This window comes from Leptinotarsa decemlineata, unplaced genomic scaffold (genome assembly GCF_025532065.1).
Source record: "Leptinotarsa decemlineata unplaced genomic scaffold, Ldec_3_MD MMD2_tig00000035_RagTag_RagTag, whole genome shotgun sequence".
Taxonomy (NCBI): domain Eukaryota; kingdom Metazoa; phylum Arthropoda; class Insecta; order Coleoptera; family Chrysomelidae; genus Leptinotarsa; species Leptinotarsa decemlineata.
Window position 1 is genome coordinate 14,379,014 of NW_027412540.1, and position 272,721 is coordinate 14,651,734.

Sequence of the window (272,721 nt, forward strand, 5' to 3'; positions counted from 1 at the left end):
TTTGAACTTGAATGGGCGAGATTAAAGAAGTCAAATGGCGAAAAAGTTTCTGTGGGATGTATTCCATAATTAGCTAGATTGGATCAAATTTTTGATTCTCTCATTCCATATCAGTTTTGATTTATTAGATATTGATTAAAAGATGGTTTATAAATGATATTATACCTATTGTGCGGTATGAAGACTACTTGCGAACCTTCTATTGTGAACTAAAATATATGTAGAATGGTTGTGAAAAGCTAGTAAAGTTTAAATGACTTATAAGATGGGACTTTTGAGTTTAACTTTTTCTAATTGAAGAAAGTTGTTTATTTGTTGAGTGTATCAGTTATTCAAAAACCTAGAGCCGTAAATTATGAAAGAACAAAAAAGATGTCGCGACTGATACTATAAAGTGTGATATTACGAAAAGTATATTCGATTAAACATATTCTGAAAGGAAAACGGAACAACCTACTTTTACCATTCTCACATGGTGGTTCGACCAACGTACTTTCAGATCATTCTTCCTTATTAATGAAGGAAAGTCAAGGGTATCTATGGATATCATAGATACCCTATGTCAAATTCAAGTCGAAATATCCTTAATAGATATCCACCAAAATATTCCTGAGTGGATTTTTAATGAATATCTTCCAGTGGAACAAAATATAAACAAGTTTCAAAATTTCAATAGTTCATCTGGAGAGCTACTTTCGAATTTCATATATCAAAACATTGATCTCAGAATACTAACAAACATATGTGAAGAATCATTGACACCGACTATTGCATTCAATTTCTCAAACTGCATCCATAATAATAATAGTAATAATTGAAATATCGAAATGGAGGAAACTGAGAGGAAGAAACCAATAATAATAATACAGCTATTTTCGAGTTTTCCTCAATTTTTATTAGAAACCAATAACAATAATGTTCCTATTTTAATTTTTATTGTATTGCCGAAGAAATTTGTTACATGATGGTCGATAGTTGATGAAAATTCATAATGTATTCAAATAACATTTTATTGTGAGACTTTCACAGGATAGTTTACAAAACTGCAGCACCTTATTCGCTATACGAAAGCTTTTCGAGCGTGTTCATACCTATGGACACGCCTCATGAAGCTATTGTATAGCGAAACACATGTTGCGGCTTTGTAAACTGTTATCTATTATGAATTGAAGGGGTTATATTATTTTTAAAATTTTTTTTAAAGGTATTCATTCAGATTTTGCGTTTCATGTGCTGCTAATCAAACTGCCTCATAAATCTTAGAATACGCATTTTATTCAATTATTTTTTTATTTGGTGATGTTCTCTGCTTCCACGTTTATTGACTCACTAGAATATTGATTTTGAAAATGTTTCATTTCGGTATGTTTTCATTTGGTTGTTTTATGATTTATTGTAAAAGAATTATCACGGTACCTAACTTGAATCTCGTATTCTCAGGATTCAAAATTTCTGCTTTGAATCTCATAACTTATTTGCACAAAAATATGTCAAGGCAATTTCACAAAATGAATGATTTTCTTCAAAACACTTTTATTGTCTGTAAACTTCTTGTTAAGAACTTTGAAATAGTGGAAAAATCAACTGAAATGGATAAACAGGACGTCCTTGATGGATATCATAATGGTATTCATAATGAATGTCTCAGCTATCTCAGCATCCGATGAATGCCCAGATGAAAATTTGTTCCGATTCAGTGTATTTTCAAAGGTAGTGGGAACAAAAAACAAGTTGGAAAGTCTATCTACTACTTTATTATGTACAGTCAAATCTTGTACAACATATATGAATAAATATTACTTTTATACTCAGCTATAGATAAATTAATCCTACTTATTTTAGTACATATAATGCTTATATATTTAAATCACTTTCAAAATATGATATAACTAAAATAGAAAGCAGAGAATCACTAAGTAATGTAAAAAAGATAGATCCAATTACTTTAATGAAAATACTTGTAGAATACTGAAAAAGAAATTTTGCAAGACGAACATTGTCTGCTCTCATTTAATATAATAAATATATAATAACCTATCAAGTTCTCGAAAGTCTTAATATTAGGAACAATCAAAATCTACATCAAGGATTTCGAAAAGCATGAGAGAAAGCAACTTATCACATTTAAAATAAAGAAAGAAGCAAAGTGCATTTATTAGTTTGTTCTCTCTTTCTCTCATATTTCTTTGAGGAAATATGATTTGTTACTACTCGAATTATATACTTCATAAATATTCACCCAACAAACTATTACTAGAGATCTCCAACAATATTGAATAATTAGTTTTATATTATGTACATAGTATGACAACAGCTATCTACTTTGAGAACACTCTGAAGCAATTGCATTGGGATGTGTTAAATAAAACATGTTCGAATATGTTACTTGAAAGACAAATTAGCAACTGAAACATGAGAATTGTAAATAATGATTTCTTTACACAATCGATTTCCAATCGAATGTCAACTGGATTTTTTTGTCACTTCATCAAAAATATACAACAATACCTACCCTGGATACCGAAAGTGAGAAATAGAGAATGTTAAAAAATATGATGAAAGTATAGAAGAGCTGAGCAGAATTGATGACATTGTTAAAATCACATTAGCACTTTTCAGTTTCCGAGCAAGCAGAAACCAAGGTTTGATTATAGTTGAAACATTATTGTCAGCCATTCTCTTTCCTGTGGTTTCATATAGTTTTTCACCATCTTTCATAATGAATATCAAACATTTCAAAGAAGAGAAAAAAAATATCGAATGAGTAGCAGTGTTAAAGAAAGCTTAGATTATATCTAACTGAACAAGTTAGAAAAACAAGTCACTCACACCAAAATTTGAAAAAAAATTTATAAAAATAAAATTACTCCGAAATGTACAAATATACAAGTGTAAGTAATCAAATTAAAAATAAAGTTACCCATAACAAATCAACAAATATACCTCGTTAAAAAAATAATCATATTTTTAACATCCCATATTATAAAAATAAATTAACGTTCTCCTATTTCATAACAGTCAAGAATAAAAAATCTACACAACATAACCCCACTCAGTGTTGATAATGACAGCAGCATGTCATTTTAGTCTTATGCCATCTGACTAATGGCAAATAAAACCTTTAATCTATGAAAATAAACCATTCAGAAGAACAACTGAAAGGAATCTATTTGTTGCATCACATATCACAAACATTTCAAAAAGGATTCAAGTTAAAGCAATGGTTCAGTTTTCTTGATTGTGTTATTATTATTTACATTATGGTATTGACAATGTGTCAAGTCAATGCTGCTATTTCTTCTGCTCTTATAGACACACATAATGGCGATGACGAAAATGAAGATCCCACCAGCAAGAACAGGGATGGCTATGTATACCCAAGGTTCTGAAAAAAAAAATTGAATGCATAAGTTCTAAGTTTTTCGTTTGATTTGAGAGAAATTTATATCAAGTTGAATTTTACAGATGCAGATACCTCAAGTTTAGTACAATGCCACTTACTAATTCCAAGAATATTGTTGAACTTTGTGATGAAAACAAAATTATTGCTGCTCACTGAAAGATGATGGACATAATGATGGAAACAGAAATACATGAAAAAAATGTGAAAATGAAATAGAAAACGTAATGATGAAAACAAAAATATGTGTAAAAAATGTGAAAATGAACATATAGTAACATATAGAAATAAATTGAATAAATTCACTTTTTTTTTCTGGAACTGAAATAAATTTATCTTGAAAGATCAAAAAAAAAAAGAATGAGTTTATAAACAGTAGTACACCAATATATTTGAAACCATTTCTAAAAAAGAAATTCATGAATTTATGTGTAATTTGGAAGATATTGTCGATTCAATAAGTCTATCTCTATTACTTTACCAAACAATTAACCAATCTTATGCAATTAACATTACATACCAAGAACAGGAGGCTAATTACTATAGTAGGTGATGTTTTTGGCATCGAGAAAAAATTAACAAATTTGAATTTTTTTACAGATTGATTCGGCCGTTACTGGATGAAGATCCATAGTACCGTACATCTTAATTCGAATATGAAATATGTAATATGAATATGTATTTCTTTGCATAGGACTGAGAAGCTTTTACATTGACAGGCTTTTTTGAAGGCATTTTTCAGATGATTGGGTTCATCCAGAGAGTTTAACCGGATTTTAAACTCTCTGGTTCATATGCATGCGTCAAGTCCTCTCAATTGAAATTTCAATCACCCCTCTTTTGTCGTGGCTGCTGGTTAGAGTGTGACTGAAGTGTGACCCAATGTTCCATCTTCACGTCTGTTCACTAGTATATCGATTGTTCATTGAGTTTCATGTGAACATTTTGTTGGTATTTTACTTCTCCGTCTTCAAACGATAATGTGGGAAACTTACAGAAAACTAAAATTTTTTTTTCTTCGATTCAATTTCATTGTGAATTAGATTTTTTTTGTTGGAGGAGTTCAGATATTAATCTACCTACGAGCTGGTCAAACACTAAACAACCCTACTGCAGTCGTTCATGGAAGCGACGTGGTCTTTTTGTATATGATGGTCCCAGTAGAAGACACTATACTCTCGAGTGATATAATCGCCTTGTTCGCTCATTATTTATCAAATACCTATTTTCAGTGCGATGAAATTTTTTATAAACAAAGAGATGGCACCGCAAAGAGCAGTTTATTACGGACTGCTCGTTGCGGTGCCATGAAACTACATTGTTGGAAGGTGTTACGTTGATGATACGATCGTAATTTGGCAGCAACCAAACAAATTTCTTCCATATCCAAATTCCCCTAACCCAAAAATCCATTTCATGGGAACAGGAAACCTAAGCAACAATCGTCTTCTTGAATGTACTGGTGAACATGGGCACTAGGTCGATATTTGTCGAAGGAGTTGATAAATAGAAATAATCAATAAAGAAAGAGCTGCGTATACCGAGACTTGAATTTTGCCCATTTATGAAGACGGAGGAATATTTTGGCCTCCGTGTTAGGAATCACACGTCAAAAGGCAAGACCTCGTTAATCCTTAGCTCGCTTCTCGACTTCTGAGGGTTGATGTTCGTAGGGGTGCGACAACTGATTAATGGAAAAACAGATTTCAAACAGATTTTTTTAACCACCGATTTGACAAAAATAAAGCCGGTTATTTGAAACTTTAGTTGAGAGTGCCTGACCCATCTATGAACCTAAGTCTTTCAAAAGAACTCAATCGTTCTGGAAAATCCCTTCAAATGAAATATGTACAGCTAAATCGAATTTGAGTGAACAATACGATCTAGGACAGAGAGTGTTGAATTTACTCCAGATAGGCATGTCAATGGAAAAGCTTATCCGCACGATGAGAATGTTACGGACTGCTTTGGGAGAGTCCTCGAGAAACATAACGTGACATCGATATTCAGGCCAACGAAAATCATCAGATAGAGTCGAAGGTCTAAGGTCAGCTAAGGAACCTAGAAGAACTTCAGCACAGAACTGGAGACCACTATTAGATTTACTGTGACAACATCTACAGTACCTACATCATTCGTTGCCTCATAAACTTTGATGTCTACCGCAGTCATTTACGAAAAGTCATTGATAAAACCTATATATCCCGGCTAACAACTCCGGAAAACAGTTTTGGCACAGTAATTTCAGGCCGTGAAAGTTCACAAATGTTTAATTGTGAGTCAATTTCTCATGTTCTCGCATATCATAATGAACTGTCTTTGCCCTTTCACTATATTGTGTTCGTGTCCTTTAAATTGACAGTGAGATAGGATATCTCTGAAATTATTCTGCACCGAACCGCGCTTTGATGAAGCAGTTTTTTGATTTCTTTTGTAGCTCGATTTCGGCCTGAAATTGTTCTCCTCATTACAAGTGGTTAGATAAAGTATCTCCCAGTCATTCCCAAACATACAAGAACTTGCACCCCACCAAGTTTGTTAACAGTAGTCGTTTTTATATCTTTTGTTACTGAACTGAAAATGTATATGTTGTATAAATATGTTCTGGTTTTAACCAGCTTTGTGAATAACCAATGCATTTTTCTCGACAATTGTATTTCTTCACTTTTGAGTTTTGGAGGTCGTAGTCCCTATAGCTCTTCCTCATGTACCAAATGTTATGCCTTTCTTACTACCATCAAAAATCGGAGGATGTATTGTAAAAATTGGATCATATCACAAAGAGAATGTGATTAATCTCCCATGAAATAGAATAAATGAAACAACTAGGGAGTTTGGGGGAATAATTATGAACGGAATATTTCATAAATACCTATTTTACAAATAATTACCTTTCCCTGCATCAGCTGGGACTACCACAGGCTCAGGGGTGGTTGAAGAAGTGTCTTCCAAGAAGTTAGCTCTGTTGACAACAACAAACGGTCTGGTTGTGCTGCTTGTTAATTCAATTTCGCTTTTTATTGTGGTAGTAGTAGTAGTCGATGTCGTGGTCGAAGAAATCGAAGGAGTCGAAGTTCGTTTGTTTTTGTATTCGTCCAACATTCCGATGAGTTCATTTAGCGATATATTATATTTGAAAAGGATATCTTGTCCTAGCCGTACAATATTACACCTGCATATTTCGCATCCTTTTTTGTTTATCTTGAATCCATTGATACAAGTTTTGTTGCAGTTGGACAATGGCTGACATTCAGCTAGTTTCATAGTAGTTTGTTCCTCGCAGAGATCACTAGAACAGCTCTCGTCCCCGTTGATGCAGGTACACTTTGTACACCCATCTGCTTCAGTCCAGGATTCTGTGTGTTGATAGATGTGGTTGTTTTTCAGGCAGAAATGATTCTTCTGGATATGGCTCTCCTTGACGTCACAAAAGTGGGATATACATTGTTCTATACCGCTTCTGAAAATGAAATGTTTAGTAATGAGTAGAGCAAATCAATTTCAGAACTGTTGATTGAGTGACTCAATCAGAGAATCAGAGGGCGCCATATGTGAATAATCCCATTTGAATTGATCGATGCAACAGGTGGTAACATTGAACCAACGCCGACAGAACGTTGGAAGGATTGAATTTTGAACCGGATATTGGAATGACTTTATAAAAATGGATGTGCAGTTGAGCTTGAGCTGTATGAATAGGTAGTGAATGTTAGAACCTTGATTGTTATATACTCGTGTAAACGTGTTCTACTCGTATATACTATAGAAAATTCAGCAGAATAAAGGTTAACATAGCTAAGGAAATGAAAAAATGGATTCTAATTTCCGATAATCTTTCAAGTAATTACAAACTGCCTCACCTGTAGTGACTATTTTGACATTTCTTTGGGAAGATACGAGTCTCTCAGGACAGCATGTATCATGATATATCTTATTCACTATATTATGATGATATAATTCAGATCACACGATGTCAAATGGAATGATTCCTCTGTTGAATCGATTACAGCAATCTAAGACAAAATATTATTATTCCTTACTTGCAAACACATTCAGTGCATCCATCTTCACGGGTCCAGGACTCCGAATCGTGGTACAGCTTATTGTCCATGAAGCAAGACTGAGCCTCTCTTTCCTTGGCTTTGGAGCAGAGGGAGAGTCCATTGTTACATTTACAAATTTGCGAATCGAGAGTGAGCCATTCTTTTCCGTTTTCGTAAAATTCTTCGCCGTAGAAACAGCCGATAGTTTCTTCTGATTTTTTGCATTCATAGAGATCGCAACAGTTACCTGGAAAGCCGCTGCCGTGTTTCTTTATCACCACCTGCAAATCGAGAATTTCTGTCAGTGTTATTTTGAAATTTTGAAGAAATAGTAGACAAGACAGACAAGAATCATGGATGTGTAATATGTTTTAATTTGCCATGACTGGCAATTGAAATTGAATTTTGATTGAAAAGTCTTCTTTATTTCTGACAATGGGCCACCAGGTTGGAAAAGTACCTTCCAGCCCAAAAACAACTATTTCCTCGGCTGATATCATATTTTCTGCTATGAATTGTATTGCCATGTTCATTCCACAATTTTGTATAGTTTATTATTCGTTATTCATTCAATACTTCATAATCGCTTTTCAAATTAAATACCTATCCATTTTCTACAAAGTGCACAGCATTTTGAACTAGAATGACAGTTTGCCTTCTCTTCTTGCGCCCTCTAATGACTAAATCAGCCAATTTCATTTTGTTTAAAATATTCGAAAGGGCAGGTAAAAACTTCGAATGAGTTATATTGGTCATGACCAGTGTTGCCCTATTGATTTGATTGGCATTTTCCAAAAAAATAGTAGCATTCATACACATTATATGAAAAGACGAATGAATACTGGGTGTTACTCTAGTTATCATTAATAATAATGAATTGGGAGATGTGTATCCCCTCAGTCATGAACACATTTGTCCTTCGACACAAGCCAGCCGAAAGGGTAAGGGAGCTGGGCTCCATCCCGATTGAACTCAAGACGGCGTGCAGAGGGATATCTGTTCTACATATTTCCAAGAAATAATTTCAAGAAAAGTGTCATTTAGTCATCTAATACGTACATAAGAAATAAAACAATAGCCTTTTAGTATTCTCAGTTCTCTCGCGCTCGGCTCGGAAGTCCTGGTGGATAAATCTTCGGACACTCACCTATATTTTGGATTGATACACGAAATTAAGTATGCCGGAATCTGAATAACCAGCCAAGCTCGTCTCGGGCTGAATTTGACCCTCGTGTAATCAAAACTGAATATACCTATGGATTACATCTCCACACTGAAATGTTCTGGATTGATTAATACACCTGAGCATACTATAGCAAATCTACGAATAGGAAGCGAAACCGTTTTAGCATTGGAATGAGAACCTTAGGTAGAGGAAAACATGTTTCCAAGTTCGAAAGGTAGGAAATAGTTTTGTATATGGAGAAAAAGTTTTTTACATTTCGTACAGTGACAGCCAAAAGAAGAAATTTCTGTTTTCGACATTGGCCACTATGGCCATTAGCCTCGTTTTCTTGGTACGTTATGTTGACAACTACCCCAGCTACCTATGGAGTATCATTGATATTCGCAGTTCAGTCAGACAACTAGCGAAGCCGAATGAATATCTGGTCGGAAGCGGATTCGAGAAGATGGTCTAGCAGAATATATTCAAAAACCACTTCAAGCAACTTTAAGGGGTACCAGTGAATGGAATATGAGAATTCGAATGTATTTGCTCATAGATAATATGTTTGTTTTGGTTCTACGAAATTCAGGTTCTAGGACGTCAGGAGCATGCGCAGTTGATATAGAGCGTTCTGGTTTATTGTGGATAAGTCCGGATTGATGAATATTCTGTTCTGGTTTCGTCTGCGAAATGATCCTAAACTGTCTTGAACCGTCCCGAATCATTCTTGCTCTCAAGGCTGAACTGTTCCCGTTGCTCATGCACTTTCATGTGGTAGTTTGTTTGGGCTATTTCATAAGATGTTTTTTTATTTAATTGATATAAATAATTGATGATTGAGGTTAGACTACATTTGAACTGACTACAAGGATACGCTACATAACAAAATGGACATGATCAACAGTATTTTCTCGTCATCATCTCTTCATATAAAATAAACGATAGGTGGCACAGTGGTCTCCTCAAAATGCGTTCTGGTTTAACCAAGTGTCCGAGACTATTTCGGATTGCTTGAGATTTTTGGCTTGTACGCATCATGTCTTGAGCAGTTTCCAAACAGTTTCGGATGTTAGAACCACAACAAACCCAATGAAAAATGAATGCGTACTCACTGTCTTGTTATTGCCGCAATCAGTTTTGCACGGCAGGCATACACAATGGTCTTCGAGTTCACCTCCTTCCAAATTGGTTGATTCACTGTCAGAAGGACACGGTTGACATATGGTTTTCTTGCAGCAGTCGTCGGTTACAGTTACTGCTACTGATGTCTTATTACACAGTTGAGGCATAGGACATTGTAGAGGGTTGCAAACACACTTTCCATCAATCTACAGAAACATTTGTAATTAATCATTATGGACTTGATTCAGCTTGAGAACAACAAATACAATGTTTTTTTGTGTAGATATTCCAATGGAATTTGAAGGAAACTTATAAACACAAGTAGTGCAATTCGGAACAACATTTATAAATAATTACATTCGCACCTCCCTAAGAAAAATATCATAACTCAGAAATTCACGAATTTGGGTAACACAAAATTGAAACCTTATACAACAATGACACTTTTGTACTTGTGATGTACTGTTTGGAACCTTTGGTGTAGTAATGAATATTACTGGAGTTTAGTCCCAACGCCAAACCGTTATTTTAACACCTCGACACGTGTTTCAATCACCAAGTGATCATCTTCAAGAGGAAGATTAAACTTGATTAACCTTGAAACACTTGTCGAGGTGTTAAAAATAACGATTTGGTGTTGGGATCAAACTCCAGTAATATTCAGCACTTTTGTAAATGAAAAAGTGACAAAAAAGAGTAGAGTTGTCCATTTTGTAGGCAGATATGAATTCCTGTTTTATGGATCTGTAATAAAAATTCCTCTTTTTTCATGAATTGCCCGTCGAGTTGTGAAGGTCTCTATGATTTTAAATGATATGAATTTATTTCCGGGAAAATCGGACAGGACTTGACGAAGCCCACTTGATCTATGAGACATGTGAGACCATGAAGACATTGGAAAAATTACTTGATGGACATATTAGGTACATAGTACCCGCGGCCAGACCACTGCATCGACATCAATATGCTTTTGATATACCCCTAGAATCAATCATCCTGGCGGCGAGAAGAAGAGGGTTCGACACGAAAGCTGCAGGTGGATAAACTGCATATTTTGATTTTGTATAGATTGTATGTAGTCTATAGATAAGAGAAGTCTGTATCATCAGAGGAGAGTGGCATGGTTTTTTTTGTACCTTGGGAGCTGTCTGACTTGTCCATTCAGTCCAAGTCTCCAGAAAACACTGCAGCCTCTTGGGCTTATTGCGTTTATTCTCCCACCTTCTCATGACACCCATTCCATCAGTCTCGTTCCCTGTACTAGTTTGTACAGGTTTCGTGTTGGATGTTCGTCATATTGTTCTGGGCGTAATTTTGTACGTCCATATATTGCCTGCCTCCTGTGATTCAGTGCCTCACATTCGCATAAGATGTCTAGAGCTGTTTCTATCCCTTCGTTGCATAATCTGCAGCTGAGGTCTCCGTTGTACAGCCCCATTTTATTCAGGTGTCCTCTAAGCGGACAATGACCGGTTAGTAACCCTGTAATTATTCTGAGCCGATCCCTACTATATTGAAGTAGTTCTTCGGTTCTTTTCTCGGACGGTTCCCTAATGAAGGTTCCACTGTGTTTGTTGCCAGATACTTTTGTCCAGTACTCTGTGTGCTTCTTATTGGTTCATGTCCTGATCTGGTTTCGTACCAATGAGTCGCATGGTTAGTAAGGGGTTGTCTTTAGGGTTTTGCCTCACTGTTAGTCATCCTAGTCTAATTATATAGTGAAAGGACACATGCAGCAGGTTGGAGCAGGTCAAATATCTAGATCTCAGGCTGACCAAGTGATCATCTTCAAGAGGACGATTGAACTGTTTAATCTACCTCTTGAAGATGATCACTTGGTGATGAAAACGCGTATCGAGGTGTTAAAAAATAACGATTTGGTGTTGGGAAAAAACTCCAGTGATATTCGTTACTACATCAAAGGTTCCAAACAGTGCATCATGAGTACAGTACAAAGGGCAATAAATGAATTCGTTTCCCAATGAACCACTCAAAAAATGAATATCGAGCGACATCTACTGGCACTTTTGAATAAAACTAACTACATCGAAGCTCGAATTGAAAAGCATCCTATTTTACCTACCAAACTCTTCCCTCTGTCCACACAAACGCATGTGTGTCCCATGATTACGGCTCCTGTAGCGCAAGGACACTTTCCATCGATCATTGTTTCGTTCGCGCAGCCAACGCAAGAGTATGCTGGGCAGCATTGACCTGGTAGATCGCTGCCATTCGTAGCCAGAATGAGCTCCGACAAGCAGGGAGGTTTGCTGCAAGAGTTCGGATCACATTTGCAGGAATCTTCGGAAACGACGCTATCGGGCGGGCAAGCTTCGATAGAGGGAGCAGCTTGTGTCGCTGTAACAAAACGTCAAATTAGATTTTCATCTCATTTTTAGGGTTGTTTAAAAAGTAGAACTACCCATTATTTTAAGAGAAATGAAAAAGAAGTTGGTATTATAAATAGTCTTCTTTTCAGGTTTTACTCCAAACATTAAAACAATTTAAGTATGGCCCGTTATCTCAAATTACAAGAGATAACAAAAGAAATTACACTGTTATGATGCTTTGGCTACCCATTGACATGAATTGTAGTAATACATAATTAGCGTTTTTGTAGTTCATATGCACATAAAACAAAATATTGAAATGAGAAAGCAGCAATTTACAATATGTAATATTGTTTATCTTCTGGTGCGCGATTATCTGAAATACTTATTATTATAATCAATTATACATAAAATGTCTTCTTAGGTTGGTTCGACATGGGTGCTTTGTTCACTCAGTCAATCGGCCGATATGTGAGACGATGGTTCAAGCCCCAGGCTGAACGCTTGCTTTTCACTTGCTATCGTCTAACCCGTGTTAGGAATCACACGTTAAAAGGTAAGACCTCGTTAGTCCTTAGCTCGCACAAGTTTCGACGGTAAATATTCGTTTTAAGGGCACTCGGCGATTTTGAAAAAATTGTTCAGTGGACTTACGTATTTTGATGCGTAGATTATCCGAAAGAAAAAAGTGGCGCTCTCCCTTATTTACAAATTTACGGCCCTTCAAAGTTCAGAAAAGGGCAACTCTTTTTCACAAGATGAACTATTTAAAAACACAAGCATTTACTCACTAGGTCACCTTTACACCTTATTCCTCCTTCCTTGACACTTTTCACTTCAACAATCATCATTTTTCCAATAAAAATTACAAAAAAATGTACGGAGCTGCTTTTTGGTTATATATCTCTGTATTTTACATTTCAAAGGTTAATGTCACAGTTGGTACGACTGATGCTGTCGTATTGTTGCTGCAAACACTCCTATTTGAACCACAGATTGAATATTCAATCTGTGCTTGAACTAAATAAAGAATTGAATTTTCTCTTACATTCAGTAAATTATTAATTTCGTTCGAATTTATTTTGTGTTTTTCTAATCACTCACGTCAAACTAAAAATGCAAATCTACGAATTTGAAATAGTAAGCGGTGGCAAATACCAACCGCTTTTTTGTTAAATGTCGCTAGTAACTAACCTAAAAATAGAAGAATGTAACCAGAAGATGCAATCGTTTTTAAATTAAGTTTTTCATAAGAAAAATGTTGATTGTTGAATTGAAAAGTATCAATTAAGGAGAAATAAGGTGTAAAGGTGACTTAGTGAATAAATTTTTGATTTTTCAAATAGTTTATTTCGTGAAAAAGAAGGCCGAAAAGTTGCCCTTTTCTGAACTTGGTAAATAAGGGAGAGCGCCGCTTTTTTCTTTCGGATTCGTAATTTACGCATCAAAATACGTAAGTACACTCAACATTTCTTTCAAAATTATCGGGTAACCTCAAAACGAATATTTAACGTTTCGACTTCTGAGGGTTGTCGTTCGTAGGGGTGCGATAGCTTAACGAAAAAAATATATTTTAAACACATATTTTTAACATATATCATAAGAGCAGCAATTGAATGCTGCTCTCTGCTAGTAACTGCCGTCGTCTGCTTTTCCAAGTCGAGATAACTTTTGATAACATGTAAAATATTTATCCGATGTCAGATAACATTGTCAGATTATATTGTTAACTTATTTTTCATTTCAGATTTGACCTTTTTTTATTGAATACTTCCATTGTCCTAGTATTGATTAGACTTATTACAATTAACTGTTCATTTGGTGGTACCCTGAATGTGAGTAGTAGTTACGAAAGAAACGTCCAACAATTTTCAAATGAAAAATATATTAGGTACATTCTTGTAGATACTTGGCGCCAAAATTTTTACCATTACCGTTAATTATGAAAAAATCAGTAGTAATAAATTGAATAACAGAGAATATATCTGAAAACACTTTGATCGGTAATGAATTTAGAAATATATATTAATGTCCAAAGAATGTATTCCTGTGAAGAAATTCCGCTGAAATGTTCCATAAATGTCAAATAAATACAAGAATAGTTTCTGAATCTTTTCTCATATGATTCCTAGATCTTCATAATGATTCAATGAACATTTCCCTCAACTTTCAAGTGGTTTTCAAAAAATTATTAAAAATCATAAATAATATTTGATTATATTGTATCTGTGAAAGGTTATTTTTACAATTGTATATAATTTTTTCACATGTCTTATTCTGATTCAATCCCATAACGAATATTTTGAATATAAACTGAATAGGAAAACGTATTTTTTGTAGAATTGAATCAGATATCATTTACAGGATAGCTACACAATATAGTATACGAAAGAGATAAAAAACACTCGATTCATTCATAACATAATGACTTTATTGATATTACTAGCTTTCTTTCTTCCTTTGGAAGATTCCCACATTTTTTGTATCAAGATGGAGAAGTAGAAAGCCAAAACATTTTTTTCCCAAAAACATCAGTATCTTCTTTAAGCCCCTTACAAGAGTAGTATGACTCTTTTATATTTTCATTTGTAGTCAAATTTTCAGGGAGTGGCCTGATATTATATGGTATAGATCCTATGAAATGATTGAATTGGATTTTTACATTATTATTTATTATTTACCAATTATTAATTATTAGTCATCAATTATAGATTATAACTAATAATTTATAATTATCAATTATTATTCAATAATTATCAACAATTGAGTAATCATTATTGATTATTATTTATCAGCTATTAATCATTATCATTAATTCATTTATTATTTATATGTAAAATCTACCATCAGAATTTCAACATAATTGTATCTTCAGGGGAATTCAATATCTGACTGAAAATGACCCTGTATACATAACTAAGATGATAAAAGACACTACTTCATCGTAAGGGCGACGTAGTGGTAGACAGCTTGTGACTTCAGGAAAATACAGTGTTCAAATCAACAAACCAATTCCTTCGCCAAATTATACAATTCAACCTGACAAAATCCCAAACGTTGACGATAGATAATTCGTTTCTCTTCCTGCAATGGTTTATCTCAATTCCAAAAAAATTAAAACGCATTTTTTCAATCCTATTCCGAAACTTCTGATGGAACAATTATTATAAATGAATCATTATAGTTTTTGTCGAATTATGATTTCACGTTATAATCAAAAAGTGTAATAAATTGTTGAAAAAAAATTGACAAAAACTAACTAAAGGCTGTATTTGTTTCAAGTCAAAAGAATATATTGAAAAATAATTCGAAATATACATATGGAATTATCTCTTAATTCGTTTTATAATTTTGAAGAAAGTGATTTTTAGAAGATCAAAAAAGTCGAAAAAGTATTTTAAATGACTTTGCCAATTTCAATTCTTTTGAAGGTAGTAGTAGTTCGTGAAAAATATATGAGTTGAATTCCTAATTCAAATGATGAGTTTCATGAAGATGTAAACTATTCGAAGCATACAGTTCCAAATCGGTTCAAACAAGAACGTCACTGTATTTAAATTTAACTAATAGATACCATCATCAATATATACTGCCAACTAGAGCACAATTTCATAATAGTAAGCACTAAATTCTCAGAAATATCATTGCATTGGAACGAAAACATTGTTGTCAGAAATTGAGATTCTATGAATTTTTTCATCATTTTTCCTCATTTGTTCAGTATTATTTTGGTACGCCACTGCAAGAGACAAATTAAGGCAAGAACGTCCTAGTTATTTCTGAGAATACAGTGCCTACTATTTTGGAATTATAGTATAGAAAATTGAAACAAATTATGAAATTTTGAAGACATCGGTATGGTAGTACTTAGGATGCAAATACTTGTTAAGAAGCGTCGACATATTAGAAAAACAGTTTTTCTTTTTAGATCCCTTTTCCAAATAAAAAAAATACTATATTATCCTCATATGAACAGTTGAACTTGAATATCCGACACAAAAATGTATTTTCTTCACGCGCCTGTTGTTAGCGTAAAAGGTTTTCGTGTAGAATATCTACAAACCGACACAATTTTCAGTCAGGCGCATTCGCCATAATCTCAACTCCGAGAAAGTGGCTCAATTGTTCTAATAAATGCATACGAACCGAGACCAACGGACGGTGAAACTTTACGAAACATTCCCACAAAGCTGGCTGAATATATAGCTAGTGAGTTTCTACCAGAGAAATTGTTACGATGCGGATAATGGGCTTTTGTTAAAATCTCCGAAGTAGGCGTTTGTCTACGATCAATAAGATTGATAAATGAAAGGAATTCCACTGAAATTACGTTTTCTGTGTGATCCCCCTGTTTATTCGCAAGTTGAAAACAAAATTCGTGAATCAACCCTTAACCCTGCAGTGCAGAGCTTCACTGTTTGAGAACTTTTTCATTTGGACAACTGCGTTGATGTGGGATAAACTTCCTGAGAACGTTTTTCCAAATGGATTTGATTAACAGCGGTTCAAATTCAACGTGAATCGCTACTTTAGCACAGGCACAGCTCTAAGAACGTTTTAAGGATTTTCCTATAGTGCTTGTGTTTTAAGAACACCCCAATTTAAAAACCCTCAATGATCAACTAGAACTTTTGCAGCTCTCTCCACAGTAAAAAGTATTTCTATAAAAGAAGATAACAGGTTGCTTTGAAATTTTTATCTTTATTGGAAAAACTATTACTATATGCCAACATCGCCATGTTCCACCAGAAAACCACACTTTTTTCAACAAAGAAATCAAAATTCTTGGCCTTTCAACGACATCATTTGTTTGATTATATCATTGCGACGATGAAGTATTTTTTAATCAAGAAAATATAATATCATCTCAAAATCCACCACCTATTTGAAGGGAAAAATAAACTGTTTCAAATGGAGAGCAATATCAACTTGATCTGAACACATAGTGTTCGTTTGAATTTAATACTGTATCCCTTCAAATAACTCAATTGGTTTATAACAAGAATTTTGTGAATCTATATACAAAACTATATTATGATCGACTGAAAATAACAGGAATTTTGTATAGAATGAACAGGGTGTCTTTTAAAGAAGTATTTCATTCATTTCGGTTTGAAAAAACCTGTGGTGCTCTGGTCTTTCTATGACCCTTTCAAGTGAGAGGAAAGCGGGAAATTCCGTTGTAAGCATCGCGTACGCACCAGTATGTGTTGGAAAGTGATGTTGGTGTGTTGCGATTTTGAGGAGGAAGTGTTTTATGTGTCTGTAGGCAGTGCAATTTCTTTCCGATTATTTTGTATCCACCATAATGGAACAGATTTCACAAGACTGGGGTCTTGCACAGTTGAAAGATTGTTTCATGGGTGAGTATTATAATTGGATAAAACTCCGCTATTCAGTAAGTACCGCGTTGTATACGTAGTACCGAAGAGAAAGTGGTAAACTTTGACGGCAACTCCTAATTTTGCCTTCATTTTGCGAAAATTATACCAATGCTCCGTAACACTTTGAATTCCTATAACGGTTCCAAAATTATTATTTTGAAAGGCAATTTTTTTGTATAGACTCCTGTCCACTTCAAAGGGATTTGTTTAAGCACCTTTTAACTTGCTAGGAATCGTATAATGAATAATAAGACCTCAGACAAGTTTGAAATTTTGAGGGTTGTCATTCACATGCGAACAACAATTAGGTTGGTTAACAGAATAAACCAACTTAAACAGTGTTTTATTGAAAAAACTTTTTTTTTATTAAGTGGCTGCTGTTTTCATATTTTTACCTTTCTATATATTTGATTTGAAATAGTGGCTAAGGATGATGTGCTGATTTCTTCTTTCGTTTCAGACTCCAAGTGATGTTTCGGCAATTGTGGATAAACAAAAGCAGAATGCAGAACTTGATCGACGATAGTGATTTTTTTAATGTTATTTACCAGAATGGCATCTAATTTTAAAAACTTCATTTGTGTAAAATTACCAATTAATCAATTCATTTTCTTGTCTGAGTTGTAATGTTGTTTATAGGCTTCAATTTAATTTTATTTATTAGTTTGCAATTTGTCAAGAATATGTCAATTTTTTATATATGTTTTCTTATTGAATATTTATTTATGTTATTTATATAACTGTAGGATCTCTCAAAAGTGTGCGGTTGGAATATGATATTTAAGCAAACATCATCAAAGAAAATTTAGTTCTCTATTACGTTTTGTTTTTTATCACATGCTTTTTCATGATTTGCAACTGCTCCAAATAAACCAATCATAATATGTAATGTATTATTTAGTTTCTTTCCTTACCACTTATAGCTGTTCATATTTCAGATGAGATACTTCGGATTCAAGTAACTAAATACATCCAAATGAGAGGGACAGTTTATAAACAGAAGCGTAAGATCATCTTTGATGAAGTAGATGAGTTTATTTGATTTATACAAATAGAGGCGTCTCAATGAAAAATGTTATGTTCAAAGGAAAACTATTAATTTCTCATACAGAGACATTTGAATAATGTTCCAAGTAAACATATCATTCTTTCAAAACCCAAAACAGTTTTGCTTCGAGATTAATTTTGCTCAGACTAAAGAATGCATACTTACTTCTCTTGAGCTAATGTGCTTATTTCTATTGAAATGTATGCACAATCTTGGTGGAATATTTTTTTTTTACTTAAAAGAAGCGTTTTGTTCAGTCTTTTTGAAATAATGATTCAAATTCAACTTGAGAGAATATGTTTCTCAGTTTAAAAAAATATTTCTTCATGAATATAGGAGAGCAAGATTTCTTTAAATCGAGATAATGTTCTTCACTTTGAGATTTTTATTTTTACTATGTCCTTTTGAATTTGTGAATTTTGACAACTAGTTTAGAATTAATTGGTAGCTGGGGTTCGATAGTTGGTGATTCTGATATATTATAGAAGATGAATAGATATTGTTTTAGTATTGGTATTGATAATTCAGGTAACATTTGTTATTTCAGGTACCTATTGCAGGTTGAATATAGGATAATGAAAATAACTTGCTTGCTAAACCAAGTCAAGAAAAGTGTACATGTGTTGTGTGTCACTTGGAGATCGATAGACGCAACTTATAGATCTAGTGATTTCATACATACCATATTATGACATCTATTGATTAGAAAAAAATGGGAAATTTTAATGTTTTTTAGTGAATGTTACAAGCTCGGACTTTCATTGTCTGAAAAAAATTACCATATTTGAAGTATATGAAGGAGAAAATGAATAATATGCCAAAAATAATCGGACCCAAATATTTGTTCGAGTTCATTACATCAGAAATAATGTCATAAACATAAATGGATAATAAAACAAATAAAAGCGCTAATTTGTAACACGAAATGAAAACGATTTATTGAGGGGTTGAATGTCAATCAAACGCAAATGATAAAAACTGGAGTGTGTGTGGAATTGTGTTAGTATTTACAAACGTATTCGGTTAATACTCGACACTTATTTTTAACGTTTTCAAAACACATTGTGTATTGTCTCAGTTTTGTGTCTCAGTTTTGTAAACTTTCAAGTAGAAATCTCGCATTGAATTTTGTTTTTCTGGATAAGTTATAATGGATTTTCATGAAGTGTACATCAATTCTATCATATTTCTAGACTTATTTTTGATAGATGAGACTCTAGGTACCTCGGGCCGCTTCCATCTCTCCCCCACTATGAATTCACAAATTTTATAATTCCAGCAGGATGATGCACTCCTACATTTTGATGTTCGGGTGAGACACTTTTTGGACGAACGTTTTCCAATGCGTTGGATTGACAACTGTATTATTGTATGGAACTGGGTAAAAGTCATTTTGAACAATTTATCCGTTGATATTATTTGTCGTTGATTTCCTCATTGAAATGAACGACAGCGAGTTTTCTGTTTTTTTTAAATGAAACGTTCAATATTCAATTTGCCAATAACGAATGAACCAATTTTGAAAAAAAAACACAGAAGTAATAGAGGGACAAAAGACCTTTCTAATGATATATCACTCGACTCCCCATGCCATTGAAAAAAAAATGGGGGAGTAGTTGCTGACCGCAGGGGGGCGAAGTTTCGTGTATGATTTTCATTTCAGAATTAGTCTGACTTACAGGGGAGGCCAAGTTTCCGCTGGATCAGCACTCACATGGTATTCGGTAAAAGCAATTCTTGGAATCGCAGTCCGCTTTTGGTGGCTTGGTTGTCAGGAGCTTGCTAAGGATGGGGTTCCCAGATCTGCAACAGGTTCCACCCAATTCTATTTTTCATCTTCGACACCTATTGTTCAATAATAACCCATTATTAATTCATTTTTATTTCGGATTACAATAATTTATTTTCTCCACAAATGAGGTTCTTACAAGTTTTTGTTACTCATTTTAAGTCATTTTTAGTTTTTTGATATTGTTTCTGTTCCAACTAACTTAACCGTATATTTATGTCCGATTTTTCAGTACTCTCAGTGATTTTCAATTTTTTTTTCATTTTATATTCCGTTAATTTCAAATCTGCTAATACTTTTTCGTGGCAATTTCTATAGTCTCCAAATTTGTAACATTTATATCACTTGATATATATTTTCACTCTGTCATTCGTACACGATAAAATTTAACTGAAATAATGGAATGAACATACTTTAACATTGGGACTCGATAACCCTGTCGTAACACTGCCTGAAACATTCAACTCATTACAGTTCGCAAGAGCAACATGCAGTCTTCCAAATAACCCACCACGTCTTTACTGACCAAAACTAATTATCATTTCAAATGTGATGGCGTTAAAGTAAACACAAATGGTCTGCACATACCGACGTCTCACCCTACTCAGCTCGCTACCGCGACATTAGAACCGACAGGTAGACAATGGACTTGCACTAGAGGGAGATTTCAGGTCTGCAGGCCTCGGGAGGTGCATAAATACTGTAATAAAGTTTTGTTTGAGTTCTTCGCCCATACACACAAACAAATATACAGTTCATGAACTTTAAGAGGTGGGTTGTTGAATGTTGGGCGGGATGAGGACCGCTGCAAAACACATTTTCATTTCAAATTGGCCAATACTTGAAAATGAAAATCCATAATGTATTCACTGAGCAATCCACAATACCTTGATTAGGGTCACGAAGTAGAATTTATTGACTCCCTTTTTTCTAGAATACTAAAAAAACAAGCCATTCACCTGGTTTGTTTAAAGGTGATTCACAATGTTTCATGATGAATTTCATTACTTCGGACTTCCATTGTCTAATACTAAATAAAATGATTCGAAATCTTTGAATGAACCAATACAAATGAAAATTAAAAAGAATAGCAGAAAATAACAATTATATTACCTAATCAAAAAAACCCTTGAGAGAAATTACAGTGAAATAAAATACAAGTAAAAAATAGAACAATTAAACAAGATTGTGGATAATAACAATCGAAACGTCGTGAAGTAACTTGCGTTAGAATCTCTTGATTTTTAATTTCAATTTAAATTTTTTGAGGATCCCTGGGGAACACCAGCGTTGATGGTGAAAGTATTCGAGAGACATCTATCGACGGCCACGTTCAGGGAACTTTCTTTCAGTCATTAAGTACGTAGTTTTTTCCTGCTACTTGAATTTTTATTTCATTTATTTCGTTTCAATTGAAGTTCCGAAAAAAAACATACGTATCGTTCAGGAATATTTAAATTTGAACTGACTGAGTTAAGTTTTGTTTCCGAATAGAAGTATATTACTAGTTAAGAAATGATTTTTTTAAATAACTTTTTTTTTAATTTAATCAAAATAGCTTTTTGATTTATTTTTCGAAAATATGTTAATTACGACAGCATAAACGCTTTCAACAGATTGTTATTATTGAATTACAAAATTAAAGAGATACAATCAAAATGTGCTCGAATTAAAAAGGTTTCAACGATGAACGAGAACGAGAATGTTTCCTACTTATTCACCAAACTCAAACAATTGTTCATGCAGTTGCAGTTTCGTAAGAATGTTAATACATTCCACACCAACTGATTTCCTGAAGTTGACTAGATACTCGTTAGGACAACAAGAGGATTGTTCAGAATTCTTGAGGTCCTTGTTGAATACTCTTCGTGAGCAAAAAATAACAGAATCAATACTTCCTGACCGCTCTGGATTGAATGATTTCTGCAGTCTATCTCGTCTTGTGTTTGAAGTTCTTTTGTTGGAAAAATATTCATTTGTTTACTTTGTAGTAAATGTTCAAGAAGTAGCAAACACGTATGTGATTTTCTGGAACTCCAACTAGCGTCTCAAAATGGAAATTTTAACAGGTGATGATCGACTGTATTGCCAAACATGCGCTTAATTAACTGACTGTTATAAGAAAACAAGTATAGCTGAAGCACCAGTCAATCTAATAATAACAACGATGATCTTGAGACATGACTCAACCTCTGATGGAAGCACCAAACTCTTTCGAAGGTTCGAAATAGATGAACACTTCAATCTAGCAAACCACTATTCTAATATCTATGCAGTAATTGTTCACTATGGTTCTCGCGTTGAATCTGGTCATTATTAAGCATTGGTCAAAGACGAAATGGACTGGTTTAAGTTTGACGATAGTCGTGTCACTAAGTGTTTTGGCGATGTCTTGAATTTATTGGAACTTCTGGAGACACCCTACACTTTGTTTTATGAAAGAGAGGACATTGGCAAGATCTTCAGATGATGTAGTGCTGCAGGTTTTCCGGGTTTTCCTGCAGCTGAGAAAGCAAATGCGCCACAGAAATCAATGAAGTCGCCCCGAAGCGTCAATTAATTTTTGTTGTTGTTTCATAATTTCATGATTTGTATTACTGTCTTAAAATATTAATAAAATATATTCTGTCACAAAAAAAATTAATCTGTAATAGAAGGTCGATAAATGTCGATAATATTGTGGAAAAAGATAATGGTCTGGAATAACTTCATATAAAACTCACATACTCTTCACCCTTTTTTTCTGATTGATTCGGCCGTTACCTGATGAAGATACATAGTAATTTCAAAAACTACACCTCACGATTTGATCTCCACAAACTTTATTTGTAGCATACAAATCATCAAGGGCGCCTACAGCTATAGTCCAAGTAAGGTGAATATGTTATTATTTTTACTGGATGTGTAATTCGCTGTATTACAAAAGAGTTACAAAAGAGTTGTAGGTATTGATCTGAGAAATGTGCTGTGATGACTCAGGTGCGAGACTTCAAGGCACTTCATTGTGATTATTGTGAACATAATTGTGCCAATTGAACCTATAGAATATTTTGGGTAGAATATCATATCTGGGTACACATTTAAATATTTCTGCTAAAAAAAGTCGAAGATCGATGGTTATAAGGTAAGGAGAGCTGTTGTAATACCTGGCGAAAGCTATGTATGGTAATATACATCCTAACTTCGGAAAGAGACAGATTTCTTTAATTCAGAATTTTTTAAACGCAACGAAGAGGGTAGGACACAAGAACCCGTGAAGGCGGGTTCTGGGGGTAGAATTCTGAGGATAGTGGCCTGAATAGGGAAATTATTTTGTTTCTAAGCGCGGGGTGTGCAATTTAAGAAAAATCAGTAGCGAAATAGTGGGCCAGTATTGGGTAAAGGAAGGTAGAAAATAAAGTTTTAGTGTTGAAGATACACCGGGTCACCGGGTCAACCTGTTGTTGACCATATACTAACCAGTTGACATTGAGTGAGAGAGAGAGAGAGAGAGTTCACATATTAATTTGTCCGAGTTCACTTCCTATTTGCGAAGAAGTTGTATCATGTTGTGTTCCCAGTACGGGTTGTTTAGCTGGAGTTCAGATTACAATTGAAAAAGCAAATTTAAGGCAAATTTGAGGTTATACACGAATATAACCACCGCTCAACCCGAAGTAAAAGTAAAACTGAAAGTACTTTATACGTAGGTGATGCGTTCGTAGTTGTTCAAGATGTTAAATTGATAGTGAATAGCACAGTCAAATTTGCGACATTTTCTTTGTTATATTTTCTTTTATTTTATAGAATTCATTATTTTTTTATATGATTTTACACGTTTTTTTTGTTTGTCCTTGGATTCGTTGTTTTACTCGTTATACTTTATATTTGAAACCTCGGACTTTCATTTTCTCTTGGGCTGAGAAAAATACCATCCTCGTGAAGTAAGTAGAAAAAAAAATGGAGACTTCTTAGTCTATCATCGAGAAGGGAATAGTAAGTGAAAAATTCAGTTAGAGCATATTCAGCATCGTTCTGAAACCATATAATGAGAGAGAACTATATGTATGTATACCAAATGATCCTCAGCAGAAAGCTGAATTCAAGCCTCTTTCGGAATTGCCTGAGATCCAGAATAAATAAACCAGAAAGCAGCATTTATTACACTGATGAGAGCTAAGCGAGATTTCACGAAGATTTCTCGGTTAAGGAATCTAATCCCACTTTTTAGACGATTTTTTAAATGTTTTGTACGTTATTACAATGTGTTAGGCCGGAAACGTTTTTTTCCGTTAACCAGCTATCGCACCCCTACGAACGACAACCCTCAGAAGTCGAAACTTGTACGAGTTAAAGACTAACGAGGTTTTAACTTTAAACTTGTGATCCTAACACGGGTTGGACGATAGTAAATGAAAATCGAGCGTTCAGCCTGGGGCTTGAACCAAAACTCACACACTTTACATGTATTTCTTCATTTGAAAAAAGTATTTTTTTATTAACACGCGCGCCTGCTGCCTTATTTTCAACCCTACTTTTCATGCCTGCTGCCTTACTTGGGCTTAGTAGCTGATTTTCAAGCTCCCTCTCCGGAATCAGAAAATATCAATGGTCATTTTTCTAAACAATATAGTTTCTAAAGAATATAGTTTAAAAAGACTAAAAAACACGTTTTTGTAGCATAGGAAACTAAAAAATGAAAAATAAGTTCAGTTTAAAAAAATAAAAACAAGCTTTCAAAGAACATCGAACTAAATAGTTAAAAATGATTTTTTTTGTAAATAATCTTAGAACAATAACGAACGAAAAAGACTAGTATTATTGTGAAAAAAGCGTGGGCGCTTTGTGCCATATTTTTTGTATATCAAGCGCCCGTCGCTTTTTCCACAATACTACTACTAGTATTTTTCGTTCGTTATTGTTTGAAACTTATTAAAAAAATATTTTTAACTTTTCAGTTCGATGTTCTTAAAAAGTGTGTTTTTTAGTTCTTTAAACTATATTTATTTTTATTTTATTTTTTATTCAGTGTGTGTCAAAGCCGTCCTAATGTTACGAAAACTGCACAAATTATAATTTTCCGCCACTTATAGTTATCTCTTTTCGCTTTCACTATTATTACATTACGTTGAATTCTTTTATTTCACGGAATACGAATATATACCACGAGATAGTAATGTTCAAAGCGCAGAATTTCACCTCTTCCATAAAAATCCAATTCACCCGTATGATCACAGTTTATATTCTTTATATTCTAATATAACACAGATGAATATTTTAAATCGCATGCAGGAAATTTGAATAAGGTAGCAATATTTTCGGCCCAACCGTTTTAACGGTCGTCTATTTTCTGCGGTTTCAGATTTACCAACAACATATCATTTACGAATCACTAAATTTTATTCGTATACAAACTCGAAACACAACCTAAATCTGACTTATGAAGGTGATTTAGGATGATATTCGAAAGAAACGAATTGAAATTGGGAGTGAGGATTGTTGAATTGAAATGATTCGACTGATTCGAATGATTCGAATTAAAACTGATTAACAATTCCAAAATATCTCTGGGTACCTACTCATAATCTGAAGACGATCAAATGAGAAGTTGCAACGTTGTTTAAATGAGTTGAAAAAATAAACAAATTTAAGACAGAAATAATTGAAAATTGCATAAGCCGGATAATTTCAAAAACATATTATGGCCAAGTAAAAACAGATTTCCAATAGTTCTACCAGTATAGATTGTAGAGCCAGAGAAAACCTTTTGAATTTTTTGGTTTTCTATTATTTTCATCTTATAAAATTCAATCAAATATCACCAGTGAGTCTTAGTTGAAAATTCTGAAAAGTAAAGTGTTAAAATTAAGCAGAGTATGAATGAAATTGGCCAATATTTAATGAAAATGATGTTAATTAACTTTTCATTGTGGAACGCAAAACTGCAACACACGTTTTTCATTATACAGTGTCATCCCCAAAGTATGCACCATATGGGAAACTTATTTATTAAGGGTTTTTCGACAAAATGTTATTGCTGATAAAAGTTTGTGCATTCCCTAAAACTAAACATGCACCAACAAAATACACTAAAACACACGTAATATACGAGGAGCCTTCAAATATTTGATTTTGAGACAGGAGTAAAGTACTTTCATTTTGAAAAATCCCGGGAAATGTTATTTAAACAAGTTGTTCAGCATTAAAAAATACATTCAGATTTGAAGTCATGGCCGTCCAAGCGAAGTTTTATTTTTTTATCCATTTTTTGAAATGGGGACTAAGAAAAAAATCCTGTATATAACGGTTTATTATTTGTAATATTATGAATCACACAACTATGATGTTACCTACGGTCAATTTTTTTGAAGAGTGAAATACTTTTCAAAGTTTTTGGTGCAAAGTTATTTCTATTTTTTGTTAACACCGAAAATTACTCAAAATTATACTGTCTTGTAACGAAAACTTAATATTCAATAATATCAAATCACAAAACATCAAAATAAAAGGAGTTTGTTCCAAAATATCTATTTTATTTTGATGTTTTGTGATTAACACCATAGTTGTGTAATTTGTAATATTGCAGCCTTCTAAAATAAACCGTCGTATACAGGATGCTGTCTTTTTATCGTTTCAGCAAAAAAAATTTTTGTAGTACTCATTTTTAAAAAAATGGGTAAAAAATGAAACTACACTTAGATGGCCATGACTGCAAATCAATGCGAAATTCAGTTTGATTTATTATTCCAACTAGTATATCACTTTAATCATAGTGTTACCTCAAAGGGTAATCCTAATTTACATATGTATTAAAGATAAATAAAAATCAAATAACAAAACCTTTTAGAAACCTAAAAAAAATCAATCACTAAATCCTTAAATTGACACTTCCACTTGTCTTCCTTCCACCGCTATTTTATTTTTCGTGCATGTGGATGAGAGAATCCAAGACAGAGTTGGTTTGTGCTGGTGGGAGTTTGCGTTGAGGTATCTGTTTGTGTGTGTTGGTTTCCTGTAGACCCTGTGGGTGAAGGAGTTATTGGATTTTGTGATGAGGACATCTAGGAATGGAAGGGAGTTACTGGTTACTGGTGATCAAGGAAATTATGAAGAGTTTCAGAGTCGCGGAGTTATATGACAGAAACGTTATTTACGTATCTGAACCAGCAATAGGGTTTGTGGTCGAACCTGTCAATAGCCGTGGTTTCGAAGTCTTCCATGAAAAGGTTTGCAGGGACTGGTAAAAAAGAAGAACCCATGGAGGCGCCCTTTACTTGTTTGTAGAAGGTACCTTGGTGGAGGAAGTATGTGCTGGACATACAGTGACTGATGAAGTTGAGGTGCCATGGGAAATTTGGTGTTTCGTTTCTTGAATGTTCATACGTATGACGAGGACTGTTTTGCAAGGTATTGGAAAGTGACGAAATGCTTTAGACTTTCACGGCTGAGGTTTTCAGTTTCGTTGCTTTTCCAGTTTGAAAGCCGTCAGTTTTTGGAATTTTTTCCTGACATTTCGCTGGCGCGAGTGCCTAGCTTCTTCAGAGGTTTAACCATCATGGCTTGCTGTCCGATGACTACCCTTTTAGGCTTCGTAAAGCGTATTTATGCCTTGCCAGGTAATCAGTTGTATTTGTACATGTATTCGTACCTGCACTTGAACCTGTAACCCACACACACGGATAGATACTTGCACGCACTATCGAACCACCATCCTAGCCAAAAGAGAGGAGTTATCTCGACTCTAACAGAACGGGCTCGGAGAATATGTAAACCAGAACATCTGGAGAGGGAACTGAAATACCTAATAGACCTTGACATATAATGGATACAGTGTCTCCGATACCAGAAGAGCCATGAGACCGAAGGGCACCACGGTTCAGAAAGCGAAAAAGGATCAGATGGTTGCACGCGCATATCTACCGTTTGTCCCTAGGGTCACGGATAGATCCATGGGACCCATTATCAGCAGCAGGGGTCTATCGCATTCCGTGCACTTGTGGAAAGGTATATATCGGAACCACCAAACGATCCATGGGAACAAGACTAAAAGAGCATAAAAGGAACTGCAGACTAGGCCAAACAAATAAGTCAGCTGTGGCTGAACACGCACTGAGTGAAGGAGACCACAGAATTTTATTTGAGAACACAGAACTAATTGCCCCCAATTAGGGATACCATAGCCGACTGGTACGGGAGGCAATAGAGATTCACAAACATATGGATAATTTTAACAGAAAAGAAGAAGTGGTGAACCTCAATCAAATATGGAACCCCATCTTAAAGAATTCGAGAATAATGAACAGGACAACAGGCAGCAAGATTGTTAATGTTCCGGGTTCAAGTGCAGGTACGAATACAGATACAAATTCAGGTACAAATATAACTGATTATTTATAGGCATAAATACGCTTTACGAAGCCTAAAAGGGTAGTCATCGGACAGCAAGCCATGATGGTTAAACCTCTGAAGAAGCAAGCCACTCGCGCCAGCAAAACGTCAGGAAGAAATTCCAAAAACCCACGGCTTTCAAACTTGAAAAGCAACGATACTGAGGATTGGAAAGTGTTTGCAAGGTGTTTAGTAAGGTTTCGTGTTGGAGAACCGAAAGCACTGACAATGGGAGACATATAAGGGAGACATATATGGGAGACATATATGGGATACCATATATGCGGGGTTACGTGAGGATTTTTCTACGGGGATGAGAGCTTTCTCAGTTTAGGTTGGGAGATTGGAGTTGTTGGTAAGGGTCTTCGTTTTCTTCTCAAGATAGGTCGTTGGATTCCTATCGGTGGGTTGATATTCCGGGGAATCGAGTAGTGTATTCATTTTATCAACATAGTCAGAGGTGCTGAGAATAACTGTCGCGTTGTATTTGTCTGCTGAAGGGATGATCAGGTCTTTGTTGAACATTACATAAGGACATATTGTGAAATTAATAGATAAGGGAAAATGTAAAATTCATTTAAGACACCAAAGGTGTGGTATACCTGTATGTGTGGTATACCTGTATGTGTGGTATACCTGTATGGTATACCTGTATAGTATGAATAGGGTTAGCTTCGCAAGTTCTCCAGTTCAATTTTCCTCTGGAAAATGATCACTTAGTGATCGAAACACGTATCGAGGTGTTAAAAATAACAATTTGGTGTAGAGAAAAAAATCCAGTAATATTCATTACTACACCAAAGGTTCCAAACAGTGCATTATGAGTAGGTCTGGGTTGTTGTGGAGACTTTTGAGAGAATGCCTCTCGGCCGGTGTGATGCATGATTTGGGAAGTTTTGCCCTCCTGAGAGTAGTGACGATATTGTGTCGGGTTTCTTCGGATATCATTTCAGGAAGGTGAGAGATAGCAGATCTGATTTGAGTGAAGAGTGTTTCGGTTAGAATTGTGAGTGTGATAGATGAATTGAAACCTTTAGATAAAATGTTGTGGGCGTTTCTGTGGGAAGTCGGAGAGATTGTGATTAGATGAGAAATTCTGAAGAATGTGTCCCAGATGAGTGGATGGATTTTGGCGAATGGTAGCATGTCGTAGCATTGATATAGGGATTCATTATTGAAATGTCGTGGATGGTTTATCGGATGAGGGCCTGACTAGGGCGATCGTGAATGTGTTTGACTGAGAAGGATGTATCGTGATGTTTGAGTTGGAATAATTTTAAGATGACTTCATGATCTCTCCAGGAAAGTGAGATCGCAGAGAAGTTTGGATATTAGTATAAGGAGTGAGAAATAGGTTTTGGTACGTTTTAGTATTTCCTCCAGTATATATATATATATATATATATATATATATATATATATATATATATATATATATATATATATATACTGGATCCATGGGATCCAGTATACGAACACGTGTTCCTGGATATTGGCCTCATCAGCGCGGTGCAGCCAAGTGTAAAGATAAAAATATAAAGGGAGTTTATGATATATCAAATTTTTCAAAATGACTACATAATTCAATCATACTGATATCTACTTATTTATTATTATTGTAAACTTCATCACTAGTTCACATTTCAAAATGATTTTGATAAACTAATTTTTCACAACCCACACAACCTGATCTTCTCAACGATAATTGGGACAAAAGTTATTCTTAGATTTTTATTTATTGTGTTATAAGTTAGGGATTTGAAAATATCGAGTTAATTGTATTATCTTTAATATATCTCATCTCGAGAAAACTCAACGAAAGTGCCTTTGTCCGTAAAGAGAGTATTTAAATTTTAATAAGATCATTTCCGGAACAACAAGCTAGGGTAAGAAATCTTTCACGACTCAAAAAACAAAGGATCTTATTTTAAAATGTATCATTTTATTCCGTTTTTTCTTTAAGATGATCCTGGTTTCCGAAGGATTGTTTTTAAAATCGTATCATATTGTTTGAAGCAATATGATACGTTCAATTATACTCCAGTCAGTTGAAGGATAATTATACTTCATTGTTGTGGTGATAAGTTTTTGAGAAAAAACCTTTTTGACTCTATACTTCGCCGTGAATGTACAAGTGAAAAACAATTAACAAAATTCTTTTGGCTGGGATTGAACTACTAACTCATTGTGACGGAACAGATTTGTTTTTCCCGCTGACATAAAGTCGTAAAAATTGTTTAGTGTTTAGTGAATTGTCTTCCAAAGACCTTTTGTTATATTAAGTTGTGTAGCGTTTTCTGTGTATGACATTTATTTATTATTCACTATTTTCCCTATATCATATCTTTCATTGCTCAAAGATGACTTTACGAATGAGAAAAAGTGATTTTTGTGTTGTTGTTCTTGATGCATTCAAATTCTCTCTTTTTATTTGGAAGTTCCACTTTCTATAAATTGATGGTGAATTAAGAAAAAAAGAAAGCTTATTTTTCAGATTTTTACAACTTTCAACAAATCATGTAGGATATTTAATATACACGCGCCGATTCATAAAGCAACAATGGAGACAAAGAAACACTCCTGACATCCTAATGAATTTCAGTGTTGGGAATCACACGTTAAAAGGTAAGACCTCGTTAATCCTTAGCTCGCACAAGTTTCGATTTCTGAGGGTTGTCGTTCGTAGGGGTGCGACAGCTGTTTACCGAAAAAACAGATTTTGAACAGATTTTTTTTTTTGAAATCGCTACTCAGTTACATACTTATGGACCTGCATAGAAGATCAATTACATAAATTAAATGAAGGTTAGCTTTTGGCTCGTAAGAAGAACAATTTGATACATTCAATGATATGAAAGAGAAATAAAAGTATTTATTAATTTCTAATTTTGCATTTTCGAAAATTTATGATGAAAATTTAACGGCAACAGGATAAAAAAAATCACAAAATTTCCTTATATTTATAAAGGTTGCGGTTTTGTGAACTGTTCAAAGATAAGAGCATTCTCACAACGTTGTTGAAACTCATCAATTTATTGAACTTTTCTTTTGTGTTATTTTTTATTAACATGAATTTTGCCATTTTCTCAATATCTCATTGAAAAAAAAATGTAAAATATCTATTGCGCTTGATATTTCTATGCATGGCTTTTCAGTTTCCTGAAAGATTGCTCCCTGCAAGTGGCTGGCAATGGTTATTTCTCGAATACCATCATCGCTGGTGTTCCCCAGGGATCCATATTGTCTCCAACCCTGTCTTTATTGTATATCAACGACTCATTGGAAAAACCTAAGAATCTAACAAATTGCTTTGCCGACGACAGCACACTTGTCTCGTCATTCAATTTGGATTCCAGGACATCGGCTACGAAGGCACATCGTCACCGGCAGCAGGACGTTGCATATCCCAATGAGGATCTGGAAATGATTTCAAATTGGGCTGAAAGTAACCAGGTTCAATTCAATTCCCCAAAAACCCAGGCATCGATTGCCTCCAAGAAGATTAATGTTTCCGAACCGGATATAATAATGTCAGGTCAGACAATTTCGCTTTCTGCTTCTATAAGTTTGTTGGGGGTTGAAATGGATACCAATATGTCTTGGCACAATCATGTCGCTGGAATTGCAAAGGCTGCTTCCCAAAAGCTCGAAACACTTCCGAACCAGAAAACTGAACACACCTCAGCAACTTTTGATGCTTTATGAAGATCAGACCTTCCTTGGAATATTGTTCTAATGTATGCAGCTCTGCCCCTAAACATTCCCTGAAGTTGCTGGATTCCATCCAGAAAAGAGCCATCCGCTTGATTTCAGATTCGAACATGACGTGCTACCTTGATGGTCTGGAACATCGAAGAAAGCTTGAAGATTTGTCTCTCTTCTATAGATACTTTCACGGGAGGTGTACAAGTGACTTCTCACAGTTGATTCCACCAAGAGAGGTACATATCAGAAATACGCGACGGACTGTGGCTGCTCATCGTTTTGAGGTTCAACTCAGTACACCTCGGATTTCACTGTTTAGGAACTCTTTCATGTGTTTATGTCGAATAAAGTTCCTGAGAATGTTTTTTCAAATGGATTTAACCTCCAGCGATTCAAATCCAATGTGAATCGCTAGTTTCGCACAGGCACCGATCTGAGAGCGCCTTAAAGATTTTCCTGTAGTGCTTGTGCTTTGTGCTTTAAGAAATATTCAGCTACAGATTTTGACAGATTATCCTTTGTTGTATTCTATATGGAGAGCTTGGAGTATCTACGTGAAAGAATGGTACTGAGTGGAGCTTGTCATCAGTAGTTTGGATCCCTGATTCTGCATTGTCCGCGACCACGAGAGAGCAGGAATTGAAGTATTTATTTTTAGCTACCGGAACAGCTGATGGACTCTGTCATCTGGTAAGAATACGTTCAGAAGAAGGCCCACATAAAAACCGCAGAGTTCACTTTACTCCTGCGGTAACTGACGGATAAGACAATGCACGGAGTCTCCTTTAACAACATTGAAGACCTCGGCTTATCGAAGCACCTGACCTTCACTCTCCTCAGGTCGAGTGGGCTCAAGAAGGAAACTTAGGGGTACATCATGACTTGCCAGGATGGTGTCTTCAACACCTCAGTTTACATTCATTGAAGGCTATATCCTTCGCCATAACGCAACACCGATGTTGATCTACGGTCAGAGATGTTGAATCCGTTGTAAGAAATGAGAAGGTCCGAATTCATTAGACACATATTATTCCCCACCCTTAGGTTCATACAAACTAATGAGCCTGATGTAGTTCTTTTAAGCTCCCAGTGAGGCGAATATTGCTCGAAAGAGGAGGAAAAACAGATGAAATATCGACATTTTCTTGGATTCTTGTTCTTGTCTTGGATCATGTTCTTGAGATCATGCCGGGTTGGCCGGTAGAAATCTATTGAAATCTTCAAAAAAAAGAATTGTGTACAAAAGTTTAGTGGAAACTCATTTGAATCATGGGATCATAGGTGTATCGCGAACTTACCTGAATTTGATAGAAGTATCTCAAAGAAGATTCCTCAAAATGATTCTACAGGAAGATCCAAGATATTCTAGTGATTCCCTTTACTCTGAAACACAAGTACTGGCCATGAGACAACTCTATACCGTACAAGTATGTATGAAAATATATTTGAACAAAGAAAAATTGAAAGTACTTACCCATTCCTACAGTACAAAAATTAACAAAACAGTCGAACAAAAAAGTTTCAATTACATAGCCCCGAAATTGTTTAATTACCTGCCGGACACTTTGAAAATGGAACCCTCTCTCAGAAAATTTAAAAAACATTCTTAACAGAAATAGAAAGAAAGGAAATATGTAAAATTATAGAAGAGTAGAAAAGAAAATGTTGAATGTTTTTATTTATATGGACATTGTATTTTTAGATGTTTGTAGTGTTTATTTTATATCGAGCGTGTTTTATTCAGTGACACTTTATTGTAGTATATTACTGTAGTTTTCATATATACAAAATTGTGAGTTATAAATGTTAATTTAATTTTAAATTTCAGAAGTTTTCAGATATTTATTTTATTCAGTGACTCTTTTTATCCTAATTTATTTTAGTGTTATAATTATAGGAAAACTGTGAAACATACATGTTAATTTATTATATTTGATATCTGGATCCAAATGATTCTTACCCATATTGTTTTTGATTATCATAATTGTTCTATTTTATTATTATTCTGTAATTTACCCACACACAGGGTTTTACCCTCAGTTGAAGTATGTGTTTATTCATCAAGGTACATTGTACTCCATATACTCCATTTTATATTTATGTATTATAATTTACTGATGAATAAATTATTATATTATATATTAATATTATAGTGAAACACGTGTGGTGGTTTTGTAAAGTCTCATATGAATAATTTATTCTCAAATCAAGGATGAATGGGGCTCCCCAAGGCGGTCAGTTGCAAAGCCCAGCTTCGACATTGACCACCGAACGAAATTCATCCTCTGTCTTTCACTGCTGCTTTCACTGCAAGGCAACTAGATGCACTTGTGATTTACCACCAGACAGCACCGTTTCGACTTGCCGAAGTCTCACCAACCACTGAACTGTTCTAAAACATGAAAATAAATGTAATGACATTTCCTCCTACTGAACAGACAACTTTACAACTGACCGCCTTGGGAAGCCTTATTTACCTTTGATATTTCAATATTGTTGAATCTTTACATGACGTCTTCGTAAGGGGAGATATCAAAACTTTGACCATCAGGCTTGTCCTTTTTAGTACAGTGGTAGTGGTACAGCCTTGCAAACAGTGCTGTATCGTGTTGGATGACAAGTTCACCTACTTTACTTTATGTTGTAGTAACAGTACAGAAGAGTGACATTTACCGAAAACTACCGGCCCATATTTATGATTTTCAAATAATTATCATGAAAACTATTATGAAATTGTGATTCGAATAAAACAATATCATTCAAAGACTGTATTTTTCATTATCGAGAAAACTACCTAGACCTTTTCAGGTCTGCATGAAATTCACATCGGTTTCCGATAGGAGGGAAGACGTTTCGAGAGAGTTGCTGCCATGGTTTGTTAAAACAATAAATTACAATCCGGGGACACGCGCTCGATCCGTCTTCCATAAAACACTCCGAGCGATATTGAATGGTAAACTCGTGCAATTATTCCGGGAAAGGCAGTAAATTTTTCGTAATTCTCCTCGGGGCTTGTGCACGTGAAATGAGAATCAAGATAGAGCTTGTATGAGGAAATAGTGGAGTTATTGGAACAAGCGGTTGCGGTTTTTATCGGAGGAGCTTACTCGTAATTGCATTCACCATGGAGGACTTTATTGTTGGGCTCGGTATTTTAATGAGATTAAATGGTTTCGTTTGTTCACTGAACAATATACTTCGCCTTTTTGAAAAGATATCACCGTGAGCAAGTCTTCGGAGAGGTTTGATTTTATGAGGAACGCCTTGAGGATGGAAGTAATCATATATTAATTTATTGAAGTGTTGAGCTACCGGAATTTTACTGACTTTTGCAATTTGTTGGAAAGGTAAGTACGCAAATGTTGTTTGAGAAAAATTGTAGTCATTAGACATTTCCCCCAAATCTCCGGAAATATGGCGCTCATCGCATTTTTCCTTGCAACAATCTGGTTTCTTGTCAGAGTTTATACAGAGAGTTTATAAAAGTCCTTTGTTGGAAATTTGTAATTTTTTTCGAGACATAACTGCTTCTTCCTGTAATCTCTTGTTTGAAATTTGAAGAGCAATGGTTGTCTCCATCATTTTCACTCCTATTTTCGACATGGACAGTGTCCAAAGATTAGTTCTGTTATTATTTCGGGCTCACCCCTGCTCTTTTGAAGCAGTTTTTTGAATTTTCTTTACACAGGTTTTTCCCAAGCGATTTTCCAAGTCACTTTCATTGGCATACCTAACCTGTGAATATACTGTTAGCTAGGTACTGATACATTTCTAGTTTCTTGCGACTTATTGCTCTAAAGGCTTTCAATGAATATGACCTTATTAGTGAAACATGTTTTTGCATGTATTTCAGAGTCAAATTTGCTCTGAAGGTTGCACACAGTTTCTGAAATAGCAGTTTCCATTTTTTTGCAGTATTGCTTGACGAATGCCATCTGGTTCTGGTGATATACGGTTGAAATATATGTAAAAACCCATTTAATATCCTCCATTTGCCACTTGTCAATCCCCTTGGACATGCTTTTTGTGGCACCCGAGAAAGTAAACAATCCTTCTTGTATACATCAGAATATTGAGATGGTTATGGATATAACCAATGTTTAATTTTGACTTATGTTTAAATTTATATGAATAATTAATTGTATATTGTTCTGATGACATACTGATAACTAGGGTATTTTCAATTGAAGGTTTTTGGTTGACCAATTTCGTTAGAACAACAAGAGGATTGCTCCAAATTCTTGGGGTTGTTGAATTCTCTTCGTGAGCAAAAAATGGCAGAATCAATACTCCTGACCGCTCTGGATTGAATGATTCCATACAGTCTATTTCGCCTTGTGTTTGTAGATATTTTGCTGTAAAAATCCTCAATTGTTTACTTTGTAGTAGATGTTCAAGAGATAGCAAAAACGTATGTTATTTTCTGGAACTTCAACTAGCGTTTCCTAATATGGCTGATAACCGTTTGTTTGAAGGTGATTGACAATGTTTCGTGATGAATTTCACTAGTTCGGACTTCCATTGTCTATTATATAAAATGATTTGAAATCCCTGAAACAAGTAAAAAAGAATAATTAAAAAAAGAATAGTTGAAAATAACAATTATATTAAGCAACAATAAACCTGAAATGAAATGATAGTAAAATAACCTACAAGTAAAAATATAATAATTGAATAAATAAAAAATTAAAAAATTAAAGGAATGCAAAAAGAAAATAATAAAAATAAAAAGTGTAGAGATTCCAAGTCACGTTAGTTCACGACGTTTCGATTGTTGGTATCTACAATCGTCTTCGGGTGATGACGTCATCACCCGAAGACGATTGTAGATACCAACAATCGAAACGTCGTGAACTAACGTGACTTGGAATCTCTACACTTTTTATTTTTATTATTTTCTTTTTGCATTCCTTTAATTTTTTAATTTTTTATTTATTCAATTATTATATTTTTACTTGTAGGTTATTTTACTATCATTTCATTTCAGGTTTATTGTTGCTTAATATAATTGTTATTTTCAACTATTCTTTTTTTTAATTATTCTTTTTTACTTGTTTCAGGGATTTCAAATCATTTTATATAATAGACAATGGAAGTCCGAACTAGTGAAATTCATGGCTGATAACCAGTCCGTGCAAAGCTTGTTGTTGTTGAATCATCTGAAAATGGAACTTTTAACGGGTGATGATCGACTGTATTGCCAAACATGCGCCCAACTAACTGACTATTATAAGAAACCAAGTATATCTGAGGCACCAGTCAATCTAATAATAAGACTGATGATCTCCAAACGTGACTCAACCTCTGACGGAGCACCAAACTCTTACGAAGGTTCGAAATAGAAGAACACTTCAATCTAGCAGACCACCATTATTATCTTCATGCAGTCATTATTCACTGTGGTTCTGGCATTGAATCTGATCATTATTACGCATTGGTCAAAGATGAAACGGACTGGTTTAAGTTTGACGATGTGTGTTCTGGCGATGTCTTGAATTTATTGGAGCCTCTGGTGAAACCCTACATTATATTCTATGAAAGAGAGAATATTGGCAGATCAAGATCTTCAGATGATGTGGTGCTGCAGTTTTTTCTGGGTTTTCCTGCAGGTGAAAAAGCAAATGCGCAACTGGAACCAATGTAGTCGCCCCGGAGCGCCAATTCATTTTTGTTGTTTCATACTTTTATGATTTGTATTACTTTCTTCTTTAATATACTTTGCCTAGTGGAAAAAGTGTTACAGAGTGTAAGATTTTAACGATTTTTGGAAACAGGGGTCGTAGTGCGAGTGTTCGGTACAATTATCTATGGTGTTTCGACTTTATGAACTTTTCTTCACTATATATATATGTTTGTGTTGATCCCAATTATAACTTCATTGACATACAGGGTGTAACTTGAGTGATGGCTTCAATTTCAAGGGGTGATTCCCAGTCATATTTCATGAAATGAATATCATATAATTTTATGTCCTGAACCGCTTGTTTCTTGAATAACAGGGTGTTGAAGTTGTAATGGACGACAGCAATAATGAAGGGTTCCTTTTTGATGTTATTTCTTTGAAACAGTCATTTTAGTGCCGTCGCAGTGGCCTGATTCATATTTATAGTGAAAATTATTTAGTACTCCATACTAGGAATCGCACGTTAGAAGATAAGACAACTAGTTAAGGGAAAAATGGATTTTAACGGCTTTAATTTTTTTTACAGTTTTTTATCAAGTTGGATATCAACATCGGGTTAAACAGTCACATCTTTCTGGTCTCGTGAGTTTTATTGTATCATGCTTGATGGTAGCATGAAAGCTAAAAGTGAAGTTGAAGTGAACCCCCAGGTCCATCTTGATTCATTTACTTTTTAAATTTCTCAATCTCTTTCGATAACTCGAAACATCAATGAAAAATATTCAAGGTAGATGCTCAAAATGCGAACATGGCTTGCAATACAGAAATCTATTCTCCTCATTATCGAAATAACGCATGGGATTAAAGCCCGGAAATCGAGGAGACCACGGTCGAACCTCCATGACTACCTACCCATTGTTGAGCGAGAGTATTATTGAGATATTGTCGGCTGAAATGGACTGGTGTCCCTTCATGCATAACCCTCATACTTTTTCATATTACTGATCCGGCAGTATGTCTTCAAGAAGCTATCTATGCATCACACATACAGGGAGAAAATGTAGCCTCATGAGGTTGTCACCAATAGTTTTTTCCCAGACATTCACCGAAAACTGAAATCCACTTTCTATAATAGCATGAGGATCCTCATACACTCAGAAATGTCACTTTGTTTGACATCTATGGGGATTGCTGTCAATTCTTATTTAGTCCATTCATTTGACAAACGATAAGTCGTATCGTAAATCAATACGCGTACATTTTGCATAAACTTGAAGGAATTAGGAGAGTTGAGATGGGCGTGTGAGTTTACTTCAGCTTTCATGTGATTATTCTAAATTTCGAAAAAGTGAAGATATTTTCAGATTATTCTTTCACGGTTCATGGGTGTGCAAATAATAGTTATTTATTCTTCCCTCGAAAACTAAGCACGCTACAATAAAAACTCAGGAGACCAGAAAGTAGTAATTAGAGTTCATCAATCCGATACTAATATCAAACTTGAAAAAACTAGTGGTTCACAATTATTTTCACTATAAATATCAATCAGGTAATCCTTAGTGACGCCACTTGAATGAAAATTTTAAATCTAATCACATCTCTATTACTGCTATTATAACGTACCAAGTTGGATCATAATGGGCAAAACATCTTCTGAGAAATGATTGCGAAAGCCTTTTTTTCATTACAACTTCAACTCCTCATTGTTCAAAAAACGAAGCCGTTTAGGACATATGTTTATATGACCCTTCTTTTATATGATTCAAATATCATGCCCCTATTACCGAGAGTCAAGCAAAGAGTAGTTCATCTAAAAAACAAAGATCAGTATAATAGTTCATACTGGAACCTCTGGCGTGAAATGAATATATTGGAAACACTTTGCCAACACCAGAACAAAATAACGGTCTCTCGACGCGCGTTCGCTAACCAGTTTAGCGTCCTTAGGAGATCATTATGACTGAATTTTACTACTATGTTAGTGTTTTTATATGCTACTAGTACTATGTTGCTGTATCGATGCTGTTCCAATGTTTTGACAGAATCAGAATCAACGAACTTAGGCGTGCGCAGCGTTATAGAACAGTGCTTTCAGAAAAATTGTTCTACAGCGCCATCTAGTGGCGAGTTACAGAAAAATTGATAGTCTAAAAACCTTCTCTATGAAAAATTACTTATACATGTCAAGTTTCATCACGATCGGTTGAGCGATGTAGAAGTTTATCACTTACCAACCAACCAACCAACCAACCACAATCCAACAAACATCCATTTTTATATATTAGATTGGCCTAACCACTTCCTGTTAGTAGTACCTAACTACTACCGGTTAGTATTACCCAACCAGTACCTCTTATTGTTCCTATGCTAAATTACCTGTTTTCAATACCTTTGAATTAGTTAGTGACTATTTTCCTTTTACATTCATTTGTTTCACATTTAGAATTATTACATATAAGACCAAACAAAGGCCTGTTCAAAATAGAACCTTTGTCGCCATTCATAGAACTCATTTCACATTTTTCGATTTCCAAGCTTTCAACTGCATTCAGAAACCTGTTTTCATGTACTGGTCTCAACAATTTTAAACATTTCTCACTCATTTTGTGGTCGTTCTCTTCGGTGTGCTGAGTGAAACTAGATTTCTCAGTCTATGTAACCGAACATGGGAAACATGTTCTTTTTAGCGAGCTAATATAGTTCGTTTGGTTTGACCAACATACTTCTTATCACAATCCCAGACTTATCTTTATCCAACGTCTTGTATTTTGGAGCAAAAATATAGGACATGGTCACTAACGTAGACGAAATACATTTAGAGTTATTGATAGAAATACATTTAAAGGTATTGAAAAAAACAGGTAGTTTAGTATAGAAACAATAGCAGGTAGTAATTAGGTAATACGTACCGGTAGTAGTTGGGTGCTACTAACAGGTGACAGTTAGGCCACTAGCATATGAAAACGCTAACATAGTAGTGAAATCAGTCATTATGATCTCCTGCGGAAGCTAGATTGGTTAGCGAAACGTGCGTCGAGAGACCATAATTTTGTTCTTGTGTTGGGAAAGTATTTTCAATAGAAAGATCAGTATGATATTTCAACTACAATATTAATGTTTCTCTTGAAGATGATCCGTATTAGGAATCACACGTTGAAAGGTAAGACCTCGTTAGTCCTTAGCTCGCACAAATTTCTCAAATTCTGAGAGTTGTCGTCCGTATGAGAGCGACAGCTGATTAACGGAAAAACAGATTTTAAACATATTTCAAACAGGATTTTAATTGGTGATTGAAAAACGTGTCGAGGTGTTGAAAATAATGGTTTGGCGTTGGGATAGAACTACAGTAATATATAATATCCACACAAAAATGAGAGTTTATTCACATCATGTACTATCACAACACAGCCGAACTAAATTTGGAACTGTGTTCGTTTCTGAAAGAATTACCAGTGCAAGAGCCGTGGAGAAATAGAAACCAATAAGTAATACAAATATTTTTCTCTCAAGCTGAAGTTACTATGATTATTCGGAGAAAAAACGTTAAAGTTTTCTGATTATACTACACATATTCCTTTCAACAAAAGGAATAATCGAAATACCCATGGACTATATTTTATGTATTATAATAGCTTCAAGGCTGTAATTGTTATATTCACAATTGACTTTATGCTGATTAATTTATCTTCCAGTTCCGAACTTAATGACTGTTTTTCTTCATGAAGCAAATACAAATCGCGCGAGTAATCCTGATGAATGTGTTCACGTATTCTCATAAATGAAGCCATTCTGAATACGCTCCAAATAGTGGGTGCGCATTCGGGCTGTGACTAATAATCCCGGTACACCTAACGTAATTGATATGTTTATTGTGACATGTGTTTATAATTTAACTGCGTTTATGCTAATTGAATGAGATCACCCCATATAATGCCAAGACCGTGCTCACTAGCTGCGACTCAAGGTGTTGACGTAATGTCTACCACCTGGGGAGAAAATTATACAAATATAAGTGAGAACATCGGTGATGTGATGTATGTTTATATTCGAACAAAAATACTGCGATGAAAGCAATTAATTAGCGAGGCTAAGGCTGAATATTAATTACGTGAAAACAGAATGAAAAGCTCGTGTTTCAAATTACAGGAGTAAAATACAACTTGTTTAGGAAATTCATTATGAATATAAGTATGCTTCGAATAAAAAAAAACAGGAGTACATTTCCCTGAAATTGAATATTGTCAGTACAGTGAAGTAGGTATTTTCTATAACTTCTTTGGGTTTGTGTACAGCTAATTTTTGCTTAGGTATTCTAGGAAGAAGAAAATAATAATGAAGATTGTTTGATTTGTTTTATTACTAATGAATAAAACATTCACACTTCTGTATCGTATTAATGAGTGTACAGAATTAAAATTGATGTTGGTGTATTTATGAACAATCATAAAATCAAAGGATAGTTATGAAATCATGATTATTTTTAAATTCAGGTACTAGTGAGTCACCAATAATTGAACTTCATAACATTATCACAAACATTAGTACAATACACGTGGAAGTAAGAACATAAACTAGCGGCAATACATATTTTCCTTCTTTATCCAAATTATGGAAAGTGGAGCGTGAAAAGTACAACACATGTTCTGTTAAGAAAATTCTATTTGAAATATTTTTCCGGTATGATAATGGGGTCTTACATTTTAACGTGCGGTTCCTAGCCTTCAACTTTTAGTAATACTATCACTATGTTTGACCGATTGCTTTCCAATTTTTTTTCAGACTGCTTTTTGAAAATATTCAGGATTCATATGGATAAATAAATGAAGTATTTTTTTCAAACTGAAGGTATTTTCCTAAAAACTCATTTCTCCTCGCTTTTTTTATACAAAATTTTCCTGTGATATTCCTTCTTACATTTAAAACTCATACACTTCAGAATCTTGTCTAACTAGAGTCTGTAATTTTTTTCGTTTTATTTTATTTGCGCTTTTGGTTTCTCTCATTAAATCTGATGAAGAATTATATTCACTCACAACAGTAGCTTCACATACTTGCTGGTGAATTTGCAGTAATGATGCAAGAGGTCCACCGTTGATTTTTTCTTCAGTTGAAAATGATCCTATTAACACTTGAACAATACTTTGACATTTTGAACATATACAAAACAACATTTGTACTTCTACACCAAACACAAAATTGGTATCTCTCGAAAAATGAGACCAGTTCGCAGAGATACAATTTCGAAAAGTGACTAGGAAGGTGGTCTTAAATGTCGTAACTTGACCTGTGTCATAGCTTAGAGACGTATCCTCGTACTTAGTACGAGGATACGTTTAAAAACATGAAGAGTAGAGATAAAGATCCTAAAAATATGAGCGACAGCTCATTCGATTCGGAATCATCTATAGAAGAATGCTTTTGAAGGATTTTGGTGCAGGTAAAAAATTGCAATTTTTATTAACAAAATAAGATTAAAAAAATGGTATTCAGTTTTTCGTTGATAACTCAAAAAATATTAATATATAAGCAATTTTGAAAAAAGCTCGTTAAAGAGAAGGAAATTTTCGATAAAAAAGTTCTGCTTCCCGAAACTCTATCTCCATTATTTATAATTTTAATTTGACGTTGAAAATAGGGTTCCGCTCGGCTGTCATGGCATGTGCGCTGCCGCTAAAGAGAGTTTATCAAAAGAAATAATTTTTTCATAACATAAAATGTCATTTTGAATATTGAAAAAATCTACTATCTTCTTAACACTTGAATGAATCGAGTCCCGTAGAAAAAAAGTTTTATCACCATTTTTCAAAAAGTTATTCGATTGTTAACTAACACATATTTTTCCCAATCTCCGTTGGCATAAATAATGGGATAAAAGGTATAAATAATTGGCCTATGAATCCTGCGATGAAAGTTCATAAAAATTCATTAATATGTTAATTATGCTTTTTTATAACTATTGCATAATGAAATATCTAAAAATTGTTGATAATTTTTTTTTTCAATTGATATTAAGCTATGTTTGTTTTCACATTAAGCAATGGCAGTTTTTAACATAGGATATGAATTTCTTATGTAATTTGTTTATTAAATTGTTTCAAAAAAATAGAGAAATTCAATATTTTTCAAAAAAGTTTTTTTGCTATTTTGTTGTCTAGAAATAATTATGATTAAAAAACATTTTTTTCTCAATTTTAATTTTTTATTGTTTGAAATCGATTTTTTTATATTTCGATTGTTTCAATAATTAGTTAAGAAATAATTTTGCTTTTAAAAATCATAATTTACACTTTTAAATAGTTTGGCAAAAAATGTTCATTATTTAATTGTTTATTAGTTTTACAATTTGTTATGAATAAATATTGACCAACGTTATATTTTTTTTCTGAAGCAGAAAAAAATTATGAAAACTGCTATATATAAAGAAGTGCCATAAAAAAACGTATCGTGTGATATTAGAAAGTATTATAATGAATCAAAAAAAATTATGGCACTTTTTTATATATAGCTGTTTCTTTAATTTTTTCTACTTCAGAAAAAAAATATAACGTTGGTTAATATTTGTTCATAACAAATTGTTAAACAAATAAACAATTGAATAATGAATAATTTTTTTTTGCCAAACTATTCAAAAGTGTAAATTATGATTTTTAAAAGCAAAATTGTTTCTTAACTAATTATTAAAACAATCGAAATATAATAAAATCGATTTTAAAAAATTAAAAATTAAAAAAAAATTAAATCATAATTATCTCTAGACAAAAAATTTCTCTATTTGTTTGAAACAATTGAATAAACAAATTACGTAGAAAATTCATATCCTATGTTAATAACTGCCATTGTTTAATGTGAAAACAGACATAGCTAAATATCAATTGAAAAAAAGATTATCAACGATTTTAAGATATTACATTTTGCAATAGTTATAAAAAATGAAAATTAACAAATTAATTAATTTTTATGAACTTTTATCGCAGGATCGTATGCCATATAGGCCATATATTTATACTTTTTATCCCATTATTAATGCCAACGGAGATTGGGAAAAATTTTGTTAGTTAACAATTGAATAACTTTTTGAAAAATGGTGACAAAACTTTTTTTTCTACGGGACTCGATTCATTCAAGTATTAAGAAGATATTGGATTTTTTACAAATTTTTCAAATGACATTTAATGTCATAAAAAAAGTATATCTTTTGATAAACTCTCTTTAGCGGCAGCGCTCGCATGCCGTAACAGCCGCCCGGAACCCTATTTTCGACGCCAAATTAAAATTATAAATAATGGAGATAGAGTTTCGGGAGTATGGACTTTCTATCGGAAATTTCCTCCTCTTCAACGAGCTTTTTACAAAATTGCTTGAATATTAATATTTTTTGAGTTATTTTCGAAAAACTAAATACTATTTTTTTGAAATCTTATTTTGTTAATAACAATTCAAATTTTATACCTGCACCAAAATCCTTCAAAAACATTTTTCTAGAGGTTTCGAATTTTCGAATGTGAGTTTGCGAAATCGAGAAATTTCAGTACCATTTGATGTATACTCGTTGTTTCCAAGTGCTATTTTACCAAATACTGAGGAATATTTTAGGTATCTCTCAAGAATAATTGTTCCCAATGGTAAAGCAGTCTAAAAAAACATGTGACTTACACAATTCTTACACAATCTCTCATCTCTCTCTTTCTCTCTCTCAATTTTTCAATAAAAGATCCCCGAATTTTAAATGTACAACGAATGACTAGGTATCATTCTAAGATATTTCACTTTCAAGAAACATCATAGGTTTGAAATATGTTGTCTATTAACCACTGTCCACAACGATAAATGACCCGACTACATGTTCAATGGGTTCGTTATGTTTCCTTTGGTCAAAGAAATGTACGATACTGGCAAAAGAATTATCAGTGACCTAGATGATAATGTGTATTCTTCAAAAATAATCGAATGTCTTTGTAAATGCTTGACTTTTAGAAATGAAACGTGTCAGAATGTAGCCGGTTAGTTAGAGAAAGACTCAATTCTACGCACTGATCCCTATTCTGGTAGGATGGGAGATCACTGCTTAACTTCTGATTCATGATAACTCGTATTTCATAAGTTAGTTAGTTATTCCTTAGCTTTCACAAATTTAGAGGGTTTTTGTTCGTCTGGAAAAAGGACTACTTTTAAATGGAAAGACTCATTTTCAACTATTTCTGTTTAAAATCTGTTTTTCCGTTAATCAGCTGCCGCCCCCATACGAACGACAACTCTCAGAAGTTGAGAAACTTGTGCGAGCTGAGGACTAACGAGGTCTTACCTTTCAACGTGTGATTCCTAACCCTAATGCTAACCAAAATGGATTTGGACGTGAAAATATCTACGAAATAGGCTTGTGAACTCCATTCGTGTCAGATAAACCTAAAAGAATCTAAATCTGGGAAAATTTGAAAGGATTTTAGAGCAATTAGTCTCATGTTATTGGAATTGCTCGACAAACATATTAGGGACGTTTTAATGGCTAACAACCAACTTCATTGAGCTTGTCACCTGATTCAGGTTGAATTACGAAAGGAGGCAGAAAGTTATGATGAGAATATCAAGAAAATACTTTTTACGTATGGCGTATGGAATAAGAGTTGAAAGAGACTTATGGAAGAAGCAGTAGTGGTGCGAGTAGCAAGGGGTTGTGATCGGTGGGACCTTGTTTTCATTATAATGGACATAATAGATATAAACTACTATGTGTAGTGCTTTACAAACGACTTATCAATCTCGGTCTAGAAAAAATTGACAATAATTAAATGAGCCGAGGAGAGAATTTAAGTATCTGGGAGTGGACTGATCAGAAACAAATATTCTGAAAGCACAGAAAGGCGAAGGTAATACAGGTATCGGTCGGCTAGATGAATCTATGCAAAGATATGAGGGCTGAAACCTGATATCCGATAAACCCAGTACTGGTTGATACCATGATAATATAGATATGCATTTTGTTGGTTAAAAATGACGTAAATAACCTTCAATAATAAATTAGGAAGAAATAATAACAGTATCAGTAGCAGCTAAATTGATACGATCATTATGACGTTCAGGTGATACATACATACGTGAGGCAAGGGTGAGGTGTTTTCACCTGTACTTGAGCATATCATATGCACCATGACAGTATCACTGTTAACTCGACTTCTTTGTTATGGTTTAATTATTGCTATTTCCAGGTTGAGTTGAAAAACACCTTTGACTGATACTTCGCCTATTCACCTTCATACTGACAGTTGGTTTCTTTTTTTTCTGTTTCAATTTTATGGTGAGTATACGCTGGTCAGGCCCTATCCCCCGAAGCCCCGATACATTCGGGAGGGCACGCCAGCATTATTAACCAATGACCGCCCCCATACCCTGGGGTAAGTGATCATTGGGTCCGAGAATCATGTGCCTTGAGCAAGCGCATATTATTATTATAAATCCGATATTATCAGAGATATGTTGTTGGCTGTCATATATCTACTAAGTACGGTCCTGTTCATTATATCGACGGTATGCGTTTTCAACTCGATGTTCTGAATTCCTCTAATCATGAAACATGAAGTGGAAGCAGTTTAGAGTCAATGATGTCTTCTTGGAAAAACAATATATGCACAATCAGGTAGAAATTTTGTTTGAAGGTGGTTGACAGTGTTTCGTGGTGTATTTCATCAGTTCAGACTTCCTTTGTCTAATTTAATATGAATCAATTTGAAATTCCTAAAAGAATCTGTAAAAAAATTTAAAAAGATTAACTGAAAAATAGAAATTAACTGAGAAATAACAATTAACTGAAAAATAACAATTTTATTTTTTTGTTAAATAAAATTGTTATTTTTCAGTTAATCTTTTTAATTTTCTTTACAGATTCTTTCAGGGATTTCAAATCGATTTATATTAAATTAGACAATGGAAGTCTGACTGATGAAATACAGGTAGAAATTGATGTATTGATTGCAGTGACAGATGTTACTGATATAAAAACCAATTATGTAAAATCAGCAGGGAAATCAAATATTATTCTAGCAAATTATTCAAATGACTATGATTATGACTTTATATGAAAAACAGCTATAGTTCAACTTGAAAAATTCAAGTAATTCTGTAAGCATTATGAATTACCCCTCTTTCTTTCTTTTTCTATTCTTTCTTTTTTCTCTCTTTCACTACATAGGCACTATCGTTTGTACGTTATATATTCGATGAATATTCAGAGCTTTTTTATATTGTAAAGGAGTTGAATGGAAGAGCAGGATTCGGCGTGATGCAAACGCTTGTCTCCTGAATTCCGCCTCGGGACTTTACCAAACCGATTGTATTTTTCTTTGTGCTCTTTCTATTTTTTGCCATGGTAAATATAAGAAATTATTATTATTATTACATCAGTGCTTGGTGAATATCGCTTACATTGTTATCATAAACACGATGTTACTGGATGGATTATGTCACAGAATATATATCTTTTTCAGCTGTCTTGGGTTTGCACAGCATATTATCAAAAAGTTAATTGTGTTGATTTCGTAAACCTATCACATGACATTGCCTTTATCGTTCCTGAGGATTGTCAAGGCTTGCAATCATGCGAAGGAACAAATTTATTATTTATTCAATAGGAAAAACATTTTCATAACAGCCACGATCATATCTACCGTCTATTTCCGAAAAATAACATTCTCCACCAAATGTAATATGCAAAATCGTTTCACCCATCCTTCTATAATATATGCTCACACTATCCACCTAGGCACACATAAAACAAGCACATAAATTGCGTTTCGCAACGAGATAGGATCTTGTCGAGATTATCTCGAAAACTAGTTCAGAGCATAAATGTACCATAACATGCCATCAAGTAAACCAACACCGTTCCTCTAAGAAATTGAAATAATTTAAAATACTGGTGCCGCTCTCGATATAAGCTGTTCCGTAATGTTACAGAGAATGGCATAGAACCCTGTCACGATGATTCTTTATTTTGAGAAAAAAATTTGAGATGTAACACGTTTCAAATGCACATGATTTTTTTTCAATATTTGCAGGCTCAATAGTTTCTTCTCTCAAAAAGAACATTTCTTGACATTGCGTTTTCATTAAATTGTGAATGAATCAAATGTGTCAAATTTGAAAGTTGTAAATGTTCGCGAATTGAAAGGAAACATCTTGATGAAATACAAAATAGCATATGAAATACCTTCAATACTAAGATATTAATTGGGACGCCATTTAAGAGTGTGAATATCACCGAAAATATTTTTAAAAACCTAGGAATTGATATCAAAAATACTCCAGGTACTCTTAGCTATTCCATCTTATTCAATACGTACTTCCCGGGCAACTTACATGGTCGGTAAAGTGAAGTGACATATATATCAATTATTTTCAGATATCCGAAAAAAAAGCTGATAAGGAAAAATGTTTTTCATTTCAATGATGTGTAAGAATACTTTGATTATGGTCGTTTCATCACTTTCTGATATTTTTTCGGATTGCTAAAAAAACAATAAAACATTTTGATCTTTATCATTTCTACAAAAGCAATATACTATTTTTTTATGTTTCGAGTTATCTATGTTTTCAATGAGGAATCATCTACGATGATGAATTTCGAATGATGTCCATTGTCCAAGTTATAGGAGCACCAAAGTTTTGTGAAATTTCAGCTCAGTCGAGGTTATTCTGTAATTTCAAAATGTTTTCATCACAACTAACTAACAGATTGAGTTAAATAGAAGATTGCAATGAGAATTACTGAAAGTAAATTGATGGATGTAGCCGTTACTACGTGGTAGGAAATCATAATGAAGAAAAGAGAATTGAAACTTTCTGTTTCCTACCACTTTTATTTGTAACTAACGTTACAGTAGTTTCGTCCTATTAGGACATTTTCAAAGTTAAATTTGGAAATGTCCTTATAGGACGAAACTTTAATATATAAGTTTAAAATGTCCTTATAGGACGAAACTGCAGCAACGTTAGTTACAAATGAAAGTGGTGAAAACATAGAAATTTTCAATTCTCTTCTCTTCATTACTGAATGTAATTGTTTATTAACAAGCTTAGATTTTCAATGAGGTCAAGTTGAAAGTGGAAATATTCATGAATAAGTTTCCAATTGAATCGAATCTCTTTTTCGAATTCAATCACCTGCAAGGTATTAGTTGACCATTTTTTCTTATTTCAAATTTAGGAGTGAAATTAGTCCCAACAAAGTATTTGTAAACAGGAAATTTATAATTTATACTTATAATTTGCCCCCCTCGAACCAAAAATCGACGAGTAAAGTGTTTATGAAAATATTTCACGAAGTGCTATATAGTTGGTACACCCTGTATACGGGAAATTTCAACATTTATCGTATTTCACCTATGTGATATGAAAACTGACTTTCAAATATAGTAGTAATTGATTGAAATTCATTCTACTTTGGATGTAAAATCTCACGTAACTAAAAATATACCAATTGGTTTTTATTGCAATTATTTACACGAAAAATTCATTTTTATGGAATTTGTATCTAATCGAGATCTATGAATACATGGAAGTTTGACGTTAACCATGCCGTTTAGTCATCGAAATGTTTTCATAAGCATTTCTGAATTGCGTGTTCAATTAGTATTGGATATACATCCTTAATCGAACTATAAATCTCAAGAGGCAATTATCCATAAATTTTAATGAAATTCCCATGCGAGATTCGTTTCCGAAGCTACTATATGATTGCGGAAAAGTTTTTTTAGTCGTAATTGGCTTTAACGAATAATGAGTTCAGGTGTTCAAATATTTTCTGAAGAGAATAAATTGAAAACATATATAACTAGAAATATATATATTTGTATATATATATATATATATATATATATATATATATATATATATATATATATATATATATTTTAATTGTTGAAGCTTTTTCGAAGTCTTTTGTATTTCTAACTAAGAATCCATACATGCGATAAGCTGCTGTTAGAGTAGTGTCAATATGTTTATTGAAAGAAAGGAATGAATCAAAAGTAACTCCTAGATCAGTGAGTGTATCAGGACGCTCCAGAACTTGATTGTTTATGACGTAGTTGTGTAAATTCAGGTTGGTTTTCAGTGAGTAAGACATTACATTACATTTGGATATGTTGAGAGATAGATTATTCTTTCAACACCAAGTAGAAACGCGATTTAAATTCAGGGAAGACGTTCGCGTATTAAAGGAATTAAAGGAAATTGACATCATTGATGAACATATTGAATAGTAGGGGTCCTAGATTTGATCCTTGTGGTACACCAGATGTGGCTATATATTCGATAGACTTGAGGCCATTGAGTTGGATGTACTGCTTACGGTTGTAGAGGGTTGAAGATGGTGATTAGAAGGTTAGAGGGTTTTATAGAAAACCTGGGCCAAAAATTAATCGGCAATAACAGCTCTCTTCTTTTCATATTACAGAAATTCAAATTTCAGGGGCTACATACATTTGATTAGAGATTTTTTTATGTTGTTACGCTCGCATCGGACAGTTCCAGCTGTTTAGCACGTTTAGTTCGTTGGTGAGAGGCATAAAAGTTGGAAGTGTTCTGCGTTTTGAAATTTTCTGCCATCGAAAAAAATGGATGAAAGAATTTGCCGACAATTTTGTTTGAAAAATGAAATCAAGTGCTCAACACACTTGAAATTTTGCATACAATAATTGTACTCTGAGCCACAAAAATGTTTACTATCTTTACAAGTTTTCACAGAAAGTCGAGAGAATGTGAATGACGACGCTCGCCCTGGACGCCCCAGCACATCAACAACCTATGAAAATGTTGAGAAAGTGAAGAAAATTGTTATGGAAAATCGTCGAATCACTATTAGAGAAGTTGCTGAGGATGTAAGCATATCGATTGGCTCAAGCCATGCAATTTTTCGGAAATTTCGGACATGAAGCGTGTGGCAGTGAAGTTCATTCCAAAATTGCTGAATTTTTACCAGAAAAACTGTCGCATGACCATAGCACAGGAATTACTAAACGACGTCAACGGCGATCCAGATTTGCTTAAAACGGTCAAAACTGGTGACGAATCATGGGTATTTTGTTATGACATTGAAACCAAAGGCAATCATCCCAAAGCACTCCAAGTTAGATCGAATGTCAAGGTTTTGCTCACTGTTTCAACGTAACGTAGTGCATCATCAGGAGTTCGTGCCACATAGTCGTACGTTTATTAGAGAGTATTATCTTGAAGTTATGCGCCGCTTGCGAAAAGCAATACGAAGAAAACATCCGGTTAAGTGGAAAAACAACTTATGGCTTTTGCATCACGATACTGCATCTGCTCACTCGTCATTGCTTGTATGTAATTTTTTGGCCAAAAACAAGACCGTAATTATACCTCAGCCACCGTATTCGCCAGATTTGGCCCACTGTGACTTCTTCGTGTTTTTGAAATTCAAGAGACCCATAAAAGGACAGCGTTTTACGACGATTTGGGAGATAACAACAGGATCACTGATATGCACAAAAAGTGCATATCAGAACTACTTCGAAGATTAGAAAAAACGCTGGCATAAGTGTTTTATATCTGAGGAGGAGTACTTTGTAGGGGACGAAAAATAAATTGCCGAATACATAAATAATTTTTTTGAGAAAAATGAAAACTCACCTTATTTGTTTACTATACAATCCCATATTCAAAAAAAAACTTTCTAAGAAGAAATCACATCTTGAATGAAATGAGTGTTCCATTAAAAAAAATCAAGAAAAATATTTTTCGAGTTTTGATCGATAATGAAAAAACTACATATTCAAAATATCATCAAGAATGATTAACTTTTTGCTGTTATTTCTCTCATAGTTTACACCCTAACAATTCAATATTAAAAAAAAAAATTCCTGAAGTCAATCAAATATGGAAATCAATTCATCTCATCTCATTCAACAATCTAGCTTGGATACAACTCGCTTCTATTGGGCACCACCTTCTATATTTTCGCAAGGCAGATGATGTCTGTCTTCACTTTTATGAAAAATACAGTGTATTTGATCGCTGCTTGCCAAAATTCTCGATAAAATCTAAAAATAATTATCCAACCTACTTTGATGGTGCATTGATGAAGAAAATTCAAACTAAAACAACATTTTGGTGTCAATACAAAAGAAACGGCGACATTCACGCTTTTCACGAATTCAAACGTCTTCGGGCAGAAATCAAAGCAGCCATTAGAATAGCTTATAAAAAATTTATTCAGGAAACTGAGAGTGAGATTATCCATAACCCCAATAAGTTTTGGTCATTTATTAACAAGTCAAAATGTATGAAATCGGAAATAAAATGTTACATGAAGGCAAGCTACTCGATAATCCCTCAGATATTCTTGATGGTTTTGCAGATTTCTTCAGTAGTTCTTATATAGTGTCAACATTAAGTGACCATGTGAACAACAGTAGTGATATTTCCAGCTTAGCAATTGAAAACTTTAGTATTGAAGATGTTTATCATACCCTAAAGAAATTAAAGCCTAAATTTACTGCGGGACCTGATCATATTCCGGCATTCATTATTAAAGACTGTGCCTCAGCGCTAGTTGAACCACCAACAACTCTAATTGATATATGCCTGTACCATCAATATGGAAAATGTCGAAAGTCTGCCCAATTTTCAAAAAATGAGATAAAAGTGAGATAAGAAATTACAGACCAATCTCTATCATAATGCAACTTTTGTAAAGTGTTTGAGATGCTTTTTGAGAAGATAATCTATTATCATGTCAGCAACATTATTAGCCCTAATCAACACGGTTTCATGAAAAGACGTTCAACCACCACGAATCTTGTAACAATCACTCAATGTATTGCAGAGGGTATTCATTGTAAGTCTCAAGACTGATTTTTCTAAAGCGTTCGACATACTTGACCATAGTATCCTGCTCGACAAGCTTTCGACTTTTGGGTTATCCAATGAATTAATTACCCTCTTCAAATCGTATATTTACAACCGTAAGCAGTACGTCCAACTCAATGGCCTCAAGTCTATCGAATATATAGCCACATCTGGCGTACCACAAGGATCAAATCTAGGACCCCTACTATTCAATATGTTCATTAATGAAATCGGAGATAGGATTGATGTCAATTTCCTTTTATACGCAGATGACTTGAAACTCTAATATAACATGTTCTAATGATTGCGAACGTCTCGCCCTGAATTTAAATCTCGTTGCTACATGGTGTCGAAAGAATAATCTATCTCTCAACATATCCAAATATAATGTAATGTCTTTCTCACTAAAAACGAATTTGAATTTACACAACTACGTCATAAACAATCAAGTTCTGGAGCGTCCTAACACTCTCACTGATCTAGGTGTTACTTTTGGTAATTTTATTAAGTGAGTGATCTTTCAGATCAGTTGGCAATCGTCGAACTCCGACAAACGCTGAAAACCTGATCCGGTCAATGGGAAGGGATGTATAGAGTATGTGCTCTGCTACCAGGACCAGAGTTTTCCTATTAAGAATAATTCACTCCACGGTAGACAATCTAGCGAGGACCTGATGAGTGGTAAGTCTGAAAATACCTTCAACAGGTAGGTAAGGCAACACAACTGTGTGGCTTGAAAAGTAGGTCTGTGACACATTTCAAAAAGTCGCCCTCTCATGGTTGCAGGATACTAACAGAATATCCTCTATGAGAGTCAGTTGATAGGCCCATATTGAGGATGTCGGTTGTTCAATGTGCAAGTATTTCATCTTGATTACCACAAGAACCTTCCCACATTAGATTCAGCATTGTAGTCTTTTTTGCTCTGGGATATTTTTCTCTCCTGATACAGATTTTGCCGTTCAAGAATTTGGCGGCAGATTCAGATTCATGAGATATCCTGTTCGTGAGGAGGTGATGAGTCGCTTCCTGGTTGAATCAGCTAGTATTCAAGGTTTGTTAACAGGATTAAAAGTTGGAGAACTACGAAGGTCTTGCTTTCGATCCAATGTTGCAGAAAGAATAGTTGGAGTCGTTCAGTAGTCATCCATCTCTTCCGTAGCCTCAGGTTTGGATTTTTTGGTTATTTCATGGTCCATAAAGGGTCCTACGAGTTGCTAGGAAGAGGAGGTTCATAACCGCAGAGCCCTTGCGTGACAAGGCTTTCTACGACAAGAAGGCGCCCGGTATCTAGTAGGTTCCGTTAGTGATTTGAATGGGTTTAGAGTCATACATGCCTTTGACACAGATACACACAAATTAGGATGAGGCGTCATGAGGCGACTCTTATGTTTTATGAGTTCCAGAGTAGTGACCCCACAAAAAATCTACGGTGCTGAATTTTGTTGAAATGTCAACACATTCTCATTATAATTCAATATTACGATGCAAGGGACTACAACTGGCAAAGACCTAATTTTGGTAATAAATGGATGTGCGATTTTAGGATTCTTATCGACATGACTCAGCATCTCAATGATCTTGATGTGGAACTTCAAGGCAAAGGACAGTTTATTCACAATTTGATGATGATGAAATTCAGGGCTTTGAGCACAAATTAAAATTTCCACATTTAGAAATATGCAAAAATATGCACAATATATAGCCATTTTATTCAACGACTTTCAATTACGATTTCAAATGTTCCAAGCTAAGAAGACAGCAGTTTCCAAGAAAATGTTTACTTCGCCATTTAATATCGGAGTTTCCGAAGGCTTCCAAATGGAAGTGATTGGCATGCAGAATAATACCGATTTGAAAAATGTATTTTTCTCAGTAAACATTGAAAATTTTTATAAATCTTATGTGAACCCTGAGGAATTTCCGCTTTCGACGAAAAATGTAAAGCAAATGATGTCTCTGTTCGCAAGTACGTATGTTTGCGAACAATTATTTTCAACCATGAAATTAATCAAAAATGACCACAGATCAAGACTCAGTGATGTACGTGTAGCTAACTCATCAATTCCAGCTGATATCGAGCAGCTTGTGTGGAAATAACTGTGCCAAATTTCTCATTAAAAATTTCAAGTAAATTTGTTTTTTTTCTTGTTTTTTTTTGCATGAAAATTTGTATATGAGTATTTTTTAATTTTATATATTTTTATTCCAATGTTCATTATAAAAATGAAGTTTCGTAAATTAATAAGTGTTACTTTATGTTCGGCTCGCTAAAAAACTTCAAAATGTAAATCAACCCGTTGATTAAAAAGGTTGCTCACCCTGTTCAAAATTTAATCGATATCTAGTGCATCAGATTCAGAAAAAAGTTATCGTCGAATAGAGAAATTGATGACCTATGAAACGGGGTATCATTTAACCCGAAAGTCTACTTGACATTTAGGGATGGAATAACATCCCGCAGAGAGAGTGGAAGAGAGGGGGTTAAAAATATGTTTGAAAGATTTCTCTTTTGAACCAACTTTGTTTTTTACCGATCCACCATGTACATACTTTTACATAAAACGGAAGAAGTCTATGAAATCATGATTTCTCTATAAACTGAATGATAAATTTTGTGGACTGTGAAAGAAGAAGGCCAGTTAGATTAAAACGAATATTTATGATTTGATACCTTATGCTTGATAATCTCGTTGATTTGAAAATAAAATGAACGAAAACTGGAAAGAGAATACACAAAAAATATGTGAGCAGATATTCTTCTTGTAGCTTGTGAAAATGGAAGGAACTACTCTGAATTTCTTTACTTATTGAAACGAATACTGGAAATTGGCGGAACACCGAGCAAGGAATTTCACAGAATCCGTTCGGCTTCTCAGACCTTAATTACCGAATTTCAATGTCTAGCTTTTCCAACTTAAATTCCGAGCTCATTTTCCTAAACCGATTCATTCAAATCCAGTTCGTTTCATCAAGCTCCTCTTTAAATCCATTCCATTCTGCATTGTATTTGTCTAGAAGGACAAATTAATTTATTTTGAAGTGCCGAGATTTTCCGCTGGATATAGTTGCTTCTTCAGCGAAATGCTTCAGCTAAAATTATCCTGCTGAAGTATTAGATAACGCTTTCTATCTTGTTAATAAAACTCGAGACGTGAGTGAATTGCTGGAAAATTTAAATTTAAAACTAATTCCGGATTAACATGCTATCATATAGTGGAAGAGATGCGCCATACACCTTAAGGAAATATGGGTTAGAAAGAGGGGAAAGTTTCATTAAGCTGTGACGTAAACTATAACCTTTTAATTATCTGTGTTTTAGCTGAACTCAAATAAAGTTCATTTATCGAAAACCACAGGAAATTGACGGGAAAAATTTAACCTGAAACTTATGAGATTTCGATAGAAGGAAGTTCTGGGGTGTTATCACTTAGCAATATTCCCTGATTTGCAGTATGTTTTAATCCGACTTGAATTTTACGAACAAAATATTTTTTTCTACGTTTTGTTGTTTTCAAGGATCTAAGATGTGTACCGAGAATAGGGGCTCAGATCGAAAAAAACATCAATTTTTTTCTGAATGCCTTCTACTACGTTTCTCAGACCCTTTTTTTCAAATTACCTAATCAATTGAATAACACCCATAATTATCAATTCACTATATCTATACAAGAACAATGATTCAGAGCAAAACATTTTTCGACCAATGTCATTGCGAATAAATATAGTTTGAAAAACTGAAAAACACGCTTTTGATGAACATCGAACTGAAAAGTTAAGGAACGAAAAATGCTAGTATTAATGTGAAAGAAGCGACGGGCTCTTGATATACAAAAAATATGGAACAAAGCGCCCACGCTTTTTTCACAACAATACTAGTATTTTTAGTTCGTTATTGTTTTAAGCTTATTAAAAAAATGTTTTTTAACTTCTCAGTTCGATTTTCTTTAAAAGCGTGTCTTTTAGTTTTTTAAACTATATTTATTTTTCATTTTCAAGTTTCGTATGCTATAAAATCGGGTTTTTCAGTCTTTTTAAACTATATTTATTTTATCTAAACTTTGGGATCAATCAGGAGGTTACTTACGTACAGCGCCATATGCCCGCGATATAGACTCTGCAAAGTTATGAATGATTCAGATCCCATCAAAATATCAAAAAACCCTTCTTTTTTCAGAAACAATATATTTTCACATTATCACAGATTTGTTAACTTAAAAATGAACAAATCAAACGAAAGAAAACATGCTAATCGAGGCAAAAACGCACCTCTCTATAAACTCTGTTAACTCTATAAACTAGAATCAGAATTACTCAGAATTACTTTGTATTTTTCTGTTCAGTTGATGAACATATGTATATGGGTATATATGTGGATACATGTATGTAGACATCCTTCATTTATCAATCACACACTAAAAATTGCAAAATGGTGATATTCACTCTTAGAAACTTATACTCATAGAGTGAATTTTTTTTGGATATTAGTGTTTATATTGATTATATTGTCTTGTAGCTCACTAAATTAATAACAGTTAAAATTGTAATCAATTAATGGAATGTATTTTCTGTAGATCACATATAAATAAAATGAAATAAAATAAGTATATCAAGCAATAATGTCGATATATCAAAGAGGTTACGTTCAGCGCCATCTGCCCGCGAATAGATCAAGCAATAATGTCGATATATCAAGGAGGTTACGTACAACGCCATCTGCCCGCTATTAGATTAAGCAATAAATGTCGATAATGCTGTCAAATACAGACCCCGAGCTTGACAGTTACAAGCAAACAAACAAACGAACATACATACATACATACATACAGGTTAAAATGAAAATAGTTTCTCATAATACAACAATGATATCGAAACCAAAGTCCAATCGTCTCAATGGAAGAACCCAGGAGAGCCAAGACCAAAAAAGCTCGTCAAGTCTTCGAAAACCTTAGGAAGACTTAACAGATTGTCTCTGGTCTGGATTCCTGGCCGTACTGTTCTGAAAGGCAATGAGGCTGCTGCCTCCCTTGCAAAGGAGAGTGCTGCAAACAGTTTTATCGGACCAGAACCTGTCATTGGCATCGCTTTAGGCTTTGCCAAACAAACATTGAACACCTGGATGACAAAAAGATTTACGGACTTCTGGCGGAATCTTAAAGCATTGGCTCACTGCAAGGCGTTCATTCACCCTTTGAAGCTTGATACCAAATAGTTGTTGGACTACAGTAGGGATGAACTACGATGTCTAACAGGCCTTCCTACAGATCACTGTCATTTGAATCATCATGTGTAGAGACTCGGACTGTCGGAAGACGCTGTGTGCCGCCTCTGTTTGAAAAATGAAACAGCAGAGCACATACTTTGTGCTCACCCCGTTGGGGATCCAAACAGGTTTTCAGAGTTTGGCAGAGTCGCACTCTTACCATCTGATCTGAAAGACCACTCACCATACAGACTTATCAGCTTCGTGGGTTTATTTGGTCGCGTGTGAATAGCTGTGAGCCACAATAAACCCTTGCGGGTTGCGGTAGAGGGTCGAATAGACCGACTCACTTTGGACCTAACCTAATGCACCCGCTCACTGTCCAAAAACAACACCGCAATCATGCCTCAGCCACCATATTCACCAGATTTGGGCCCCTACGACTTTTTCCTGTTCCAAAGTTCGAAGAGACCAATGAAAGGACGGCGTTTTATGACGATTGAGACAATACAAACCGAATCGCTGAGAGCTCAATGACATACCAAAAATTGCATATCTTAATCACTTCCAGGAAACCGGGCATGAGTCTATTATATTTGAGGGGGGCTACTTTGAAGGGGAAGAAATAAAAATTGATTGATTGGAGAAATTGGAGAAATTGATTGGAGAAAAATTGAAATTCACCTCATTTTTCGAATAGACCTCGTACGTGTCGTGGATTTTATAAAACCTGTTAAATTTTCATCAGGAATTTCATCATATTTCGGCCAGTTCGGTAATTAACGTATTTTGATAATTGAAGTAAAAGAATGATTCAATTTGTTTCTCAAACAGCTTAAAGTTTGAATGTATTCCGATGATAGAATGAACGTTCTATTCTTGAGTGCGACTTCCAGTAGAAAAGTTTGAATGATGAAGGATATTTTTCCACAGTACTCCACCTATACAACATTCATTAGTCAAACTTACGAAGAAATATTATTCTTTCCTTGCTGCATCTCATAATGCATAGCTAGAAAAGTAGTCTTTCAAAGTGACTTTTCATGTAACAAAATTCATCATGGATGTGACGGAATATTCTTGGAAAGCATTGCTAGAGAATAATAACTTATTTCTTTTCAAAAGATTCATTTCTTAGGATATATTTTCATTTTGTAGAATCTCTGACACCAAAGTGTATTGATATTACTTATAATTCAATTCACGTCGTAAAAGTATTATTACAGGCAACATAGTTTTGAGATTACAAACTGACAGATTCAAGATAAAATGTGGAAATTAATAATTTTTTTGAACTCTTCACTACATTCTGTAATGAAACTAGTGAGATAATTACAGGTTTTTATAATATGAATTATTATTCGGGAGTAAGTAATAAACAAGTTCCTCATCACAAAAATAAAATTAATTTTCAATCCGTTTTTCCAACAAATATTGATTGTAATAATAGTTTTTACGTTCGAGAAATATGGCATTCTCAGTCTGAAGGTAATAATAAAAAATGAGGCAGTCATAGGCAGTCTCCTATGACATATGGGGTTTTATAGCTTCGATATCGTCAGACATAATATTATTAATAATTACACAGCTTCAACTACATTATTGAAGTTATTCCCGAAGTCATCACTGGAATTCAAAGTAAAAAAAGAAAACAAATTATTCAGGGTGTGTTTTGGCCTATTTTCATCTTCCTTATTTATTACCTGAAGACATTACAGTGAGCGAGGATATATTCTTTTCATTATGTATCTTGTTGGACAAATCAATCATTGAAAACCATAAAGAAACCACGAAAATGGATATAATATTTCTTACCAACTGAGAATTTCTCATAGCAGCCTTGGAAAGAAATCTTCAAACTTACCTAAAAATGAAAAAAAAAACAGTCAGTATAATTAAATGAATTGAGTTGATGGCATCAAAATTCAGATTATACAATAAAAGTTGGGCAAAATGACAAGAGAATCTATGTCCAGTGGAAAACTAATTGTAGCGGTTTTATTAAGTATTTTTCATGACTCCTAACAACGTTGGTTGTTCGTAATAAACTAAGCCGTAAGGTGTACAGGAAGAAAACACACACAGATCGATACCTACATATTGGATCCAACCATCATCCAAAACAGAAACGAACCGTCATCAACACCCTAGTGAACACAGCTTTGATAATATGTGAAGAAAGGTACGTGGATGACGAAATAAAACACCTAACAACTGTTACAAGCGAACCGCTATGACAGAAAAGACATAACCCGCGCTACGCGTTCAAGGCAGAATAACAGAAACACCCATGAAGATCAACCCAAAGGCACTGTCTATCTGTCATACATAGAATGTGTCACCAACCGAATCGGGAAAATTCTGAAGTAGGAGAAAATTAACACCGTCTTCAAACCAACGCAGATAATATCGGAGTATCTGAGATCAGCAAAAGACAGCAGAGATCCACTCAAATCAGCGGGATTTTACTGGAGGGTAAACTAACGTACATTGCGCTGTCTAAAAGTCGTTTTTTAAGTTTGTACAAATAAACGTTAAATTTTCTATAATTGAAAACTGGACAGCCTTGGAAGTCATCTAATAACCCAGGTTGGCAAGGTCTTTTTAGAAATAGTTGATGCACTATTTCAGGGATCAACAAAATATTTTTCCACCTTCATTTTCCGCAGACATCCTATCTACTTCAGTAAATGTTAAATCAGCAGAACCTAATGATAAATCGGATTTTGTTCTTACTATATCGGTTGATGTAGATGGAACATCAAGAAATGTTGACTCCGTACTGACCGTACTCTCCGTAGTGTCCGTATTCTCGGGTAGAGTTACGGCTTGGCCACGGGGATCGGCGGTGCGAACGACGAAGCGGAGAGCAAGGCGACTATTCGCGCGACACCGTTTGCAGGCCACGGGCAGTCACGTTCGCCATTGCGATCAATAGTCCCGATAGCGAAATGTCTTTATCGAAATTATCTCGATATTGCTTAGAAAGTAATAGTTTTTTGGTTCAAGACCTAATATTTGGAAGAGATTGTGGATTGTGGAGTAACAATTTGAATAAGAGTCGGGGTATAGATGGAGAATTCCACAAGAAGTACGAGAAATACAGATTATATCCAGAAACATTTTTTGAGTGCACCAGAATTAATATTGAAACTTTCGATTATATTCTTATGAATATTCAACCAGAATTGGAGAAAAAAGTTAATGCAAATAGAATTTGAAGTGTCGCTGAAAAATTGTTTTTGACATTAAGGTACCAATGTACTATTTATACATATCCATCTATATTAATCTACATTACTTATTCATTTATATACCTATGTATCGGTAACCTATAGTATCCTTCAATATGAACAACTTTTCCTAAGAAAGTAATGGTCGCAAACGAACTTTTTTAATAACTAAATTTATTTGAAACTATCTTTGCCCAAAATATTATCAGCTGATTAAATGTTACCCTGTATATTAATATTTCATGAAATAAAAACACTTTCAGATAATTATGTTATTTATTGCAAAAATCTAAATTATATATAACAATAATTTTTCGTACAACTAAAACAAAAAACAACTTCTAACTTGTAATTGACGGTAGAATGAATAATGAATTTCTAACTTTTTAATCAGTCTTCCAAATAGCTGGTCTAGCTAGTATTTCAGCAATAAAAGTCTCGGTGTTCATTTTTCGCGGCGAAAACAACTAAACTCGTTTGATCACTGCACTATTCGCCGCGACTACCGCTCGACTCCGTGGCTTGCGCCGTACTGATTCATGTCTTTCTTTTACTCGCCCAACGCGCTGCAATTCGCCCACGCGGTTCGCTTGGTACATTTCGCCGGTCGCTTCGCCAGTCGCCGGTCGCCGTTGCGCGTGGCTTCATAAGTACATTGATATCACAACACAACAAAAAAATATTTTTTGAATGTTTCCTACACTAAATTAGTCAATTTATACTAATTTTGGGGTGATAAAAACGAAAATAACAATGAAAAATTTTTATTAGCTCTGGTTTTTGAGATACACAGTACTTAATCTTAAAGAGTAGTTATACTATACGTGAAAAGTGAAAGTACATAAAACAATATTGTTATGTTTCTTTTAGAATATTTTAAGTACAAAATAAAAGAAGTTTGTACCACCAAATTTCAATTAAGTCCATCCGATTCATTGTAAGATCGCTGTCGTTTAGCTTGTCTTTTATAAAACACTTCTGGAGCATCCCTACACACAGACCAGCAGTAGTCTGCAAGCATTGCTTCATTCCAACGGCCCTGATATCTCTGTTCCATTAAGGCAATGTCTTGATGGAATCTTTCTCCATGTTCGTCACTCACAGCTCCACAGTTTTGTGGGAAGAAATTAAGATGAGAGTGAAAAAAATGAATTTTTAAGGACATGTTGCATCCAAGTTGGTGGTAAGCTTGAAGAAGCTCTTTAACCAATGCTGTGAAGTTATCATCTCTTTTGTTACCTAAAAACCCATGTACAACCCCCTTAAAGGCTTCCCAGGCTCTTTTTTCATTTCCTGTTAAAATCATGTCAAAAGCAGGATCATTTACGATTTCACGGATTTGAGGCCCAATAAAGATGCCTTCCTTGACTTTAGCATCACTCAACCTGGGAAACTTTGCTCTCAACTACTTAAAAGCTTGTCCTTCCTGGTCCATGGCCTTCACAAAGTTTTTCATTAGTCCCAACTTAATATGGAATGGGGGAAGGAGAACATCCTTAGGATCTACAAGAGGCTCGTGAACTACATTTTTCTCATTAGGGTTTAGGTCTCGTGTAGGCCAGTTCATTTTTTTATAGTGAGATTTTCTATCCCGACTGTCCCACAGACACAAAAAACAACAGTACTTGGTGAACCCTAATTGTATTCCTAGGAGTATAGCAATGACTTTCAGATCACCACAGATGTGCCACTTGTGTTGTTCATATTTGATTGATTGGAGAAGTGTTTTCATATTTATATACATTTCCTTCATGTGAACTGCATGACCTATAGGAATAGAGGGTAGCTGATTTCCATTATGCAGAAGTACAGCTTTTAAGCTTACTTTTGAAGAGTCTATAAACAGTCTTCATTCAGATGGAGTGTGATCCAAATTCAAGCAGTCCATCAAACCATTAACATCAGAACAAACTACGAGGTTTTCTTTTTTCTCAAAAAAAGGAAGCAAATCTTTTTGACGCTGTCTGTACTGAGATATTTTCACATCATGTTTTAGAAGATTCCACTGTTGTAGTCTTGACCTTAACAGCTCAGCCTTTTCCTTAGACAAGCGAAGATCTCTTATAAGGTCACTCAACTCTGCTTGACTAATTCTGTGCGGATCACTAGACCTATCGCTTACCTCAAAATCAGGGTCATAGGATGTAGAAGGATGAGTTGCTCCTTCTAAACAGTCTTCATCACCTTCCTCTAAAATTTCATAGTTTTGGGGTGGAGAAGGGACTGGCAAATTGTCTGAGTGTGGTACAGGCCGAAAAGCAGATGGGAGATTAGGGTATTTAACCGCTCCTCTTTTCTTCATAGATAAACCTTGCTTAATGGGAGGAGTTAAGCAGAAATAACAGTCGTCTGTATGATTGGTAGGCTCACGCCAAACCATAGGTACTGTAAAAGCCATTGCCCGGTTTTTATTTTTCAGCCACTCTCGCAATATGACGGAACAAGAATTACAACATATATGAGGAGCCCATGATTTATCTTGGTCCCCAACTTTCACACCAAAATAATGTTCATAGGCTGTCTTAACGATAGGTGTCATTTTACGTTTCTGAGCCTTAAATGTTATTTCACCACATATATAGCAAAAGCTATCGACAGAATTCACACACTTTCGAGGCATTTCAGATCAGCATTTAAATTAATTTAAAAATCAACTTCACACGATAATTTCAATAGCAACCACGTGCGTACAATTGACAAACTCACATAGGTTATGTTTACTACTTAAGAACAGCTGATGAGAGGGGTGTTATGTAAACAAACATGTGTACCAACTGTTGGTGATGAAATATTTCATTTGTTGAAAACTCAATATACATATATATAATATAATGATACTATATCTTGAAAACAAGAGCTAATATATAATTTTTATGGTCACTTTCGGTTTTAACACGTGGAAATACATTGAATTCATCTAATTTCAACCCCGAAACAAAAACTTTGTTGTGTTGTGATATGCGTTTGTTTCAGTCGCTAGACGCTTCGCCGTTCGCACCGCGCGAATATTCGCATCGACGAGTGTCCCGTGGCCGGGGTGTCAAGTTTATTTGGCACCGATTCCTCTACACAACTTTGAATTTGAATTAATTGTTCATTTGTTTCTCTGTACATGTATAAGTTTCCATAATGACTACGATTTCAGATTTTCACTGAAAATTAAGAACTTACGAATTGAAAGTTTTACAAAAATTTTATTTTGTTTGAGAATGTGATGTAGCAGCATATTTTAAATTATTCTTTTCACGTAACTTTCGATAATCCGCTCTGGACAATTTTATCTTTTTTTCCATAATCAATCAAATTGACAAACTGTTTATTCGTCAAAGTAACAAATACAAACCAGACTGCTACTACTGCCATGAGTGCCACGCCGAGATACAATCAATTTTCAATCTATTAGAAAATAATCACATTCGCATCAGTCAGCGAGCGATATGGGAATCACAACTGATCGAGGTCGAGATATTGAAAACGAATGTTGCCAAGTTCATTAGTTTTTCGTGTTATGTACCTAACAATATATTTGTGAAATATTTATAATCGGGGTGCTAAGAACAACATTTTGCAAAGGGCGGGGCGGGGGGAATACTGCCCCACTTACTCCCCTGTGGCGCCGCCATTGTTGATAGTTCAATGTTTTCAGCCGTGTAGATTTCATATTAATTTATTTTTATCTAGGTAGTGCTTCATTATTTCATGGCTTTCATTTGGAGAACTGCGTTTATGTGGAATAAGCTTCCTGAAAATGTTTTTCCAGCGATTCGAATCCAACATTAATCATTACTTTCGCACAGGTACAGCTCTTAGAGCGCCTTGAGGATTTTCCTGAATTGCTTGTGTTTTGTTATAAAAAAAAATCGTACCTCCCATCGATTGAACGATATTGGCCTGCCGCGCTTTCGTTGCAGGCAGGCTATTTATCAATGACACTGCTGACACAACCGGCACCTATATCAAAGGTCATCCTAGCCGCGAGTAGAGAATCAATGAATAATACCTTATGGCGAAGGCGTCGAACCGTTGAACCGAAAACGGTATCCTGAGAAATACGAGACATCGGGTTTTACGGTTACGGGTACAATGTTAGAGAGTGCCTTATGCCGGATTCTCATTGGAAGAAAGGGATGAATCTGCAATGAAAGATAAAGTCCGCCGAGGCGCCATTATCGCACTTTCGAAAAATTCAAAGCTTTTCCGGGAAATATTGCTTCGTCCGCTACAATTCAATAAAGCTTAGGAGCAAGATCTATGCATTATGCATGTAAATTGTTCCATTTCGAAAGGCCACGAGAATTTTTTTTAAATTTTAACGTTTGAACACAATGATTTGGAAAGGGTGGCAAAGCATTCGCAGAAAATTGATATTTCATTCAACTGTTCATTATGGAACACTGTACGGTTTTCAAGCAAAATTGAGTTGAATGTGAAACAATGAGGAGTGGAAATTTGACATTACCAGGAAAAAACTAATTTCTTCATGAAATTCTGGAAAGTTGATTGAAAATGAGAGAATTATGGACAGAAGAAAAAACGAAGTAAGAATTAACTATAGATATGTCATGCGTAACACCTGGAAACGAATACAATAATCTATATCTTTAGAAATTATTCTACATAAACTGAAAAAATCAACGTGATTGATACTTTTTTACCATATTGCGACTGAAAACTACTACTCAATGATTATGATTCTGCTATACTAGGTATAAACTCCCTGATATGAACTTATAGTTGAAACCTTGGTTCTAGTAACAACTTTATTTGAATAGCTAGTCGTGGTAGGAAATCATAATGAAGAAAAGAGAATTGATACTTTCTATGTTGTTCACCACTTTCATTTGTAACTAACGTTACTGCAGTTTCGTCCTATAAGGACATTTTCAAACTTATACAGTCTGCAGTAACGTTAGTTACTGCGTTAGTCTCTTTTCAACCCAATTTGAAATATGATTTTAATTTCCAATTTCTCGATCAGAAAATGCATTCAACAGAAGATAAATATTCAAATTGTATTTGTTCATTAAGGAAATATTACGAATTCTTAAATCTATTGACTCCTAAACATCCCAAAAGGATTTCAAATATAATAAAATATAACTTATACTGATATAAATGTGAAAATTTGTGAGGATGTAAGTATGTATGTATGTATGTATGTATGTATGTATGTATGTATGTATGTATGTATGTATGTATGTATGTATGTATGTATGTATGTATGTATGTATGTATGTATGTATGTATGTATGTATGTATGTATGTATGTATGTATGTATGTATGTATGTATGTATGTATTTATGTATGTATGTATGTATGTTTGTGGCTCTTTCACGCCTAAACGACTGAACGGATTTAAATGAAACTTTACATACAGCTTATACATCAGAATAACATATAGACTACAATTTACAAAGGTTTTGTGTAATTTTCGTAATAATATAACGATAAGTATTAAGTAAGTCGAAAAACTTCTTGCTCCGTGAGAGCTGTCTTGGCGTGCGCTGCCATTACCGTTAGAGTGACATGCAGATAATGTACCATAATATTGCTTATCTTTAAACATTTCTAAATGAAAGTAAGCAATAGCATATATATCTACCTCATATGTGGTACCCACTATATGCAAAATACTTTGCCATAAATACAATTGAATTTGATACTTTTTCACAATGCACAATGATATTCTGTCAAATTATTACAAAAAATGATACAATTGTCGTTCTAGGTATTTAATTTAGATAACATTCGTCTTTTACACAAAGTGATTTGGACGAATCGTTCAAAAGTTATAACGATAAGATTAACTTGACGCAACACAGTAAACCATTACGCGTCGCGTCTACTGTAAGACGACAGGGCACGATACGCAGAGGTAGAGGGGCGGTCAAAGCAATGAAGCGCCATCGCCAAGAACGCGACCCGAACGCGGGCAGACGCTTGAGGGCAGACGTCGTTGACGGTTGTGTTAGTTTTGCGAATTTCTTCATAGGCAACAAACTCGATTCTCAGGGCATATTTTATAGTTACTGTATTTTTGAAGTAAAAATATAAATTACTAGATGTTGCTCGCCATTATATTAAAGTACAGCCGAAGCTACTGAACCTAAAATCTTGAAATATGCAGGTAGTTTCTTTGTAGTATAGTATAGCGTAAATAAACATGGGGAAAGGGAATCAGGAATTTCCATCCCCAAGGGGGAAAACAGGGGTTAATAGATTGCACTGAATTTCGTCAGTTTTGAAGTCTTGGGTTATTAAAAAAATATTGTGAATATCTGTTTAAAATGGTCTGCCACGAAAGTTAATGTGACAAACCAAATTTTACACGGGCGAAGCCGCGGGCAACAACTAGTACATCATAATTATGAATCAACTGAGGTTCCTCTGCAAAAAGATGGATTGCAAGCGATGTGTTCGTATTTTTATCGTGAAAAATACTTCAATTTTTTTATTCTTTAGGACAAAGTCTCCCTCGTTTGACCAAGAACTTCAAGTCGTCCCATATTCTTCCGATCTATCTTGAATTAGAAGCGTGTCTTCATTTTTCTCGAAGAAATAAGACATATTATTATGTGTCATGGATAACACTCCAGCTTTTCTTAAAAAAAAAAACAAAAAAAGTGCAATAATTTTGGTGAGTTCGCCAAATAGGCCAATATTCTATGATGCTTTTTATCGATTATTGGACAGAAGGGGACAACTCTCACAAAAGGAATGATTTCAATCAATGAACTCCAACTACTCGACTCAGAGAAATATCTCTCACTTTCACTCTGGCAAATCCAATCAGACACTTCTACAACTTTGATCAGGACGTAAAGACAAAGAACATCTCACCAGAGTAGTATTGACAGATTGCGGTTTTCCTTTGTTTGTTATTAAAAATCTAAATGGTAGTTGATTACTTGTATGGTGTCAATAAAATGAGTTCAATACTTTCGACATACGGCTTATATAATCGACAGTCTCAAAAATTTGAGACCTTTGAAAATCATACATACACCATGTGTTTGATGAAGGAAGTAGCATAATTCAAACTTTTGCAGGGAAACTTATCGCATGCAATGTCTAAGCTTTCAAATGAAGATATCAGATTCAAAAAAGGACTTCACAAGACAAATTACCAATTGAGCCACCTTACAGTTCTCAGTTCTATTAAGAAAGAATGCATTCGAAACCTCCAGTTGTCCATCAACCCCTCTATCAATATAATCTGCATATTAACAAAATTGAATGCTCCTTCAAATGAAATATATTTTATGTAGTTACTTCGATGTCATTTCAGCTTCGATATTTGCTGTCAATAAAGAACTTTCAGAAATATGTAGTGACTATGTTCACATATCGTTAAATCTATATCTACCACTCGCAGCATACAGTGAAGTTTTCGAAAGACGAGTTGCTTTTGCTCCACGGTTGGTTACTGATCTTAGCAGCCATTTATATAATTATCTCATTAGCAAAACTTTCGAAACATCGATAATATGTCTATCTTCAGAAGGGTATATCGAATATTGAAAATGGATTCAAGGATAGGGCCATTTTAACCACCAATATTGGTGGTGAAAATGTAGTGATTCAACATCATACTGTGCATGAATCCAGATAAATGTTTTGTTCTATTTTCTGTTCAAATAAATATTTTTTTTGAAATTGAAACTTTTTTCAGTTTGTTAATCACGTACACTTTATATACGCATAATTTTACTTTTCAACAAATCAATATGACAGACTCAAAACCTTTCCTTATAATATTTTTCGAAGAATGAATAAAATTATTGAGATTCTGGTTCAAACTACGAAACCTTCACATAGATAAATCACTAGTCAGTTTAGTAATTTGGTCTTCATCAGGTCGCATATATAAATGTGTCGTATTTCTCGAAGTGCGTTTCGCTAACCAAGTTAGCATCATCAGAAGATGACCAATAGTAAATCTCAAAATCAAGTCAGATCCGTTTATATACAACTAACACCGGAATGGCTACACTCGTTTTGACAAGCTAACAATCAAGTTAGCATCTTTAGAAGATGAAGTAGATTACCTACTGATTCTGAACCCCACCTAAATATATCTAACCAGTTAGTTACACTTTCACTTTCAGTTTTAGACTCACATCAATGATTTCTTTGGTACAAATTGACAGGAAATTCACTCGTGAAATATGGTGCAAGTTTACAATATGGTGTAGAAAGTAAATAATTCGTTTCGAATAGGTATTTTATCACTATTGAAAGTTTTTATACCTCACCCAACTATTTCCAGACTCTCATTATATCGCCGTTGCCAAGTCAAGTTTTCTGGTTTACGAAATCACATATCTGCGTGTTCTTTGAAACAAGTTTCAATATCCTATCCAGTCTGACCGATAAACTTTTCATCACAGTTATGGAATATATTGATTTGAAAAAAATCATTTTGCAAAAAACACTATGCCACGATAATCGAAGAAACCAGACAGAAAAACCTCGACATTTGAATTAACTTGACATTTTTTCAAGTCTTGGCTGTCCTGGGATGATTTCACTTTGATTACGATGTCATCACCATATTCACTTCACATCGTCACCAGTTATGACCCTTTTAAGCAAATCTGGATAGCCTTTGACGGCATTCAACAGTTCCTGAATAATGCTCATACGACGGTTTTTTTGGTCAAAATTCAGCAATTTTGGAACAAACTTCGCTGCCACACGTTTTATGTCGAAAATTTCCGAAAAAATTGCATGTCATAAGCCAACCAACATGCCGACATCCTCATCAACCTCTCTGATAGTGATTCGACAATTCTTCATAACAATTTTCTCCACTTTCTCAATAAGTTTGTACCGTTTGTGAACATTTCTCTGACTCAGAGTACAATAAACGTATGCAACTGTCAACATTTTCAAGTGATTTTGAGCACTTAATTAAATTCTTTACACAAATTCTTCGATCCATGAACTTGAACTATATTTTAATTCAGAATTGCACCGGTGCAAATCCAGGGCGGGCGTATCGTTAGTGTACGCATATATTTATTTTACAGCAATTCAATATGACAGATTCCAAACCATCTCTCATTACTTTTCTTTGTTGATTTATATTAAATGTATAGAGATTATGGCTCATACTACAAAACCCTAACTAATAAAGATCACTAGTGTCAGTTTATTCATTCGGCTTTTACCGGGTCGCATATCTTAGTTTGGCCTGACCAGTGACAAATGAGGGGCAATTTATCTGGGTCCCCACTGGCCATTCACCGCGATGTATAAATTGAGGTTCTTATGGAGCCCTGTAGGGCTGCGGTCAAGAAATTCGCCAGCAAGCGTGTAAATCCCTTGTTCATTGTTAATTAAAATTAATAGGGCTCTGAGCGCACGTACCATTTTGTTTTAAGCGATCTACTATTGTTTATCGGTAGAACATAAATATTGGCAAATATTTCAGGAAAATTTGTGAACCTTGTACCCTTGTAGAATTAGGAATATTTCAAAACACGAAATTATGAGGAATCGTTTTGACTCGTTATCAAATTGGTTAGTGAATCAACCAACGTTAACATTTTTAAACGTTTTTAAATTCGTTTCTTATTGGATTGTCTTCATTATTACAAGAAACATGAATATTTATAACTGAATAAAAATACATATAACGAAATAATCAAATATTGAAAAAGAAACACATGTAAAATAAATAACAATAACAGTTAGAAAAGAAGTTATCTATGTTGAACAACATTTGATATAACCTGGGTTGAATAATATTTCAATACTCAACTCAACACACATAATTGAAAAAGTATATTTTTAGATTTTACATATATACATTAATCTTGACTAGATTATCAATCTTTTTGTCTGAATTTTGAGATACTTATTCGGTATCTACGTAAATGTAAATGAATGTCTATACTATACTGAGTAGGGACTTAAAGCAATTGCTGAAAGCGTACAGTTACTCTTGGGAAAAACTAATATTATAACCCTTTCTTCATATCAACACTTTGATTGTGAATTACGCTCATAATAAACTCCAAATAGTCATATTCAACACTGCGAAGAGGTTACCTTGACAATGAATACTTAGCCTAGCATTCTGATGATACCATGCCATTGCTCTGACTTCACTTCAGCCTTCTGCTGTTTTTCCTTTCCCAGGGTGAGTAATACAATCTTTTTCTAGACGAATACCAGTACCAGCAAACAGTGGAGAATACGGTTGATGAAAGAATTCCGCATCTCAAGATTGACTAACCTACTCAAGGGGACAGCCCTTAGATGAACCTCAAATCTACTTTTGATTAATAGGTTGATTCTTACAATCAGAACAAAAATCTGTGAAACAAAAGAGAAAACTCTCATGATTGTGAAATTCATAAAACCGAATTTACTTACCTCGACAGAGTCGAGATTTTTTTTCTATGTAGAAGATGGCCACGTGAACTAGTTACCGGAATCAGGCATGCAAACAACCTTCCTCAATCCTGCTTCCATTGACTACTTCCAGACACAATGAACGGATTATTTCCACGAAGGGTGAAATCCCGCATCTACTAACGGACACTGACACTCTCTAGTGATATTACCCTAACGTTGGACCAGTTAAACTTTTTTCCACCGGCGACCTATATCTTCCCCAAAGAAATCTACCCGCAACCTCAAATTCCACCTTCCGGAAGTGATCCTTTACCCTGACGTTTTTCCGTCAGTGCCTACCAAAACAACAAGACTAAAAATAAATATATTTACACTTTACAGGAATGTAATCAGCGACCAATCACAAAACCTGTTTTCTAATAAAACAATTCCAAATCATGCCATTTAGCCTATGATTCGATTCCTATTTATAATATACTAAACAACCTCTTCTTACGACCAATTTCCTATCAAGAAACAACTAATTGAATATGTATTTCATCACATATGAAATAACAAATCACTCTAACAAGAGTTAGTCCGGACCTTAATTTCGAGACTACAGCGCAGTTCTGCCAGCTGATAATATTGCAATTGAAGGTACGTTCTACAAACAACACTTCTAGATGGTATCGTTTCGCGAATACCGTTCCAAAAATGACTTTGTTGAAATCACATACTAGACCAATACAAAGGATTGGTGTGTCCTGTTATGCTAGAGACAATAAATAGCATTTCGAGATTATAACCAGGAATATTTGGAGTTACGAATTTTGTAACCGTAACAGCTTTCTACTTTTCCAAAAAATGTACTACTATGCACCTTTGATGGCGCTTGTGACATACATACAATTACAACTTTTTATATATAGGGTATTCTATTAGGCACTTCCTATCTTTAAATTCAAATGTGTGTCTGTGTTATATTATCGACATTTTTAATTCATCTGAAAGACCTATTGACGCTGCGCTGTAGTTAATTATGCCCTGAAGAAAATAACGCCGGCCGCCACTGGTAGCCATAAACCAACTGTGACGTAGCTAAGAGAGCGCGAATGTACTAAGTTCGCTGCCGCTCTAGAATTAATGAGAATGATGCTACCGACTTCGATGGAATTCCGGCGAATTTTCTAACGCAATCGATTACGATATATGAACGCTAGCCACGAGCATATCGACACAGTCAAGTGGAAGTTACGGTGCGATATGCGAAGCGATCTAGTAAGGCTATATACATTCGAATAATAGTTGAAGTTTTAGTTAAAGTGTTTGTTGTATTTAAAGTGAAATAAAGTTAATCTGATTATTGTTCAGTGTAGTCAATTATTGGTCAACTCACGAAGAAAAACGTAACAATGCCATTGTGTGTGAAATATAACATCGTTTAAATGTCCGCCACGGCTTCTCTCGGTTGAGCGCATCCGAAACTTCATAATTTTCATTAATACAGCGTATAAATCAGACTGAATTTGACCGATGGCATGAGTTATGTTTGCTTTGAGGACCGCCGTGATTTGTGGCTTATTCCCATTCACCTGCAAGAAAATGACAATGATGGCGTTGCCAACATCATTCTTTAGGAAATATGGAACGATGACGCCGCTAGCTCAAAATCCACACCAAATAGAAACTTTTTCGGAATTCATTGGACGCTCTATATATATTAGCTGGGTTAGTTGTTGTTTTCCGTCGGGTATCTGCCACACGTACCTACAAATTCGTAGGTTCACATGAGAGGCAAGGGGCATGGTGAACCTATTGTGACGAAAATGATTAGATTGATTTGCGAAAATACTTTTTTCTAAGCAAATAGTCCACAGGAATTGGAAATTATCTTTTATTGATATACTGTAATATGGTGTACCTGATTAGTTTCCATTAACACCGTGCACTTATGCATTTGTCTCAAGTTGCCTTTCTTCAATATATTTCATTATTATTATTGCTATATATTCAAATTCATCTAGAAATTGTGAATCTGGAAAAAATATTCTGCTAGTAGTTTAATTGCATTATTCTTGCTGAAAAAAATCGTATAGTTATCCAAATGGCTCTGAAAGTTACGCTACTGTCCTCTTGTCATTGCGAATCTGACCCAACTTATACTGGAATCATTCAAACTTCAGTACTTGTAACAAGTTTAACGATTACTCTGTTATGCGGGCATGCGAGTTCAACTGAAATTGATGGTCAATTAGTAACGTCTTAACGTCCATGAGACGTTTTACCTCCGAACCGAACAATAGCGTCTGCTCCTCCAACATTTAGAATTGGAGTGTCTACGAAAACACTGCTGAGGTAACTTCAATGTAACGTAGATCGAATCAGTGAGTTTCAATGGTTCGTATGGCTTTTCAGCGTGTCTGCACTGTGACCTATAAAGATTTCTTGAACAGTGTTCAACGACAATGAAGGATATATTCCATAAAGATATTTAAGAAGTAGGGCAGTTCAAAAAAATAATTGTCTATTCCATTTTTAAAGTCTGGTAACCATAATTGAGTAACCCTTGTGATACAACAACCTTGTGATACAGTTTCGTTTCTGATATGGTGGAAGACGGACGTGCCGATAACGACTGTCCACAAAGAAGGTACCGAATGCCAGTGTTGGAGATGGAACTCAGTTTGTTCTGTGACTGTCCACCGTCAAAGAACGTGCCACCATTGAAATAAATATTTTGTGAAAAGTCGTATAAGTGTTTAAAGAGATATAACACTCTCGTTCACGCCGTTTGGAGGTCGGGGTGGACCGGATGTCCACGTGGAAGTGCTAAAATGGATTAACATAACACCTAACCCCATTCACGCCGGTTAGAGGCCGGGGTGGACCGTATGTTCACGTGGAAGTGCTAAAATGGATTAAAATAACACCTAACCCCATTCACGCCGGTTAGAGGCCGGGGTGGACCGTATGTTCACGTGGAAGTGCTAAAATGGATTAAAATCACGCCGGTTAGAGGCCGGGGTGGACCGGATGTTCACGTGGGAATAGGATTGCATCAATTACACAAAAGATATGTGGGAAAAATCTAAAGGTCCCCCGAGCAGGAGGCAACTTGATGAGAAATTTTGAGTGTTTTTATAAAAGAAAAGTTCGGCAAAGAAGGAGTGGCGACATTGCTTAGAGCAGGATCGCTGCGACAATGATGGACAGATGCACCCAGAGAGAGAGAAAGATAACTTTTGTGATATCTCCAATGTCATGATATGTCAAAATGATAACATGAAAAGAGCAGAATCATTATATTAAATTCAAGGAACAAATCAAGATTCAAATTGTACATTAACGGCGAGTCATCGCTGAAATTCAATGACGAATGCTCCTCAAAATATCAGGTTTGTTAGAATAACAAATCATTTTTCATTTTCGAATAAGCAGGGAAAATAATGTAATGGGTTTTAATTTCGTGACCTTGTTGGCCATTCAATAGGTCTCAGTTCTTGCTGCAATGAAATTCTGTGATCTTTTGCAATAACAATTGATATTATGAATTGATTTTTTTCATTTCAGAGAAAGTTCCAACACTATTCAGTATCCAGCTTTTCATCGAAGAAATATATGGTATAATATTTCGAAAACCTCATGTATTGAGCTTTTGGGGATATTAGGCATCGTCCAAAGTGAATTATGAACCATCCGGTATGATTGAAATTGAATACCCTTTTTGAGAAAAGACGATACTTCCAATTAGGCAATGATTTTCATAGAGGATTTCTATCTTTGTCTCACGAAAGTTTCATTCTGGTACTGAATCCATTTTGTAAGGATAATTTTTCTGTTCATGAAAAAATCCGTAAAGTATATTTGTAAATGTACACTCATATCGATTTATCTTCATGACGAGGAGAGATTTAATTGTTCGTAGCCACATATTTGTAAAAGTGTCAAAGGGCGACATTTGTTTTCAATATTATTCACCATTTACTGTTTTATCGGGGCGTATTAATACGAATTTTTTTCAATTGACCCACTTTTATTTCCAAAACCTATTATTACAGATACGTCAAATACGTCAATATCTTTAATAACCCAATTTGAGGTTGTCAGCCTTGAAATCTAGCAGAATCATTATTAAATAAAAATTTACATTTTCTTCGCGAAACGATCTTGAAGTGAGTAACTCATATCATCAGTTTCAGCCACCCACATCTTGCCCAAATTTCTACTTCCAATCAGTCAAACTATAAAAGAAAAAGCTTTATCCCTGAACAAAAGTTCCTGTCGAAGCAGTAATTCAAATCATATAGAGACATACAAGCATCTGAAATGAATCTACCATGGCCCATAGCTTAAAACATTGGAAACACCCACAAAAATTCCGAGTCTGAATGAAATACGATGAAGAGAAATTCGTACTAAGAAACTATGGAGACTCAGAACTTGACCAGAAAGTCCAGAAATGTCTTTTACAGAAGAGTTACTTCGAAAATTGGTGAAACAGACATTGGCCAGAAGAAAGCAAGGGGGCCAACTAAAACAATGGTATTTCTTACTCATGTCAGATAACTCTCTCATCTTAATGAAAAACAAGCCAGTATAAATGCGTTTATCAAATACCATAAGATTGCTAAAAGTTGTATACCAGTGAAACCAAGAGGCAACTGAAACTTTGAAGAAAACCAGTAAATCGAGAAGCCAGCAAACGTGACAATAGTTCGAAAAAGTGCGTTTACTAGATACCATGAAAATGTTATAAGTTGTATACCAGTGAAACCAAGTGGCAACTGAAACTTTGATAGAAACCAGTAAATCGAGAAGAGGGATCAACGCCGCGTTCAGTCAGGCTAGTGTGGCAATACGCAGCTTATATAAGCTTCTAATTGGTTTGGAAACTGGGCTACGATGCACTGTACCAAAGAACAGTAGATGGATTTTTCTTCTCATAAATTTTCTATCTGTTTATACTTTTTCAGACACTGAAAGTCCAAACCTGACATTCACCTTGGAGCAACTGAGATTAATTGAATATCATAAATCTTGTTGATGAAATAAACTGAAAAATAAATGATTTTGACGGCCCTTCGACACACTATCCACCACCATAATCCATTCAAAGAAGAAAACTGTCTACTTTGCAACAATGGTTCGTCACGAGAATACACTTTTTATTCGAAATGGCATGTTAAATACAGCTTACTTATGGCGGCTAATTTTCCCATCTTTCTCATGTAAATACGGCTTTTGTCGCAGCGTCAGTCTTTAAAGTAAAGGATTATTAAAGGTTAAACAATTCTTATTGAAGCCGTTTTACGCTTAATGCCAGTCGGGACTATAAAATATAAGAGTGACGCTTTGCGGAAACCGTAAACGCGAACGCTATTAATTTTTCACAGCGTTTGATAAGGTTCCGGTGGCTCAAAGTACATTACCACGAGAAATAACAATGGTACTTGATTGAGCAGTAGATTATGTCTGCCGAGTTATGTGAATTATTATGAGCGAGAAAGAGACTATCAACTTTTCAGAGTTTGGGTGGCAACGAGTGAAATTGCATCCCTGAATTTTCATTAGTTCGGACTTCCATTGTCTAATATGATATAAATTGATTTGAAATACCGGAAAGAATCTGTAAAAAATTAAAAAAGAGATTAGCTGAAAAATAACAATTATATAAAGAAAAAAAAACTTAAATAACATTGAAATAAAACACAAACAACAACCAAAAAATAAAAAAAATTAACTATTAACGCGAGGTGGAAAATTAAAAAAATAAAAAGAAATAAAAATTGAAAATTGAAAGATTCCAAACCAAGTTACTTCACGACGTTTCGATTGTTAGTATCCACAATCGTCTTCGGGTGATAACTGGACTCATTCCTCCAAGATCTGACTATTTATAGATCATTCGAGTGCTTTCACCTATCCCCTATTCCCTCTCTACGCTTCATTGGTTTTAGCGGAAGCTGACCGTTTGGCGGGAGTTGGTCGTGTTCCGCTTGATTAGAAGTTTCCATATTTTGTGTATCTCTACGCTAGCTTGGCTAAATGCGTTGTTGGACAACATATAAGCGGCTTCTTTAAAATTTTTCCTAAACCAGTGCTCTTCCTTGTGGATGATTTCAGCTTGAGCCCATTTGATGTTATGTTGATGAGTCCAAACGTGCTTTGCTATTGCATTTACCTGATACCTTGCGGGTGCGGAGAATCATGCATCGGTGAAACTAAGAAGCCATTGAATGTTCGCATTTCCGATCATAAGAAACACACAGCGAGGAGAAATTAGCAAATCAGGAATAGCAGAGCATTTTGGGACTCATCAATATAACATCAAGTGGGCTCAAGCTGAATTCATACACAGGGAGGAACACTGGTTCAGGAGGAAATTCGAAGAAGACGCATATATATTGTCCAACAACGCATTTAGCCAAGCTAGCGTAGAGACACGCAACATATGGAAACCTCTAATCGGGCGGGCAACCAACTCCCGCCGAACGGTCAGCTTTCGCTAAAACCGATGAAGGGGATAGGGGGGATAGGGGATAGGTGAAAGCTCTCGAATGACCTATAAATAGTCAATAGTTCGAAAGGAACTATTGTCGTTTAGAAACAGCAAATGTTATGAAATATTCATTTGGGGGTTCATAAGGAATAATTTATTGAAAGTGACTGTTCATAAGGAAACGATAACGAAGAGGATTTCCATCAAGAAATGAAAATATAGAACACATTTTTCTCGGATTTTTGAAATATTCTTGAACGTTCGTGAGAAAAAAATCAAATGATCAATAATCTCAAAATAAAAAAAAATTCAGCTCGTATTAATATTTCAATTTTTTTAAGTTTTTTGTTTGATTGATGCTTGCATGTTATTTCTTTGTAATTTCCAGTTTATTGCTTAATAAAATAGATATTTTTGTTAGTTGATCATTTTAATTTTTTACATATTCTTTTAGGGATTTCAAATCAATTTATATTATATTAGACAATGGAAGTTCGAACTGATGAAATACACCACGAAACATTGTCAACCATCTTCAAACAAATTTACTCAAATAATTTTTTTATGTATTAGATGAAAAATAAATAACAATGTGAAAATGTTTGATGTTCATGGAATTATTACTCATTTATTGCAAAATATGTTACTAATTCATTTCTTTTTCCAATAAACATTTATTCAAAAAAATATGACATAGGGTGGCGGAGTTCATATTAGTAGGAGATTTGAGCCGGTTCTAAGCCTCCCCCCACCACTATGATGTATTAATTGCTTTTTTATTGGTTGTTGTTTGGTGAAGTCAAGGTGATGTGACCTTGAAGGGTGTGGTGTATGGATTGTTCAGAAATTTTTTCCCGGTTCTAATCCTCCCCCCACCAATATGACGTGTTATTTGCTTTTTTTTGTTGTGCAGTGAAGTCAAGGCGTTGTGACCTTGAAGTGTCTGGTGCATGGATCGTTCAGATTTTTTTTTCATATGAGATTTTGTGTGTGTATGTGTGTGTGTGTGTGTGTGTTAGAGAATGCACGGTACAGGGTTTCATCATGTGCTTGTTTGTCTATGTACAAACATACGTCTGCATACTTCAAAGATCCTCCAAGTAATGAATGCTCCATCGGTGTGAGGGCACCAAGTTAGTAGTGTAGTGACGTCACAGCAATAACCGTTCAACGGCTAGAGAGCGACATGTTCACTCCACGACGTGTGGCAGAGTAATGCGTATTCATCGGTCTGCTCTCACCTCCCTCGATGTAGTGAAGGATGTGACGTAACGCCCCAGACTCGCCATCAATGGTGACACGTAGGCGGGCGAGGACTGTGCTAACGTCTGTCCTCTCCGAGAGCGCAACGACAATTGCTTGTTCGGCTATCGCTCTCGAAGCAGTGAATGATGTGACGTAACGCATCACCCTACCCTCGCTATTGATGGTGACACGCAGGCGGGCGAGGACTGTGCAAACGTCTGCCCTCTCCGAGAGCGCAACGATCACTGCTTGCTCGTGCCGGCAACTCGCATCAAATTGGGAGATGGGCTTGGCTGTGACGTCAGGCATCTCTAGTGGATGCATCGATGTGTCCTTACCTACCCTCACTCTCTACGGTGATGCGCAGGCGACGTGGATTATGGTATTTAAGAAGCGGGCGAGTGTTGGTTATGTCAGTTTCCATCGAGTGAGTTAGTGAGAACATATCATAGAAAATGTATTCTTGTGAATGTGGTAAATCTTTTACCCGTAGTGACAACCTTCGTCGTCATCAGCTCCAGAGTTGCCAAGGAGGGCCATCAGTGAAACGAGTGAGATTAGATGACGCTGCAGCACCTATGTACACATGTAATTGTTGTAATGTGATGATTCCATTGACTCAAGTGAATTCTCACAATAGAACTCTACAACATAAGAATAATACATGTGTTCAATTCAGTGATGGTGTTCAAATTATAAAGAGCGCCTTCAAACGTCGGATTGCGACATACAGGGTGCAGAGTTCCATTGTTTCCACCGATTACATGTTATTCTTTAATGAAATCAGGCAGAAAGTTATAGAATTATTGGAATCGGCCATCAGGGTTCACAAAATCATCAAAGTGAATATGGAAGTATTTGGGAGTTATATTCTACAAACACAAGACCTGAAGGAAACCAAATCATTTAATTCACAGAATAGAACAGTTGATCAATCTACTGATTTGAATTCCTTATTTGATGGATTTCGAAATGGGATTATCGCTCAAACTACAGAATTCCAGGAACGTGATTCAGGTAAACATTTCTACCAAGTTTTAATTGGATGGATTAGTAATATTGTTCTGTATTTAAGGTTGGACTTGTGAAAAAATCATGTTTCTGGAGTTGAACATTAATAAATACAGCCCGCTCAGTGGATGTTCATATGTGAAGCTGCCTGAATGTATCGAGCGTAGGAAGGCCGTGGTTAATGTCCGTAATGAAGATCAGCATTGTTTTGCATGGGCTATCACTTCAGCACTACATCCTGCAATCGATAGAACATCAGAAGTTTCATCGTATCCACATTTCAGTACAGTCATAGATGTAACAGGTATGAATTTTCCGGTAAAGTTGAAAGATATTGTGAAATTTGAAGACAAGAATGATATTTCAGTTAATGTGTACGGTTTAGAAAGTAAATTCGAGAAGGGTAAAATAATGTATGAAATAATTGGACCATTACGTTACTCTCAGAGAAGACTTAGAAGACATGTCAATTTGTTACTTATCACAGATGATTTCGGTAATAATCATTATTGTTGGATTAAAGATCTTTCAAGATTAGTTTCAAGCCAATTATCGGCTCATGAACATAAGAAATATTTTTGTGATGGCTGTTTATTATATTTTTCTAATGAACAATTACTATTACGTCATAAGATAAATGATTGTAATCACTTGAGTACTACAACACCATCAACCAATTTCAAAGTCAATAAATATGGGAAAACGGTACCTGAAAATATACTAACTTTTGAAAACTTTGAGAAACAAATGAAGGTACCATTTGTAGTGTATGCCGATTTTGAATCAGTACTGAAGCCGATTCAAACCACTAAACCAAATCCTGAATACTCGTATTCGATCAAGACATTCAAACATGAGCCTTATTCATTTGCTTATTTGATTAAATGTTCATACAATGATGATTTATCAAAATTTGTTTCGTATAGGGGTATGGATGCAGCCCAGAAATTCGTTAGCAAAATCGAAGATGATTTGAAAAATATTTATGAAAATCATCTCAGGTTTCCTATTCCTATGGATGTACAAACTCCTGAGGAAGAGGAACAGTTTGCTTCTGCCACAAATTGTGGCATTTGTTCCAAACAATTTAATGATGGCGAAGTCAAAGTGAGGGATCATTGTCACCTCACAGGAAAAAAAAGGTCCCCTGCTGCTCATTCATCTTGTAATTTGAATTTTAAATTGCCAAATTTCATTCCTATAATTTTTCACAATCTCAGTGGATATGATTGTCATTTATTCATAAAGGAATTGTATAAAAACAAAGATAAAGTGGATGTCATCCCACAAACTAATGAGAAATATATATCTTTCACAAAACATCTCTTTACACACTCCTATACGGATAAAGATGGTAGGGTGAAGAAGAATTATTTGAAAATGAGATTCATTGATAGTTTCAGATTCATGCCTAGTTCTTTGGAGAATTTAGGTGCAAATTTAACATCTGATCAGTGTATCGAGATGCGCAAACATTTCCCACAAATTGAAAATTTCAATTTGATGAGAAAGAAAGGTGTATTTCCCTATAGTTTTGTTGATGACATCGAAAAACTGAATCATCCAAGACTTCCAACCAAAAATCAATTTTATGATAAACTCAATTGTGAACATGTATCAGATAATGATTATGGGAGAGCTCAACTTGTTTGGAATTTATTCGAATGTCAGGATTTGGGTGAATACTCTGATTTATATTTAAAGTCAGATGTGTTACTATTATGTGACATTTTTGAAAACTTTAGAAATATATCTGTTGATAAATATAAATTGGATCCGGCACAATACTTCACTGCACCCGGATTATCGTGGGATGCCATGTTGAAATATACTAATATTGAATTGGAATTACTAACTGATATTGATATGGTTCACTTCTTTCAAAAAGGTATTCGTGGTGGAATAAGTCAATGTAGTGAAAGGAAACATAAAGCAAACAATAAATTTTTACCGGATTATAATCCAAATGAACCATCTTCATTCATTTCATATTTGGATGCAACAAATCTATATGGTCATAGCATGTCGCAACCATTACCAACAGGTGAATTTTCATGGTTAGCACCTCATGAAATTCTCAATCTTGATATAATGAATGTGGATATTGATAGTCCTTATGGATATGTATTGGAAGTGGATATACATTATCCCCAAGAACTTCATGATAAACATTCCGATTTACCATTCTTAGTTGAACGTTTGATACCTCCATATGCAAAATCGAAAGTTCCCAAATTAATTCCAAATTTAAACGACAAAAGAAAATATATTGTTCACTATAGAAACTTACAGCAAGCTGTCAATCATGGTTTGATAGTGATGAACACACAAAGAGTATTGAGGTTTAAGCAATCATGTTGGATGAAGCCTTATATAGATTTGAATACTGAAATGCGTAATAGGTCTAATAACAAATCTGAAAAAGATTTCTACAAACTAATGAATAATGCAGTCTATGGAAAAACAATGGAAAACGTAGACAATAGAATTGATGTTAGACTCATTACACATTGGGAAAATATAAAAAGAACTATAGGTGCTAGTTGTCTCATATCTCGACCAAATTTTAAAAAATGCTCTATTTTTACAGAAAATTTTGTTGCCATTCAATTGGCTAGAGTAAAAGTTCATTATGATAAACCACTATATTTAGGATTTTCCATTCTAGAATTATCTAAAACAGTTATGTATGATTTTTTCTATGGATGTATCAAACAACAGTTTGGAGAAGATGCGTCCTTACTCTACACTGATACCGACTCCCTTATTCTCAAAGTAAATACAGACAATTTCTATGAATTTATCAAAAATAATATAAATAAGTTCGATACATCTAATTATAAAATAGGAAACCAATTCAATATTCCAGTGACAAAGTCAGTTCTGGGTAATTTCAAAGATGAATTCCCAAATGATCCAATAATCAGCTTTTACGGTACAGGTGCTAAAGCGTATTACGTGAAATCTGTTGATGGTGAACTGAAGAAGGCCAAAGGTGTGAAACGATCTGTTATAAAGAATGAATTGACATGTGAAGACTATGAAAAAATCATTGAAGAGGGAGGTATGATATTCAGGAAGATGAACTCGTTCAGAAGCGTATTGCATGATATTTACACTGAATTGAAAAATAAAGTCGCTTTATCGTATCATGACGACAAGAGATTCATCATTCCGAATACCACTCGAACTCTTCCATGGGGTCATAGCGATATAGAATTTTATCGAAATGATCCTAATGATAACATTCGTTGGGTGTCTGAAATCGTTCATTCTTTTTCTCAAGAGAGCGCCTTAGACCAACTAATCAATTTGTTGACTGTAGAGATGAATAATTGAATTATAATTCGAAGTATTATTGCTTATTCCTTCAAACCGGAACATTCTTATTTGTGATTATTTGTGATTATTGTATTATGTATTGTATATGTATCACTTTTACCAAGTTACTTAGATGAATAAAAAATGATAAAAATATTATTTGTTTCATTTCTATTTTCCTAACCAATTACTGTAAAGTATATAACATAATGTAAATGAAAGAAATATCAGTTTGAAAAGAATCATCGTAGAGTGCACAATGTCTAAAACAATCGATAAGTTTGGTAGAAAAAGAAAATTGGGTGGTAATGTCATTCGAGGTCCTCCCGGGATTGGTTTTAAATTAACAAAAGATGGTCATTATGACATGCAAAGAAAAATATTGAAAAATATAAGCGAACCAATTGACAAGAGTGATTGTGTAACTGTATCATATCTTGAGGGGGAAATTAACGGAACAAAGGAGGTTATACTTCTAGCCCTACAAGCTGCAATACAATCCACAATAGGTAATATTGCTCGCGATGCCCGTCAAGCATTTGACGATAAAATTGCAGAGGCTCGGATAACTTTCACTCGTAAATTTGACAAACTTACAAATGATGTGGACATAAAAATGTCTGACATAACAGCGTCTACAAATAAAAAATTTGATGCTATGTCAAACATAACAGGGACTACAATGAAAAAGTATGATGTACTAGAAGAGAGAGTTGAAGTTTTGGAGAAAAGCCATAAAGTCAGGCCATCAGGTGGACTGGGATATCCAGGACTGGACATTGATCCAAATGTTAGAATAATAGAACCAAAACCAAAACCAACAGATGACGTATTAATTGAACCAACATGGTGAATTTACTCCCGCGTTAGGTTAGATTAGATTAATACATACTGTAGGTTAGGGTCATAGGTGTTAGGTTAGGTTAGGTTTCACGGCGCGCGAAGCGCGCGGGTGGGGGTGGGGGGCGGCGGGGCCGCGCGTAGCATACCACCCTCCATTATTGTTTCTATGCGAATAAAACCGAAAGCAGCACCAACATAGTTTTTTGTTCTCTCCATCTATTGTGCTGATCAATACGTATGCATCCATTGCACAATACAAATCCAAGGGATCTTCCAGTGTCTCACTGACATTGAGCGTTCGCATACCGATCCTCAAAGCACCATCGCCTTCAGTTGTGTCAGCTTCTATCCCTTCATCATCTCCTTCTTCATCCATGACCCTCTCAAACTCCATCACGTCATCATCTTCGTCGCTTTGGTTGGCCTCGTTTTCAACTTCGTCTATCTCATCTTCATCGACTCCAACATCTTCTGCTTCAACTATCACTTCCTCTAGCGGAACATTGACATCCTCATCATCTGATTCGTCTATCCAATTGTTTTCATCAACAGCAGATATTCTATTTAATGCAGCATTTATTTTTGCAGAATTCATCTTGTTGTTGTTTGCTCACAGTTGTAGAGAGTGAATGAATGAACTCTAGGTTTGCAAGTCGACTTATATAGGAGGTGATGCGACTCCCACTTGACTCGTTTAGAGTGGAATAGTAGGAGAAGTTATCCCACTATACTTTCACATGATGTTGATTTGTATAAATAGAGATCGTAGGTGTAGGAGAGAGCATTCAGAGTTTCTGTAAGTCATCTCTTAATATTTCTAATCGAATTAGTAAAATGCCGTTTCCAAAAGAGTGGAATGAAAAACCAAAAGTGTGTGTCTACCCAATGATGATTGCAGGGGCTATTGTGTGCTACTTTTGTCAAATAAGTAGACCTAAGGATTCAATCAATCCATGTACTGGTATGTGTAGTGATTGCGTGTTGCGGATTCAACTATCGCCTCCTTCTCATCCACCGAAGCGAACAAAATCGGATTATCATCAACAACAGTTACAGTGTCTGAAGTGTTCCGAACCTATAATATTTAACAATATAGGTATCTGTAGAAATATTTGCGGTACCTGTGCTGCCGTTCCAACTCCACTGCAACGTTGTTTGCGTTGTGATACATATTCCATGAATTGTTGGAATCATGTATGCAATGCATGTAGAAGTACTTGGGATCTGTGTGAGAAGGTTGGTCAACTCTACCCCAATAGGAGAATCCATTTTTTTCAATGTTGGTGTTTGACGCACGAGCAACAACTATTGAGGAATAGAGTCAAAGAACGTTCCACATCCACAGAGACATATTAACATTTTTCATTTTATATTTTTTATTATCGTTATTGTCCTCTATTATTAATAAATATATATATATATATATATATTTGAATTTATTTGTATTATTTTCTAACATTTAAAAATACATGCATGCAACACAAAGTTTTCCTCTTAAATGACAAAGATTGTTACATGCGTGAATAGTTCAGTGAGAGAGCGCATGTGCCAGTTGATGAAAGAGCGCATGCGCTAGTTTATTTTCTTCTATAAATGGTGAGGTCTCAGTAACATCATCACCTTTCCTATCCACATTCTATTGCTATCACATATCATTCCTCAGACCTTAATAATCATGAGCTCTATGCCGCTATTGATTGCTGAAGATGGTTCACCACTTGTTGATATCGATCAGACTGATTTTGAAAATATTCCAGTATTACATTTATCGAGTCAAGATTCGATAAATGATTTTGATATTAACGACTTCGTTAACTTTGCAGATGTGCCAGAACCAAATGAGCAAATTATTATTGAAAATCCGATCGTTTCGCAATTATCATCACTCAAACACTCTTCATCTACCCTTCCTCTTGGTGTTGATAAGAAATCTAGAACAATCAAGAGGAAGGTTACTAAGGCATCTTCATCGATTGTCACTGACTTTAAAGAAAAGAAAGAATCCAAAAGTGTTGTGCGACAGAAAAAACCCGCAACGAAAAGTGACAGATCGAAGAGGAAGCCAAAAGGTACTCCTAAAGAAATGAAGAGTGATTTGAAAGCTGAACCGCTATCTTCTTTCAGTCCCCTCCATCGGTTTGGGGAAATGAAAAGGAAAGCAAAATACCGTCTTGTAAAGGCACAGATGACTATTGCTGAACTTGAAAAGAGTGAGCGAGCTATTAATGCTAATAATGAAACTCTTGAAGCATTAGATGCCAAGATTGCATTAGCGAAGGTTGAATTGGCTAGAATGTCTAAAGATGCTGATGAACTCCGTTCAAAAATAGGTAAAGATAAGCAATTCCATCAACGTTCGAGAATGCAAGCTCAGGCTGAGCTTGAGGAGTCGACTAAGCTTTATGAGACGGCATTATCAGTGAGAGATAATTGGCAAAAAGAGTTGGATACTGCATTTCAAAGTGACGGCGATTAGTTTTGGGAATGATAATGTGTTTTCAATATCGTGAGTTGAAAAATATAAGCGGGAATGGAGTATACAATTAATTTGGTTTGGTATACACAGAACATTGCGAATGGCTGGGGCAATGTTTACCGCTGCAATATTTTTCAATTCACATACTTATAATTGAAATGAAAACAATAATGAACTTTAATATTACTTTATTCATAAAAGTCACTATTAGATACATTTAAACCATATTTGATTCATCAATCCAAGAATTTTGTTCGCTAGGAAGACCTAACCACTTTACATATACTTTATTTTTTCTTCTCTTCAACACCTTCTCAATCAGATATACGTCAGGATTCTCGGTTCGTAATAACTCTTCTTCGTAAAAACATCCTCTAATCGGCTGTTCATTCATATCTTCAAGATTATAAGTCGTTGGGATGGTTTTATTAATTTTAACAATCTTGAATAGCTCCGTGGTAAAATTCGCAGTGTAAGACTTTTCAAAAAAATATTTTTGTATTTACTTATACGTACAATATCATTCAATTGGAATTTGGGTTTACTTTGTCTTCCTCCAATTCCATTGATACCCTTGAATTTCAATTTTGTTGTTGAATCAACATTGATGGGTGCCATACCTATTGTACGATGAACTTTATTATTATATCTACTAGTTATAATTGGAAGAATATCAAGCCATTTGTGGTGACCTCTCATCGAAAATTCCTTGTAGAGCCATGCCTTTATTGTACGAATCACTCTTTCTGCTATAGCTGCCTTCTTTGTGCTGAATGTTGAATAATGATTGATATTATATTCTCGCATGAGAGATGAGAAGCTTCTATTAAAAAATTCTTTCCCTTGATCGCTTTGTATATGTTTAGGGGAAAATTTGGCTTTCTTCAGTACATATTTCATTGCATTAGTTATTGTACTACCTGTTTTATCTTTAACTGGCACAGTCCATAGATATTTTGAGTAACAATCAATTACTATAAGTATATATCGGTATCCTTCATTACTTTTTGCATAAGGTTGTAGTTCAGCTAGATCTATTTGCCATAGATCTGCAAAACCTTTGATGGTAGTTATTCTTCTACGAAAATTACGTCTTGCAGGTCTGTGTAATTCATTAACAACTTGTCGTTTGATATCACTTACTTCATTAGTCATTCTATTTCAATATGATTAAAGAGAAAAAAAGTGATAATGTTACTGCATTGAATGATGATGTGACAGTGATCATTACTTGTGGATATATATTAATATATTATACCTTCTTCACGTAATTCTTCAATTATTGAAATTATTTCATTATCATGTCCGGTATGTCCAGCTGACTTTGATGCTACCAATAGTCGTAGGCGAGCAACTAACTCTTTCGGTGAATTCCAGTACACATAATTCGCAGGTTTAGAATTATATGTTTTCTCCATTTTCACTCGTTTGAGTGCTCCACCAATTTTACTTCTACTCCTAATTGGATATTGTCGTGAGTCTAATAGTGGTTTGATGACTTCACGAAATTTTTTAGAATTTGTATTTTTAAAACCATTCTTCAGATGATATTGTTTATATGGAGCATTCGTTATTTTCAATATTTTGGAATATACTTGACGAGTTTCTTCATTATCAACATCTTGTGGATTCTTCAAAAAGATCATATCATATAATTCTGGACTACCTGCGCATTCATATTTTTTCACTTTATTAGCATCCCAAAATGAAATGTTTCCATCTTTGAAATGTACCACTAGACTTCCCATTTTCAGCTTTTGTGTAATTGGATCCATACGTACGCCAAATGTTCCATCATATGCTGGATTTCTAGATTTTACATTATTCAAATGTTTCATCAAAACATCTTCACCACTTTCATTCATAACAGGTGAGATGTCAGGATCCGAGGAATCGATGTGGGACGATGATGGTGTTTCGAATAGAGTTGTTCTCATATCGTCTTGAAGTGTGCTCGTGTCACTATTCACAGATGATACACCATCAAAAGATTGTTTTCTTCTTATTGGAGTACTCATGGGATAATTTGAAGTAGATTGAACAGATCCACGATTTGGTGATAACACTGCTGATTTAGAAGTAGCGTTTGATGATAAAACATTCAATGGTTTCATTATGGGCTCATACAATCTTTCAAGTGTCGAACGATTTTCAATATTATCATTCTTGATAGAGTTGAATTTCTGTCTGACAGCTTCTGTTGTCTCTACTAGTTGACGTTTCAAATTCATTTCATTGTTTTTATGTTCAGAATCGTTTTTTGTATTCATAATGCCCTTTTTAAATTATAGCTCAATTCGTTGATGAAGTGACCTCTACAATATTCAGTGATCGAATAAGTTTCAAAAACAAGATCATGGGTATATAAAACTATCGAATCCTTTGCGATATCTACCTTCATCTATTTTTCTATCCTTATCAATTACTAGAAATCCATATTGATCCTCCCAGCATTTAACACACATCAATTGGAATTGTTTGAATGTTACATCGGGTGAAACATGATCTGAATAAATGTGATGTAAATTCGTCTCATCTTGTTTGAACATTATAATGAAATTGGTATTGTCACGCACTAACTGTTTGGGTACCCGTGAATATGTCTGTGCTAGATAAAAACAATCAACATCCTTATGACGTCCCATACAGAAATATGATCTAATAATATCTTGCTTTTCACATATCACATCATCGAAAATGAAAACAGAATTAGGCTTAGCGTCGGAGGGTTCCACTATTTCTGCATTATTGCTGAATGTATAAAAACCTAATCCTTTTATAGGTTCCAAAACACTTCGCAAGTACTGATATTTAGGTTGATTGAGTGACTTCGAATAGAGATACACATTTCTAAATCTCAATCCTTGTGGATGTGTTAATAGTGATATCATTGCATTCGTCTTTCCACAATTTGAAGGTCCTATAATGAGTCCTCGAACTGATGATGGAAGTAGTGGACCATGTCTGAATACTCTTTGTCCATTCAATCCACACCCAAATTTCTCATCTAGATTATCTACAGCAAACTTTTCTTTCTGTTTTACAATGCGCATCGTGCCGTGGTTGGAGACTATATAAATGTTATTAGCTTATTCATTTCAATGTGTACCATCAAACGATACGGACGTATTGAAAGTGATCGTAAAATTAAAAGAGGTTGTGGTTTTGTTAATGATTTAATAAACAAACTTCCTTTCGAATTACATCTACCTGGAGGATATCAATACTGTGGACCGGGTACAAAATTGAAACAACGTTTAGCTCGTAACGATCCTGGAATCAATAAATTAGATATTGAATGCAAAAAACACGATATTCAATATTCTAAGCATCCATCTGATCTTGCAGCAAGACATTTAGCCGACAAAGAACTTGAATACAGCGCTTGGGATAGGGTTAAATCAAAGGACGCGAGTATTGGGGAAAGAGCAGCTGCATTACTTGTCACCAACATTATGAAAGCGAAAAGACATATGGGCATGGGTTGTAGTACCAATAAGAAAAAATGTAAGAGGAAACAATCGAAGAAAAATAATATTAAAAAAGTTGCATTTGGTGCTGGGATAGTCCATAAAGTGCGAAATGTATTGAAGAAAGCTGGTGGGAATCAATTTGTGACGAATAATAGCAAAAAAGCTATCACTGTGGCATTGCAGGCGGCACGTAAATACCTTAAAGCTGCCGGTGGAAAGAAGAAAATCCGCACACCACGCATAATTCCTGTTCCCAAGATCGGTGGACTTTTACCATTGATACCAATTTTTGCTGGACTATCCGCACTAGGAAGTTTGGCGGGAGCCGCTGCTGGTATTACCAAGGCCGTGAATTCGGCAAAAGCCAGCAGAGCGGCTTTAATGGAAGCCAATCGTCACAATAAAACCATGGAGGCTGTAGCATTAGGCAAACACGGAAGTGGAATATATCTCAAACCATACCGTAAAGGTTTAGGACTATATTTAAAACCATACAAAGCCACAAACAAAACAAAAAACTGATTGAACCCCTACCTCAGAGGCCTCTTACTGATCTCGATCTCAGTTATTATGCACAAAAAATGAAAATTCCACATTTTCGTGGTGTTTTTATGCGTGATAGATTACCATCTTCAGGTCCAAAACAAAACGAGACAGCTATTGTTAATTTAGATGGAATAAGTGGACCAGGAACACATTGGGTGGCATATAAAAAATGTGGGAAAGAAGTCACATATTTCGATAGTTTTGGAGATCTACCCCACCATTGGAATTGACTCGATTCTTTCGAAAATGTTCGAATGTAAAAATCAAATATAACTATGATCGACAACAGAAATTTAATACAGTTCTCTGTGGTCACTTGTGCTTGCAGTTTCTCTCTAAATAATTTTCCAAATAAAAATGGATTCAACACCAAAACTGGATCGGGAGGCTATCAAGGGAATGGGGTTTTCACTTAGAATGTTTTCAAAATATGGTACCTTGAAAAAAATGGATAAAGTGATGCTTGCAAATATGCCTAAGGAAGTGATACTTGCATGTGTTGCACATGAGATTGCATATGTTTGGGAAAAGTTGCCTAAGCATCTGCAAGATGACATCGATATAATGAAACATAGATATTGTTATGAGCACCACCACGATCAAAATTCAGATTCGGATGTTAATGATGGTCCTATACCTCGAAAATCAATGTGTTGTATTTGTAATATAGAGGATGTGAATATTGGTATCAATAAAAATGATACTTATTACAATACAACACCTTCCAAAAAGTGTAAATTGTCTCAAATGTGCTGTTGCTGTGTACAATAATAAATTGAAATGTGTTTCAAAATATTCATCAGTCATGTCACGAAAGTTCGAGCTACAAGCTGTCGGGACAAGTGTCTTGAGTGCGGATTTTTTTCCACCAATTGAATTGGATAGGAACAGTCGTTATGGATTAGGACTTTTGGGATTCTATGGATGCAATACAATCAATAATATAACTGAAGCTAATAACTTAGTTAGTTTTAGAATCAGTAATGACAACTCATCGATATCCCAAAAGTTGACAATTGAAATTCCATGTGGTGCTTACGAAATAGAAGAGATCAATGCCGTCATACAGAAACATATGTTCAGATTGTTTCATGATAAAAAACCAAATGATGTCGTTGCAGATGATATTTTCTATCTACACGCCAATAATAATACATTCAAATGTGAAATGCGATCCAAATATGAAATTGATCTGACACATCCAAATTCTATAGCAGAAATGATGGGGTTCGCTCATGGAATATTTCCACCAAATCAGATACATGAATCATCATTACCAATAAACATTACAACTGTGAGACTTATCCGCTTAGATTGCAATATAATATCTGGTTCATATATAAATGGTGAAGAATCTCACATTCTTTTCTCATTCGATATTGATGTTGAACCTGGCTACAATCTTACTAAAGAACCACACAGTATTATATATATGCCTGTCAGTCCAGAAGGTCGTCAATTGATTCACAACATTACAGTGCGTATTTTGGATGAAAAAAATAACCTTATCGATTTTGGAAGTGAAGAAGAGATTTTCATTATTTTGGAATTGAAGAAAATCGAATAACTGTTGTTATGGGTTTCATTTACAATAGACAAAATCGCATTGAACAATCCCAAACGAGTTGTACTATTAAAAAGAAAGGTGTGCATAAAAAGAAAAGTGTGCATAAAAAGAAGCTCATTCCACAAGTGTATGCTAAACAGTTAGCACATAACGCTCTGTCTGTGAGTGATCTTAAATTTTTGAAATCGATTGGATTGAAAGTGAGAAAATAACAATGGTGCTCGAAACAAACAGTGAAAAGTTGAATATATTCAATGAACCAGTGCTCGATCATTCTCTCATAAGTTTACATGAGCACACATATAAGCCCTATGGATCACCGCTATTCAGGAATTCGGATGAAATCAGAATTGCAATCAATAATCAAGATGTTATACTAGATATTGCCGACAGCTTCATTTACATAGAAGGTAAATTCACCCCCAAAGATGTAGCGAAAACATGCTATCTCTCGAATAATGCAATTGCATTTCTCTTTGACGAAATTCGTTATGAAATGGGTGGTGAACAAGTGGCTGTTGTTAGAAAACCTGGGATAACATCTACAATGAAAACCATGATATCATTTGGACAATCTCATGCTAACACATTATTGACATCTGGTTGGGGACTTTCACAATTGAAGCAAGATATCTTGGATACAAGCAGTCATGTTTTTAGTGGAAAACTACCACTGAAATATTTGATGGGTTTTGCTGAAGATTACAACAAAAGTATCTTGAATGCCAAACAGGAATTGATTTTGATTATCGCTCGATCATTCAAAAACTCGTATATAGGTGAGGTTGATGCTGATTTGGAAATAAATAAAATCGAATGGAAAATAAGACATATTGTACCAGATGATAAACACAAGCTCAAACTTTTGAGTAGAATAAACAAAAGCGGTCTGAATGCCAAAATCAAATTGGCATATCGTATGTGGGACCTCTATGAACTACCATCATTACGTGGGACTTCTTCAGACATATGGGCCATCAAAACAACTAATGCATTGGAAACTCCTCGTTTTGTCATCATCGCATTCCAAAGTACTACCACATCTGAAGATAGAACACAGGATATTACAAAATTCACAACTGCTGATATCAATAGTATTCGAGTATACTTGAATTCTGAAGTTTATCCATATGAGCGTTGGAATTTGAATTTCGATAAAAAACTTGATGCTCCTGCTTATTATGCTTTTGAGAGTTTCCAGCGAAGTTATTATGATAAAGATATGAGTGAACCTCTGATGGACATTGGGCAATTTAGAGAGAATCCACTATTCGTCATCGATTGTTCCCATCAACCGAATGCAACAAAATCAGCAACTATTGATATAAAGATTGAGTTTGAGACGAGGAAGACCAAGTTTCCAGACAACACTAAAGTATATGCATTAATTTTGCATGATACAGTTTTAACATACAATGCATTGGATGGTTCAGTTCATAGCAGATATTGACACTTTTTTTCACTCTATCATATACTGTTTTATGATCTTTTTTTTATTTGTAACTGACTTATATCACGTATTGTATTTTATATCATATTTATTGTTTTGTAATCATTTTCTATTGTATTTCATGAGATTTAAATAAATAAAACATGAAAATAATACAAAGTTTTTTATTTGACATCATTTATGATTTACAGGAACATACAGACTATCTAAAATATAACTTCTTCCTCATAATCATCATTTTCGCGACCATCTTCAATTTCCTCTCGATTTTCATCATTCAATTCAAAGTGATGAATAATCCATTCTGGCAAGTATGGTTGGAGGCTATACAGGAATCTTCTTAGGTTCAGTTCAATCATAACCTCACAAAGTTGCCACAATTCCAATTCATTATCCAAAAATTTGTTACAAACTTCTGCACCACTCCAATAGTTCTCAGCATCACGAAGGCATAATTCGATTTGTTTTTCATCATAGCATACACTCATATCATAATTGCTTGCATGTTCGGCTCCATCACCCAACACCTTCAATTTAGACGACAAATGTTGAACCGATGATTTGAGATCTACAACATCGACCCAATCTTGACTTGCGTACTGCATCCACATCTTTAAATGGTGGAACTGAAATCGAATAAAAAAAAACAATAAGCAACCTCCAATTTTTCAGTGATATAATACTCACATTCCCATTTTACTTGTAGTTACAAAGTGGGTGTATTCAACTAAGTTAGTAATGTTTATATTTCCATATAATTATCATCTAATATATGAATATTAATGAAGCAATAAGAAATTCATTATAATTACTATTATTATTCAATCATATTGAATTTGACTAGAGTTAGCGTTTTCACACCAAAAAACTTTGTAAGCTATGACCTAAAGAAATTCGCTATAAATTATTACAATTATTATTCAATCATATTGAATTTAACTAGAGATCGCGTTTTCATGCCAGCAAAACTTTGTTGGCTCTGTCCTAAATACACCATCGTATATTTACCACCTGATGAGTTGATACAAGATATATCGTCATCACTGAATTGCAACGAAATACGTTTTGGTAGCCATGTTTTAAATAATTTATCATTGCTCACATCTTGCAAAGTTAATAAAATTGATTTACCAAATCGTGTAGAATAAGTTGACATATTTTTAATTATGTACACTTCATCAATTGGCAATGATGATAAGGCCTTTTGCTCTAGTATTTCAACCTCCTGTACAATCAAATTATTAATTTTATTCAAGTCTACTTTTGAAACGGACATGATGATAATATATATGAAAATATAAACAATTTCCAACAGACAAATACACTCACCGTCTTCCTTCTATTACGAACTGAATAACACTCTACCAATTGCTAACTGCTGCAGATATATTCGTCTACTGATTTCATAGTGTGCCAAGCATTTCTTTTATATTAAACAGTGCGAGTCACCCCCACCATGAAACCGTGAAAGGTTCACATTGCTAGTTGCTATCCACTAGAGATGCCTGACGTCACAGCCAAGCCCATCTCCCAATTTGATGCGATAACAGTTGCCGGCACGAGCAAGCAGTGATCGTTGCGCTCTCGGAGAGGGCAGACGTTTGCACAGTCCTCGCCCGCCTGCGTGTCACCATCAATAGCGAGGGTAGGGTGATGCGTTACGTCACATCATTCACTGCTTCGAGAGCGATAGCCGAACAAGCAATTGTCGTTGCGCTCTCGGAGAGGACAGACGTTAGCACAGTCCTCGCCCGCCTGCGTGTCACCATTGATGGCGAGTCTGGGGCGTTACGTCACATCCTTCACTACATCGAGGGAGGTGAGAGCAGACCGATGAATACGCATTACTCTGCCACACGTCGTGGAGTGAACATGTCGCTCTCTAGCCGTTGAACGGTTATTGCTGTGACGTCACTCCACTACTAACTTGGTGCCCTCACACCGATGGAGCATTCATTACTTGGAGGATCTTCGAAGTATGCAGACGTATGTTTGTACATAGACAAACAAGCACATGATGAAACCCTGTACCGTGCATTCTCTAACACACACACACACACACACATACACACACAAAATCTCATATGAAAAAAAAATCTGAACGATCCATGCACCAGACACTTCAAGGTCACAACGCCTTGACTTCACTGCACAACAAAAAAAAGCAAATAACACGTCATATTGGTGGGGGGAGGATTAGAACCGGGAAAAAATTTCTGAACAATCCATACACCACACCCTTCAAGGTCACATCACAGTGACTTCACCAAACAACAACCAATAAAAAAGCAATTAATACGTCATAGTGGTGGGGGGAGGCTTAGAACCGGCTCAAATCTCCTACTCATATTCCCAAATTCAAATATTAATAACTCCGCAACCCGTTATCAAAATCGAAAAGGTGAAGGTCGTTATATAGAAAGTTGAATACCTCTCATACGTATCACAAATGTCACAAGACTCCCTTTCGACTTGAAAAACAAAAACGAGTGTGCTTTAGACCACACGACTGAAGTAAAACTTCTTTAGTTCCATCTATATGTATATACATGAACATATAATAATTTTCTACTAATATTTGAATGTATTATGGATTATTATTGATGAATTAACATTTTTGAATATATTTTTTTTATTTATTATTTTCATAATCGGATATATCAGTAATTACTGTTGTTGATTGTGAGACAGAGACAATAGGCTTATGGTATGAGAAATAAAATACATATATGTTTTCGAATGAAAATTAGAAAGATATCTAGAGAAAACTGCATCGATTGCTGTTCCATGTCTTGTGGTAGGCTTATTTTGGTTACTATTCATTTGTAGTTCTAATTTATCGTATCGAAAGTTTACCAATAGTTGTCCATCTTTGGACGCGAAATCAACATTGATATCTCCTGCTCGCTCTCTCTCTTTCTATCTTCACTAACTCATACCTTCCTCTCAACTTCCGTTCACAAACATTTTGTCCACTCTGATATCTTGCCCTGTTCGACAGTTAAGTTATTCACGTTCGCACTGTATTATCATTCAAAAATAAAATAGGCAATCATTAGTTAGATTAGGTTAGGTAAAAATATCCATGGATCGGTGAAAGGTTAATAAAAAATAATATCAGAATTTTATTGTTTTTAAATTACTTGAAATAAAAGTATACTTAATTACTTTGCACAACTCAGAATATATCATCATTAGGTAACTGAGGAACCGACTACGAGCCATATATGAACCACTATGAACTTGTCAATTTGAATTTCCGCTCCAACATAACCCATCAAGAGCTAAAAGGTATTTACGCAGTCAGAACTAACAAACAGGTATACTCCTTTTGATCTCCGCCACAGTGAATGTTCCCCGAAACTAATAGTTTCCATCTAATATCTGCAATAGAGCTATTAATTTCAATGTTTGCGGAATAACTGGAAGAGAGAGCAGATATTTGAACGTTTAATGAATCTATTTTGCGAACATTTGGATAAGTTTGATATTTTAATTAGATATTGCAAAATATTTCACAACGATTTTATTTTGATATCCAGGTATTCTTTATGTGACAGTTATTTGTAGACAAAAAGGAAAAACAATTAGGTTTCAAAACTTTTGTCCGTTTTTACTTTAAATTTCAAACTATAATCCCAGTGGATAATCATTCAGTTCAATTGAAATAAATAAAATAAATGGCCAACGTAACACAAGTAGAATTATTTCTTCAGCATGAAAATTCCGTGCTCAGGATTCGATGAATCGACGAAGGCCGTTTTTGCCTGGTCCCGATTGGCGAAGGTTCTACCAGTGAGGAAGTTATCGAAGTGTATGAAAAAATGGTGTCGGTTGGCAAGAGGTCTGGAGAGTATGGAGGGTGAGGCAGAACTTCGACGCTCAATTCGTTTAGTTTTCGGAAATCGTGAAAAGTGTGGACGGGCATTGTCCTGAAGCAGGATCGGACTACTCCAGATCAATGTCGGCTGTTGTTGACGCATTTCGGTATATTTCGTCGATTTCCTCACACCTGCTGTGATAGTAAGGCTTGGTTGCGGATAGTTATAGTGAATCACACCAGCCGCTGACCACTATGAAATGACCATGGTTTTTTCTGGTGGGTTTTCGCCTTTGGAAAGTATCTAAGTGGGTCATTGGTGTCCAATCACTGTCCTGAACATCTGTTATCGTAGAGGATCCACTTGCCATCACACGTGACGATTCGATTCAAAAAAGTATCTTTTTGGTTGCGCAAAAGCAAAGTGGGCAGACGTCGAAACGTGAAAAAATAAAATGTTTTTCGATCGTTCAAATCTTGAGGTAATCACTTTTCGAGCTTTTTGGTGTTTTCAATGCGTTTTAAAGCATCAAAAACGGCATGTTAGCTGTCGCCTAGTTCTTCTACCATCCCATGCACCGTTTGTGGATGGGATTTCTAGCAGTGTTCCACGTGATTTTACTTCTTTCATTAATGATATTGTGTAGGAATCTCGTGAATGATGTCTGATTCGATTCCATTACGAATGTTTGGAATACAAACGAAATAAAGAAGAGTGTTTTTCGTAAAATTCAGCGTTGCTTTACAAGTATTTGTTTCGAAAGTATTTTTCTTTCCTACAATTCAATATTTGTATGAAACTAGATTTTCGATAGGGAATTTTTTTTCAGTTCGAGTCTGAAAGTTACTTCTTTGCATGATCTATACATCCTTGAAATTGATTGCTTCTTTCGTTTCGAAGATTTCCACATTTTTTGTATCACGATGGAGAAGTAGAAGGGCAAAAACTTTCTTTTCCAAAAATGACGTACAGGAGAAGTCGAGACAGTGGAGCTATTCTTGCGAACTTCCATCAAACAAGTTGCCTAATACTACTGAGACAAGAAACAACTCACTTTATATATCTTTCAAAGGTCTACAAAAAAGTTCGCGATGGCATATGTCTTACTTTTAAGGATAACTCACTATAACCATTTTCATATTTGAAATAATGGTGACATATAATGTGGTAATTGGAAAAATATTTAGGAGAATACGTTATTGATCCTTATCAAACAAGTACGTTAGTTTCCTTGAGTCCTTTACACCACATTCAGTTCAAATTGATATTTTAGGAGTTATAGCGCAAAAAATAAATTCAAGCGGCCGGTCTGTCTCACTTCGATCGAAAATCCTGAAAGGTTATTGTAAAAAAAACTATTAAAATGACTGATACTACTTTTGAAAACGTCATTTCAAATTATCGTGACGAAAACTGAAATATCTGGGATTATTTATGAATCCTTATATTCTGCCACCAAAAATTATTCAATTTAATTTTCGGTGAATGCACAATGTTCAGTACTGAATTTATCGAACGGGGATCCTCAAATTGAGAAAGTCAAATTTTAGTTTTGTATACTTTGTATCGCTGAATCAGTAAATTGTCGTATACAGATATATAAATACGTATACAGAAATATAAATTACTAGCTGTTCCTAGTGTGACAGACCATTTTTAACAAATAGTCAATATCTTTTATTAATCCAAAACTTCAGGTTTTTAACTTCAAAACTGACGAAATTCAATAAAATCTTTGAACCCCTATTTTTTCACCTTGGGCGTCAAAATTCATGATTCACTTTCTTGATGCTTATTTACGCTATACAAAGAACCTACCTGCATATTTCGAAATTCTAGGTTCAGTAGCTTCGGCACGTTAATATAAGGGTGTCGGTTAATCAATAGGTACCCTTATGCCACATGGCCAAAAAAAGTTCCTTTTTGCCATAACCCAGAGCGTATGGGGAATCAAGGGACATGGACAGTATTACAGGAAATGTTTCCCCTCATATCCGTTCGTTAGATCCTTCTGGATGTTAATTACCCTTCTAATATGAGCTGACTGCGGGCAATCTGCACATCATTAGTATTTAACTCGAGTATGGTTATTATATCTGGAGAGCTCGTTCTATGTTTCAGTAGCCAAAGGGCGTCCCTTTTCGAAAACGGAAATTGTGTCCGCTGAATATTTCGAATAGTCGGTTTATAGATGGAATGAGATGTTTCACGTACTGTACGAAAAATATTCTGTTTAGGGGGTTACACAAATAAGGAAATTTCAATCTGAGACGAATGTTGGAAAAAACCGAGTGACCACAAAAAAGCAAACATCTTCGAAGAATTTCATGGTGTCATTATGAAGAAACTTCTAATAATAATATAGAATGTTTTTGACCGAAAAAAGTGTAAAAACACGCCCGAAGAAGCCATTATATGGTGAAATACGTGTTGCGTTTTTGTAAAATCGTTTAGTGAAAATCTCACAAAAAAGTGTTTTTAATACATTACTTATGGATTTTCATCAAGTATCGGCCAATTCCATCATATATTGAAAAACTATCTAATTTTTCTGCAATCCGATTGAGTTTCCATCACCAAGGGTTATTAGCTATACAATAATTCACACAACATGGTTTTTAGATTACATTGATTACAATGAGTACCATAAGACATAGAATGTAACTCATAATCCATATAGGAAAGCGATGTTTTCTTCTGTTTTTTTGGCATGTAAACTTTCACAATCTGAATAAGTAAAAACTTTAAATTGATAGGGAATGTGCTGCTAAGTTCACTTAAATATAAACCACTGAAGAGTCCAATTCATCAATTGAAGTTTATATACCTACAAAACAATACTGTTGTAACTCATGCCCTGAAGAAAATTATGCCGGACGCCACTGGTAGCCATAAACCAACTGTGACGCAGTCAAGGCCGCGTGCAGCCTTGATTATTCCAGTCTTCGCACCGGCTTCTATGGAATTCCGGCAAATATTCCACCGACTTCGATGGAATTCCGAGGAATGTTCCAGCGCCTTCGATTGCCAAATATAAGCGCCATCCACTCGCTCATCGAGACAGTCCAGTGAAAGTTACAGTGCGGATTCGCGAAGCGATCTTGTAAGGCGATAGACATTCGAATAATAGTTGAAGTTTTAGTTGAAGTGTTTGTTTTATTCAAAGGGAAATTTGAATATTTTATCATTTGAATTTCGGTTCAGTTATATTTTTAGGTATTCTGCTTCATTATTTCACATTCTCATGATGGCACTCCACCAAAACATGTTTCATGGTTCCACAGATGTAACATGTGGGAACTTCTCTGTTGAGAAGCGTAGAGCATTGCTCCAATTGTGTAATGGCATGTTTGCAATAATTCATTTATGGCAATCAAAAAAAGTGTTGCGCTAAAATTGGAGCCTTGAGTTCAGATATACAGGGTGTTTGGTAGCTGGGTGCAAACCGTTAAAGGGGTGATACACTAGCCCATGTAGAACATATTCATACAAACATTTTTATTTTCTAGCGCGTTTTTGATTTTTAAGGAAACTTTTACGATTTTTAGTACAAAAACCCAAAATTGGTCAATTAAATGCTAATAACTTCCAATCTTAACAGAAATATCCGGGTTTTTTAAATTTATTTTAGTAGTCTTATGTGTCCCCAATCGTACTAAAGTAGTTTGAAGCACCATTGTGTCCAAAAAAGTTATGTACATTGCATTTAAACTTTACAAAAAAAAAAAAGAAAATAAAAAATCTGACCATTGATGCCAATTAAAAAAATAAATAAAATACATACAGGTGTTCAGACACCTTTAAAAACATGCTTAGTTATTGTTCTTTCGTTTGAGGTATCATTTACCTAGCTAAGTCCTAAACTTTTTTAATTAGGGTACCTGAACCAGTTTAAGGTCGTAAATATGGATATTTGAAAAATTTAAAAAAGAGTAATTTAAATGAAATTCAGCTCAAAAACCTTTAAACGAAAATCCTAAAGCAATATGCGATATAGAATATCGCACGATATATAGAATATCGTGCTGCAATCTTATTTACAGAAAAATGCTTCGTGAATATCAGATACTGAAGATATCCGCACTGCTCTGATACTAATAGATTTTGTTTACTAATCTCATTTTCCGATGAGTATTAGATTACATATAAATTTTTTTCAAACTCCTGTAGCTATTAAGGTTGAAAAAGTTCTCAAGTCTGTAGACAAGAAACCATCATTTGAAATTACATTAAATCCATTTCTCCCCACCCACACCCAATTATATTGAATAATACAACTTCCTTTGAATTATTTATACTTTCTCAGACGATACAATAGAAATCAAAACTACTTGGGACTTACATAGATAACGAAACGCAGAGACGAATCGTCAATATGGTTTTTCAGGAACGAGAAGAATTATGAAAATTTACACGAGCGGAGTGTTTGAATATATTTTACAGATCGTTTCGAAAGTCAAACAGATCAGTTCGGTGTTGACAAGAAACAAGCGACAGCGAACAAGTGACAGGAGTGCGTTGACTAAGTGAAAGAAGACTGTTATTCCAAGCAACAATTGACAACTGGATAGTTGTTCAACATCCGACTTAGGCGGCGGTTACATTGGATACGAATTCGTACGAAAATTTAGTCTTACGAATTCGTAGGAATCAATTATTACGAATTTAATAGGCGTGTGTGGTTACATTGGATGATATCAGTTCATACGAAAACAGTAGTGATTATGGATTCGCTATCAAAGTTTTATCAGTTTGAATCATCACCATTAGTGAAATATTTGTTACTGAAATAAAAAAGAGGAAAATCTTTGCATAATATAATTATTGATCTGGAGGGAAGCTCAGATGTCATTCAAAATAATGCCCCTCAACAAACACGTGATCGAACCGTTGGAACACAAATTTTTACAGAGCTACTCGTACTGCCTATGACATTAGGAACAAATTTATGAAATATTTCAACACTCCTTGAACACAATTTGGAAAATAAGACAGTTATGTAGTGTTAAAACAAAAATTATTCTTACGAATTCGTGACAAATGGTCGTATATAATATAACCACAACCATGTCAATGAACGCATTTGTTTACTTCCGACGTTTCCTTACGAATTCGTACGACTACATTTTCGTACGAATTCGTATCCAATGTAACCGCCGCCTTATAATTGACTTCTTAACGTTGCATGCGTTTATGCTTTAGTTCAAGAAAAATAGACGAATACAAAAACAATAAAATCTACTCGTTTAATAACACTAGGCTCATATACAAGTGTTTCTTATTTCTGTGAAAAATTGTGAGAGGGTATTCAGGAGATGGTTTCGTTTTATGAAAAAAGTTCATAAAAACAGATTTGGAAATGCATCATTTCCAAAATGCAGGGTGTCAGAATTTCGTAAAAAATTTATTCTTCGTCTCAATTTTGTAAATATCCTCTATCCGATTTTGGTGAAATCTGTGTAGAACGGTTCAGTTATACCTGATTAGATAATTATATTAGCCGTCTAGTGACGACGCAGTTTGACCAAAAAAAATGTAGGCCACTGACGTTTATCGAACCATTAATTTTGTGTTAAATGAAACATTGAATTTTTCATCGTCTGATTTGTTTTCGTAGCTAGGTTATGTTTTCAAGAAAAATAAAAACGAAAAGGTCATAAAAACAACTACGTATTGAAATGCAACAACTAATTGTTTGCGATGTTTGCCATTTGTCAAGTTATAGTTAACGTTGTAGCAATTGATATTCACAACATCGATACGAATGAGGATTTTTTTAGAAACGTTGAACATCCTGTATCTAGGAAACAATGAATTTTCGCACTTATGCGTGTGTGACCTTCATTCAGTGAATTAGCTCCTGCATATGGCCTTGCAATCAGAAAACACCCTGTGAATGGACAATTTTGTCAATACGTTTTTGTTTTATTCCGAATTCATGCTATTTTTCTACAAACTCCTGACACAATTTCCACCACATTATCTTTTAGATTTTCATCTGCATATCCTTTTATTTTTGTATCATTCAACGCTGGGCGTAATTTAACTGCTTCTTAAATAATTCGATGTCTAGAAGAAATGTTATCTCTCAAATCGCGAGCAACTTATCGATTGCCAATTTACCAATACAGATATGAATGTGTGCATTCCATATTGCTAAGAACTATCGAGTCTAGAAAAATCGAAGGTATTGGGAATTTCCACTTGATACGCACACTGAAAATTTCAGTGTGCGTCTGGTGAAACTCAAGTATGCTGAACCACCTGAATATTATTTTAGAATCTCAAATAGTTGTAACGATATATCTTATAGGCCATATTACACTGTTAATTGATGATATAATCTAAAATATTAATTGAAAGTTACATTATAGCATTTTCTTTTACCATGCATTATTCCATCCTTATCAAATGCTATTTCTTTCAAGGTGTAGCTTATGTTTCACTTGGTCAACTTGAACCTCATTTAACTTATAGTACCTAATCATGAACTAAAGCGAGTTATACTAATATTTTTTTTATTCAAAGGATAAATTCACATCATATAGATAACCGGGTGTTCATGTTTTTCACATGTGGACCGTAATAATGCCTCACCAATCTCTGAAAAGGAAAAAAAGGAATTAGTGGTGTTGTAGAATTTTCATTATGTTTCTTACCTACCTTCAAGATGTCATATAATTGTACTCTATCATGTAGAGCACACAAAACTTTCATAAATGCTGTCTTCTGCAGATTACACTACTAGTAGGATTCCTGTAAATCGAAAGAGACAACTTTACGTGATGTGTATAAGTAGTTCTATTATAAAATTGTACTATATAATGTTACATTTACTCACCTGTTACTGAAGAGTATAATCACTTTAGTCATCATGCATTGATATATCTGTATATATTTTCACCGTTGAATTTATGTGAACTTGAGTATTTTCATCTGTCATCAGAAAATAAACAATCGGATGTCGACCTCTAACTTTCAATCAGCTGAAGGATATTTTCTTTCATGTTCCGATAGCAGATCGGTTAATGTGTGCTGTTCTCATCATCCTTCCACACTCGGTGCGTTCGTTGTTTATTCAACACTACGAAACGTGAATCTCTAGACATGCCATCTGGCGGGTCGAAACAACTACTCTTTTCTTCTGGTAGTCCTTTTGATATTAGGTAGATTTTCTTGGCATTGCAGTTTACGTCATTTATAAACATCCATATATATGAGTATATATAAATTTTATTATTTCCAGTTCAAAATCCTAACCTGTCCGAAAATAATAAAGGTCAAGTTACTTTGTCTGACGTCATCGTTTCGACGTGAAAAACAGACTCAGAATGTATGCCAGTCAGACTGCCCTGTAGGTTGATTTTTAACAAGTTTTTTCAAATGAAAACAGAAGGTCCTTTTTTGGATGGCCTGCGTGACTTCAGAGGGTCGAGTCATAAGCACTGGTTTTCTTTGTGAAATTTTCCTTTTGCGATGAGGATATTCTCACACAGATTGTGATTTTAGTGTTTAGTTTGTTTCTGTTGAGAGCAAGTTTATCCTCTGAACCCGATAGGTATGTAATTTCAGTATTTAAATCTTGCAAGCTTCCCTTCGCCATTTTGCCTTTTTTTGAATGTTGAAATTGGTTGTAACTAAACTTATTTCACAGGGTTTTTCCGTTGGGGCTTGATGATCTTTACTCACTATAATTTGAGAAGAAATAATCCATTCCTGGAGTTTCCTTTTTCGAGTCTGATTTCAAGAAGTCCAGCACAGGTACCACGAGGTCCTGTTCAACAGCTTCCTAATGTAATTGAACCGTATCAGTACTTTCAACCATAGCAGTATCCCAAACTCCATAGATGTATCCCAGATCCGATGTATAGCTCTATTGAAGTGTTAAGAATGCAGGTTCCATTGCAAGTCAGATTTGATTCCACCAATATTAGCTGATACGTTTGAATCTAGTCTTTACTTCAGCTGGAAGTAAATCCACCAGGCACCCTTTTGGCACATCCACCATACACGTTCACCACCACCAATATACCATCTAAGGCAGAGCTGATTCTGAAGCTCTTTGAAAGGTAAAAAATCCTATTATTTTTATTCATCATTCATGTAATGGACAAAACATATTCGTTCATTATTATCTTGGGTAGTGTCCCAGATTTTATATATAACTCGTTGTATCTTATCACCATTCTATGCCATAAACAAAAATTATTGTAGTAATAAATTATTGTTGTGGATTTTGACTTTCATTTCATAGGCTCTGTTATTCTCAATATTTTGTTTTCTGGGTTTCGTAAAATCAAATTCTAGTGGCGCCTAACATTTTTTTTATGCTATCAAACGATATTTAGTTCAGACTTGAACCCATGCCCAATGCCGCCAGACGAAGAGCTGCCGTTCGCTGTGTGTACATATAAGTGAAATTTATGCCACAACATTCAAGAACCAAAAAATCAAAGTACTTCTATCATGTCGCTTGTCGCAAAGGATTGAAATCGGAAAAATATGGTACCTACGTTTATTACTCACTTTTCTCAAAGGTTTCAAAATTTAGTATATCACAGTGTAGAACAACTTTCCAGATATCGCAATAAAACCAGCAAACTTCCACATCGACGACAATATATTCGAACTGAAGGTATCCCTCTCTGTGACTGAACGACTTCATCAACTTTCACATGCATTCCTTGTCCAAAAAAAATCTCAAGTGGTATTTGAAGAGTAATAAAACGACGGAGAAACTCAAGCGAGATCAAACATCGAGATTCAATGGCGACATCGGCTCGGAAACATTCCTACGAAGCGCTAAAACGATCGTAATTAATGGACATATCGAATAGAATGTCGAATCACAAATTCTCTTCGGGCAATGTCTACATGTACTTTGTGAGTTACAAACGGTTACAATTGCTGACGATGCTCTGCCTTTTGTGTTAGAGCTCAAAAGTGATTTTACGGTAATGTATAAAGGATATCTATAATTGGGTTGAAAATGTTTTGCCGAAATAAAAATGGAATTTAAAATTGAACCAATGAATCACCGATGATATTCTAGGTACATTACTATTTCCATTGCTCATTTAACCACCGAAGTTTTAGCGAAATAAGTGGTATTGAGAGCTAAAATAATATTTTGAATATGCATACATCATTGAGACTAAAATACATTGAAATTTCAGAGAAAAACTCAATACAACTCTGATCAGCAAAGTCATCCTAAATGTAACGAAATATCAATTGACAAAAACTTTGAATAAAATTTTTTTCTGAAGAACAGTTGGTTGGGTAACAGGATCAATTTTTTCCTAAAATAACAATTGTTTTCCTGCCAGCGGTTTCGAATTTAATTATATTCTGTAATTTTTTTTATTACTTTGTAACTAACGTTACTGCAGTTTAGTCCTATAAGAACATTTTCAAACGAATAAACTAAACAGATAATAATTGATAATATTAGCCCTTATATCTCTAAACACCACTGTAGGTAATAACAGAGGTACTTAACTTAATTGAAATGATTCAACGTTTTCAAACCATTCCTTGGAATGCAACCACAGGTTCCCGAATCTAAACGATAAGGAAATTTTGCAGTATGCAAGCAACAGAAACTCAATTATTTCGAATCGTTGGAAATACATAAGCATAGGCATTGCGGATGTAATCTGCTAAATGATCAAATCCATCTAGTTTACTCACCGGTTTTCAAGTTAGCTCACTCACATTGTCACCAGTAAACGAAATTCAGGTACTCAATTAAGTTAAGTACCTGTGTTATTACCTATAGTGGTATTTAGATATATAAGGGCAAATTTCATCAATTATTTTCAGTTTATTTTATTCGTTTGAAATGTTCTTATAGGACGAAACTGCAGCAACGATACTTACAAATACAAAGTGGTATAGAACAGCTACGTCCATCAATTTATTAAATATCAGTTGTTTGATAAGTCATTATCCAAAATTGAATCACCACACCTTCAACAAATAAAACTAAACAATTCAATATCACCCTGAGTATTCACTGGCAAGCCATGGACTAAGTCTATTCAAATTCAAGATGCGATAACGTCAGTTATAGGACATTGTCATATTTGGGTTACCCTACCAATACTTATACTAATAATGATAAAATATCGGGGGATAGGGCCTGACCAGCGCACACTACGATGAACAAAAAATAATAATAATAATAAAAATGATGCATCTCTATAGGAGTTTGCATCCCAAATCGTCCGTTCCACGGTTGTACTTCCCCAACAACAGGGAGGCCGTGGACTTTTGAGTTTGGAGTGTCTACATGACAGAATGGTGCTGGATACAGCCTGTAAAGTCGTCAGGAGTTCGGAACTCCTTCTCTGCATGGTCCGTGACCATGAGAGAGCAGAAATTGGAGCATTTCTCTCTAGGGCAGCTGCCCGAGCAGCTGATGAACTCGGTATAGTTTTCGACACTGAACGAGATCACCACAACTCTGTCACCTAGTTGCTGTTCAGCAAAAAGCTCAGATAGAAGCCGCAGGGATCGCCTTACTTCTGCGGAAACATTAAGACAAGCCAATGCATGGAGTCTTCTTCAATAACATTAGATACCCTGGCTTATCAAAGCGCCTGACTTTCGCTTTTCTCAGGTCGAATGGGCTGAAGTCAGAAACTGAGGGGTTCATCATGGCTTGCCAGGATGATGTCTTCAACACCTTAGTCTACCGCAGTCACGTGATGGGTATAGAGGTTCCTGACACAAGGTGCAGGGCCTGCCGCGAGGCGCCCGAGAACATAATGCACTTGCTATCAGCATGTCTAGCATATGCGGTCTCGGCCTATAATCATCGACATAAGGCGGCCCTAAGAGTGCTATTTTACCATCTACGGCACTCTTACGGTATTGAGGAGACACCGGTGTTGCCCTACGCTCCGGGGGATATTGAATCCGTTGTGGTGAACGAGAAGTGCCGAATTTATTGGAACTATTCGTTCCCAACCCTCAGGCTCATACAAGCTAATAAGTCTGATGTAGTCCTTCTCGACCACCAGACCAAAACGATATTTGTCGTGAAGTTTTCAGCTCCTGACGAGACGAATATCTTCAGAAAAGAGAAAGAAAAACGGATAAAATATCGAGATTTTCTCTTCGAACTCCGCAGACTCTATCCAGATCACTCTGTCAAAATGGTTGTTCTGATTATTGGAGTCCTTGGTGGAATGATGCCCTCTCTACTCTCATACCGGCTTGCCGCACTAAAGCACGGATGCAGAAGGCTGTCATTTTTGGCTCACTGCGCCTGCTCAGGGCACATGATTCTCGGACCCAATGACCACTTACCCCACGTTGTGGGGAGTGGTTATTGGTTGATAATGCTGGCGCGCCTTCCCGAATGTATCGGGGCTTGGGGGAAAGGGCCTGACCAGCGCACACTACGGTGAAAAAAAATTAAATAATAATAATCGTCTTTATTGTTTCCCTGCTGTAGTTATATACACATTTAGATAAATCACAGAGCTACTTGCTGATATAACAAAAGGCGAAGTTCAACTAAGTTAGTACAAGTGCTACTTGCCCGTTTCCTGAATAAAGTATACGTAGACGTATCTTACAGGAGTATATAAGATGATAGATAGAAGTAAATAGAAAAACCAACTCCACATTTGCAAACCGCCTTTTAGCAGGAGGACATGAGTTCAATCATGAATACGACGTGTTACATTTAGAAGAGAAAAGTTTGAAACTCCTAGGATTTTTAGAAATAAATAGATTCAAGAATTTGGGTAATTTTCTGGATGATCAATTACGATTGAATAACTTCCAGTTACTTAATTTTTTTTGAAATATGGAAACTGGGTGATAAGATCAGGTAATTTAATTCATCACGAACACAGGTAAAACTCAGATATTTGAAATGTAGGTACTTCAAATTGTGAAATTAGGTGAATAAAGCATTGAATATGTAGAATATAGTTAGTAAAGATACGCCCGAAGAAGCCATTGTATGGCGAAACACGTGTTGCGTTTTTGTAAAGGTGAAGTATCCATGCGAATGCTTACTCCTAGTTGTGACTCCAAGTTGTTGATGATTATGCTGCTGATGTGATGTCGAGTTATATTCTCCTCCACGTCGCCACGAACGACTCCGATGGAGTCGTTCGTTGCGACGTGTTGGATTGGACATGACATGATCTGTAATTGCGGATTTCTTCGGTTACTGAGGCAGTATACACACTTGTGCTCATGTATCCTGGTGTTGATGCTGCGTTTGGTAGTTCCGATATAAACTGAGCCACAGTAACAGACAATTCTGCAAACACCGGCGAATATCAGATTATGTTACGTCCTTGGGCGATCTGATAATGGTTGGGTAGTAGGTTAGGTGAGGTCACGTCCAGGTGAGGTGAGGGTCTGTTCGACCCTCCACCGCAACCCGTAGGGGTTTATTGTGGCTCACACCAATTCACACTCGACCAAATGAACACAGCTTCTTAACGAACCCAATTAGTTTATATGGTGAGTAGTCATTCAGGTCAGATGGTAAGAGTACGGCTGTGCCGAACTCTAAAAACCTGATTCAGTCCCCAGCGGGGCAGGCACAAAATATGTGCTCTGCTGTTTCATCGTTAATGAGGTAGTTGGATAATTAAGGTGCAAGATTCCCACCTTGACACCCGCGACAATCTTCCCATATGAGTGTTTTTGCACTTCAGCTACACCTGACGATGCCTTAGATTCAACCGTGCAGGGCTTTTTCGCAAACGTTTGCAAACCTGCTCATTGGGGTTTGTTCCTCCACCTGAGACAGATTCCGCGTACGCCGCTCAAGAATTTGGTGCAAGGCGGTTTCATGAGGTTATGGATTGAGGAGGCGACTCAGTCGTTTCCTGGCTGCACCACTAAAACTTTTTTTACTATTGGCTAGTAAAACAGTTTTTTGTTGTGATCCATGACTTTATTTATATGTATAAGGCAACGGTTATGGTTATAACTGGCGGCTAGGTCGTGGTCAAAGTTTGGTATTTTCTCTTGTAGGACGTAGAGCAACTTTGATTTGTTTGATTTTGAAAATTGAGTATCGGATTTGATGAAACACTAATATGAGAAAACACACTATTTCAATATCATTTCACTCTACGCAGACAACCGAAAATATATGCGGTAAATCATCAGAAAACGGAAAAAGAGTCCTGAAAGCAGTTTAATCGAAACATTGATGAACATCTTGTTTCAACATTCGGATCAACGCGTTCCCTACCCAGAGATAACGGTTCTCTCGTTAGCACAGTAAATCCTCAATAAATTATATATTCGGTGAAATATTGGCAATATAGCGAATACCGCACGGGGCCGGTAATTTCCCCTATCTGTCCTTATTCTATTTTATTTTCCGGCAGTTTTGCAGTCATTGCCTTCCTACATATCGCAATATCTGTGAAATATTATGTCGGAAGGTCTTTTGTATCACTACGGACCTTATATGAAACATAAAAAAGATACGAAGACGTTTATGACACGAGAAAGTATTCCCCAGACATATCTTCCAATACAGTAATGTGTATTTGTTTTTTCCGCTGATGTCCGTTCGATTTTTATTGCCTACTTCATTTTTAATCAAATATTTCTGATGAGATAGCTGAAATAGATAAAAATAAATAAAGATAAAGGTATACTATTCTTTGAATTATACATTTAACTACGATTCAATTTCTAAGGTGGAAAGGAATAGAAGTTTGGTAAATTTCTTGAGAAAAGCACCATGAGCGGAGATTACAATAACAAATTGAATCGCCAAATCAATTTTATGACTCGATGATAATCTGAAGATATAAATCCAATATTGTTTTCAGGAATTATGAAATCTGAATCATCATACTGAAATTAAAGTATGACTAAGGTCATTTGAGATTTAACAGGATGGTATATATCCGTACCACGCTTCAATTTGAATCAGTAGAAAGATTGGCATTGGAAAAAGAGAAAGCCTAAACGATCTATAGGGAATGTATCATCGTGATTCTTTTTTGTTATGAAGATATACAGATATAAGTTTGGACTGGAATTTATCGATGATAATTTGACTAGTGATGAAGATTTGGATATTTCGAAGAATCGAATAATACCGTGAATCAATAGGGCAATTGAGGAGGATATAAATTTATTCGAAAATGAAATAGTTTTTCAGCAGGATGGTGCACCTCCTCATTATGCAGCTCCAGTTTGAACATTTTTGGATGATCATTTTTCTGATCGCTGGATTGGCAGAAGAAGTCCTACAGAATGGCCACCAAGGTCTCCGGATCTCACTACTGTAGATTTCTTTCTATGAGGTCATTTGAATTCTGAAGTGTATGAGATAAAATCAACAACAATGGAAGATTTGAGAGAGAATATCAGGAGGCATTGCAGAGAAATAACTCCCGAGATTCTCAACCATGTGAAGGCGGCAATGGAAGCTCGTTTGTACCATTGTATGGAAGTTTGGGGAACGTTTTTGAACATTTGCTACAGAAGTTTTTTTTTCTTCTCATTGTCCAGTCATCAGATTTTGATTCAAAAATTAATAAAAAATCTTGTATAAGTTTGAAAATATCCGTGTAGGACGAAACTGCAGTAACGTTAGTTACAAATAAAAGTGGTAAAAACATAGAAGTTTCATTTCTCTTTTCTTCATTATGATTTACTATCACGTAGTAACGGCTACAGCCATCAATTTATCAATAGAAAATCTCTTTTTCTGATTTATCGCTTCCATATTTGTCTCCAGAACGAAATTTCAAAATGTGGCCTCCTGCATTATTGATGACCTGTTGAATGCTGTTCATTCCATTGAAAAGAGTTATTCGATTATTTGAAGTAACCAACCCACACCAATTTTCTCCTGAGACCTGACAAACCATGGTGAATACATGATGGGATATTTTTCTACTACGGAAACATATTCCAAAATTAGAACATGGTACTATTTCATACATAGCTGCTGATTCTTTTTAATTAAAGAGTTAACTTTACTATTTCAAACCCTTTAATTTTATGCTTCAGAACTAATTATGCAGTTTCATATTTTCATGGAGTTTAATAGCATCAATATTTACAAAAATGATTTCAAAAGAGGCGAAAGTTGAGGAGTTATAATGCTTTTCTTGAGTATTTGTGTGGATATGAATAACTTCACGTCAATAAAATGAAGAGTAACGAATAACACTCATATCTGCGGTGGAATATATCTTACCGTTTTGCAAAATTTCTTTGGAATGTGGTGTGAAAACATCGTTTTCATTGGTATATATAAACTTTGACAGCTCTAGTCATTATCAATATCAAACGTCTCACTGTTTTTCAGTACCTACTTGTAAAATTTCGAAAAGTCTATTCAATCAAGATTATCAAGAAGAACAAGAGCAATAGTGTAGTAAAACTAAGATAAAACTAAGCACATATTCCCACAAAACGGACCAGCACCTGAGATGGGAAATTCACATTATATCTCATCAAAATTGACTCTCTGAAAGGAAGTTTGAAAATAAGCATGAAGTATTCAATACAAAAACATATTTTTGCTAGAAAATTTCAATAGACATGGGAAAATGATATGATGATATTTATAAAAGTTATATAAAGGATGAAAGTAATAACACGATGTATAAAATAGTTGCGTTATGTTTTCGAATCGATAGTTGCACAAATACAAAAATGTTCCTAAACGGTTTCTCTGAACTACACATTACGAAGTTACCAGGATAAACCAAAGCAGGCATACATATTTTGTATACCCAAGAAGCACTCGCAACATTCGTTTAAGTGATACGTTTATATCAATTTCACTGGATACGATTTCCATTCATAATGGGGAGTAATGCCAGGGAAAAGATTTCACGAGTAGAGTTGGAAGTACGAGATATACGATTTGAGTGAATCCAAGTGAACAGATTTCGTTCTATTTACTTCGATTTTGCCTATATTTAATAAAGCTTGGCTTTCAAGATGACAATAATATTCCACAAAAAAGACCAGGACGACATTACCTTCAGACAGAAATCTGTTATGAAAATACCTTAAAAGATTTCTACAACTCTGAAAACATGAAATTCAATTCAATATTGTGATTCTCATTATGAAAGGTGACACGTGTTTTGTCGTATACTAAACTCCCTCAAGCAGGATTATTTCAAACACGACTGATGAAAATTATAAAAACAGTGGGACCTGGGAAAAATATTGGATTTCTAAACTTCCTGGTAGTATGATGCATTCTAGTTTTCAATGTTTCAGCTTGAATTTATCTCAACAAATTGTAGGGACGTATAGTTGCCTCTCAACTACATCAAAATCATTGATGTTTGCTCTGAAGACGGATTTTCACCAAATGGACTCGCTTTCGACTGGTTTCGTTTCCAACAACAAATTGGTGGAGTATTGGTCAAATATTTTAACACTAGTAGTGTCAGAATACTTGAGAATGGTGTAAAAACCGAAACCTTGGTCGTGTATTAATATCAATACATCAAGTAAGTGGAAATTAGACAAAGTATTTTATTTCTATATCTATATCATTTTATTGAAGATGAATTTTCACAATATAAATAAGTCATCAATATCACGAACCATCTCACCAATTATTTGCACTTGCTGTTCTTTCAGAATGGACAGATGACTTGGGCGCTCTTTGTTATGTACACTACCGGTAGTTGTAGATTCGGATACAAGTTTCCTCAAATATTTTCTACAGATAGGACGATTCGGAAAACGTTCATTGAGAATCCTTTCGGTCTCGTGAAAGTTACGCGTCGCACCGTAAATAAAAATCGCTTCAACTTTTTCTTCCAATGGACGAAAATTCACCATTTTAGAGATTGTTGATGTGGTACCTTTCTACTAGTAAAACCGTAAACTAAATGTGAATATTCTAACTGAACAGTGATGTTCATTGTCGTACTGACATTTTTTGTCGTTTTTATAAACAAAAAATAACTCAACAAACCTTATCGGGTTGTTGGAATTGCCATATGGCGGATAAAATTGAATATTTTTAGAAATATGGATATTAATGTGTTTGTCTTCAGGAAATTATTAAATATTCCGCCATTTTGTACTAGGTGAAGATATTGACTCCATATTCTAGGGTTCTGAAGTATTCGTCAGGAGCTTCAAAATGATGTGTCACAAGACCCCCTTTCCTTCCATTTATTTTTCACAGATGGCGCCAAGTCGCCATCTTGAAAGTTTCATGTGAGAATTTCACTTCAAAATAAAGTATACATGCATCAATTTCATTATTTCAAAATCCAATTTTTTGAGTTGACCCGTTAAAAAAATAAAAGGTGGGGGGGACATTAAAGAAATGTACTGTATATCTGTTTGAAATCTGTTTTTCCGTTAATCAGCTGTCTCTTCCATACGAGTGACAACTCTCAGAAGTTGAAAAACTTGTGCGAGCTAAGGTCTTACCTTTTAACGTGTTATTCCTAACACGGTTGTAGAATCATTCCAGCTTCAACCAGCTAAACTCTCTTGAGAAAAATATCTGGTAGAGACGGGAATCGAACCAACGGCCTTCCGGCGCACTACCACTGCGGCCATTTCCTCAACATAACTCAATGAGTTACTTCTGTCTTTAAATGAATCACAACGTCTGATTTTTCTGAAATTTTGGTTGTTCCCCAAATTTGATTTGATCAGAAAACTTAAGTGAATCTATAAAATAATGAAAATGAAAAATTGCTTTCAATTTAGCGTTACCTAATTCGATGGTACTACATTACGGGTACCTGAATCCCAATTTTATATTTCATATGTACTAGAACTTCTCATTAGTAAAATTACGGTTTTCAAAAAAGGAACACTAATTTTCGTACTATAACTTATTCCAATATGTTTCAAAAACGACAGTTAACTTTTGTTGTGGTGGAGAGTCCTTAACCTATTCATGTTGGTATGTCTCCGACAAACTCATTCGATAAAAATCTATTCTCAATTTCTTGAATGTTTAACCCATTTGCAGTGTAAGGTTACCGCTGACTGGAAACATTAATGTAAGCATTCCTTATTATTTTCTCTCGCTGCGCAGTTCGCAGTTGAAAAGTTTCTGTGATAAGCCAAACAAAAGGAATGTTACGATAAACATAATGGTGTTTTATAAAGTAGGCGGTATAATACAATGCGCAAATAAGTGAAAAGCGCTTCAGATGCAATAATTCCTGAGATAATTTCCCGAACAGTATAATGTTTCCAAGAAGGCGACGGTATTTAGCATTGAAACATTGTTCTAAGCAGATTTCATCGCGTACATGTGCGAAGCTTACCATCAGCAGAAAATGTCATTTCATAAACACAATATTGGTTCATTGTTTTTTATACACAGGACGACTCCAATGAAAAACAAAATACATGATGGAATTTTGATAATACACAATCATATTAACAATCTTCCTACCCCACTACGACTATTCGCGATATATGTGATCAACTTTTTCGCGGTGGCTTTGGCAGGTAACACGTAGTAGGGGTGAGTAAAATTTTGTTTTGGATTCTCAATAGTATAAAGCTTAGATTTTATACATTTTGATTAGTAATAATGTTAAGAAACTGCTCGTTCATTGTCGAACACTTAGTACGATAGCAACCCCCTGTTAGGCAGCCCTAAAGTATGATTATTAATAATTATACTTTCGCCATAGTATAGAATCTGAAATTCACATATGTTATTTGGGGAACTATAAGAACATGTTTTCTCAGTTCCCAGACAGTTTCGATGGTTCTTTTATCCTTCCAGGCACATGAGCAGTCTACTCCAGGCGCAAGCGCGAGGGTTATATAAGCAAGCGGGTGCCTTCCATTTCCTAAATTTATTAGCGGTAACCAACGCAGTTTTTTGAGTTCTATTGAGGAATTGAGAATGTGATGTATGAATTTTAGTCAACTGGTTCAGAAAACGATCTACCAACAACCATACGTCAACGTAACGCAAAATCTGCCGAAAACATCGCCACTGTCCATAAGAGTGAGTGTGCAGGAGAATCTGAGACAGTCGATCTCGTGTCGCTCATAAGAACTCTGCCTTTCGCAGACCACAACTTGGTGAATTTTGCGTCGTGACTTGGGCCTACACTCTTACAAAATTCAACCGATCCAGGAACTGAAGGTTAACGGCCATAAACATCGGCGTGAGTTCGCTGAATGGTCTCTGAAGCAATTGGCAACTGACCCTGATTTCCATCGAAAAATCATCTTCAACGATAAATGGGTATGTGAACAAAGAAAGTTGTAAAATTTGGAACGATACCAATCCACATGGGATCTAAGAGCGTCCAATATATTCCGAAAAAGTCACTGTTTGGTGTGGATTTTAGGCTAGTGGCGTCATCAGTACATTTTCTTTTGACAACGACGTTGGCCAGGCCAGTACTGCCAACGGCAGTATTGGCCTGGCCTGGCCTGGATTACCAACTTCTTTTGGCCTTTGGATGATATGGACACCAACGAAATGTGGTTTCAACAGGTGTGGTTTCAACGCTTTCTGCTGCAATAAGTTTGTTGGGGATTAAAATATACACCAATATGTCTTGGCACAATCATGTCGCTGGAATTGCAAAAGCTGTTCCTCAAAAGCTCAGAGAACTGTTCTGAACCAGAAAACTGTACACACCTCAGAACCTTTTGATGCTTTATAAAGCTCAGATCAGACCTTCTTTGGAGTATTATTCTCATGTATGGAGCTCTGACATATCCTGAAGTTGCTGGATTCCATCCAGAAAAGAGCCATTTGCCTCACGCGAACATCACGTGCAACCTTGATAGCCTGGAACATCGAATAAAGGTTGGAGATTTGTCTCTCTTCTATAGATAATTTCACGGAAGGTATTCAATTGACAGCACACTTGATTCCACCAAGAGCGGTACATATCACAAAGACGCGACGGACTGTGGCTGCTCATCGTTTTGAGGTTCAACTCAGTACACTTCGAACTTCACTGTTTGAAAACTCTTTCACCTGGAGAACTGCGTTTATGTGGAATAAACTTCCTGAGAATGTTTTTCCAAGTGGGTTAATTCTTCAGCGATTCAAATCCAATGTGAATCGCTACTTTCGCACAGGCATTGCTCTGAGACCGCCTTAAGGATTTTCCTGTAGTGCTTGTGTTTTGTTCAAAAAAATGACGACGCTACGTGTCACATTGGATATTCTGCACGAACGATTAGAGGGTATGGTGATCTCACATGGAGGTGAAGTGAAATGGCCACCGAGATCGTGCGATTTCAGCCCATCAGACTTTTTTGTGGGTTTTCACAAGTCTCAAGTACGCTCCACATAGAGAAGCCATCGCGAACATTTGAACGATGTTATATTCCTCACATAATGGCATCAATAGATATTTAAAGCGAATACAAAAACTCTATGATATCTCATACACAATTTGGTTTATTTGAATATAAAGATAGGAAGCGCTTGATGAAATACCCTTAACTTACCGAAAAAGATTCGTACATATTTGATCATCGACATGAATTTGAGCATACCTACGTGAAGGGTAGCAAAAACCTGAATCTCCCCATACATCACCTTTTCTGCATGCAGGTTACGTTCTCTCGGCAGAATTTAATATCCTACAGCATATTTCCGTACATCTTGCACATAACCCATTCTGACATCGCGTATATTTGCGATTGTCATCGAAAGGAATTTAATATTCAAAAGCGAACTCGAATAGGTTTAAGGTCACGGCGATCATAACACGAAGAGCAAGCGATAAATCGAGTCGGCCACGATCTTGCGTGACATCGAGAGAAACAAAAGAAAACTATCCGACCTGTGTACGTCTGCGACGAAGTACAAGAGAAAAAAGGAAAGTTTTCGAATTATCGATGTCATCTGGAATCGTGCTTGTACAGTGTGTGCCCGAAACCAAAAAATGGAATGAATTCGAAAATAAATAAATGACGACGTGTTTAAAAACATGATCGGACAGGTCGATTGGTATTTTGAGTTGCGCATTTCCATCTATAAAAACGTATGTAACTTTGGTCAATACCAACTTTCCTATTTCAAATACCCTTTATTTCAAAAATTAACAATAAAATATTATATTATTTCTAAGAACACACAACAAACTGTGAAACACGTTTTTCGAATTTGCTTCAAGTACCAAAAAGCAAGAATATAATTCGGAATACCGAAAGAACTACGGAAAACTCTTAGTGACACTTGTAATGTTAAAAATATGTCATCCCTGACAAATATTAATTAGTTTTATATAATTTGAATACTATATAATGTTTAGGATAGCTTGCTATCCTTATTTTAAAGTCTTGATCATCATCTTGGTGATGAAGAAAAGTTGTATTTTCATTCGTTTTCTTTTGCGAGATGTGGAGTATCATTTTAAAGGTTTAGGTAGCATTTTTTTTGTGTTGTGTTTAGGTAGATAGGTACTTTCGGGCTCTGTAATACAAAGGAAGGTCTCGAAAAGGAACTAGGCATTATTAAAAATGACTCCGAAGTGATGGAATAGGCTTTAGTTAGAAGACAGCAAAAGCTCCATAAGGAAGAGAAGCCGCCACAACCAGTACTTGTACTTCCCTACATCAGAAGATTGTCGGAAAGGATAAGAAGGATTGGGTCCAAGTATAATATCAGAACATACTTCAGATATGGGAATACTATCCGTAGCAGCCTTACGAAAACCAGGCAACACTGACTGCGATTCCAAGAATTGCATTTACCGGATACCCTGCGAGTGCGGAGAATTATACATCGGTGAAACTGAGAGGTCATTGAAAGTTCGCATTGCCGAGCACAAGAAACACACGCAGCAAGGAGAAACCAGAAAATCAGGAATAGCTCATCAACTTAACATCAAGTGGGCTCAAGCTGAAATCATTCACGAGGAGGAACACTGGTTTAGAAGAAAATTCAAAGAAGCTGCATATATGTTGTCCAACAACGTATTTAGCCAAGTTAGCGTAGAGATACGTAACATATAGAAACCTATAATTGAACGGAACACGACCAACTCCAGCCAAACGGTTAGCGCCTTCAAAACCAATGAAGCGGAGTGGAACATTTTTCAGAACATTTCGGACCTTTAGGTCCAAAATGTTCTGAAAAATTTCACAGCATTCGATACTATTTTGGAATGTGCCACAGTGGCTTGGGATGTTCCCGAACTTTCCATAACATTCCGCTATGTTCTGAAATATTGTGGAATGCTCTCGAATACTCTAGAATATTCTGGACTGGATATTTTTGGAGGGCAAAACTTCCAAACGGAAACCTACTTCTTGAAAGGGGCATAGCAAACTACCGCATCATTTAGATCCCGATCATTCTACAATGATCGGGTCGTGTCGCTATTATCTCCATAAGAAGAAGTCTCATGATGTTAGATAAGGGGATCGTGCAGATCATTTCGTCTATCCTCAGCTCCCTGTTTACTGATTTGGAAATATTCGGTTGAGGGACTGTCGGGCAGTGATTTTGTAATGAATTAATGCCTTACCTTGCCGATGCAACATATATTTTATTCCGGTGAGGATTTGCCACAGATCAATGCCAACAATTTTGAAAATCTGCATGACTATGAAGGTTAAAGGTGCACCACAAAAATACGATCTTCCAACAAAATGAGTTCGTATCATCTTATCAGGATATTGATAGAAATATGTTTTTAAATGTCTCTTATATATATTATCTATTTTACTAATTGTCCCTTGGGATATTGACGACGAATTTTGAAATTTTTCATTGAAATTTTACAAAACACTCAATATTTCGGAAACAATTCAAAATAGATAGAGGATATTGTACAAGAAATATGTCTAGAATAATATACAGAGTGTTGCATTGAAAATAAAAAAGGTGGTATTAGGCACCGTTACATAACAAAACCTGTATGAAACTTTGTGTTGAAAAAAAAAAAACCGTGACTAAAAATACCAACCGAAGTGTTCTAGTGACTTTTTGAAAACACTATTTATTATAATCCAATTTATTTCATTTGGATAATTCACATCGTATTTGTTCTGAATACTTGGTAATTCACCGGCAACCATACGTAAATAGAAACTATGTGTAATAATCAGTTGTGAAGACTCTGTGGATTCATTCAGAACATTGAACTTGAAGACCGTAATACATGTCAGCAACTTCCTCCTTCTATGAAATACAGCCCATTACTAGTATTACTAGTCATGATGTTAGATAATAAAATGCATAGGTAGACGGAATATTAGAAATTGAGTGGGGAAGAGATCAAGTCACTTTCCTTAGGATGGGCGTTTCTGGGATGTTTAGTAATTTATAGTGGAAGAATATACACACGTGATGATCATATCAATGTGGTTTTATATATCTCAAAGTTTATTTCATCTTGGAATTATTTTCGAAGATAATTTACAACATTGATGAATATACCAGCACAAATAAAATGGTGAAGGCTCTCGCGGTCGACGTTTTGAGTGCAAATATGTTCCGGGTTTGAAGGTCGTGAATTTTTGGAATTTCTTCCTGACGTTTCGCTGGCGCTTCCTCAGAGGTTACTTACATCCTGAGTTATATCTACGATGACTGGATATTACGGATGCGTAATGTGTATTTATGTATACTCCTCAGGTAGTTTCTTGTGCTTATCTTAGGTAAATTACTTGAATCGTTTTGATCTTCCTCTTGAAGATGATCACTTGGCGATCGAAACACGTGTCGAGGTTTCAAAATAACGGTTTGGTGTTGGAATAACCTCCAGTAATATTCAATACTACGCCAAAGGTTCCAAACAGTGCATCACAAGTACTTAAAACGGTAAATTGGTAAATTGTCAATAAAATTCGTGGACCCTTTTCTACCTGGCGTCATGCTGATTACTATTTTTGAACATCTTGAACTTCCCATTCTAAGAATGAGAAGTTCTAAGAAGTTCAAGAATATCATGGCTCGATTCGACTCGACCTGAGGTAAGCGAAGGTCAGATCTCCAAAGCTGTTGAAGAAGACCCCTTGCATTGACTCATCCTTGTATTATAATTTTTTTCTCTAACGTTGCACTGGTCGGACTGCACCCCCTAAGCCCTGATACATTCCGGAGGACATTATCAACCAATGACCACTCCTTACATCATGGGGTGAGTGATCATTGGGTCCGAGAATCATTTGTTCTGAGTAAGCTCAGTGAGTTAGGAGTAACAGCCGCCTGCATTTGACCGGCACGCCGTAATGCACCAACCCAGCATGATTGAGATTCAAGAGTAGAAAGGGCATCATTCCACCAAGGACTCCAATAATCAAAACATCACGATTATTATTATAATTATTAACATATTAATTTAGTCATCTGTACGTTTCAATTTTTGATCATTGGTAGTTTTAGCGCAATGAAAGCATCGAGTTACTTCTGATACATATAACTCAATACTTCTCCTGAACGTGGTGTTATGAAATGGTGACTTGGTACACTATCAACAGAAGTTTTTCATAAGTTTCGATATGTGATGGAATTGGATGATCATGAAAATTCATGATGAAGCTTTTTGTGAGCACATATGTTTCGCTATACAACTGATTCTTCAGACGTGTTTGATACGCACTATTATATAGTGAAGCACATATTGCGACCTGGTGAACTATTCAGTGAAAATCCCGTAATAAATTGACATGCCCTCAGAATTGAATTTTACAACTCGAGTTTGACATGCAACTATTTAAGCTGAAGTTGTTGGCTATTGACAACATTTTCAAAATCTGACAAACGCGTATTCATTAATTCGACTCCTTTGATGGTACTTTTTCTATCAAAATATTTAGTGTTTGTTGGCTGAATATGAGTAATATGTACCTAGCAAGGAATTGAATAAAAAATACAACTAACCCAATATTTTCTACTCTTCTCATTTCAACATTGAGTTGAAAAAAACTTGGATACCAATGAAAATCATATCTGGTAGATTTCTACTCTTTGCTTCTACCTCGAAAAAAACTCTTGTGACTGAATTCAATTACGATGTCTTGGAGTAGTACTCCCAAAAATCAGTATGGAGACACATATCCATGTTTGAAATTGAGAATAACCATACGTTTTGAAGAAGAAAATAAAACTCTGACATCACAGAAACTTGATGAATATTTTAATGTTTTCAATGCCTAAATTTCGTTATCAAATGGTCATGAGACATATCCTGTGAATGATGAAAGCTCATGATAGTTTGAAAATATAATGAAAATTTTACTTTCAACGTGCTTGAAAAACGTTCGTAACTTAAAAATACTCACAGTTGCTGTTTCAATTGTATTGGTTATAAAGACGTTCGAAACTTACCTGAAACAAGAAAAAAACTGTTAACAAAGATTATCAATTCAAATATAAGAAGAATACAGGTGTTACAAATAGAGAGGACATTTTTTTATTGGATAGGTGACCTCAAGGTTTATTAGAATAACCCTCATTTATATCATTTGTATTTTTGTAGTTTTTGCGCTATGAATTTGTCAATGTTTTCATGAGAATTTTTGGATGAACCGGCTCAAAATGTTTGTCGAAAATGAATTTCTTCGGTATTTCCTTCCGTCACACGACCCTTCTGAATCGTTTATTCCACCATAAAATAATCAAACCTCTAAAGCTACAGTAAAGAACAAATAATTTTCATCGATACTACAAAAGATATTTTCGAAAAAGGCACAGTTGAATTTTCGCCGTTGAAATGAAAATTGTCAAAAAATATTCCAAATTTCAAGAAAGTTGCTTGCAAAATAATAGAAACATCAGCCCTTCTGAAAAAATTAGGTATTAAAAATATTATTTTTCTAATCATCAAGCTCATTTATATGCAAAATTTATATATACAAGTTACTGACTAACTGGAGTTTTTGAAGATTTATATTATGCAGTAACTTTTTGCAGCAAATTTTTCAATTCGCTATTCATTACACTTGAGATTCCCTGTTGAAACATATTTATTTTTCAGATGGTGGAAAGTTACAAACCCAAAAATCATCAACGAACATCAACTCTTCCACAAATATTTGTCTTTCATGGCAAACGTGTTCGACTTCTTTGAATATAGCCTTACCTGAATTTTAGGGTTTTCAGAACTCCTCAAGGCGATAATTTTGCGTGCGTTGAATCTGAATCTGAGTTACACTCGACAATTAAAAATTCAAATTGACGGAAACTTCATATAGTTTCCATTCCTCGCCCTAGATTCACAATTTTCTCATCTGACTTGAATTTTACAACCATCAAAACAGAACATCGATTCTTTTACTTTTCACAACCAAAATGGCACCAAAAAATGTATGTTATTGTATTTACTTATATATTGTATTTGCTTATCTGGCAAAAACACACATTTGAAAAAATGTACTAGCTCAATCAGAAGATGATTTTTTTAATTCCACAATCCTTTATTAATTAACAAATAAATCGCAAAACTTCCCTGGTATTTGTATATCGATTAATAATCAAATTTCTAAATAATGAAGACAAGTTTAGCAGTAATTTTTCTGTAAAAAGTATTTATAATAAAAGTGCCAGCAAAGTTTAGAGTAATGCAAATGGAGTTGTGAGCTAAGTTGCAATCCTTCAATTTAAAATGGAAATAATATTACGTCCGATCCAAGCTCTACGGCGTCTTTCGATTTTTATGGTAATTGGCAGTCCTATAAAAAAATAGAAGAATATGTCTGTGGCAGATCGATGAGAAATGGGATAGATAAATTGAAAAAATTTATATTACGTTTCGAAGGTCCAAATATTTGCATCCCGACGTAGAAAATGCACTGGTATAAATCCCTCGGAGATACACGGGATACACTCAGGAAGAAAATTTCAACAATAAATTTCATTCGGTGTTTGTGAACATTCAAAATAAATCGCAGTATTTTTAATGCACAAATATTTTTGTGAGCGAAGCGCAACTAATACGAGTAGATATATACAACCCATTTCAAAGATAAAGAGGAGGAAAGTCTTTTCACGAATGTTCCTGTCGATAAAACTCTTCAAATTGTCAGATCCAGGTTGGAAAATGACTCAACTTTATAACATCGAACGAAGTTGGATGTCAGTTCTATATTAGAAATTTTATTAAGATTATGTATAGACAAAACCTATTTTTAACATGCGGAGATGATTTCTATCAACAAGAATTTGGCATGGCTATGGGTTCCGCTTTATCTCCCATCTTAGTAACATATATTTGGAGTAATTTGAAGAATCTTCTGTTGAAGCTTACCAGAACGGCCCCAAAGTTTGGTGGATATACGTTGACGATATCTTTGCTGTTTGGAATAGAAACCATGATGACCTAAATTATATCAACGAGAGGAAATCGACAAAAACGTTCACAATAGAGATTGAACAAGATGGTCGACTCCCTTTCCTTGATGTAATGTTGGAGAAGTCATCAGATCAATTTGATACAAATGTTTATCGGAAGAAAACACATACAAATAAATATCTTCATTATACATCGAATCATCATGCAAGTGTTAAAAAAGGTATAATACATTGTCTTCACAACGAGGTAAAACGGTATGCAATTCAAGTAAAACTTTGAATGAAGAAACATCATTAATTGAATATGTTCTGGAAGATAACGCTTAACCAGATTCGTTCATAAATTGAACGACAAATGCAATAGAAAATAAAGAGTCAATAAAAAACCAAACGAACATACAAACAGCTTCACAAATTCAACAACATCCAACTCAACACTAACGTTATACAATTCTAACACTATCTGAAAAAATAAGACGAATTGAAAATAGGTATGATGTTAGGACTACTTTCAAAATCAAAAATACACTGAGATCTATACTCACACATACAAAACCCAACAACGCTGAAGAAAAAACAAAAAAAAAAATTGTATTTATGAGATACTTTGTTCTTGTGGTAAAAGTTATATTGGTTAAACCTCGAGACCATTGAAAGTGTGTGGGAATGAACATCGAGATTACATAAAAAATAGACAATTGACAGGATCTCAATTGTCAAAACACATTTTAAAATCAGGCGGTGAACATCGAGTGGAGTGGAACAAAACAAGAATGAAACAAGAAGAAACAAGAATACCAATGAGCCTCACTCTAAGAGACGTAAGCTAAAAGAATCAGCGTATATTCTCATATCTGAAGAGAATTGTATTTCGAACAGCTCCTTAGAAATATACCGTACTTGGCTACGTATCTTGAAGAAAATTTTGGATAGTGGTGAAATGGCAACAGACTGATATCGGAGAGCACCTTGTATTACATCAAATGTTTCAGTTGTCAGTCAACAACATTGACATAATTACACATTTCAAAACTCCTTTGACATCTGTCGAAGAAGTTAAGAAATAAATAATCAATAGGAATAACTGCAAATATCTTAGAATTTTTTTGTCTATTTCTGGAGACGGAGACAGATTTTGATCTCCGAAACGTAAATATAAGTATTATATTATTTCTTAGCAATTTTTTTGATAGTCAAAAATTGTTATATACGACAAGTTACTGATAAATGGAACATTTTTCTTTGTGAAACTGACAGGAAGGACATAAAGAGCGACTGAGCGAAGTGTTCAACAACATAAAACTGAATGAATGAAAATATATTTCATAAACGTTTTCACCACTTTTCTGAAACGTGATACAACTTTCTCTCCATGTAATCTTCGAAAAAAAGTACAAAAGCGATATGGCGTCCCAGCATGTCAGTGTCGCTCATAAAGCGTATAAGGACCCTACGGAGTCTATTTGGACTCTCTATAAAAGAGACTCAATTTAAAAAATGGGCCATAACACCTCCGTCTTTGAATGATGGCCGCGTTGTAAAATCAACCAAAGTGGCTGTAACTGAGATACACAATATATTTTCTACACTTTACATATGCATCCCCGGATCGGTTCTCGAAAGAGATTTTGGAATATGGGGTTCAACGAAAAATGTGATAGATTTTTAAAGGATCTGAGATTTACGACATGGATCATGCGATCGTTCAACGTAATACAATCAATCTAATGTATTTCAGACAGTGCAGTAGATGGAGGAAAGTATTTATTGAATGCATTTTTCCACTACTGAAAAAGTAGCGATTCCCGACGCTTGTTTCACAAACCAATTGAGCATCATCAGTGGATGACCAAAATGTAAAATACCCTCAAGAATATTATAGTTTAGAGAAAATATTCAAACTCCCTTTCAAAGTTGCAAAATTCAACATTCCAGCCCTTGTTCTAAATATATATACAAATTTCCACAGAAAGCAAAAGATTTTTGACCACTGTAATATCAATTTTTAGGATTTCAGCTCCACCCGAGAAAGTTTGGAGATAACCCCATGCATATCATCTAAATCTATATATTTTCATTTCTCCAGCACAACTTTTCGGTACAGGTTATTTTTCCCAATTGATGATCTAGTGAGAGGCGTATCAAAATCAGATGACTAGTACGGAAGCTACGATGAGTTTCAAGTGGTTGTTGATAATATTTTTAATTTTTCAATTTTTTCAGCTTTTATTAATATTTCAATTTTCACTTGTTTGGTTGTTGTTGTATGTTATTTTTTTGTAATTTCAGTTTTTTGTTTAATGAAATTGTTATTTTCGGTTAATCTTTTTGATTTTTTCAGGGTTATCAAATCAATTTACCGGCATTTGACTGTGTGGATCACTATGTACTAATCCAGAAAATGCATCGCTATGGGGTTCGTGGAGTTGCCCAAGATTGGATGACGTCATATCTAGAGAACAGGCCACAAACAGTGAGAATTCAAGGTGTTCACAGTCAGTCCTTGGCCTGCAAGCATAGAGTTCCACAAGGGTCTAAACTCGAACCACTGCTTTTTCCTATTTATGCGAACGACTTGATACAATAAGTAAATAGTCTTTCGAAGGTACATATAGTTGCATATGCAGACGATACAAATGTTCTGGCCACTGATTGTAATACATTAGCACTTGCAGAATCAACAGAATCCATATATGACAAAATAATTAAATGAGCTGAAAAAAATCATTTAGCACTAAATATCAGCAAAACAGCATTAGTCAAATTCACAATGCAGAACACCACCGAAACTCTCAAAATATATGAAGATAGCCAACTAGAGGTGACATACAAACCAGAAACAAAAATGATAGGTCTAATTCTAGATCATAAGCTGAATTGGGGTCATCATATAGATTCACTATGTGAACTGTTATGCACTGAGATTTATGTCGAATCATTGTGGAAGAGAGGTGCTCCTAAGTATGTACTATGCTACTATTGGCTGTCACTTGCGCTATGGAATCTTGAATTGGGGTATGAGCTCCTCGGCTGAAAGAGTATTTATATTACAAAAGCGCGTGGTCAGAATAATTGCTAGTTTAGGATGGCGACACTCGTGTAGAAGCTCATTCAAAGAGCTTGAAATACTCACAGTTGCTGGTCTGTATATACAGGGTGTCCCTGGACTTCCTCTTTTCCTCTCGGGAATGTATAGATGGGGTCAAAATATCACCAGTACTTCATATAACTTTTTTTCCTAAAAGTCTTCGTAACCAAGTTACGGGCCCTCGAAGTTACAAAATGAAAAATGTTTTTCTTTGATAACTTTTCAAGTGAATATTCAAAATCATCCAAATTTTGGTAATTGACTAAACAAATGAATTCCGTCGATGAGCTTTCATGCAGGAGTCAGTTGTTTTGCTACAAAGTCAGGAACGAACTACCCCCGATGGTTCACACCCCAAAACTTTGAAATGACAGATATTTTTCAATATTTTTCAACAAAATAAGGTTACTTGGACAATTTTATGAATGAAAGTACTCGTGTGTAGTTCTACTCGACGACATCAAACCCGCTCGTCCACCATTATTTGAAATGAATAATTATCAAAGCAGAAATAATAATGATAACGTTAATTCAACAACATTTATAACAGGAATAATACAAAGTATGCTAAAATGAAGTCGTAAACAAAAAGTACAGTACCTATATGGAAGTTTAAGTCACAATTGTGATAGCAGATATTTTTTCAAAAGAAATATCAAGTTCTGTAGATTCGTGGTATTTTTAAACTAACAAGCTACTCTACTATGAAATATCGAATTCATTCCATATTTTGTATGTACATAATACGTGTGGAATAATCACGTTTCGTGTTGATCAGTTATCTGAATCTCATGAAACTCAACATTCGAATGTTTCAAATTCTTCTTCACAGCTGAACTGTTGAGGAGCTTCACTGATAATTATAATTTTATGGGAGAAATTCTTTAACACGAATCTAAATTTAGCTGAAAAAACGCACATCGGAAAAAATATTTACTATACTAATAAAAAGCAAACGAATGAACTACAAAAACGGCTGCACATGATCAGGTGAAAAATATCCAGGGAATAATAATGTTCCATTTCTTTCACAGATGTTGACAAAAAAACCTTTTAGAAAGTTTTGATAAAAAATGAGAAACTGGAATGCGATTTTGTTTTGTTGAGTGGTGCGTTGTCATATGACTATCATTGTATTGTCAATATTCTATAGGATATTTTGAATTTTTTTGATATGGCCGAACAGTTTACATTCAATGAATATGCAGATATGCATGTATTTTATGGACGAGCATTTTGTAATGCTGCAGAAGCTCGTCGTCTGTATTCCGAGCATTTTCCCAATCGAACGGTACCGTCAAGAGAAATATTCGAGCGTGTCGATCGCAGCTTGAGGGAGACAGGTATGTAATAATTGATAATTAATTTGAGCACGTTGTTTTATTTCGATATTATTGTAGGTACAGTTTTGCCAAAACGAGGTGGTGAGGACGCTCCTAGGACTGTACGTACCGTTGTATTGGAGGAAAATATTTTGGAAGCCGTCGCTGATGATCCTTCAATGAGCATCAGAAATCTATCAGAACAGTTCCATACATCCAAGTCCACTATTCATAGAATAATTAGGGAACAACTGCTCCACCCATTTCACATCCAGAAGGTACATGCCATGACACCTCAAGATTTTCCAGCACGACTGGAATATGCCAATTGGTCCATGGATAGGCAAAGAGAGGATATGACTTTTATTAATCGAGTTTTATTCACTGATGAAGCAGGTTTCAGTAGAGATGGAGTTATCAACTCTCATAATCTCCATATATGGGCCGAAGAAAATCCCCATGGGATATTGCAAACCAAACACCAACGGAAATTCAACGTGAATGTTTGGCTGTTTGGGCTGAATAGGAAACCATCTTATAGGACCATTCGTTCTACAGGACCGATTGAATGGAGAACGTTATTTGGAGTTCATTCAGAACGATTTGAATGGACTTTTGGAACATGTTCCATTGCAAACCCGAAGAGATATGTGGTTTATGCATGATGGCGCTCCTCCTCATTTTAGTTTGATTGTGCGTGACCATCTGAACCATATTTTCCACAATAGATGGATTGGTAGAGGTGGGCCATATTCATGGCCATCGCGGTCTCCAGATTTAAATCCATTGGATTTCTTTCTGTGGGGGCATCTAAAAAGCCTTGTTTACGCTACACCTATTCACACAAGAGATGCATTGTTGAATAGAATAACATTACATTGTGAAGCCATACGAAACGACCCTGGAATGCTATTTCAAGTACAGAGAGGGTGTCTTCGCAGACTAAGAAAATGTATAGAGAGAGAAGGTGGTCATATCGAGCAGTTTCTGTAGCGGATTTTTCATTTCTGTTTGCTCTTGAGGCTCTTGAGTTTCGTTAGTTAAACGTGTTTGCATTATAAAAATTCGTTATGAACATTTTACCTATCATTTCCATTTTCCTTAAAAACTAATATTTTCGAATAATGGTAGACATCTCAGGATAAATGTTGTTGAATTAACGTTATCATTATTATTTCTGCTTTGATAATTATTCATTTCAAATAATGGTGGACGAGCGGGTTTGATGTCGTCGAGTGAAACTACATTTTTATCAAGACTCGTTGCTCCGATCGACTTTCCACACGAGTACTTTTATTCATAAAATTGTCCAAGTAACCTTAATTTGTTGAAAAATATTGAAAAATATCTGTCATTTCAAAGTTTTGGGGTGTGGACCATCGGGGGTAGTCCGTTCCTGACTTTGTAGCAAAACAACTGACTCCTGCATGAAAGCTCATCGAAGGAATTCATTTGTTTAGTCAATTACCAAAATTTGGATGATTTTGAATATTCACTTGAAAAGTTATCAAAGAAAAACATTTTTCATTTTGTAACTTCGAGGGCCCGTTACTTGGTAACGAAGGATTTTAGGAAAAAAAGTTATATGAAGTACTGGTGATATTTTGACCCCATCTATACATTCCCGAGAGGAAAAGAGGAAGTCCAGGGACACCCTGTATATGAGATGTGTCTCTACGTTCATAAGAATAAAGAAAAATTTAGCACAAACCAGCAAGACCACCCATACGCAACTAAAACTAGATGGTTGTTGATAGCGAAACCTCACCGAACCTCCCTCTATCAAAACAGTCACCTATACCTTGGACCTAAATTGTATAACAAGCTAGATGTTTCTATCAGTGAACTCAGTGAACATCTGCATTTTCAAAAGACAATTGAAAAAGTATCTTATCGAAAGAAACTGCTACACCGTTGACGAGGTTTATATGTACAGTTTACTATCTGGCGTGTTTTGTTGTTTTATATTTATATACTTATATTTGTTTTTAGTTATACATGGACGCCTTCCTTGTTACGGTATGTAAATGTTTATTGTAATGCTTTCATACTGTTCAACAAGTGAAATAAATATTATTATTATTATTGATATTATATTAGACAATGGAAGTCTGAAATGATGAAATACACCACGAAACATTGTCAACCACCTTCAAACAAGACAGATAGATCTTGTTGAAGCTACATCTGTCAAATTAGTTGTCATTTATTCGGACTGTTTTGTCAAATCAACATGGACGGATATAGCATTCGACAACACGTGCAAAGAATAAAATTATTTTTCAAAATAGGTGTTCTGTTCGAACAAAGTTCCGCGCGCTTCGTCTATTTTACGATCGCCATAATCGTTCTATCGAGAGGACTATTCGCAATGTGGTGAATAAATTTGATCGTTCAATAAACGATCGACCCGTTCGTTGACGAAACACAAGATATACTGAAAAAATCACCGCTGTCTGTGATAGTGAGCAGAAGAATCCGAGGCAGTCCATTTCGCGTCGCTCACAATAACTTGGCCTTTCGCAGACCACAACTTGGCGAATTTGGTGTCGTGACTTGGACCCGCACCCACTCAACTGAAACAGGAAATGAAGGTAAACGACCCTAGACAACGACGTGTCGTTGCTGAATGGGATCTGGAGCAGTTAGCAACTGACCCTAATTATAATGGAAAAATTATATTCAACAATGAGTCTCATTTTTGAAAGAATGGGTACATCAACAAACAGAATTGTCGAAATTGGGACAATACCAATTCACATGAGATCCAAAAGCGTCCAATGCATCCCAAAAAAGTCACTGATTGGTGTGGAATTTGGGCTGGCGGCTTCATCGGTCTATTTCTTCGAGAATAATGTTGGCCATGCCAACACTGTCAACGGTGAGCACTGAAGTCAATGATTACCAACTTCTTTTAACCTGAATTGGATGATCTGGACACCAAATACATGTGGTTTCAACAGGATGGCGCTACGTGACATATCGGATATTGTGCATAATCGAATTGATCTTACATGGAGGTGATGTGAACTGGCCACCAAGATCGTGCGATTTGACCCCGTTAGACTTTTTCTTGTAAGATGTTTTCAAGTTGCAGGTGTATGCGCATAAGCCACAAGTCACAGCGGTCCTCACAGCCAACATAACTCATGCCATCGGTCAAATTCAGCCCGCGTGATGGAAAATTGGACGTTTTGGATGCGCTCAATCCAGAGAAGTCGTGACGAACATTTAAACGATGGTATATTCCACACATAATGGCAACAATAGGTCTTTCAAACGAATGAAACATTTCACAAATTGAGTGGGCATACTTGGAGACTGACTATAAATCAAATTATCTGAAAGAACAATTCGTTCAGGCCTGTCTCAAAGTACCTACATTGTAGGTGGATGAACTGACAACTATCAGAAAACAACCATTTCCCTGGCTAATACCACGAAGGGCGTTGGATTATATGTGACAGGTATCAGTGCAGGATTCTTTACTGAAGTTATTTCTGCATATGCTGTTGGCGATACTGCCGGAATCGATTTTTAATAATTGGAACATATTTACCGACCGGTTTCGAGCCTGTTTGGCCACTCGTCAGTGCAAGGTGCTGTCTATCATCGACATGAAATCGATGATTTTACATAATTGAAAGTCGAATTCCTTTCATTTCTTGAATTAGGCAGATGCGAACGACAAACAATATGTTTGTCATCGCCCCGTTTACCTGTGAACGAGGTAACCAACCGCATATCCGTATTTGACCAATACCTCGTGTAAGGAAAAAACTCAACAAATTGAGTGGGAATACTTGGAGACTGGCTGTAAATCAAGTTATCTAAAAAAACAATTCTTCACAGAAGTTTTCATTTTCATATTCGATTATTACATATAACCCTTACAAATGAAATGTCTACCTAACACAGTAGCTATCTACTTCACTAACCTTTGACAGTTATAAATAAGAAAAGTAAGTGAGTGAGATAACAAAAACCTTTCTCGTTTCGGAATACACTGAAGAGGTTAAAGTGCACCGGTAGCCTGTAAAACTGCTTATTTTGAGTGATGTGATCGTAGACGGTGCGGAAGATTTCCCTTTGGACGAAGTCGTTCCTTTCAATACAGCGGCAGCGTGAACCTCGGAGAAGATATTAGATTGTTGAAGGAATAATTTCACGTTTACAAGATTACTGGGGATATGCATTTATTTCCTTAAGGTGGTAATAGAATTCATTTGTAGCTGTATCAACTACAACTGTTATACAATTTATCAGCTCCAATATGAAGGAAACACTTTTGTCTATTTACCACTAGTTAATTATTTATACGACCAGTTTCGGGTTTAACCCCCTTTTCAAGTATAAAACTGAATTGTGAAGTTTGAAAACTCGGTTATATCGAACATCTACAAGAATCAAAAAACAAGATAAAAAAAGATAACTTCAAAATCCTACACATATGTAATGAAGGGAGGATAATGAATTTTTGGGAAGCCATGGAAATTAACAAATCAATTAAAATCCAGAAATATATACCCCTAAACGGGCAACTCGATATATGCATGTCTCCTCTCTTGAATTTAGAAGTTTAACAACCCCTACAATCTTCAGTGTTGAATTTGAAAGTTGGCACCCTGGTTCGTACAACTACCTGTCAATCTTCAACTTCAAGGTGACGACTTGAATTTGATTGAAACAAAAAATGTCATTGTATTTCGTCAGTTCGGACTCCCATTGTCTAATGTAATATGAATTGATTTGAAATCTCTGAAAGAAATTTAAAAAATTTTCCGAAAATAACAATTTTATTAAACAAAAAACTAAAATTACAAAGAAATAACATACAAGCAACAACCAAAAAATAAAAAATTGAAATATTGATATAAGCTGAAAACTAAAAAATAAAAACATATTATCAACTTGGTTTGAAATCTTTTGTTTTTTTTGATTTTTTGTTAATAATATATTTTTATTTTTTAGTTTTCAGCTTTTATTAATATTCAAATTTTTTATTTTTTGGTTGTTGCTTGTATGTTTTTTCTTTGTAATTTCAGTTTTTTGTTGGATAAAATTGTTATTTTCGGTTGATTTTTTAAATTTTTTTCAGGGATTTCAAATCAATTTATATTATATCAGACAATGGAAGTCCGAACTGATGAAATACACCACGGAACATTGTCAACCACCTTCAAACAAAAAAGTCATTTGTAGCGAAATTGCTCTCATACAAGAAAAATATCGGCAGACGTGAGTTTCGCAAATTCCCTACTTTTTCAGCAGTATCCTTCACCAACGACGACTTGCTTGTTCACTGCTAACATTTGGAGAACCTCCACAGTGATTTTGCAAAACGATTCCAGACATTTCAAAATTGGAAATACCGGACTGGGTGTTGGATCCTTTTTCAAATGTCAACACAGCAGGATCACCCCAGCTGGAAGAAGAACTCATAGAACTGATAACGAACGAGGAAATAAAAATGAAATTAAAAAATGGATACCAAGAATTTTGGCTACAAAAGCCAATCCCGCAATTGTACCCTGGATTGCGGTCCACCGTTCAATGATTTTTGATAGCATTCCCATCATCGTATTTGTGTGAACGTGGATTTAGCGTTGTTGCAACATTGCTAACTAAAAAGGGAAATCGGTTGCAGATTACCGAACGCGGTGACTTACGGCTGTTTTTTGGGGAATTTCGAGCCTGATATCAACAAACTTGTTAAAAAACAAGTTTGAGAACCTCTGTTCTAGATATATGAAAGTAGTTGTTTCAGCAGGGCCTTTTCTTCCAGTTTGTGTCTGAAAGTTACTTCTTTGCATGATCTACACATATATGTCTGTCTGTCTGTCTGTTTTTCCGTTGTCGCCCCCATACGAACGACAACTCTCAGAAGTTGAGAAACTTGTGCGAGCTAAGGACTAACGAGGTCTTACGTTTCAACGTGTGATTCCTGACACGGTTGCAGAATCGTCCCCGCGTCAACCAGATAAATTCTCTCGAGAAAAAAAATCTGGTCGAGGCGGAAATCGAACCCACGATCTTCGATCGTGAGTCGGGCGCACTACCACCGCGGCCAATTTCAATATAGAGTAACTTCATTTGAAATGCATTGCTTCCTACCTTTCTTCAAAAGTTTCCCACATTTTTTTGTATCAAGATGGTGTAGTAGAAATCCCAAACTTGCTTTCCTCAAAATTCTAGATAGGTATTGAACTACACATCTAAGTCATAATGAAAGTGATGCCGTACATTCCTATTAAAATTCCCGTGCTGGGAAACGTACATTGAAAGTGAAGACCTTGGTAATCCTTAGCTCACTCAGGTTTCGACTTCGGAGGATTTCTGAATTAAACTCCATTTTCCAATGAAACATTTTAGTTTCTTGATTAGAGAGGTCCTAATGAAAAAAATATTGTTACGGTACTTCTTTCATACGCTCTCCATATTCATATATTCAGAACACTAAATCGTGAATCATTTCTGTTTATCTACCGCAGCCGGAACATCAAAACTTCGTTTCTTGCGAGTATCTCCAGTAAGTTACAATACTCGTAAAAGACCATAGAAAGTGCGTTGATGCGATACTTTTTCACATATTCCTCTATTCCGTCGTCTTCCAGCATCTTGAAAACAAAATAATAATAAATCTAACCGGAGGTAATCACAACAGCGGAAGAAGTAAAAACATCGCTCTGCACGTCTCGGAAAAGACGAGAAGCCGCATAAGCGAAGTGGAAAGTATTATGGAACAGGTTTTCATTCCATGCAATAACTTTTAGCACTAATTTCGCATCTAAGGAGATTTTTTTGTATATTCCATTTTTTACCGGCGGAAAACACATTTAATGTGGAAAGAAACGATAACTTTGTTGAAAGCGATATTGTTATTTCAAAGATACACTTGCCCATTTTAGATTTTTTTTTCAAGGAGTAAGCGCAATCACCAAGCGGATAGAAATCTAAACTACAACTATCCGCTAGGACTATACACATCCGTCTTTCAGGCGGAAGTGTATGCTATCTTGCAGTGTGCAAGGCTTATTAAATTGAGACCTCAAAGAAATGAGCGGATCAATACTTTTACAGACAACAAGAGCGCACTAGGGGCTCTGACAAACCCGAAGGTGACATCAAAACTGGTCTGGGAATGCCATGAAGAACTGAATGAACTTGCAAACAGGAAAAAATTAACTTTGTACTGGGTGCCAGGGCATTCAGGAATCACAGGTAATGATAAAGCTGATGCGGGTACCAAAATCATTGGTACGAAACCAGATTAGGACATGGGCCAATAAGAAGCACACAGAGTATTGGACAAAAGTACCTGGCAACAAACACATTAGAACCTTCATTAGGGAACCGTCAGAGACAAGAACAGAAGAACTACTTCAATATAGTAGGGAACGGCTCAGAATGATTACAGGGTTACTAACCGGTCATTGTCCGCTTAGAGGACACCTGAATGAAATGGGGCTGTACAACGGAGACCTCAGCTGCAGATTATGCAACGAAGGGATAGAAACAGCTCTAAACATCTTATGCGAATGTGAGGCACTGAATCACAGGAGGCAGGCAATATATGGACGTACAAAATAACGCCCAGAAGCATATGACAAACATCCAACACGGAACCTAGACAAACTAGTACAGGGAACGAGACTGATGGAATGGGTGTCATGAGAAGAAGGGAGAATAAACGCAATAAGATCATGAGACTGCAGTGTTTTCTGGAGACCTGGACTAAATGGACAAGTCAGACAGCTCCCAAAGTACAAAAAAAAAGCAGAAGCACTCTAAAAATATGCTAAAGCCGCTCTAATAGCGGTGCCTGTGCGAAAGTAGCGATTCATGTTGTATTTGAATCGCTGCTGATTGAATTCATTTGGAAAAACGTTCTCAGGAAGTTTATTCCACATAAACACAGTTCTCCAAAAGAACGAGTTTTCGAACAGTGAAGTTCGAGGTGTACTGAGTTGAACTTCAAAACGATGAGCAGCCACAGTCAGTCGGGTATTTCTTGGTGGAATCAAATGTGCCAAGTCACTTGGATACCTCTCGTGAAAGTATCTATAAAAGAGAAACAAATCTCAAACCTTTCTTCGATGATTCAGACTATCAAGGTTGCAAGTGATGTTCGTGTTCGATCAGGCGGATGACTCTACTCTGGATGGAATTCAGCAGCTTCAGGGTATGTTTAGGTGCGGAGCTCCATACATGAGAACATTACTCCAAAAAGGTATGATCTGAGCGTTATAAAGCATCAAAAGTTGAATAGAACTGGCCGATACTTGATGAAAATCCATATCAAACAACTAATCAATACAGTTTATTTGTATGATTTTCACTATAAGGATTTTACAAAAACCGCAACACGTGTTTCGCTATACAATAGCTTTTTCAAGCGTATACCGTTTACGCTCGAAGAAGCTATTGTATAGCGAAACACGTGTCGCGGTTTTTGTGAAATCCTTATAGTGAAAATCATACAAATAAACTGTATTGATTATTTGCATCAAAAGTTGCTGAGGCGTGTACAGTTTTCTGCTTCGGAAGAGTGTTCCAAGGTTTTGAGAAGCAGCCTTAGCAATTCCAGCGATTTGCCAACAAACTTATCGAATCAGAAAGATTGCTTTTGATTTATAGAAAAATACTGACTCAAGCTCTTTTAGTTTTAGATATATGAGAAGAAAATTGTAAATCCGGAATTCTACAATTACTTTTATGTCGCTTATTCAACTAACACTTTAATTGATAATTGGAAATCACACAAAAAAGTGTGTGTCTCACCCGAAGATGATTATGGATACTAACAATCGAAACGTTGTGAAGTAATTTGGCTTGGAATCTTTCAATTTTCAATTTTCATTTTTTGTTAATAACTTTAATTTTCATCTCATGTTAATTTTTCAATTTTTTATTATTGCTTGTATTTTATTTCATTACAATTTCAGTTTTTTTGCTTGAAATAATTGAATAGTACTGGCCGATACTTATACTTGATGAAGCTATTGTGTCGCGGTTTTTGTAAAACCCTTTTATAGTGAAAATCATACAATAAACTGTATTGGTTAGTTTCTTAAAATAATTGTTCTTTTTTAGCAAATCTTTTTAATTTTTATAGATACTTCTAGGGATTTTAAATCAATTTATAACATATTAGACAATGGAAGTCCGAACTAATGAAATGCTATATTTTTTTTCCAAGACTATATCAAATTCAGATTGTCTGATGTAGGAAGTAGGAAAACATTTATGAATTTTGATATGGTTCCACCCACTAGATAATTTTTTTTCAAAACATGGAAAGAACTAGAGAGAGAGAAAGAAAGAGAGAGAAAGAGACAAGCTGTAGTTGAGGCATATCAATCCTTGTTTAGTACGCATCTAAGACGTAAGAAGCATCTATTATACTAAATTTCAGCTTATTATGACTCAACAGTACGATCGAAACAAGGATAAATGAATGTTATGTGACTTTCGCATTTCAAAGTATAGATTAGAATTCATCCTCTTCATTCAACAAATGTTAGCACCCATCTTGAGAAAAATGTTTTTCGACGTACCAACTGTTAGTCAATATATTCCGACAGAAACAGAGGGAAAGTCTATCACGACGCCCTGGAGATTTCTGCCACAAAGGCACACCCGAAACTTCAAACTCGGTTAAAGTTACACAACTTGATACTGGAGAATGATTTAATGAAAACTCGATAAGGGATGAGGGTAGAATAATTGTACGGGGAGAGAAGAATACACGATGTCTGAATTGTAAGCAACAAGAACATTCATGTATACAGGGCATTCCAACGAAAATTTGAACCCCCCTGTAAGTCAGAAACAGAAGTGTAACCGAAAATTTCAAAAAACACGTCAATTTTTATATCTAGGGGGACTAATCCTGATATGGAAATTATACCCGAAATTTCACCCCCCTGCGGTCAGCAACTATCCCTCTATTTTTTTCAATGTGATACATCATTTGACAGGTCTTTTGTCCTTCTATTACCTCTGTGATTTTTTTCGAAATTGGTTCATTCGTTATTGAGAAATTGAATGTTGAACGTTTTATTCAAGAAAAAACAGAAAATTCGCTGTCGCTCATTTTATTGAGGAAATCAACAAAAGTAATATCAGTGGCAACACAGTCAAGGGATAAAGTTTTCAAAATTACCTCCATCTCATTCTATACAATGATACAGTCCACTTTCGAAAGCGTTGGTTACATTATTGAAGATGTTCAGTGTCAGAAATCGGCATCTAAGAACAATTCTCTGTCACAGGTCTTCTAGATTTGTAGAATTCATTCAATTAGTAGAAAACGTTTTGAAATGGAGGACACTGTTAGTTTTTTCTGTACTGGTAATTTTTGTTGAATCTAGTTGTCGCAGAACAAAAAGTAGATAGTTGGCCACTGTCACTTCTTCACGAATTATTATTTAGTCATCCTTGTTCACTGTGTTCCAACATGATTTATTCTACTGAAGGAAGAATAGAAATTGTTGCAACCTATTATCGAAATAATGAAAGTGCAAAAGCTGCTGCAAGAATTCATAATAGGCATCATCCAGAACACAACATGAACCTCAATACCTTAAACAGTTAATGGATAAGTTTCGAACTTCAGTTTCTGTTCACAACAGAAAATTTAAAGTGTCCCGTCCTGTCAGATAATCGACAATCTATCAGACAAGTAGCTAGAGCATCTGGTGTATTAGGTACTGGTGTTTTTCGGTTTTTGAAAGCCTACAAATTCCATCCTTTCAAAATAGGGATAGTTCAGGAATTAAACGAAGATGATCCTGATCTTCGACTTCAGTTTTGTGAGGTGTTCAGCAAAAAATTGACCAATATCCCAAACCTATAACACAATACATGTGTTTCAGACGAAAGTTCTTTCATGTTGAATGCTGAAGTGATGAGACATAATTGTCGTAAATGGAGTGATGTGAATCCTCATTTAGTGATGGAAACACATTCACAAACTACACAAAAATTGAATGTCTGGGCCGGTATTCTTGGTAATCATATTGTTGGACCATTCTTCATTGAGGGTAATCTCAATGGAAACACATACTTAAATCTATTACAAGACTGTATAGATACTATGATTACAAATTACAAATTACTATGATACAAATTTCAGAAAATACTGACAATTCAGTAGAAAATGAAATAACATTCTAGCAGGATGGTGCACTCCCACATTTTGATGTTCGGGTGAGACAATTTTTGTACAAACGTTTTCCAATATGTTGGATCGGCAAAAGGGGTCCAGTGAAGTGGCCAGCTAGATCACCTGATCTCACACCGATGGACTTCTTTCTGTGGGGACACCTGAAGTCAAATGTGTACTCTACTAATCCTATAAATCTAGAAGACCTGCGACAGAGAATTGTTCGGGAATGCCGATTGTTGACTCCGGACATCTTGAATAATGTATCGAACGCTTTAGAGAGTAGACTGTATTACTGTATGGAACTAGGTGGAGGTCATTTTGAACAATTTATGCGTTCATCAAAATGAACGACAGCAAATGTTCTGTTTTTTTAATAAAACGTTCAACATTTAATTTCTCAATAACGAATCAAGCAATTTCGAAAAAAATCACAAAGGTTATGGTAGATCAAGACACCTTCCAAATGATGTATCACTGGTCGAGTGCTGCCACATGCCATTGAAAAAAATAGAAGGGGTACCCCTAGAATTAGTACCCCTAGAAATAAAAATTGACGTCTTTTCTGCAATTTTCGATTACACGTCCGTTTTTGACCTACAGTTTTCGTTTTCAAGTTTTCGTTGGAACGCCCTATATGTATAAAAATGAAGCTGGAGGTGAAGAGAATCTCACAGTTGTTGAAAACAATGTGTCTCATTTTTATTGAAGCTATTTCCATGTTGAAAATACGATTTTGTCCAAATTTCATTTTGTAACATTCAAAAAATGGATTCTTATATTAAAAATGTTTGACATTCATACTGATGGTGAATCTGAAAAAGAAGGTTAACGAATCTTTATATTGAAACATTTTATCGCATGGTGAAAAATATCACAAACTTAAAAAATTTAAGATTTTTTTCAGTCAGTTGCATTTTCTGACAATTTTTTCTATCGTTACCTCTTTTTGAAAAAGTTATTCAAACGGGAAAAACCTACTGGAAATTTGAAGAAAACCAGTTTTCTGCATATTTTTTTATGGATGAAAATATAGTTTCAGATTGAACATCAAAATAGCACGTTGAGCTGAATACTTTGATTCAAAAAAATACAGTATATTCAAAACACAAAAAGTAGGTTTCCATGGAATATTGGGGAGAGAAAATAATGTTTGTAGAACAAAAACAACTCAAATCGAAAAATTCGTAGTTTCAGATTATTTAAAAAAATGATTCGTAAAAAAGTTGTGATTTTTTTATATAACCTACAACCCGTATATTCAAATGTTTTTCAAAACAAGATATAGTTTCAGTGGAAACCGTGAAAAACCATTCCATATTTGATAAGCTGTAACTTCTGCATTAAATTTCATTATGGTATCAATTTATTTTTTTGCCTTACTAATATGCTGTTGAACAAATTGTGGCTTTGGACCCTACATCGATCTTCATGGAAAAACATTTTCTAGTCTTCTGCACTGGTCTAATCTATTTTTAGGGTATATAATCCAATCATGGATATATCGTAGACCCAATATGGAAATTTTTCCTCTTGTACAATACAGCTTGTTTATAGAGGTTCAATTGTCTTCCGGTGCGGACGTTCGTTCAAAAAAGGAAAATAAAGTTCGGAGTCTGTATTGTCCTGCACTCAAATGAGATCTATTGGATGAGTTAGCTGCTGGTTTTCAGAGTTCTTGTTAATTACATTTTCGAACGAGCTTGATATCTATACCCTCTGTTGGAAATATTGGAATAATAGCGCAGATGTCACAATGGAAGTGTCACAGATGTATTATTCTGAATTCTCGACGGCTGTTTGCATGTTGCTAGCTGGTAGAACTTTTCCATTTATTATGCCAAAAAAATATAAAACTACTTGGTCATAATAATTTTAGTGGTTTGTTGATTTTGGATGGAAAAATATTCGTTGATTCTTTATCATACAGAATAATTCCTGCGAGTTTGAATGTATCCGAAGTGCATTTTTATTCGAAGTCAAAGAATCTGAAAATAATTTTTTTTCAACATCAGCTTCATACAGCACGTTTACGCTTTTGTGTCCTATCGATTGCGCCACTTATGTTTTCTACAATTTCACGATGAACTTTTCCACTTTCAAAATCTTACCGATTGCGCCACTTATGTTTTCCAGAAACTGAAAAGTCTTTTGAAGAATGATTTTTTACTGTTGAACATGTCTAACAATACATGTTTAAAATCAGACTAACTGCATAAAGTCTTCCTCGAGGCGATGCTCTCTGGCCGGCTATGCTGGTGAAAGGCTTTCTCAGGAATTGTCGCTGAGCGTTAGCAGAATCCGGGATCAGTGACAACGTAATTCTTCCCTTCGAATATGGAAAACAGGGTTTCACGAAGAGAAAATGTTATTCGCTGCCTTGGTGAGGGTGGATCTGCATTTCCCTCTTGAGGTTCTTCAGGTGGTTGGTGTCGGACTAACTGGTGTTTGTATTTGTATACAACAAGGATCAAAAAACATACTGTGATTATAGCTTATGCTGGAACTGTCCAAATATAACCTGATGATGTGTTGTCAAAGGTAATGAGCGGTCGGCCTCTCTGTGGATTTCGTTTAGCTTGTTTAGAGGAGCGTCCTGGAGTTTCAGAACTGGTACCACCTGGGTTGTTGGGCTTTTAGGAAGCACTATATCTGATAGAAGTAGGGGTTATTCTCCTATGTTTGTTGCTTGGTTGACGTATTCGCCGTAGGGGTTTTGAACTCACATCCAAGAGGTAGGGTGGTATGTCTGTTGTTCCACAAATAGTCTGAATACGGGTGATATTCACATTATATACAAATGCAGAACACCTTAATTCGACAGAGAAACGTATACCACTAACACTGTGGAAACAATATTCAGACATCTTTCGCAGAGAAAGTGAACCATTGACGGCAACAACTGAAACAAGATACGAAATGAAAATTAAAGACGAATTTCAGGTTTATACAAAATCGTACCCTTACCCTTTCATCCATAAACAGGAAATTCAATCCTTGATCCGTAAAATGTTGAACCATCATATAATACGACCCAGCAAGTCCCCTTGGTCATCTCCTATTTGGATAGTGCACAAAAAGGAGGACGCATCTGGGAGGAAAAAATGGCGAATAAATATTGTCTATCGTGAGCTTAATGAGAAGACAATGGATGGCAAGTATCCAATTCTTAACATCACAGATGTTTTGGATAAATTAGGCAAGTCTGTGTACTTCACAACACTCGATTTGGCATCTGGCTTCCACCAGGTTCCAATAGAACCCTTTGACAATGAGAAGACAGCCTTCAATGTTGAAGGAAGTTAATATGATCACGTGAAGATGCCAGTGGGCCTCAAAAACAGTCCAGCAATGTTTCAGCGCTGTATGGATAACATCCTCGGAGATCACGTTAATAAAATTAGTTTAGTTCACCTAGATTATATTATTGTGTTCTCAACATCGCTTCAGGCGCATATAGCCAACCTCTCTACAACATTTAAATGCTCGAAGAAAGCAAATTTCAAAGTTGAGATGAATAAATGAACAGTAGATATTTCCCATTATAACTCTGTAAGTTATATCAGTGAAATATTACTTTCCAACTATTCGATCGAATTTTTCAGATTATTATTTCATAGGTTTTCAATTTTCTGAGTAACAAGCAATGGTTGACTCTATCAGTCAACTAGCCTCTGCTTACCAAAGCATCCGAGGTATAAAAAATTTTCTTTGTGAATTTTGAAATATCAATTACATTCACATGGCATTTTTTGACTTGCCATTCATTATTAATAGGTTCACCTGTTACTTCTGAACAAATAGTTTATACTTCCCTGTTAACATAATTTCTCTTGAATTGCATATTTGCAATGGAAGTCCGAACTAATGAAATTCACCACTGTCAACCACCTTTAAACAAACATAATTCATCTCCTTTTATTTGAATAATTTTATATTGTTTTATTTGGTTGATTTCAGATGATAGTAAAAGTATTAGTAGAGCAAGACGTATTTTTTCTGTCGTTCATATCTAAAAAACTTTCTTTGGAAAATGACATAAAATAATAAATTTTTGGAGAACTTGCTAGAAGATTTTCGATCTAGTAAGACATTTCTTTATATTCTTGAACTACATATGTATAACTATTTACATACTTGCTTTATGATGGAAATTTAAGAAATCCTGACTTATGTGTCAGTGAATACATTTCTGTTCTTTTCAACATTTCATGTGTTAAGTTTAAGAACATATTTATTATACTATATCTGACGATTAACAGAGTTTTTTCTAAAAGATCTTCAATTTATTGAAAAACCCTTATCGAATATTAAATCAGTTCAGCGAAAACCAAAATATTATAAATTGTCAAATAATCATAATAACTTTTCGTTGAAGTATGATTCTTTCACTATAACAGAGAGTGTTTTAAAGCCACGAGGCGTTTATAAAGATAGACAATAGTTTATTTAGGAAGTTCTTAATTACCTTTTCAAGTTCATTCGTGAAAACAGTCACTTGAGTAGATTCTATTTCTACAACTCAGATGAATGATTCTTTGTTTTTTTGGATTATACTCATCTTTTTCAAAACATTTTATCAACTAAATATAAGCAGTTGTTTTTATTTATCATTGTTATTATCCATCCGGAATATTTATGAAACACTTGATGGGTTTTTTCTATAGTTATGTGAGAAATAGTAACATGAACTCTGCTTAGGAGTACAAGAACAAAAAAGTAGCAGCTTGAAATAAATCCGTCATGAAATTATTATAAATCTGTCATTCACATACGTTTTTGATTATTCTCGAAGAATTGAAAACAAATATTCGGAATTCAAAATACCATAAATCCAAGTATCACTTTGCTGACTGGTGACGTATTTGCAATACAAAGGACTTGGTGCATGCATAAAATAAAAATAGCGTTGGCAGTTACATTGAATCAGAGTAAATAGAGATAAAACTGTACAGATGTTTGGATGCATTCCAAATAGTGTCAAAATATTATGTAAACAACTCGAATATCAACAAGTTAGTCGTGTGTGAGGTTTATCTGTAACAGATGCAACTAATTTCATTTCCTGACGTCGAAATATATCAACCACCTATACAGACCCCTCTTCAATGTTACATAATTTCTATTGAAAATAGCATTTTTGATTGATGTGCCATGAGGAATTAAGCATAAACTGAAGACCGGATTGAAGGGAACAAAATCGTTATTTTAACACCTCGACACGTGTTTCGATCACCAAGAGGAAATTAAATATTTCTCTTGAAGATGATCACTTGATGATCGAAACACGTGTCGAGGTGTTGAAATAACGATTTGGTATTAGGAGAAAACTCCAGTAATATTTTTTGTTAATGATTAAATTTTGATTCAAGGTACTGAATTGGGATAAATTTCACCAAATCTGATGTTAATCCTGACAACCAGAATGTAAATCAAAGACTAAGACAATATTTGAAATCAATATAATTAATCATTTCTTTTATATCTTACTGTGAAGTATTTTTCATAAAAAAGGTAACTGGCATTAATTAGAAGACAAATTTATCTTTCCAATTTGGAAGCAGCCTTTTTTGCAAAAATATCAACAAATTCAATTTTGTTGATACGCTTCAAGTATATAAGTATCAACTAATTTTCTGTTTCTGTGATACTTATTGGATGTTAGTCTATTTTGAAAAACAATATTTTTACAAATTGAAGGAATTCTCACAAAGTCTCTCTTACTTTACAAGTGGGCTCACAAAAGTATTCATAATGTTCCTGTTTAATAGGAAACAAAAATGTTTTAGACGCCTCAGAATATACAAAAAATCTGTTATCATTTTGAAATACGTGTTTTCGTAAACAAGCTTTCACAAACGGCAATCCTCAGAAGTTGAGACTTGTGCGACTTCAGAATTGACGAGATCTTATCTACTATAAAGGGATTGATTACATGCAGTGTCATCCATCCCGTAATAGAAATCGTATTAAAGGAATCGCTATACGACGTAACGAAAAGAACCAATAATGATTTGAGTGAATTCATGTAGAACAATCGAGATAAAACTCCGGAGATCGGGATTATATGAGTTGACTTGTGGTTCTTGTCCTGATTTTGTATTGGCCAAACCGGAAGAACTTTTTCCAAACGAATAAAAGATAATAGAAGTAGTTTATAATACCAATTTGCGAACTGAGTTTTGACAGAGGGGCACGAGTTCAATCACGATTATGTCGTATTGCATCTGAAAGAGAACAGAAAGAGGTTCAAAACTCAACCTGTTGGAATGATTACCAATCAATAGATTCAAAAGTTCGGGATAGTTGCTCAATGATCAAATAAATTTGAATTGTTCCCCTTCAATTGAATTCAGCTTGCAATGCGGTAGAATAACATATGACAAAGAATTTAAGTTAGTATTGTGATGCCTGAAGATTCTATTGTATAGCGAAACACGTGTCGCGCTTTTGTAAACTGTAAAGTAGAAATCTCACACCAAAGTGTTGTTTTGAATACGTTTTCCCACATTAATGATGGTCGCAGATAAAATTTGTGAATACGACAAGGTAGTAATTTATATCACACAGTAACATTTCAGAATGAAGTTTCCAGTTTACCAGTCATACCACTTTACCAGATTCTCTATTGATTTGGCTTTGTTCATTTTGCACTAAAAACAGCAAGAAATGTTTTCTTTTCAAACCCTGTTCTGAACTGAAAGTTAATTATTTTAAGGATTAATTTCAAATATTTCTAAGTACACTGAAACACGCACTTGAAAAATCTCCATGTAATTGGTATTTTCCAACAAGTGGGAACATTCAAATACCTAATCAAATTTCACACACCACTTGACTGAAAAAATATTAATACGTACGTAATCACCTCGATACAAAATTGTCTCGAAAATGTGGGTTGTGTTTCTGAATTAGATACATCAAACGGAATCAAATTAAAAATCTCCACTCAGCGCTGCTTTCATTCGAAATTGCGAATTTGAATTTCAGATTCCACTTCTCTGGTATGCTTTGGCACATCTTCTGAATCGCACTTCCTGGAGGCGAGTGTCCCCGAACCCAGAACGAATAATTATTAGGTGAAATTCAGAAACGGAATATGCGGAAAGACTTATACATATGAGAATCGCTACATAGTATAAAATAGAGTCGTATGCTTAGATCTTCAAAACTACGCAACGGATTTTGATGCGGGTTTTTTAGTAGATAGGGTTATTCAATGGGAAGGTTTGTAGGGGAGAGTGTGTATGAAAGAGCCAGGCTTTAAAAGAGTCGATGTGATTTTCTACCATTAACCAAAATCCTACTATAATTTAATTTTAATGTTTGTATGGCAACACTGAATAGCTGTCATACACAAACATTTTTGACAGTTCTGCGAAAACGAATGGCATCGGTAGACTACGGTAGGACCAAAAAGTAAGTTTTTTTGCGTTTACTTAATTTGTCGTTCGTCGGGGAGCGATAGCTGATTAACGGAGAAACATATTTTAAACATATTTTTTTACAAATAAAAGTGCAGCATGAATAAAATTGATATGTTGTTTTGTTACGCATATATTTAGCATTATTTTACGATAATATTGATGTCATAATGTTAACGCGAAAAAGCTCTATTTTGAGGTTACAACGTGAATGACAAAGTGTTTTGAAAGAGCCACTTATGGAGGCTTTGAAGGAGCCGGCTCTTTCATGGCACGAAAACTAGCTCTTTCAATACACTACAAACTTTTAGTTTTGAAATGCCGCTTTTTTAATATTGTATTTATTTCAGAAGTTCCTAGAACTCCAATTGTCGAACAAGCAGATAGTTTGATCAAAAACATCATAAATCCATCATAAATCCATAAATCCATCATAAATCGCGAACCCCGAAAGTGTAAGACCTTTTCTTGAATCAAGCCCCAGAAAGAGTTTAAAATCAAATAATCGTAAAATGGCATCAGCTGTAATCTCTCCGGAAAATAAATAAAATCGAGAAAAAGAGAAGAAAAATAAACCTAAAAAAACAAAATATAAAAAAAAACTATACTACGTATAGTTTGTTTGAAGGTGATTGACAATGTTTCATGATGAATTTCACTAGTTCGGACTTTCATTGTCTAATATATAAAATGATTTGAAATCCCTGAGACACCTAAAAGAGAAGAATTAAAAATGAATGAAAATGAAAAAAAAATAAATAGAATGAAAATTATATCAAGCAAAAACCTTAAATGAAATAACAGTGAAATAAAATACAAGTGAAAATAGAACAATTGAACAAAAAATTAAATAAAAATAAAGAAATGAAAAAAAAATAGGAATACAAAGTTGAGAGATTCCAAGTCACGTTAGTTCACGACGTTTCGATTGTTGGTATCTACAATCGTCTTCGGGTAATGACTGGACTGATTCCTCCGGGCGATGACTATTTATGGGTCGTTCGAGTACTTTCACTTATCCCCGCTTTTCATTTCCCGCTTCACTGGTTTAGTGGGAGATGACCGTATGGCGGGAGTTGGCGATTTTTCGCTTGATGATGGGTTTCCATACGTTGCGTATCTCTACGCTAGGTTGGCTGAATACGTTGTTGGACAACATGTATGCGGCTTCCTTGAATTTTCTCCTAAACCAATGTTCCTCTCTGTGTATGATATCAGCTTGGGACCACTCGATGTTGTGTTGATGGGTCCAAACATGATCTGCTATTCCTGATTTACTGGTTTCCCCTCGCTGTGTGTGTTTCTTGTGCTCGGCAATGTGAACATTCAATGACCTCTTAGTTTCACCAATATAGGATTTTCCGCACTCACAGGGTGTCTCAGGGATTTCAAATCGTTTTATATATTAGACAATGGAAGTCCGAACTAGTGAAATTATAAGTATAGATAAAAGTTGCCAAGCAGGCAATCAGACAGGTAAATTATTAGCGGAGTATATTAGCGAAATATGTTGGGGAAAAGATCTGTGAATATGCTTCATAAGTGTGTGACAGAAAATAGGACAAAACTTTATATACTGCAGGCCATTAATTCGTCAACTGCGTAGAAGCAGTGGTGGGAGCATATTTTCTTGACTTCTGCTTTGCATTAATTATAATTTAGGTTTTTAATATCGTCAGATAATTTGTTATATATCCTAATATCAACAGAATTTCTGGCTGACTTGCTTAAACGATATCTTGGTTCTCTTAGCAGATTTTTATTTCTGGTATTGTAGTTATGGAACTTCGCATCAGTTGAGTAGGCATTGTTGTTTTTATGTCTTGCTGAGTCAACTAACGGTTATTACAAAAGTGAAAAAAGTACATCATTGCTATCTTTAGTCGCCCCGTAGGAGTAGAGACAGGCTCTTCAGGCATTCAAAAGTAGAAATGAGGATGTGAAATGGTACCCATGGGTGCGAGTCCCATGTAAATATGTGAGCAGCAGACTTGCAGGCTAATTTAAGTCGGAGAACTTGACGTTGGTATTCGTGAATGACTCATAAATATTTGATCGAAACAAAAACACATAATATACTGACAAAAAATAAAATCTGATTATTTTCACCGGACTAGACTGAGGATCCTTTCTACCTTTGAAAGCAACATAACATCTCAAGTAACGGAATCACGGTGAACACCCTAATAATAAAAAAAGCGCTATCATCCCTTCTTTCCGAACTAATTACAGTTTTTTCAATCTACAAACAAAGAAGCGACAAGTGAAAGTCGTCTCAGCAAGATTATCAGTGGAAGTGAAACTGGCAGAACTCCCGTATTCCCTAAACTTCGACTCGCCTAATTACCAATGACCTATGCTAACGGAAAGGAGAAGAAGAGGGTGAATCTTGACAGCTTCAAGCAACAGGCTCCGATAATGGTGTAAAAACAGACCGAGGTTGGGATGTTGGGTCCGTTTGAGGAATACCAGATCAGGTAAGAGTTGTGATTAACATAAGAAAGCGGATTTCCGCAGGATTCCGGTTAGTCAAATCTCGGCTAGGAATAATATTTGTTCCTGATGACATGGAATTTTCATGCAATAATTATGAGTATACTCTCAAGGATGATAGTTGAAAGTCGTAGTGATGAGACAAAAAAAAAATGTTTTCAGTATGATATTTGTGATTTCGCCATAACTTGAGTAAAAAAAAAGTTGTTGGTGAAAATGGGATCTCTTATATTAGAAAAAGATATGAAGCGAAACATTCGTCATATTTAAATGAACATATGGTGTAAGTTTCAAGAAAAAATAGTATGTTTTATTCGAAGAACATGGTTCGAGTGGCTCGCATGGTTTCCAATCTTTATGCTCGCAACATATCACTTTTTTTCTTTCAATAAAATAATATAGATACTATTTTTGCGGTTTTACGATTACTTCATTTCTTCACTCAGGTGGAATGCATACTCATATCGTTACTTATTTTCATACGCAAACATTGTCATCTGATCTATAACATTATCTGGAGCAAGGAATCACATTAAATAACTGTGTTGAGATTGTTTTCCTATTGAAAAATTAGGATCTTTGTTAATGCGTCCTTCCGACTAAAAAATTTTCAAAATAGGAAATTACTAAAAAATATATAATAAAATATATGTAATGGAAACTAAAACCATAAATATCATATAAATAGCTTGAACATTTCAGAACGATTGAAAGAATAAAAAAAATATGAAAGTGAGTAATCCTGATTATTGTACAATGTGAAATCACTTATAGATTCAACTCAATACATCCTGTAATATAGCACTTTTATTCTAACAATAGTGTTCCTGTGTTTTCAAAGAAAATATCTCTTTTTATATATGCATGAAAGAAAAAGAATACGTACGATCCCATCGATACAGTCATATTTTTCCAGTTTGATCTTCTTCCACAATTCACATCATATTATGGTTAATTTGAAAAAAATCTGTTTGAAATCTGTTTTTCCGTTAATCAGCTGTCGCCCCCATACAAACGACAACTCTCAGAAGCTGAGAAACTTGTGCGAGCTAAGGACTATCGAAGTCTTACCTTTTAACGTGTTGCAGAATCATCCCAGCTCCAACCAGATAAATTTTCTCTAGGAAAATATCTGGTCGAGGCGGGAATCGAACCTACGTCCTTCCAATCTTGAGTCGGGCGCACCACCACCGCGGCCAATTCCACAACTTAACAATTTTTTTTTTTCATTGAAAAGATCGCAGGATATAAATTCACTGACTTTGATTCAATAGTTTGTCGGTGTCCAGTATATTGTCCAGGAATTTCAACTTGCTGTTGGGATTTATGAACTCAAAATCATTTTAGATGCATGGATACATTCATTTTCAACGGATACAGACACTTAATTACAGGAAATGCCAAATTCTAGTCCATCTTAGAAAATTAATAAATATTGATTAATAATTTGCTGAATTACAAATATTCTAAATAGCACTATGTAAAAAAGTACATGATGCATAAAAATAGCCATGATACTCCCTAGGTGGCTAGAGGAGTTGATAACATTGACCAGAATCCAAGGCTACGGAAGTATTCGATGCAGTTGACTCTTCAGAAAAAAGTGATAAATCCAACGGTCGCTCCGCATATTTTCTTGAAGAAAGTGGCATAATATCGTTTCAATTCATAGGGAATTTTGCATATTGCGTAGAGTATCAACTTCGACACATCTGAGCAATAAACATTCACCAAATTGTTTTCAAAAATAAGATTTGCAGCCATTTCGACGGCGGTTAGTGCATCTTAGTGGACTGCATCCTAACATTTCGCCAGCACGAGTGGCTGACTTCTTCAGAGATTCATTCATCTTGATGATTCACTGATGACACCGATGACAGACATCGGTGAATCATTAAGATACACCTCTGAAGATGCAACCCGAATGAGTATAGAAACACTGAAAATCGCAGCCGCGAAAGCCTTAACCAATGTATCTAACAATTCTAATAGTTTTCTGTGGTTTACTAAGTCACACGCCCGGCCTAAATCGCACAGATTGCTGCTGGACATTTATTAGCAGTAATATGTTCAATTATTAGGTTGAAAGAAGATTGAAAGGTTGATGTTGATTTTTCCGCCCTGGAATCCATGTTGTTTATTTGACAAATTCTTATGCTTCTCAATGAAACCCGAGAAAGGCATATTCAATCAACTTTGAAAATACAGATGGAATTTTTATCGGTCTGTAATTCTCTAATGATTTAAAATAATTTTTTGTGAACCGGTATGACTTTTCCAATCCTCATAGTACTTAAAAATTAACCTGTTTGGAAAGATAAATTCACCGGAGGAGTTGGGGGAGCAAAAATATTCTTGAGGACAGAGGAAATACCTTGGTTCATGTGCGAGAAAAAGTTAAGGCGCGGAATTTGAAGTACATGAAACGGTGCTAGTAATATAAGAGGGGTTGTAAAAAAATCAAGACTATACAATTATTTGCCTTAGATGCTTCAATATACTACATCAGATTTTTGAGGTATTTCAAAGAGAACAAAAAAAAATGCGATCCGAAGTGCAAGATTATAATATTAGGAAAACCAACATGCTCGTCAACACTATGGAAAATAAGAAAAGGCTCTATCTATTGGAAATCGAATTTAGGAGAATTGTTTACCAAGTAGAAGACACTGCTTTATTTTACAATGATTTTATACAAGTATACAAATTTTATACTGGAGATTGAATTTCATTACATCGTACATTTTTATATGCATCTTGAGTTAAAATTGATGTGAACGTATATTTTCGTGATGAATTTCATTAGTTCAGACTTACATTGTCTGATATTATATAAAATAATTTGAAATCCCTGAAAGAATTAAAATAGAAGAATTAAAAATGAATAGCTGAAAATAACAATTATGTTAAGCAAAAAAACCTGAAATGAAATAATACATGTAAAAATAGAACAATTGCACAAAAAAAAATAAAAACAAGAAGTTAAGAGATTCCAAGCCAAGTTACTTCACGACGTTTTGATTATTAGTATCGACAATTGTCTTTTCGGGTGATGACTGGACTGATTCCTCCGAGAGATGACTATTTATGGGTCATTCGAGTACTTTCACTAATCCCCGCTTTCCTTTTTCCGCTTCACTGGTTTAGTGAGAGATGACCTTTTGGCGGAAGTTGGCCATTTTTCGCTTGATGATGGGTTTCCATATGTTGCGTATCTCTACGCTACCTTGGCTGAATACGTTGTTGGACAACAGGTGAGGTAAGCACTTCTTTGAATTTCCTACTAAACCAATGTTCTTCTCTGTGTATGATCTTAGCTTGCGACCACTCGATGTTATGATGATGGGTCCAAACATGCTCTGCTATTTCTGATTTGCAGGTTTCCCCTCGCTCTGTGTGTTTTTTGTGCCCGGCAATGCGAACATTCAATGGCCTCTTAGTTTCACCAGTATAGGATTTTCCGAACTCACAGGATATCCGGTAGATGTTATTCTTGAAATCGCAGTCCGCGTTTGGAGGACTGGTTTTTGTGAGTCTGCTACAGATACTGTTTCCGGATCTGAAGCAGGTTCTGATGTTGTACTTGGAACTGATTCTTCTTATTCTTTCCGATACTCCCCTGATTTAGGGAAGTGCAAGCACTGGTTGTGACGGCTTCTCTTCCTTGCGAGGCTCTTTCTGTGTTTGAGCCAAAGTATGTTCTACCATAGCTTTGGAGTAGCCGTTCCGTTGAAGGTCATTTTTGCTGATGTCTAGTTCCTTCTTGTATTACAGAGCTTGAAAGCACGGTCTAATAGGGTCTTGATGATTCCTCTTTTAGTCTATTGATGGTGGTTGGATTCGTGGTTCAGATACTGTCCCGTGTGAGTGAGTTTTCGATATATAGATGTTTCCCACTTAGTGTCAATTCTCTTCACCAATACGTCTAAGAATGGCGATTCGTTGTGGATTTCCTTCTCCACTGTGAAGGTGATGAAATGTCTTACGCTGTTGATGTGTTTCATAAAGGCGTCTAGTTCAGTATTCCCATGGTTCCATATTATGAAGGTGTCGTCAACGTCATCAACAAGTTTATGAATCATATATGAAATGAGTAATTATAGATTTCTCAAAGATGAATAATACTGGAGTTTTATCCCAACACCAAACCATTATTTCAACACCTCGACACGTGTTCCGATCACCGAGTGATCATTTTGAAAAGGAAGATTAAACATCTTCAATAACGATTTGGTGTTGGGTTAAACTCCAGTATTATTCATTACTGCACCAAGGGTTCCAAACAGTGCATCACAAGTTCTCAAAGATGTACTAGTCAACTGTAGGGGTCCTAAAAGGAATCCTTGGGGCACACTTTTTTATACAGAGACTGATTCACTTTGTACTAATACTACATTTTCTTTTGGGTGAAAGAAGCAAGAGTAATATAACATATTTATAAAATTCATCATGACTTTTGGAGGAAAATCAAAATCAAATTTCATAATTGTTGATTATTTTCCTTGCTATCAGGAACTCAACGTCAATCGAACACGTCATGAAATCACTGAAGCTGAAGGAAATTTTTCAGTGAGCACCAATGGAATAAGGATCACGGAAAGAAAATTATTCAATTAATTTTCAGCACGGTTCAACGATAAGTAATTACTTCTGAGGATACGAATTCGGCTCAAAGTATTCGCAGATGTTATCATAGCGCTAATTTGCATAGGAAACAGGCGAAAGAGGAAGTGAGTCGGATTCTTTAACTCGACGCAAAAATGCAATGAACATTAGGGATTTAATTTCATCAAGATAAATGATTCAATTCCGGAATGATATTCGAATTTCATGTTGATGAAGGTCATGTTTCTATTCTTCCTTCTTTGAATTCTATTAAATAACAGAGCCAATAATTCATCCTTCAGATGAACGATTTCACTTTTTCATTTGAATATAATATTGATCTGTATGATCTTAGGCGAATTGAATTTCATGCCGTAACCGTCAAACTAATGAAATTCGTTTTCTATTTATTCAGATTTCATTTGTTCGAAAAATTACTTTTTTATTATTTATTGGTGAACATGTCACACCATTTTTGTTGAAAATGAAGGAGCTGAATGTGAGGTACAGAGTCCAATATTTGATAAAAATGTTTTTGTTTGAGTTGCTTCAAACTAAAACACCTAGTTACGAATATTTATACAGTGCTAGTCAAAAGTCCCCTCCCCCCCTCGTATCTTTTGAACGGGTATACTTCTAATAATGAAATTTGGAGGGTGGAAATAAACGGATGTAGGCTTCTTAACTGGTCATAACAGGTGACGCAATAGTCATAAATGACGTCACAAGGCCACTGTGACCAAAAATTTTAAATGGGACCCTATGGCAAGTGACAGCTCGTTTGAAAGGTATTGAAAATACCTATTCAGTCATACCAATTTTGTTTGGGTTTCGGCTGATTTTGATTGATAAATTGAAGAAATACGAAAATTATAGTTTCGCATTTAATTAATAAAGATTTAAGAACCAGTTCTTATAATAAGTGTTCAAAATGTGCTTCATCTACTTCCTGGCAGTAATGCATCCTATTGCTAAACTCTTGTCGTACTCGTCCCAGTGTGTCAGCGGAAATTGCCCTACATTCTTCAACAATTCGTTGTTTCAGAATGGCAATACTGTCAGGTGCTGTAGCGTAAACCTTAGATTTCAAGTACCCCCATAGAAAAAAATCTAATGGTGTAAGGTCCGGTGACCGAGCTGGCCATTCGATCGAACCTCGTCGTCCAATCCATCTACCACGATATTCTTCATCTAGGTAACGTCTTACTGCACCGTAATAGTGTGCAGGAGCACCATCTTGTTGAAACGTTATTTCCAAGTTGTCGAATTCATCTGGATTATCTTCTAGAATTTCAAGAATTAACGCCTCAATATCAGTTTGTAACATCTCCAGATACAATTCACCGGTTAAGTTATCATTGAGAAAAAGAGGCCCAACTATGTGGTTTCCCAAAATACCTGCCCAAACATTTACTTTTTCTGGAAATTGAGTATGTTTTTCACGCAACTTGGGCTGTGGAAGAAGTAGGGTTCACTACCATTTCTCCAAGTATGTCAATTTTTTTGTCATCACTAATTGTTGGTCGACCAGATCGTTTGGCATCTTGAACACTACCTGATGCTTCAAATAAACCCTCGATATAGGGCGATCGGGGTACCTCTCATTAAACAGTCGTTCCGCTGCATGGAAATTGTTTCTACATTCACCAATTATTAAGATAGCTGCTACTTTGTCGGCTACAGTACGTACCATTTTGCCTATGTAAACACTTAAACGTCTCGTTAAACAATAGCTTAGGTAAATTTTCAAGGTATAAACACTTTTGACAAGTAGATAATTCAAACACGTCAACCTTTTTGACAATGAACCAGAGGCGTACTTTAAAATCTTCATTAATTAAATGCGAAACAATAATTTTCGTATTTCTTCAATTTATCAATCAAAATCAGCCGAAACCCAAACAAAATTGGTATGACTGAATAGGTATTTTCAATACCTTTCAAACGAGCTGTCACTTGCCATAGGGTCCCATTTAAAATTTTTGGTCACAATGGCCTTGTGACGTCTTTTATGACTATTGCGTCACCTGTTATGACCAGTTAAGAAGCCTACATCCGTTTATTTCTACCCTCCAAATTTCATTATTATAAGTATACCCGTTCCAAAGATACGAGGGGGGGAGGGGACTTTTGACTAGCACTGTATAGTTTATTAAGCAGGCATTCTGACATACAAATGGTCAATTTGAGAATTAACTCATTCAACATACCTAGGCACCGTACTTCCAAATTTCAAAGATGTTTTTCTCATACAGCCTACTCTTATCTGAATGAAATTTCATACCTTTCAAATCATAATATTTATCAATTTAAGAAAGAAATAAAACAACAGATGCTTACTGCTCAGTGATAATTTAAAAAATTTTAAAATTCAATGTATGATAGTGCAATGAAATTGTTTAATTTACCAAAATGATGTTAGGAATATCAAGAGTTATTAGCAACTATATGATCTATTATTTTTTTCTTTATCATTATTATGATGAAGACGAATTATACAGTGAGTGTAAGCATTATATTCTTACAGAATCATAATTTTGGGGAGGGGAGAAAGATAGCCTTTGGCTAACCCTTTTCCTTTTATGTATAAATGTATTTTTTATGCATAATAAACGATAATATTATCACGTAAAACAACAGAAATTTATTGGCGCTCCGAGGCTACTTCATTGATTCCAGTGGCGCATTTGCTTTTTCAGCTGCAGGAAAACCCGGAAAAACCTGCAGCACTACATCATCTAAAGATCTTGATCTGCCAATATACTCTCTCTCATAAAACAAAATGTGAGGTGTCTCCAGAGGCTCCGATAAATTCAATACATCGCCAGAACATTGACTATCGTCAAACATAAACCACTCCATAATAATTACCAGATTCAACGCCAGAACCACAGTGAACAATGACTGCATGAAGATTATAATAGTGGTCTGCTAGATTGAAGTGTTCATCTATTTCGAACCTTCGTAAGAGTTTGGTACTTCCGTCAGAGATTGAGTCATATTTGAAGATCATCAGTGTTATTATTAGATTGACTGGTACCTCAGCTATCTATACTTGTTTTCTTATAACGGTCAGTTAGTTTGGCGCATGTTTGGCAATAGAGTCGATCATCACCTGTTAAAAGTTCCATTATCAGATGATCTAACAATAATCTTTGAACGGACTGGTTATTAGTCATATTAGGAAACGCTAGTTGAAGTTCCAGAAATTCAGATACGTTTTTGCTACCGCTTGAACATCTACTACAAAGTGAGGATTTTTCCAGCAAAAGATTTACAAATACTAGGCGAGATAGACTGTACGGAATCATTTTGTATTGAACAAGAATCCCAAGAATTCGGAACAATCCTCTTGTTGTCCTAACGAGTATCTAGTTGACTTCAAAGACTCCAGGAAATCGGTTAGAGGGAAAGATGATACATTCTTTCGAAACTGCAGCTGCATTAACAGATGTTTGAGTTTGACTAAGTAGGAAACATTCTTGTTCTCGTTCATCATTAAAACCTCGTTCTTGAAACTCTTCGTTATGAAAAACACTTGTGAAATACTATCCATGTAGGGAGTATTTCCTGAATCATCTTATCCAATTTTCTACTCGAAATTTTCAGGACAACTCTCTACTGATTCGTAAGGAAGAACATGTTTCACAGAATCTGCATGAGAACCATTTCTCAAACTGCAATCCATCCTTTCAAGTGATGAAGGGTTTCGTAGAGGGATCTATTCGGCTCTTGCTTCATGAAGTTTTTCCACTGAAAGGGAACCAGAACCACGAGGACTGCAACTCATATTTGGGGGGCAAGAATGACCTATGTCCATTGACCGCACTGAAAAAGAAGAAGATGGATCAATCACTTGCTGATTACCTTGATAGGAGACTAATGAATATCTACATATCTCGGCTTGTTTCGAAGAGATTTCAGTTCCGTACTGAAATGAGGGCAATGCATGATCGCATCAGAATTATGTGAAGGAGAAATAGTTCCAAGGACCGAAGCAGCATTACCACGTTGACTAGCAGTACTAATTCTTCCTATCAAAAAAGAGGTAGAACGATGATATTTCGTTGCTTGGCTTATTCTCCTTCTGAGTTCATGAACGAATAACAGAGGCTCCGGGCCATAAACACCAAAAGTTTCAACCGCTACTGGATGGAACAGGTAGTTGTTACCAAGTTTTTGGTATTTTTTTCGTTTCAATTTTCGCCAGATAAAGCTGCGGTTCCAGCAGACTTCGAACTTTCGGCAAGATGGGAAGCCGCGACCGTGTCGACGCAAGTGAAGTCCCATACCACAGGTTTACCGTATTTCCATAGTATAAGAGACATACCATGTGGTCGTTTACCATCATCTCGACTGGTACCTAAGGGTTCCAGAATTGCAGGAACATCCGCTGAGACCATAGCTCGTTTCAATATGTCATTCACCTGGTGATGTCGACATGTACGCCCTGCACTTCTCCTGCCCTGGAGCGCCAATTAATTTTTGTTGTTGTATTTTATTATTGATTCGAAATATTTCCAGAAACTGTTTGCACTTAATCATTGTAACTTTTGAAAGGTTGCAAAAATATACTAAAAGAAATGTTTTGTACTATTTAGGCTACTTCTACTTTTGGGTTTTCAAATACGGACTTTTATTTGTATTCACATTTCTTTAAATGGCCAGGTTCAAGATTGATGATGACGTCAAATGATTGTCAAAATATTCACTTTTTTCGGCGATATTATTATCATAATTGAAGATTGAATAATTTCAAAATTTCCATTGGACAAATTAGTGAACATCAATACATATTGTGAATTGAAATGTTAATTTTTCTAATGGTCAGTACTATTCTAGAACTTTCCAAGTGGCAAAACTTTCATCTATTCCAGGTGACCTGAGTCGTCAGTTAACTTCCAAATTAGTAAATTATCCACCCATGGATTATTTCATGATTAACGTGTTCGATTTTCTTTCATTATGAAATATCATAACAATTCTCGATATTTTGTTTACTCGATAACTGTCAAAACTGTTCATCAGAAAATGAGTAATTTTGGAGAAAGCAGCTAAGTAGAAGCATGTTTAGAATATTGAATAAACATTCACGGGAATATGGCAGTTTCGAGAAATCCAGATGAAAATAGGAAAAGTGAATCTTAAATAAAATGAAGAAAAATGTTCTGGAGCAGGACTGTTCTACATAAAGCGACGTTTTCTGGACTTGATAAGAGAATGAATAGTACTCTGGTTTCACTAGATATTTTGAAAGCATTCGTTATCATTATTCATGAGCTGATTTGCATGAAACTCAAATGATTTGGTTTTGAGAGTTCTGTCTTATTTCTCATCAGGTTTTACTGGATAGACCCCAAAAAGTTTTTGTTGGTCACTACTACTTTTGATATTCTATCTGCAGTACCTCAGGGTTTCATTTTGGGACCTTTATTTCCATCATTTGTACTAATGACATCTCGTCCATCGAGAGTTATGAAAAAATGATAATGCAGAAAACAATTTCCACTTCTAACTAGGTAATACTAACTTGACTCTTGGCGAAACAGCTAAAAACTTAGGGGTGGTGCTTGGCAACGACCTTAGATTCACCGATCATGTTGAAAACTCAATGAAAAAACCCTGTTTGTCATTGAAACTGTTATACTGTAATTATTTCAAATGTAGCCAATGTCCAGAAAAAATGCTTTGTGATAGTTTGGTGCTGAGCCACCTCAACTACTGTGACTTCATATATATGGGCCATACTAATGTGATTCTTGTTGCCGTGTAATTTATGGAATTCGTAAGTATGATTCCATTTCTGAAGCCTTCGAAAACTCTCGCTGGTTCGATATAAAAAAACCGTATGATTCATCATCTGAGTTGTTTTGTTCATACATTTATTACTCTTTCTCACTCTCCCCTTTTATTACAAAAACTAATTCTGAATATTAAAATATAAACAAACTATTTACGTCACGTCACGACATCGCACTGCACAGTTTCAGAGATCCTTTCTTTTCGGTGCTGTGAAACTCCACAATTCATTGCCTCAGTAATTGAAAAGATTTAATATCAATTTTTGCTTATTGGGCAAATCAATGAAAAATAAGCCAAAGATCAATTCGATTTACCAACTCTTTAGATAATCACCATTTGATATTTTTAATAATTTTTCTTGGACTCCAATACTTTTTATAATACTCATAGACGAGATAATTTAGAAATGTACAGGGATGAAGGAGCATTTGCAGACGATATAGTGATCATAACAAATGATGAAGAAAAATCACAAAATAATTTGGATATATGGAATGAGGTATTACGGAATGACGATGAATAAAAACACAGGTGATGACAATAGGCGAAAATAAAAAAGAGATGCGAATAGAAATAGAAGGAACAGAAATAGAATAAGTAACATCCTACAAATATCTTTGAGTTATATTAGATGAAAAGGAAACACAAGATGCAGATATCAACAGTAGAATCGAGGAAACATTGAAATTTTATTACGCCATATAAAAAACATTCATTAACAGAAAAGACATAACAAGCAAAAATCAATCTGAAAGTATCTAAATCCATATACCGATCAGTATTGACATGCGGCTGTGAAAAACTCCGAAGCACAGCCAATACTAGATAGAATAGTACGTAAATGGTTGCTAAGAAACCTGTAATTTGTACGCAACCGAGACATAAGACATGGAACCACCTATTGGTGTGATCTCCAAGTCAACTTACCAATCAACCGACAACTGCGGTAGTAGAAATTTGGGAAGCTATCTTGTAATGTCATCGGAAAACGAATTCACGTGTTTCTGAAATGATATGAAATCAAGAAAGGTTAATGCAGTCAAGCTGCTGGAAAATAATTTCATGGAAATAAAAAAAGTAGATAAGATTCCCATATTGATTTCAATTTAAGAGCCACCGGTAGACAGCTGTTTCAGCCTATTGGGCATCGTCAGTACCGGGTGTCTACTAGTGGCTCTTAAATTATATATATATATATATATATATATATATATATATATATATATATATATATATATATATATATATATATATATATGAGCTACACTTCGCCAGTGAGTACCAGAATCTCATGTAATTCATTTATTCCCATTCATCTTTGTATAATTTTTTCTATTATCAATAAAGCCGATTCATTATTTTTATTATCTTCTGGATGAAAACGAATATGAATATACTTGAAAAAAACTATAAACGAAATGAGCTAACGAAGGTCGTCTTACTCTAACCGTAATTATTGTTTGACACCCTTACAAGAACTTCAAACGACATGCTTATGGATCTACCCTATATACTCAATTGTGTGTTTTGCGGTAACATAAACGATAAACCGCCAAGAGACTATCCGCTCATACATATATTTACAGATAACTCCGGGAGATACAGCCTGTAACCGCGGTCTTTGTATGCCTTGCTATAATTGTTAACATTGTATTTCCGCGAGAGGCTTACCAAGAAATAGTACCAACATAACCATGCAAAAACATCGTTAAACCGATATGCACCGAGTTTGTAATTTGAAACAAATTGGTTGGGATTACACACGAACTATGGAAAGATATATGTGAATGACGTATTATCTTTATACTGCTGATAGCGAATATTTTTTAGAAATGTACTATTGTCAACATAGTTGGAATTTAATTGTCATACACAGTATTATGCGGTTCCAAATACTTATAATTTCATTTCGAAGACGAACACAATCACTACAGGAAACTTCTGAAGGCGCTCTAAGAGCGATGTCTGTGCGAAAGTAGCGATCTACGTTGGATTTCAATCGCTGGAGAGTAAATTCATTTCTCAGGAAGTTTATTTCACATAAACCTCAGCTAAAAGTATCTATAGAAGCGAGACATATCTCCAATCTTTCTTCGATGTTCAAGACTATCAGGGTTGCAAGTAAGAGTGTCCAAGCAGGCGGATGGCTTTTTTCTGGATGGAATCCAGCAGCTTCAGAGTATGCTTAGGGGCATAGCTCCATACATGAGAACAATATTCCAAAGAAGGTCTGATCTGAGCTTTACAAAGCATCAAAAGTTGCTGTGGTGTGAACAGTTCAGAACAGTGTTCCAAGCTTTTGAGAAGCAGCCTTTGCAATTCCAGCGACATGATTGTGCCAAGACATATTCGTGTCCATTTTAACCCCCCAACAGACTTATCGAAGCAGAAAGTGGAATTGTCCACCCTTAAGATATCCACCCAGTCCACCCAGTAAGAGATTGATTACTGCTGGTGAAGATGTGCCTCCGTAGCCGATGTCCTGGAATCCAAATGGAATGACGTGAAAAGTGTGCTGCCGTCAGCAAAGTAATATATTGGATTCTTAGTTTTTTCAAATAAGTCGTTGATATACAATAAATAGAGGGGTTGGAGACAATATGGGTCCCTGAGCAACACCACCGTTGATGGTGAAAATATTCGAGAGTTATCCATCGACGGAAGCTGGAGAGCCAAACACAGAAATGATCCGACAATCTCTAATCGTGATTCCAGTCGTGAAAGCCTATGTTTTTTCATAATACTACAACATATCCATTTATTATTCAATAATTGAGTGTCTGCAGTGAATTAGTGTCCGAGTTCATACTGAGTTGATGACTCATTATCAAAAATTGATAATGTGAATCCAAAAGGTGTTGAAACTGTCAAATATTTCGTTATACACAGAGAATAAGTACCAGCATTTCTTGATTGTTGCTTTCATATCTTATATAGATAGTGAATTCAATTTGGTTAGGTCTGCTGATCTCTGTGGTCATCTATACTTACTAATTTTTGATAAAATTTATCGCTGAAGCATTCTTGTACCTCAGTTTTGGAATGTGATAGGCACCATCTTGTTGTAGCTTGTAGCCCCATTCTCAGTCATGTTCGATATGGAACATCTTTTAATAAATTTTTAATGCTCCTACCGAATAGATTTCACGTATTTTTTTCCATCAAAATATACAGATTGATATTCGTTTTTCAATAATTCCTACCCAAACATTAAGTGAACAACACCAATGATGGTTCATACAACGGAAAATGTGGGAATTTTCCATTGCTTAATAGTGCATGTTAGGCACAGTTCCGTTTATATATGATGTCGCTCTTTTCGGATCCCCGTTGAAAAAATTCTGCACGGTTCTGAAAATCTCTTTATTTTGACTTTTGTAACCAGTGTATATGATAAGGATGGAATTTGCTTGCTCTTATTTATTATTCGATACACGCAAGTTTCGGTCACGGGTGGAAATCGATTTGAACTGTGAATTTTTACAGGTTCGGACTTCCGTCATCTGAAATGATATAATATGATTTGAAATCAACGAGAAAACAAATTGAATTGAGAAATGAAAATGAATAGCTAAAAATAACAACTATATTGAACAACTAGTGGCTCCCCAGTTGAAATATTCGAAAATTTATTCTTATTGCACATTTACAATATGAAACGAACCTACACAAAAAAATTCAGCCTCAGAAAATATAGCGGTATGGAGAAACAGTGATGAAAAACTAACTTTATTTTATGAACACCCCTTTTTCCACCTAGGCTAATGCTCAAGTTAGAATATTTGAAAATCCTTCATTACCGCACATCTTCAACATAAAACGAACCTACACACCAAATTCCAGCGCCCAAAAATATAGCGGTACGAAAAACAGTGACAAAAAGTAAATTTTCATATGAAAACGCATCCCTTTTATCCTCAGTGGGGGCGCCCTAGTAGGTATATTTGTAAATCCTTTCTTATTGCACATCTGAAACATAAAACGAACCTACATACAGAATTTTAGCGGAAAGGAAAAACAGAGATGAACAGGTGATTTTCATATGTAATATTTCGAAATATTTTCTTATTGCACATCTACAACATAAAACGAACCTACATACAATACCGAAATGATATCGGTACGGAGAAACAGCGATGGAAATGTAACTTTATTTTATGAACGCGCCTTTTCCGACGTTGCTGGCTCCCCAGTTGGAATATTCAAAAATTATTTCTTAATACATATCTTGAACATGAAACCAACCTACATAGAAAATTTGAGTCTCTGAAAATATAGCGGTACGGAAAAATAGGGATGAAAAGGTAATTTTTATATGTAAACGCGCGCTTTTCACCACCACGGGGAGCTCCCCAGTTGGAATATTCGAAAATCTTTTTTTTTGGTACGCATCTAAACCTATATAGCAAATCTTAGCTTCCTAGGACTCACCAGTACGGAGAAACAGAAATGATTGAGAGAGTGTTAAATGAGTGACTTTCGCATTTATAAGTAAAGATGAATATAATGAAATGAAAATGAGCAAAGAATTGAAAATTGAACAATTGAAAATGAAATGAAAATCAAAATGATTTCAAACCAAGTTACTTCACGACATTTCGATTGTTAGTATCAACAATCGTCTTCGGGTGATGACTGGACTATAATTGCGTATTTCTACGCTAGCTTGGCTGAATAAGTCGTTAGACAACATATTTGCAGCATCTTTGAACTTCCTCTTCAACCAGTGTTCCTCGCTGTGGATAATCTCAGCTTGGCACCACTAGATGTTATGTTGATGAGTCCAAACATGCTCTGTTATTCCCGATTCGCTGGTTTCTCCTTGCTATGCATTTTTCTTGTGATCGGCAATGCGAACTTTCAATGGCTTCTCAGTTTCACTAATATAATACTCACAGGGTATCCGGTAAATGCAATTCTTGGAATCGGAGTCTGCGATTGGTGGCCTGGTTTTCGCGAGGCTGCTACGGATGGTGTTTCCGGATATGAAGTAGTTGTTGATGTTGTACTTGGACCCAATTCTTCTTATCCTTTACGACAATCCTCTAACGTAGGAAAGGACAAGCACTGATTGTAACTGCATCAGTTTTTTGTGAGGCTCTTTCTGTCTTCTCACCAAAGTTCGTTCCACCATCACTTTGGTGTAACCATTTCATTGAAAATCTTTTTTGATGATACCCAGTACCTTCTCTAGATCTTCCTTCATATCAACAGAACCCGAAAGCAAGATCCACTAGAGTCTTGATGATTCTTCTTTCGGTAGATCGGTTGTTGGATTCGTGATTCAGGGTGTCCAGTGGGTTTTCGGTTTACAGATTTTTCCCACTTTGAGTCGGTCCCGTTCACCAATACGTCTAAGAATGACAATTCGCTGTGGATTTCCTTTTCCATTGTGAGGATGATGGAAGGTTTCACGCTGTTGATGTGCTTCAGAAAACGATTCAAAATGTATTTTTTTTATTTGTCACTGGTCATGCATGTTCGAAATTGACATTTTTAGTTCCTTGAAACCTTGTTTTGAGATCGAAATATACTCTTCCATCCGGTTGTCTCCTTTCCGGAACCTCTTTTTGTAGAAAACTACCACCAGACAGAATGAAAAAATGCTACTGCATTAGTAGTTCGTTTCAAAACTCGAAAAAAAAAAAATGAGCAAGTGAACGTGACAATATGCACTTTTTCTGGTTACAACAAATATCAGATTTGGGTATAATTGGAGTTGTTGAACCGTCTTGTTCAAAATGTATAATGGGAGAAGGGAGTGCACGAACTCGTTGTCGATCCATAAATTCTGTAAGATTTTAGTGATACATTTGAAACAATTTTCTGCAACGAAACGGTTCCGAGAAAAATTAAACAGTTTGAACAATTTTACCTATTTTACACTACAAAGGGTGTGATATGAATACTTTGGAATTTTCAAGTGCCGTATTCCATATACAATTTAAAAAAATCTATATGAACGTGTGTTCGGAAATGCTTCGTTTCGGAGATAAGCGTGTTGGAATTCAATTTTTTTGTTCCTTTTCAAAAATAACTTTTGCAAAAAAAAATTGTTATTTGCACGAAATATTTTACCCAGGGTTTTTTGACGTGTGAAATCATAATTTGGTATCAATTTTCATGTAACATCTAGAGAGCGTTGCGTATCCTGCAATTATTTATTTGAAATTGCTCTAACTTTTTTTAACAGTCATACCTTTTCCAAGTAAAAAAGGAACATGTCCTCAACAACGCCTAAGGTGATCGTTTTCGAGATATTTACAATTTTATACATCGATGCATATTACTTAACTCCTGGGGCGCTAAGTGAAGTTGCTGAGAACATTACAAAAACTAAGTATGTGTTGTATCTCGTCAAAATAAACAACTTCTTTCTGTAAAATGTTCATTGGAAAATCATTAGTTTTCAAGATAAACATTTTTGAAACCTTTTAAAGCATGGTTGGATTTTGTCATAAGTTTTTTTCAATTTTAATAATTTTTATCGAAAATTTAATGAAAAAAAGTTGTTTATATTGACGAGATCTATCACATACTTAGTTTTTGTAATGTTCTCAGCAACTTCACTTAGTGTCCTAGGAGCTACGTAATATGCATCGATATAAAAAATCGAAAATATCTCGAAAACGATCACTTCTAGGTGGAAAAGGTGTGGAAATTAGTTTTTTTAATGAATAATACCGAAAGTTCACTGTCAAAAGTGTAAGGACAATTTCAAATAAATAATGACAGGGTACGTAGCGTCTTTTAGATGTTACATTTCCCACGTCAAAAAGAAACATCGGATACCAAATTTCATGCAAATAACAAATTTTTTGCAAAAGTTATTTTCAAAAAAAGAAAAAACATTCAATTTCAACACCCTGTATCTCCGAAACGAAGTTTATGTAGACTTTTTTCTTACAATTGTCTTAGGAACACATCACTTGAATATTTTAACGTTATGTTACATCCTGTGTATCGTTTACCCAAGTTATGAAATAGATTTTTGGATTCATATGGCAAAGCCACGACGCAAATTTGAGAATAAAAAATCCCCAATAAGCCTCAAAAACACTTGTGTTACATGAAAGAACACTTAACTTTGCGTCCACATGAATCTGTATTCAAGAAAATAATTTTAAAAGTTAGTTTTCATTGATATCTATATCAAATTAACAAATCAAAATATTCGTTAATATGAGAGCACTGGAAACCTTGGTATGATAGATATCCAGGATAACTTACCTAGAAACAATTTAGATTTCCATTAAATTTGAGTTGTGCAATAAGGACCTGAATTGAAGTTTTATAAATTTCGTGGGAGTGAGAGCCCTCGATAGAAAACAGAATGTTGTTGAATGTAAACCTTCTTATTGTCTGTTGCCATTATCTCTGGTTTTGAACTCATTTCAACTATACCAATATGTCGCCGGGTTCAGACGGTATCAATCCAGTATCGATGCAAAACTCATCCATATTTAATTTCCAAAGCAAGTTGGGCTTCATATACCTTCATTTCGACTCCAGACAAAATTTCATAGGATTTGGCGAATGCCTTAAGACGAATCTGTCTTACAATGGCATTTACATTAGAAAAACTACTTCACAGGCATATCAGAGAGGTAGAACTGGATAACATCACTGCATCCAGAGCAATCTGCGTACACGGTAGGCAATGAAAACATAACATGATCAGAATGAGTAAGTGAGTTTAGCTGCTTTCCTAGATATTGAAGGCGCTTTCGAAAATACATCCTCATAATTTATCATGCAGGTATCGGGGAGAGAAAGAATCCACGTTACATATTGCAGATAGATAGACGCTCAACGAAAGATTTGTATATACGATCAATATTGGAAAAACAGTGTTGGCACAATTGACAAGGTATTGCCTTCGAGAGGGGCTTTTTCCAACTTTCATGAGCTCTTTTAATGACAGGTTACTAGGTCTTCTGGTTTAGTAAAAGGGTTGTGAGATGCTTCAATATCTGAAGCATCTTGGAACCACTATTTGACCAGGTTAGAAATGAAAGTAAATGCTAGCCAGACGCACATGAGCAAAAATATGGCGACTGAAACCAGACATTCGCAACAGTGGTCAAACCCATGAAAACGTACCTTTGTGTTTTTGGTTTGGTAGCAAAAATCAAACAAGCTACTCTAAAGATTTGCATGTTTCAAAATAACAGGAGTAATGATAACCACATGAAAAACAGCATTGAATCTAATACCTTTGCAACAACTTTGCCCAATGATGAAGACGGCGAATCAATCTGAAAAACTCAACGAATCACTAGAGATCGTGCAACAGGGAATTTTGAAATACATATAATATACAAGGTATAATAATTGGAGGCCTCAACGGAATGAAAACTCAAGTATTATTGAGGCTGCGTGTGGGGGAGTGATCAACCCATGGATGACATTGGAACTGGAAGATAGACTACGAAAAATGTGATGAATGTGCCAGTCATGGATAAACAATTCTATACATAAACCCTAAATCAGCTGTGAAGTTACCAAAATCTTTGTTACGGGAATAGGTTAGGAAATGGATTAATGAGACGAATATTGGGAAGATGCATAAAATGATCATCTGACAAAAAATAGAAATACTGCTTCTATTCGCCAGACTAATTACTCGATAGTAAACGTTACAGTACAAGTACAAGTTACCAAAATGAAACTGTGCAATGGAGACTTCACCTGCAGGTATTACATTACCCATTGTAACTAATTGTTGTTTCTGGAGTGTATGGAATTTTGTGGGTAATTTTCATAGTTAGAGCTTCATATAAAAAACAGAAATTAACCACGGAGTAACTGTTGCAGAACATATAGCTATAGAAATAAGTCTGATGTGCTACAATAAAACATTTGATAATCAAGTTCTGTACCGGATATATACATAGATGCTATGATTGCTTGCATGCTCTTTGTCTCTCTCTGATCTTGACGTATCTGCCCGTTTCATATCAATTTTCCCGAAACAATAATAAAAAACATTCGCAAGGTGAAATGAAAACTTTACGTTTTGTTCCGGTGGGCTATTTGCTAGAATTGAGAAATATGCGTCCTTATTTTGAATTACACTTTATCTACTGTAAATTGAACCCTTTGGTGTTATTTGTTACTATATGAAGTGGTGCCTAATATTTCATTTGTTGCCGCCTGAGTTTGTGGTATTTATGTTTGTTTGTCCTTATGTGTATCTAATAACCTCAACATTATAGTGGTGCACAAAGAAATAAACGAAGTTTTGGGCCTGGAATTTGGATATCATTCATACAGTTGAAAGAACAAGAAAACAAGAAGTGTTTCAGATCTCAGGACAACACTGAATGTTCATATGCTAATTGCGTTCTACTGTTATCTTTTCATAACCTGTAAGTGATATCCTATGCTTGAATGTCTAATATTTGCAAATTTGCATAACAAGATATCTACTTCCCTTTATTGCAATACCTTCAGACAGCTAGGCTGGGCTAGGCTAGGTCCATATTGAGTGGTCTATCTGACCCTCCACCGCAACCCGCAAGAGTTTTTTGTGGAACCCAGTTTCTAAACGAAACCGATTAGTTTGTATGGTAAGTGGTTTTTCAGGTCAGATGTAAGAGTACGGCTCTGCCGAACTCTAAAAATCTTATTAGGTCCCCAGCGGGGCAGGCACAAAGTATGTGATCTGCTGACAGTGACCTGTAAGAAGGCCTGTCAGACATCGTAATTCATTCCTACTGTAGTCCAACAACTATTGGGTATAAACCTTCGAAAGGTGAATAAATGCGTTGGAGTGAACCAATCCTGGAAGATTCTGCCAGAAGTCCATGAATCTTCCTGCAATACAGGTGTTCAATCTTTGTTTGGCAAAGCCTAAAGCGATGCCAATGATAGGTTCTGGTCCGATGAAGATGCTTGCAGTACCCTCCTTTGCAGTATGGCCAGGAATGCAGACCAGAGAAAATCTGTTTAGTCTTCCTATCAAGGAGAGTCGTTTTTAATAATTCGCTACCAACTTAGACGGTGCTCGGTAGGAGCCAAGAGCTTCCATACAGGATGATAAGGTCTCTGCTATACGAGTATGGCCGTTAAGGTATTTTTCAAATTAACAGGGTCTAGTGAGTACTACTGTAATTATTTTGAGCCGATCCATGTTCCGTTGAGGCAGTTCTTCAGTTATTTTTCAGACAGAATCCTTATGACAGTTTCTCAATGGGTATTTCCAGTATTCTCAATGTTTATTAATGATCGATGCTGCGATCTCGTCTGTTACCCAATTCAGTTTTTGTAGAAGTTTTTTGTGAAATAAGTATGAGTTTCAAGGGTTTGCTCACCCATTTTGCCCGTCACTAACACAACAATGTTTGTGTTCGGCCCGTCTGAGAAAGTTCGTTCAATCCGCCGCAAGAAAGATCCGAAAACAAAAATCCCTATCAAGTTAACGTCAGCTGTAACCGAAACGGCATTTCATTCAACTTTAATTAGAAATGTTTTTGTTTATGTTAGAAATGCCGGCGCCCGGCAGAAGTTGAGTGACGTTAGACCGATCCGGTGGTGTCCGGAATTCCGGGGGCGGTTTCGGCCTGCCCCACATCCGTCCAAATCTCGTACGGTTTTCCGTCATTTCAGAATGGCGTCGAGCTGTTTTGTTGCGTTATCTGATGCCTTGGGGTATTTCTGATATTTCTCTTGTGCAATTAGAGAGGGCTGGAAAATTTTGTTTAGATGATTTGCTAGTTATTATTTTGTTTTCGATAACTCAAAATGGAGTCCACAAGAGAAATGAGAAAAAATATATCTCTCATAATTCATAAATTATGAGTAACATATTGTCAATTTTATATCCTGAATTGGAAATTATCAGGCATAATTTTATACCAATTTCTTCAAGCAACTTGAAGTGGCGCCACCTATCTTCAAATTTTCAAATAAAACGAAGGTGTGTGAATATTCTTCAGGTTTGAAGGCCGTGAAAACCTCGACCGCGAAAGCTTCGACCATTTTGTCAAAAAAAAGGTGTATCAACTAACTTACTTGAAATGGCATTAGTAATTCTTCATGCAGCTACCGGTTCGGTATTGTTTAGAATTTGGTGATTGTGTAATCATTTAATTGAGAATGCTTTTTACCGTTGTAGACAAACTCATGTTCAAAATAAATATACTTTAAAAAAACTAAAAAACATGCTTCTGAAGAATATCGGACTGAAAAGTTGAAAATATCTTTTTTTTAATGAGCTTAAAACAATAACGAACGAAAAATACTAGTATTATTGTGAAAAAAGCGACGGGCGCTTGATATACAAAAAATATGGCTAAAATCTCATATTTTTCCCCTGTATAATACATAATTTTTTTCTGTGACGGGAAAAACGACGATTTAATATTGAAAAAAACATATTATTACATACAATATGTTAATGTCAGAAAATCATCGATGTAAAATTTGAATTTTCAAACAGGTAGGCTGTTGTACTAATGGTGTTGCTAGGAAACCAATCAATAGGAAATCAAATATCTGTCAATTTAAAACAACGATAAAAATAAAAACAACAATAAACATAATTTGGCGCTCCGGGGCTACTTCATTGATTCTAGTGGCGCATTTGCATTAATTCCATGATTTGATTTACAAATTGCGAACTTAGTGGTCAGTAGTTCCACTGAAAAATGTCTAATTTTTTCTGACTTCTCTGACTCCACCGGAGTTAGTAGAAGCAGCGTCACAAAAATTATTGCCAGCTAAATCGCGGAAAATTCATGAAACCGCGTATTCAAAATTGATGGAATGGAAGATGAAAAAGACATGCAGTTCTTTCTCGAAGACGGTGTTATTGGCTTATTTTTCGGAACTGACACAACAACAAAAGCCATCAACAGTGTGGTCGAATTATTCAATGTTCGAAAGTATGTTACAATCCAATACTAATGTAGACATTTCAAAATATTTCAAACTAATTACATTTCTGAAACAAAATGGAAAAGGTTACACGCCCAAGAAAGCTGCGATATTCACGAGTACACATATTTGTGACATTTTAAATAATGCTCCCGATGAAGTTTATTTAATGGCCAAGGTTGTTGTTGTATTTGGGATTGCAGGAGCTTGTCGAATTTGTGAAATCAGCCAGGTAACATTAGATGATATTGAAGATTCGGGAACGTTATTAATTGTGAAACTCAAGCAAACAAAGAATGATGTAAATAAGAGATTTGTAGTTACTGCAGAATTAAATTTTACCGAATGTACATAGCAGCAGCAAAGAATCGCCGCCTGTTTTATGCATATCGCAATGGAGAATGTATCAATCAGGTTGTGGGTAGCAATCAGTTTCATAAGGTACCTGAAGCAGTGGCTAATTTTCTTCAACTTGAAAATACCAAGTGATATACGGGTCATTCATTTCGAAGATCGTCTGCTACACTTTTAGTTAAATCTGGGGAAGACTTGATGACACTAAAGAAACATGGCGATTGGAAGTCATTAATGGTCGCTGAAGGGTATGTTGATGAATCGGTGGCACACAGGACAGAAATAGCTAATAAAGTGTTTAGAACTTTTGGCAGTGCTGAAATAACACCCACACCCGATTTGCGACCAGGTACATCAACGGCAGTTGTGGCCATGGCAGAAAAAAATATAATTTCAATACAAGAAAATTCGACTGTTTTACCGAATAGTTCAAGGAACATATCATTCATTGAACATATATATATATATATATATATATATATATATATATATATATATATATATATATATATATATATATATATATATATATATATATATATAAAGATATGAAAGTTACGTACAGCGCCATCTGCTCGCGAATAGATCGAGTAATAATGTCGATAATTCTGTCAAATACAGATACCGAGCATTCAAACGGAAATAAATATGAAATGAAAAGGAGAAATACAAACAGACAAACAAACATACATACGTACAGGTGAAGCTAATAAAAGCGTGTTAATAACCTTTTGCCTTTGGCTCGCATCGTTGAGTGAAATTCTACTAACCTTTGATCAAAATAAGTACATACTGAACTGTTTATGAAGTCAGCTGGTTATAAAAAACTTCACAAACTAGCTTCAATATTTTCAAAACTAATTATTACAGTTTATTGTATGATTGACATTATAAAGGGTTTTACAAAAAACACGACACGTGTTTTGCTATACAATAGCGTCTTCAAGCGCTTAGGGACGCTATTGTATAGTGGTGGCAGTTTTTTTTGATATAGAAAAGGCATTTGATGTGACTTTGAGATATGATATTTCACATGAGTTCCATGAATGGGGATTTCGACAAAATCTCACAAAAATTATATCCTCAATTTTTTCTGAGAGGTGTTAGGAGAGAATTGAAGATACTTCATCTTCGTTACGAGTATCAGACAATGGTATTCCTCAAGGCTCAACCTTGAGCTGGGCACTTTGCTATCGCTATCAATAGTATAGCTGAGGGTATAAATTCAGAAATAGGACGATGCCTGCATGTAGATGATCCGCGAATTATGTACGGAGGAAATTCAATTGATGAAATCACAAATCAAGTACAGCCATCTGTACATCAGCAGAAAACAGAGGCCTAAAACTATTAACTATGAAGACCAAATGTATACACTGAATGAATACTTAATTTTATAAAAATTTTATCAACTCGCTGTGGAGCTGAAACTGAAACTCTCATTGAAATTATGAATGTCTAGTTATGTCCCGTATGGATTATGGCTGTATTGTCTATTTCTCTGCTAGAAAGACTCAGTTGAAGCGAAAATTTCTAATATTTAATTTCAAGATTTTTTTCATGTTAATTTATCTTTTCTCAACACGTTATTTTTATTGATGAATGTTGGAAGGCCAAAGTATTTTACGTAAATTTCCATTCAGTATAGATGAAATAATGCTTGGATATAGTCGCTGTAGCTAAATATGTAAAATAATGATACATATTACAAATTTTCAATAGTGTGCATTTGCAACTATTATTGTCTATTGTTTTGTTTATTGTTGTCAGAATGACATTTCGAATACTTTATCGAATACTTTATGTCATGATTCTGTAGTTTTCTTAGTGGAATGCCACATTTGAGAGAATTATTTTGTATTGAAATTGTTACTTTAGTCAATGAGAAATGTAGACAAGAAGATATTGCGCGGAAATTGCATATCCATCAATAGACTGTTTCTCGTATTGTGAAGCGATACAATGGGACTGGGGAGTACAAAAGGCGGCCTGGACTGGTCAAGGACGTAAGAGGTGTACAACACCAAGAGATGACCAATATTTAAAAATTCAATCTTTGCAAAATCGCACGCTTACAGCTCCGCATCTCAGAAATGATTTACTGAGCACAAGACAAGTTAACATATAAGTGTCAAAACAGTAATGAGAAGACTCAAAGAAGTTGGTTTAAATCACAAACGCCCTGCCAGAGTTCCTAGGATTCTCCCACGTCAGAAATCTAGACGGTTACAATTTGCTATAGTCCATATCAACTGGAATGAACATCAAAGGGGAAAAATTCTCTTCATAGATGAAACAAGAATACATTTATGGAAACCAGATAGACGTGGTCGAGTACACAGAAGATCTGGAGAAGGTTTCGCAGAATGTAATCTTATTCATAACGTTAGCTTTGGTGGAGTTTTCATTATGTTGTGGAGTGGCATTCGTTGGGACAGTCGCGCCAAGCTTATAGAGATGAATTCAAGAATAAATTCTGACTGGTACATACGCAACATTTTTGAAGAGTATGTTTTACCTTACGGGCGGCTTCATTGGTTACGACAATTTCGTGCTAATGCATGATAATGCTCGTGCACATACTGCAAAAACAGTCACCCAGTATCTTGAAGTTGTTGTACTTGAGGCAGTGGAGTGGCCACCAAACCTTTCTGACGCAAATCCCATAAAACATATCTGGGACATCCTAAAAAGACATATACGAGGCACGAAATCCAGCTCCTAACTCAATTGCAGAATTAAGAATTGCTGCTCAGGAAGAAATGAATCGAATTCCATAAAAAACCATCAAAGACTTTTTGCAGAGTATGCCCAGGGGGATGCGATAGAGCTAGGAGAGAAAACAGTAAGTACTGAACTGTTATTATTTGCCTCAAAGAACTTTCAGTTTGTCGTCATTATTGCTTGTTCTGATTAAATATCAATACTTAAACTAGTATATTCCATTACTTACAAGTGCGTTATGAAGTTTCAATATCTGGATTATTTGGCAATCAATATACGTTAAATACTTCAGCATATACCATTTACTAATGAAAACTACATAAAGATTCAGACAACTAGAAATAAACATATAATCAAGGCCTATAATAAAATATTTTTGTCTGTGACTGTATTATTTTCCAAAAACGATGACTATCACTTGCGCAGCCTACGATCACCAAATTTATTTCCATCAGAGTTAAAGAATTGGAACAAGAATTGAACATACCCATCTGTAAAGTTTCTTTTACAACTATTCAAGAGACACCAACACGGGTTCAGCCCAAAAGTAACCTCAGATTATATTTGACAATTATTTCCAAAGACAACTCTCATGTTGTCAATTTTTATCGAAATATTAGCAGAGTATCAGCATTCAACAATAATTTATAATGACGAATCGAGAACAGACACTGGCATAGGTTACTCTACAGTTGTTGATAATTCGCCTCATTCATGGACACTATCCCCAACAATGTATACTGCAGAACAGTACGCTATATGACAATTTTCGCGATATTGCGAAATGCACGAAGATATTACTTTGGCTGCCCTCAGAAGTCTGTTGAATATAATAGGTAGAAACGAAGGAACTTAAAATTCAGGAACTTAAAATTCAGGAACTCCAAATAGTAAAAAATATATTTAAAGAATGTGAAATATAATCTCAACTCCAAAATACAAATCATGAAATTATAAAACAACAACAAAAATGTATTGGCACACCAGGGCGACTTCATTGATTCCAGTGGCGCATTTGACTTTTCAGCTGCAGGAAAACCCGAAAAAACTTGCAGCAACACATCATCTGAAGATCTTGATCTGCCAATGTCCTCTCTTTCCTAAAACAAAATGTAGGGTGTTTCCAGAGGCTCCAATAAATTCAATGCTGCATCGCCAGAACACTTAGTGACACGACTATCATCAAACTTGAACCGTTTCGTCTTTGACCAAGGCGTAAAAATGACCAGATTCAACGCCAGAAACACAGTGAGCAATTACTGCATGAAGATTATGATAGTGGTCTGCTAGATTGAAGTATTAATCTATTTCGAACCTTCGTAAGAGTTTGGTGCTTCCGTCAGAGGTTGAGTATTGTTGGAAGATCATCAGCCTTATTATTGGATTGACTGGTGCCTCAGCTATACTCGTTTTCTTATGACAGTCAGTTAGTTTGGCGCATGTTTGGCAATACAGTCGATCATCACCTGTTGAAAGTTCCATTTTCAGATAACACAACACAACAAAGTTTTTGTTTCGGGGTTGAAATTAGATGATTTTAATGTATTTCCACGTGTTAAAACCGAAAGTGACCATAAAAATTATATATTAGCTCTTGTTTTCAAGATATAGTATCATTATATTATATATATGTATATTGAGTTTTCAACAAATTAAATATTTCATCACCAACCGTTGGTACACATGTTTGTTTACATCAGCTGTTCTTAAGTAGTAAACATAACCTACCTAACCTAACCTAGTAAACATAACCTATGTCAATTGTACGCACGTGGTTGCTATTGAAATTATCGTGTGAAGTTGATTTTTAAATTAATTTAAGTGCTGATCTGAAATGCCTCGAAAGTGTGTGAATTCTGTCGATAGCTTTTGCTATATTTGTGGTGAAATAACATTTAGGGCTCAGAAACGTAAAATGACACCTATCGTTAAGCCAGCCTATGAACATTATTTTGGTGTGAGAGTTGGGGACCAAGATAAATCATGGGCTCCTCATATATGTTGTAATTCTTGTTCCGTCATATTGCGAGAGTGGCTGAAAAATAAAAACCGGGCAATGGCTTTTGCAGTACCTATGGTTTGGCGTGAGCCTACCAATCATACAGACGACTGTTATTTCTGCTTAACTCCTCCCATTGAGCAAGGTTTATCTATGAAGAAAAGAGGAACGGTTAAATACCCTAATCTCCCATCTGCTCTTCGGCCTGTACCACACTCAGACAATTTGCCAGTCCCTTCTCCACCCCAAAACTATGAAATTTTAGAGGAAGGTGATGAAGACTGTTTAGAAGGAACAACCCATCCTTCTACATCCTATGACCCTGATTTTGAGGTGAGCGATAGGTCTAGTGATCCGCACAGAATTAGTCAAGCAGAGTTGAGTGACCTTATAAGAGATCTTCGCTTGTCTAAGGAAAAGGCTGAGCTGTTAGGGTCAAGACTACAACAGTGGAATCTTCTAAAACATGATGTGAAAATATCTCAGTACAGACAGCGTCAAAAAGATTTGCTTCCTTTTTTTGAGAAAAAAGAAAACCTCGTAGTTTGTTCTGATGTTAATGGTTTGATGGACTGCTTGAATTTGGATCACACTCCATCTGAATGGAGACTGTTTATAGACTCTTCAAAACTAAGCTTAAAAGCTGTACTTCTGCAAAATGGAAATCAGCTACCCTCTATTCCTATAGGTCATGCAGTTCACATGAAGGAAACGTATATAAATATGAAAACACTTCTCCAATCAATCAAATATGAACAACACAAGTGGCACATCTGTGGTGATCTGAAAGTCATTGCTATACTCCTAGGAATGCAATTAGGGTTCACCAAGTACTGTTGTTTTTTGTGTCTGTGGGACAGTCGGGATAGAAAATCTCACTATAAAAAAATGAACTGGCCTACACGAGACCTAAACCCTAATGAGAAAAATGTAGTTTACGAGCCTCTTGTAGATCCTAAGGATGTTCTCCTTCCCCCATTACATATAAGGTTGGGACTAATGAATAACTTTGTGAAGGCTATGGACCAGGAGGGACAAGCTTTTAAGTACTTGAGAGCAAAGTTTCCCAGGTTGAGTGATGCTAAAGTCAAGGAAGGCATCTTTATTGGGCTTCAAATCCGTGAAATCGTAAATGATCCTGCTTTTGACATGATTTTAACAGGAAATGAAAAAAGAGCCTGGGAAGCCTTTAAGGGGGTTGTACATGGGTTTTTAGGTAACAAAAGAGGTGATAACTTCACAGCATTGGTTAATGAGCTTCTTCAAGCTTACCACCAACTTGGATGCAACATGTCCTTAAAAATTCATTTTCTTCACTCTCATCTTAATTTCTTCCCACAAAACTGTGGAGCTGTGAGTGACGAACATGGAGAAAGATTCCATCAAGACATTGCCTTAATGGAACAGAGATATCAGGGCCGTTGGAATGAAGCAATGCTTGCAGACTACTGCTGGTCTGTGTGTAGGGATGCTCCAGAAGAGTTTTATAAAAGACAAGCTAAACGACAGCGATCTTACAATGAATCGAATGGACTTAATTGATTTTTGGTGGTACAAACTTCTTTTATTTGTCAAAACACTAAGAATAATGTTTTTTTTTATTAATTTTGTACTTAAAATATTCTAAAAGAAACATAACAATATTGTTTTATGTACTTTCACTTTTCACGTATAGTATATACTAGATATATAGTAGATACTGTGTATCTCAAAAACCAGAGCTAATAAAAATTTTTCATTTTTATTTTCGTTTTTATCACCCCAAAATTAGTAGAAATTGACTAATTCAGTGTAGGAAACATTCAAAAAATATTTTTTTGTTGTGTTGTGTAATTTAACAATAAGCTTTGCATAGACTGATTATTAGTTATATTAGGAAACGCTAGTTGAAGTTTCAGAAATTCATATACGTTTTTGCTCTCTTGAACATTCACTACAAAGTAAACAATCGAGGATTTTTCCAGCAAAAGATTCACAAACACAAGACGAGATAAATTGTACGAAATTATTCCATTTAGAGCGGTCAGGAGTATTGATTCTGTTATTTTTTTGCTCACGAAGAGTATTTCAAAAATTCAGAACAATCCTCTTGTTATCCTAATGAGTAACTAGTGGACTTCAAAGACTCCAGGAAATCGGTTGTAGATACAGCTGCATGAACAGGTGTTTGAGTTTGGGGAATAAGTAGGAAACATTCTCGTTCTCGTTCATCATAAAAACCACGTTTTTGAAATTCTTCGTCAAGAACAACACTTGTAAAATGCTATTCATGTAGCAAGTGTTTCCTAAATTATCTAATCCAATTTTCTTCTCGAAATTTCCAGGACAACTCTCTACTAATTCGTAAGGAAGAACATGTTTCACAGAATCTGCATAAGAACCATTTCTTAAGCTGCAATCGATGCTTCCAAGTAATGAAGGGTTTCGTAGAGGAATCGATTCGGCTCTTTCTTCATGAAGCTCTTCCACTGAACCACGAGGACTGCAACTCATATTTTGGGGGGCAAGAATGACCTATGTCCATCGACCGCACTGAAAAAGGAGAAGGTGGATAAATCAGTTGCGAATTAACCTTGATAGGAGCCTGATGAATATCCACCTATCTCCGGTTGTTTCGAAGAGATTTTAGTTCCGTACTGAAATAAGGGCAATGCACGATCTCATCAGAATTATGTGAAGGAGGAATAGTTCCAAGGACCGAAGCAGCATTACCACGTTGAATAGTAATACTAATTCTTTTTATAAAAAAAGAGGTAGAATGGTGATCTTTCGTTGCTTCGCCTATTCTCCTTCCTAGTTCATAAACGAATAACAGAGACTCCGGGCCATAAATACCAAAAGTTCCAAACGCTACTGGATGAAACAGATGGTTGTTACCAAGGTTTTGGTATTTTTTTCGTTTCAATTTATCGCCAGAAAATGCTGCGGTTCCAGGAGACTTCGAACTTTCATCTACATGGGAAGCCGCGACCGTGTCAACGCAAGTGAAGTCTCATACCATACCGTATTTCCATTGTATGATAGACATACCATCTGGTCGTTTACCATCATTTCAACTGGTACCTGTGGGCTCCACAATTGCAGGAACATACGGTGACACCATACCTCGTTTCAATATGTCGTTCACCTGGTGATGTCGAGATGTACGCCCTGCACTCCTCCTGCAACTCAAACCATGTGTATCTTTCTCATTAACTATACTACCGCATACACAAGTATGAGGAACATTGAATATATATAGTTACTATACAACGGACCTCACCTTGCGTTTTCGTAAAACTGTTTAGTGAAAATCTCACAATGAAGTGTTTTTTGAAAACGAATCTGTAAAACTTAAAAAAACTTCAATTCGAACAAAAACCATTAACTATAAAGAAAAAGGATTTTTTCGCACTATTCAGTTCTTACATTCGAGATCCATTTATTACGCATTTCTTTCATATGCGTAGCAAACCAATCTGCTTGTCGACTGAAAACAATCCCGATTGGAAAAGCATAAAAAACACAATGCGGCGCCAACAAACCGAAAAACAATGATGCCTTCTATTATCTGAATCTACCAAAGCCATTCATCATGTGTTCTAAACGAAACCGGACGGAGCAGGCTAATTGCCATATTTTTAGCGAGTGAATATCGCCTATTGAAGTACTATAATAAATCACTATTGTTCTCTTGTTTGTGATTCGAATTCGAGATAAATAAGTACTATTACTCATCTGAAAAGCCCGAGAAAAGAATCGTACTGTTCATATGCACAGTTTAGCTAGTGTTGGAGACGATTCATATCACAAAATATTTTTTCAATGGGATCTACGCTCCTATGGCCAATGGCCTACATGACAAAAATATGACATTTTTAGTTGAATAGCATAAACTAATCAATATATCAATCAGTCAATATTTACTTAATATTCAATCAATATTCACTCCTCAATACAATTGAAAGACCACTACTTTGTAATGATCGTATACAGGAATAAGTTATATGATAAATATAATAACGTGACCTTTGGAATTTACTCTTGTTGGTAATGACGGTCGGGCCGGAGTATACAGAAGGAGGAATGAAAGTTTCATTCCCTACTGCTTATCTTCAAGGGTCCCATTTGGAGGTGGATCGATAATGGTGAGGGGTGCAGACCTTGTAGTTATTGGCAACGGATCCCTGACCGCCCAAAGGTACGTTAAAAGTATGTTGGATGTCCAGTTACATCACAGAGCAGAAGCAGGAGGGTACATTTTTCTTTCAAGCAGGAATCGTGTGTCAGTACCAACAAGCCCACAATATCCACCACTTTGGGGTGTCCTGCTTGCAGCCCGGACCTGAATCTCATCAAACATATCTGGGAACAACTGGGGAAGAAGCATTCGAAGCCGTTAGAGCCAACCCAACACTTTAGATGAGCTAGAAATCGCTCTTTGAGAAGAGTGGGAGCGTTTGTCTCAATAAAACCTCAGAAGGATCATGAGAACCATGCCCCGTCGAATCTGAGCTGTGAATTATGTCCGAGGAGGTAACACAAGATACTGAGCCATTGATTGTTACACAAAAAACTTCTTGTTCACTTTTGATTTCAATAATTAAAGGGTTTTTTTCATTTTGATTTTGATAGTTCAAATCAAATCAAATAAAATGAAAATAAACTTTATTGTATGAAGAACATAATTCTCACTGACAGAGTCGTTTACAAAATAAAGAACAAAACAATAATCACCTTCAAATATCTATCGATATGCTAAATAGTCAGGTAGATAAACTGATAGTAATTATAACTGGAATACGATAAATGCACATTATACAATATATATATATATATATATATATATATATATATATATATATATATATATATATATATATATATATATATATATATAAATCAAAAGGAGGAAATTCGTGGACATGACACTCAAGAAATATAGAGGCAAACCGCGGACACGTGTTTCTGGCTATTGGCCTCATCAGCGCGATGCATCTATATAAATATAACTCTAAAACACATCAACAACAAACAGGTGTAACTATAAAATTAAGTTCTATATAAATATAAATAATGTATAACTATCACTGAAATACATTGAATAATAATGTATACTAGGATTTGAAGACGAAGTCGAATTTCACACATTAAAAGTTCATACAGTAGAATTCATGTGATGAGTAGAAAGAATTCGTCAATAGAAGTTTTTTTACGGTACGTTTAGATTGTTTTTTGATATCTAAAATTTTAATCTCATTTGGTAAGTTATTTAATAATTTTTTACCATTATAAAATATGGAATTTTTTATTTGTGTCGATGTTGGAATTGGTAAGGTTATATGTAGTGCTTGTCTAGTATTATATTGAGACATCTTATGAGTTTCGTTTTTAAATTTGCTATGCATGAGACATACTGATTCCAAGATAAAAATACAAGGTAGTGTTAAAATTTTATGTTTTATAAAGAGTGGCTTGTAAGAATCCCAGAATTTAGCTTTGCACATATACCTTACTGCTCGTTTTTGTAAGACAAAAATCATATTGAAAACATATTGACTACATGATCCCCAAAAACAGATTTCATTTCTCAGATGTGAATCGTTTAAAGCATAATACACACTTTTTGCCATATCTACACCAACTTCCCATGAAATGGTTCTTACTGCGAAACATCCTGATGCCAATTTTCTTCTGAGTTTTTCAATGTGACTTTCTAATTTCAATTTATCATCTTTATATAAACCCAGAAATTTTATTTCCGACATATAACTGATCACCTGATGTCCTATATGAAGTTCTTGAAAGTGAGAATGTTAGTTTTTGGTACATTAAAAGACAACCTATTAGCATCACACCAATCTTTAACTTTACTAATATCATTCTCAATCATTTGATGCAATTGTGTGCCGTTTTTATCATGCCAAAGTATTGTGGTGTCATCTGCAAATTGAGTGAACTCTCCGGAAATATTAATTGAGGCTCGATCATTTATATAGACTAAGAAGAGGGTGGGTTCCAGAACTGATTTCTAATTTATGTGATAAGTTGTCTTGAGGATATACGCTTTGAGTCCGTCCGGATAAATAAGACTCAAACCATTGGATTATCACATCTCTAAACCCATATTTCTCTAATTTTTGCAACAGAATTTTGTGGTTAACACAGTCGAAAGCCTTTGTCAGATCACAGAAAACTGCTGCTGCAACTTCCCTATCATTTAGATTCAGATAAACGTTTTGAAGCAGGTTGAAAATTGCATCATTTGTTCCTTTCTCTCTTTGAAATCCCAATTGTGTAGAAATAATAGTATTCAGAAAGGCCATTATTCTTTTCTTCACGAGTTTCTCTATTATTTTTGAAAGCGTGGGTAACATTGAAATTGGTTTTAAATTTGTGGGATTATCAGTATCACCCCCCTTATGTATTGAAATTACTAATGCGTATTTTAAACATGCTGGAAAAACTCCTCTTGCAAATGAAACATTTACTGATTCAACTAGTACACTAATAGCTGAGTCGGGGAGATGTGAAAATATTTTTATAGATAAATCATCCCAGATGCATTTTTATTTTTAATTTTATTAAAAATTTGTTTCATCTCTACGGTATCCGTAGGCGTGAAAAAAATGATTCAGAAACAGATATATGATTTAAAATAAATCAGTGGATCATTTGAGGAAATAATCTGTTTAGAAACAGTTTCTGCAACTGAGCAATAGTATTTATTGATATCGTTGCATTCTGAATTTGTTTTCACAGGAGCAGAGTTGCTTTTAACTTTCAAGTCATTGGCAATTTTCCATCTCTCTTTTTGCCTGTGACTTGCATTTTCTACTCTGTTCCTATAGTATACCTTTTTAGCCGTTTTCAAGGTTTTTCTATAAATGGACCTATACTTGTTATAAACAGAAATGAAGGTTTCATTTTCACTGGCAAATTTTCTAATCATATGTAGGGATCGTAGTTTTTTTTCCGAGATTTTGATACCCTTTGTCAACCAGGGATTTTTAGCTTTTTTCTTGATTAGCTTAAGAGGAAAGCTTCACTACTTTTTTGACGTATACCCAATACACGACAAAAATTATTCAATAATTAAACATGGTAGCTATTTGCATTGCCTTTCCAAATAATATATAAAACGAAATCACAAGCTCATAAAGGAGCGATCCTTTAGTTTGTTTTGAGGAGTTTATAATTCGATAATTAGATATTGTGGAGAAGTTGCCTTTGACGAATTATAGAGTAAGATATGAATGATCTCTCAGAATCGCGGCTCGAGTAGTGAACTTATCATTTATCGAGGAACAAATCCAAAACAAAACACAACAAGACCCAACATTCAATATACTCCACTAAACAATACACATTCCTAGAAACAATAAACCTATAGAAACACCAACACAAAGGATATTACCTGATGTAATACAAGTACAGGCAAATTTAAAGAGACATCCAGATGGAAGGAGACGACAAATACCTGCACTAAGGCGTTCTAACCGTATAAAAGAACAAACAAGAAGATGAAACGTTCGGTTTGAGTAGAGCCATGAAGATGATAGCACAGTCAATTAAGATTCAAATAGATTTAGTTGCCAGTTCTTACTTCAGAGACTCCCTCTCCGATGGCTACAGAGGAGTGTTTTTATAAAACAAAAGTTAATGAGAGAATTCAGGGTGGCAGCATTGCCTCGAGTAAGATAGCTGCGCCCTCGGACTAAGCTTCTGTTTACAGACAGAAGAAGTCTGGCCAAATGCACTCAGCTAAGTAGCAACACCCATATACATTAAAGACGAAGAAGCCAACTTCAAGGTGTCGATTTTTCATGACGGTATGCGCGCGCATCGTTAAAATTTACTCCCATTATTTTTTCTCAGCGCGCCAAAAGAAGTTTAAAAAACAATTATACAATGAGCCATAATAGTTAAATTCAAGCGTGCCTACAAACGATAAAAGTAATTTTCATATAATCAGAGGTATAACTATTGAAAACAATTTTCACCCATCACAACAAAACTGCTCTCTCTCTCGACGCGCGTTTCACCACGAGATGATTTAGAGTAGTCTCAATAACTTGGTTTGCTGTACACGCGCGTCAAGCGATAGCGTTTTTGTTCTGACGAAGAAACGCTGTTTTCAATAGATTCATTCCATGCCAGAGATTCTACATTCTACTTACCGAAAAATATAACTCCCGAAAATTGAAAGAAAGGACCAGTGTTGAGTAACTTGGTGAACTCATCAACATGATTTTATTCAAACTGAGCTGATAAGAAAAAAAATAATAGTTTTAGGTAACATTAAAGTGATTTCATAGAATGGAATATTATGATTAAGGGCAATGAAGAATGATCGAGTTTCCAAGGAGAGTAATATGAAATGAGTTACCATTTCTCTCATTTCCTAGATAAAAATAACCGGCCAGCTCTATTCCGAGGAAGCTGTTTTATAAAATCCCAGTTGGAGATTCTTTCGTCCGTTTGTTAGGACTTTCATGTTCAATAAAGTCTCATATTGACTCAAAGACATTCTTTGAAGACGGAAATGGTAGCTTGAAAACATAGATTTCCATACCGGTAAGAGTGGGAGGATATCTTTCTCAGTGACAGCGGCATTGGTAGACGTATAACCTATACAACTGAAATTTATTATATCTGCAAATGGATTGTATTGAGCACGAAGAATAATGTGATAAAACGGCAAAGCCGATCATTTTTCATTTTGAGGAGGAAACCTGCATCTTTCCACTCCTAGAACTTGATTAAAGATCATGTGTATAGTGATAACTCTTGCGACGAAATTGTGCTTTTTGAAATTGGGATAAGAAGTGTTCGAGTAAATAAATGAAAGGCTTCCTTTGATATCCATTGAATAGTTGAATTTTGTCTACACTTTCAATTTTCATTACATCGTTAAAAATACAACGGTTTTTTGGGTAAGAAAGTTTTTGGCTGTCTACTACTCCATCTTGATACAAAAAATGTGGGAATCTTCCAAAGAAAGGAAGGAGGCATTCAATTTCAAAAGAAGTAACTCTATACATAGATGTGTAGATCATGATAAATCATAACGAATGTTTTGAATACAAATTGAATAGAGTATGGTGTCTTCTGTATAATTCAGTGTTCATATAAAAGTATTTATTTCGAAACAGATTTTCTTTCGTGTAATTTAAGGAGGGCTTTTCACGTCCGTTTCTGACTTTCAGGGGGGGTTAAATTTTTCTTGGAACGCCCTGTATAAAAAAAGTTAATATAGCAAAACTAATAAGTGAACATAACATTTATCAATTCGAAGGCGATACGGAGTTCGCCAGGTCAGCTAGTACACAATAATTTCCAACTGAGCCGAATAATTCGATAAGCATGAGTTACATGAAATCGATCGAATGGACTAGATAGATGTGCATCGTTGCGTAGTGGAATGACAAATAGATGACAATAATTTTTTGAAAAATAAGGCTTCAGGTATCAGAACGGAATTCGGGTTCTTTTCTGTTCAGAATTACTTGATTTGTTTTTATCTTATATTACGATTATATAAACACCATAAACTATTGAGACAAAAATTCCCATCCCAAAGTATACCCGGAAGTTTATGGAACAAAATTGTTTTCGACTTCTTGTTGACATTATTCAAGATACTTCAAAAATTTACTGTGGTCTAGTGCGCCGAAGGAAAGCAAAGACTATAAAAAAAATAGAAGAAGAAGAAGAAATATTTACTGGAATTCTTCCTTACTTTTTGAATATTCAACAGTAAACAAATGACATTTGTTCCTTAACAATGAATTTAGTAGAAAGTATTTTCAAGTGGAATTTTTTGGGGAAAAACTTCGTTATTCGAAATATTCATTGAAAATTTGATACATTGGTATAAGGTAAAGAGATTTTCAAGGTGGGGAGGCAGTGGAAAGAGATGTGATAGCGGGAATATCTTCTTTCTGGAACCATATTCTGTGAGCGAAATTAATATTATTTTTTCGAAGATGAAACCAAATAACCATATCTATTATTATTTTAAAACGTATATATGCTTTTGTTTGGCAGTTTACAAGAAGCCCAATAATGAAAATCATATAAACACAAAATCTAGCTACGCTGTAAAACATAGGTCTTATGGAGGCTACTGCTGGAGCCTGCCGGAATCCCGGATTCCAACAATAAGAGGAGTCTATTTGGAGGAGTGTGAAACAACAGCCTTGAGTTCACTTGATGGTTTCCGGAAATGGGATTTCAATCAGAAGTTGTGAGGTTTAGTGCATCAAATCCTAAGGTGACCCCTTTAGGTACTTTGTTTTATTTTCTATTGAAGCCATCATTGGAAAGAATAGAAAATTCCGCACTTTGACATTCTGACTTCTTCATCCAGTGACAATTTATGTTCAATAGGGATAACTTAGTACTTTCATTCATTCACTTCAATAGCAGGAATGCAAAACTCTATTTGAACTCTCAATGAACCGTATTCTTCGTTTTATTGGTATGGTGTAACTGAGTTGGTCTACAAGTGTCGAAAAAGAAATCAGTATTTCTGTAGATCGCGTCTGAATGAAAAGTTTGATTTGGTGACCTTTTTTAGCATTTATAATTAAATTTCTAGGAAAAGATCAAGAACCGACCTGCGCCCTTGCATCCGTAAATTAAGAGCTATATATTCCAACTGGGCATATGTAACGCTTTCTTGCTCTCGATCAAGAAGGAAGGAAACTGTATACCACATGGAATTTTTTTGAAAAGATAACATTTTTGCTTGAAAACTGGCTGAAAATCAGAAAATCAGTCCCACTTCAGTGGTCATGTGTTATACTTGACCTGTGAAATTCAACATGTTTTTCAATGTAAAAAATTAGGATATATCAGTTTTATACGCTTCTACTGAATTTTAACTCTCGAATCTGAATTTTCATTTTACCGATTTGAATGGAACATAATTCAAACTTCATATTTCTTATGAATATGAGATCTACCAGAAAAAATAAAAGCTTTTCCAGAAATACATTTTCACTGTGAAATTTTCGTTGTCATTTTGAATTAATCAGGAACTAGTTTGAATTAATTTGTATAGATGTTGGATTGATTGATTCAATAAGTTTGTTTTACATTGATAAAGAATGATTTCGTCATTGAATTGAAATATTGAGAAATCAACTGCAGCTAATGTTCTTCAAAATATAATTGAACTGAATATAAATTTCTAGAAGTAAAGAAGTTTATACATTAATGTATGAGTTTGAAAATGTCTTTATAGGACGAATGTGCAGTAATGTTAGTTACAAATAATAGTGGTGAAAAACACAGAAAGTGTCAATTCTCTATTCCTCATAATTATTTCCTACCATGTAGTAACACCTATATCCATCAATTTATAGCAAACTCGTTGATCTAATTATATCTAATAATTTCCCCTCCACAGAATAGCTGATTGTGGAATTGGCCGCGGTGGTAGTGCGCCCGACTCACGATTTGAAGGCCGTGGGTTCGAACGTGTTAGGCCGTGTTAGGGATCACACGTTAAAAGGTAAGACCTCGTTAGTCCTTAGCTCACACAAGTTTCTCAACTTCTGAGAGTTGTCGTTTGTATGGAGGCGACAGCTGATTAACGGACGAAAAAGATTTTTTTAAACAGTATGAATTCGAGTTTTGTTGGAGATACCTTTCATGATAATGAACGTATTCAAACTAAACACAATATTACGTGATATTTCATTAAATATTATATATTTATACCCTTTCCACCACGAAACAAATCCATGACTATGACCTCGCAAAATAGTTGTTGATTAGGGTATAAAAACTAATGTTTTATATTACAAATGTTCAGTCACCGAAACTTGGGAAACTGTTCTGAACCAGAAAACTGTACACACCTCAGCAACTTCTGATGCTTTTTAAAGCTCAGATCAGAATTTCTTTGAAGTACTGTTTTCATGTATGGAGCTCCGCTCCCAACCATAACCTGAAGGTGATGGATTCCATCCAGAAAAAAGCCATCCATCTGATTGGAGACTCGAACATCACTTGCAACCTAGATAGTCTGGAACATGGAAGAAAGGTTGGAGATTTATCTATCTTTTATAGACTTTCACGGGACATGTTCAAGTGACTTGGCACATTTGATTCGACCAAGAGCGGTACATATCAGAAATTCGCAACTGACAACTTTTGACGCTTTATAAAGCTCAGATCAAATCTTCTTTGTTGTTCTCATGTAAGGAGCTCCGCCCCTAAGTATACCCTAAAGCTGCTGGATTCCATCCATGAAAGAGCCATCTGCCTGATTGGAGACACGAATATCACTTGCAGCCTTGATAATCTGGAATATCGAAGATATGTTGGAGATTTGTCTCTCTTCTATAGATACTTTCACGGGAGGTGTTCAAGTGACTTGGCACATTTGATTCCACCAAGAGCAGTACATATCAGAAATACGCTACGGACTGTGTCTGCTCATTGTTTTGAGGTTCAACTCAGTACACCTCAAACTTCACTGTTTAGGAATTCTTCCGTTCGGAGAACTACGTTTATGTGGAATAAACTTCCTGAGAACGTTTTTCCAAATGAATTTAATCTCCAGCGATTCAAATCCAACTTTCCCACAGGCAAGCTTTTTGGGCGTCTTGGGAATTCTTCTGTAGTGCTTGTGTTTTGTCCTAAAAAAAAGAAGTCACATTTTTCAATTCAATGCTCATTATCTGAAGTAGTTATTCCAAATCAGCTTATTCTTCAGGTTTTCAGCCGAACAATTTTTTTCTAATTTCTGTATTTGAATATTCATTTACGAAACCGCAACTCATGCTTTTCCTACAAGCTCCCCTTCATCAGTCGACAAACTACAGAGCCAAATGGGCACATGCCGTCTAATACAGTAACGAGGCCATTCGTGTCTTGGCGCAACAATAGCTTCAATAAATCAATAAAACTGAAATTGAATTGTGATTTATCTAGTCTATCGATGAAAACTAATTTTGTTTTTATTGAAATGCCAGAGCGATGTCAAACCATTGTCTGTGGAAACAATAATGAATATTTTCAGTTGTATGAACGAATTCTTGTTATTTCTGACTTGTTTGATTTGGCATGAGAGGCGAATTGTTCATCATCCATGTAATGGAGACGACGTTATGATTCGAAGTGGGTATACATTCGGAAAATTGTATTGAACTCATGGTAATGAAATGAAAAATGTTGGGAGTGGATGAGTTTCAGTATGAAAATCAATAAAAAAACACTCGTTCTCGAATGATTTGCTTTACAGGATATTATTCAATTTCATATATACATGGGTATATAGTATACTCATGAGCTACTTGTTATTTTCATCAGAATACTTTTTTTGTAGCGGACTCAATATGTTAAACTGTTTTTCAGGGTTTATAACCTTCTATAACTGAAAAAATAAGAGCTAAATCAATAGAGAATATGCTAAAGTCTAGTACAGGACAAACTGAAAAGTTCACCCCGAACAGTTACTGCGTAATAAAAACTACTGGAAAGTCCAATTAGTCAGTTACTTGTCTTATTCATAAATTTTGCCTACAAATTGAAAAAATAGTTAAATTACAAATCATGAATTTATAAAACAACAATAAAAATTAATTTGCGCTCCGGGGAGCGCAAATTCCAGTGGCGTATTTGCATTTCAGCTTCAGAAAACCCCGGAAAAACCTGCAGCACCACATCATCTGAAGATCTTGACCTACCAATATCCCTCTCTCATAAAACAAAATGTATGGTGTCTCCAGAGGCTCCATTAAATTCACTGCATCAACAGAACACTCAGTGACACGACTATCGTCAAACTTAAACCAGTCCGTTTTGTCTCTGACCATGGCGTAATAATGACCAAATCAACGCCAGAATATTATAATAGTGGTCTGCTAGATTGAAGTGTTCATCTATTTCGAACCTTCGAAAGAGTTTGGTGCTTACGTCAGAGGTTGTTTCATGTTTGAAGATCATCAGTGTTAATATCATATTGACTAGTGCCTTAGCTTCACGTGTTTCCTCATAACAGTCAGTTGGTTTGGCGCATGTTTGGCAATACAGTTGATCATCACCTGTTGAAAGTTCCATTTTCAGATGATTTAACAGTAAGCTTTGCACAGCCTGGTTATTAGTTATATTAGGAAACGTTAGTTGAAGTTCCAGAAATTCACATTCGTTTCTGCTTCCTCTTGAACATTTACTACAAAGTAAACAAGTGAGGATTTCTTCAGCAAAATATTTACACAAGACGAGATGGGTTGTACGGAATGATTCAGTCCAGAGCGGCTGGGAGTATTGATTCTGCTATTGTTTTGCTAACGAAGAATATTCAACAAGAACCCCAAGAATTCAGAACAATCCTCTTGTAGTCCTAACGAACGAGTATCTAGTGAACTCTAGGAAATCGGTTGGAGGGAAAGATGATACATTCTTACGAAACTGCAGCTGCATGAAAAGGTGTTTGAGTTTGGTGAATGAGTAGGAAACATTCCGGTTCTCGTTCGTCATTAGAACATCATTCTTGGTCATTCTTCGTCATGAAAAAATCAATTGAAAAACATAATTATTGATACTTGACTTTCTTAAGTGGTTGACGTTTCCGAAAACAATTCTTTTCCATTTTCGAAACCTCAATCTCAATATAAAAATTTCACCGTAAACTGTAGTAGTTCTAAGTTCTTTTGGCACAAGTGTGACTTGTTGGATCAAATCGTGATTAGAGATATTAACAGTGATTTATTTACTGGCGATTATCACAAAAATCCGGGAAATTGAAACGGCTTTGTTTTGCATAATTCAGGAAAGATGGTATTTCACAGGAAATTATCTTAATGTGTCGGTTTTTACAGAAGGTCAATAAACCCATCCGTCATGCACGTTATATTAGAAAAATCAATGCACTCTTTGTCTATGAATTGCACCATAATAACAATCACCTACAGATGAGTCACAAATTTCACCTGCAACTTTTTTATTAAATGGGTTTTTAGGTTCGGTATAGGTCCGATGTTTCTGTATTATATAGCCTATGTAAGCGGTAAATTGAATCTGAATTATGGAGCTTTTATGATGAATAAGTTACTACACAATGTGAGTGTATATCTAAAATAAAATACGGTTTTGATCTATTTATTTCAATAACAAAACGAATCTAAACTGGGAAAATCTGGGCCTCACAAAAGACCCAGCAGAAGTTTTAGGGTCTAGACTTAAATAAAGACATATGTTAGCCTCCGGTGTTTCATTTTAATGGTACCGATTTAGAGAAAGGGAATTTGTCCCTTTTTTACACGAGAGGGTGACCTAGTTTTCTGCAACAATGTACCCGGCGTCATAGAAATGTTCAACATAACATATGAATGGGAGAAATGGAGAATTTTCACCGATTCATCAAAAAGAAATTTAAAAGCTGTACTTCTTCACAATGGGAACCAATATGCTTCTGTGCTTGTTGGACACTCAGTCCATTTGAAAGAATGCTACGAAAATCTTGAATTTGTTCTTAATAAGCTCAGCTACTCTGATCATAAGTGGACCATTTGTAGAGACTTGAAAGTTATTTCAATGTTACTAGGTCAATAAAGTGGTTACACTGAGTTTCCATGTTTCCTATGTGAATGGGATAGCCGTGACAGGACACAACATAATGTCAAGCAGGTGTGACCAATAAGAAAGGGTCTTATTCCTGGAGTTGAAAATTTTGAAAAACAAAGTTTAGTGGATCCTAAAAAATCTTACTTCCATCACTCCATATCAAATTGGGGCTAATGAAACAGTTTGTGAAAGCATTATACAAAGAAGGAGATTGTTTCAAGTATCTTTCTGAAAAGTTTCCTGGTCTATCCGATGCTGAACTGAAAGAAGGAGTCTTCGTTGGGCCTGACTTAAAAAAACTTTGAAAAGATGAAAGTTTTGTCACTAAAATGGAAATGAAAGAAAAAAATGCCTGGAACTCATTTAAACTTGTTATAACAGGCTTTCTTCGGAACAAAAAAGACCCAAACTACAAAACTTTGGTTGCTGAATTGATACAAAACTATAAAATGTTGGGCTGCAACATGAGTGTCAAAGTCATTCACTCACATCTGGACTACTTTCCCGAAAATCTAGAGGCTGTAAGTAAGGAACAGAGAGAACGGTTCCATCAAGACATAAGAGAAATGGAACGCAGATACCAAGGTCGGTGGAATGTTAACATGATGACAGACTACTGTTGGATGTTAAAAGAACACAGCCGAAAAGTACCAAAAGAAGCTTTGACGGAAAAGGAAAACGTTTTTACAAAGACTTATAATCACTTTGCAAACACTCGTGTATCACTATTATGCCTAGTTTAGCTATGTGGCATTGTTTTTTTTTTTGTTTTTACTTCAAGTCGAAATAATAAAAATAAATCCACAATTCCTCGTTTTTTGTACTTTTTCAATTATTTCATCCTTATTTTGTAGGCAAACCTTATGTGATAGATAAAAACAAATGTCATTTTTGAAATCATCGCAAAAAATGCATAAAGATCAGTTAACGAAATCAAAACAATTTTTTTGCAGACCTGTGTTATTGACTTGCAATGAAAAAAACAGCTTTGAAATTCATTTTTTCGGATGAAACAAAAGAATGAAGCGTATAGCATTTCAGCATTTTTTCTATAATGATGAGGTATATCTTGAAGACTAGGTATTGAGAATTTCAGTAAATTTGAAGTGAAAAATTCCAGAAGAAAAACTATGATGTATGTTCAAAGAAAGTTTATTTGACGTTGAAGTTCTATATATTTAATAATGGCAAAATTGTTTGTACCAAGCCATTTTGAACAAAGGTGGATAATTAAAATGAATAAGTATACATTTTTTTTGAATTCTCAATTTGAGTCCAATTCTAGTAGAACTGGAGTAGATATAGGATTGCTTCATTTAAAAAAATATCGGCTTCAATCAATACCTTCACTCCAAATATTAAACTCTCTACTCAGAAACAATTGAATGACTCAATGTGTAATGAATAAGTTATGAAAATCATTCAATAATTCAATGTAGTTGAAGTCCACAAAGAAAATAAAATAATCAGAGATAGGCGGGTTGACTGTTCTTGTTCATCTTTCACCACTGAACAACTGTGCAAGCTGTTTTTGGCGAGTCCATTGGCTTGGGATGTAGGCCATCGGATGCCTGCTTCCACGTAGCCAGGCTGGATACGGAAATGACAGAATCACTTGTGGTTCTGTTATTCCCTAAATGAATGGCATCCCAATGATGGGTTAATCCTAAGGTGTGTGTATCAGGGCCGAGAGGATGAATGACACTGAGACTATCAGCTGTCTCTACGGAACCTTCGAAATACCGGGCGCCCTCTCGTTGTAGCATCGCCATGTCACGGTAATGCGGAGCTCTGTCGTCATTGACCTTCTTTTCCTAGCTACTCGTGGAAGTCAACGCTGATGCTGAGTCTACGAAGGAGGTGGATGTCGAACTTAAGTGTCCAACTAACTTTCCTGTGAATTTAGATCAGGAGCGAGAGCTTCTCAACTCTTCAACTCCTGATTCAAAAACTGAACCTAAAAAAAGGTTTGGTGGTGTAGCCAGGAATCGACTTAGTCGTCTCCTCAAGAGCGGAGTACCTTATTAAACCGCCTTGCATCAAATTCTTGAGCGGCGTACACAGAATCTGTCCCAGATGAAGGAACAAACCCCCATGAGCAGATTAGCAAACGTTTGCGCTCAAGTGATGATTCAGCAAAACCAGAGGCGAAAAAGCTCTGCACGGTTGAATCTAAGACATCGTCAGTTGTAACTGAAATGCAAAAACCCTCATATGGTGAGAATCTCGTACCTTAACTATCCGAGTACCTCATTAACGATGAAACAGCATAGCATATACTTTGTGCCTGCCCCGCCAGGGACCGTATCAGGTTTTTAGAGTTCGGCTGAGCCGTACTCTTACCATCTCACCATATAAAGTAATCGGCTTCGTTAAGAAGTTGGGTTTATTTGGTCGACAGGTGTGAGCCACAATAAACCCTTGAGGGTTATGGTGGAGGGTCGCTCGCTTTGGACCTAATCTAACATAACCTATCTGTGTTTAATTTACTATTGAAAATCATCTTGAATTTTCAACATTTTCCATTCAATTTACAATTTGTTTATCAGCATGCTGAAATCAACGAAAAAAGTTGAAGAGGTGAACACCTGCCCATTTAGGGAATTTTTAGTATGATTATTATCAATTCAATCAAGTGTTGAAGTTATTGACTTTTGAAAAAATATGGTTGTGCTCCTGGAATAAATATACTCGTGTTTCTATATGTTTATCAAAGAAACATGAGAAATATTTCCGTATATGATCCTATTCTATCAACTAAAATTTCATATCAATTCTGCAGCTTTCCTTCAGGATATGTTGATTTTGATTATTACGTAGAATACGTTAATTAGTGCATGTCTGTATGTAAGTTATAGATGAAATAAATCGCATTATATTTACTCTGTATTGAATTGTGCAATCTGGTACAGTAGCTAGCGAACGGTTATTCGGTATAATTAAGAACAAATTCATTACTGACAGAGTTGCTATGTGACTAACAAAATTTCACAATGTGAAATGTTCGATAACGTTTTCAATTTAATGAATATATTTTCATGCTTTCTCTGTAAATTGATATTCAACTCTACCTTATTTACTAAAATATTATTTATACAAAGAATGAGAGCATTGAGCTGAGGCATTTCCGGTAAAAATTTTCAAGTTATATTAAGCAACATAGATAATTTAAAACATATTACTGATAAATGTCAATTTTGATAAATCTTTTCGTGAGTATACTATACTGATGTGAACAATTCTGCAGAAGTTGACAACCCCCCAAAGACGAGTCTCCCGAATTGTCAACATCAAATGCTTATAGAACTAAGTCCCCCATTTCTATGAAAAAAATCAGTTATTCCCTACTTTTTATATTTTTCATAGATGCTACCCTACAAACTTCAGTTAGGAAAAATATTATACAAGCATTAAAAATTCGTGAATCTCAAATAAATCTACAATAAAAACGAAATGAAGCAGATTGATTTCCGAACAACCTAATATTTTAATGATGAATTGCTTTCATATCTGTAATTCACTAAAATTAATTAAAAATTAATTTTATTAAATTTTTGTATGATAGTAATACGTCATCAATTGATCTCAAAAAAGATCTTAAAAAGATCTTTAAAAAAACTCTTTTCGATTTGCCAAGTTAAAACTATCATACAAACAAGAGCCCTCACTGATGAATTGCAAATGTAAACTGGTTCTTCTTCGTTTTCCATTTGTAGAAGAAAAGGATTAAGCATTTTCAGAAAAACAATAATTGCAAATAAGCTGATTGACAATAAAACATTTATTCGTATAGATTGTGGAATGAAATCTATTGAATAAATGCACAATACACATTGAATATATTATCAAAAATGACTGACCGTTTACAATTTACTCTATTGAATTGTGTGCGGAGAGATTGGATAAATCCAACCTCACACACAAGTCAATAAAAATATTCTCGGACAGTCAAGCGGCGTTGGAATCTCTTGGCTCCCACCAAGCAACGTCTAAATTGGTAGCAAGCTGCCAAAAAAGACACTTCTCGATAGGAAGACTAAACAGATTGTCTCTGGTCTGGATTCCTGGCCATACTGGCCTGGAGGGCAATGAAGCTGCTGACTCTCTTGCAAAGGAGGGTGCTGCAAGCAGCTTCATTGGAGCTGAACCTGTCATTGGCATCGCTTTGGGCTTTGCCAAACAAACACTTAACACCTGGATGGCAAGAAGAGTTATGGACTTCTGGCAGAATCTTCCAGGCTCACTCCAAGGCGTTTATTCACTCTTGGAAGCTTGATTCCAAACAGTTGTTGAACTACACTAGGAATGAAGAACAACGATGTCTAACAGGACTTCTTACAGGTAATTGTTATTTGAATCATCACATGCAGACACTTGGACTGTCGGAAGACAGTGTGTGTCGCCTCTACCTGGAAAATGATGAAACTGCAGAGCATATACTTTGTGCCTGCCCCGCTGAGGACCGAATCAGGTTCTTTGAGTTCGGCAGATTCGTACTCTCACCATCTGACCTGAAAGACCACTCAGCATACAAAGTAATCGGCTTCGTTAAGACGCTGGGTTTATTTGGCCAAATGTGAATAGGTGTGAGCCACAATAAACCCTTATGGGTTACGGTGGAGGGTCGAATAGACCCACTCACTTTAGACCTACCTATCTACCGTTTACAAAAAAAAAAGGGAAAAACAATGAATAATCTGGTGAATTTTTTTATGCTCATGAATTCGAATTTCCATGGATGACAATTGGTATTATTCAATTTGGCAAATCCAAATCCGGCACTATCTATTTGTAGAATAAGTTATTGAAATATAACAAAATTAAGCAACTGGTGCCACCTGTCTAGAGATTGTATTACATTGTCACTTGTTCTGTGAATAAAAATAATTTTTTTGTTCAGTTCGTTCTTAGCTCCTTGGTCGTTTCTTTCAATACTAATGAATCCAAAAATTTTTATTATCTTCTCCTTAACTTTTGGTGTCAAAACTAGTTCACTTCGAACAAGTTCCGAGCCTATAACTGAATAGCATTTGATAATGAATCAATTATTTCACTGCATTGAATCAATAAATCGGAGAATGCATTCTATTGAAAAACAAACCTAAATACAAATATATCATTTCAGCTGTCATTGACCACTATGAAGAAATGTTCTGAACTCAAGAAACATTTTATGTTATATTAATTTTTTGTATCACAAATTACAAATTCTATTCACTTAATTTCTCGTGTGAATTGGTAACAGTGATGATAGAAAAAATGATGGTCCTGAAATAATACATTTGTATAGTCTCATTCACAGGTGGTTCTATAATAATAATTATGATAATAATAATAATAATAATAATAATAATAATACTGTTCATTCATAAATAGCGAAAAGGTACAGAAAGTCAATTGATACAAAAAAAAACTCAATGTTATGAGGCTGAGAATGAACAAAAAATCCACAAAAGCTGATATTAACCGCTTGTTTGTGATGACATAGTATAATGGTGTGATGTTGACGAATCAAATGAATACAGTCAAAATAAAAATAAAGATTAATAAAAATAAGATTACTATTCAAGATATTACAACAATAATATAGAGAGTATTTAGGAAAATATGCGAATTGTAACTGCTATTTTTTATGCAGTAAGGATGAATATTACAAAAAAATCCTTTCGAAACTTATATGTCAATGAATTAATCACGAAATATGGGGCAAGCGCAACCACCAAATTCAGGAAAGTGTGATTTGTGATGATGGCATGCTTCAGATTTCCAAAAAAAAACTCTGACAGTGTCTGAAAGTTATTATTGTAATTGTCCTTAACTCAATTAGTATCATAATATGTATTTTCATATCAATTATTCGATGTGTTGAAACTCTTTTTCTTGAAATCAGCCATAATTTCAGCTTCTTTTTGAACAGAGATAACGAGTTCAGTTGCTTCGATTCAATTGGCAGATCGTTATATATATTTGTCTCAAAAAACATGCTAGATTTCTGGGATACAGTTTTAGTCATATGTGGAACCAAAATGGTACAATTTTTTGACCTAGTTGGAGTAGGCGTAGTCTAGAAATATTTTGCTCCGGTTTTTTTCTAGTCAACAGCTAATTTGAAATGAAATATTTGTCTAACATTGAGGATATTTCCAAGCTTGTAAAAGTAGATGATGGGTAGGTGATTGTTTTTCGAAATACTATTTTCAAAATCCATTTTTGAATTATTTCAACATTTTTTATAATATTATTATATGCCCATCCCCAAGCTATTATGCCATATCTCAGTTGGGATTCCACTAATGCGCAATACAGCATTAGTGGAACATTCTGGTTATTCTTCCATTCTACAGTAATGACCAGGCGACTTACAGCATCAACTTTGCAGGTGATGTTGAAACCCGTCTCACATTCGATGAAGTGACTGACAGCGATTACTTTGAAGCTTTTAAGAAACTTAAGCCAAAAAAATCTGCAGAAAGTGATAAAATACCACCATATATTATTAAAGGATGTGAAGTATGGCTAAAGCAACCTCTTCTTTATATCTATAATTCATAAAAAAAACAAATACGTTTCCAGACTTATGGAACGAAGCATTAGTGACACCTATCCATTAGTCTGGCAGGATCTCTGATATTGAAAACTATAGGCCAATAGGAGTGATGTGTGCTATTGAGAAACTATTTGAACAGATCATCTATATAAAAGTGTAAAGGGGTTTTGGCGAAAATATTTGTGATGAACAGCACGGATTTGTTTCAAAAAAGTCGTCGTCAATAAATCTACTAACATTCACTAATCATGTCCTCAACTATCTAGATAACAATAAACAGGTTGATGTTATTTATACAGATTTTCAAAAAGCATTCGATAAAGTTAATTATGATGTGATACTGGAAAAGGTAGATAGAAATGGCGCTGATACCCAAGCAGTCAAATTGCTGGCATCGTATTCGAATAAACGACACTTCATAGTCAAATATGAAGGTAATTGTACAGGGAAATTTCGCGCAAACTCTGGAGTTCCTCAAGGATCAAACTTGGGTTCATTGATTTTTCTTATATTCATCAATGATCTAACTCAAAATATAAAGTACTCTGAATGCCTCTTATTCGCAGATGACCTTAAATTTTAAAGACAGATCGAAAACTTACAAGATTGTGTCAAACTACAAGAGGACATCAATAGTGTTTATCGATAGAGTGTGAAAAATGATCTTCCGTTCAACATATCCAAATGTTCTGTCCTGTCTTGTACCCGAAAACTAAATAAGACACTATACAATTACTTAATTAATGATATTGAATTATCCAGGGTAGAGACTGTCAAAGATTTAGGTATATACTATAACTCCACACTCTCGTACAAACCACATTTGGATTACATAGCGTATCAGGCACTAAGAATTATGGGATTTTTAATGAGACAAAGTGCACATTTCAATGATATTAAAGTGATTACTACACTTTTTAATAGTTTGGTCAGACCTAAACTTGAATATGGGGCTGTAGTATGGCGTCCTTTCTACACTGTGTCCGTAAAGTATGGAACAAAATCATTTTTAGCTAAACAGGTCATTTTGAGAAATAATCCTGAAACATGTCGATTTTTGATGTTAATTTACCGTATTTTGAAATAATAATCTAATATACAGGGTGAATTACGTTCGAGTAATGACGTCACCGTCATTTTTTTTAATGGAACATCTCCAGTTTGTCTCAATTTTCGGATTACTCTAGCTGAGCTGATTCCAAAAATGTATCACATGTTGATTCCAATTGGTACAGGGTGGACAAAAATACAGTAGTTGTGTGTGTGCTAATAAAGTAACGCGTAACATTCTTTATTAGGTAAATTAACAATATTATCAAAAATACTTATTGTCTAGCGGACAGAATATGCTGGAATACATGACTTTATATTAAATGTTCGAACTGCAGCTCTTGCTGTATGGTTTCTTGCGTAATATTGTTTATTTCTGATCGAATTTTCACTTGTACATCTTCAATATTTGCTGGTTTCGTTTTATAAATAACATTCTTCATATGGCCCCACAGAAAATAATCCAGAGGATTTAAATCTGGTGACCTCGCTGGCCATTCAGTGGGTCCACGTCTACCAATCCACTTGTTCGGAAAAATTTCATCTACGTACCCTTTAACATCTACAGCATAATGTGGAGGTGCACCATCCTGTTGAAACCATAAACTTTCATCAAAACCTCCAGGATTACGTCTGCTGGGAAATAAATTACGTGAAGTAGGTACGAGATACCCTCTTAAAAACTCAAGGTACTTTGCCCTGTTTAAATTACCTTCGATAAAGTAGGGTCCAATGATTCGATTTCGTACAATTCCAGCCCATACATTTTCCTTTTGAGGGTATTGTGTATGATGCTCACGCATCCAGTGGGTGTTTTCTTTCGCCCAGTATCTACAATTCTGACGGTTAACCTCACCATTTAACGTGAAAGTGGACTCATCAGAAAAAATAATGTTTTGTTTCAAGAGAGGGTCTCGGTGACATTTATCCATCATTTCTTCGCAAAATTGGAGTCGTCTATCGGGATCATCTTCGTTTGATTCTTGCACAAGTTTGATTTCATAAGGATGCCATTTTTCAAGCTTCAATAGTTTGTGTACCGTTGTTTTGCCAACACCGATTTCGCGACTAACTTTACGAACAGAAGTGTGCGCATCTTCTTCAAAACTCAGTAAAACATCTAATGCTGTATCAGCATTTGCAGGGAGACGACCTGATTTGCGTAAATTTGCAACCGTACCAGTTTCTCGAAATTTCGTTTCCAGCTTACTGACTGTTGAACGCGTTATAGGTCTTTCTGGATATTTATTATTAAACAAATTGCACACTTCCATCTGAGTTCGCGATCTGTCTCCATACCCAATCATCATAAGTATTTCAATTCTTTGTTTTACACTTAACTCTATTTCTACTTCCAATCAAATCTAAGCAATCATTCGAATATTCACGAATACCAAAAATATTGTAGTACTAAACTGTCACTGAACATCAATAAATTACTGAACAAATAATGATATTTAACAAAAAAATAGACGACTATCTTTTTTATGAATGTAGATAAGAAATAATTTTTTTCATATCCTGTCTGCTAGACCACAAGTACCAAACATGTTTTGAAACAGCTCATTTTTATTACTCTAAACTACGGGGTATTACATTTAAACCAATTGCCGCTAGACAATAAGTATTTTTGATAATATTGTTAATTTACCTAATAAAGAATGTTACGCGTTACTTCATTAGCACACACACAACTACTGTATTTTTGTCCACCCTGTACCAATTGGAATCAACATGTGATACATTTTTGGAATCAGCTCAGCTAGAGTAATCCAAAAATTGAGACAAAATGGGGGTGTTCCATTAAAAAAAAATGACGGTGACGTCATTACTCGAACGTAATTCACCCTGTATATTAGTTTATTATTTTAAAATACGGTAAATTAACATAAAAAATCGACTTGTTTCAGGATTATTTCTTAAAATGACCTGTTTAGCTAAAAATGAATTTGTTCCATACTTTACGGACACAGTGTATATTGTTCATGAAAATAGATTAGAAAAAATTCAAAACAGATTTCTGAGATTTTTATATTACAAGAAATATAAAGTATACCCGGATTATGATACAATTAGAACAGTAGCACTACGAAATGAATTCAAAATACCCAGTCTAGAAAATAGAAGACAGGCAAGTATAGTGTTAATGTGTTATAAAATATATAAAAAAAATTATAACTGTCCCAATTTCAAATCTTTACTGAAAGAGATAATTCCTAAAAGAACAACAAGACTCATTCAATTCTTTGATGTACCATATGTATCAACAAATAACTGTTCACCTGTCATTACAATGATCAAAATAACAAACAACTTCCTGTTAATTTCAGATATCAACTTTGTCCTCCCTCCCAAACAAGTTCATAGTGGTGTAAAAAAAACTTTTCAAGTTTAGAATAACTATGTTTTTTCTTCCATTCGGCTTTATGTAGTAACTACTCGTAGATACAATGTAACTGTATTCACGTATAAATATTAGAATTCTATTTATGATCTGAAATGTATTGACATTTTCATAAGAATGATTATTTTCATGTAATGAGGTTTTTACCTGTTTGAAAATAAATAAATAAGAATGTTTCTTAAGTATTTGAATTTAGACAACAGGCTTCAAATTTTTTGCACTAACTTTCTAATGTGTAAGTTCCATTTTAGATGAGTGTCTATCACTACACTGAGTTACTCTATTTCTGTAGCTTGTGTGATTTTCACGATATTGTTTTCACATCTAATTTCAAGGGGTTAGAGACTGAGTAAATTTTTGTTATTCACTGAAATGGCTAGGAATCTTGTTTAAGAATGATTTATAGTCAATAATCTGAAACTGAGCCAGTCAATGATTGTTTTAAAAACAATGTGGGGATTTCATCGTACTGAGAAGATGCACGACGGATGGGTTTATTGACCTTAGGGAAAAACCGACAAATTAAGATGATTTCGTGTAAAATATCATCTTTTTAAATCATGCAAGACAAAGCCGTTTGTATTTCCCGGATTTTCGTGATAACCGTCAGTAAATCAATCACTGCTAATATCTCTAATCAAGATTTCATTCAACAATGATATGTGATTATATAATCAATCAAAAAAATTCGGTTTTTGAGCCCTGTTATTATTCTGCCAGCGATCGTCGATTAAGGCGGTCTTCATAAAGTGTATAATTTTGGGTTGCGAGGTCATTTTTCATTGTTTTGTTTTACGAATAGAGATCGAAGCATTTTTGTGTTCAACGACACTTACCCATTTCGTCCATAAGACAGGCGATCATACATCTAAGGGGAACTTACCTGAAAAAAATATGTATAACTTTAATCAGCGGGAATGAAGTCAGCCATTTACGAAAATAATATCAGAAACCATATCGAATTTTCAAATGATAATAACAATAATAATAATCATCCAATAATTACAAATTAAACAAAATGTAACAGTCAAAAAATAAAATGGGGGAGGGACGTTGAAGAAATGCACTGTATAATGAGTTAAATTCAGTTTTTTGCCAAGTCACTGAGATGTTCAGATTGTTTAAGCCCAAAAAAAATGATATTGGGAAAAAAATCAATTACAAAACGAACTTCTGTATTGCTTGATTTCACGCAACTCCAAACTGAAATCATCATAAACAACCTAACTCATCATGAGCAACATTCCATAATGCAACCTACGTTTTTCTTTTCAAACTCACATTTAATTGCCGAAAACGGTAATTATTTGCCAATAAAACTTAAACGTAGTTTCAAGATTCTAATTGACGTCGCTATAAACGTCATTATTTCATAAAATCAGAAAACTCATTAACCCGTCGCAGAATATCGGGATCTTGAGAAAACGAATTTCTAAAATAAATTACCGATTATTTCGTTTAAGTATTTGACAGATTAATAGACAAACTTCCGACTCCTTTGCATTTCGTTGAGTAATTGAATTCGAGTGTGTTCGAAAAAGGCAATCAGTGTCGTTCAGATATAATTGATGGCAATGTCAGCAGGTCGAAGAGATTTATTGGATAATTTCCACTTCCGTTGCATAACATTCATGGAACGGTAGAGGAGTAAATTGAACACAATTGTCGAGGAAACATTTATGCCATAATGATTATTAATAATGACAATAATACCTACACTATATCTGAGGAAATAGGATTGTTGACAAAGCCTGAAATGAAACAAAATAAAGAAGTTATCTGCCAGTCAGTATATTATCAACAGTGTGTAAAAGTCAAATGGAATAAATTCATTATTTCGGTTACGGTACGTATTTCAACAAAATCCCGAAACAGGTCAAATTTAAATTAAAATTTGACATACTTCAACGAAAAATGCTACGCCTAACTTCAACCCCCGTCAAATGACAGGTACAACCCCCAATTTTTTTAATGGGAAGTATAGGCTTGTGATGTATCTTTTGAAAGGTCTCTGCATTCTCTATTCAAAAATGTTATCGCTTTCGAAATAAAAGATAAAATAAATTAAAATAATGTGGCTACCGATATTTGATAAAATACCCTCAAAACGTATTGCAATATACTCAAAACGTATTTCAAGTTGAGGTATTGATAATAAGAAAGTAAGCAAAAACTATGGCATTGTTCTTTTTAGATGGTATCCTTTGACAAACGGTAAATAATTTCCGTGGCAACGTTAGTTTAGAAAGCCTTGTCAACTTGTTTTGTATGTTACAACATTAGTTGTCAGTATTTTGAATAAAGTTTGTTAACTTCAAGTCTGACAAATGGTTTGATTAACGGAAATGCATAAAATAACAGTTTTACAAATGATTGGTTTCGGGGATAAAACCCGAACACAACAGGAAGTAGCTCGCCTATTTCATGAGAAATGTCCGCCCATAACTCAAGGAACAATAAGCAAAATATAGAAGCAGTTTCGCGAGCTTGGTCTGGTGGGGCAGCTGGCAATGAAATGAGTGAAGAACTCAAATTCGATGTGATGCTTGAGTTTGAGGAAAACCCACATACATCGAGTAGACACGTATCCACTACATTCAATAGTAAACATATTATTCCTATAAAATGATGCCTATTCAGGAGCTCATGGAAGACGATTTTGATAGAAGAACTTATTTTTGTGAGCAACTCATGGACATGTTGGATAACAATATCATTCAATTAGAAGACGTTATGTTTTCTGATGAGTGTACTTTATCTCTTAACGGTCATGCTAATCGGCAAAATTGCCGCTACTGGTCAACGGAAAATTCTCACTGGATGAGAGAAGAACCAAGAACACATGCAATACCCTCAAAATGTTTATGTTCGGGCAAGGATTGTAGCAAACCATATCATTGTCCCCTTTTTTATCGAGTGCAACTTGAATGCCGATTATTATTTAGCACTTCTTCAAAATGATGTCATTCCAAGTTTTAGCCACTTTATATCCTGATTCAGGAAACCCTCAAGTTCTAGTGATTACGTTATTGTTTCAGCAGGATGGAGCACCACCACATTACCAAGTTGATGTCTGTCAATACGTCGATACAACATTTCCCAATCGGTGGATAGGAAGGCGAGGATCGATTGAATGGCCAGCGCGATCACCTGATCTTTCATCATTAGATTTCTTTTTATGGGGATACGTAAAGAGCAATGTATACGTGTACAAAACTGAAATATCAGATTTGAATGACTTGAAAGAACGAATAACGCTTGCGATTAGGTCGGTCACGCCACGTTAAATAATGTTAGAACACAGTTTTATTTGAAATTAGAATGTTGCCAAAACGTTCGCGGTGAACATTTTGAACATCTACTTCGTTATCATGCGAAGTTCTTTTTTCGTATTCTACATTACATTACGTTTTGCATTACATTTTAGTTCTTGAGTGTGTTTTATCAAATTTTGGTAACCACATTATTTTAAATTATTTTATCTTGATTGTTGCAATGAACTTGAAAGCCATAACATTTTTGAATAGAGAATGAAGAGAGACCTTTCAAATGATATATCACAAACCTATACTTCCCATTTGAAGAATTGGGGGTTGTACCTGTCATTCGAAGGGGGTTGATGGTAGGGGTGGCATTTTTACGTTGAAGACTGTCAAATTATAACTTACATTTGACGTGTTTCGGGATTTTTTTTTAATATGTACCGTAACCGAAATGAAGAATTTATTCCATGTGTCTTTCATACTCTGTATATACTGCATTGTATAGACCTTATGATTAACAATACATGATGTGAAAAATACCTAATAATTAGTTAGATCCAACTGTCAATTTTCTTCTTTAATCGACATTTCAAATAGTCGATTCGCTGAAATCGGCAATTTGTAGTGTCGGTTATCTATATTCGACAGTTTCCACCATTTATATTGGTCACTACTTATTTGACTATGACCTTTTTATAGCGTTATACATAATGATGATGAAACAATTTTCACAATAGATTTTATTGCTACACGATAGCTTTCATCAGTTAGACTGGTAACCCTAATAAAGACAATGGACATGACCGGAAGATCGATAGAGTAGAAACGTGTTTTTATACGAGCTTCCGACTGATTATACAGGGCGTTCCCTTGACCTCCTGTGTAATGCAGAAACTGACATGTAATCGAAAATTTCAAAGGACACGTCAATTTTAATTTCTAGTTCTGATTCTGATATGGAAATTATACCCCAAATTTCACCCCCCTGCGGTCAGCAACTACCCCACCCCTCTATTTGTTTCAATGGCATTGGGGGTCGAGTGATACATCATTTGAAAGGTCTTTTGTCCCTCTAATACCTCTGTATTTTTTTAGAAATTGGTTAATTCGTTATTGAGAAATAAAATGTTGGACGTTTTATCTAAGACAAATCAGAAAATTCACTGTCGCTCATTTTATTCAAGATGTCCGGAGTCAGCAATTGGCATTTTCGAACAATTCTATGTCGCAGGTCTTCTAGATTTGTAGGTTTAGTACACTTTCGACTTCAGGTGTCCCCACAGAAAGGAGTCCATTGGTGGGAGATCAGGTGATCTAGCTGGCCACTCCACTGTACCCCTTCTGCCGATCCAAGGTATTGAAAAACTGTCTCACCCGAACATCAAAATGTAGGGGTGCACGATCCTGCCGGAACGTTATTTCATTTTCTACTAAATTGTCATCATTTTCTAAAATCTGTGTGATCATAGGATTCACACAGTCTTGAAATAGATTTAAGTGTATGCCTCATTGAGATTACCTTCAATGGAGAATGATGCAACAATATGATTACCAAGAATGCCCAGGCATTCAATTTTTGTGTAATTTGTGAATGTGTTTCCATCACTGAATGAAGATTCACGTCGCTCCAGTAACAATTATGTTTATTACCATTCACCATGGAAGAACTTTCGTCTGAAAAATATGTATTTTATAAAAGGTTTGGGTTATTGGTCAATTTCTCGCTGAACACCTCACAAAACCGAAGTCGACGATCAGAATCATCTTCGCTTAATTCCTTAACTATCCTTATTTTGAAAGAATGGAATTTGCAAAATGCAAAAAAACACTAGTAGCTGATACACCAGACCCTCTAGCAACTTGTCTGATAGATTGTTGATTATACATTTGTTCATGTTCTGAAACTGCAACTTGAACTCCGTGGACGGGATACTTCATGTTTTCTGTTGTAAACAGAACCTCAATTTCGAAACTTATCCATTAACTATTTAACGTATTGATGGCTCACGTTGTGGTCTGGATGATTCGTATTATAAATTCTTGCAGCTTCTTTAGCACATTCATTATTTCGATAATAGATTGCAACAATGTCTTTTCTTTCTTCAGTAGAATGAACCATGTTGGAACATAGTGAATAAGGATGACTGAATAATAATTCTACTTTTCTACTATCTACTTTTTCTTCAGCGACATCTAGATTCAACAAAAACTACCAGTGGAGAAAAAACTATCAGTGTCGTCAATTTCAAAACGTTTACTACTAATTATTTAAATTCTACAAATCTAGAAGACCTGCGACAGAGAATTGTTTGGGAATGCCGATTTCTGACTCTGGACATCTTCGTTAATGTAAGGAACGCTTTCAAAAGTAGACAGTATTATTATATGAAACTATATGGAGGTTATTTTGAACACTTTATTCGTTGATTGTGTTGTCATTGATATTAATTTTGTTGATTTCCTCAATAAAATGAGTGACAGGCGAATTTTCTGTTTTTTTCTTTTTCTCAAATAAAATATTCAACATTTAATTTCTCAATAAACTTACAAATGTAATAGAGGAACAAAAAACCTCTCATATAATGTATCACTCGACCCCCCCATGCCATTGATAAAAATTGGGGGGTTGTTGCTGATCGCAGGGGGGTGAAATTTCGGGTATGATTTCTATGTCAGAATTAGACCCGCTAGAGATAAAAATTGATGTGCTCTTTGGAATTTTTGATTACACGTCCGTTTCTGACTTACAGGGGGGGGGGGTCAAGTTTTCGTTGGAACACCCTCTATATAGTTTGTCTCACTTATCATGGAAACACCTCCGTATCTTCCTTAATTATTGGAGAAGAACTCTGTAGATTTCAGGATTGGTAGATATACAGACGACAAGTCTAATTCTTGTCAAATTGATCTGAATGATATACACTGCTCTCCAGGGGCGATGGAGTTACCCAACTCTACGAAAAATAGTATTAGGGGACAATATGTGTTCAACATTTCATGGGATTAGGAACTAGAATATCAATTTCACTACAAAACATATTTTTGCTGAAAACTTTTCAGTTTTGAAAAATCCAATTTGCCCCACTTCTTATGGAACCCCGTACCTTCCGTAATTATTGCAGAAGACCTCTATGAATTTCAACGAATTCTACTACCGATACAGATTGTCGCTGGAAAATTTTCATTTCTGAAAAAATTAAATTCTCTCACTCCTCATGGAAACACTTTCGTATCTTCCGTATTTATTGAAGTGAATTAAAGAAACATTTTGCCAACCAAAACAAAGGTACCTACATATTGCAACACCGAAATAATCGATATTTTTCAAGAAAAAATTCTAACTTGACAAACAACTGGAATTTGAATCATTTCACATATTTGCTGAATTGATGTCTGAAATCATTTGAAAGAATTTAATTACATCCATTACATCCGTACACAACTCAAGTAGTGCCCTGAGATTACCGAGGAAAACAGTGGATTATTGATTTTTACTGTCAATTTGACAATATTGTTGAGATATCTTGTTGTATTGTTTTTCATTTTGTTTCTCATGTGTATTTGTTCTCATTATTTTCTCGTTCCTGTGTTTGTGTTGGGTATTGTCCATTAAACTTGAACTCATATCAGCTAATATTGATTCACAAGGTTGAACACGACACGCTAGTTAATTCAAAGAAAAATTGAAATTGTTTCAAATGTTGGCGAAGGCGTGAGGTTTAAAAGCGGCCGCTGAATTCAACAGAAGACACCCGCTAGAGTTAGAGGTAGCTAGCTGTACACCTTGGTAATGTCCATAAAATATTTAATTTTTTCGTAAGAAATGACCAAGTAACGAACAGTAGAATTGTGAAAGAACATATTGAAGGTATATTGGCGGCTTATCAAGGTAATCTGAGAATTAGTTTGACAAACTTATCGCTTCAACTCATTATGGGTTGCAGTAAAATAAGGAAGTCTTCAAGTATGCTCACCATCCTGATACCTAACTGATATCATATTTCCATTCCACGTAAAAAATAAACATTTCTTCTCTTATTGACTTTGGGAAAAGGTATAACTTTCCTGACACCAAATTGAAAAATTTGGATAGGTCAAAAAGTATGAAAATTGTGAAATATCCTTATTTCAGAAAATGCAGCAAAATGATATCGATTAAAACTGTTTACAATTGAATGTTATGCCCAAATACCAAAACATGGCCTCCCAAGACATTTTTAATTTTTTTTCATTAATGATTTCCCAGTTTGTAATTTTTTCATAATCACCCTCACCACTTCCATAAAGTTATCACAACAGAATCAAATGAGCACGATTTTGTTCAAATTCAGGATTATTTGTGAAATCAACTTGGATATTTATTCAATTTCTTAGGGAATCACAAACGTCATGTTTGTTGCAACGATATTTAGACTATAAACATAAAAATGAACGTACCAAAACTGTATGTATTGAGGAAATCAATTAGAAATACTTCAGGCAATTGTTGAAAATCCACACAAGAAATTTCCAGTTATACGGGTATTGAGACGAATCCACGTTCACAACAAATGGCGTTTTCTCTTTCCAAAATTGAAGGTGATGGTCGGACAAAATTCCAAATTATCAAAAAACAAATGTATGGTGCGGTATTGTTAACAAAAAAATAATAAGTCTGTTTTTTGTTTCGCCACAGCATAACTGGTGATACCTATTCACAGTTCTTTGGAAACGAATTAACGGATCATTTTGTACAATATAAGCTTTCAAGAACGAAATAAATTATGTTTTTGTACATGATGGATGTCCTACTCATTTTACTAGAATTGTTTCAGGATGATTAAATGGAAAATTTGGTGATAAATGGTCAGGACGAAATACTGAACCGCGGTGGCGGCTTCGTTCGCCAGATCTCACACCATTAGATTTTTTCATTGGGATATTTAAAGCAAAAGGTTTAGAAGGATCAACCATTCAATAATGCTGAGGAGCTTGCGAAATTTTAAAGTTGTGTTAAGTATCGTTGCAACAAGAACAAACGTATGTGATTACCAAAAAAAATTAAAATTCAAGTTATTTGCACAAATATGCATGAATTTGATCGAAGTTATGCTCAACTGATTTTGTTATGATCAACTTATGAAAGTGTTTGGGGTGATTATAAACTGGGAAAACAAAAATTTTGAATCTCGAACTATTGATGCACTTCACATGAAATTAGGAATATTTTCAACCGCTTGAAAGAATTGGAGTAAAAGTGAGTGTTATAATTGGAAATGGAATGTTGAATGTTTACCACATTTCAAATAAATTTCTACCATTTTTGTGACATGCCAGCCTGAAAATGTTATACTTTTTCACATCACATTTCTACCGACCGTTCCCTACGCTGCTATATCAGCCAACAATGTAATTTACACCACAATAAAGCCTGTAATTGAATTATTGAAGAATCGTCCTTTTGTTTTATTGGAGTATACCGAGTTACATACTCAAACAGTGACCAGTCGTTCAATTCCAATTTTATTATTCTCATATATTTATAATTGCAATCGTTTTTACGAGAAAGCAAAATATGACGGTCATTTTGAGTCCGGCATGACGACAAATTTTGGCTAATGGACCACCAACCTGGCCGTGCGTTTTTTTTGAGACATTAACAGTTCGTCTGGACAATTCTGCTTTGTCATTCAAGAGAGAAATATGAACAAAGCATTATAGGGGCATGAAGCTGGTTTATATTCTGACAAGTGAAAAGGTTTATTGTTTTCACGCAAATCGAGAGAGGAATTGAGAGGATGTACAATGAGATCCAATTTACGATATGAAAGTGAATTGTTAGGACCATAGATTCGTTAATTTACCCTGAAAAAAATAGTGTAATCTAAATGTTTGATCAATATTGTATCTACTGTATGTAGTATTATTCAATATTAATGAGATTATTGAACAGGATTTCCTTACTCATGGTAATTGTATCTTTTGTTCAGATTCAAAACAGGTTCATGAAATAATCATTATATCTGTCTCTGTATCTGTAGAGTAGGGAGGGTGAGTTCAGGACCACAGTACATAGGCCACATGTGACCCATTGTACATTCTCCCGAGGAGTTTTCCCCCTAGGTCATCGTGCATCCTGTCCTTTCCAGGAAGGTGGACAGGTCACCAGGAGACATATTCTTTATATCGGCAGATGTAGGCCAAGACTCGCCGAACACAAGCTCTCTTATTGACGATAAATCCGGACACTCGCATAGGACTTGCCAGACAGTTTCACACATCCTGCATAGAGGTGTGTCCACTAGCCCCATATTATGGAGGTGTTTCCTTAGTTGACAGTGGCCAGTCAGAAATCCTACTGCCAAGCATAGATTTTTCCTGGTCATCGCCAGATACTTCTTCGGTGCCAGCTTTCCAGGGTCGCCCAGGGTGATCCTGGTAAGATTACATCCTTCGATTCCATTCCATCTCTTTGGGCATTCAGCATGGGTATGACGTTTGGCTAATTCCGCAATTGTCGCAATCATCAGGCCACTAGGTGCCACTGGGTCCTAAAATTCTTAGTCCAGCCGCTTCATTGGCTAAAGAGTCGGCAATGCGATTACCTTTACTCCTGTACTGCCCTTCAACCCTCCTCAGAATAATGTTTTTATCTACTCAGACTTTGGCTAAGTCTTAGTGGCAGACTACCCCTGAGGTAACACGTTGTCTGTTCAAGGCTAAGCGCTTGTCTGCTATCAGAGCAAATTGTTATGTTTTTGCCAGAAATTCCTTTTCTGGTTATTTCTTTTGGAGCGATTGAGAAGCCAGCCAGTTCTGTTTGAACCACGCTGGTATTTTTTGCCATACCTCGTTTCAGCAAACATAATATTTAAAGTACTACTGATATTCAGATAGGGGGTCGGATTGTATTTTATACGATTATACATAAAAAAAATTGTATTTGTGTTTATGTTGTTTTTTGAAATTTTCCTCAAAGAAATTCAAGCATTAGTATTGGTAACAATGAAATTGTCATATGAGAATGAATATTCTTTGGGAAAGAAAGCCAAAAACTTTCTTTCCCAAAAAATTAATCACTCCTAAAAATATAACGCCTTCAATTCAAAAAAGAATATTCTTGTGTTGAAAAAGTGAATAATGTAATTCAATATCCGATAGACTATTTTCTGCAAGCAAACTCTATAAATGATCTGCATATTTCCTTGAAAAGTTTCAATTAATATCTGTTATTACGTTTTCATTTCTTGGAAGTATCTAGGAAATGAATGAAATATAATAAATTCTAATATTCCTTGATGAAACTACTCACTTCAGATAACCTTTTTTCCACTAATACATATGAAAAATAAATGTGTTTTTGATCTACACATTTGACAATTCTTCCATTGACATTTGTTGCTTTTTTCTACATTTCTTTGAAAGTTTTCTGGTAAATCGAAAGAACCGTGATTTCAATGGCAGAAATTGCTTCATGTCGTTGATGATAATATAATTTTTTATTAGCCTTTATCGTAATACGATGCGAAATAAAATATTATCGCTGATTCTTTTAATCTTTTCCATATATTATCAACCGAGTTTAATTAAAATTATCTGTGAAAAGTCATCGTAAAACAATTATGTCGTTCAAATTTCGGTATTTTTCAAACAAATAAACACAAATTAATTTTCGAATTCAGAAAATTGATTAAAGTTCATCCCGGCTATCACAAAACATGATAATTGAAAGTTAAACAAATTTATCGAAATGAAGTCATGTAACTACAACATCATCTTTCACTGGTATGAATTTACGAATTGAATGGAAAGTTTCTTGTCTACAACATTTTTTTTGAAACTTATTTTAATAAATATGTTTTGTGTATACTGGTTTGTAGAGGTTGAAAGTGGAATATCTGTCATATTCTTCCGGGATGTTCACTTTCGATTCGCACATGACGAGTACGTATTCCTTTTTGCATGGTTCTGGGTCCTCTGAATTCAAAATTTTCAATGAGTAACACTGCACCTATTCCTGCTCTGCTGGAGCAGTTATTTCTGCCTGGCACCCAGTGTAGAGTCAATCTATTCAGCAAACTCAGTCAATCGTCCTGAATAATAAATTGTCAACTTCGATTCAATCTTTGAAATTTAGAAATATTATGTACTGTAACCATGTTAAATCTTTTCTTCTTGATAAGTATTATTATAGTAGACAGGAACGATAATTTGATGTAGTTTTATGTTCTTTTCCTAATAAGTCTAATTAGTGTAACTGTACGCTTTTTGTTTTTAATTTACTTACCATATGTACATGTTGTACCAAAGTGGCGAAAATATATTATTATTATTTTTATCATTCCGAATCTGCCAGTTATTCGATGTTTATTTTGGGTGTTTCGAGTCCAGTTTGTATGTTTGTGATAATTTTGATGAAGGCTCGAATGAATATTCCTTGTTCACTACAAGCTTACATACATTTTCTTTTGAAAGACGGATGTATATTGACCAAACGAGTAACTATAATGTTGATTTTTTCATGTCCAATATATTCCAGCTCCCGTTCTATATGTTAAGATATAGACCCGTTAGACCCGTTTTTCCAAACACGTCTTCGAAATGAGTCTTCACGAATTATGAATTTAACTGTGGATTTTGTGTTGAAATTGTACTTCGGTTTCATGTAGTCTGTGAGCATATTGGATGTTCGTCAATTTAGGAGTGGGCTATGTTCAATTTATTGAATGTATTGAAAAACGAAAGCATCACAATAACTTGAAAGAATATTATCACCATATAAAATTTACATATTAGAACAAAAACTCCTACAGAAAAAAAAATTATTCAAATTTTCACAAAATTATGAGCAGTCATATATTTGTCAGATATCTAGATCATTGAATAGTCGCATTATCTCTCATAAGAGTGATTGTAGGTAAAATATCGAATTATGTGAGTTGGAGATTACAGCCGGTTTCAGGCCTTCCCCAATTAGTGGCATTTTGATGGCTAATGATGTCATCAAGCTGACCTTGTGTGATGTGTCTGGTAAATAGGTTTTAATGACTTCATAGATGTTTCTTCTGAGACTTTTATTGAGTATGAATGACGTCATGGCAATGGAATTTCCTTTTTCTGAGGTGACATTGTGTGTGTGTAGTGTTTGAGAGGGGCTTATATTATATTTACGATAAAGGGCAGAGTTACACATTGTCCTTGATGTGTACTCTGTACAAGTTTATACAGAGTACACAATATTCCCGGAGATGTTATCGTATAGCAACACACGTGTCGAGGTTTTGTAAACTTTCAAGTGGACATTTCACATTAAAGTGTTTTTTTTAAACGTCAGGAGTTTTTGGAATACTCAAGTTTTGAAACTAGTGGCGTGTATTCTTGAAGAAATTGCAATTATGTCGAACTATTGCGAACATTTGATCTTGTATCTCTTGAAAAAAGTGTTTCTATATGAGTTGTTAAATAGTAGAATTTATTCTCTGGAATTACCTTCTGCAATAGATTTTTTTGTACCAAAATAAACATCTAGAAACAATATAATTTTTTGTGCAAAAAGCTCTAAGAAATTTGTTGTTATAATCACCGGTAAATTTAATGTGCGGTATGAAAACAAGTTGCCTATCTCATGTGATATCTTCATTGTAGTATATGTGAGCTGAAAAATAAATCTCGTTCACATTTGTGACTTATGGTTAATTAATAATGATTTATAGTTAATTTTTTTGTATTACGTGTAATTAATTTTCTTTTGTATCTAAATGGAATAGTGCTATCATTTTTATAACTGAGTTGCTAATTTTGCTCTATAAATAGGAACCTGATAGACAATAAACGCTAATATTATCATTATTGCTTTTAATAATATACCTGTATGTACTTTTAGATGCTATTTTTGCCTCAATATGTAAAGTTTTAAGAAAAGAAAAACTATCCATCAATGGATCTGTCCGAAGTATGATCATCACTGATTATCAGTAAATATATCTTGGGATATCTTTCATTTTATCAATCAACGTCATGCTTGGGTTTGATTAACAAACATCGCTTCACTTGTACTTGAAACGCTCTTTACCATTTGCAATGAAGATGAAGGTACCTACCTACCTGAATTGAAATATCATATATTGAATACTTATCGAATAAATAAGATTATTTTGTCATGAATAACATCACATTCATTTATTATTGAGAGCATTTGTTCTTAACTTAGCAAATTAGTTAACTACATGAAATGTTTAAACAGCAATTCTAAATATTCTCTTTATGTACTTTATGCTTCGAAATGATATCACTAATCATCAGTGGGATATCTAGCTCCTGCAACATTCCATTCAATCCTCCACTTGGGTTTGATTACAAAACATCACTTCGCTTGTGCTCACATGAAAGACCTTGTACACAGACACACGGCCGTTACTCACGAGTTAACTGTATCATTAAGCTCAACATCCCCAATTCATCTGTCTCGAGTAGACTTAGTGCAATCATTAACGAAATAGCGCTGAGGGCACCAACCCAGACAAACTTCGGGCCTATGATAAACTAAATCCAAGTAGTCGTAGGATAAACTAGACGAAAATTGCATGTCTTGGCGGGTGCCCCAAGTCGAGGATAATGCGAGGACATCAGCCCGGAAAAGTGGAGTGGCTTTTGTTGTCACAGGACGTGGAATTACGTATAACTTGTTGGATTAGGATAGTTGCGCATATGCATGGAGAGCAACTTTCATTGAATATAAAAAGAACGTCTTTTTATAATTTATATCAATAGAGTGGGACCGAGTCCAACTATATTGTAGGAACAATATTTGTGGAATATAATTTAAACATCTGTATCTGGATGTGCTGCAAAATGATATAAGGTCTATGATCGGTGAAAAAGTTCAGGTTGAGGGTTAAAAATTTTAGCAAGGCACGGGGTACATCCTATCACATAAGAAACTAATTCAAAAACAGAATGGTGAGTATAATGAATATTATTCGAGAGATATATGATGAAATCGGCAGATACTTGATGAAAATCCATAACGTGTTCAGGAAACACTTTATTGTGAGATTTTCACTAAAATTCTGAAGCAATACCATTGTTAAATAACCACATTTATACCCTGAGATAACCAGCATGATAAAATCACGGATTTGTAGTACGAGCAATTTTATCAATTCCTGGTTGCTTGATTGGTATTGCTTGAAAATAACGAAGTTTTTTAGTTTGAAAAATGAAAATTTTTTCGAAAAAATTTTTAGTCGAGTAATATTCGTGAAGATTATTCCCCAAAATATTCCTAGCTGAATGCATCAAACGTACTATTCAACGTTGGTTTGCGACATTTCGTCCCGGATATTTTGGCCACGAAGATAAATCCCTAACAGTATTACAAAAACGCAACACTTGTTTCGCAATACAATGGCTTCTTCAGGTAGTATGGCAAAACACGTGTTGCGTTTTTGTAAAACTATTCAGTGAAAATCTCACAATAAAGTGTTTTTTGAATTCGATAGTTATAGATATGCATCAAATATCGGCCAATTCCATCATATGCCATGGTTACTGTATAGCGGCAAGATACGGGTGTGATTCACTATAACTTTCTGCAACTGGGCCATATTGTCTCCACCCCTCTTTTTATTGAGTATCAACGACTTATTGGAAAAAACCAAGAATTCAATATATTGCTTTGCTGACGACAGCACACTTATCTCGTCATTAAATTTGGATCCCAGAAAATCGGCTGCGGAAGCACATCTACACCGGCAGCAGGAGGTTGAATATCTTAATGAGGATCTAGACGTAGTTTCGAATCGAAGTGAAAGTAACAAGGTTCAAACCAGGCATCGGTTTTCTCCAAGAAGATAAATGTCTCCGAACCGGATATAATGATGTCAGGTCTGACAATTCCGCTTTCTGCTTCGATAAGTTTGTCTGGAGTTAAAATGGACATCATTATGTCTTGGCACAGTCATGTCGCTGGAATTGCAAAGACTGCTTCTCAAAAGTTTGGAATACTGTACCGAACCAGAAAACTGTACACACCTCAGCATCTTTTGGAGTATTGTTCTCATGTACGGAGCTCCGCAACCAAACATACCCTGAAGAGACGAGAACATCACTTGGATGAAGGGAATAGATATCGGTTGGGTGTTCCACCAGGTTCTATTCGGATGTCCGAAAGTGATTAAAATGAAGCAACATAAGAGGAAGCATGGGGTTTTGCCCAAGAATCCGTATAGTATGTTTCCTATTCAATTTGAACTTCAAACAGTCTTTATGGAATTGAATCAGATTATCATTCACAGAAACGTTACACGATATAATACATGATGGAATTTCGTAGAAAAACTTCACTTACATGGCAAACACCGAAATTTCTGATACTTGTCTCATTACATCATCAGCACGTATCTGGATAATATTGCAACATGAAGCACTGATTTCATTCACAATATTAAGACTTTTTCATCATCAGTAATGTGAAAAATCGACTCATGCAACGATACATGAATGAAAAATTCTCACATTTTTTTACGAAGCCGGACAAAGGAAAGATACAAAGTTTTTTTCCAAAATCTTATCTCTCCTATGAGTATATGCCTTTCAATTCATTCAATGTTAACATTATTGAAAATTATATATTTCAAATGCACTTTTTTTCAAAATTGTATAAGGAAGAACCATTTGTGCATGATCTAATTATCTGTGTGATGAGTTCCAACTCATTTATTTATTGTCAAATGAATATATGATTCGAATTCAGCTAGAAATGCAATTAGGTAAAGAAGAAACACTTTGTTTTGTGTAGCGCATCATGAACTTGAGACAAACAAGAAAGTTGACTTATCCAAATATCCATGGAAAATTTCTCTGTATTGTGTTGAGCTGTACTTAAAAATAAGTGCTAGGATTGAATTCCATGGGTTCATAAATGAAAAAAAATGGACACTTGTTTAAATACAAAATATTATGAAAAATATTATTTACTCAGTTGATTTGGCAAAAACTTTCGTCAACCATATATATTTTATTGAAAACACTTTCCCAACACCAGAACAAATTTTGGTCTCTCGACGCGCGTTTCGGTAACCAAGTTAGTGTCCTCTGGAGATCATTATGACTAAATTTCACTACTAAGTTTGTGTTTTTATATGCTATTGGCATAACTACTGTCGAATATAATCCAACGCCCTTCGTGGTATTAGCCAGGAGAGTAGTTGTTTTCTGATAGGTGTCGGTCCATTAACCTACTGTGTAGGGAGTTGAGACTGGCCTGAACGAATTGTTTCTTTAGATAATTTGATTTTTAGCCAGTCTTCAAGTATGCCCACTGACTATATGTGAAAGTTTTCTTTCCTTATACGAGGAATTGAGCAAATTTCGGATATGCAGTTGGTTACCTCGTTCACAGGCAGATGGGGCGACGACAAACCTGTTGTTTGTTGTATGCTTCAGCTTAGTTCGAAGAATGATACTCTGACGGAATTCGATTTTCAATTATCGGAAATCATCGACTTTATGTTGATGCTATACACTACCTTGCACTGACGAGTGGCCAAACAGCCCGAAACCGGTCTGCAAGTGTGTTCCAATAAAATGGGAGATGCAAACTTTAGACTCTTATCGATATTTTTGATAATTCATACATCCAGGAATGGTAGTACTTCATTATTTTCAATTGCATATGTGAATTTTATACTTGCAAATCTGTTGTTGGGGCAAAATACCAAATACCTTATTCCTATTCGTATCAAAAATGCAAATATATCATCCACGTATCGGAACCAGGTTAGTGGAAAGTAATCCAACTCTTCTCTTGCTTCCATTTCAAATCTGTTCATGGCTTATCAGTTCATTAGCCTTTAGCATATAAAAACACTAAAATAGTAGTAAAATTCAGTCATAATGATCCTGAGGACGCTAACTTAGTTATCGAAACGCGTGTCGAGAGACCATCATTTTGTTCTGGAGTTGAGAAAGTGTTTTCAATAGATTCATTTCACGCCTGATATTTCAGTACGAACTATCAAACCATACCTATTGTTTATAAACCGATTTTGTTATGAATTAAAGATAAACAAATACTATGAGAACGTTTAACTGTTAGAAAACCTGAGAAAAACTGAAAACTGAAGTCCACGCGAATGAAGTCGAGGGCACGATAATAAATTATTTACAATTGATAGAGATTGTTGTTTCAAACATTAATCGTATGCCGCTATCACATTAAAAAACTTATGAATAAGCAATTAGGACATTGTTTGATATTTCAATATAAAATTTCAAATGGATATGAACACAATAATATAAATAAATGTTTTTATAAGTTTCTAGAGGAGCTACACAATAGCTGTTTTGAAAATTGTAGATGATTTACATTGTTCTATCGACAATAACAAATTTTATCTTTTAGTATTGCTGGACTTCATTGAAGTATACTGAAGTACCTGGGTTTTGCCTCTAGCATGGTAACTCTGCTTGAAAATTACCTGCTAACCGTTCTCAGTGTGTCATACTCAATAACAAAAAAATTATTATCCTCAAAATAAATAATGGGGTCCTTCAAGGATCGATTTCAGGTCCACTCCTTTGTTTTATATACTTCTCAGTTTTCACACTGCCTTCTGCATACTTCCATGCATTGTTACGCAGACGATACACAGTTTTATTTACAATTTGATGAACATTCTCTGAATACTTTGTCATGCTAATTATGCAGATTCTGTTTCTGGTCCAGGACGCTTGAAATCTGACAGGCATAGACTCGTCACAGGCGCAAGGAGACGTGAGTATGTCTCTGAATACTTGGAACAACTTGGGTGGCTGATCTAATATTGCACGCTTATATAATCGGCTACCTATTGAATTGAAATCACTATCAACACTTAGTTTCGAAAAAAAATCTGAAGAGATATATGTTCCAATCCGGATATCTTCTTTTTTGATATCGATCAGTCGATACCTATACTCAATATTCATCGAAAGGGTTATATTTTTAGTAGTGATTAATTTTTGAGAAAGAAAATTTTTGCTTTTCTACTACCCCATCTTGATGCAAAAAAGTGGAAATCTTCCAATGAAACGCAGGAATCAATCAATTTCAAAAGATGTAAATCTATACGTCTGTAACTGAAAGTTACTTCTTTGCGTGATCTACACATCTATGTATGGAGTTATTTCTTTTGAAATTGATTCCTTCCTTCCTTTCTTTGGAAGGTTCCTACATTTTTTTGTATCAAGATGCAGTATCAGTAGAAAGCCAGAAAGGTATTATTCATTTACCATAAATATATAGAAAATACCAAAATTATGGCTATATTATTATTTTCCTTCATGTTTCTGATGACTTTTAAAATTTGAAATATCCATCGCTCATCTGTTCGTTTTTCGTCTCTCTTTTCTGCTTTATTCCCTTTTTGTTTCTTCAAGTTGGATTGCAAAATTTTTCATATTGATAAAAGGGTACCTAATACTGGTTGGATGCTTGCCTCGATTTATCATGTGCCGATGTTGAATTCTGTTATTCGTTATTTTAGGTACCTTTCTAACTTTTGTCTAATTTCTACTGAGTTCTTTATTTGTTACCACCGGTTTCGGTTCATTAGACCATTTTCAAGTAGACTAAAGTTATTTTCTTTATTACATATTCAATATAAATTTCTACAAAATGAGTAGGTCATCAATCGAACAAGTCCAACATCATAAACAAAAATTGAGAAAATCATCAAAATCGAAGTTGTTCTTGAGGACTTGTGAATATCGCCTGTTTATATGAGACGTGAATATGTGACAACGCTCCAGGAAAATATAACGGTCCATTTCAAACAGAAATGCCGAGCTATGCTCCAAGACACTTCGCCATAACTCATCTCATAATTCGGTACGCTCAACTGGCATAAAATAGGGCTACAACAATAGTTCCGTCTCCTACAGACCTCTACTATCAGGCGCCTGGACTACGGTAACACACGATACCGACGCGGTAGAGGACAATCTGGACACCTACATGTGTCCGCTCATTATTATGACGATGATCGGTGGACGTTCGCTGGAAAGCAGCCAACTGGATAAACACTGCGGCTTATCTCGGGATGGCAGACCGGAACGAAGTGATTATGTAGTTCAGTTGATGATAGGAAAATTTGTTAACACATCATTCGTTATATTTTTGGCTGAAGAAAGAAACGAGTTCAGATATCGACGATTTGTTATAAGCAACTTGGATGAATTTTCAAGAGGATGTAGAGAATAGCACAAAAAAGCTGGGACTTATATTTTGGAAGACAAAACACAAGCACTACAGAAAAATATTTATGACGCTCTGAGAGCGGTGCCTGTACGAAAGTAGCGATTCACATTGGATTTGAATCGCTAGAGATTGAATCCATTTGGGAAAACATTCTCAGAAAGTTAATTCCACATAAAAACAGTTCTCTAAATGAATGAAATTTCAAAAAGTAAAGTTCGAGGTGTACTGGGTTGAATCCCAGTCACAGTTCGTCGCATATTTCTGATTGTAATCAAATGAGCCAAGTCATTCAAACATTTCTCGTGGAAGTGTCTATGAAACAGCGCCCCCTTCATGGATGTTCCAGACTGTCAGAGATACAAGTGATGTTCACTTCTCCAATCAAACGTATGGCTCTTTCCTGGATGGAATCCAGATGCTTAGGGGCGAAGCTCAATATATAACAATAATATTCCAAAGAAGGTTTGAACTTTATAAAGCATTAAACGTTGCTGTGGTGTGCACAGTTTTCTGGTTCAAAACAGTGTTCCAAGACTTTGAGAAGCAGCCTTTGCAATTTCAGAGACATTATTGTGCCAAGACATATGTGTGTCAATTTTAACCCCCAACAAACTTATCGAAGCAGAACGCGAAATTGTCTGTCCTGAAATTACTATATCCAGTTCGGAGACATTCATCTTTAGAGAAAACCGTTGCCTAAGTTTTTGTGGCATTGAATTGAACCCCAGTTCGAAATCACTTCTAGATTCTCATTGAGATATGCAATATCCTGCTGCCGGTCAAGATGTGCATCTGCAGCCGAAGTCCTGGAATCCAAATGGAATGACGAGACAAGTGTGCTGTCATCAGCAAAGCAATATATTGGATTCTTAGTTTTTTCTAATAAGTCGTTGATAAACAATTTAAAAAAAGGGTTGGAGACAATATGGATCCAACAATATGGAACAGCAGCGTTGATGTTAAAACTATTCTGAAGCTATCCATTGACGGTCACTTGCAGAAAAAATTCTTTTAAAAAGCTGGAGAGCCATACATAAAATTGATCTGAAACGCCATGGCATCGAAGTTTGGCCAGCAAACCTTCATGCCACATATGGTCAAAAGCCGTAGAAATATCAAGCGCAACAACTCTTGTCGCTCCGTGTTTCTTGATTGCCTTATTCCAAATATGGGTTGTCTGTTGATCTTTTTTTCTGAAAGCCATATTGATAATCGTTCAATATGTTAAACACTCCCAAATATTCAAGGATATGGAAGTTTCTTTCTCCGTGATTTTTATATCACTGATAGCAAAGTGACTGGTTAGTTATTTGGAAAAATTTTCTTGGCCTTCATGAGAGTAGGTTGAACGCGAGCAATCTTTCAACAGAAAAAAAAACCCCTTCCTTGTAAAACGGGTTGAAAAATATTCAAAATACGAGTACATTTGCGCATTTTTCAGGTACAATGACAGGCACTTCATCAGGATCATACATCATGTTGATATTAGGCTGTTTCAAAATTTGCCTGACTAGACGTTGTCAAAAAGTAATTTCCAGGATCATGGAATCTAGTGTGGCAATACGGGTTAGAAAATCGGCTATGGAGTGGACCCAAATTGTTCAGCTAGTAGATTTGCTTTTTCTATATCTGTTGATGCAATTGAACCATCTGCTTGTGTTAGTGGAAAAATTGTAGATTTTGTGAAGTTTTGATTAACAGCTTTACCTACCGACCAGAGTTCTAGATTCATCTGGTCGGTAGGTTAGGTTTGTTCTACGTTTGCAGCTGTTGCGAGCATCAAATCTAGTTCGGTTTTAGGCACTGGGATTTTCGCGACACTGCCGGTTGGCGACATTTTGGAAGGCGATAGCTTACTCGCAGTCTTTATTGAACCAAGGTTTGCCGTTAAAAGTTCGTTTCATTGAAAAATGAATATATGCATCCAAGTATGATAAAATACCTTTCGTCACTTCAGAAGCACTAGTCGATCATTAGAGCTGAAACATACATCAAGCCAAGGAAAATTTCAAAAATTGTCTTGAAGATCCTTCCACTCAGCAGATCTGCGCGGTTTAGATTATTTCCCAACATAACACACTGAAAATGACTTTGTGGTGAGAAAATTCCAATGGAGATCTTACGGTGATTGTGTAAATTTTTGGATTGGTTGTTAGGTATAGATCCAGAAGACCAGCATATTCTCTATCACGGTCAGGAATCCTGGTTGGCTAGTAGTTGTTTACAGCTGATTCTCGGCCTCCCCCCACCACTATGACGTATTAATTGCTTTTTTTATTGGTTGTTGTTTGGTGAAGTTTTTTTGTTGTGCAGTGAAGTCAAGGCGTTGTGACCTTGAAGTGTCTGGTGCATGGATCGTTCAGATTTTTTTTTCATATGAGATTTTGTGTGTTTATGTGTGTGTGTGTGTGTGTGTGTGTGTGTGTGTAGGAGAATGCACGGTACAGGGTTTCATCATGTGCTTGTTTGTCTATGTACAAACATACGTCTGCATACTTCGAAGATCCTCCAAGTAATAAATGCTCCATCGGTGTTAGGGCACCAAGTTAGTAGTGGAGTGACGTCACAGCAATAACCGTTCAACGGCTAGAGAGCGACATGTTCACTCCACGACGTGTGGCAGAGTAATGCGTATTCATCGGTCTGCCCTCACCTCTCCCGAAGCGATGAAGGTTCGCTCTAGCCCCGCTATCGATGGTGACACAACGGCAGCCGAGGACCGTTTGCCTAGCGTCTACCCTCTCCGAGACCGCAACGACCACTGCTTGCTCGTATATCGACATCTGTTATCGCATTCAGTTGGGAGGTAATCTTGGCGCATGTAGTTGAGAAGTGGGGTTGGCTATGACGTCTTGACGGGTCCTATCAGAGTGTATTTAAGAAGCGTACGAGTGTTGGCTATGTCAGTTTACATCAAGTGAGTTAGTGAGAACTATTATATAAAATGTATTCCTGTGACTGTGGTAAATCTTTCACTCGTAGTGATAATCTTCGTCGGCATCAGCTCCAGAGTTGCCAAGGAGGCCTGCAGTGAAACGGGTGAGAGTGAGATAATGCAACACCTATGTATACGTGCAATTGTTGTAATGTGACAATTCCTATGAGCCAAGTGAATTCTCACCGAAGAACCATGAGTCATAAAAATAATGCATGTGTTCAATTGTCTGACGGTGTTCAAATTATAACGAATGCATTCAATTGCCGCATTGCTACATACAGGGTGGAGAGTTCGATTGTAACCAGTGACTACATGTCATTTTTCAATAAGATTAGGCAGAAGGTCATTGAATTACTGGAATCAGCCATCAGGATCCATAAAAGCATCAAGGTGAATATGGAAGTTTTTGGGAATTATATTCTTCAGACTGATGATTCGAGGGACACGAAGTCATTTAATCCCAAAATAAAATAGTGGACCAATCATCAGATTTGAATGCTGTTTTTGATGGATTCCGTGATGTAATTGTGGCTCAAACGACTGAGTTCCAGGATCGTGACTCAGGTATTTATTTTTTAAAAATTTCAATAAGATTGAATAGTAATATTTTTTTTTTATAATTCAGGTTGGACTTGTGAAAAAATATTGTTTCTCGAGGTCAACATTAATAAATACAGTCCACTGGAAGGACGTTCATATGTGAAGCTGCCTCAATGTATTCAATGGAAGAAAGCTGTTGTGAATGTTCGTAATGAAGATCAATATTGTTTTGCTTGGGCTATAACATCAGCATTATATCCTGCAGATAGTCGAGTGTCCGAACTTACGTCATATCCACATTTTTCCACTGTTTTAGATGTCACAGGTATGGATTTTCCGGTTAAAGTTAATAATAAGAGTATCGAAATATTCGAAGATAGGAATGATATTTCAATTAATGTTTACGGTTTAGAGAGTACATTTGAGAAGGGTAAAATGAAGTATGAAGTGATTGGTCCATTGCGATACTCACAGAGAAGACTCCGGAGACATGTCAATTTGTTGTTTATAACTGATGACTCCGGTAATGGTCACTATTGTTGGATCAAAGATCTTTCAAGATTAGTTTCTAATCAACTATCAGCTCATAGACAGAAAAAATATTTTTGTGACGGATGTTTGATATATTTTTCTGATGAGAGATTGCTTTTACGTCATAATATGTATGATTGTAATCACATTAGTACCACAACACCAACTACTAATTTAAAGATCAATAAATATGGTAGAATGGTTGCGGAAAATAAACTAATGTTTGAAAACTTTGAGAGGCAAATGAGGGTGCCATTTGTAGTGTATGCTGATTTTGAATCAGTGCTTAAACCGATTCATGTGAATGAGCCAAATCCTGGAAGTTCATACACGATTAAAACATTCAAACATGCCCCATATTCATTTGCTTATTTGATAAAGTGTTCATATAATGATGATTTGACAAAATTTGTTACATATAGGGGTGTAGATGCAACTCAGAAATTTGTGAGTAGCATTGAAGATGATTTGAAAGAGATACATGAAAATCATCTCAGAAACCCTAAACCAATGGATACACAAACTGTCGAAGAAGAAGAACAGTTTGTTGCAGCCAGAACTTGTGGTATATGTAATAAAGCATTTACTGATGGTGACGTCAAAGTAAGAGATCATTGTCATGTCACAGGAAAGAAAAGATCACATGCCGCTCACTCGAAATGTAATTTAAATTTCAAAATACCAAACTTCATACCTATCATTTTTCATAATTTAAGTGGTTATGATTGTCATTTATTCATAAAAGAATTGTATAGGAATAAAGAGAAAGTTGATGTTATCCCGCAAACTAAGAGAAATATATATCTTTCACGAAGCATCTCTTTACACACAGCTATACCGATAAAGATGGTGTGGTTAGGAAGAATTATCTCAAAATGAGATTTATCGATAGTTATAAATTTATGACTAATTCGTTGGAGAAGTTGGGTGCAAACTTGACCTCCGATCAATGTTTGGAGATGCACAAACATTTCCCACAAATTGAGAAATTCAATTTGATGAGACAGAAAGGTGTATTTCCATATAGTTTGTTGATGACATTGACAAATTGAATTATCCATTACTTCCGACAAAAAATCAGTTTTATGACACACTCAATTGTGAACATATATCGGAAACTGATTATGATAGAGCTAGAAATGTTTGGAATTTATTCGAGTGTCAGAATTTGGGGGAATACTCTGATTTGTATTTGAAGTCGGATGTATTGCTACTATGTGATATTTTTGAAAATTTCCGCACCACAAGTTTAGAGATATATAACTTAGATCCGGCACAATATTACACTGCACCTGGATTATCATGGGATGCCATGTTGAAGTTCACTAATGTTGAATTGGAATTACTAACTGACATTGATATGATTCACTTTTTTCAAAAAGGTATACGAGGTGGAATTAGTCAATGTAGCGAGAGGAAACATATAGCAAATAATAGATTTTTACCCAATTATAATCCCAATGAACCTTCCACATTCATTACATATTTAGATGCAACAAATCTATACGGTCACAGTATGTCACAACCTCTACCAACAAGTGAATTTACATGGTTGACACCAAATGAAATTCTTAATCTGATGTGATGGATGTGAGTACTGATAGTCCGTATGGGTATGTATTTGAAGTGGACATTCATTATCCACAAGAGTTGCATGATAAACATTCTGACCTTCCATTTTTAGTCGAAAAAATAATACCACCTCGTACACAATCGAAAATTCCCAAATTAATTCCAAATTTGAATGATAAAAGAAAATACATTGTTCATTATAGGAATCTACAGCAAGCTGTCAAAAATGGATTGATTGTAATGAATACACATAGAGTATTGAAATTCAAACAATCATGCTGGATGAAACCCTATATAGATCTTAATACTGAAATGCGTAATAGGTCTAACAACAAATCTGTTAAAGATTTCTATAAACTAATGAATAATGCGGTGTATGGAAAGACAATGGAGAATGTAGATAATCGAATTGATGTTAGACTCGTTACACATTGGGAAAATATAAAGAAAAATATAGGTGCCAGCACTCTCATAGCCAAACCAAATTTCAAAAATTGTTCAATTTTCACTGATAATTCGTTGCCATTCAATTGGGTAGAGTGAAGGTTCATTACGATAAACCATTATATTTGGGATTTTCCATATTAGAATTATCTAAAACAGTCATGTATGACTTTTTCTATGGATGCATCAAACAACACTTTGATGAAAATGTCTCTTTACTTTACACAGATACCGACTCGCTCATTCTTAAAGTAAACACAGAAAATTTTTATGAATTCATAAAAACTAACATAAGTAGATTTGATACATCCAATTACAGTATAGTTAACCAATTCAATATTCCAGTAAACAGTTCAGTCTTGGGTAACTTCAAAGATGAATTTCCAAATGATCCAATCATGAGTTTTTATGGTACAGGTGCTAAAGCATATTATGTGAAATCTGTTGATGGTGAATTTAAGAAAGCCAAAGGGGTTAAACGATCTGTAATAAAGAATGAATTGACATGCGAAGATTATCAAAAAATCGTCGAACAAGGTGGTATGATATTCAGAAAGATGAATTCATTTAGAAGCGTGTTACATGATATGTATACTGAATTGAAAAATAAAGTTGCATTATCATATCACGACGATAAACGATTTATCATTCCGAATACTACCCACACTTTCCTTGGGGTCATAATGATATTGAATTTTATGAAACGATCCAAATGAGAACATTCGTTGGATAAGTAATATTATTCAACAATCACAATCTCAGGAGACTCCATTGGATCAATTGATTAATTTATTATCTGCCGAGATCAATGATTGAAATATCATTCAATATCTTCAAAACCGGAAAATTCAATATTGATATTTATGTAGCCATTTATAATTAATAATATATGATAGAAGTAATGTGATATTAATGTATTATGTATGTATGTATAGTATTACTGTAATGAATATAAAATGATTAAAATTTTATTTGTATTATTTCTATTTCCCTAATCAATTACTGCAATATATAGTATAATGTAAATGACAGAAATATCAGTTTGAAGAGAATCATCGTAGAGTGCACAATGTCTAAAACAATCGATAAGTTTGGTAGAAAAAGAAAATGGGGTGGTAATGTCATTCGAGGTCCTCCTGGGAATGGTTTTAAATTAACAAAAGATGGTCATTATGACATGCAAAGGAAAATATTGAAAAATACAAGTGAACCAATTGACAAGAGTGATTGTGTAACTGTATCATATCTTGAGGGGGAAATTAATGGAGCAAAGGAAGTTATACTTCTAGCCCTACAAGCTGCAATACAATCCACAATAGGCAATATTGCGGGACGCCCGGCAAGCATTTGACGATAAAATTGCAGAGGCTCGGATAACTTTCACTCGTAAATTTGACAAACTTACAAGTGATGTAGACATAAAAATGTCTGACATAACAGCGTCTACAAATAAAAAATTGATGCTATGTCAAAATAACAGGGACTACAATGAAAAAAGTATGATGTACTGGAACAGAGAGTTGAAGTATTGGAGAAAAACCATAAAGAAGTTTTGGAGAGAAACTATAAAGTCAAGCCATCATCATCAGGTGGACTGGGATATCCAGGACTGAACATTAATCCAAATCATAGAATAATACAACCAAAACCAAAACCAACTGATGATGTATTAATGGAACCAACATGGTGAATGATTTCCCTCGTTATGTTAGGTTAATAGTTACGTTAGGTTAGCTGCATAGTTACGTTAGGTTAGGTGTTAGGTTAGTATTCCCTCGTTAGGTTAGGTTAACAGTTACGTTAGTTAGTTAGCTGCATACTTACGTTAGGTTAATAGGCGATCGCGAAGCGATCGCTTCGCGATCATGAAGCGATCGCTCAGCAGGCCGCTTCGCGGCCTGGGGCGCTCAACATCCACCACTTGCATCCGGGGCGCGTTTTTGCCCCTTCTCGAAGCCCCGCCCCCTTTCCGAAGCCCCGACCCTCCCTCCCCGAAGCCCCGCCCCCCCCGACTCCCAACATTTGCGCATGTACACCCCTACCCTCAACGCGCATGTGCGCTCCCACCATTTTCCCACCACTCACGCATCGAAGTCGATACCCTCCGGAGAGCACTACACAACATTCAGTTCGAGAAGTCATCTCATCGAGAGCAGTCCACTCCACTTCAAGGCAGTAGCTTCCGACGACTAACTTGACATTTGAGTAAGTAAATAAGAATGTTATTTTTTATATCAACTAACTTTGTATTATTTCTTCTTTTTCAGAATGGCAACAATACACAGGAGGGAATAATGCTGTGGCGTCTATTCTGCCGGTGTCCGCTGACCAGGAGGAGGCAGCATCTTCGAGAGCGGTGACGGGTGACCAGGCAACCACTTCGCGTTCGCGAGTTAGGTGTAGATCTTCTAGCCCTGACTTATTCGAGGAGGAGGAGGAAAGTCAGGCTGTGAAGAAGGTTTGCCAACGACCTGCAGCAAGGGTTGGTCCTATTTCAAAGTACCGAGCTACTTGCAAAGGACTAACCTTATGCAGGTAGTTTTTCGACCTCTCGTAAGAGGGCCTCCATACCAGCAGCAGCACCAGCAGCAGTGGAAATTCCGAGGAGTCCTTCTCCGGAGTTGGTGATATTGTCGCCGTTGGTGACGCGACTACCACCGCTGCCAGCGACACCGGCGGATCCTGAGTGTTGGTGCCACAAGTGCGACAGCCTATCGGAGAGGTGAGTGAAAAGATGGAATACTTTTCTACAGAGATGCAAAGAAATAGAACATGCTGCCCGATCTAGTGAGGCCGCGTTGACTAACATGAAAAACCGCCTAAAGGTTGAAAAAGTTAAGCGAACGTAGGGAAATAGAGAAAGAAATGGGCCGAAACTAGATCGTGACATTGCATCTCTGGAGGAAAGGTGTGAAGCGGCAACCTCTTCGATAGAGCTACACAAAAGGTTATGGACAGCTATGGACCCTTTTTTGTAGATTAAGTATAAATATAAGATTAGTTTTAGGTTAGTTAGGAATATTTAATTATGGTAGTTTTAAGTTTATATTTGTTAAGTTTATATTGAATAAAGGAAAAGGAAGTGAAATAAAGGGTGTACACTGTTTTTTGGTTTGGTACACATTGAACAATGCGATGGTTGGAGCATTTTTTCTTCACTTCCTCTTATTATTATTATTATTTTTTTATTTCAATTCCAAGTTCTTCTAGACAAATACCTCACATCAATTTTTGTGTTCTCTAATCACTTGTAAATAATTCCATGTGAAGAAAATTTAAAAAATAAAAAAATAGACATGTTTCATAGTGAAATCGACAAGTATATTTCATTTGTATTTTATCCATTCAAGTATCTCTTTCATTGAATATGTCTTATGTCACTTTGCAATTTACCCCTACTCATGAATATGTCTTATGTCTCACTGCAATTTACCCCTACTCAATGTCCCACTCCTCTCCCACTCCCTCTCGAAAGTATAAAAGTAGAAATCATCTGATGAAACATTCAGTTGATCAGCTAGCATCGAGATGGAACCCGATTCAACCTCCGAACCCTATAGCTGCCCGGATCAGGGGTACAACTTCAATTACTGGGATAACAGCCAGGTACAGGTAGTCTCTTCCACCACGGAACCCCACAGTCCGCCATATGAATACCAGGATCACGACATCAGGATGCAAGTTCAACATGTCACTGGCAGTGACGAAGGACACTTGGACGATTCGGAATATCCAGATCCTGACGGATGGTGGGACCCTGCTTATGATGACATTGTCCCAATGAGCAGCGACGACGACGATGATGACGACGACGACTCTGGCGATGATGCTGATGACGAGCTTGACGTTAGACGTCCTCCACCATCCCCTATCCTCATCGAGGATAGTCCTCCGCCATCCCCAATCCTGATCGATGATGATGTCCTCAATTCCGATGATGACATATAATCATCTACTCGTCCATCATTTCCTTTCCTTTCCTTCCACGGATGTACACACTTTTGGTTGGTGTACACGAGGCACTGCGAGGCTGGGGCAGTGTCTTCCTCCCTTCCTCTCCCTTCTCCCCCTCTTTTAGTTTTTTTTCCATAATAATCACTAAGAATTTCTCCTAATAATCGCTCAGAGTTTCATTCTTGATGTTTTCGAATCTCAAACACTGTTCTACATTTACCCCCTCCATTTCATTTCTTCATAATAAATATAGCAACAATCCCAGTTCTATATCATTCTTCCACAATGTCGAGTACAGGACCCATCCAAGTACATGAAATAGATTCAACGTCTGATCATTTGAGTACAACCTTCGCTCAATTTCTGCAGCGAATCTATGATCTTCCTGATGATTTCGCAGAACGAGTGGAACAAGGTATTCAGGACGACATAGATGCTGTTGACGATAATTAATGCGGATGATGTGATTAGTATATCATCTGATTCAGATGATTATGACGACGACGACATCATGAGTATATCATCTGATTCAGATGACTACTATGAGGATGATATCATTAGTATATCATCTGATTCAGATGACGATACCATAATTATTGTTTCTGAAGATGAGGAGCGTTAGTCCATATCATTGCATGGATTAATAAAAAATAACAGCCCTTTTCAGGGCTACAATTAAAGACTGAAACAATAAAAAATAGCTATCTTTTCAGAGCTACCATTATACTTTCAAACAGAAACAGATTCATACCATTGTTAACATTATGTTAACATTATAATCTCAAACGAAATATATGTATGTGAAAGTATTCATCATTATATGCATATGAATGATTGACAAATGCCAACTTCAACTTTCATTTAAAGTAGTACTCATCATATGCATAGATATTCAATGACTATCAAATTCCAAATTCGACTTTTCAGTCAAAGTAGTAATTTATTTGTCATATAATGTATAGATATTCAAAGACTAACAAATAGTAATTTATTTGTCATATAATGTATAGATATTCAAAGACTAACAAATTTCCAACTTAGACTTTTATTAGTCAAAGTATTCATTTGTCACATAATCTATGAATACTACAACTAACTACTGTTTGCGTGAATAATGTAGCCCTGAAAAGGGCTGTTGTTTTTTTTTGACCAGTTGGTCCACGGTTATTGTGCCACAGGTTGGACATTATTACATATATACATGTAGATACTCGGGTGAAGTTTGTTAGTGGCCCTCTCGCAAGCTTCACACCAATTCTGTCCCATTTCCATAATTGAGACAGTGTTGTGGGTGTTGACATGGGCATACCACCTCCATTATTGTTTCTATGCGAATAAACCGAAAGCAGCACCAAACATAGTTTTTTGTTCTCTCCATCTATTGTGCTGATCAATACGTATGCATCCAATGCACAATACAAATCCAAGGGATCTTCCAGTGTCTCATGACATTGAGTGTTCGCATACCGATCCTCATAGCACCATCACCTTCAGTTGTGTCAGCTTCTATCCCTTCATCATCTCCTTCTTCATCCATGACCCTCTCAAACTCCATCACGTCATCATCTTCGTCGCTTTGGTTGGCCTCGTTTTCAACTTCGTCTATCTCATCTTCATCGACTCCAAATCTTCTGCTTCAACTATTACTTCCTCTAGCGGAACATTGACATCCTCATCATCTGATTCGTCTATCCAATTGTTTTCATCACAGCAGCTATTCTATTTAATGCAGCATTTATTTTTGCAGAATTCGTCTTGTTGTTGTTTGCTCACGTTGTAGAGAGTGAATGAATGAACTCTAGGTTTGCAAGTCAACTTATATAGGAGGTGATGCGACTCCCACTTGACTCGTTTAGAGTGGAATAGTAGGAGAAGTTATCCCACTATACTTCCACATGATGTTGATTTGTATAAATAGAGATCGTAGGTATAGGAGAGAGCATTCAGAGTTTCTGTAAGTCATCTCTTAATATTTCTATCGAATTAGTAAAATGCCGTTTCCAAAAGAGTGGAATGAAAAACCAAAAGTGTGTGTGTCTACCCAATGATGATTGCAGGGGCTATTGTGTGCTACTTTTGTCAAATAAGTAGACCTAAGGATTCAATCAATCCATGTACTGGTATGTGTAGTGATTGCGTGTTGCGGATTCAACTATCGCCTCCTTCTCATCCACCGAAGCGAACAAAATCGGATTATCGTCAACAACAGTTACAGTGTCTGAAGTGTTCCGAACCTATAATATTTAACAATATAGGTATCTGTAGAAATATTTGTGGTACCTGTGCTGCCGCCGTTCAAACTCCACTGCAACGTTGTTTGCGTTGTGATACATATTCCATGAATTGTTGGAATCATGTATGCAATGCATGTAGAAGTACTTGGGATCTGTGTGAGAAGGTTGGTCAACTCTACCCCAATAGGAGAATCCATTTTTTCAATGTTGGTGTTTGACGCACGAGCACACAACTATTGAGGAATAGAGTCAAAGAAAGTTCACATCCACAGAGACATATTAACATTTTCATTTTTTATTATCGTTATTGTCCTCTATTATTAATAAATATATATATTTTGAATTTATTTGTATTATTTCTAACATTTAAAAATACATGCATGCAAACACAAAGTTTTCCTCTTAAATGACAAAGATTGTTACATGCGTGAATAGTTTAGTGAGAGAGCGCATGTGTCAGTTGATGAAAGAGCGCATGCGCTAGTTTATTTTCTTCTATAAATGGTGAGGTCTCAGTAACATCATCACCTTTCCTATCCACATTCTATTGCTATCACATATCATTCCTCAGACCTTAATAATCATGAGCTCTATGCCGCTATTGATTGCTGAAGATGGTTCACCACTTGTTGATATCGATCAGACTGATTTTGAAAATATTCCAGTATTACATTTATCGAGTCAAGATTCGATAAATGATTTTGATATTAACGACTTCGTTAACTTTGCAGATGTGCCAGAACAAATGAGCAAATTATTATTGAAAATCCGATCGTTTCGCAATTATCATCACTCAAACACTCTTCATCTACCCTTCCTCTTGGTGTTGATAAGAAATCTAGAACAATCAAGAGGAAGGTTACTAAGGCATCTTCATCGATTGTCACTGACTTTAAAGAAAAGAAAGAATCCAAAAGTGTTGTGCGACAGAAAAAACCCGCAACGAAAAGTGACAGATCGAAGAGGAAGCCAAAAGGTACTCCTAAAGAAATGAAGAGTGATTTGAAAGCTGAACCGCTATCTTCTTTCAGCCCCCTCCATCGGTTTGGGGAAATGAAAAGGAAAGCAAAATGCCGTCTTGTAAAGGCACAGATGACTATTGCTGAACTTGAAAAAGAGTGAGCGAGCTATTAATGCTATAATGAAACTCTTGAAGCATTAGATGCCAAGATTGCATTAGCGAAGGTTGAATTGGCTAGAATGTCTAAAGATGCTGATGAACTCCGTTCAAAGATTGGTAAAGATAAGCAATTCCATCAACGTTCGAGAATGCAAGCTCAGGCTGAGCTTGAGGAGTCGACTAAGCTTTATGAGACAGCATTATCAGTGAGAGATAATTGGCAAAAAGAGTTGGATACTGCATTTCAAAGTGACGGCGATTAGTTTTGGGAATGATAATGTGTTTTCAATATCGTGATTGAAAAATATAAGCGGGAATGGAGTATACAATTAATTTGGTTTGGTATACACAGAACATTGCGAATGGCTGGGGCAATGTTTACCGCTGCAATATTTTTCAGTTCACATACTTATAATTGAAATGAAAACAATAATGAACTTTAATATTACTTTATTCATAAAAGTCACTATTATATACATTTAAACCATATTGATTCATCAATCCAAGAATTTTGTTCGCTAGGAAGGCCTAACCACTTTACATATACTTTATTTTTTCTTCTCTTCAACACCTTCTCAATCAGATATACGTCAGGATTCTCGGTTCGTAATAACTCTTCTTCGTAAAAACATCCTCTAATCGGCTGTTCATTCATATCTTCAAGATTATAAGTCGTTGGGATGGTTTTATTAATTTTAACAATCTTGAATAGCTCCGTGGTAAAATTCGCAGTGTAAGACTTTTCAAAAATATGTTTGTATTTACTTATACGTACAATATCATTTAATTGGAATTTGGGTTTACTTTGTCTTCCTCCAATTCCATTGATACCCTTGAATTTTAATTTTGTTGTTGAATCAACATTGATGGGTGCCATACCTATTGTACGATGAACTTTATTATTATATCTACTAGTTATAATTGGAAGAATATCAAGCATTTGTGGTGACTCTCATCGAAAATTCCTTGTAGAGCCATGCCTTTATTGTACGAATCACTCTTTCTGCTATAGCTGCCTTCTTTGTGCTAAATGTTGAATAATGATTGATATTATATTCTCGCATGAGAGATGAGAAGCTTTTATTGAAAAATTCTTTCCCTTGATCGCTTTGTATGTGTTTGGGGGAGTATTTGGCTTCTTTCAGTACATGTTTCATTGCATTAGTTACTGTACTACCTGTTTTATCTTTAACTGCTACAGTCCACAGATATTTGGAGTAACAATCTATCACTACAAGTATATATCGGTATCCTTCATTACTTTTTGCATAAGGTTGCAGTTCAGCTAAATCTATTTGCCATAGATCTGCAAAACCTTTGATGGTGGTTATTCTTCTACGAAAATTACGTCTTGCAGGTTTATGTAATTCATTAACAACTTGTCGTTTGACATCACTTATTTCATTAGTCATTCTATTTCAATATGATTAAAGAGAAAAGTGATAATGTTACTGCATTGAATGATGATGTGACAGTGATCATTACATGTGAATATGTTAATATATTATACCTTCTTCACGTAATTCTTCAATTATTGAAATTATTTCATTATCATGTCCGGTATGTCCGCTGACTTGAAGCTACCAATAGTCGTAGGCGAGCAACTAACTCTTTCGGTGAATTCAGTACACATAATTCACAGGTTTAGAATTATATATTTTCTCCATTTTCACTCGTTTGAGTGCTCCACCAATTTTACTTCTACTTCTTATTGGATATTGTCGTGAGTCTAATAGAGGTTTGATAACTTCACGAAATTTTTTAGAATTTGTATTTTTAAAACCATTCTTCAGATGATATTGTTTATATGGAGCATTCGTTATTTTCAATATTTTGGAATATACTTGACGAGTTTCTTCATTATCAACATCTTGTGGATTCTTCAAAAAAATCATATCATACAATTCTGGACTACCTGCGCATTCATATTTTTTCACTTTATTAGCATCCCAAAATGAAATGTTTCCATCTTTGAAATTTACCACTAGACTTCCCATTTTCAGCTTTTGTGTAATTGGATCCATACGTACGCCAAATGTTCCATCATATGCTGGATTTCTAGATTTTATATTATTCAAATGTTTCATCAAAACATCTTCACCACTTTCATTCATAACAGGTGAGATGTCAGGATCCGAGGAATCGATGTGGGACGATGATGGTGTTTCGAATAGAGTTGTTCTCATATCGTCTTGAAGTGTGCTCGTGTCACTATTCACAGATGATACACTACCAAAAGATTGTTTTCTTCCTATTGGAGTACTCATGGATAATTTGAAGTAGATTGAACAGTTCCATGATTTGGTGATAACACTGGTGATTTAGAAGTAGCGTTTGATGATAAAACATTCAATGGTTTCATTATGGGCTCATACAATCTTTCAAGTGTCGTACGATTTTCAATATTATCATTCTTGATAGAGTTGAATTTCTGCCTGACAGCTTCTGTTGTCTCTACTAGTTGACGTTTCAAATTTATTTCATTGTTTTTATTTTCAGGATCTTTTTTTGTATTCATAATGCCCTTTTTTTGAATTAAAGCTTAATTCGTTGGTGAAGTGACCACTACAATATTCAGTGATCGAATAAGTTCCAAAAACAAGATCATGGGTATATAAAACTATCGAATCCTTTGCGATATCTACCTTCATCTATTTTTCTATCCTTATCAATGACTAGAAATCCATATTGGTCCTCCCAGCATTTAACACACATCAATTGGAATTGTTTGAATGTTACATCGGGTGAAACATGATCTGAATAAATGTGATGTAAATTCGTCTCATCTTGTTTGAACATTATAATGAAATTGGTATTGTCACGCACTAACTGTTTGGGTAACCGTGAATATGTCTGTGCTAGATAAAAACAATCAACATCCTTATGACGTCCCATACAGAAATATGATCTAATAATATCTTGCTTTTCACATATCACATCATCGAAAATGAAAACAGAATTAGGCTTAGCGTCGGAGGGTTCCACTATTTCTGCATTATTGCTGAATGTATAAAAACCTAATCCTTTTATAGGTTCCAAAACACTTCGCAAGTACTGATATTTAGGTTGATTGAGTGATTTCGAATAGAGATACACATTTCTAAATCTCAGTCCTTGTGGATGTGTTAATAGTGATATCATTGCATTCGTCTTTCCACAATTTGAAGGTCCTATAATGAGTCCTCGAACTGATGATGGAAGTAGTGGACCATGTCTGAATACCCTTTGTCCATTCAATCCACAACCAAATTTCTCATCTAGATTATCTACAGCAAACTTTTCTTTCTGTTTTACAATGCGCATCGTGCCGTGGTTGGAGACTATATAAATGTTATTAGCTTATTCATTTCAATGTGTACCATCAAACGATACGGACGTATTGAAAGTGATCGTGAAATTAAAAGAGGTTGTGGTTTTGTTAATGATTTAATAAACAAACTTCCTTTCGAATTACATCTACCCGGAGGTTATCAATACTGTGGACCGGGTACAAAATTGAAACAACGTTTAGCTCGTAACGACCCTGGAATCAATAAATTAGATATTGAATGCAAAAAACACGATATTCAATATTCTAAGCATCCATCCGATCTTGCAGCAAGACATTTAGCCGACAAAGAACTTGAATACAGCGCTTGGGATAGGGTTAAATCGAAGGACGCGAGTATTGGGAAAGAGCAGCTGCATTACTTGTCACCAACATTATGAAAGCGAAAAGACATATGGGCATGGGTTGTAGTACCAATAAGAAAAAATGTAAGAGGAAACAAACGAAGAAAAATAAAATTAAAAAAGTTGCATTTGGTGCTGGGATAGTCCATAAAGTGCGAAATGTATTGAAGAAAGCTGGTGGGAATCAATTTGTGACGAATAATAGCAAAAAAGCTATCACTGTGGCATTGCAGGCGGCACGTAAATACCTTAAAGCTGCCGGTGGAAAGAAGAAAATCCGCACACCACGCATAATTCCTGTTCCCAAGATCGGTGGACTTTTACCATCGATACCAATTTTTGCTGGACTATCCGCACTAGGAAGTTTGGCGGGAGCCGCTGCTGGTATTACCAAGGCCGTGAATTCGGCAAAAGCCAGCAGAGCGGCTTTAATGGAAGCCAATCGTCACAATAAAACCATGGAGGCTGTAGCATTAGGCAAACGCGGAAGTGGAATATATCTCAAACCATACCGTAAAGGTTTAGGACTATATTTAAAACCATACAAAGCCACAAACAAAACAAAAAACTAATTGAACCCCTACCTCAGAGGCCTCTTACTGATCTCGATCTCAGTTATTATGCACAAAAAATGAAAATTCCACATTTTCGTGGTGTTTTTATGCGTGATAGATTACCATCTTCAGGTCCAAAACAAAACGAGACAGCTATTGTTAATTTAGATGGAATAAGTGGACCAGGAACACATTGGGTGGCATATAAAAAATGTGGGAAAGAAGTCACATATTTCGATAGTTTTGGAGATCTACCCCCACCATTGGAATTGACTCGATTCTTTCGAAAATGTTCGAATGTAAAAATCAAATATAACTATGATCGACAACAGAAATTTAATACAGTTCTCTGTGGTCACTTGTGCTTGCAGTTTCTCTCTAAATAATTTTCCAATAAAAATGGATTCAACACCAAAACTGGATCGGGAGGCTATCAAGGGAATGGGGTTTTCACTTAGAATGTTTTCAAAATATGGTACCTTGAAAAAAATGGATAAAGTGATGCTTGCAAATATGCCTAAGGAAGTGATACTTGCATGTGTTGCACATGAGATTGCATATGTTTGGGAAAGTTGCCTAAGCATCTGCAAGATGACATCGATATAATGAAACATAGATATTGTTATGAGCACCACCACCACGATCAAAATTCAGAATCGGATGTTAATGACGGTCCTATACCTCGGAAATCTATGTGTTGTATTTGTAATATAGAGGATGTGAATATTGGTATCAATAAAAATGATACTTATTACAATACAACACCTTCCAAAAAGTGTAAATTGTCTCAAATGTGCTGTTGCTGTGTACAATAATAAATTGAAATGTGTTTCAAAATATTCATCAGTCATGTCACGAAAGTTCGAGCTACAAGCTGTCGGGACAAGTGTCTTGAGTGCGGATTTTTTTCCACCAATTGAATTGGATAGGAACAGTCGTTATGGATTAGGACTTTTGGGATTCTATGGGTGCAATACAATCAATAATATAACTGAAGCTAATAACTTAGTTAGTTTTAGAATCAGTAATGACAACTCATCGATACCCCAAAAGTTGACAATTGAAATTCCATGTGGTGCTTATGAAATAGAAGAGATCAATGCCGTCATACAGAAACATATCATGTTCAGATTGTTTCATGATAAAAAACCAAATGATGTCGTTGCAGATGATATTTTCTATCTACACGCCAATAATAATACATTCAAATGTGAAATGCGATCCAAATATGAAATTGATCTGACATCCAAATTCAATAGCAGAAATGATGGGGTTCGCTCATGAAATATTTCCACCAAATCAGATACATGAATCATCATTACCAATAAACATTACAACTGTGAGACTTATCGCTTAGATTGCAATATAATATCTGGTTCATATATAAATGGTGAAGAATCCCACATTCTTTTCTCATTCGATATTGATGTTGAACCTGGCTACAATCTCACTAAAGAACCACACAGTATTATATATATGCCTGTCAGTCCAGAAGGTCGTCAATTGATTCACAACATTACAGTGCGTATTTTGGATGAAAAAAATAACCTTATCGATTTTGGAAGTGAAGAAGAGATTTTCATTATTTTGGAATTGAAGAAAATCGAATAACTGTTGTTATGGGTTTCATTTATAATAGACAAAATCGCATTGAACAATCCCAAACGAGTTGCACTATCAAAAAGAAAGGTGTGCATAAAAGAAGCTCATTCCACAAGTGTATGCTAAACAGTTAGCACATAACGCTCTGTCTGTGAGTGATCTTAAATTTTTGAAATCGATTGGATTGAAAGTGAGAAAATAACAATGGTGCTCGAAACAAACAATGAAAAGTTAAATATATTCAATGAACCAGTGCTCGATCATTCTCTCATAAGTTTACATGAGCACACATATAAGCCCTATGGATCACCGCTATTCAGGAATTCGGATGAAATCAGAATTGCAATCAATAATCAAGATGTTATACTAGATATTGCCGAGAGCTTCATTTACATAGAAGGTAAATTCACCCCCAAAGATGTAGCGAAAACATGCTATCTCTCGAATAATGCAATTGCATTTCTCTTTGACGAAATTCGTTATGAAATGGGTGGTGAACAAGTGGCTGTTGTTAGAAAACCTGGGATAACATCTACAATGAAAACCATGATATCATTTGGACAATCTCATGCTAACACATTATTGACATCTGGTTGGGGACTTTCACAATTGAAGCAAGATATCTTGGATACAAACAGTCATGTTTTTAGTGGAAAACTACCACTGAAATATTTGATGGGTTTTGCTGAAGATTACAACAAAAGTATCTTGAATGCCAAACAGGAATTGATTTTGATTATCGCTCGATCATTCAAAAACTCATATATAGGTGAGGTTGATGCTGATTTGGAAATAAATAAAATCGAATGGAAAATAAGGCATATTGTACCAGATGATAAACACAAGCTCAAACTTTTGAGTAGAATAAACAAAAGCGGTCTGAATGCCAAAATCAAGTTGGCGTATCGTATGTGGGACCTCTATGAACTACCATCATTACGTGGGACTTCTTCAGACATATGGGCCATCAAAACAACTAACGCATTGGAAACTCCTCGTTTTGTCATCATCGCATTCCAAAGTACTACCACATCTGAAGATAGAACACAAGATATTACAAAATTCACAACTGCTGATATCAATAGTATTCGAGTATACTTGAATTCTGAAGTTTATCCATATGAGCGTTGGAATTTGAATTTCGATAAAAAACTTGATGCTCCTGCTTATTATGCTTTTGAGAGTTTCCAGCGAAGTTATTATGATAAAGATATGAGTGAACCTCTGATGGACATTGGACAATTTAGAGAGAATCCACTATTCGTCATCGATTGTTCCCATCAACCGAATGCAACAAAATCATCAACTATTGATATAAAGATTGAGTTTGAGACGAGGAAGACCAAGTTTCCAGACAACACTAAAGTATATGCATTGATTTTGCATGATACAGTTTTAACATACAATGCATTGGATGGTTCAGTTCATAGCAGATATTGACACTTTTTTTTTCACTCTATCATGTACTGTTTTATGATCTTTTTTTTTTTTTTATTTGTAACTGACTTATATCATGTATTGTATTTTATATCATATTTATTGTTTTGTAATCATTTTCTATTGTATTTCATCAGATTTAAATAAATAAAACATGAAAATAATACAAAGTTTTTTATTTGACATTATTTATGATTTACAGGAACATACAGACTATCTAAAATAACTTCTTCCTCATAATCATCATTTTCGCGACCATCTTCAATTTCCTCTCGATTTTCATCATTCAATTCAAAGTGATGAATAATCCATTCTGGCAAGTATGGTTGGAGGCTATACAGGAATCTTCTTAGGTTCAGTTCAATCATAACCTCACAAAGTTGCCACAATTCCAATTCATTATCCAAAAATTTGTTGCAAACTTCTGCACCACTCCAATAGTTCTCAGCATCACGAAGGCATAATTCGATTTGTTTTTCATCATAGCATACACTCATATCATAAACGCTTGCATGTTCGGCTCCATCACCCAACACCTTCAATTTAGACGACAAATGTTGAACCGATGATTTGAGATCTACAATATCGACCCAATCTTGACTTGCGTACTGCATCCACATCTTTAAATGGTGGAACTGAAATCGAATAAAAAAAACAATAAGCAACCTCCAATTTTTCAGTGATATAATACTCACATTCCCATTTTACTTGTAGTTACAAAGTGAGTGTATTCAACTAAGTTAGTAATGTTTATATTTCCATATAATTATCATCTAATATATGAATATTAATAAAACAATAAGAAATTCATTATAATTACTATTATTATTCAATCATATTGAATTTGACTAGAGTTATCGTTTTCACACCAAAAAACTTTGTAAGCTATGACCTAAAGAAATTCACTATAAATTATTACTATTATTCAATCATATTGAATTTGACTAGAGATCGCGTTTTCATGCCAGCAAAACTTTGTTGGCTCTGTCCTAAATACATCATCGTATATTTACCACCTGATGAGTTGATACAAGATATATCGTCATCACTGAATTGCAACGAAATACGTTTTGGTAGCCATGTTTTAAATAATTTATCATTGCTCACATCTTGCAAAGTTAATAAAATTGATTTACCAAATCGTGTAGAATAAGTTGACATATTTTTAATTATGTACACTTCATCAATTGGCAATGATGATAAGGCCTTTTGCTCTAGTATTTCAACCTCCTGTACAATCAAATTATTAATTTTATTCAAGTCTACTTTCGAAACGGACATGATGAAAATATATATGAAAATATAAACAATTTCCAACAGACAAATACACTCACCGTCTTCCTTCTATTACGAACTGAATAACACTCTACCAATTGCTAACTGCTGCAGATATATTCGTCTACTGATTTCATAGTGTGCCAGGCATTTCTTTTATATTAAACAGTGTGAGTCACCCCACCATGAAACCGTGAAAGATTCACATTGCTAGTTGCTATCCACTAGAGATGCCTGACGTCACAGCCAAGCCCATCTCCCAACTTGATGCGATAACAGTTGCCGGTACGAGCAAGCAATGGTCGTTGCGGTCTCGGAGAGGGTAGACGCTAGGCAAACGGTCCTCGGCTGCCGTTGTGTCACCATCGATAGCGGGGCTAGAGCGAACCTTCATCGCTTCGGGAGAGGTGAGGGCAGACCGATGAATACGCATTACTCTGCCACACGTCGTGGAGTGAACATGTCGCTCTCTAGCCGTTGAACGGTTATTGCTGTGACGTCACTCCACTACTAAGTTGGTACCCTAACACCGATGGAGCATTTATTACTTGGAGGATCTTCGAAGTATGCAGACGTATGTTTGTACATAGACAAACAAGCACATGATGAAACCCTGTACCGTGCATTCTCCTACACACACACATAAACACACAAAATCTCATATGAAAAAAAAATCTGAACGATCCATGCACCAGACACTTCAAGGTCACAACGCCTTGACTTCACTGCACAACAAAAAAACTTCACCAAACAACAACCAATAAAAAAAGCAATTAATACGTCATAGTGGTGGGGGGAGGCCGAGAATCAGCTGTAAACAACTACTTTGGCTCATTTATAATCTGAGTAAGTCCGCTGCTTATTCAAAAGCCTCAGCTTCGCGACCTTGTTCGTCGTTTTAATTTGAAAATTTGAGCCATTCAAAACAATATCATATCGAAGTCAGTGAATATGGAAACTTAGGCACAGGGATGATTGATTTGCAGAAAGTCAATAGTGTTTGCAAGTGAAGGAAATAATGTCATTGTGTATCACTTGGTGATCGATTAGAGCAGTATATGAATTTAGTGATCTAATGTTATATTATTTCAAAGTACATAATATAAAAATTTTGGAGTTCCAGCATTTCCTCTCGTTGACAGGAGAAAAGATACATTCCAAAGTTACATTCGAGTCGGAGGTGAAAATGATAGAAAATATAGAAAATTGACGGGGTTTGTAGCACTGACTTTCGTGAGTGCAAGAATGTGAGGACTATTTGTTTGCAGATGTTGGTGCACTGAGTTTATATTTGAGTTGAGTCCTCTGATGATGCAGAAATTGATTTTGTAGTTGCTAGTGGGCCTCTTAGCAACTGCAGTTTCCTTGTGGACTGATGTTAAGAAGATCCTGCTGAGTGCCAGAAATCGTGGTTTTAGAATAAATTCTGCAGACTGATGCCTTCGAATCAGACCCCACCCAAAGATCCCGTTGGGGAGCAATTTTGTCTCGAGAGTATTTTGACCGTAGGAGCACCATCATATAATTTTTCCTTATATTCCCACCCTTGGAGTCGAAAACAGCGGCATAGCTGAGTATATGAATCTCAGGCTATAATAGCCTGAGATTCATATACTCAAACAAAAATAATCTGAAAAAGCATTAAAAACAACTTTATGTCAGTCTCTCGTGTTATCTCACGCAAACTCTGCAGATGTGGTGTTTGGTCCTTCCCTTTTGAAATGTGATAAAACTAGATTGCAAAGATTACAGAACACCTGTGTTCGTCTCATACGCGGCTTACGTAGGAGAGACCATGAAACAAATGCTTTGAAATCTCTGGGTTGGATGAACATGAATGAAAGGCGATCACTTCACGCTTGTTGCTAATTCACAAAAATCCTAACCAACAAATGTCTTCCCTATTCATAACATAAATAAGATCAGGAACGGACTTACATATTCTGAATATCCGAGACAAATTAAAGCTGACTCCATCTAGTCACAGAACTGCTCTTTTAAAAAGTTCATTTTCTCATTATGTAACTTGGCTAATGAATAGGATTCTAACCTGGTTATAAATACTTACTTTTGATTTTATTCAAGAAACACATTGAGAATGAAATTTTGAACAGATCTCTTGTACTAGAAATGAATTGAAGTATCTTCTTTAAAAAAATGATCCAAATAACTGCATCAGTATCTCACATTATTCAATGTTTCACATTATTCAACGTTTGTGCATCCACTTGAGATGCACGTTTTATGGCTGAGTGAAAGAACAAGTCTCTTCTGCTGACTAGACTTGAACTCTGCCTTTTGACTGATATTTCTCTATATTTTGTATTGTCATATTATTATGTATTTATATAATTTGTGTTTCAGTCAATGAAAACAATCATTATTATTATTATTTGATTATGAAATAACAGATCAGTAGACGAATTACATGAAACTGAATTACAAACATCTCTAGTATGTAGCTAACATAATTCTCGTACAGTCATTCAATAAATTCTTCCGCACTATTTCCAGATGAACAATTTTTATCAGTTGAATTTTTCAATACTTGGCTCAGCCTCCAATAAGAAAACATCGTAATCCGGATTACGAATTTATTGACCCAATTACGGTCATGATACCCCTGATCTGTATAATTATCGTTGTAGAGTAAAATTTTATGGAACAAGATTATGTCAAAAACGTTAGTACTCTAACGTGAATTTTAATTGCCACTTTTGGTCTACATTGGTGACCGCAAAACGGCACATTATTGCTTTTGTTGTAGTTTTAATGCTTCGAATGAATATGTGAATACATTTGTGCCGTGTACGATTATCAGTTTTGAAGGACTGTGGCAAGCGATCGGACATAATACTTATGACTGAGATCACGCTTTCAGAGTCACTGGATGAATTAGACAGCCTGCCAATTGAACTACGTAGACCTAAAGAAATCAATGACTATTTTTTAAACTGGACTGGACATTCAATAATAAATAATACCACTCTTTCATTCTACAATAATGATGAATTGAACGCTCCTATGAACTTTTTCCTCACCGATATATGTGATGATGATATTTTGGCTGCTATCAAAGAAATGATATATAATGCTTTAGTTATTGACAATAATATCAAGATGATTTCTTTATAGTGATACCACACTATATGATGAAGTTAAACATATTTTCAACGAGTCCTTCAGACAGGGTATTTTTCCAAATGCTTGGAAGGTTACAAATATGATTCCAATTTCAAAAAAAAATGCACCACGTTCAGTACCCTATGCCCTATTAACATTCTGCCCTCATTCTCTAAAATAATCGAGAAAAATGTTTCCCGTCAAGTAAGAGCTTTTCTTGAAGAAAATCGAATTCTCCCGTACGAGCAGTCCGGGTTCTCATAACACCGATACAGAAAGCTGCGTGGCCAATATAAACACAGATTTGCACAAAACATTCCTTTACCGGAGAATCATGAAAATCAAATCAAACAAAACTTTGGCCTTATGCATAGGGTCTCGAAGACAAATAGTAGAAACTCAGTGTAACTTTAGGCTCACTCTCGATAACGCAGACATTGACTGGGTAGACAGTGCTAAAAATCTTGGCGTAACCATTGTCTTTCCATGAACACGTGATAAACATTTTCAAAGTATCATTCTACAAACTCAAATCGCTTTATAAATTCAAGTATCAATTATCAGGAGAAATGGAACTCAGGTTAGTTGAAACTCTTATTTACTCCCATGTCGAGTATTGTTCTTCGGTGTATTACAATTTTTTGCCGCAATATAACAAGCAGAAGTCAGAACGTATACAAAATGCTTGTATGCGATTCGTATGCTGTATACCATATGGTGAACATGTCACACCATTTTTGTCAAAAATGAAGGAGCTGAATTGTGTGGTACAGAGTCCAATATTTGATAAAAAGTTTTTTGTTTAAGTTGCTTCAAACTAAATCACCTAGTTATTTATGTAGTTTATTAAGCAGGCATTCTGACATACATATATGGTCAATTTGAGAATTGACTCATTCAACATACCTAGGCACCGTACTTCCAAATTTCAAGGATGTTTTTCTTATATAGCCCCGTCCTCTCTGAATGAAATTTTATCTCTTTTATCATAATATTCTTCAATTTAAAAAAGAAATAAAATCACAGATGCTTACTGCTCAGTGCTAATTAAAAAAAATTAAATTCAATGTATGGTAGTGCAATGGAATTGTTAAATTGACCAAAATAATGTTAAGAATATTGAGAGTTATTAGTAAATGAGTATTTATATAACTATTTTCTCACACACACACTGTATAATTTTTGGGAGGGGTGGAAGATAGCCTTTGGCTAACCCGTTTCCTTGTATATATAAATGTATTTTTTATTCATAATAAATTATATTATTATTATTATTATTTATTTACTTTATAATCATTGGAATTTTCAATGATTATACAATGGCCCCAACACATAAGTTCATCGATACAATCAATTCATTAGATTATCTCTAGTTTTAAGAAAGGTTTGTTGGGAACAGAATTGAAATAATTATCTGAGAAAAACAGTTGTTTTCTTGACAATAAAATTGATCCTTTTACCCAACTTTTCTAGAAATAAGTCATTGGTATCACACATCTATTAAACTGATCATTTCTTACGACTGAAATTCTCCTGTGGAATTTAATATCACCTTTTGTAACAAAATAATAATTTTTTTATTGTGGCCAAATACCAATCAATCAACCTGATAGCTTCAGATCTATTTGTGATTCAGTACACTGATGGGTTTCATACCGAATGTTTTACGTGATCATGTGTGGATGTGATTGATTACTAGGATACAGAAATTTTTCAATTATCCGAGAAAGGTATTTGAATTTGCAACAATGCGTTCATCTCAAATCGAATTGATGGTTTGAGTCTTATTCATTTCGTTCATTTGGTGGAATATGTAGGAGAGCCATTCCGATGAAATATAAATATGTATTTTTGTGTTGAATCCATGTTGTGATGAGCAGCGTCTTGTTCTGGTCAATCACCCCACATGATGAACTGTATATGAAGCGAGCTGAAGATTCCGGTGACTTTCAAAAAGACATGAGTGTAGTGAACAAAGAGCTCATTTACCTGCTGAGCTGTGGAGTCAAGAAAGAGATCAGTTGCTAGATCTTCAAGCAACATCAAATAGTTGGATATAACTGATCTTGAAATATATCAAAAGTATCAACACGACCGGGCTACCGGTATAACACTTACAATAAATGGTACCACATTTACTGATCCCGTCTCAGTAGCTAATTGTTTTGGCGAACATTTCTCCACTAATATAAAAAACAAAATTGACGAATATTTTGGAGTTGACATGTCTCAAAGCTGCACCACTGGTGAAATGCAACAAAATACCTTTTTCTTCGAACCCGCCACAACCGAAGAGGTCAAATCAACAATATTCAACCTCAAGAGTAAAACGGCATCAAGACCTGATAATGTATTTCCCAATGTTTTGAAACTAGTTTCCATTGGTGTGGTGCAACCCCTAACTGACCTGATCAATATTGAAACAGGTGAATTTCCAGATGCACTGAAATTGAGTAAAGTGATCGCCATACATAAAAGTGGTAATAGATCAGAAATTGATAATTATAGTACCAATTAGTCTTATCAGTATTTTTTCAAAAATTTTAGAAAGACTGATGTACAATAGACTAATGAAAGTTTTAATAAGTCATAAAATTTTATCTGATTCTCAACATGGATTTCGCATGGGCAGGTCAACTTAATCTGCTTCTACCCTTTTTGTTGATTTCATATCTAGGAATATGGACAATAGGAAGCACGTGGCAGGAATTTTCTCTGACTTGTCAAAAGCTTTCGACTGTATTGATAAAGTGTTTATGGCTTCCAAACTGTATAATATTGGCATTAGAGGAAATATTCTTGACTGGATCATTTCATTCTTAACAAATAGAAATCTTTGTAGAAATAGATAGTGTTGAGTCAGAAAGATATTCAGTTGATGTTGGAGTAGCGCAAGGTTCAATTCTGGGACCATTGCTTTTCTTACTATTTTTGACCTCCCAATTAATGTCGATAGGCGCTTTTATCTCATCAATTTTGCTGATGACACAACATTTGGTATATCTGAGTCATCTAGGGAGGATATGATTTTATCGGTTGAACTCAGTATTAGTGAAATGACAAAATATTGTCATTCCAATAAACTGATGCTAAATGCACAGAAAACAAAAATTATATATTTCAATAAGAACAATTTGATCGATAGTGAAGTCCTACAGACACATAACTCCACTAAGTTTCTGGGTGTAATGACTGATAAATCACTCTCATGGTCTGAGCATATTGAAAGTTCATCTAAAAAACTCTCCAAATCCTACTTCGCAATTCTGCAATTGAGGTATGAACTTCATGAGAATATACTTATCCAAGTTTATTATGCATTAATATATTCTGCACTATCATTTCACATCACGTTATGGAGAAATGCTACAGAAATAAATAGGATATTTGTTACACAAAAACGAATTGTTAGATTGATTTTCAACATGAAGCCACGTGATTCTTGCAGGGAAATTTTCAAGAGTAAAAAGATTATGACAGTTTGCTGCATTTATATATATAAATTTTGCTTGCACATTGAAAAGCATGAAAATGAGCTAATGAAAAACAATTATCACCATCAATATTGCACTAGAAATGCTTCAAATTTAATAACAATGACTCACAGAACATCCGCATTTGAAAAATCGCCAACTTATGCTGGGGTAAAAATATATAATAAACTCCCTAATCTAATGAAGGCCTGTAATACTCTCGAATTAAAAAAATCACTGAAAGATTTCTTATTGGCTGAATCTTATTATACATTACAAGAATATTTCGCTGATTGAGTTTTTTGTGGATATCTGTTTGTAAATAATCTTATTCTTTTATATTTTAATATAAATTATATATATATATATATATATATATATATATATATATATATATATATATATATATATATATATATATATATATATATAAAATCTAGAAAGGTTAATGCAGTCAAGCTGCTGGAAAATAATTCCATGAAAATCAAAAAATAAATGAATAAGTACTCTTTGATCATTCCCATATTGATTTCAATTTAAGAGCCACCGGTATACAGCTGTTTCAGCCTATTGGGCATCGTCAGTACCGGGCAGGCGGTCCTCGATTGAAGACAAAATGAGAAAAAACCAAGAAAGTACTTGATAAAAATAGCTGCGTAAATGCAAGCGAAACATAAGTGGAACCACCTATTGGTGTGACACCCAAGTCAACTTGCCAAGTTTTTATGTCAGTGTTGGTCGTTTGACCAATCAACCGACAACTGCGGTAGCAGAAATTTGGGAAGCTAACCTGAAATGCCATCGGAAAACGAATCCACATGTTTCTAGAAATGATATAAAATCTAGAAAGGTTAATGCAGTCAAGCTGCTGGAAAATAATTCCATGAAAATCAAAAAATAAATAAATAAGTACTCTTTGATCATTCCCATATTGATTTCAATTTAAGAGCCACCGGTATACAGCTGTTTCAGCCTATTGGGCATCGTCAGTACCGGGCAGGCGGTCCTCGATTGAAGACAAAATGAGAAAAAACCAAGAAAGTACTTGATAAAGTACTTGCATTTACGCAGCTATTTTTATCAAGTACTTTCTTGGTTTTTTCTCATTTTGTCTTCAATCGAGGACCGCCTGCCCGGTACTGACGATGCCCAATAGGCTGAAACAGCTGTATACCGGTGGCTCTTAAATTGAAATCAATATGGGAATGATCAAAGAGTACTTATTTATTTATTTTTTGATTTTCATGGAATTATTTTCCAGCAGCTTGACTGCATTAACCTTTCTAGATTTTATATCATTTCTAGAAACATGTGGATTCGTTTTCCGATGGCATTTCAGGTTAGCTTCCCAAATTTCTGCTACCGCAGTTGTCGGTTGATTGGTCAAACGACCAACACTGACATAAAAACTTGGCAAGTTGACTTGGGTGTCACACCAATAGGTGGTTCCACTTATGTTTCGCTTGCATTTACGCAGCTATTTTTATCAAGTACTTTCTTGGTTTTTTCTCATTTTGTCTTCAATCGAGGACCGCCTGCCCGGTACTGACGATGCCCAATAGGCTGAAACAGCTGTATACCAGTGGCTCTTAAATTGAAATCAATATGGGAATGATCAAAGAGTACTTATTTATTTATATATATATATATATATATATATATATATATATATATATATATATATATATATATATATATATATATATATATATATATATATATATTTATATTGAATGTATATTTACATGTTTGTTTGTTTACATATTTATAAGTTGACATGTTCGATACCATGTAGTTGGTCCATGAATGAATGTGTCGCAATGACTTATTACCAATGATTGTGAACTTTGACTAAATTCACTCGAATGAAATTATTTTCACAACTATTAATTTTGATTTTAGGATAGATAAAAAGTATCAATATACAGAGTGTAACACCCCATACGACATGGTCTCTGTAAATCAAACCAATAATTAATCGATTTTATTATATCTATATTGATTGAGGCCGTAGAAGGAAATTATTTTGAAACCATAATTATGAATGGTTTCATTCGGCATCTGTGAACCAAAATTTGCAAACTCACATTTGTGACTCTTAGTTTACATGCATATGTGTTATTTCAGCTAGGAAAATTCCACAAGAGGATGAGACACATGAGAATGAAGGATAATTTGTATTGATATAATTGAAGTATCATGATGGTAAAGTAATTAATTACCACTGCTAATGAAATTGAAATTTGGAAAGCCTTTGTTGAACTGATAATCGTAGAGTAAACAGAAAATAAACTGATAATCGTAGAGTAAACAGAAAATAAACAAATATGTTCATTGAAAACTTACACAATTGTCGTCTCCAGAAGATAGACAACGCTCATAAGTCCAAACTTGTTTCAGCTGAAGATAAATTGTAAAAGAATGAGAAATGAAACACATCCACTTTAGAATTTGATATCTAAGTAAGTAGACTTTACTGGTCTACTGAATATTCTCTAGTCTTCATTTGTGATGGCAATAATATATCAGTAAAACATTAATAAACCTCTAGACAAAAACAGAAATATTCTTTTATGTGTCATGAAAAACTTAACATCGAACAATCGCAAACAATAAAGCAGTTGCTAATAACCGTAACGATGTGGTTTTTCATCAAGACAAAGAAAAATATTACAGAATTTTATGATCCAATTTCAAGGTGAATTATTCAATTTCACCTACTTCATTCAGGATATACGGATCATTTCAACATTTCCTCTGGTATGAATTCTCTGTAGTTTATGGCTGAACATAATTTGTGAATTAGCAACCAGCAAAATAACTGTGACGGAGAGAATAATCATATTATCAACGGCAAGATGTTGTTTCATAAGTTGAACGGATGATACATTGGGGATGAATAAAAAAATTCAGTTAGGCAATGAACGCTTGTGAACAGACGAAAGATGATTTAATTTCAATATTACAAATATTTATAAAGTAGACGATTAGAGAATGAATTAGTTGAATGAATTGTTCTGAAGTTGGATTTTTGAAATATAATTTTCGATCCACTCTCGACTAATATGAAATTTTAAGAATTGAGTAGGAGTCGAATTTGGTATCTTATACATATACACTGATAGAGACAAAATGAGATTGCCATGATATAAAAAGATATTTTTCTTCGAATCTTACGTGGATGTCCGCTATGAAGAAAATTCCACAAGAAATATTATAGGATGTGATATCAACAAACTGTTGGTTCATTTATTCAAATTGTGATTGAATATCATCAGGCTAGCATTCAAAATATTTGAGAATTGGAAGTTTTTCAAATTCAAAAACTAAATGTTCTAACGTTTGATGGCTCCAAGCGGAAATTTTGTAGGGAATTTTTATTAACATATTGTTAGATCATAGATTCTCGATATTTCTAATCAATCTCTAGAATGGAAAACTTCGTTTCAGATACAGAATCACAAATTTGAGTTATTCTGTATTATGTGGGTCGTTTCTATGTCCCAATAACTGTTGGCGATAGTATAAAAATTTCCATTGGAATCATACTCTGGTGAGATCAAAATCTCGAATCTAAATTGAATTTCGAATTTGATGTAACGAACATCTTAATGAGTATTTTCTTCAATTGTTCTACCTAACTCGTTAATGTCAATAACATTTCTATCAGTCATAATTCCATCTATGGCTTCGGTTGGTCAAAGTTTATTAGTCAACTCTAGCGTCAAAATGAGGATAATGTCATAGATGATATTGAAATTTTATTTCGACTCTGATCCAATAACAGATATCATCCAGATAGAGAAATCCGTCGAAGAATCCAAAGAGCATTTAACAACACCATGGTTATACCAGATTCCTTGTAGTTAGAGGACGGCATATATTGGACTGAACACAATAGAAATTATCGCCTCGAGCAGACTTACAAATCAGCTGTAGCCGAAAATGTACTCAAAGAAGGCGCACATGTTATCTCTTTCAATGGAAGCCCAGTACACAAGTACTGGACAAAACCCCAAATTACTATCCAAGAATACACAGAGAGGCGAAATAAATTGATAAACACGAAGACAATTTCAATCGAGATAAAGGAGGCTTTAACAACACATGAAATTTGGCTACCTATCCTAAACCGCACACAAGTAAGATCATTCAGATTGGGTAATTTTTTTTACACTCGAAAAAAAAATTACTAACACTTTCTACTTCAACGACTGCTCAACATGGCATTCCCGTTCTTCCATATACTTATAAAATCTTTTTTTGAAGCGGTTCTGCATGTTCTGAAACATTTCCGGTGTAATTTTTTGACATTCAGCGATAATACGTCAGAGTGAATCATCTAGAGATGCCGATGGAGTGTTATGCATTGGAATAAATGAGATAACCCACAAAAATTCTGATATATTCAAATCGGGTGACTTTTCAGGCGACTTCATTAATACTCTTCTACCGATCCATCTATAGAAAAGATCACATTCAAATACTGACGAATACTAGGTGCCCAAACTTGTTAGAACATTGACTAGTTCTCATTTATGAGTCACTAGTTTCGATAATGTATGTCACTGTAAGAGCGGATGTCAAGAATGTCAAAAAACGAAATAAATATATGAACTTTATACCTTTGAAATTAAAAAAAATATATATATTTCAGTCTCATTTATTCACATTTGCACTATCTTATTTCTATTTGGGGGACAGCAGGTAAATCTATAATAAAACCTCTGAAAACCTTACAAAACAAAATAATAAGAAGCATTTATAAATTACCATATTTGGAACCAACATTGAACTTATATAAGCCAAACCTTTTATTGGACTTGAATTCACTCTATAAACTCATAATTAGCTGCTTCATTCATTCTGTAAAGAATAATACAAAGAAATCAAACTTAAATTGCATTCCAATTGGACATATTCACAATCATGCCACGAGACGAACCAAATTTTTGTCACAAATCAAGATACAAACAAATTTTTGGAAAAAAAATCGATATATCATGATGAAGAGCCTTAGGGCAAGTGTCTTAAGGCGAAACATCGGTGTATACCTGTGAGGGTGACAGTATTCTATGTGAGTACAATTTATTACCATTCATTCAAAGTAGAACTCATGTGAATGATATCTGATTCTTATTCCACAACAAATGTTTGAAATACAAACTGAGTAGAGAAAAGTATCTTCTGTATAATTCAGTGTTCATATAGAAGTATTTGTTTCGAAAGAATTATTTTCTTTCGTGTAATTCAATGTTTATATGAAAGTAGCTGTTTCAGGAGGACTTTCTTTCAGTTTGTGTCTGAAAGTTACTTCTTTGCATGATCTACACAATCATGTATAGAGTTTCAAATTGATTACTTCCTTCCTTTCTTTGGAAGATTCTCTCATCCCTTTTTTTTTGTATCAGGTGGAGTAGTAGAAAGCCAAAAACTTTCTTTCCAAAAAAAAAAAATTAATCACTCCTAAAAATATAACTCCTTTAATTCAAATCATGATGGGATTATTACATATAATTCAATTCCAGAAAAAATAAAGAAGTATATATTATTCCATTACAAAATTCAAATATCATTTGAAAAAAAATCTAATTGGCGGAATTTCATAGTTTGCATTTTATTTCTATTACACGTTTTCAACATATACTTTCTGTAACCAATTTCATTATTTGACTGCAATTCATTGGTATTTTTTTTTCTAGATATAATATGTGTTCATTGTAAAGTATGTTATTTCTGTTATTTTATTATACTTTGTAGTTCGTTATAGTCGCTAATTATAAGCATTCATTGTTTCTTTTGACAATGAAACGAATTGAATTGAATTGAAATAAATTTAATTTATTACTTCTATTTTCAACGGAAGATAGCAATAACTGCTTTTTTTTTTAAATCGAAATCCAAGTATACGAACAAGTATATCTATTCTTGATGAACGTGTTGACTAACCAATGTCCAAATAGTTTCAAAAGTTGAAGAATACATAACAGTCGTTTACTGCCAGGATTTCTTCACAACCAGAAAGGTTGGTTGGGGGTTGGGTATCAGAATTAATTATTTATAGAAACAGAACTGTTTTCTCACCAACATTTCAAATTTGATTAAATTTTCTTTCATGGCTTGAAAAGCGGTTTTCTCGTGCTAAAAATATAATTCATTTTGAAAACTACTAAGTACACATATTAGACATATAAAACAAAATAAAGAACTGTAGCAACAAAATATTCAAGATGAATACATCACAATAAACGATATCTACAGCATCAAATCAATGGCCTTTCAAATGAGGTATCACCTGTCCTTTAAATTCATTTAAGATTCACGGGTTGGAATACACCCTGCCAAGGGGGTGAAAGTATATATGCTTGAAATACCTTCTCCTTACAATTCCGATTTTTTAAACGTCAACTATGAGAAATCAACCTCATATAGTTTTCAGTGGTTCACCCTATATCGAAATTTTTTCAACACAAAAAATGTAATAAAGTGTAAAACTCAACTTTGACATGGAACATCCTGTGCGACCAAAATTTATTCCTAATTATATTTTCAACTGTTCGTCGAGAAGTCATGAATCACCTCGCATCCGAACATAATGCTGCCATCCCAACAAAAACAGAAATGTCTTCATCGGAGAAAAGGTGTTCAAATGTCACTTAGAAACGATAATAACGACATGCTGAACCCGAAAATTCCATTCACAAGTTAAGTACGGGTTGGAATTGTATATTTTATGTTTCTGAGCCAAATTTACGATATGGGTTTTTGAATTTATTATCAGCTTTACTGGTTTTATATCGTTTCTAGGACAGGGAACTTTTTATACGGATTCGGTAAGGTAGAAGAGGCGTCAAATAAATCTGAATCCAACAGGCATAATCAGAGAGGCATGGGGAATTGTAGGTAGGCATCAACGGGAAGACTAACAATTGAAAAAATATTTCCTAGATCATTCGAGTTGTTGGGAAAAAACAAATTTAATATTCTGATCATACAATAAATATATCAAATATTTTGCTTATTTCTTCTTCATAGGATGTTCTAGTTTTTTGTCGGTAGCCAAGCGGTTCGGCGTGGATGCTTTGTTCACTCACTCGAATTGACTGCCGTGTTGGTCGGTGGTTCAAGCCCTAGTCTGAACGATCGATCTTCACTTGCTACCGTCCAACCCGTGTCAGGAATCACACGTTAAAAGGTAAGACCTCGTTAATCCTTAGCTCGCACAAGTTTCGACTTCTGAGGGTTGTCGTTCGTAGGGGTGCGACAGCTGGTTAACGGAAAAACAGATTTTAAACAGATTTTAAACAGATTTGCGCAGGATCATTCCTTCAGGGAACATTTTTCTTTGATCTTTGACTATTATATAATAGTTTTGAATTAGTATATCTGATGATGTAGTAGTAGCAAGATAAATTACCAAGTACTAGTCTCGGCTGCACGGATATTATTATTTAATTTGCACCGACAACTATTTCATTCATTAAAGATGTCAAATGTTTCATTTCGGAAACAGATAGAATTTCTATACATCCATTAATTGATCTCTCGAATGCATGAAATGCGATCATTTGCCTAACTATACTTACCCAGAGAAAATGGGTTCATGTTCATATTCCTTATATTTATGTATATTTTTTCTTATGCTCTTTTAAACGCATGCATTACTTAAGTGTTCCTTGAATGCTGCAAAAATGTGTATATATACGAGTCAAATACACTATTCAATATCTAATATCACCACTCCACTATTTTTTTTATATTATTCCTATAATTATTCAATAACCATACATGATGAAAGAACACCCACAGCCAGGCAAGGCCTTAGCAAGTGTTCCTTCATCACCAAAATTATTTATACTACGTAAGAACGCTGTAAACTACCTACTAAAATGGGAACTAGTAAAATGGGACATGTATTTGCCAAATATTTGTATAAGATTCTTACCATCATTAATATTGTAAAATCATGGCGAATAATGGCACATTTTACAGCTAAACATTAATTGCATTTTTTATACTTTTTAGATGTTTGCATTTTCATATTAACATTTACCATTTTTACTTTTTTTGCAATTTATTTCCACATATTACCTTTTTACATTCTTACATGATTATATTTTTACATTTTAACATTTCCAATATTCAATATGTCCACAACTTTACATTTTCATAACCTCAATTATTGTCAAATACATTTTAGTCTCACTGTTCTGATTTGTGAACCGAATATTGTGAATAAAAAAGTAATACCCACGCACGTGTCCTTTACGTGTTTCCTGAATTTGTTCAGGTTGTTCAAATTGTTATTGACTGATCCTTGTACTGAAAATTGAATAAATTCACGTTTATTTTTATTATTATTATTATACAGGGCTATTCAAATTCGTTTCTGTACATGGATATCTCGTAAACGATAAGAGATAGGGTGTCAGTTAAAGTATGGCAAAGTTGCGTATTTTAGAGACCTATTCAATGATGTGAAGAAATCGGTTTGGTTCTAGATATATACAGGTAAAACCAAAAAATCACAAATAATTTTTTTGCCTATATCTTCCTTATTCGCAGACATATTGAAAATCTGTCCACATATTGCTATTCACACTCGATGTGGGCTCTCAAAATATATCCATGAATCTTTTATACAGAGTGTCATCTGACTTGGGCAGCCCCCATCTCTGAATTTTTGAATACAGACCTGTGTTTTTTGTTGTAGTTTTTGGATTTTAGACTTAGATCATTATCTGAAACATATCTACAACAAAAAATTCAGTATATGTGTGTTGATGAGCAGAAAAAAAAATGGTAGCCATAATAACATCCGAAACGAACACTATAATTACAATGAAAATTGAAATGAAGTAAGTAATTTACATACATAAAAAAATTAATTGTGCAATGAATGTTCGAAATGGAATTCTTCCATTTCGAGACAAATAATGGGACAATAAGATGGTCTGCTAGATTTGGACATTGAAAAATAGGATTTATGCTGGTAGAGAAATAGAAAGAGTGGAAGACTCGAGATTGAGGATTTTCAATGATTTCGCAACAATGCAGCAAATAAGTGTATTAAGGGCAATAAATAATATGAAAAACCGAGTTCACAAATGTCTCGAAATGGAAGGACTCCAATTCGTATATTTATTGCGCCAATAATTTTTTTGGGTACCTGTATAAATTACTTCATTTCAATTTTCATTACATTTATAGTGTTCGTTTCGGATGTTACTATTGCTAACATTTCTTTTTCTGCTTATTAAAACAAATATAATATATTTTTGATGTAGATATGTTTCTAATAATCATAAAAGGTTTTCTTGTTCTAAATTCATTGTAGAAAACGCTCAGAGCAATGGAAAAAATTTGAATAGGTACCTAACAATGAAAAAAACTTTCGAAAAACTCTACGATACATAGGGACACGTGAAAGTTGCTATTATGGTTTTATTCAACTCAGTCAACCAATTTCCAGGACCGTAATTTAAAAGGGAGTAATTCACACAATTATAATCGAATATTACTGAAACATCCCGAAATATAAAATTGAATTTAATTTCTTAGTATGAAGTGATCGATCCAAAAACTACGATCCAAAAACTACAACAAAAAATTCAGGTCCGTATTTAAAAATTCAAAGATGGGGGTGGCCCAAGTCAGACGACACCCTGTATAAAAGATTCATGGATATATTCTGAGAGCCCACATCAAGTGCCAATAGCAAAATGTGGACAGATTTTCAATATGTCTGCGAATAAAGAAGATTTAGGCAGAAAAAGTATTTGGGATTTTTTGGTTTTTCCTGTATAACTCCAGAACCAAACCGATTTCTTCACATCATTGAATAGGTCTTCAAAATAAACAACTTTGCCACAATTTAACCGACACTCTATCTCTTATCGTTTACGAGATCCCCATGTACAGAAACAAATTTGAATAGCCCTGTATTTATTGTTCTGAATGTTCGTATAAGATTTTATTACCACTTTGCTTGTGATATCTTTCATCTTTATGTGGAAGTAATTATTTGACTACTTTTGAAATATATAGTAGAACTATTAACTTATCAAAACTAGGACAGCTAATGCAATAGTTCCTGTTGTTGGTCCCTAGATAGATATGGGAATGTAGCGTGCCAAAGTTGTAGAAATAAATTTACGAACAAAAATATACAATTCTCAGGAAAGAGAATAATTCGCCTCTTTTTGGCAAAACTGTCAAATCTATACCAATTTTTCATGCAAAGGTTTTTGTATTCAGTTGTGAAAATTATTCATTCGCTCTAAAACATACATGAAACTCATCACTCACCATGATCTTCGTCTTCAAATTGTGTTCATTACTTGAATGACATGACTTTAAACATGAGAAAATGAATATTTCGACGAAGTATTTCGAAACATTCATTTCTCCCAACGTAAATGCCTGCCAAAAAACTACTTTGCCACGATGAATTTTACAGACAGATATTTATGCAAGATACTACACAGAAGTCAGTCTTGCCGATGTTTCTTGTCATCTAGCAGCAAGACCACAATAAAATCAATTAAAAAATATGTATTTTTTTCTTCTCGAAACAAATCATCTAAAAGAACAATTTGTTCGGGCTAGTCTCAACTCCCTACACTGTAGGTTAATGGACTGACACCTATTATAAGACAACTACTTCCCTGGCTGATATCACGAAGGGCATTGGATTATATCTGATGGGTGTCAGTGCAGGATTCTTCACTAAAGTTATTCCTGCATATGCGATACAACTGCCGCAATAGATTTTCAATTATTGGAACACACTTGCAGATCGGTTTTGGCCTGTTTGGCCACTCGTCAGTGCAAGGTACTATCTATCATCAACATAAAGTCGATGATTTCTGATAATTCAAAATAGAATTTCTTTAGAGTATCATTCCTCGAATTAGGCTGAAGCGGACAACAAACAACAGAATTATCATCGCCTCATCTGCCAGCGAAAAAGGTAACCAACCACATATCCGAAATTTGCCCAATTCCTTGTTTAGTGAAAAAAACTTCACATATAGTCAGTGGGAATACTTGAAGACTGGCCTATCGGATAGTCAGAGTTGTCAATTAGCAGTGATTTCGACATGAATAATTTAACTGACGCGGAAATTGCTGACATGCACTTTATTTATGGATTAGCAAATAGAAAAGCGGAAAAGCACATAGAATTTCCCAAGACAGATATCTTAATAAAATAATTCCATGTGCTTAAACATTCAGAATGCTACATGAAATATCGTGTGGAACTGAGAGTTTCAGTAAAAATGGAGGTGGTGGAAGACCAGAAACTGTAACAACGCCTGGACTAGAAGAAGCTACACTTGATGCGATAGAAGAAGATCCTTCAAATAGTACCAGGAAGATTGCACTGCATCTGAAAGTCAGCCCAAAAGCCATATGAACAGTTCTAAAAAGAAACCTCCTATACCCATATAACATACAGTCGGTCCAAACTCTACTGACTCGGGATTTTCACCCAAGATTAATGTTTTGCTGGTGGTTGATTCATAAGATGGCACATAATAATAATTTTTCAGCAAATATTTTATTTATGGACGAAGCAAATATTTCACAAGATGCTATTTTGAACTTTCACAATGACCATTTTTGGGCCAACAAAAACCCTTTCGTTATCAGAGAATATCACTTTCAGCAACAATTTTCGCTAAACGTTTGGGTAGGAATGCTTGGTGACTACCTAATTGGCACATTATTTCTACCAGCAAGAATAACAGGTGAATCCTACACGGACTTTTTGCGAGATCATTCACCCATTTTGTTAGGAATACTCCAGGAAGTTTTGATCGTGTCAGACAATCAATGACAAATCGATTGCAGTCGTGTATTTTATGAGAATGTCGACATTTTGCTCATTTACTTCAAGGTTGAAATTATGTATTGTTTACTATTGTGTTTTATTTCATGTTGTCCATGGATAGTTGTTATAAGTGATTTTTTTCACGAAAACGAAGGTAGATATCAAGAAAACAAAAGTGACGAAAAAGTAGTATTATCAGTTGAATGATCTAAAAATATTAAAAACTATAACTTTTTTCCCAATATTGTTGACAGAGACAATCTAGTTATATTTATGTTATTTTATAAATACCGTTTTTTTTTTAATTTCAACTGTATCTCAGAAACCAAGCAGCTCCGGACATATGTTCACAGAATTTTTTCTTCTTAAAACGACCCAACGAATCACCCTCTTAGGTTTCGTACTGTAGTTAGGAAACACCCTGTATATTGATATGTACAATTCTTCAACACCTCAGCTCAGTTGAATTGTTAACTGACTGAATTCAACTTGACTAAATGATTACTTTAATTACTCACTGAAGCCTGAAATGAATTGTACGGTAATTTGGAATACGGAGAGTCCAATATTACTATAGAAATCTGAAAAAATCATCCATCCAAATGACCACCACTTTTCATTCGTTCCTTCATCTGTTGACGTCTCCACGACTTGAGAATGTATTATCATAAGTATTCAAGTAATGAACTGAAATAAATGATATCGTGACTCAACGAATGACCAATAACACACAAAGAATCATCGGCAGAAATTTCTCCTGTCCCGTCGATGGACTCGATAACAAAAATGCTGAAACATTGATGAGGCCAGCACGATGAAAATAACGTGAGACCGTGATGGCACTTGATGAATACAGACAGCCATATTATGAAGGAACGCCTTTTCATCAGAGACACCCTAAATAAAAAGGAGCTTTATTAACTGAAAAAAACGACGGCAGGAATGAACACGTAAGCACTGGATGAAGTGGAGAGTAAGCTTGAATTTGACGGTGCTTCTCGTTGACGGGACGAGAATTATTTATAGGTTGGTCGTAATATGAAGGAGATGTACGTTACCGGTATCTTAAACGAAAGTGGTGTCGTGCGCGGGAGGAATGTAAAAATTGTTTCTTGTGTTGAAACTTTGGGGTTTTTAATCAAAATTCAAATTCCAAATTTATTCAGTTAAACAATTACAGCGGATAAATAACTATTTTATGTGATATTTTGCATTTATGAAAAAGTCGAAAATTAAAGTTACATATAGGTTATATAATATTTTGGAGAGGGAAGGTAAATGAAATGGACCAAAGGAATCAGTGACAGCGGGTATATCATGAATGAATACTCTTTGGAATTTTCGTATGATATGATAAATTCATGCCAGTTTTGTACTAGAGAATATAAAAGATGATGAACATGGATTCTCTTAAAACTTTTAGGAAAAAGTTACATGAAAGACTGGCATCTAAAGCCTATTACAAACTGACAGAATATTTCAATGGCGAAACGATATGAAATTGACGGTGCTCAGGTATATACAATTATATATGTGTACTTTTACCTCGATGTGATTATTCATATGTATTATTTTCATGTAATCATGTAATTGTATATTCATCTGGATGTAGTTATTTATATGTCCTCTTTTTTCCAGAGTTCATCAATGAGGTCCTGTATCTTAGATAATAAATACATACTCTCTCTCTTTCTCAAATACCGTTGCGTTTTCAGCAAGGTATAATTTCATTTTTTTCAATTTGGGAAGAGTGTTTATATTTTTCAGAGGTGCTGGGAGGATATTCTAGAGTTTTGGACCAAAAACTAAAACAAATATTTTTTCGGGTAATTTTTTTGTACTTTGGATGGTGATATTTTTCAATGTCTGAATAAATCCATGTCAGGCTTTGGAAAGTATATAGCAAGTTTATAGACATCTTTCCATGATTCTATTGTGTATACAATAGCTGTTCATCAGCTTAGCACATGAGGTGACCACAAAAGTCGATAATTTCTGTGATACTGTTTATGTTGAATGAGAAAGATAACTGCTCCAAGAACAGTTCCTTGAGGAACGTCAATAGTAACTACTTGTGGGGTACTCAACTGTACATTGATTTTATCTTTTTGCAATCTATTTGCTGAATAATTCTGCAACATATCTAGTGTCTCATCTCGCACTCCATGTCTACCAGTTCAGTTTGAGGGTGCCTAGAAGATGAGAGTACTACCAACTATCGAAAGCGCTCGCAGATAATTAATAGAAGATATAAAGCTTCAAATCCTCCTTGTAGAATTTAATATTGAAATATAAAATTCTGAAAGGCGATTCATTGAGATTTCTATGTTGGAAATGCATCAGCGACTTATTTGCAATCAATTAGGTCACGAGTCTGATGCACCGAAGCAAAGTTTCACAACAAAATGAAGCTGTTATCTACAAGTTTTTCATTTTCGCAGTATAGCGGTGCAACGGACGATGTTATAATTACAAAAATACCAAACAAATAATTAAAAAACAAAGGCGCGATAATCACGCGACCTCCGCCGATAAACTATTTCATTTATTCAATTGATGGATCATGAAATGTTCATGTTATCGTTAACACACCGGAAGAATTTTAATCGAATAATAGTCGAGGAAATATGGATCGAATGAAAAAACAAAGTTCAGTTTAATTACTGCGAAACACGAAAAACATCAACAAGTGATGGAAATTTCTTTTTAAAAAGATGTATTTATTTACGAAATAATTATGAGCCTAAAGAACCATGTTAACAGTATGGATGCTAGTTACTGACTAACTTGAATAAAATAAATGAGCCTACAATTAAATTCTGCAGAGTCAGGAGATAATGCTGAGTTCGCTTCTTCTCTAGTGGCGGCATGATGTAATTCCTCCCTTCGCAGAGTCAACTTCGGAGGGTTACTGAGGAAGTTGAACGGTTCTAAGTTCTACTGGTGCTTACAAAGGTTCCTTGGACTTCGATCTGGTTCGTTGCACTCTTTGGTGAATGAAGTAGGCCAGGAAGACTACCAGATGGTAGACGGTCCATGCACTGGTGGTGAATGGGATCAAGTCTGTTGGTAATAGAGGACGGTTTTCAATTATTCTCGACTTGATGTCGTGGTCCAGATAAAGACTCAGGTTTGCTAGGGTATGTTTACTTCAGGGAATAAAATCGGCGAAATAAATTCTTCTTGTTGGTGGCATTTCATTTCAATGGTTTCTTCATTTGGTAGGAGGCCAATCCATTGGTTGGATTCTTAGAGATGTTTGAACATCGATTGGGTTAGGTGGATATCGATTTGCTGACAGCTAGATGAGTACAACTTTGAGCATGGTATTTATCTACTTATCCACTATAAAGGGTTGCGTCTGGGTCGGCTATTATGTCTTCTCCAGGCAGTGCTCCTTGCTCCTTAATCAATCCTACCGACTGCGCCAAGAACATCAACGAGTGATGAATATTCCTTTTTTAAAAGATGTATTCATTTACGAAATACAACTTCAAGCTCAAAGAACGGTGTGAACAGTATGAATGCTAGTTACTGACTGACTTAAATAAAACAAATGAGCAAACAAGTGAATTCTTCAGAGTCAGGAGATAATGATGAGTTCGCTCCATCTCTAGTGGCGGCATGATGTAATTCACGACATTCTAACTGCCTTTCCATTACCAATATATTTCAGTGAGGATGCTTCTTCTCTTCTATTAAGTGCGGTATTTGTCATATAATGTATATTGCTCATATGGGTTACAACGTTATTTGTAACTACGGCCATTTTAAAACATCACTCAAACCGATAAACAAATAACAATTTTTATTTATATTTGCATCAAACAGTAAATGAAGTTTGAAACCACGTCTATGATTATGTATATTTATAGGCATTCCAATTATACAATTGGAAAATAGCAAAATCATTCAAAGCATAGATATTTCCACTGCATGTTAAAATATTCGCAAAATGACACCTGTACAAACGAACAATAATGACTTACCATGTTCCAACCAAATCAAATAATTTTGCGAGCTTTTCACGATTATTCTGAAGGAAACTCAACATCACACAACTATGAATAAATCGACAGTGAAAGTATTCCTGGTGTCGTAGTGCTGCTCTCAATTCCTTCCCCTTTGCGTGAATCATTTCGCAATAACAACGGATTAGGAAAAGGACGAAAGTCTTGGATTTTTTAAAAATTATTTTAACCATATGTCACATTTGATTGATTGTCTAATTGATTTCTTGTCCTATTTCATTTATTCTATTGATTCACTTATTTTTTCTTTTCTGGGCTTACATGCTTCTTCTACCTTCCTGGCCCTCATTTTGATTTTTTCTCATGGAGTATTCAAACTAACCTAGTTGTTTCTTTTTGTCCAGTATAAGGTCTTGATTTATCCGCTCACTGATTTCTTCTTTTTTCATCATGTTTTCTTCAGTTTCATCCATAATTTCTTCAAAACGTTTCATTTCCATGATACATGTGGTGATACTTTTGATTATGTTACTTTCTCGACTTCATTATTGCCCCAGATAATGTTATCTAGAGCACAGTATATGTTCTTCTCTTTGATATATAAATATCGATTTTTCAAAAATTTGCCCGAATAATTATCAAGTATTCTCCACTACTTCTAGTATTCTTTCTCATTCCTTTACTATCATTACTTTTCTTCAATATATTACATCTATCATTTCAATAATTTATTCAAAATTCACTCCAGTTCATCCCAATATACATTTTGTGTGAAAGGTAGGTTTTGGCTATCTTTGCCTCTTCAGCATCAATCTGCATAACATTACATCGTGTCAACGATGACACTACGTACTGACATTCATTTGCTCATTTGATTCAATCACAGCCACAGGAATCTAGTTCGAATTGAAAGTGATGAATTTTTACGAGTAGGAGAGATTAATTTTTGAGAAAGGTTTTCGCTTTCTTACTTTCTATGGGAGATTCCCACATTTTTGTTTATAAATATGGAGAAGTAGAAAGCCAAAATCTTTTTTTTCCAAAAATCAATATCTCCTGAAAATATACCCCTTTCAATTTGAACTATTATTTTTATTATCAAACAGTACTGAAAATTCATTTTTACCTGAACTTTGAACGATCTTGATATCTTGTTTCGTTCAAATGTTAGTAGGGGGATACTTTTTCATATCCGCACTGTATACTACAGTACAATAACACAAATGCTTCAGAATGAATGACAAATGCAATATTATTTTCAATTAGACTTGAGGCGAGAAATTACCGTACACTGCATTGTGGTTTATTTTTCGGTTGAAGTCTTCATAAAACCACTCTAGTAATGAGAAGATGGAACGAAATAAGACATTGCCAAGGAGAAATTAAATGACTTAGCAAAACTGATGAATGCATTTCTCGGAGAGCAAAAATTGGTTATGACGGTTAACGTGTTGAATTATACGATATATACAGGGAGTTTCTGGTGGGTGCTGGTGATATATACAGTACGATGAACGAAAATTGCTTTCGTATTTGATTTCGGTGAGGCAGAACTTGGACGGTCTATTCGTTAAATTTTAGACCGGTGATTTATGAAACATGCGGATGAGCGTTGTCATGGAACAGGATCGATTCTTGTGTTGACCAGTGCCGATTGCTGATAACGCAATTTTCGTTACATTTCGTCGATTTCTTCACCAAAGAACTCTGCTATGACGGTTTCGCTCAGTTGCAGAAAGTTACAGTGATTCACACCAGCCGCTAACCACCATACGAGTACAGTAATCATGATCTGTTTTGATGAGTTTTCGCCTTTGGGAAGTGCCTGGGTGGCTCATCGGCATCCAACCACTGTCCTGTTCCATCACACGTGATGATCCGATCTGAAAAAGGATCGTTTTGGTTGCGTAAAAGCAAAAAAGAACAGACTTTGAAACGTGACAGTTTCTGTCGATCGTTCAAATCGTGAAGCACCCACTTTTCGAACTCTTTGACTTTTCCAATACATTTTAAACCATCAAAAACTACATAGGAACTGACGCCTAGTTCTTCCGCCATCCCACGCACCGTTTATGATGGGTCAGTCTCCACCAAAGTCCTCAAACCCTTGTGCTGGATTACTGTAGGTCGATCATTTCGGGGCTCACCTTCGAAGCTGAAATCTCTGAAACGAAATTTCGCAAACCAACGTCGAAGAGTGCATTGATTAACATTATCATTTCGGTCTGTTTCGGCAGCGCTTTGGTTCCATTTGAATAGAGAAAAATTGTCTGAAAATTGTCTAACTACATCATAAGTAATGGGCTGAAAAGAGGCAAAACATTGAAATTTGGAAAAAATGAACAGCAGGATCTATCGATCAGTAAAATGGATATTTTTTGAGATATAGAGCTGTAGCAACACATAACTTTGAAATGAACAAAACTTTTGAAACAATTTAATGAATATGTATTCATCATTGAAAACACATAGAGGATGATCAACAATATCAAAAAATATTCGTAATAGTGAAATTTACAATCGAATATTCCAAAATGTTTATTAAATTGTCCTTTTCTATATAATTCGCGTGTGTAACAAAATATTAAACTTCAAATATTCGCGAGTATTTCCACCCGGAGAGTAATTATTGGGACACTGTTGCAGTGGTAATACGCAATGAGGAGCCCCACCTTTTTCAATAACTACCCCATCCTGCAAGAGGATCTAACAGAGTTTCATTGATTGGCGGGCATAACTTGATTATTCAGCAAATGGAAATATGCCTCACCATGTAGGTTCATTCACAGAAAATGATACCCAAAATTCCTGCTCAAATATTTACTTCTTGGTGATATTGGATGTGGATATAGAATGCCATATTCGAGATCGAGTCAAACCAGTATCAGAAATTTTGATGATTCACTCGCTCATCCAGATGAAAGTTGAATTCATCCAAGAAACATGTGATATACAGGGTTGAGGAGGTGATTCCTCATCGAAAAAAAGATAGGATCATTCATATAAAGACATTTCATTGGATCATTTCTTGTTAAGATACAGCCCCTTGAAGCGGGTACATAAAATTTGTATAACAATTTTTTTCACAAGCAATAAAAAAGTTACAATATTGAAATCAACCTGACGTTTTGTACTACCAAAAAGACACTTAGCCAGAAATTTATTTGGTTTACCCCATGGTTGTAAGGGGTGGAAAACGCAACCCCAAAAATTTATTTCCAATGTAACTTTTTGTCTTATTATTTGTTTACCATTTAAAAATCTAATTCCGATAGCCTGTTTCATTTTAAAGAAAAAATGTCTCCTGGGTTTTTGCCCAAAATAAACCAGTTTGCAGCAAAAAATTATTTAAGGAACAACTACAGAGATACATCGTCATAAATGCGAAAATACGAAAGTAATCTATTTAGTAGGTCGCTATTAGTGATAGTGACAATTAAATTGGTATGACGCTGTCAGTTTGTGAATTATCGAAATTGAATTAATACTAATTGTGTGTTGTTGTTCTGTTCTTAATTTGTTACTTTGATAATTCACTTGTTATTAAAATGGCATACACAAATGAGGAAATAGCTGATATGCATTACGTTTACGGTCTGTCGCAGGGGAATGGGTTAGAAGCTTCTAGAAGATATGCTGAAATGTATCCTCAACGGCAGCATCCTTCACATAGAATATTTGCTCGACTTCATCAACGATTAAGAGAATATGGTTCATTCGACAAAAGAACACAGGATTGTGGTCGCCTTCGTGAAGTACGAACACTACAGCTTGAGGAAGCAGTACTTAATTTGACTGAAGAACAACCTACTACCAGTACTAGAAAGATTGCTTTTCAGCTTAATGCTGATCATATGACGGTATTTCGAATTTTAAAGGAACAACTCTTATACCCTTACCATCTGCAACGAGTACAGGCACTATTACCGCGAGACTTTCCGAACCGTCTTGAATTTTGCAATTGGATGCTGGAAATGATTAGAAGAAATTGTGACTTTCTGAAGACGATAGAATTCACAGACGAATGTAGTTTTTCTTGGGACAAGATTATTAATTTTCATAATTACCACATATGGGGCTGATGAAAACCCTCGCGCTATTGTCGAAACTAACCATCAAGAACAGTTTTCTCTTAACATGTGGCTCGGAGTTATTGGGGATGATTTAATTGAGCCTCATTTCCTACCTCCTCGATTAAATGGTGAGGCATACGTTCAATGTTTGAGGGAAGTGCATCCAGTACTGCTGGAGGAAGTTCCTTTGGGCGTCAGAAGGATATGTTTTTATGCATGATAGAGCTCCCGCCCATTTCAGTCAAGTAGTACGTCAGCATTCAACAGCATTCAACATATGCAAATTAGTGGATAGGTCGAGAAGGACCACAGAACTGGCCTGCTCGATCCCCGGATCTCAATCCTCTCGATTT

General features: G+C 35.1%; 1 protein-coding gene across 2 annotated transcripts; it reads right to left on the reverse strand.

Annotated features, from left to right (window-relative positions):
- Nucleotides 1-1,736: 1,736 nt before the first annotated feature.
- On the reverse strand, nucleotides 1,737-205,395 carry LOC111517708 (cysteine-rich motor neuron 1 protein). Of its 2 annotated transcripts, none has more exons than XM_074171940.1 (6): nucleotides 205,374-205,395; nucleotides 11,817-12,091; nucleotides 9,724-9,939; nucleotides 7,441-7,724; nucleotides 6,292-6,860; nucleotides 1,737-3,385 (listed from the first exon to the last, which is right to left on the reverse strand). In XM_074171940.1, the coding sequence occupies exons 1-6, from the start codon at nucleotides 205,384-205,386 to the stop codon at nucleotides 3,213-3,215; spliced, it is 1,530 nt and encodes a 509-aa protein (XP_074028041.1). In that variant the 5' UTR covers nucleotides 205,387-205,395; the 3' UTR covers nucleotides 1,737-3,212. The 2 variants fall into 2 exon arrangements, with proteins under 2 accessions (XP_074028041.1, XP_074028042.1); XM_074171941.1 differs by lacking the exon at nucleotides 205,374-205,395 and adding an exon at nucleotides 177,464-177,485.
- Between the last annotated feature and the right edge of the window lie 67,326 nt (nucleotides 205,396-272,721).

Excerpts from the sequence above, each read along its gene's own strand:
- LOC111517708 (XM_074171940.1), bottom strand. Across the intron at positions 6,861-7,440 it reads TGCACTGAATGTGTTTGCAA|AAGCGGTATAGAACAATGTA; the intron begins GTAAGGAATAAT and ends TTTCATTTTCAG. Across the intron at positions 3,386-6,291 it reads CCCAGCTGATGCAGGGAAAG|AACCTTGGGTATACATAGCC; the intron begins GTAATTATTTGT and ends TTTTTTTTTCAG.